Below are 288,358 nucleotides of genomic sequence, written 5' to 3' on the forward strand. Positions count from 1 at the left end.
CATCCGCAGGAACTGGAACCAGGGGCTCATCTGTTTGTTGGGCAAGGGAACATGGAGAGAAAACACTGTGTTGTTGACATCAATAGTCTTCCCCAAGGACTTGTCGAAGTCACAGATCTTGTGATACTGTTTGGGCCCCAAATGCATCAACCATTCGGGCCCCATGTGTTTGTGGTGAATGTGGGGTTGGTGGATGTCCACACATTTAGTAGCCAGATAGTGGATAGCCATGGTGGGACTGGGAGCTGATAGAGAGGGATATCAAATACATTATTCAAACGTGAACATTCACAATTTTACAGAAATGTGTTAATATTTATAGATATGTATGTGGGCTTATAGGCTAGCAACTGATAGGGAACAGAGGAAGAGTTTGAACCACCTTACAGGCTGGTTATGCACATGACAAGTTGCAGTTCAATTGAATCAGTGGAAAGTACAGTATTGCAATATTCTTCCTGTGTGTGTTAATGAACTAAAAACAGCTAACTAGTAGTGGAGAATGATCCTGTAGTAAAGAAACTGTTCGGACACCTCAAGCTGCCTCGTGCGAAAATAGGGAAAGATGCGTAAAATTATCCATATCACTGACATAACCTATGGACTTTTAATGTCTAAATAAATTTGCTGTAATGTTTATGATCCAATGGACTGGTAAATATTTCCTATAATCTGAGAGTATGAAGCCTTGTGCACGACCCGATCAAATGTATTGAAAGCAAGTCTGATAGCAGTGTAGCCGTTCTACACTACATGACCAAAAGTATGTGGAAACCTACTCATTGAACATCCATTTCCAAAATCATGGACATTAATATGGAGCTGCCCCCCCCCCCCCCCCCCCCCCTTTGTTGCAATAACAGCATCCACTCATCTGGGAAGACCTTCCATTAGATATTGGAACATTGTTGAGGAGACTTGCTTCCATTCAGCCACAAGAGCATAAGTGAGGTCAGGCACTGATGTTGGGTGATTAGGTCTGGCTCGCAGTCGGTGTTCCAATTCATCCCAAAGGTCTTGGATGGGGTTGGAAAGTTGGAAGTACAGAATCATTTCGAATGTAATTGCATGCTGTAGCGTTAAGATTTCCCTTAACTGGAACTAAGGGTCCCAGCCCAAACCAAGAAAAAACAGCCCCAGACCATTATTCCTCCTCCACCCAACTTTACAGTTGACACTACGCATTCGGGCAGATAGTGTTCTCCTGGCATCCGCCAAACCCAGATTCGTCCATCAGACTGCTAGGAGATGAAGCGTGATTCGTCACTCCAGAGAACACATTTCCACTGCTCCAGAGTCAATGGCGCCGAGCTTTACACCACTTCAGCCGACGCTTGGTATTGCGTATGGTGATCTTAGGCTCTGGGTTCTGACTCCTAAACTTGGAATATTGTTCATTATCAGGTATCCTATTGAAATATTGAGTGTTATATTCTAGGGTCTACATCAGAAGTTAATGGTTATCTGCATCAAATAAAATAAAATACAATTTTATTGGTCACAAACACATGGTCAGCAGATGTTATTGCGAGTATAGCGAAATGTTTGTGCTTCTAGTTCTGACAGCGCAGCAATATCTAACATGTAATCTAATTCCACAACAACTACCTAATACACACAAATCTAATTAAAGGAATGGAATAAGGATATATACATATAAATATATGGATGAGCAATGACAGAGCGGCATGGTCATGATGCAATAGATGGCATAAAATACAGTATATACAAATGAGATTAGTAATGCAAGATATGTAAACATAATTAAAGTGGCATTATTAAAGTGACTAGTGATCCATTTATTAAAGTGGCCAATGATTTCAAGTCTGTAGGTAGGCAGCAATCTCTTTGTGTTAGTGATGGCTGTTTAACAGTCTGATGGCCTTGAGATAAAAGCTGTTTATCAGTCTCTCGGTCCCAGCTTTGATGCACCTGTACTGACCTTGCCTTCTGGATGGTAGCAGGGTGAACAGGCAGTGGCTCGGGTGGTTGTTGTCCTTGATGATCTTTTTGGCCTTCCTGTGACATCGGGTGCTGTAGGTGTCCTGGAGGGCAGGTAGTTTGCCCCCGGTGATGCGTTGTGCAGACCGCACCACCCTCTGGAGAGCCTTGCAGTTGTGGGCGGTGCAGTTGCCGTACCAGGTGGTGATGCAGTCCGACAGGATGCTCTCAATTGTGCACCTGTAAGGGTTTGTGAGGGTTTAAGGTGACAAGCCAAATTTCTTCAGCCTCCTGAGGTTGAAGAGGCGCTGTTGTGCCTTCTTCACCACACTGTCTGTGTGGCTGAACCATTTCAGTTTGTCTGTGATGTGTACGCCGAGGAACTTAAAACTTTCCACATTCTCCACTGCTGTCCTGTTGATGTGGATATGGGGGTGCTCCCTCTGCTGTTTCCTGAAGTCCACGATCATCTCCTTTGTTTTGTTGACGTTGAGTGAGAGGTTGTTTTGCCGACACCACACTTCGAGTGCCCTCACCTCCTCCCTGTAAGCTGTCTCGTTGTTGTTGATAATCAAGCCTACCACTGTTGTGTTGTCTGCAATCTTGATGATTGAGTTGGAGACGTGCATGGCCGTGCAGTCATGGGTGAACAGGTAGTACAGGAGCGGGCTGAGCACGCACCCTTGTGGGGCCCCAGTGTTGAGGATCAGCGAAGTGGAGATGTTGTTTACTACCTTCACCACCTGGGGGCGGCCCGTCAGGAAGTCCAGTACCCAATTGCATAGGGCGGGGTTGAGACCCAGGGCCTCAAGCTTAATGAGCTTGTAGGGTACTATGGTGTTGAATGCTGAGCTACAGTCAATGAACAGCATTCTTACGTAGTTATTCCTCTTGTCTTGATGGGATAGGGCAGTGTGCAGTGTGGTTGCGATTGCATTGTCTGTGGACCTATTGGGGCGGTAAGCAAATTGAAGTGGGTATAGGGTGATAGGTAAGTAAGGTGGAGGTGATATGATCCTTGACTAGCCTTTCAAAGCACTTCATGATGACAGAAATGAGTGCTACAGGGTGATAGTCATTTAGTTCAGTTACCTTTGCCATCTTGGGAACAGGAACAATGGTGGCCATCTTGAAGCATGTGGGGACAGCAGACTGGGATAGGTAGAGATTGAATATGTCCGTAAACACACCAGCCAACTAGTCTGTGCATGCTCTAAGTACGCGGCTAGGGATGCCGTCTGGGCCGTTAGCCTTGCGAGGTTTAACACGTTTAAACGTCTTACTCACATCAACCACGGAGAAGGGAGCCCACAATCCTTGGTAGCAGGCCGCGTCGGTGGCACTGTATTATCCTCAAAGTGGGCAAAGAAAGGGTTAAGTTTATCTGGAAGCAAGACGACGTAGCTGGTTTTCTTTTGAAGCCCGTGATTGTCTGTAGAACCTGCCACATACGTCTCATGTTTGAGCCGTTGAATTGCGACTCCACTTTGTCTCTATACGGACATTTTATTTGTTTGATTGCCTTGCGGATGGAATAACTACACTGTTTTTATTCAGCCATAATCGCAGTCGCCTTGCCGTGGTTAAATGCGGTGGTTCGCGCTTTCAGTTTTGTGCGAATGCCACCATCTATCAACGATTTCTGGTTAGGGTAGGTTTTAATAGTCACAGTGGGTACAACATATCCTATGCACTTCCTTATAAACTCACTCATCGAATCGGCATATACATCGATATTATTCTCTGATGCTACCTGGAACATATCCCAGTCCGCGTGATCAAAACAGCGTGGATTCCGATTGGTCAGACCAGTTCTGAATAGTTCTTAAGACGGGTACATCCTGTTTGAGTTTCTGCCTATAGGAAGGGAGGAGCAAAATGGAGTCGTGGTCAGATTTGCCAAAAAGAGGGCGGGGGGGGGGGGGGCTTTTATTTGTATTTATTATGGATCCCCATTCAGCAGCTACTCTTCCTGGGGTCCAGCAAAATTAAGGCAGTTTATACAATTTTAAAAACATTACAATACATTCTGACTGTGTGCCCTCAGGCCCCTACTCCACCACTACCACATATATACAGTACAAAATCCATGTGTACGTCTGTGTATAGTGCGTATGCTATTGTGTGTGTGTGTGTGTGTGTGTGTGTGTGTGTGTGTGTGTGTGTGTGTGTGTGTGTGTGTGTGTGTGTGTGTGTGTGTGTGTGTGTGTGTGTGTGTGTGTGTGTGTGTGTGTGTGTGTGTGCGCACTTATGTTTGTGTTCCTTCACAGTCCCTGCTGTTCCATAAGGTTTTTTTTTTATCTGTTTTTTAAATCTAATTTTACTGCTTGCATGAGTTACTTGATGTGGAGTAGAGTTTCATGTAGTCATGACTCTATTTAGTACTGTGTGCCTTTCATAGTCTGTTCTGGACTTGTGGACTGTGAAGAGACCTCTTGTTGCATGTCTTGTGGGGTATGCATGGGTGTCCGAGCTGTGCACCAGTAGTTCAAACAGACAGCTGGGTGCATTCAACATGTCAATACCTCTCATAAATACAAGCAGTGATGAAGTCAATCTCTCCTCCACTTTGAGCCAGGAGAGATTGACATGCATGTTATTAATATTAGCTCTCTGTGTACATCCAAGGGCCAGCCGTACTGCCCTGTTCTGAACCAATTGCAATTGCAAAGTCCTTTTTTTGTGGCACCTGACCACACAACTGAACAGTATTCCAGGTGTGACAAAACTAAGGCCTGTAGGACCTGCCTTGTTGACAGTGCTGTCAAGAAGGTAGCGCAGCGCCTTATCATAGACATACTGTACTTCTCCCCATCTTAGCTACTGTTCTATCAATATGTTTTGATCAAGACAGTTTACAATCCAGGGTAACTCCAAGCAGTTTAGTCACCTCAACTTGCTCAATTTCCACATCATTTATTACAAGATTTAGTTGAGGTTTAGGGTTTAGTGAGGGTTTTGTTCCAAATACTATGCTTTTAGTTTTAGAAATATTTTAGTCTATCTTATTCCTTGCCATCCACTCTGAAACTAACTGCATCTCTTTGTTGCAGTCATTTCAGTCGCTGTGTATAGTGTTGAGTCATCCGCATACATAGAAACTCTGGCTTTACTCAAAGTCAGTGGCATGTTGTTAGTAAAAATTTAAAAAAGTAAGGGGCCTAAACAGCTACCCTGGGGAATTCCTGATTCTAACTGGATTATATTTGATAGCCTTCCATTAAAGAACACCCTCTGTGTTCTGTTAGACAAGTAACCCTTTATCCACATTATAGCAGGGGGTGTAAAGCCATAACACATACGTTTTTCCAGCAGTAGACTACCGGCATAAAAAAGCCAGACTACGGTTTGCAACTGCACATGGGGACAAAGATCGTACTTTTTGGAGAAATGTCCTCTGGTCTGATGAAACAAAAATAGAACTGTTTGGCCATAATGAACATTGTTATGTTTGGAGGAAAATGGGGGAGTCTTGCCAGCCAAAGAACACCATCGCAACCATGAAGCACAGGGTGGCAGCATCATGCTGTGGGGGTGCTTTGCTGCAGAAGGGACTGGTGCACTTCACAAAATAGATGGCATCATGAGGGAGGAGAATTATGTGGATATATTGAAGCAACATCTCAAGACATCAGTCAGGAAGTTAAAGCTTGGTCGCAAATGGGTCTTCCAAATGGACAATGACCCCAAGAATACTTCCAAAGTTGAGGCCAAATGGCGTAACGACAGCAAAGTCAATTTATTGGAGTGGCCATCACAAAGCCCTGACCTCAATCCTATAGAAAATTTGTGGGCAGAACTGAAAAAGCGTGTGCGAGCAAGGAGGCCTACAAACCTGACTCAGTTACACCAGCTCTGTCAGAAGGAATGGGCCAAAATTCACCCATCTTATTGTGGGAAGCCTGTGGAAGGCTACCCGAAACGTTTGAGCCAAGTTAAATAATTTAAAGGCAATGCTACGAAACACTAATTGAGTGTGTGTAAACTTCTGACCCACTGGGAATGTGATGAAAGAAATAAAAGCTGAAATAAATCATTCTCTCTAGTATTATTTTGACATTTCACATTCTTAAAGTAAAGTGGTGATCCTAACTGACCTAAGACAGGGAATCTTTACTACGATTAAATGTCAGGCATTGTGAAAAACTGAGTTTAAATGTATTTGGCTAAGGTGTATGTAAACGTCCGACTTCAACTGTACATGGCTGTGACAATAACCAAGGAGAATTCTCTTGGGAGATAATACGGTCAGCATTTGATTGTGAGGAATTCTAGGTCAGGTGTGTTGTTACAATTACACCATGAGTCGTTAATCATGAAACATACACCCCCACCCTTCTTCTTCCCGTAGAGATGTTTTCCCAAGAGAGCCATGTTTCCGTGAAACAGAGTATGTTACAATCCCTAATGTCTCTCTGGAAAGCAACCCTTGCCCTAATTTTGTCTACCTTGTTATCTAGAGACTGGACACTAGCGAGTAATATACTCAGAAGTGGTGGGCAGTGTGCACTCCTCCGAAGTCTGACCAGAAGACCAATCCGTCTACCTCTTCTCTGGCGGCGTTGTTTTGGGTCAGCCTCTGGAATCAGCTCAAATGCCCTGGCTAGTTCGGACAAAGGATCCGCTTCGGGAAAGTCGTATTCCTGGAAGTTGATATCTAATAGTTCTTCCTGGATGTATGTAATAACACTTAAGATTTTCTGGACTAACAACGTAATAAATAATACATAAAAAACTAAATACTGCAAAGTTTCCTAAGGACTAGAAGTGAGGACGCCCTCTCTGTCGGCACCATTTTAATGTCCGCCCCTATCACTTAACTGTAGGAGGAATGTATATGGTGGAGGCAATTAAGTTTGGAATGTATTGCGTAAAGTAAGGTCAATAACATGTGGCAGGCACGGACAAGGGTGGATTGATGTGGTGTAGTGAGGAAGGGAGTCGAGGTCAGGTCACATTAAGGGAGAAGGAACAGTTTATTGCCCGTATCACTTAACTTCCTGCCGAGCAATAAAGATGTAATGTTTAGAAAGAAGGAGACTCCACCCAGATTGGGGTATATATACTATCACTGGTGGAAATATGTTTTGCCTGTTCAGCTGTTCGATCCTTTGGGGGAATAAACTTGGTTGGAGCTTTTATAGTGTGCGTCAATTTATTACTCAGATATTTAGAACCTAACACAGTTAACTGGGGTAGCTGTAGCAGGGCAGAAATTTGATGAAATTACTTGTTGGAAAGGTGGCATCATATGACGGTGCCACTTTGAGTCACTGAGCTCTTCAGTAAGGCCATTCTACTGCCAATGTTTGTCTATGGAGATTGAATGGCTTTTTGCTCAATTTTATACACCTGTCAGCAATGGCTGTGGCTGAAATAGCCGATTCCACTAATTTGAAGTGGTGTCCATATACTTTTGGCCATACAGTGTACCTCAATGGTCTTTTTTTTTTAAATCTTGGCTCTCTCTAATTCTCTCCTTCTCTCTTTCTTTCTCTCTCTCGGAGGACCTGAGCCCTAGGACCATACGTCAGGACTACCGGGCATGATGACTCCTTGCTGCTATTCCAGTTTCAACTGTTCTGCCTGTGGTTATGGAACCGCCACCTGTCCCAGATCTGCTGTTTTCAACTCTTAATGATCGGCTATGAAAAGCCAACTGAAAATTATTCATGATTATTATTTGACCATGCTTGTCATTATGAACATTTTGAACATCTTGGCATAGTTCTGTTATAATCTCCACCCGGCACAGCCAGAAGAGGACTGGTCACCCCTCATAGCCTGGTTCCTCTCTAGGTTTCTTCCTAGATTTTGGCCTTTCTAGGGAGTTTTTCCTAGCCACCGTGCTTCTACACCTGCATTGCTTGCTGTTTGGGGTTTTAGGCTGGGTTTCTGTAGAGCACTTCGAGATATTAGCTGATGTACGAAGGGCTATATAAAATAAACTTGATTTGATTTTTACTTTTGGTTTTGTACACTGTCACCAGCGTCAAACAGCTGTAAATATGACATTTTGGGGTATTTAACAAATATTTCAAAGCGGTTTAGATGGTAGGCTAATGATTCTCTACAATAGCCTTCATTATAGCCTATATTGTTTGTTAGGTCACATAAACTAAATGAAATTAGGCGACCATTTTCAAATGCATATTTTTTTTTTTCATTTTTATGATCCTAAAGAAGTGGAAATCTTTCCGATAGCCTAATCTGACAGAAAATCAAAACTGGGTTTCACCTACCGATCAATCCCCCGACTAAAACTGACACTACTTGAAGACTGAGCAAAATTATTCCAGTACATACCGGCTTCTTTGTCGTCATGTTTTCAATGATTGCTCCAGCCATTTCAAAAGTTATCGAAATAAAGATGCAGAAGTTCCTCAGTGTCCTTCCAACACTGACTCAGGGGTATATGTAACATAGTAAATGTCAATCCGGGACACTCCAAATAGTATGATATGTTACGTTTCGTATGGTAGGCCTATGTATTAATTTGTGGATATCCTTCAAGATTTTCATATATGTTACGAATTACTATTCGGATGACATATTACAAATTGGAATTCGGATGACATATTACAAATTGGAATTCTGTACAAAATGTTCCGAATTACAATTCGTACAATATGTTCCGAATTTGCTAAATGTATGATATATCAATAATTCCAATTTGTTGTGGGCAGGTGGCTAACGCTAATGTTAGCAAAGTGGCAAATGCTAACATTAGCTAGGCTCAGGGTTAGGGTTTAAGGTTAGGAGTTAGGTTAAAGGATTACGGTTTGCTAACATGCTAAGTAGTTGCAAAGATGCTAATTAGCTCAAATTGTCAGTGATGAGATCGAACATGCAAGTATGTTTGCTCTAGCTTCTGTAGCATTGCAATAAATTCTGTACGGCCACCCTAGACATTGGATTGACCATGGAGAGCCTTTTAAAGTTCATATAAGGAAATCAGTCAATTTAAATACATTCATTAGGCCCTAATCTATGGATTTCACATGACTAGGAATACAGATATGCATCTGTTGGTCACAGATAGCTAAAAAAAACAGTAGGGGCATGGATCAGAAAAACTAGTCAGTTTCTGGTGTGACCACCATTTTCCCTCATGCAGCATGACACATCTCCTTCGCATAGAGTTGAGCAGGCTGTTTATTGTGGCCTGAATGTTGTTGGACTCCTCTTCAATGGCTGTACGAAGTTGCTGGATATTGGTGGAAACTGAAACATGCTGTCGTACACATCGATCCAGAGCATCCCAAACATGATCAATGGGTGACATGCCTGGTGAGTATGCAGGCCATGTCACTGTCGGTCATTGTAATTACTTTACATTAGTTGTCCTATTTAGAATAATTTACCATCAAAACATAATTGCATTTTATGACTTGTTGGTCATAGTAAAATAAAAAATAAAAAAATCAGCTTTTGTCCATGATGATGTATAAAACTGAGGCTGACATACACAGTACAAAAACACCTAAAAATGAGGAAAGAACTGTAAGTAACTCCAGAATACATGAGGAACAATAGGTCACTATAAAAGATGTTAACTTTATTGCTTAAAGAATACAACTTTATAAAAGGCATGTGAATGGGTAACACAATGAGAGGTTACCCATCTTTATAGAATTCACCACACATTCATAATGCAACTTTATCATACTGCACCACAGAAAAACAAATGTGCACCCCATTCCCAAAATAGTGCACTACTATTGACAAGAGCCAAAGTAGTGAGGCATAAAGGAAATAGGGTGCCATTTGGGATGCAGAATATAAAAAGCCAAGAAGAAATCGAAGCATTTTTTCAAGGTGAAAGTTACCATCAGTCATTGAGAACAGTAACTTGAGTGCACACTGCACCCACGTCTCTTTATACTACACATGGAACATACACTTTGGGCTCATATACTTGGGTTGTTAAGCTCTCCTGTGGTTGTGACCCAAATTGCACCCTATTCACTATGTAGTGCTCTACTTTTGACCAAGACCAATTGTTTTCTGGTCAAAGGTATTGCAGAATATACAGAATAGGGTGCCATTTAGGACACACCCTATATCTTTGGTTATATGAGTCAGTCAAAAAATATTCTGAAAGGAGTAGCTAATCAGTTAGCAATACTGTAGGTGAACATCCTAAAAAAAAAGAATCAACCTACTTACACCATGTACAATGCCTTCAGAATGTATTCAGACCCCTTGACTTTTCACATTTTGTTACCTTACAGCCATATTCTAAAACTGATTAGAAAACAGAAATACCTTATTTTCACAAGTATTCAGACCCTTTGCTATGAGACTCAAAATTGAGCTCAGGTGCATCCTGTTTCGATTGATCATCCTTGAGATGTTTCTAGAACTTTTGGAGTCCACCTGTGGTAAATTCAGTTGATTGGATATGATTTGAAAAGGCACGCACCTGTCTATATAAGGTTCCACAGTTGACAGTGCATATCAGAGCAAAAACCAAGCCATGAGGTCGAAGGAATTGTCCATTGAGCTCCGAGACAGGATTGTGTCAGGGCACAGATCTGGAAAACCATACCAAAAAATGTCTGCAGCATTTAAGGTCGCTAAGAACAAAGTGCAGTCCATCATTCTTAAATGGAAGATGTTTTGAACCACCAAGACTCTTCCTAAAGCTAGCCAACCTGCGAAACTGAGCAATCGGGGAAGAAGGGCCTTGGTCAGGGAGGTGACCAAGAACCTGATGGTCACTCTGACAGAGCTCTAGAGTTCCTCTGTGGAGATGGAAGAACCTTCCAGATGTACAACTATCTCCGTAGCACTCCACCAATCAAGCCTTTAGGTAGAGTGGCCACATGACAGCACAGCCCGTTTGGAATTTGCCAAAAGGCACCTAAAGACTCTCAGACCATGAGAAACAAAATTCTCTGGTCTGATGAAACCAAAATTGAACTCTTTGACCTGAATGCCAAACATCACATCTGGTGGAAACCTGGCACCATCCCTATGGTGAAGCATGGTGGTGGCAGCATCATGGTGTGGAGATGTTTTTCAGCAGCAGGGACTGAGAGCCAAAGTACAGAGATCCTTGATGAAAACCTGCTCCAGAGCATTCAGGACCTCAGACTGGGGCGAAGGTTCACCTTCCAACAGGATAACAACACTAAGCAAACAGCCAAGACAACGCAGAAGTGGCTTCGGGACAAGACTCTGAATGTCCTTGAGTGACCCAGCCAGAGCCTGGACTTGAACCCGATCTAACATCTCAGGAGAGACCTGAAAATAGCTCCACATCCAACCTGACAGAGCTTGAGAGGATCTGCAGAGAAGAATGGGAGAAACTCCCCAAATACAGGTGAGCCAAGCTTGTAGCGTCATACCCAAGAAGACTTGATTCTGTAATCGCTGCCAAATGTGCTTCAACAAAGTACTGATTAAAGGGTCTGAGTAAATGTAATTTAAAAAATATTTTATTAGCAAAAACTTCTAAAAAACAGTTTTTGCTTTGTCATTATGGGGCATTGTTTAGATTGAGGGGGAAAAAATGATTTAATCATTTTTAAAATAAGACTAATGTAACAAAATGTGGAAAAAGTCAAGGGGTCTGAATACTTTCCGAAAGCACTGTGACCGAGCTAAAATAAAACAAAAAGCATTTGAATCCTATTTTACAAATCAAAACATATTCACAACCATTCTAAGTGTTTCTGAAATATGTTGGGTACATCCCAAATTATTGATCAGACAGTTTATATGGGATGTGGTGCTATTTGGGACATATCCGTCATGTTAAACAAACATACAAAGAGGGGGTAAGGAACAAGTTCTGTAAAAATTATTTACCAAAAAAGACATGCCAGTAGGAGGAATAAGCAACGCCCACCTTTGGCAAGACAAGTGAGGAGCCGTTCTCCTGACCGCCCCCACAAAAAATACAAATTATTGTAGGAGAGATAATACGCCTAACCTGTCCTCCTGTTCTTTTCTCAACATAAACCATGATCCCCCCCCCTCCCAATATACCCTTTGCACCATTTTCCATGCCACCTTACATCCATTGATCTCTAACCTACAAATCACACAGAAAATTACAATTCCATGCCAGATGTAACATTTGATTTGTAATTGGCAAAAAAATTGTTCATTTAAGTGGAGGAAAGCTTGAAAATGTATCTTTATTCAAATGTGTTTTCAGGTACTTCTGTCAAAAAAGAAAAAATGTCTACCTAGTATATGACAATAAAAACATATATATAATAAAATTCCCCATATCTATGTACCTTGAAACTGTCCATAATGTGAACTCCTGATACTGGACTGGTGGGACTATGTCCAAACACAGCTCAGATCACTGCCAATGAGAGTGTTCGGAGTGAGAAAGAGAGGGCTGCTTGCCGACACTGTCCTAAGACAAGGGATATGGCCTGGGTCGTGTTCAGCAGGCACGAAACGGATGAAAACAGCCAGAAACAGGTGGTAGCCTACTATCTGTAGTTATCCAATAAGAAATTCTTGTTTTTATTATCTGTTCCAAATGTTGCAGCCCAGACCCAGGGATCATCTTCATAATCACATGTCATCACATGTCATCCTCATCATCCTCATCCTGGGAGGAGCCAGCCTGCTGTCCAGCGCTGGCGGATGCTGCAGCCAACTGGGCCTGCTGGGCAGCTTGCTGCATCTGGAGCCACTCCTGCTGGGCCAGCTCGGCCTGCTGCTGCCGTGCCTGGAACACAGTAAATACAGTCAGTCCACCAATAAATTAGACATGGATAGAGATGCAAAGCAGGGGAGCCACTCAACCTAGAATATCTACTAAATGTTACCAAAACAAATATACATTATTTGAGCTTTTGTCACACTGCAGAAATATCCGTTTGTACACTGCAGTTATCCATTCCTGGTGAAGGTGATCTATCAAAGTGCAGAGATGTGGCAAGAGATAGTCTGAATCAAACAGGTTATCCGTCTTGATCCTTAACACAGGTAACACACTTGTAACCTGGCAACGACCAGTCTGGTTAACCAGGTTATGACATTTGATCCTTACCTTAGCAAATAGTTCCTGCTGTTGTCTGAGGAGCTCTTCCTCTGGGATGCCCAAGTTTTCCAGGCGAGAGTTGGCCTTCCTCCTTTTAAGTGCTACTGTTTTACACTCCTGCAGGACATCCTTCACCTCTGTGATGTACGACGCAAAACCCAAGCTTTCAAGTGCTGTGGAGAAGAGGATATGGTTAGGGGGGGAAATTATGGAAACAATGTTGGGGAAAAGGAAATACATTTATTCAACAGTCTCATCACTTGATTATTGTTGGAATTCCTAGTGCATAACTAGCTAACTTGGTTCCAGATTGGTTTACTATAACTAACCTGGTTTACAGATAAGTGGCCAGGCAAGCGCATACCTGCATTAACTAACTACAAAATACATGGCAGGCAGGAAGGAAGAAAACATATTCTTTACAACTGAATATATTTTCAAACCTGTTGATACAGAATAAAAAAATACAAAAGACACTAACCATTAATGACATGTTCAGGTGATATGGTCTTCTTTTCAGACTTGTTACATATTTCATTCGCCTCTGATGAGATTAGATGTATGAACTCTGTGCAGCAGTTCACAACAAGCTCTCTTGCATCGTTGGCAACCCGTACGTTGGGCAGAGTTTCTTTGATCATTTTGTTGATGGCTGCCCTGGGAATGGTGAGGTCGTCATCGTTTCCCGACGAAGAAGCCATCGTATTCCAGAGAACTAGTTTCTCAAGTTAATAAAAAACGAAACTGGGGGAAAGCTTGATTTGATGGTAGGGTATCGCAGAGGGCTAACTAGCTAACGTTACGTGTTGAAAATGTCGTGGGCTAGACGCTAACGTTGGCTAGTTGGGTTTAAAAGTTAAACTAGCTATGCAAACTAGCTACACAAAAGCCTATTGACACAGCATATCCTAATGTTACTGTAGAGACGTGGAATGTAACGAATATGTCTAAGTTAAACACGATGGTGAGGACAAGAGAAAATGAAAACCAGCTAGCGAGTTAGCAAGCTATGGTCCATCTATCGCAACGCGTTAGTCTAGCTAACATTAGCTAGTTAGTTACCTGCAGCGGCTTTTGAGGACATGGCTATAGCAAGCGTGTCGTTGGGATCATTTCGTAACGCAGTGTTGATCCCCAAAACACTGTTTAAACCAACATCCTGTATACACTGGAACGAGAACTACTGTTCCTTTATCGGCCGAACGAAATACTTTAATTCATTTATCCTGTTAAGTTCGGTTCACCGGCAGTTCGGCACTGAAATTTCTGAGGAAACGATCCACGCAAACAAAACCCCTTTCCGGTATATTATTTTTCTACGGTGCCATGTGAAATCGACCAAATAAAAATGTCGCCACCTACTGTGTTGAAGGAACAATAATACCATAATAAAAATGTATAGCAGACCTACATATGGTTATAATACTTAAGTATGCAAGCTTATTTCCCCTTTCCCAATTAGACTAAAACAGGTATTACAATTTACCTTTACCATGTTTAAAAAAAATCACGTCACCCTATTCCTGTCTTGTGACGGTGATCTAATAATGTGTAGGTAATGGTTAATATTGGATTATCCTTTAATAAAATTGGGGCTTTGAATGTAGTGTAATATTCTATAACCTGTGAACTATGGATTAGTGGCCCAATAGATAATAATGTTACATAATTGGATGTCCACACATCTTATCAATGGTGATGGATCCTTTCATTGTAGGCTCTGTCAATACAAAAGTCCATTAAGAATCCCCAGTAAAACATTTTGCCCAAATTGAAAGGTAACTATTCCATCAACTTTTGAATCCGTACATTTTCAACACCAACACTCAGAAGATAAAACATTGGAATTGTATGTTGGTTTATAATTTATAATAAAAAAGTGAATTAATTAGAAAATTGCCTTTTGGGACACATCCTAAGAATTGCTCTTGTCCTTATCTATAGTGAAGCTCTTGCGGGTCCTCCAGCGTAGCAGCTTGAGGAAGTTGAGGCTGGCATTGAAGACCTTGTCGTGCTCAAACACCATCTTGTAGAAGGTGTCGATGGGAAGGTCTCCGTTTGGATCAGCATACTTCAGGGTGGTCATGGGGGTGTACAAGGTGTTGGTCTGGTGCCGGAACGGAGGGTTGTCCATGGTGATGATCTTGTGTGTGTGCTAAGGGAGGAAGACACGGAGAAGGAAGGGCCATTGAAAATGAGATGAAGAATTCAGAATAACCTGAAATAAATAAAAATAACTGCCCAGAACATGGTTTTCTGGAGATGCACTGTTGAGGCCCTTGGACAAGTCAAGTGAGTCAAGCTAGGGAGAGACATTTAAGCACAGCAATTTGAACACATGCACCAAACAAACTAACCCTGTGATTTAGAATGACACTTTACTTAGTCTCGAAGTATAATGCCTTATAAGATGTTATATGTATAAGCCTTTATAATGTGTCAATTTGAGCCCAATAAGCTAATATACCTCTGCTATGTCCTCAGGTGTCTGTCCAAGGCTTTCATAGATCTGCTTGAAGTTCTTCATATAGATGTTGGTAAACATATCTGCTGTCACTTTGTCAGCTTTGGAGAGGTCTGTCTTCATGCCCTCCTCATAGACCTTATGCTCAAACTCCGTCACCACAGGGCCTGGCTCAATCAAACTTATACTGCCACAGCAATGATAGCAACACACACACGCACACACACATATAATTACTATTTTAAGTGAATGTTCAGTTAGCCTAGTAAACTCAATTATATTCTGTCACCAAAACCCTTTGGTATTTTCTGTATCTAATACCACAGGAAAATCTATAATAAATCCTAAGATTGTGTCTGTACGCTGTTGCTTCTTATAAATCATCTCTATAATATTTGTTGGGTGTGGTTGTTATTGACATTTTACCCAACTGTAGCATGTTTTTTGTCACTCGTGGCATGAAACACTGGTAGGATATTGCAGTGTATAAGTGCAGATGTTGGTGACATGGACGAGTGGGCTACAGGTGTTGGTTAGCATGCATTATTTCCCCTGAGGGGAAGGCAGCTCCACGATGCATCCTCTCACTCCCTTCTCTAATCTCAGCCCCATGAGACTAATTTAACTCTCACAAACAGAGCAGTGTGAATGTACCCTCCACACACACCAGATGCAGTATGTGGTAGGGAAGCTCTGGTCCAAGGCGTTAGTACTTGCTAATGCTGAGCATTCCTTAGCAAACCACACTAACGCCCTGGACCAGAACTAGTGGTACGGTAGGACTACTTACTTCAGATTAAACCTCATGGCTTGTACGGCCAGGCTTTCACAGAAACCCTCCACAGCAAACTTGGATGCTGCGTAGATATCGTTGAACAATATACCTGTGAAATAGGTGAATGCCACCAAATAATTTATACAGACCGGATGTGTCAATTGTAAAATGTAAATTTATGAAGTTCAGATCGTGATGGAGTCTTTCCATTTCTAAGCCTAGGGTTATTCAACGGTTAATATTGAACCAGTAACAGTGTGGGAATTATGGTGTTCGGAGGGGCTCAGCCCCCAAAATGAGACATGAGCTCCCCTAAATGCAACAAAAGTTGCAAACTTTGCTGGGGATCTCTTTGAACTATTCTCCTATGTGTTTAAAATGCAATTTTGTACTGATACAGTGGTAAATAAATAAAAGCGCATTCCAAATTAAACGAACAACCCTACCTCTGTCATGGTTTAATCCAGTGACAGCTGGTTCAGGTTATTTCAATCTATTAATCTATTTTCTCTGGCTGTCTTTCTCTCTCTGTCTTGAGTATACCCTAGCAAATTTGCAACATTGTGTCGACTGGATTCAGCCTGCTAGCAAAATTGCAACATTGTTTTTAACTGGGCCTTCGCAGTTTCCCGTGTCGATGAGCTCGGGACAGACAAGACTGTATTTACGTCCATATTTCAGCCCTTTTTCAGGTGTCCTGACTTTTCTTTTTACAATTTTTTTAAATTTGTCAGCAAGATACATCAATTAATGCAGGCTACAAGAGTTTAGATCTTGAAAACATTGCACGTTTTGGTGTTTTTTAACAGATGTCTCTTTCCATCAATCCAATGGCTGGTGCACTGTTTGGATGCTGGAATTTATTTTGGAGCGGACCAATGTGCTAAGGTAGCCTACTTTTTGAAGTGATTTGACAATCAGATGAAAACATCATGCCTGGTTGCGTTCATGCCACATTACAACTGGTAATGCATGTTTACCTTTAAAATACATGTCTGTGCTATTAGGCACATACAAATGTGTAGCCTACTCACAAATACACTTGCTGGTCTGTAAGAAAACCTCATGAAAAGCCATTGTGTGAAAAGAAGCAACTTACCCTGTATGCCCATGACACTGCTGATCACAACAATATGGCCACTCTTCCTCTTCTTCATGTCTGGCAGGATCTCTTTGAGGAGTCTCACTAGACCAAAGAAGTTGGTATCCATGACAGCCTTCATCTCCTCCATAGACTGACACTCTATGGGGCCTACCAGACCCATCCCAGCATTGCTGACTGAGAGGGGAAAATATAGGTTTGTTCAGTTATGTGGAAACTTTCTGATCGTTGCGTTTGCAAATACAAATAGAATTAGCAGAACTGAAACGATGCCCTATTCTACATGACAGACAATTATATCTTTCTATGATACATTTCTGCCTGAATGTTCTGTAACGTTACATCCTACTGAACCGGCCACTGGAATTGGGGTGTGAGGGAAAAGTCAGTGCAGGCCATTTTAATTTGACTGTACAACCAACTAGCCTTACAATAGAATTACAGTCTAATTCTTTACTGGGTTTGTAATGCAAACGCGATCAGGGAAGACAGTGTCAATAAATATAAACGTGGGATTATTAGCCTACATGTAATACCAGATACGGGTGTATGCATGCATCCGTACTTACTGAGTATGTCTAGCTTGCCATCCGGTAGGCTGGCCACACAGGCCTTGATGGAGTCTTCATTGCAAACATCCAGTTGTTTAATCACCAGGGTCCTGCCCAGAGTCCTGCCTGCCGCCTCCACAAGTGCCTCTGCCTTACCCAGGTTCCTCATTGTGGCATACACTGGAGAACACAACACAGGTGTATCTTAGTCTCTTAGAAGCAGACAAGTTTGTCCATGAATATTGTGTAGCTGTATAGTCTGGGGATTAGGAGTTTCTGACAATGCTTTTGGGGATTTTGAAGGTAAAGGAACCATCCTCACAATATCACTGCTTTCCATAATAATTTTAAGAGATAGCTGAGATTTCTTCCATTGACAGAGGTGGAATAAACATCACATTTTGGTTACCATAACATTAAATATCCAAATTCTGTTCAACCCAAAAAGTACCCATTAACTTACCAATGAACCTCTTCTTTTCATCCTTGGCGATGCGTACAGCCAGGGCCAGGCCGATGCCTGAGGAGCAACCTGTGATGAGGACAATCTTCTGGTTCATCTCTGCTGTTAGTCTCACAGAAACTTCTTTGTCTTTAAGAACCTAAATTGAGAAAAATTCCTGGATAAGGCTAATAAAGTGTTTTGAACGGTACAAAAATAAATTGGTCTCACAACTCCAGTATCAGGTAATGAGGGACAGCAGGAGGGAATGAAAGCGAGGAGGGAATGAAAGCAATGGGGGAGCGAAAGTGAGGGAAGATTGAAAGCGAGGGGGGAATGAGAGAGAAGGACGGAATAAGAGTGAGCATGAGGAGATGAAAGAGAGGGAGTAAAGGTGATTTGCTTTCGGCTCAGTAATCCACTGTAGTCAGACTCAGCAGAAACAGCCTTATACAGGAGCATGATTAGCATCCATTAGCATGCCATACACATAAACTACACCTATACACATACACAATCAATCAAATGTATTGTATAAAGCCCTTTTTACATCAGCATTTGTCCCAAGAAACCCAGCCTAAAACCCCAAACAGCAAGCAATGCAGATGTAAAAGCATGGTGGCTAGGAAAAAAACACATTTGAAAAGCAGAAACCTAGAGAAGAAACAGGCTCTGAGAGGTGGCCAGTCCTTTTCTGGCTGTGCCAGGTGGGGATTATAAGACTACATGGCCATTAATCTCTCTAGGATAGGGGGCAGCATTTTCACTTTTGGATAAATAGCGTGCCCAATTTCAACTTCCTTCTACTCATCCCCAGAATATAAGATATGCATATTATTAGTGGATTTGGATAGAAAACACTCTGAAGTTTCTAAAAATGTTTGAATCATGTCTGTAAGTATAACAGAACTTATGTAGCAGGCAAAACCCTGAGGACTAACAATTAATTATTTTAATTTTTTTAGGTTACTGTCTGTTCAATGAGTTTTCATTGGAATACTGGATTTCTAATCACCCTGTTTTCAGTTCCTACCGCTTCCACTGGAAGTCACCAGTCTTTGGAAATAGGTTGAGGTTATTCCTTTGTGCAATGAAGAAGTAAGGGTCATGTGTACTGTTTGAGAGTTGCGCAAGACTTGAAAAGTAGCGTTAGTTTGTTGATCTTCTGTATTGAAAACAGATAGACCCGTCTTCAATTTGATCGATAATTAACGTTTACAAATACCTATGGAAATATGGACATATGGAAAAGTCTGCTCTACCCAAAATTACAACCAATTAATTGCAGCATTACCACAAAAATGGAAGAGGCAAGTAGAAGGGGAAAAAAGTAAGGAACTTGTATGTCGGCCCTGTATTAAAGAACAAAAATGGTTAAAGAAAAGTGTGATAAATAAAAACATATACCAATTTCATTTAAGGACCAAAAAACTAACAGCTGTGCCATACAAATTGCAAAATAGTTGGGAAGAGATTTTCGATGTACCCATTCCATGGCACATGGTTTATGAATTGATACGCAAAACAACGCCGGATTCAAAACTTCGAATTTTTCAATATAAATTACTGTACAAAATTCTTGCAACTAATAGAATGTTATATATATGGGGTATACAATCTTCCCAGCTCTGCAGATTCTGTTGTGAGGAGGCAGAGTCATTAGATCATTTATTTTGGTATTGTCCATATGTAGCTCGTTTTTGGTCACAGGTCCAGGAATGGCTGAAGAATTGCAACATTTGCCTAAAACTAACGCTACAGATAGCAATACTGGGGGATTTGAAAAGCCATAGTCAATCAATCAATAATATAATAATTATTTTGGCAAAGATGTTTATTTTTAATTTACAATCTGTAGAAGCTATGAGAATAGGAAGGTTCAGGTCTTTTGTGAAGCATCACAGCACAGTTGAGAAATGTATGGCAAATAGAAATCCGAAATGGATGATGTTGGAAGATAGATGGGAGGGGTTGGGTGGAGCTGAAGGGTGGGACTAATAACAAGATAAACAATATAGGGCATACGGGATCTGTGAAATGTGTATAGGTGCGGAGCTTTTGTGAAATAGCACAGTTACAAGTGGAAATAAAATTGGATGGACAACAGAAATAGAGGAAGGACTAAGAACAAATAAGAGAGAACTATTGTAAAGTGGACTGTGTCTGTAAGATAGGTATAATATGTAGAAATTGAAGGTAAAAGCAGAAGTGTTTATAAGTTTACTCCAATTGGGGGATTGGTGGTAGGGTCGCGGGGAATAATAATAAAGGCATATTCTTTAAAAAAGTATGTATGTCTATATAGGTATGTGTATGTATATATGTGTATATGTATGCATACGTGTATGGATATATATATTTACCCAAAAAAATATGGGGGAATGGAAATGATGCAGACAATTACATTGGAAGCAACATTCTTTCCGCAATAGTAAGCTGATCCTCCCCTAAAAAAAAAAAAAAAAAAAAAAAAAAAAAAAAAAAACGTTTACAAATACCTTAAGTTGTATTACTAAAGTAGTTTGAAATGTTTTGGCAAAGTTTAGAGGTCATTTTTGAGATATTTTGTAGTGACGTTGAGCAAATTGGAAGCTGTTTTTTTCTGGATCAAACGCGCCAAATAAATGGACAATTTCGATATATATGGAAGGAATTATTCGAACAAAAGGACCATTTGGGATGTTTATGGGACATATTGGAGTGCCAACAAAAGAATCTCGTCAAAGGTAAGGCATGATTTATATTTTATTTCTGCGTTTTGTGTCGTGCCTGCAGTGTTGAAATATGCTACACTCTCTTTGTTTACTGTTGTGCTATCATCAGATAATAGCATCTTATGCTTTCGCCGAAAAGCCTTTTTGAAATCTGACAAGGTGGCTGGATTCACAACGAGTGTAGCTTTAATTTGGTATCTTACATGTGTGATTTAATGAAAGTTTGATTTTATATAATTTTTTGAATTTGGCGCTCTACATTTTCCCTGGCTATTGGCCAAGTGGGACACTACCGTCCCACATATCCCAGAGAGGTTTTAAGGCCCAATCTTTCTTCAAGATGTTCAAACATTCATAGATGACCAGCAGGGTCAAATAATAATCACAGTGGTTATAGAGGGTGCAATTTCATAACCCAGAATTCAGAGGTCGAGACAGCAGGTGCGGTAGAGATAGACACAGAGAGAGAAATGATTCCAAAACAAATCAAATTTTGGTAAACTCAATTATCTATTGGGTGAACATATGTTTCCCATGCCAAGAAAGCCCTTTGAATGTAATTGAATTGAAATAGAGAGAGAGAGACAGCAAACCAGTGACTCAGCCCCTTTAATAAGGATCAGAGGCAGATAATCCCGGTGGAGAGAGGGGAGCTGGCCACGCAGAGACAGCAAGTGTGATTCGCCACTCCAGTGCCTTGTTGTTCACCACTGATGCAGACCTTTGGAAAATCTACATTTTAAAAAGTCTAATAAGCCCATGTGATATAGCTATACCATCACAATAAATCTATTATATATTTTATAGGAAGAAACCCAGAGAAGAAACAGGCTCTGAGAGGTGGCCAGTCCTCTTCTGGCTGTGCCAGGTGGGGATTATAAGACTACATGGCCATTAAGACCCGATCTTTCTTCAAGATGTTCATACATTCATAGATGACCAGCAGGGTCAAATAATAATCACAGTGGTTATAGAGGGTGCAACAGGTCAGCACCTCAGGAATAAATGTCAGTTGGCTTTTCATAACCCAGAATTCAGAGGTCGAGACAGCAGGTGCGGTAGAGATAGACACAGAGAGAGAAATGATTCCAAAACAAATCAAATTTTGGTAAACTCAATTATCTATTGGGTGAACATTTGTTTCCCATGCCAAGAAAGCCCTTTGAATTTAATTGAAATATATAGAGAGAGAGAGAGAGAGAGAGAGAGAGAGAGAGAGAGAGAGAGAAAACCAGTGACTCAGCCCCTTTAATAAGGTCAGAGGCAGATAATCCCGGTGGAGAGAGGGGAGCTGGCCAGGCAGAGACAGCAAGTGTGTTTCGCCACTCCAGTGCCTTGTCTTTCACCACTGATGCAGACCTTTGGAAAATGTACATTTTAAAAAGTCTAACTCCATGTGATATTGCTACACCAACACAATAAATCCATTGTATATTTTAGACAGGTCCAAAGAAACATGATATAATTTTTTTTTGTCTATTACAGAAGAACAGAGTAGTATACTCTGAGTTGCCCTTATGCTAGGCCCTGACCTGGCTATGCCATAGGGCTGTGGGCTACATTAGTTAATTTAGCAGACAAGATTTGCTTAGAATTCTATGGCGTTATTTTATAGTATGAAGAATATAATTGAACGTAGCTGAATAATATAGAGGGGATATTTTCTCTAAACAATTTGAGGTGCGTGCACAGCTATTCTGTGTTGAGTGGTTAACAAAGAAGCATGTCCTCGTATTATGTTTAATTTTGAGTTATTTATGACACTTTAGTTGTGATACAAACACTGGGTTACATGTTTTAATGTTTAATACATTCTAAGGCTGCATGATGAGACTCTAATGATGATTTGAAAAAGGCATGCGCTCTGCTTTGTTTTTTTACTCAGGTTGCACACACTTCATCAGTCTCTCATTCACTATTTGACAAGCAATTGATACTGCTTCGAATTTCACAGCGGCATCCCCTTTGTGTGGCCGTAATGGCCTCTAAAAAAATGTATGCATTTTGCGGCTAGTGTCCGTGGTGCCCTTGGGCTGAATATAGTAATTATAATTCATTTTTCCCGGCTGCCTGCTCCAAAGCACCTCTTACTCACATAGCTCCCTCAGATAGCTCAATTCTCATTATCCAATGCCGGTCACGGATCGAGTCTTAAATAGTTTACCACCCAGCACATACACATAGCCTACACCTATACACACACAGAATCATTCAAATGTATTGTATAAAGCCCTTTTTACATCAGCATTTGTCACAAGCAACCCAACCTAAAACCCCAAACAGTAAGCAATGCAGATGTAATAGCACGGTTGCTAGAAATAAAACACCCAAGAAAGACAGGAAGCTGGGAAGAAAACTAGAGAGTAACCAGGCTCTGAGATGTGTCCAGTTCTCTTCTGGCTGTGTACTGCCAAATTCTCTAAAATGACATTGGTTGCGGCTTATGGTAGAGAAATAAACATTACATTCTGTTAACAGCTCTGGTGGACATTCCTGCAGTCAGCATGCCAATTGCACACTCCCTCAAAAACTTGAGACATCTGTGGCATTGTGTTGTGTGACAAAATTGCACATTTTAGTGTCCTTTTATTGTCCCCAGCACAAGGTGCACCTGTGTAATGATCATGCTGTTTAATCAGATTCTTGATATGCCACAGCTGTCAGATGGATGGATTATCTTGGCAAAGAATAAATGCTCACTAACAGGGATATAAACACATTTTTGCACAACATTTGAGATAAATAAGCTCTTTGTGAGTATGGAACATTTCTGGGATCTTTTATTTCAGTTCATGAAACATGAGACTAACACTTTACATGTTGCATTTATATTTTTGTTCAGTGTACATAATGCAAGACACAATAAAAAATAAAAAACTCCTTTCAAAAAGCAGGATGTTTTAATACAACAATCATCAAATCCCATAAAACCTGGTTGTTGGTTGTTTCTCTTCAGAAGTACATTTTTATTGGATTCAGAGTAAAGTTACGACAGTATACAAGCATGAAATAGACTTTGTTATGCTTATTTTTTTGCATATAAGATAGCAAAGTGCATTTTCTTGTATTTAACTATCATTCCTGTGTTTGAGCATTGGCACTTGTTTCATTGAGAAGCCATACAGTTATACATGATAATAACAAAATAAAGACAACATTTTCTGAGAGAGTCATCCAAGCACAGCTTGAGTGCCAGTCTGTTTGTGCTATCATTCCAACTTCTTGTCACTCACTTTCATGTCAAACATTTGGCTTGACAATACCAGCAATGGAGTATGCAAGAACACAAACAGATCTGAGACCAGGCTAATCCAATATAATGGACCAGACCAGTTTCATTGGGTTTATGGGTCCAACTGCTTGCATATGTCTTGGCCTTGTGTTTTCAGGAGTAGAGGATAATGCAGGAGAAGAAGCCATGCAAGGGGAGGGAGCAGGAGGAAGTGGTTTAGCACAGTACATTTTAAAAGCGGGCGCGGATACGCTCCAGAGGGTCGGTTTCCCACAACTTGGGGTCCCAGGCCTGGAACCAGCCGGTGAAGGTTGGTGGTTCCATTCCCTGCTTGATCGTAGTGATGGCAATGCCCCGGCGACCAGAAGGGTCCGAATCCACATAGTCTTTGGCTGAAAGACAAGAAGAAAGCTCTACATTAAGCCTCATAGATCAGTTTCACAAACTCGGTCTTGGCCTAGCACTACAGAGCTGATTCAAATGATCAACTCATCATCAAGCTTTGATTCTTTGAATCTGCTGTGTAGTGCTAGGGGAAAAAACTAAATGGGGGGGCCCAGGACAGAGTTTGGGAAACCCTGCTATAGATTGACACTTTTTGTTAGTGACTACACTGAGGTAGTGATAGCGTGTATGCATCAACAATGGCCAATGGATTATTAATCAATCGTACCAATTTTTGCTGATCCGGTCCTCTCCACCTCATTGGCTTCGTTGCCGATCCAGAGGAAGATCTGTAAAAGTAATATAACAATTAGAATGACTAGAACGGCCATTCCCATTCAAATCAATGCTCCTTGATGGGTGGAGCGGCGGCCATATTGGGTGTACCCATGCCAGGAAGTATGTCATTCTATTTCTATGGCTTCAACCCTGCACCCTCAGGGGATCATGGGATAGGGAAACAATAAAAGCAGAATGTGGAGAGGGATTGGAGGATTGGACCACTTCCTTTAAAAACTATCATGGCAGGACTTCAGTTGTATCAGAGCCACTGGGATCATGTGGATTATACTGTATAATGGTCTTCAACCTCAGGCCAAGACCCTACCTGATCCCAAGTGTCCAGAAGCATGACGTCATCAGTTGCCAAGTCTGACTGGTTGAAATCTCCAGGCACCTCCTCAGCCTGAGAGAGAGAGAGATGAATACAGAGTGTCCTTCATAAGAAAATATTCCATCCCTACACTAAGAGAAATCCCCCCTCTACTCACTATGAGCCTGCCAGTCTTGTTAGAGCAGCCAAACAGGCGTGGTGGCTTAACCATCTTCTGCAGGCTCCTAGAGGTCTGGTACTCCTTCTTCCCTCCCAGAGCAGACCAGAACCCAGCTGGGGAAGGATGCAGAACAACACAATATGGTACATCAGAAACACTCATCATACCAGTAAGGAAAACAAGTTTAATTCAATGCAAATTAAGGGAAATCTGAAAAATTAACTATAAAGCGGCCAGCAATGATATTTGCCTCAAAAACAAAAAGTAGATATAGAAAAACACAAGAATAAATTGAAGTGAGTAATTTTGTAATGACTGTTCACATGTATTATTTGCTAATAGAAGTGCTACAATAAACGTATTTAAAAGAGAAAAACCTAATGTAAATGAATCCTATCATCACTAAAATCTGTTATGCCTGTGATTAGGTGTAAGACTAAAACACCCACCTTGCTCCTTGCCCTCTGACACCTCAGTGGCACTTCCTCCTCCCAGGAAAGAGGTGACGTATTGGGCTGCAGCCAGCTCCTCCTCAGTGGCCCCCACTCCCCTCCACAGGAACACAGTGTTAGGGGACTTCAGCACAAACACATCATTGGTGTTCAGGAATGCAGCAGAGGGCTCCACCTGGATAGGAGAGAATGGGAGTGAGGGAGTGATAGCGAGAGAAAGAGAAGTGGTGAGGTACTCATATCCTATAATCCTCCTCACTTACTTTATTAACTGGCAGAATATACATTTTTTCTTTCTCATATTCCTTATGTAACTTCATAACTTCTGCCCTAATTTAAAGTAATCAGGATCATTAAAAATATCAGTGTTAGTACTGTAGTTTGTGTATGTTGTGTGATCACCTAAACCTACATAGGCCTTCAGTGTGTGTGTGTGTGTATGTTGTGTATATGTATGCAACCAATACATTTTGATTTGATTTGTATATGTTGTATGACTGACTGACCTCTACAGCCCGTGTGGCCCTGGTGGAGCTTTGGCGGATGTGGAAGAGGCGTGTGGAGCCCACCCTGCTCTGGCCCCCCTTACGGGACGTCCCCCCCAGGTGGATCACCATGGGCTTCCCCTTGAATAGACTCATCAGGTGGGCCGGCTCCTGGCCCTGAGTCACACGCACCTGGAGGAGAGAGTAGGAGAGGAGACACTTCAGCACATCCTTCAAACCACAGAATAGGATCGACACACACACACACACACACACAAGAGGCTGGAACCTGCACAGGGTCAGCCACAGAGCAGTGCCTCTGGAGCCTTCACAAGTCCAACCATTTAAGTCAAGACAATGATATACAGAAAACCCCTTTTTATGACATATGTGATGTGATTAAATCAGATTAAATATATCTGTTATGAATAGTGTCTGAATTAGTATTTTACCTGGACAGGAGACCCTCCCATGGAGTCATCCAGCCTGACAGTCAGGAAGGCAGAGGCAGCCAGCTCATCCTGAGTACACTTCAGCCCCTGCCTGCAATCATCAATCAACCAATCTTACAGTGATATGAATAGGGACAAACACAGAGAACGGATGTGCTCCTGCCTCCTGCAGAGCTAGGCCTATAGCTTAAGCCTGATTATGTCTCCCTCTTGTGGCGACATGGTGAACAATACTCACCAGGTGTATATGATGTGCTGCTCCCTGCCTCCCAGGCGGTAGCTGTACAGTACCAGGTAGCAGTCACCTCCATAGAACTGGCCATAGCTGGAGGAGTCCACTGGCACCTGGTCACCATCCTCCACACGCCACACCTGAGGAGGAGATCCATCTCCTTTACATTACGACATACACTGAGTGTACAAAATATTAATAACACATTCCTAATATTGAGTTGCACCCCAACTTTTGCCCTCAGAACTGCCTCAATTCGTCAAGCATGGACTCTACAAGGTATCGAAAGCGTTCCACAGGGATGCTGGCCCATGTGGACTCCAATGCTTCCCACAGTTGTGTTAAGGATGTCCTTTGGGTGTTGTACCATTCTTGATAGGGGCGCAACTTTGGTTTTAGAAGTGGGGAGACAAGTTACAAGAGTGCTCCACATCCCACCAGCAGAAATAGCCTGGCAGCTGGCAGAAAGAGGTGGCATGACACCAGAAATGAAACCTAATGTGTTCATAATGTTTTGTACACTCACTGTACTTCTCCCAGTGTGTCATGTTCTACATTAAACACACCAGGAGTAGTAGAGTTAGATCAGTATTTCCCTAACCTCTCCTCCAGTACCTATGCAAAAGATACATTTCAATTGAATGCATTCAGTTGTACAACTGACTAGGTATCCCCTTTCCCTTTCCCTGCCAGTGCCACTTGTTTTAAATAGTCCTGAGTTAGATCATCGTATGTCATCACTACTATCTTCCAGCCGTACCTGAACCTTCCCGGATCCGTCATCCACCATGCCGTGTTGGGCTGCCATGGTCTTGTTGGTGTGCAGGCCGGAGGAGTCAAAGGGGACCTGCACCACCCTGGCGATACGCCCCAAGCTGTAGGCCTGGCCTGGGCCCGTGGTCTGGTCCTTATCCTTCCAATTACAGAAGAACTGCTTGAACAGGGTGGTCTCTCCTCCCCCTGGCAACACCTGGACCTGTAGAATAAAATAGAGTAGACTTCAAAGGACTTTATCAATCCACAGATCTGAGAGGATGTTGATGGGATGTGGAGTTGTGGCTGTCATCGAATGCCATTCCCGTTATGTATGGAAAATGCCGGACCAGGGGGATTAACATGTGTTCTTCCGGAGTTGGCGGTGTTACCACTTGAGACTAACTTCCCAAACATGGGTACAAGTTCAGAATATTCAAGGCAGCAGTAGTGACGGGGGAGAAGTTTGATGTAACGTTACCTGGGTGTGTCTGGGGTACTTCTTCTCCTTGATAAACTGCTCTGCGGCCTTCATGGCAGCATTGCGTTCAGCTGTGTTGGCACTGGGTCCTTTCCAGATGAAGATCTTGCTGTCCACTCCATTGTCCAGAATGTAACACTCACTGGGGGAAAGCATTTCTTGTTTGAAGGGGCTGGTCTGGGCCACCACTGATGCCTTCATGGAGCCTGCTGCATCAGAGATCTACAATAGATCTTTATTCATCAATATTATACAGCGACAACGGAAATGGATACTTTTGCTGTCACAGTGCGCAGCGCCATGCCATAACACAAACATGTCAGACTGGGAGCATCATAAGGCTGCAAATCTTTACCATGTAGAGAGCTCCCTTCTTCTGGTTGGATCTATCAACAGACTCGTCATCAGGGCTTCCTGCAGGGATGTTGGGTTTGGGCCCTAGAGCCTAAAAATAAACACAATCACAACAATGCTTCATGTCGTGAATAAGGGGAAATAAGTCATAGACAAGTTAATCAACTCTGCCTAAGAAGTCACAGTGCACTCCTCTAAAAAGGTTCCAGCATTACATAAAATACATTGTACATAGTTTGTGACCACCATGCAACTCCTTACCCTTTAAATGCATTGAATGAGATAAGATCGTACCACAATGTCTTAGCGTGCCCAGAGCGCATAATAATGCCAGATGCCAGTAACCATCCCCCTCATATTCTCTGACCCTTCCAATGTAACAGGGTCAGGAAGTGGTGGTGAAGGTGGCTATCTTCCCTCCGCGATTATCTGTGAGTGTGTCTGTGTCTGTGTGTGTGTCTGTGTCTGTGTGTGTGTGAGAGTGACTCACGTCGATTACAGCCTGTGGCTCTCCTCCCTCCTCAATCATCAGCAGCGTGGCACGGCCATTCCTCTCGTTGTCACGGACATCGATGGCCACCTGGGATGCCTTCAGACGCTCAAAGCTGTTGCACTCGCTGCCACACCACTGGAAGACGTCCTGAGAATAGAAACAAAAGCTGTCTGAATGACCATGACTCAGACTAAGGGAAGAGACTCTTGCCTTTATGCACAGGGGAGAGTGGGTTAAATTGAGCCAAATGGGTACGTTAAGCCACCCTTGTTTATAGGAAACCATACACAAAATGTATAATTTGATAAAATATTTAGGAATAGGTCATCATTTCATGGAGTCTGTGAAGGAAGAAACCACATGGAAAAAGTGGTAAGCAAGTCAGGCCCAAAAAACATTTTTTTTGTGTGTTAGAGGTTTCATGATGCTTGTATCTAAACCAAAGTAGATACTTTTAAGAGTGTTCTATACATCAGCTGAGGCCTCTATAAGCTTAAATAAACCTAGCATGGAAGTGCATCCTTGTAGCTGTGTGGGTTAATTTAGTCAAAATGTTTGCCTTGGGGTAAGTTGAGCCAATGGTTGAGCCAATGGCAAGTTACGCAAATTTAAGTGTTTTCTTTCCTGGGGTAATGCAAGGTATTATCGCTGGGATATGAGGTAACAACAGGACCTGGCCTATGTTAAAAGTGTTGAAAAAAATAGTTTGTCAGGTGTTAAGCCTGTGTTAAAATATGCTTAAAATTATTAAAAGACAAAAAAGCAATTGTGTTGAATTGTGTTTGGGGAAAAAAGCTAGACGTGGGTTTAAAAAGGTAGTGCTAATATTTAATTCAGCACAGAAATTTGTAGGCGGTTTAATTTACCCTGTCCCGGGGCTCAGCGTACCCCACACCCTGGGTAAGCCGTGCCAGGAGACCACTTTTTTTGGACATGCATTGTTTTCAAGACGGTAATGTTTACATGAATTCTGATTATTCCCAGGGATACAGACCATCCTAAAATAAATGTAGATATCTTTGTTAGACAGAATACTATATTTCCCTTGACGGCGTGATGCTGAATGTACAAAATGGCTCAACTTATCCTACCCTCCCCTACTTATGCATGCTCATGCATGATCCACAAAATAACAGCTGGAGTATTTTACAGCCCTTTCCTTCTTTGGAGAGAGAGGGCTGTAAAATCACCCTCATTACAAAAATGCAAACATTGTGCATGTGTGATCATTGTGTTTCTGCCTATGTGACAATCCCCTTATGTAGCATTGACCAAGTTCAACACGTGAGTCTGGTTGAGGAGACTTAGTAACATATCATAATTTAGCTTAGTCACCGATAGGCTATCCCAGCCTCACCTTTCCTAGGTCGATGATGAAACAGTCTCCTCTGTTGAAGCTGGACCAGGACAAGTCTACCTCCGTGGCCCTGATGGCCCTGCGGCCCTTGATGTGCAGCAGACGCTTGACGTTCATCTCGTTGGTCACCACGTGCTGGAAGCCAGAGGCCACCCCACCTTGCTGAAGGACAGAGAATGGAAATAGTGTATCAGGTTAACGAAGCTAACAATAATACATTGCTTATAAGAAGTTTATATATATTTATGTTACATACTGCATGTTAAACTCCAACGTCATTGTCAGCAACTTTGTTCAGAGTAGTAAGTAAACATTTACTTCCATAGCTTCCTCTACTTGCCAATCCAGAAGCCAATGTAAAATCTTGCCAGACATGCAGCCATTTGGCTTTCTGGAATTAGACCCATATGTGTCCTCCCTTAGCCTGTCCATCATTTGAAACTCTCCATCGCAACCCTCTATGGAAAACTTTATCCACTGCAGATGCTAAAACTTAAATACACACATTACTATAAATAGCACAGTTACCTTTTTAGCAAATCCCTCTTTGTGCACATACAGCTTCAAATATGTGCAACATGTGTCATAACTTATTAGTATTTCAATACTTTGATGGGTGTGTTGCTGTTGTTCTCACTAGAGTATTGATTAATACACATTTTACAATCCTTTAACTGGACGCTGGTAATCAATAGCTGTGAAATTGAGTTTCATTAGTCAAGAAGTTGAAATGGGACTCTACTCTACCTACCAATACTTAACCTAATAATGAGAAACCCACGCACATTATTTTTGATAATTACCCTTCTCTTCAAATTCATTGGGGTTCAATGTCACTGACATACTTAGAGAAGTATAGTAGTGGAATGTATAACAACAGAGTAAGCATCTAAGTGCTGGAAAGGGAAAACAAAGTTATACTGGGGTTGTCATGTGAGACACAGCGAGACCTTCAGTCATTTTTAAAAGGATGTGCAGTACTGTATTTATTAAGGATCCCCATTAGCTGCTGCCTTGGCAGCTACTCTTTCTGGGGTCCAAACACATTAAGGCACTTACATCACACATAAAACAAAATATAAAACAATACATAATTGAACGTAATTACACCACCACATATCTACAATACAAAATGTATAATAACACCATACAGCAATATTACAATATGTGTGTGTGTAGAGTGTGCGTGCTAGCGTGTTTGGGTATCTATATTTAACCAAGAAATACTCTTTTGAGGTTTTTCTATGGCGATCTGATCTAAGCTAATATGCCAAACTGTCTCTCTGAGATGTTATTCTGAAATATCTAACCTTGTACTTGATGCCAGACTTGAAGTAACCCAGGAAGGTGAGAGACTCGTTGTTCTGCACCTCTCTGAACTGGACCGGGCCTCCGCCCAGGAAATCATCCAGCTGGGTGGTAAAGATGGCCGCCGCACCTTTCTCATCCTGAGAACTCTCACTTCCTGTGGTATCAGCCAATAGAGACGTGGGGAGTTGAGGAAGAAGACCAATGGGAAAGTCCATATGAACATACAGAACGGTCTAGGGTGAAGTTTCACCTAGGTGCAGTTCTTGGGTCAGTTTAGCATTTGTCCTACTAATGGTTTAGGTTAGGATTGCTGATCCTAGATCTGTACATAGGGGTAAGTTCTCCCCGGAGCATACACAACAATACAAGGGAGGCACCTTTCAGTTAATTATCAAATAGATATGACAAGTGAACAGGCATGTATCATTTTATAACCCTTATCACTATGTGGGCATTTCCTGCACGCATAGGATAATGGTTTAAGGCTAAGCCTGAGTGGCCATGGTGATAAGCTATATCAGTCGGGTAACCAGCTCTCTCTCTCTCACCTAGCCACATGTGGATGTAGTATGAGGGGGCGGCAGTGGTGTAGAGAAGAACATAGCAGTCTCCGGTGAAGAAGTTCCCGTGGAGCTGTTTAAGAACCGGCTTCAGATCCATCTTCTCCACGCGCCACACCTGAAGACCAGGCTCCTTCCCTGCAGTCTGAAATTCCTTATGGAACACCATGGTTCTGGAGAGGAGGAGAAACAAAGTAACATTTCATACTTGAGCTTGCCGTAGTTAGGACTTCAACAATGTTATGTAATAGTAACCAACCCCTATCTTGATCCACTACTCTACAAGCCATCTAACTATTTCCGTCTTGATCTAATTCTCTCTTTGATGAGTGCTATACAAGGTGACTGTCATTACCACTGACAAACACAAAAAACCCTCAGTGATGTCAAAGATATGATGGAAACGTATGGCTCTTTATCACCTGTTATGGAGGCCTTTAAATCAAATCAAAGTTTATTGGTCACGTACACAGATTTTAAAATGTTATTGCAGGTACAGAAAAATGCTTATGCTTCTAGCTCCAACAGTGTAGTAATATTTAGCAATATAATAACAATACACACAATCAAAAATTGTACAAAATATCAGAATGAGCAATGTCAGAGTATGTCCATAGAGCGTCTGTAGTGTGAAAGGTTAATCTAAGGCGCTAATAATTGTCACCCATTCTCCCATTGCCGCTCTACTAACCACCGGTCCTGGCAACCCACATTATGCACACCTGGCAACCATCGTTACGCACACCTGCACCCCATCGTTATGCATACATGGACTTCATCATCACCTGTATTACTCTCCCTTTATTTAGCCCTCAGTATTCAGGCAGTATTAGTTTTGTTTTCATGTCCAGTACGCTTCTCTTGTTTTTTATATCTTCATGTTCTTTGTTATTAAACTCACCAACTGCACTTGCTTCCTGACTCTCTGCGTCTACGTTACAATAATGGAAGTTGATGTACTAAAGTAGGTTTCATAATACACTACTGCTATGGTGTGCTGTCATATGTGTATGAGGATAATTGCTGTATGTCACAAGTAATGTCATTTATGTCATATAGTTCTATTAAATCCTTATAGGATTCTTAATACACAACACAGGGCAAAGCTTCCCATTCTCAGTGAATGTTTTTCCTCAGGTAAACAGAGGTAATTGTTGGCCCACTGAAGAGAAAGCCATATGAACAGTATTATTTACATAAGACAGGTGTGTGTTCTGTGGAATGGCTCACCATAATGGCAGCAGACACCAGGGTGTCTGTTTTCAAAACAAATATTTGTTGGAGACCAATCATTCTTTTCTTGGACAGTCTATCTTTACTATGGATGTCTTCCAGTCCACATCATTAAAACAAAAATGTTATGTGTGCTTGAATTGATAAACCCATGTCTTTATTACTGGAAGTATTAATGAGAGTATATATCTCATATTGGACTTAACATAAAACCTGTTACTTTACTATTATTACTCCTTTATTGATAATTGTGTGTCTAACTAAGCTTTGTTCCAAATGGCACACTAATCCCTATATAGTGCACTACATTTGACCAGAGCCCTAAAATCTGTGTTGATCTAGGGTGGTGGTGCAAAGAGAGTGAATCAAGTGACTCTGATTGACTCATGGGAGAACTTGGAACAATAGCTCTCTCCCTTTCTCTCCAAATTGACGGTATGGAAGACTGATCCTTTTCTCAACAATCCAGCAACTGAAAATGTACAGTATTTAAGTCCATTTCACCACACAAGCAGGAATTACATAATATCAATATAATTTTTCCTGCAGCCATGTTTTGATTGAAGCTTATTGTGAGATTGGATAAGAAGAGACATTTCTCCCAAGGAAGGAATCTGTAAACATATGCCCATTTGTGACCCATTTGTTCCTCTACCAATTATCCTCTAGTATTCCCCTAGCAGCTTGTTTCCTATGTGGTGCTACTGGATGAGTTCTGGGTTAATTCTGGTCGAGGATGACTCAACAAAACCACCTCAGAACACAGATGACAAAAACTATATGATTCATGACCCTCAAAAACAGTAAAGTTCCTACTTTTACAAAAAATGTTTTGTAAGATTGAGAAAAACATGATAAGAATAGATTATATATTTAATTCATTAATTAAATTCATATGAATTATCAGTCTTTGGAATATTAAATTCACAATCTCATTGTGCAAAAAAGCATCAACATGCAGAGAGATACATGACAGAGATGGATTTATATTTTTCAATGTTCAAATCCTTGTCTATCATTTTTCTAACTCATATGCCAGTGTTTGTAACTTTCCATATTCTCTAGTCAACTTCTTGACACAGCAACTCAATTAAGCAATCAAATGGAGAACTGTAGCCTACAAGTCTTTTTATCTCTTTAATTCCGCTGCAAGATATGACATGACTCACAGTACAAGGAATGTTTTTGAGTAGGTTTTTTTCCTCTTGGATTCATGTGATTCTAGCCAGCCGACACCCACTACAATTTAAAGGCACAGTGGCAGTAAATTCACGAAATTATGAATGAAATAGAAGCGTATTGAAGTTCTATTTATTTTTTACTTACATTTTCAAACAAACAGTTATTTTCACTACGCTTGGCCACTCTACACATTTTGAGTGAATTAACATCTACTTAAAATAGCGAAAGACATCTAGCCTAGGCTACCTGATATGAGTTTACAGGGCAACTGCGATATGATAAAGAATAGATCTACTTCAATAATTAAGATTCTGATAATAAACAACTTTATAGTTTAGTTCTCGTCTCTAAAGAAGCTAAAGAAGTGAGTATGTTTCCTATTTTCCATGAACATAGGCTTTCTTTTCTTTCAGATCAATTTATGTACTTATTTTACAAATCTATGTGTATCCTTATTGTATGAGAACAAGTTGATGTATAGTTATAAAATGTTGTATTATATTTTTTTACCTGTTAGTAGAAAACTCTCGAAGATTAACTCAGCAGCAAAGTCAGATTTGGATGTTGTGTAGTATTCCAGATTCTGAAAAGATTGAATGTGAGAGAGGATATTATATAGCTGGAGGTCAGCGCTCGGGAAATAAGAGGCGTCTCCGGACGCGCCCCAACCCACTTGCAAGTAACAACACGTAAACATACCACTATAGTCCTACATTGAGTAAGGTACTGGCAGCAGTGGCGGTTCTAGCTTGTATGGCTCCCTGGGCGAACCCCAACTTTAGCGCCCCCCCCCCCAACAACAACAAAAAGCACCATTCTGCACTGTAATTTTTATTCAGACAACAACGCAAAGAAATAATCATAACATTTAAAACTATATAAATATAAAAATATATACAAAAACAAGACTCATAAATATCAAAAAGTAACAAAGGCAAATAGAAACAAATTGTAGTATATAAATACAAAAAAAAAGAGAATCAAATTATTACACTATTGCCCTATTGCTAACAAAAAACACACGTAAAACTAAATTGCACAAATCCTATATCACACAAATAGAATAACACACGTATAAAGAAGAGAACCTGATTATTACACTATTGCACTTCAAACAAGAAACACAAGCTAAATTGCACAACTAATTGCATTACTAATTGCATTAGTACTGTACAAAGTTAGAGGTGCGCTATTTGATAGATTCCCCCGCTCGCCCTACCTCCGGCTTCCAGTGGGGAGACCTGAGGTCAACCTACCTCGCCCCATCTCGTACTTCTGAGTGGGAGACCTTCCCAGGCAGTCGCCCGCCTAGCTCACAAACTAGCAACAGGGCGCCCACTCCGATAAGGTTAATTGACCTACAGTCCCACACGGTGACATGATATCATTGACGCAACATGTAAATGAGCGATAGAAAACTGATCGCGCAAATGTCACCATTCAGAATGTTTTTGTTTAGTTCTGTGCGGGCGCCCAATGCCGCCTATGCCTAAATCCGCCACTGATTGGCAGGAATGGAGTGCAAAAAAATATTTGTATACGTATTTATGGAACTTTACAACTACTGTCCCTGTATGATAAATTGCATACATGTCAGCATTTATTCACACACCAATGCAGCACAGATCATGACTATAACATTGCCATGTAATAAACTTGTATTCGTGTGTAATAAATCATGTTTTGAGTTTTATTTTTATTCTGATTATGTAGGAGTATGGAATCTTTTTGCTAAGTGCAAAGTGGCATTTCAAACATGACAACAACTACGCCCTACATAAATAACAAAGATGTTGAACAAAATGGTTCTTCAGAGAATAACTTCATCTCTGCTGCTATGAGATTGGTGCCATTTTCTTATTTGCCACAGTCTGATATGTGTTTGTGCTATCTGGTATCCTTGGGACACTCATTCCCTAAACCCTAACCCTTACCTAACCATAACCTTAACCCTTATAACATTTCGACTTCAATGGGGGTAGGGAGGTCCCACGGATCCAATATAGCAAAGACAGTCTGATATCATGCTGTGTTCAGCTCATCTAAATACATCCTGGTACAGGACGTGAGCAGTTTCAATATTATTTTGTCAGGATCCTTTGTTCCATTGTGCTGTCTCTTACTCAGCTTAAAAAAGATGTGATCCAGCTGCAGGCGCCAAGGAATAGGCCTAGCATTTAGGGGATAAAAACAAATGTGAAGATTTTATTGTGAATGAAACGGCATGTTGAGGCACATTCATATGTATCCCTCAGATGAGAGAAATGTGATGCTTAGTTTAAGTTGCTCAGTATCCTCAAAGGAACATATTGAGGTTGTTACCAGAATGTGGAACTCATTCCTTTCTTTAACAATCAAACAGCAGCTTCTCAGGCCAAACACAATCAAACAACCTCTAACAACCTAACACGTAAAATACATACAGGTAAGACAGCATTCCCAGTCTCTTGTGGGCCCAGTGACCTCAGTCTACACCCAACCAGGGTTGGGGTCAATTCCATATAAATTCCAGTCAATTCACAAAGTGAACCAAGTTACAATTCCAAATTTTCCACATTGAAAAGCATTGAAGATAATTGGAATGTCAGTGCACTTCCTGAATTGACTGGAATTGAAATGGAATTGACCCCAACCCTGCACCCAACAACTATTATTTGCTGAAATAGAGTATTTTGTTTCCCCTGACATCATGCATGACATGAGTAGTTAAAATAAAAGTACATTATTTTGCTTCTTGACTGGCTGCATCACCGCTTGGTAAGACAACTGCACCGCCCTCGACAACAAAGTGCTACAGAGGGTGCTGCAGACGGCAGTCTCAATATTATTTTGGCAGGACACCTTGTCCCATTGTGCTGTCTCTCACTCAGCTTAAAATATGTGCTCCAGCTGCAGACACCACAGAATAGTATTGAGGGTATAATAACAATAGGGAATGCACCGGATTAAACTACTCAAAGACTTTAAACCTATTCTGAATGAAACTGCATGTTGAGGCACATTCATGTGTACCACTCAGATGAGAGAAATGTGATGCTTGGTTTAAGTTGCTCAATGTCTGAGGTTGTTACCAGAATGTGAAAATCATTCCTTTCTTTTACAATTAAACAACTCATAAAACAGAGTTTCCCAAACCTCGGTCCTTGTGACCCCAAGGGGTGCACGTTTTGGTTGTTGCCTTAACACTACACAGCCAATTTCAAATTATCAAAGAGTGATGATTTGATTATTTTTTACATCCGCTGTGTAATGCTAGGGCAAAAACCAAAACGTGCAAGCCTTGGGGTCCCGAGGACCGAGTTTGGGAAACCCTTCCCTAAGAAAACATGTAAAATACATACATGTAAGACACCATTCCCAGTCTCTTGTGGGTCCAGCAACTCCACTCTACAACTACAGTGGGGAGAACAAGTATTTGATACACTGCTGATTTTGCAGGTTTTCCTACTTACAAAGCATGTAGAGGTCTGTAATTTTTATCATAGGTACACTTCAACTGTGAGAAACGGAACCTAAAACAAAAATCCAGAAAATCACATTGTATGATTTTTAAGTAATTAATTTGCATTTTATTGCATGACATAAGTATTTGATACATCAGAAAAGCAGAACTTAATATTTGGTACAGAAACCTTTGTTTGCAATTACAGAAAACATACGTTTCCTGTAGTTCTTGACCAGGTTTGCACACACTGCAGCAGGGATTTTGGCCCACTCCTCCATACAGACCTTCTCCAGATCCTTCAGGTTTCGGGGCTGTCGCTGGGCAATACGGACTTTCAGCTCCCTCCAAAGATGTTCTATTGGGTTCAGGTCTAGAGACTGGCTAGGACACTCCAGGACCTTGAGATGCTTCTTACGGAGCCACTCCTTAGTTGCCCTGGCTGTGTGTTTCGGGTCGTTGTCATGCTGGAAGACCCAGCCACGACCCATCTTCAATGCTCTTACTGAGGGAAGGAGGTTGTTGGCCAAGATCTCGAGATACATGGCCCCATCCATCCTCCCCTCAATACGGTGCAGTCGTCCTGTTCCCTTTGCAGAAAAGCATCCCCAAAGAATGATGTTTCCACCTCCATGCTTCACGGTTGGGATGGTGTTCTTGGGGTTGTACTCATCCTTCTTCTTCCTCCAAACACAGCGAGTGGAGTTTAGACCAAAAAGCTCTATTTTTGTCTCATCAGACCACATGACCTTCTCCCATTCCTCCTCTGGATCATCCAGATGGTCATTGGCAAACTTCAGACGGGCCTGGACATGCGCTGGCTTGAGCAGGGGGACCTTGCGTGCGCTGCAGGATTTTAATCCATGACGGCGTAGTGTGTTACTAATGGTTTTCTTTGAGACTGTGGTCCCAGCTCTCTTCAGGTCATTGACCAGGTCCTGCCGTGTAGTTCTGGGCTGATCCCTCACCTTCCTCATGATCATTGATGCCCCACGAGGTGAGATCTTGCATGGAGCCCCAGACCGAGGGTGATTGACCGTCATCTTGAACTTCTTCCATTTTCTAATAATTGCGCCAACAGTTGTTGCCTTCTCACCAAGCTGCTTGCCTATTGTCCTGTAGCCCATCCCAGCCTTGTGCAGGTCTACAATTTCATCCCTGATGTCCTTACACAGCTCTCTGGTCTTGGCCATTGTGGAGAGGTTGGAGTCTGTTTGATTGAGTGTGTGGACAAGTGTCTTTTATACAGGTAACGAGTTCAAACAGGTGCAGTTAATACAGGTAATGAGTGGAGAACAGGAGGGCTTCTTAAACAAAAACTAACAGGTCTGTGAGAGCCGGAATTCTTACTGGTTGGTAGGTGATCAAATACTTCTGTCATGCAATAAAATGCTAATTAATTACTTAAAAATCATACAATGTGATTTCTGGATTTAGATTTCGTCTCTCACAGTGGAAGTGTACCTATCGGCAGTGTATCAAATACTTGTTCTCCCCACTGTATAAATTGCTGAAACAGAGTACTCCCCCCCCCCCCCAGGCATCATGCATTCTTTCTCCTGTTTTTTTTTCTCCCACTCTCACAGTCATCAATCAGGATAGTACAGGTGTCTTCTCCTGCATGTGTTCATGTGCATCTATGGCTGACATATTCACAGATTATCAAACATTAGGAACACCTTCCTAATATTGAGTTGCACGCACCCCAAACTTTGCCCTTAGAACAGCCTCAGTTCATCGGGCCATGGACTCCACAAGGTGTCGAAAGCGTACCACAGGGATGCTGGCCCATGTTTACTCCAATGCTTCCTACAGTTGTGTCAAGTTGGCTGGATGTCCTTTGGGTGTGGAGCATTCTTGATACACAAAGGAAACTGTTGAGTGTGAAAAACCCAGCAGCGTTGCAGTTCTTGACACAAAGCGGTGCGCCTAGCACCTACAACCATACCCTGTTCAAAGGCACTTAAATATTTTGTCTTGCCCATTCACCCTCTGAATGGCACACAAAGTACATTCAGAAAGTATTCAGACCCCTTCCCATTTTCCACATTTTGTTATGTTACAGTCTTATTCTAAAATGAACGAAATAAAACATTTCCCCCAACAATCTACACACAATACCCCCTAATGACAAAGATTTTTTGCAAATTCATAATAAATTCTATATTGAAATACCTTATTTACATAAGTATTCAGACCCTTTGCTATGAGACTCAAAATTGAGCCCAGGTGCATCCTGTTTCCATTGATTGTCCTTGAGATGTTTTATACAACTTGATTGGAGTCCACTTGTGGTAAATTAAATTGATTGGACATGATTTGGAAAGGCACACACTAGTCTATATAAGGTCCCACAGTTGACAGTGCATGTCAGACCAAAAACCAAGCCATTAGGTTGAAGGCATTGTCCGAAGAGCTCCGAGACAGTATTGTGTCAAGGCACAAATCTGGGGAAGGGTGAAGAAAATGTCTGTAGAATTGAAGCTCCCCAAGAACACAGTGGTCTCCATCATTCTTAAATGGAAAAAGTTGGAACCACCAAGACTCTTCCTAGAGCTCAGCCAAACTGAGCAATCGGGGGAGAAGGGCCTTGGTCAGGGAGGTGACCAACAACCCAATGGTGACTCTGACAGAGCTCTAGAGTTCCTCTGTCGAGAGGGGGGAACATTACAGAAAGACAACCATCTCTGCAGCACTCCACCAATCAGGCCTTTATGGTAGAGTGGCCAGACGGAAGCCACTCCTCAGTAAAAGGCACATGACAGCCCGCTTGGAGTTTCCAAAAAGGCACCTAAAGACTCTCAGACCATGAGAAACAAGATTCTCTGGTCTGATGAGACCAAGATTTAACTCTTTGGCCTGAATGCCAAGCATCACGTCTGGAGGAAACCTGGCACCATCCCTACGGTGAAGCATGGTGGTGGCAGCATCATGCTGTGGAGATGTTTTTCAGCGACCCTAAACACACAGGCAAGACAACTCAGGAGTGGCTTCAGGACAAGTCTCTGAATGTCCTTTAGTGGCCCAGCCAGAGCCCGGACTTGAACCTGATCGAACATCGAAGACCTGAAAATAGCCGTGCACCGACGCTCACCGTCCAACCTGACAGAGCTTGAGAGGATCTGCAAAGAACGGGAGAAACTCCCCAAATATATGCATTCCAAGCTTGTAGCGTCATATCCAAGAAAACTCGAGGCTGTAATCACTGCCAAAGGTGCTTCAACAAAGTACTGAGTAAAGGGTTTGAATACTTAGGTAAATGTGATATCAGTTTTTTTTTATTAATACATTTGCAAAAATTTCTAAAAACCTCTTTTTGCTTTGTCATTATGGGGTATTGTGTGTGGATTGACGAGGGGGAAAAAACTATTTTATCTATTTTATAAATAAGGCTGTAACGTAACAAAATGTTGAAAAAGTCAAGAGGTCTGAATACTTTCAGAATGCACTGTACACAATCCATGTCTCAATTGTCTCAAGGCTTAAAAAGCCTTCTTTGTCCTATCTCCTCCCCTTCATCTACACTGACTGAATGGATTTAATAAGTGACATCAATAAGGGATAATAGATTTAACCTGGATTCACCTGGTCAGTCTACGTCATGGAACGAGCAGGTGTTCTTAATGTTTTGTATACTCAGTGTACATCTATGAACATTTATGTGAAAACAATCAACCACGTTACAGCAGTGCAATTCCACCTGCAGAAATAGCCTGGCAACTGGCAGAGAGAGATGGCAGGACACCAGAACTGAAACCCAACAAGCTTTTCATTTAATATTCCCCCTGAAATCCACACAGATCCCTCTAAATGCCCTTTGCACGCAGCTTACCATTGAATATGCAAGATATTCTTATGAAAAGGGATAAAATCTGAGGGGTAAAAAGATTATAGAACAATTTTGGAGAATGAAAACCCTAAGCAGTGCATTAAGAATAAGCCTGTTGGATTCTTCTTCTTCGAAAAAGTAATTTATTGAGCTGTCTTTGCACTGTGAATTGCAGTGAATTTGACAGTAACTTACAGGCAGCTCATTGGCAAGTAAGTTATTGTATTTCATATCGCAGCAAATATAGGCTCTTACAAGCTACCTCTCAAAATATGTTAATAAGTCAGAAACAACAATATCATGCACCCACTAGTGGTCAAAAGGTTTTTGGTACTACAAAAATACGGCATAGTACTGTACTCTGTGGGGTAGAATTACAGTACCATTAGAAATACAGCAATTATTTCCCCTCCCACATTTTCCCATAATGTACCATAATTTAAAGTATGCTGCAGTAAAATGTTTCACAGCATTTGACTGTTGACAATGCCCAAAATTACCGTATCAATTACACTTTTCCGTTACAGTGTGTGAAAAATTAAGTTTGTGTCAGGGACCCTTAGAAGGAAGAGGAAGAATATTGTCTAACAGAGAGATAAAAAAGGCAGCGTCCAGCGCAGGAACCAAATGTATGCATTTTGGTTCAGGCGCATACAAGAGACTAAATCAAGTGTGATGCCTAAAGAATGTGGCTGAACATTGGCAGTTGAGTTCAGTAGCTTGCCGTGAGCGTGGGCCTGCATAGCATCCTAACTGGCACCCTATTCCCTATATACTATTTTTTACCTATATGACTCTGGTCAAAAGTAGTGCACTGTATAGGAAATAGGGTACCATTTGCGCCGCATCCTGTGTCTCTGGCTGCTATTGTGTGGTGCTGAGCTGTCAGCAGCTGGGGTATTTGACCACTTTGTTCCCCACGTGGCAGTGTGACAGAGGGGGAAGGCATTTACCTCTGCCCTGGGATAACTGAGGGCTAGCAGTCGCCTCAGGTTAGGGCTGGGTCCATCACCATCACTCCTCCTACCACAGACTGCTGTCTCAGCACATTCTGCTGCTTTTGTCTGTTGTATACACACACACACACACACACACACACACACACACACACACACACACACACACACACACACACACACACACACACACACACTCGCAGGCACGCGCACACACACTTGCAGGCATGCTGTCACAAACACACACACGTAGATAAAAACCCACCGACAAACATATCCAGACACAATCTGTGAATATCTTAGTCTGCTCTTGTCCTAAAAGACAATCAAATTGAAGAGAGAGATTGAGGATACACAGTGCCTTCATTAAGTATTCACACCCCTTGACTTTTTCCACAATTTATTGTGTTACAGCCTGAATTTAAAATGTATTAAATTGAACATGTGTGTGACTGATCTACACACAATAACCCATAATGTCAAAGTGGAATTTGTTTTTTGGAAATGTTAACAAATTAATAAAAAATGAAAAGCTGAAATTTCTAGAGTCAATAAGAAGTATTCAAACCCTTTGTTATGGAAACCCTAAATAAGTTAACCAGTAAACATTTGCTTAACAAGTCACATAATAAGTTGCATGGACTCACTCTGTGCAACTACATGATTTTTGAATGGCTCACCTTTAACGTAAACCTAGCAGAGACAACTAATGCTTCTCAAATGGAACCCTATTCCCTATATAGTGCATTACTTTTGACCAGGTCCCATAGGGCTCTGGTCAAAAGTAGTGCACTATGTAGGCGATAGGGTGCCATTTGTGACACAGCCAGATTGCTTTGCTCCATATCTCCTAGGATCATAAGGAACCCTACATAGCCAGATGTTGCTCCGTTTAATTTCCTGCAGAGAGCAGCTCTTCTCCGTGCAGCAATACTAATGGCACAGATCACTTGGAACAGACAAATAAGGGCATAAGACTGCTGTAACACTGCCACGTTTCACAGTGGTTTAGCATATGTTGTCAATAATTATAATTGGTGTTTAGACCTGTGGAATGTTACTGTAATAGTAAACAACAAAATACAAATAGTCATATGCGCAATCAAAAGTGCATTCTGAATCAGCACATTACACTCCACCAAGTATTTGTGCATGCTACTAGACTAATCTACAATACAATAAAAACAAAAGCATTTAATTTGTCCGAAAGTAATTTATTTCATATTCAAAATAAAATGTATATTTGTCGACAAAGGTATTCTTTATCGGTCTTCTCTCTTACTTTGTGGTAGGAGTAGGGAGGGGGCTGTAGGGTTGTGACCTGATAGAGGTCAGACAAGAGCAAACAGCTATTTTATGGAGCTCCTTGCTCCTCTCAAAGCTGGAGATCTTGGTCCTTAGACGTGTCATTTCGGATTCCTGATCCCCCCCCCCCCCACCCAAAACAAAGATAATTATAATAATGACTGGACCACAATTAATGGGTATGGCATCTCCAAGATAATTAACTATCAATTAAACATTAGCTGATGTTTATTTGGAGTCATACAAGAGGATATTCCTTCACAGCTCTACCTTGATGAGCAGGGTCTCGCTGGTGCTCTGCAGCAGCTGTTCTCTGGTGTTGAGTTCTGCCAGCAGGGCGGTGGTGTTGTGCTGGGCCTCCTCCAGCTGCAGTCTGTAATGCTGTAGTTCAGAGGTCAGCTGATCCTGGGAGCAGCGTAGGGTGGAGGAGACACACTCTGATGCCTTCAGCACCTCCGCCTGGCTCTCCTGTAGAGCTGACAGCTGGAGGAGAAGAGACCAACTTGGTTTAACAAGAGGGACTCATGCTCATTGTCAGTTCTCAAGAGACTTAGAAGACTGTCCTTCTTATCTAATGCCATTCCTATGAAATTTGATGTGAATTTAACTAAACAGACAGTTATTATGACCTAATGTAGAAGGCTCTAGCTACCTCATTCTGTTGCAGCCATCTCAGTGTGTCTAGCTCCAGTCTGAGGGAGGCCACTGTGGCCTGGAGTCTGGCCTCAGTCTGGGCAGCCTGCTCCTCCATCCTCCCCTGCTCCTCCTCCATATGCCTGGCATGGTTCTCCTATCACCAATATCACCCAGATGACCAGGCATTAGTACCGTTGTGTGCCGCACTCCAGTCCCCACAGCATCTAGTAGATGTTTAACAGCACCTAGTACAAACACTGATACTCTTGCATGCTCAAAGGTGGAATTATATCACATAGCATTTACTGTAAGTACCACAGCACACAAGCGCTGATTAAATTATATCACGCCACGGACATGTGCGCTTATGTGGGAGACAATAAGAGGGTGTCGTGAGTGGGTCAAACCTTTTCACGGCATAACTGAACACTTTCTTCTAGCTGTATTGCCAGGCTCTCACAGCGACTATGCATCTCCTGGTTGTGAGATGTCCTCTGGAGCTTCTCCCTGCACAGAAACAGCTGCTGGCCCTGGACTAAGGCTTCCTGATGGCCAAACACAAACACACAAACAAACACACACACACACACACAACTACTGTAGCCACAGTTCACAGAAGACTTACAGAAAGACAGTCAAATGAGAGACCCATATTGAACACAGAAGACTTACAGAAAGACAGTCAAATGACAGACCCATATTGAACACAGAAGACTTACAGAAAGACAGTCAAATGACAGACCCATATTGAACACAGAAGACTTACAGAAAGACAGTCAAATGACAGACCCATATTGAACACAGAAGACTTACAGAAAGACAGTCAAATGAGAGACCCATATTGAACACAGAAGACTTACAGAAAGACAGTCAAATGACAGACCCATATTGAACACAGAAGACTTACAGAAAGACAGTCAAATGACAGACCCATATTGAACACAGAAGACTTACAGAAAGACAGTCAAATGACAGACCCATATTGAACACAGAAGACTTACAGAAAGACAGTCAAATGAGAGACCCATATTGAACAAAGAAGACTTACAGAAAGACAGTCAAATGAGAGACCCATATTGAACACAGAAGACTTACAGAAAGACAGTCAAATGAGAGACCCATATTGACAAAAGAAGAGTAGATGTTATGTCAGTACTCAGAAATAGACACTGATGTCGAACTGCTGAGGCAACATCTTGAGACAAAGCTGTCAAAACTGAAACCCTTGGTAAACATGTTTTTGTTGAGTGATAACAGTAGTGTAATGACAAGCTAGACATACTGTAGATACCGTATACCATTGTTTCATTAACTTTTTTGGGCTACTCAATTGCAAAACTGCCATAGCATTGCCATTTATTATACTTCTGAAAAGTGTTCCTTTCCCCACACATATCAGCATGAGTACTTCTTATGCCTCTAACAAAGGAACATTCCATGCCACAGTTGATATAAAATAGATAAAGGTCAGCTGAGGTGACTTCATCATGTAAAATACAAGGAAGATGTATGAGATGATAACTGGGCCCAATGTAGCAGCCCAGTGAATTAGTGGTGAAACTATTATAGTGTGTGGTGTATGAAAGTAGACAGTAGAGTGAGTGTGTGTGTTATTGTGGTCAGGTTGTGTGTGAGATGCTGTTATAATCTACAGTGTTAGATAATAAGCCTATCATTACGTTAAACTGAGGAACTCATTCTCACACTCCCCTCTCTCTGAGAGCCACACAAGGACAACAGCCTCCTCCTGTCCCACTGTGGACGTGTTGACAAAGATGTTACATGGGAAAGATGGGTTTGGATTGTGGGATAAATGTCAGTGTCCAGGTGTTGAAAACAATGACTCCCCCTGGGGAATCTGGTTAGAACACCATGAGACTACAGACAGTGTTGTGTTCGAGACCACCTAAAGCCAGACACATTCAAGAACAAGACCGGAGGAAATCCAGTCCGAGTCAAGACCGAGACCGGGAGTGTCACGACTCCCACCGAAGGTGGCTCCCCTGCCTGTTCGGGCGGTGCTCGGCGGTCGTCGTCGCCTGTCTACTAGCCGCCACCGATCCTTTTTCCCTTTTCTGTTTGTTTGGTCTTATTAGTTGCACCTGTTTCTTATTGTGTTTCCTGATTTTTGTCTATTTAAGCCTGTTAGGCCCGCCTTTGTGCGATTTGTGCGGGATTATTTTCTGTTAGTGTGTGGATGTTCATTTTGTATGTTGTTTTCCCGGACATTTTGGGTCCTGTGTATGGGCCGGTCAGTTGATGCGCCGTGTGTTTTGGCGTGACCGTTTTCCCAGGAAAATAAATAGACATTTATTCGAACCCTCTGCTCTCTGCGCCTGACTCCAACCCACCTTTCGTTAAGGACTCTGACAGGGAGGGGGACAAGGAGCGAGAGACCAAGTCAAGACCGAGATCAGAAAAATGCGAGTCCAATTCAAGACCATGATTGTTATTTTGTCAAATCACCACAATAATAAGGGTTCAAAATGTCCAGTATTTCTGTGTTCATATTTCAGAACATTTTTAGACATTCAGAACATTGAAAAAATGCATGCTGGGGTAAAATAGAGACACTCTACAAATTATTACTAACCCAAACACAGTGGGGAACAATGGGCCTTCTACGCCTTCAGAGAAGGGCTAAGGATTTATAAAATAACTATTAGAATAATAATATTATAATAATATTATTATTTTCAAAAATGTTCTGATTTAATCTCTTCAGTTTTTGTTGGAAAGGGTTAACACTGAAGCAAAAAAAATATCCAATCACGATTTTTCTTTGCTGGTCTTTGGGGAGATAAATCTAGCTAGCTAAGTCAGCCATTGGCTAAACCATTAGGAGCTAGATAAAAGGCATCTGCCATTCAACTGTATTAGGGCAACATTTTGGAGTGACAGCGGAATCAACCAATCACATTTTGACTTAATGGCTGCGATCGTTATTACAAAAATTTATGGAAACTTCTGCCTTCTTGAAGGCCAATAGGTCACTGCGCAAGAGCGAGCAGTCATTTTCCCAGTGTCTAGCTAGCTAGCTTTTGTTATCGGCTAGTTTGCAGCGGCTGCAGCAGGTGTCATCAAAGAGGATGTTGTTGCTAATTTGTTAGCGTCTCTCTTTTCAAGAATAACTTTCAACTAGTTAAGTTTCAAATTATCATCATCTGGTGAGTGGATTGTGTTTTTTATTGCAGCGCGAATGCTGTTAGCCATCTGTTTGAAAAAAAACTTGTGTGTGAAACATTGTTGCATTTAATGTCAAACTGATAGCATTTTAGCAACATGATATCTTATTAAAATCTGTTCATATACACCCCTGGGAAGAATATAACACTTAAACATTTTTGGGGGACAAGCGACCAATTAGATATGGTTATTTCCACATTTTCAAAAATTCTTAGAATGTTTGGGAATTACGTATACTAAGGCATTTGTGGAAATTCTATATCAATATAGAGTGGGAAAGGGGCCATGCGTTTGGACAATTAATAGACACTGCAGTAAATAAAACAGAATAAAAGCATCTGTCTTGTCCAGGACTGGCGTCTACACAGACCGGTGCACTATAGCCAATCAGAGCTAGAGTAGGCCTTTATACAAACAAGCCATTTGCCACAAGGGCCTGCCATCATTCCCTTTGAACTGGACTGTGTGTTTACAGGCAGTTGCAACAGCGAGACTTTAGATCAGTAGAATGCATTTGCCAAAAGCCACAAAATACACTTGAATGGATTTCTGCAAATATGTAAACACAACAGAAGTATGACCTCCCAAGTGGTGTAGTGGTCTAAGGCACTGCATCTCAGTGCTAGCTGTGCCACTAGAGATTCTGGGTTCAAGTCCAGGCTCTGTTGCAGCCGGCTGCGACCGGGAGACAAATGGGGCGGCCCACAATTGGCCCCGCGTCGTCCGGATTAGGGGAGGGTTTGGCCGGTCGCCAGGTGTACGGGGTTTCCTCCGACATATTGGTGCAGCTGGCTTCCGGATTAAGTGGGCATTGTGTCAAGAAGCAGTCCGTACGGGAGTTGCAGCGATGATAGACGACTGTATCTACCAATTGGATACCACAAAATTGGGGAGAAAACGGGATAAAAAATATATATAAATCAAAAACACACCACGGGAGTCCTCTTGCGTTTGGGAACTTTACTGTCCTATTGATTAAACAACCATGAAAAGGTAGGCTTCTCTCCCTCAGTTATGCACATCAACAAGATCAACAACTAATGCTAGCCAGAGCAAGATTCACTAAAAGATTCACTAAAATCTAACTAAGATTAGATTAGATAAACCCTCTCAAATTTTGGGCTGTCAAAATTGCACTGATAAATGATGGGGTATTGTAGCCTCCTCGCCCTTCTGCAGCATGCCTGCCAATGCATGCTTGTCCCAACCAAGCACTCAAGCTAACTGGCTAAAGTTGGCTAGCTTGCTAGCTAGCTACTTCCAGACACAAATGAGAGAACACCTCACTCTGACCATTTTACTCTCCATAGCAGAGCTGGTTAGGCTGTTTACATGTTAGTCAAGAACGCTCTTGATAACAATTACTTTTTTTGCGTACGTTTACTGACACCGGTCATATTCAGCGGGTGTTGCCCGTTTGTCAATTAATCGATTGTTCTGCCCACTGGCACACTCAGACGAGAGTGCCCTGAAATCGGAGTAGATATCCAGAGTGAATTTGCGAATGCAAGAGATATGTCCACTGGATAACAGTCGTTCAAGTTCTTCTAGCTAACCAAATGAAATCAGCATCTGTAGCTGTGTATAGCGACCAAAAAACAATGAGGGGATGGCATGACATCCTCTTAGCAGCTAGCTAGCTCTGTTAGGCTGTGTTTTTAGCTTGCTACATAAATAGATACGCTAGCCTATTAGCCACGTTGTGACTTGTGATCATTGCCCTTGCAAAGTTTGATTGTATTGACATCTCTAGCATTAGATACATTCGTCAATTTTTTCCAGAATATTGAGTCATTGAAACTGAAACGGTACATCCCGAATGGAGGCAGCAAACAATGTACCAGGCCAGCTGTGATTCACAACCTAATATCAATATTTTTGGTACTACCAAGAAATGTATTGGTGAATTATATTATTCATGTATTGAACTGCCTTAATGTACGTCATGGAACGTTGAGTCAAATATAACCTACTTTTAAAAACTCTTATGTTGGTTTTGTAGCATGAACTGGAAATGTAACATTTTTGACTGATATGTTGATTGTCTGTTTGCTTCATATCTGCAAAGTAGTTAAAATGCTGTCAGTCCCACTTTAAACTTTAGGTCACCAGTTACTTAGTGTGCTAAACATGAAAAGTTTACAATGGGAAGTACTAGTTTTGATTGGGAAAGGCTTAATGGTTGTGTTTTTGTATTCTTATAATTGGTACTTATCATCCTTTAACACGATGCTGTGTGTAACTGCTGTGTTTCCATCGGCCCTATGCAGTGATGCCTGGAGAAGTGATGCCTGGAGAAGTGATGCCTGGAGAAGTGGATATACTCTAATTTTGCCCAAAAGTTCCCAATCGGCCCGCCCAGTGAAGGAAAGGCACCCTGTGTGAAAAATCCTATGTTTTTTCTGATTTTCACTCTCAAAATGTTACAGAGAAAAATATAAAAATGTATTGTCTAAATCCACAACAATCTGATTGGGTGAGCCTGACAGGGCATGATGACTATTGAGCATCACAAATAGCCTACTCACCAACAATTCGGACTAAACATTTTCCATACCTGGTTTGCATACCCATTGTTGCCTTAGTTAGCATTTACTGGTAGATATCATAAGTTGAAACATCTTTCCTACACTATCGGCAACCGATGTCATTCTTCTGTGAGCTGCTCCATGCCAAAACCAGTTGAGAGCTGCACACTCTTGCTACTTGCAGATGACATTCCGCTGAAACTAGGCTGTGTGCGCTTAGCGCATCTAAATATATTTCAAGTGCTGTGTGAATGTGTAGGCGACTTTGTGCATTATTTCCCTATTCTACTACATAATTGATATGTTGTATATATCCACTACACTACATTGATATGCATCAGTAGGGATTAAGAAGTGAGTATATGCAATACCCACTGAAAAAAAGTGGGTGTACAGTTTATACCTGCGTATACACTCCACTACACCACTGGCCCTTTGTGTTTAACAGCTCAGCATTCAACACCATAGTACCCTCCAAGCTCATCCTCAAGCTGGAGGCCCTGGGTCTCAACCCCGCCCTGTGCAAATGGGTCCTGGACTTTCTGAAGGGCCACCCCCAGGTGGCGAAGGTAGGAAACAACATCTCCAATTCGCTGACCCTCAACACTGGGGCCCCACAAGGGTGCGTACTCAGCCCCCTCCTGTACTCCCTGTTCATCCACAACTGCATGGCCATGCACGCCTCCAACTCAATCATCAAGTTTGCAGATGACACAACAGTAGTAGGCTTGATTACCAACAACGACGAGACAGCCTACAGGGAGGAGGTGAGGGCACTCGGAGTGTGGTGTCAGGAAAACAACCTCACTCAACGTCAACAAAACAAAGGAGACGTTGTGGACTTCAGGAAACAGCAGAGGAAGCACCCCCAATCCACATCGAAGGTACAGCCCCGGAGAAGGTGGAAAGTTTCAAGTTCCTCGGCGTACACATCATAGACAAACTTAAACGGTCCACCCACACAGACAGTGTGGTGAGGCTAAAGAGGCTAAAGAAATTTGTCTTGTCACCCAAAACCCTGACAAACCTTTACAGATGCACAATCGAGAGCATCCTGTCGGGCAGTATCACCGCCTAGTATAGCAACTGCACCACCCTCAACCACAAGGCTCTCCAGAGGGTGGTGCGGTTTACACAACGCATCACCAGGGGCAAACTACCTGCCCTCCAGGACACCTATAGCACCAGATGTCACAGGAAGGCCAAAAAGATCATCAAGGAAATCAACCACTGCCTGTTTACACCGCTACCATCCAGAAGGTGACGTCAGTACAGGTGCATCAAAGCTGGGACCGAGACTGAAAAACAGCAAAACAGCTTCTATCTCAAGGCCATCAGACTGTTAAACAGCAATTACTAACTCAGAGAGGCTGCTGCCTACATTGAGACCCAATCACTGGCCACTTTAATAAATGGATCACTAGTCACTTTAAACAACGGCACTTTAAATAATGCCACTTTAATAATGTTCACATATCTTACATTACTCATATCACCTGTATATACTGTATTTTATACCATCTACTGCACCTTGCCTATGCCACTCGGCCATCGCTCATCCATATACTTACATGTACATATTCTCATTCACCCCTTTAGATTTGTGTGTATTAGGTAGTTGTTGGGGAATTGTTAGATTACTTGTTAGATATTACTGCACTGTCGGGAACAAGAAGCACAAGTATTTCGCTACACTCGCATTAACGTCTGCTAAGCATGTGTATGTGACAAATACATTTGATTTGATTTACAAAAAGTGCACTCTCCTACATGAGCGCGCTGTTATATCGGTTAATGTCCCTTCAGAATCACAAACCTGTCACACACTGAAGCAGTGGCGACCTGTCATTCAGGGCAGGTGGGGCTCTGCTTTGAGCCCCACATGTTTAGCAAAAAATATATATCACACACACATACATATACACACACACAAACAGTACCAGTCAAAAGTTGGACTAATTCAAGGGGTTTTTCTTTATTTTTACTATTTTATAAATAAAACCCTTGAATGAGTAGGTGTGTCCAAACTTTTGACTGGTACTGTGTGTGTGTGTGTATATACAGTTGAAGTGGGAAGTTTACATACACCTTAGCCAAATACATTTAAACTCAGTTTTTCACAATTCCTGACATTTAATCCAAGTAAAAATTCCCTATTTTAGGTCAGTTAGGAACACCACTTTATTTTAAGAATGTGACATGTCAGAATAATAGTAGAGAGTGATTTATTTCAGGTTTTATTTCTTTCATCACATTCCCTGTGGGTCAGAAGTTTACATACACTCAATTAGTATTTGGTAGCATTGCCTTTAAATTGTTTAACTTGGGTCAAACGTTTCAGGTAGCCGTCCACAAGCTTCCCACAATAAGTTAGGTGAATTTTGGCCCATTCCTCCTGACAGATACGGTGTAACTGAATCAGGTCTGTAGGCCTCCTTGCTCGCACATGCTTTTTCAGTTCCGCCCACAAATTGTCTATAGGATTGAGGTCAGGGCTTTGTGATGGCCACTACCTTGACTTTGTTGTACTTATGACATTTTGCCACAACTTTGGAAGTATGCTTGGGGTCATTTTCCATTTGGAAGACCCATTTGTGACCAAGCTTTAACTTCCTGATTGATGTCTTGAGATGTTGCTTTAATATATCCACATAATTTTCCTTTCTCATGAAGTCATCTATTTTCTGAAGTGCACCAGTCCCTCCTGCAGCAAAGCACCCCCTCAACATGATGCTGCCACCCCCGTGCTTCACGGTTGGGATGGTGTTCTTCGGCTTGCAAGCATCCCCCTTTTTCCTCCAAACATAACAATGGTCATTATGCCAAACAGTTCTATTTGGTTCATCAGACCAGAGGACATTTCTCCAAAAAGTATGATCTTTGTCCCCATGTGCAGTTGCAAACCGTAGTCTGGCTTTTTTATGCCGGTTTTGGAGCAGTGGCTTCTTCCTTGCTGAGCGGCCTTTCAGGTTATGTCGATATAGTACTCGTTTTCCTGTGGATATAGATACTTTTGTAAGTGTTTCCTCGTCACAAGTTCCTTTGCTGTTGTTCTAGGATTGATTTGCACTTTTAGCACCAAAGTACATTCATCTATAGGAGATAAAACGCATCTCCTTCCTGAGCGATATGATGGCTGCGTGGTCCCATGGTGTTTATACTTGCGTACTATTGTTTGTACAGATGAATGTGGTACCTTCAGGTGTTTGGAAATTGCTCCCAAGGATGAACCAGACTTGTGGAGGTCTACAATTTTTTTCTCTGAGGTCTTGGCTGATTTCTTTTGATTTTCTTATGATGTGAAGCAAAGAGGAACTGAGTTTGAAGGTCGACCTTGAAATACATCCACAGGTACACCTCCAATTGACTCAAATGATGTCAATTAGCCTATCAGAAGCTTCTAAAGCCATGACATCATTTTGTGGAATTTTCCAAGCTGTTTAAAGGCACAGTCAACTTAGTGTATGTAAACTTCTGACCTACTGGAATTGTGATACAGTGAGTTATAAGTGAAATAATCTGTCTGTAAACAATTGTTGGACAAATGACTTGTGTCATGCACAAAGTAGATATCCTAACCAACTTGCCAAAACTATAGTTTGTTAACAAGAAATGTGCGGAGTGGTTGAAAAACGTGTTTTAATGACTCCAACCTAAGTGTATGTAAACTTACGACTTCAACTGTATGTATGTATGTATATATATATATATAGTGTTGTTGCGTGTTTTGCATGTTATTTTGGCATTAATACATGTCACATATTAGTTTGCAAACAATGTACAAAAATAAAGCTGCATACAAACATGGTCTCTTTTCAACTGTTCCGCCTGGAACTCTGACCTGTTCACCGGACGTGCTACCTTGTCCCGGACCTACTGTTTGACTCCCTCTCTCTACTGCAACTGTTGTCTCTAACGCTGAATGCTCGGCTATGAAAAGACAACTGACATTTACTCCCGAGGTGCTGACCTGTTGCACCCTCGACAACCACTGTGAATATTATTATTTGACCCTGCTGGTCATTTATGAACATTTGAACATCTTGGCCATGTACTGTTATAATCTCTACCCGGCACAGCCAGAAGAGGACTGGACACCCTTCAGAGCCTGGTTCCTCTCTAGGTTTCTTCCTAGGTTCCTGCCTTTCTAGGGAGTTTTCCCTAGCCACCGTGCTTCTACATCTGCATTGCTTGCTGTTTGGGGTTTTAGGCTGTGTTTCTGTATATCACTTTGTGATATCGGCTGATGTGAAAAGGGCTTAATAAATCAATTTGATTTATTGATCAAGCTTTGATTGAGTCAGCTGTTTAGTGGTTGGGCAAAACACAAAATGTACACCTACGAGGGGCCCAAGGACAGTTATGGAAACCTTGATATACCTAACCCTAATCAAGTATTATTATTAGCCATACATCCACTGCCCTCCAGCATGGAGACACACACTCTACCTTCTCCAGGTCCTCCTTTCCCTGCAGTTGTTTCTGTATCAATTCCAGCCTCTCACTCAGAAACTCCACCTGACACACACAAACTCATCTGAACCACTAGACTACACAATTTGCACCTGTACAATGCCTTCAGAAAGTATTCACACCCTTTGACTTTTTCCACATTTGTTTGTGTTTCAGCCTGAATTTAAAATGGATTAAATTGAGATTGTGTGTAAGCCAGCAACAAACAATAATTCCACTTTGACATTATGGGGCTGTTTTTCAAAATGTGTACAAATTAATAAGAATGAAAAGCTGAAAAGTATTCAACCCCTTTGTTATGGCAAACCTAAAGTTCAAGAGTAAAAATGTGCTAAATAAGTTTCATGGACTGTGTGTAAGAAGTGTTTAACAATATTTTTTAATGACTTCCTCATCTTTGTCCCCCACACATACAGATAATTTTAAGGTCCCTCAGTCAAGCAGCGAATTTCAAAGACAGATTCAACCACAAAGACCAGGGAGGTTTTCCAATGCCTCGCAAAAAGCACCTATTCGTAGAAGGGTAAAAACAAAAGACATTGAGTATCCCTTTGAGCATAGTGAAGTTATTAATTACACTTTGGATGGTGTATCAATACACCCAATCACTAAAAAGATACAGGCGTTCTTCCTAAATCAGTTACAAGGAAGCCTGTACAGAATAAACATAGGTATGCTTTTAATCGTTAAGGATTGAGGAGTTTTTATGGATAAAAAATAAATGGAATGGCGCAAAGCACAGGAAAAATCGTAGAGGAAAACTTGGTTCTGTCTACTTTCCCCCAAAAAGTTTGTGGTCATATGCACATCCTTAAAACTTAGGTGCTGGGCTTTCCACCAGACACTGGGAGATGAGTTCACCTTTCAGCAGGACAATAACCTAAAACACAAGGCCAAATCTGGACTGGAGTTGCTAATCAAGAAGACAGTGAATGTTCCTGAGTGGCCAAGTTAAAGTTTTTACTTTTCTGCTAGAAAATCTATGGCAAGACCTGAAAATGGTTGTCTAGCAATGAGCAACAATCAATTTGACAGCTTGAAGAATTTTGAAAATAATAAAAATGGGCAAATGTTGCACAATCCAGGTGTGGAAAGTTCTTAGAGACTTACCCAGAAAGACTCACAGCTGTAATCACTGTATTGACTCAGGAAGTTGAATACTTCAAGACATATTCGTGTTTTATTATTATTTATACTTTTATTTTTACAAATGTTAAACATTTTCTTCCATTTTGACAGAGTATTTTGTGTAGATTGTTGACAAAACATAATAAAATCAATTTTAATCCCATTTTTGTAAGACAAAAAAAAAGTCAAGTGGTGTGAATACTTTCTGAAGGCACTGTATATCTGGTCATCAAAAATGAGTTTGTGGAACACATATGGCTCCGTTATAATAGTTCAGAACACATTTGCAATAACAGTTTAGCATAGGAGAACATACATCTATTTCAACTATCAGACCCATGTTGCATGAGTTGCTGATTGACAGAAAACCTGTTCTACTCAGATGGATTAGTGAGTGCTGTTAACTCAAGTGAGATGTGATGTAGTAAACCTGGTTGGTTCTCTCCTTTGCCTCTCTCTGGGAAATCTCCAGCGTCCCCTGTTGGAGGATGAGCTTCTGCTGCATCTTCTGTGTATGACTCTCTACTGCAGCCTCTAATTTTCTGAGCTTGACACACAGAGAATCACATACACGGATTAAAGAAATCGGTCAAATCATGGTGTTGACGTGAGCAACCATTGTGAGTGATAAAAAAAAAGTTAAATAAAAAAGTTAACCACATATTTGAAAACATGGTTGTCTGTGTTATGTAGTCTTGTGTACATATAGTGTGTGTGTTTGTGTGTGGAGGGGGGGGGGGGGTTGCTTTGGTGCACCTGGAGGGATTTTAGTTCAAGTTCCTCCTGCCTTTCCTTAATTTCTGTGTCTTTGTCTATAATCTCCTGTTTCTTTTGCTCCAACTCTCTACATGTCTCCTCCAACTGACTGTGTATCACCCTGGGGAAACAAACACACATACAGTGGTGGAAAAAGTAACCAATTGTCATACTTGAGTAAAAGATAACTTAATAGAAAATGACTCAAGTAAAAGTTTTTGGTCTCAAAAGTAAAAGTATAAATCAATTCTAATTCCTAATATGAAGCATACCAGACGGGACAATTTTCTTGTTTTTAAAATTTACGGATAGCCACTCTAACACTCAGACATAATTTACAAACGAAGCATTTTGTGTTTAGTGAATCCACCAGATCAGAGGCAGTAAGGATGACCAGGGGTGTCCTCTTGATAAGTTTGCGAATTGGACCATTTTCCTGTCCCGATAAGCACTTAAAATGTAACAAGCACTTTTGGGTGTCAGGGACAATGTACAAAGTAAAAAGTACATCGCGCACACACAAAGGGCCCAAAAGTGTATCAACAAAGCAAAGCTCGGCGCAAAACCCCAATATCCACAAAATCTAAATCCAGAAGGACTAGGGTATTTTTCTAATTTCACTGAAGTTAAACATTTGTGATATCACTGATGTTATTGTACAGTTAGGGTTTACTGTTTTGATCAAGAGCAGGAGATGATAAACATAGCCGATAGCCTTCTAGCATATGATGCTGCTGTCTGTGTGGGAGAAAAACACAATGCTAAATTTACTCTGATCACATCTTTTCCACGGGATTAAGAGTTAGAACAGGAGCACTGCTTCAGAGACACTCAGCTGACACTAATCTGAGGGACAAGACCAGGAAAATAGAGAGGCAGCATCCCAAAACGCAATCTATTCCCGAAAAATAGTGCACTAATTTTGACCAGAGCCCTATGGGCTTTAGTCAAACAGCTCTATATCGAGAATAGGGTGCCATTTTAGACGCAGTCAGACAAATGACCCCTGCGGCTGTTCAAGACACTGGAACCATCCAAGCAACGATGGTGCCCTGCAGTTTGGGAGGAATGTAAATAAACTCAGCAAAACAATTAACATCCTCTCACGGTCAACTGCGTGATTTTTTGTAAATATTTGTATGAACATAATATTCAACAACTGAGACAAACTGAACAAGTTCCACAGACATGTGACTAACATAAATGGAATAATGTGTCTCTGAACAAAGGGGGGGTCAAAATCAAAAGTAACAGTCAGTATTTGGTGTGGCCACCAGCTGCATTAAGTACTGCAGTGCGTCACCTTGTCATGGACTGTACCAGATTTGCAAGTTCTTGCTGTGAGATGTTACCCCACTCTTCCAACAAGGCACAAGCAGATTCCCAGACATTTCTGGGTGGAATGGCCCTAGCCCTCACCCTACGATTCAACAGGTCCCAGACGTGCTCAATGGGATTGAGATCCGGGCTCTTCGCTGGCCATGGCAGAACACTGACATTCCTGTCTTGCAGGAAATCACGAACAGAACGAGCAGTATGGCTGGTGGCATTGTCATGCTGGAGGGTCATGTCAGGATGAGCCTGCAGGAAGGGTACCACATGAGGGAGAAGGATGTCTTCCCTGTAATGCACAGCATTGAGATTGCCTGCAATGACAACAAGCTCAGTTTAATGATGCTGCAACACACCGCCACAGACCATGATGGACCCTCCACCTCCAAATCGATCCCGCTACAGAGGACAGGCCTAGGTGTAACGCTCATTCCTTCGACGATAAACGCAAATCCGACCATCACCCCTGGTGAGACAAAACCACGACTCGTCTGTGAAAAGCACATTTTGCCAGTCCTGTCTGGTTCAGTGACGGTGGGTTTGTGCCCATAGGCGACGTTGTTGCCGGTGATGTCTGGTGAGGACCTGCCTTACAACAGGTATACAAGCCCTCAGTCCAGCCTCTCTCAGCCTATTGCAGACAGTCTGAGCACTGATGGAGGAATTGTGCGTTCCTGGTGTAACTCGGGCAGTTGTTGTTGCCATCCTGTACCTGTCCCGCAGGTGTGATGTTCGGATGTACCGATCCTGTGCAAGTGTTGTTACACGTAGTCTGCCACTGCGAGGACGATCAGCTGTCCATCCTGTTTCCCTGTAGGACTGCCTTAGGCGTCTGACAGTACAGACATTGCAATTTATTGCCCTGGCCACATCTGCAGTCCTCATGCCTCCTTGCAGCATGCCTAAGGCACATTCACACAGATGAGCAGGGACCCTGGGAATCTTTCTTTTGGTGTTTTTCCAGAGTCAGTAGAAAGGCCTCTTTAGTGCCCTAAGTTTTCATAACTGTAAACTTAATTGCCTACCGTCTGTAAGCTGTTAGTGTCTTAACGACCGTTCCTCCGGTGCGTGTTCATTAATTGCTTTTGCATGGGAAACAGTGTTTAAACCCTTTACAAAGAAGATCTGTGAAGTTCAAATCAAATTTTATTGGTCACATACACATGGTTAGCAGATGTTAATGCGAGTGTAGCGAAATACTTGTGCTTTTAGTTCCGACCATGCAGTAATATCTAACAAGTAATCAAACAAATTCACAACAACTACCTTATACACACACAAGTGTAAATGAATGAATGTACATATAAATATATGGATGAGCGATGGCCGAACGGCATAAGCAAGATGCAGTAGATGTACACTGCTCAAAAAAATAAAGGGAACACTTAAACAACACAATGTAACTCCAAGTCAATCATACTTCTGTGAAATCAAACTGTCCACTTAGGAAGCAACACTGATTGACAATAAATTGCACATGCTGTTGTGCAAATGGAATAGACAAAAGGTGGAAATTATAGGCAATTAGCAAGACACCCCCAAAAAAGGAGTGATTCTGCAGGTGCTGATCACAGACCACTTCTCAGTTCCTATGCTTCCTGGCTGATGTTTTGGTCACTTTTGAATGCTGGCGGTGCTCTCACTCTAGTGGTAGCATGAGACGGAGTCTACAACCCACACAAGTGGCTCAGGTAGTGCAGTTCATCCAGGATGGCACATCAATGCGAGCTGTGGCTAAAAAGGTTTGCTGTGTCTGTCAGCGTAGTGTCCAGAGCATGGAGGCGCTACCAGGAGACAGGCCAGTACATCAGGAGACGTGGAGGAGGCCGTAGGAGGGCAACAACCCAGCAGCAGGACCGCTACCTCCGCCTTTGTGCAAGGAGGTGCACTGCTAGAGCCCTGCAAAATGACCTCCAGCAGGCCACAAATGTGCCTCCTGAGGTTGAAGAGGCGCTGCTGCGCCTTTTTCACCACACTGTCTGTGTGGGTGGACCATTTCAGTTTGTCCGTGATGTGTACGCCGAGGAACTTAAAAACTTTTCACCTTCTCCACTACTGTACCGGTGATGTGGATAGGGGGGTGCTCCCTCTGCTGTTTCCTGAAGTCCACGATCATCTCCTTTGTTTTATTGACATTGAGTGAGAGGTTATTTTCCTGACATCACACTCCGAGGGCCCTCATCTCCTCCCTGTAGGCCGTCTCGTCGCTGTTGGTGATCAAGCTTACCACTGTAGTGTCTTCTACAAACTTGATGATTGAGTTGGAGGCGTGCATGGCCACGCAGTCATGGGTGAACAAGAGAGAGGGCTGAGAACGCACCCTTGTGGGGCCCCAGTGTTGAGGATCAGCGGGGTGGAGATGTTTCCTACCCTCACCACCTGGGGTGTCCCGTCAGAAAGTCCAGGACCCAGTTGCACAGGGCGGGGTTGAGACCCAGGGTCTCAAGCTTAATGACGAGTTTGGAGGGTACTATGGTGTTAAATGCTGAGCTGTAGTCGATTAACAGCATTCTTACATAGGTATTCCTCTTGTCCAGATGGGTTAGGGCAGTGTGATTGCGATTGCGTCATCTGTGGACCTATTGAGGCGGTAAGCAAATTGGAGTGGGTCTAGGGTGTCAGGTAGGGTGGAGGTGATATGATCCTTGACTAGTCTCTCAAAGAACGTCATGATTACGGAAGTGAGTGCTACGGGGCGATAGTCGTTTAGCTCAGTTACCTTAGCTTTCTTGGGAACAGGAACAATGGTGGCCCTTTTGAAGCATGTGGGAACAGCAGACTGGGATAGGGATTGATTGAATATGTCCGTAAACACACCAGCCAGCTGGTCTGCGCATGCTCTGAGGACGCGGCTAGGGATGCCATCTGGGCTGGCAGCCTTGCGAGGGCTAACGGGTTTAAACGTCTTACATCAGCCATGGAAAAGGAGAGGGGGGGCCCGCAGTCCTTGGTAGGCGGCACTGTATTATCCTCAAAGCAGGCAATGGTGTTTAGTTTGTCTGGAAGCAAGATTTTGGTATCCGTGACGTGGCTGGTTTTCTTATTGTAGTCAATAATTTCATGTAGACCCTGCCACATACATCTCGTGTCGGAGCCGTTGAATTGCGACTCCACTTTGTCCCTATACCGACATTTCGCTTGTTTGATTGCCTTGCGAAGGGAATAACTACACTGTTAATATTCGGCCATATTCCTCGTCATCTTTCCATGGTTGAATGCGGTGTTTAGCGCGAATGCCGCCATCTATCCACGGTTTCTAGTTAGGGTAGGTTTTAATGGTCACAGTGGGTACAACATCTCCAACGCACTTCCTTATTAACTCACAGTCAGCGTATAAATCAACGTTATTTTCTGAGGCTTCTCTGGAACATTTCCCAGTTCGCGTGATCAAAACAATCTTGAAGTGTGGATTCTGATTGGTCAGACCAGCGTTGAAAAGTCCTTAGCATGTGTACTTCCTGTTTGAGTGTCTGCCTGTAGGACGGTAGGAGCAAAATGGAGTCGTGGTCGGATTTGCCGAAGGGAGGGCGGGGGAGGGCCTTGTATGCATCCCAGAAGTTAGAGTAGCAGTCGTCCAGTGTATTGACCGCACGTGTGCTACAGTCAAGGTGCTGATAGAATTTAGGTAGCCTTGTTCTCAAATTTTCTTTGTTAAAATCCCCAACTACAATAAATGCAGCCTCAAGATATATGGTTTCCAGTTTACATAGAGCCCAGTGAAGTTCCTTGAGGGCCGTCGTGGTGTTTGCTTGGGGGGGATATACACGGCTGTGACTATAATCAAAGAGAGTTTTCTTGGGAGATAATGTGGGCGGAATTTGATTGTAAGGAATTCTAGGCCAAGTGAAAAAAAGGACTTGAGTTCTTGTATTACACCATGAGTCTTAAATCATGAAGCACACCCCTCCACCCTTCTTCCCAGAGAGATGTTTATTTTGTTGGCGCAACGCATGAAGAAACCCGGTGGCTGTACCGACACCGACAACATATTCCGAGAGAGCCGTGTTTACATGAAACAGAGAATGTTACATTACAATCTCTGATGTCTCTCTGGATGGCAACACTTGCCCTAATTTCATCCACCTTGTAGTCTAGAGACTGGACATTGGCGAGTAATATACGCAGAAGTGGTGGGTGGTGTGTACGCCTTCGAATTCTGACCAGGAGGCCGCTCCATTTACCCCTTTCTGCGGCGACTTTGTTTTGGGTTGGCCTCTGGGATTAGATCCAATGTCTAGGTTGGTAGTCCGAACAGAGGATGTGCTTCAGGAAAGTCGTATTCTTGGTCGTAAGGTTTGTAAATTGACGTTACTTTTATATCCAATAGTTCCCGGCTGTATGTAATAACACTTAAGGACTCGAAGTGAGGTGACCGTCTCTGTCGGCGCCATCTAAGAGAAAAGAAAATCCATCCTTACTTTAAGACATGAAGGTCAGTCAATACGGAACATTTCAAGAACTTTGAAAGTTTCAAGTGCAGTCGCAAAAACCATCAAGCGCTATGATGAAACTGGCTCTCATGAGGACCACCACAGGAATGGAAGACCCAGGGTTACCTCTGCTGCAGAGGACAAGTTCATTAGAGTTACCAGTCTCAGGAATGGCAGCCCAAATAAATTCAAGTAATGGACATCTCAACATCAACTGTTCAGAGGAGACTATGTGAATCAGGCCTTCATGGTCAAATTTCTGCAAAGAAACCACTACTAAAAACGACACAAATAAGAAGAGACTTCCTTGGGCCAAGAAACACGAGCAATGGACATTAGACCGGTGGAAATTTGATCTTTGGTCTGGAGTCCAAATGGGAGATTTTTGGTTCCAACCGCCGTGTCTTCGTGAGACGAGGAGTGGGTGAACGGGTGATCACCGCATGTGTATTTCCCACCGTAAAGTATGGAGGAGGCTGAGTAAGGGCTATTTGACCAAGAAGGAGAATGATGGAGTGCTGCATCAGATGACCTGGCCTCCATAATTCCGACCTCAATCAAATTGAGATGGTTTGGGATGAGTCGGACAGCAGAGTGAAGGAAAAGCATCCAACAATTGCTCAGGATATGTGGGAACTCCTTCAAGACTATTGGAAAAGCATTCCAGGTGAAGCTGGTTGAGAGAATGCCAAGTGTGTTCAAAGCTGTCATCAAGGCAAAGGGTGGCTATTTTGAAGAATCTCAAATATAAAATATATTTTGATTTGTTTGACACTTTTTTGGTTACTACATGATTCCATGTGTGTTATTTCATAGTTCATGTCTTCACTATTATTCTACAATGTAGAAAATAGTAAAAATAAAGAAAAACCCTTGAATGAGTAGGTGTTTTAAAACTTGACAGGATATATATATATATATATATATATATATATATATATATATATATATATATATATATATATATATAGATACACACACATATACAGTTGAAGTCGGAAGTTTACATACACCTTAGCCAAATACATTTAAACTCAGTTTCACAATTCCTGACATTTAATCCTAGTAAAAAGTCCCTGTATTAGGTCCGTCAGGAACACCACTTTATGTTAAGAATGTGAAATGTCAGAATAATAGAAGAGAATGATTTATTTCAGCTTTCATTTCTTTCATCGCATTCCCAGTGGGTCAGAAGTTTACATACACTCAATTAGTATTTGGTAGCACTGCCTTTAAATTGTTTTACTTGGGTCAAACGTTTCAGGTAGCCTTCCACAAGCTTCCCACAATAAGTTGGGTGAATTCTGGCCCATTCCTCCTGACAGAGCTGGGGTAACAGTCAGGTTTGTAGGCCTCCTTGCTCGCACACACTTTTTCAGTTCTGCCCACAAATTGTTTACAGGATTGAGGTCATGGCTTTGTGATGGCTACTCCAATACCTTGACATCGTTGTCCTAAAGCCATTTTGCCACAACTTTGGAAGTATGCTTGGGCTCATTGTCCATTTGGAAGACCCATTTGTGACCAAGCTTTAACTTCCTGACTGATGTCTTGAGATGTTGCTTCAATATATCCATTATTTTCCTACCTCATGAAGCTACCTATTTTGTGAAGTGCACCAGTCCCTCCTGTAGCAAAGCACCCCCACAACATGATGCTGCCACCCCCATCCTTCACGGTTGGGATGGTCATTATGGACAAACAGTTCTATTTTTGATTCATCAGACCAGAGGACATTTCTCCAAAAAGTATGATCTAAGTCCCCATGTGCAGTTGCAAACCGTAATCTGGCTTTTTTATGCCGGTTTTGGAGCTGTGGCTTCTTCCTTGCTGAACGGCCTTTCAGGATATGTCGATATTGGACTCGTTTTACTGTGGATATAGATACTTTTGTACCCGTTTCCTCCAGCATCTTCACAAGGTCCTTTCGCTGTTGTTCTGGGATTGATTTGCACCAAAGTACGTTCATCTCTAGGAGACAGAACGCGTCTCCTTCCTGAGTGGTATGACGGCTGTGTGGTCCCATGGTGTTTATACTTGCATACTGTTGTTTGTACAGATGAACATGGTACCTTCAGGAGTTTGGAAATTGCTCCCAAGGATGAACCAGGCTTCTGGTGGTCTGCAATTATTTTCTGAGGTCTTGGCTGATTTCTTTTGATTTTCCCATGATGTCAAGGAAAGTGGCACTGAAGGTAGGCCTTGAAATACATCCACAGGTACACCACCAATTGACTGAAATTATGTCAATTAGCCTATCAGAAGCTTCTAAAGCTATGACATCATTTTCTGGAATTTTCCAAGCTGTTTAAAAGGCACAATCAACTTAGTGTATGTAAACTTCTGACCCACTGGAATTGTTATACAGTGAGTTAAGTGAAATAATCTGACTGTAAACAATTGTTGGAAACATTACTTATGTCATGCACAAAGTAGATGTCCTAACCGACTTGCCAAAACTATAGTTTGTTAACAAGAAATTTGTGGAGTGGTTGAAAAACGAGTTTTAATAACTCCAACCTAAGTGCATGTAAACTTCCGACTTCAATTGTATATTTTTGTTTTTAATTGTCCCTTACACTGGGGAGGTGCAATGAAAAGTATTGTTTTACAGGGTCAGCTATAGTAATAAGGTGCCCCTGCAGCAAATTAGGGTTAAGTGACTTGCTCAAGGGCACATCAGACTTTTCACTTTGTCGGATCTGGGTTACTGTCCCAACGCTCTAACCAATAGGCTACCTGCCGCCCATTAGCTCTTTAAAAAGTATTTCCGTGGTAATGGAAGGAGGTTTTAAACTGTTTATTTACTATTTAAAGCAAAGCAGTTACATATAGTAAAAGTTAAATAATTGGTGTGATTACTTTTATAGACTACTATATCAACCGTATTACTCTGGATTGTGGGGCAGTTAGATCATAAAAATGTCTTTACTACAGTTTCTGCACGTGAACTGAAAGCAGAACGACATAAAAAAAGTGATCTTCTGTCAGAAGATGTGAATAAAAGGAAGGATCACGTGGACAACACTCTTAGGAAAGCAAAGCAACTCAATCATTCATGCTGTGGGTTTCAGATAAATACAGTGAATTCGTAAAGTATTAGGACATTTATAAAGATAAAAACTGAAATATCACATTTACATAAGTATTCAGACCATTTACTCAGTACTTTGTAATTTCTGCCAAAGGTGCTTCAACAGCCTTGAGTGTTCTTGGGTATGAAGCTACAAGCTTGGCACACCTGTATTTGGGGAGTTTCTCCCATTCTTCTTTGCAGATTCTCTCAAGCCGTCAGGTTGGATGGAGAGCATCGCTGCACAGCTATTTTCAGGTCTCTCCAGAGATGTTCAATCGGGTTAAAGTCCAGGCTCTGGCTGGGCCACTCAAGGACATTCTGAGACTTGTCCCAAAGCCACTCCTGCGTTGTCTTGGCTCTGTGCTTAGGGTCGTTGTCCTGTTGGATGGTGAACCTTCACTCCAGTCAGATCCTGAGCAGGTTCATCAAGGATCTTTCTGTTCTTTGCTCCGTTCATATTTGCCCTCGATCCTGACTAGTCTCCCAGCCCCTGCTAGTGAAAAACATCCTCACAACACTATGCTGCCACTACCATGCTTCACCATAGGCCACCATGCTTCACCATAGGGATGCTTCCAGGTTTCCTCCAGATGTGACGCTTGGAATTAAGGCCAAAGAGTTCAATCTTGATTTCATAAGACCAGAGAATCTTTTTTTGTCATAGTCATTCAGAGTCCTTTAGGTGCCTTTTGGCAAACTCCAAGCGGGCTGTCATGTGCCTTTTACTGAGGAGTGGCTTCAGTCTGGCCAGTCTACCATTAAAGCATGACTGGTGGAGTGCTGCAGAGATGGTTGTCCTTCTGGAAGGTTCTCCCATCTCCACAGAGAAACTCTGGAGTTCTGTTAGAGTGGCCATTGGTCAGGAAAGTGACCAAGAACCCAAGGCACTTCTCCCTCGATTGCTCAGCTTGGCCAGGCGGCCAGCTCTAGGAAGAGTCTTGGTGGTTCCAAACTTCTTCCATTTTAGAATGCTGGAGTGTCCTTGGGGACCATCAATGCTGCAGATTTTTTTGCTACACTTCCACAGGTCTGTGCATCGACACAAACGTCGTCTCGGAGCTCTACGGACAATTCCTTCGACCTCATGGCTTGGTATTGCTCTGACATGCACTGTCAACTGTGTGGCCTTATCAATTGAATTTACCACAAGTGGACTCCAATCAAGTTGTAGAAACATCAAGGATAATCAATGGAAACATGATGTACCTGAGCTCAATTTCAAGTCTCATAGCAAAGGGTCTGAATACTTATGTAAATTTGGTTGATGATATATATATATTTTTAAATCCATTTTAGAATAAGGCTGTACAGTAACAAAATGTGGAAAAAGGGAAGGGGTCTGAATACTTTCCGAATGCACTTCAGATGCACAATAATTTAGTTTTGTAAAATGTTCAGTGTAAATTAAGTTTGAGTTTAGTTGATGTTGCATCAAAAACAGAACACTCAAAACATGAGCACAATGGCAGCTCTTCCTTTAAAGAACTCCAGGCCTCAAGAGGGCAGATAACCCAAAAACACGGGTGGAACTAAAAAAATTGACTACTTTTACATGCGCACCTGGCAGATAAGCATGGGTATAAAATGTTTGGGCTTAGCTTTGCTTGGGTCCTCAACATACAAACAGCTCATTGTTCAACCCTAAAGACGCAACTGGTATGTAATGTTTGGAATTATTTATTATGTTGCATCCAGTGCTTAGCACAATTTACATGTTTAACTCTGGTTGGAGTGGTGACTTCTTTTGTTGTGGATATTTTCTGACTGCAGAAGTAATTGCTTGAAGTGCTAGATTGAATTGTTTAAACGTTTACTTTATTCAAAGCCATGCTTTGTTGCTGTGTCATGCATTGTTTATTGTGTAAAATAATGCATGTTCATTCTCTGTTTAAGGTTATCAACCTATTCCTATTCCTTATTCCTCTGTCATTCAACTACTCTATTCAACAAATCAACTGTTTCAACATATTCAACAAATGGCATCAAAACCATAATAAAACACTGGAAAGGAATTGAGTTGTCCCTTTGCATCCTTCACGTGTTGAGCAAGCCGTTTTCAAGTTTGGGCAGAGCTGAAATAATTATAACACCTAGACAACTTGACAGTTGATGTAATGATTAAAGTTTTAGGCTATTTTGGAAAATAAATATGATGGTGCATCTAGTGATGACAGCTCTTTAAAAAAATGTGGTAATTGAAGAACTATGTACAGAAAAGGTTTGCATGTTAACCTGTTAACTAGCTGTAGTTCAATCGAATAAATAAACTCTAAGCTAACACTGAAAAGTACATGTCCTGTAAGAAAAATGCGGTGTGCTTGCTTACTTGTTTTAAAGTACACTATGTATGGTTTAGAAATAAGTTACAGTACTGGTATAGTCTGCCGTAATAATGGTGGTGACTGGATATTGTTGAAAAAGTGGGTAGATGAAAAGATTGGTTGGTTGATAGGATAGCCTGGACATGTGAAAGTTGATTTGGTATCTCTAGCTTGATTGGTTCAAGAGTTACAATTACTGTTCTGTTGGTGGGTAGTTTTGTGGTTGTCGTAAATAGTTGAGGGCAGTAGTTGTGGTTGTGGTTCATTGTGGTCAGTAGTTGTGGTCAGAAGATTTGGTAGTAGTTGCGTGGTTCAGTAGTTGTGGTCAGTGGTTTTGGTAAGTTGGTGTGTGGTTCAGTAGTTGTGGTCAGTCATTTTGCAGTTGTGGTCAGTAGTTGTGGTCAATAGTTTTATGGTTGGTCAGTAGTCATGCTTCAGTAGTTGTGGTTAGTGTCTAAACTACAGTTGTTGCGTGTGAAAACTGAAAGAGCAATGAGAAGTGATCGGGTGAAATATTAAGCTAGTGAACGCAGACAGCTTCGCTCTTTACAGACAGGCAAAATAGTCTGTTTAGTTATTTAGAGCACGGGGCAAGATCCTGAGAAGTAGGACGATGCACTGTTGCCTTGGCTGCCTTGCCCTTTTCACCCTCGTCACTTTTTGCCTGTGCTGCCACGTGCTCTTCTGCGTGTGTTAAGTATCCATAGCAACAGCTCCGTTTGGGCTGCTCAATTATGAAATGAGAGCTAGTTCCTCTAAACATCTGTACCTTTTGATTGGAGATAATTATGTTCCGAGTCCAGATTTGAACAGCAGATAAGTAGACCAAGATGTAGTGCTGAGCGATTAACCAACATCTCGATTTTTCTCCAGATTATTAAACTAATTGATCGACGTCCGTTCAATTACTTGAATTCCATTCATCCATAATCCACTGCGCCAGTTTTTTGGGGGCTCAGGCAAGGTCGTGACTAGTTACCATAGCCACACAGTCATAAACCCCACAGAGATGTATACACTTTTACACCTGCTACGTAGGTTAGATACACACAGACTGCATAGACCGCATGAGAGAGGAATGTACACAAGACACCGGCGAGAAAGAGGGATAGACAGTTCGTGAAAGTATACTTTATCCTCTTTGAAGAACTAGACAGCTCTGCAGCTAGCCTAGCTAAATAGGATGACTAGACAGAACAGTATGGGGAGTAGGCTACAGAGATAATGCTGTCAGGCTGCTACTGACTGAACAGAGATTAAATGACTAAGGCAATGAAAAATGATAAAGTAATCAAGTAAAAACTAAGTAATATACACAACTGAAATGTTGTATTATTTCACAGTAATTTCCTATTGACATCTACCCAATGTGGACCTGGCAGAGACAATGGAATATTTAAATGTTTTGGCAATTGAATGTTCACTATTTTGGGCTTTGGAATTTCCATTAACAAGCTTTTTTTTTATGTCATTATTTCATAATGCATTTAATGTTATGAAAACGTGATAAAATACAGTTCATGCGGTTATTACTAAGACAGCTGTATTGTTAGATTGGTAGCAGATATTTTTGTACCAACATCAGATTTGATTAGCAGAGAAGTAGCTTAATAGTTTAAAAAGTATAAAAGTATCAAGCACAATATTCCAGACCGATATGCATCTTTTAAAGTTTGAATGGCGTTCCTAGCTTTAAAAACGGTGTAGGAGTAGCTTTGTAAATAATAAAAGTCAGAAGAATGTCAGTGATTTAAAGCTGCAATATGTAACTTTTTGGGCGACCCGACCAAATGCACATAGAAATGTGCATTATAGATCTGTCATTCTGTTGAAAGCAAGTCTACAAAGCAGTAGATCTGTTCTACGCGCGCCATTTCTATGCTTCCCATTCTTAAGTTTGATTTTGCGTTTACTTTCAGTTTTGTACAATAGCTTCAAACTTCTGAAAATACAATCTTTTTTTTGTTATGAAAAATATATTTCAAAGCTATTTAGATGGTACAATGATTCTCTACACAATGACTACTTGTTTTGTCGCATAAACTGAAATTAGCCTGACATATTGCACCTTTAAAAAGTGGGGACTCTTGCTTCGCAAGCCCCACTAATAATAATAATTAGGATGATTATATTTCTCCCGTTTCATGTACAAGTGTGTATTAATACACATGTGTGAATTGGAAATGTGTTTTTTTGCATATCCCAACTCCCCCTGAAACACTCTCGGAGAGTGGGGTCACAGCCACATCTTGGCACTCAAATATTTTCAATTGAAACAAAGCATCTGAAAGATAGTTTCATGAAACAATATGAAAGACATGATCCTAGGGATACACATGGAAAATCCCCCAATAAAACTGGCATGATATTAATGTTTTCTTTTCATAATGTATGAACTGGAACTGGAGGGCAGGCAAGGACGTAATGTCGATAGCCTATAGTCTACCTTATAAAAAGACACGTAGCATCAGTTAAACTATGTTACGCAATCTGTATGGGCTGCTGCTGCGTCACAGAAAGTGTGTTTGAAAAACAGCAGCAACAGATTCCCCACAACCGGTGACAATTGCCTCCAAGTGATGTATGACAACCGGGGGTGTGGGGTGTGTTCAGTCTTTGTCCCCTGGAAAATTACTTTAAGCACATAACCTTGGACAACCCTTGACAATAGAACACCACAGAAGCAACACAGCGTTTATCTAATTTTACACAAGTTAAAAACAGAGAACCACGGTCATCATATTTTTGCTTCTTTCCCATTGGCTTGTATTGCAGTCCTTTGGTAATAATTTACACTCTGGTTTGGCTCCAAGTTCCCACACAACCCAGACAGGGTAAGAAGTGCTGGGAATAGGAGCTGAAATAAGTTCAGTGTTTATCAACCCCCAATGAAAATCAAGTCACAAAAGAACTGAGTAAAAGGGGGATACCTAGTCAGTTGTCCAATTGAATGTATTCAACTGAAATGTGTCTTCCGCAATGAACCCAACCACTCTGAATCAGAGGTGCGGGGGGCTGCCATAATCAACATCCACGTCTTCGGCGCCCGCAAAAGCAAAGTAGATAAGTACTTCAAATAATTTGGAAGCAGTACAAATTTTAACGACAGATACAGTAATTATTTTTATAAATAAAAAAGTATTTGGATTCAGCTTTGTCGTCAAGCTTCAAGCTTGAGGTGTTATGGCCCCATTGTTGAAAAGGAGTGAAGTGGGAGGCCAAAGTACCAGGTACCAAATGGAGCCTCGGTAACTAAATGACTTGGGAGAGGGATGAAGGGGCTTCTGCCCAACTCATCTGTAGGAACACAAGATGAGGCCAACGGACAGGACTGTTTGCATTTGGGGCTCTCTCACCTCATCCCTGCTTGCAGTTTCTCCATGTCAACTTTGCGCTGCTCTGCGTTGGCCTGTGAGCATCTCAGCCGGTCTCGTAGCTCCTGCAGGTGGTCCAGTGTGTCCACCAGCTCTCCCTTCACCGTCTTCATCTGGCTCTCCAGCAGCTGGGTGCGGTGGAGGGAGCTCCTCCTGTCCTTCCTGGTGAAACGCACCTTCTCCTCCAGATCCTGGACTGAACCGGACAAGGCCCAGAGAACAACAAGGTTAGAAACAGTCACTCAGAGGGAGAGATAACACCAGATAAAGCCTAGTCCTCGACGAGATTCTGAACGTGCATTTTAAATCAAGGACTCTGCTTAATCTGTGACCTGGAAAGACACAGACGCTCAGACAAAGAAGATGTAAAAGCTGCAATAATACACAGGGATAGCATCAGAACACAGACAGTTACTCACGCTGTAAAGTTAATTGCTATCAAAAGTAGATATTGTTATAAATCAAATTCTATCCTCCTAATTCCTGCTTACAAGCAAAAATTAAAGCAGGAAACACCAGTGACTAGATCAATAAAGAAGAGGTCAGGAGCGGGACTCTAACCCGGAAGCTTATAACAAATCCCGCTATGACCTCCGACAAACCATCAAACAGGCAAAGCGTCAATACAGGATTAAGATCGAGTCGTACTACACCGGCACTGACACTTGTTGGATGTGGCAGGGCCTGCAAACCATTACAGACTACAAAAGGTAAGCACAGCCGAGAGCTGCCCAGTGACACGAGCCTACCGGATGAGCTAAACTACTTCTATGCTCGCTTTGAGGCAAATAACACTGAAACATGCAAGAGAGCACCAGCTGTACCTGAAGAGTGTGATCACGCTCTCTGCAGCCGATGTGAGTAAGACTTAGACAGGTCAACATTCACAAGGCCAGACAGATTACCAGGACGTGTACTGCGAGCACGCTCTGACCAACTAGCAAGTGTCTTCACTTACATTTTCAACCTCTCCCTGTCCGAGTCTGTAATACCAACATGTTTTAAGCAGACCACCATAGTGCCTGTGCCCAAGAACACTAAGGTAACCTGCCTAAATGTCTACTGACCCGTAGCACTCACATCTGTAGCCATGAAATGCTTTGAAAGGCTGGTCATGGCTCACATCAACACCATCATCCCAAAAACCCTAGACCCACTCCAATTTGCATACCGCCCCAACAGATCCACAGATGATGCAGTCTCTATTGCACTCCACACTGCCCTTTCCCACCTGTACAAAAGGAACACCTATGTGAGAATGCTATTCATTGACTACAGCTTTAGTATTCAACACCATAGTGCCCTCCAAGCTCATCAATAAGTTAAGGACCCTGGGACGGATGTCATTAGGTGAATGCACCAATTTGTAAGTCGCTCCGGATAAGAGCGTCTGCTAAATGACTTAAATGTAAATGTAAATGACTAAACACCTCCCTCTGCAACTGGATCCTGAACTTCCTACGGGGCGCCCTCAGGTGGTAAGGGTAGGTAACAACACATCCGCCACACTGATCCTCAACAGGGGCCACCCAGGGGTGCGTGCTCAGCCCCCTCCTGTACTCCCTGATCACTCATGACTGCACGGCCAGGTACGACTCCAAAACCATCATTAAATTTGCCGATGACAACAGTGGTAGGCCTGATCACCGACAACAACGAGACAGCCTAAAAGGGAGGAGGTCAGAGACCTGGCCGTGTGGTGCCAGGACAACAACCTCTCCCTCAACGTGATCAAGACAAAGGAGATGATTGTGGACTACAGGAAAAAGAGGACCGAGCATGCCCCCCATTCTAATCGACGGGGCTGCAGTGGAGCAGGTTGAGAGCTTCAAGTTCCTTGGTGTCCACATCACCAACAAACTAACATGGTCCAAGCAAACCATTACAGTCATGAAGCGGGCACGACAAAACCTATTCCCCCTCAGGAGACTGAAAAGATTTGCCATGGGTCCTCAGATACTCAAAAGGTTGTACAGCTGCACCATCGAGAGCATTCTGACTGGTTGCATCACTGCCTGGTATGGCAACTGCTCTGCCTCCGACCGCAAGGCACTACAGAGGGTAGTGCGAACAGCCCAGTACATCACTGGGGCCAAGCTTCCTGCCATCCAGGACCTCTATACCAGGTGTCAGAGGAAGGCCCTAAAAATTGTCAAAGACTCCAGCCACCCTAGTCATAGACTGTTCTCTCTTCTACCACCCGGCAAGCGGTATCGGAGCGCCAAGTCTAGGTCCAAGATGCTTCTTAACAGCTTCTACCCCCAAGCCATAAGACTACTGAACATCTAGTCAAATGACTACCCAGACTATTCACATTGCCCCTGCCCCCCTCCCCACTCTGTTGTAATCTATGCATAGTCACTTTAATAACTCTACCTACATGTACATACTACCTCAACTAGTCAGTGCCCCTGCACATTGACTCTGTACCGGCACCCCCCTGTATATATAGTTAATTTTTACTGCTTCTCCTTAATTACTTGTTACTTTTATCTCTTATTCTTATCTGTATTTTTTGAAACTGCACTGTCGGTTAAGGGCTTGTTAGTAAGCATTTCACTGTAAGGTCTCCACCTGTTGTATTCGTCGCATGTGACTAATAAAATTTGATTTGAACACAGTTACTTACTCCGTAAAGTTAATTAATATATAAGTATCTACTTTTGATAGCGAGTTGACTATAGAATCATGAGGACCATAATGGAAATTAGCCTGCAGGCTTTATTTTTTTTTATTTTAGATGATTTTTTATGTTGTATGCATCTGGAGCAGCCTAATACTTACCCAATAATTATCCAATAAATTAAATCAATCAAGGGCACATGCACTGTCACATAACTACACTTAGAAAAAAGGGTTCTTCGTTTGTCCCCATAGGATAACATTTTTTGGTTCCCGGTAGAACCCTTTGATGGTGAAAAAGGTTCTACGTACATAGAACCTGTTAGTGGTGTAAGGGTTCCACGTAGAACAGGGATGGGCAATTATTTTGGCTCAAGGGCCACATTGGGATTTCAAAATTCAGGAGAGGGCCACACAGATTTTTTCTCTCAAAATGTTCGTCAAAAGCCATTTGCGGGCCAGAAAAAAAAGCATGTAGGTCCATTCTAATTCTACATACTTTCTATTTAATTTTAGACATCCAAGATTGGCCTGGAGTGCTAATACCAAAATAATTTTGGGTGGGGTTTTAATGGGCTCGCAGGCCGGATCCAAAGTTTGACCACCCCTGACGTAGAACCTTGTATTAGTGAAAAGGTTCTACTTGGAACAAAAAAAAAATCCCTTTCAGAGGGTTCTCCCAACCTATGGACACAATTGAAGAACCCTTTACGGTTCTAGGTACCACCTTCTTCTAAGAGTACATTTGAATCCTTCTTTGATAGTGTATCCATATAACCAAAACAATGCAGTTCTCATGCATTTCAGAGAAGAAGCTCAGTGAATTAAAGTAAGGATATTGATACAGACCCATATTGTCTCGGTTGTCCCGCCCTTTACTTTCCGTACCAGACTCTGTCTTCTTGTAGAGCTTTCCTCTAGTCTCGGCTAGCATCTTCTCCATCTTAGAGAGCTGTAAGGCCTTGGTGTCGCTGTCTCTCCGTATAAGCAGCATCTGCTGCTCTCGCTCACTCAGCTCTCCCTGAACCTTATTCATGTCCTCTGACAACTGCCTGCAGGACAGGACACAGACAAACCCTGGCCCTCAACAGGAGCACAAGGCTACTAGGCACGCTATGTCTGTAAACTGTCACCCTAAAGTTGCTTGCACTGATTACAATGATAATTGGCAACGCAGAAACCAAGTGAGTATAACAAAAGGTTTGGGATGTCTGGAGAAGTATAAAAGTGATATTCTGCATGTCCTGGTTCCCTGGCCTGTACTGAGCTGGTCAGGATGGAACAACTCTAAGCTTTCCCTTCTACTGGTCTATAGTGTGTTTGTTCTCTGGTTGATCTTTTGGGGATGGGCTATCTAGACTGCTTATATACCCCTAACAGAGAGCACAGTCGCCAAACAACAAATACTGAGTACCGAGCGTTATAATCAGACAAGTCATAAGACTGGCTTCACAAGCCCTGCAGCTAACTGACATTATACACTCAACCAGACATTAGGCTCAATGTTGAAGGAGAACATTTAACTGCAGGCATGCAGGAGACTTTGCTTCATTTGACTGGTACAATCAGTAACTAGCTTGATTAGTACAAGACAAGACTTATCACTTGGTGAGATGGAAGTCAGATGTTGATAGAACTTCCACCCACCGACTCTTGAATGAAGCTTTACTGTTGGGTCTGAGCATTAGTAAAAAGCTATACTTGGAATTGTAGCTATAATTGTTATTAGCCAGCAGCATACCACCCTGCATACATTTACATTTACATTTAAGTCATTTAGCAGACGCTCTTATCCAGAGCGACTTACAAATTGGTGCATTCACCTTATGACATACCACTGCTGGCTTGCTTCTGAAGCTAAGCAGGGTTGGTCCTGGTCAGTCCCTGGATGGGAGACCAGATGCTGCTGGAAGTGGTATTGGAGGGCCAGTAGGAGGCACTCTTTCCTCTGGTCTAATAAAATATCCCAATGCCCCAGGGCAGTGATTGGGGACACTGCCCTGTGTAGGGTGCCGTCTTTCGGATGGGACGTTAAACGGGTGTCCTGACTCTCTGAGGTCATTAAAGATCCCATGGCACTTATCGTAAGAGTAGGGGTGTTAACCCCGGTGTCCTGGCTTAAAGTCCCAATCTGGCCCTCAAACCATCATGGTCACCTAATAATCCCCAGTTTACAATTGGCTCAATCATCCCCCTCCTCTCCCCTGTAACTATTCCCCAGGTCGTTGCTGCAAATGAGAACGTGTTCTCAGTCAACTTACCTGGTAAAATAACGGTAAAATTACAAAAAATTACAGTATTATAACATTTTCAAGAACAACAAGCAGCCTTGTCTCAGTAGAGTAAATCAAAATGATACATTTAATAGCGGTGGTGTGTGTGCAGTGTTGTAAAGTGCAGTTCTTGGCAGTAGAGTAGTGTAGTATAGAGTAGAGCAGACCAACATGGTCCCCTGGTGCCACTAACTTTTCAGTTGGTGGCACCAGCCCATGACTGGTACAATCAGTAACTAGTTGAATCAAATATTTTTCCCAGTTCACACAATTTAAAACGTTGTAATCATCTTATAAAAGGTAATTCAAAGTGCTTTTAAGAGGTGTAGACTACTGAGATGGTAATAAATACATACATAAATAAATAAACTTGTTTAATCTAACATGTCCATGAAAGAATGCATGATTTAAGATATTCTGCATCCTAATCCAGTGAATGTCATGAATTTTGGTTTGACAAATAAGCTATTGTTGTTACATTTTACTGTTAGAATAGGTCTCCAGAATGTTCTGAATTGTATTTTGTTCAATAGAGACAATCATGCCTACATCTTTACATGTGCACTAATATTCTAGGCTCATTTATTTGGGGCTAATTCACCACCTGAGTACGCAAAATCTCAAAACACATTAGCTTGATCGGTAACACTAAACATAATACCCAATGCTGGCAGCCATGTATTAATCTAACAGTAAATGTCAAGTCCAAAAAACATTGCAGTTGTAGCCTACAGCTCAATTATGCCTATGCAATTGCAATAGCCAATGCGCAATATTTCACACACTCTGTATCAAAGCCATATCAAATATCTTGGTTGAAGAATAGTTGCTATTGAGGTCAAAATTGAGAGTTCAGAAATAAAAATTATACCTACAGAAAGCTGAGAACCTCTGAGCTGGCTTTTCCCCAGCAATCGGATTTTAAAAATCGGAACACTTTTTTTCTCCAGGAGCATTTTGTTCCCTGGGAAAGGAGTGGCTAGCTCATCATAGCCGTAGGCCCCAGCAAAACAGGCACAGCCACAGGGCAGGAATCATGTGGATAATGTACTTTACCGTTTGACCAAATCATGGTTAAATCTTGAGTGAGGTGAAAAACTAATGTGACCAGCAAAAAAAAAAAAAAAGTACCCTAGTGCCTAACTAAAAATTGGTGTCACACTGCCAAGTCAAACACTCAAACGCAAGAGTTTGTCAGTTTTGAACCCTGGTAGAGTACAGTAACATAGATTAGGGTAGAGTCAAGTAGCATAGATTAGAGCCGAGACCACTAAAGACTAGTAGAGGGAGTAAAAAAAAGTCTCACGTGACAGAGTTGGAGAGTTGCAGGGCTTCTCTCTCATGTCTCGCTGCCTGCTGACTAGCCTCCTGCAGTCCCTCTATGGCCTCCTGGGCTCTCTGGTCTCTCCTCTTCAGCTCTTTGAAGGCTAACACCTTCTCTTTCTCCAGGTCCTTCTCCAAGCGTCCCACCTGGAGGAACGCACACACCACAGTGTGGGAATTGAACCCTCAACTCACCTCCAAACCGTGATAATAAAATGGTCTGCTAAACTGTACTGTAAATTTTAACAAATAGTTACTTTTTACCCACTATACCAGGGTTCCCCAACTGGCGGTGGTTTTATTTTGCCCCCCCAAGTTTTCTGAGCATTTTTTAAAATCATTGTTGGACATAAAATACTGTAAAAACACCAGGAAATCAGCTCCAAGTGATTTTAAGTTTGGAAATCTGTTCAAGTATTCCCACGCATAATAGAGACACGTGATCATATACAAATGTAGCAACGTTTGAAATGATTATGTTTTAGTCAAATAATATATCTGTTCTTGTGGTCAAATTGCAGTCTACAAATTATTATGTTCCGGCCCCCCGACCATCCGCTCAAGAAACAAAATCGGCCTGCACTATAGTCACCCCCTGCAAGCCGAAAGTAATCAGTTTGAACACAGGAATCTGTCTAAACAATTAGGCTTTTCAAAACACTCATGAACAGTGAGCAGCAAGCATGCACAGTCAGTTATAAACAGATATGAGCTCAATTTATTAACCCTGCTGGGCCCTTAGAGGAAGTTCAGGCTCGCCCACAAAAGCTGGCTTTGTACATAAAGAACTGTACCAGTTAAAGCAATGTAGAATGTTTCAAAATAGGGACATTTGTATTGCATCTCAAACTCGTACATTAGATTTGACAACTGCAGCTCACGCGCTCTAGTAGTCGATTTGTTCATTCACCGAGTTCAATTAAAGCTGTAATGTTGTATGTACTGCTGTGTTGTATTTAATGTTCAATCTCTGATGCTGCTTTGCTCATTATGTTGTATGTAACTTACAGGCTGTGGAAATAATTTTCCTCTCTGAGGACAGTAAAGTATCTATCTATCTGTCTACCTGCTCAAGTAACAGCGCCTGTCTGTCCTCTAGCTCTGCCACACGGGAGGTGCTCTCCTGCAGCATGGTCTGCTGTCTCTGGACGGTGTGCTGCAGCTGCAAGTTCTGCTCACTGGAGCTCTGACACACCAGAGAGCTACCCCTCATCTCCGCCTGCAGAGCCTCCACCTGGGGACAGAGAACACTGGAACTGCCTGTTTGAACTTGACTAGTCTTCATCCATACACTTCACAAGTTAGAAATATATTTAATTTGTCCAATATCCTAGATTTTTTGGAGTCTCATATCCTTCACATTGTTCCCAAATTCCTCAGTGGCAGTCTGCTCTCCTGTCCACTCCTTATGGAATGGTCATTCCACACATTGTCATGCTCAGCTTGAGAAGAAGTGACAAGGAGTTGGCAAGAGAGCAAAAACAGATCTGGGACCTGACTACAACATCCCACCCACAGATATCACACAATGTGTCTGGAATGTTGTAAGTGTTTCACAGGAAATTAAAGCAAGGTCTTCATGTTCTACTTCTTTAGCGCTCGTCTCCAGCGCTCTCTCGTAGCGTCCCTTCACTCCCTTTATCTGTTGCATACAGTCGCTCAACTCATCCTGGCATGTTGTCAGGGCTGTCTCCAAAAACCTCACCTGCAACAGGACCGATACAGGAAAAAAAGTCTGATTTAGTTGATAACTAAATTGCCATAGCATGTGTTTTCATAAGGACTGACCTTGGTAGTATACTCTGTTGCCTGCACTCTGAGAGCTCTCAAGGCCTCCTGGTCTTGATTGGCTCTCATCTCTGTATCCTAGGAAGTGACAGGATTATAGCACTAGTCAGATTAATACTGAGATGCCCAGCTGTGTCGTTCTGTATCAAACTCAATGTTTGGGTGTGATTTATAAATCTGTGAATATCTACAGTGCATTTGGAAAGTATTCAGACCCCTTGACTTTTTGTTACGTTACATCCTTATTCTAAAATTGACAAAATCGTTTTTCCCCCTCATCAATCTACACACAATACCCCATAATGACAAAACAAAAACAGGATTTTAGAAATATTTGCAAATGTATTCAAAATAAACTGAAACATTACATTTACATAAGTATTCAGACCCTTTTTAGTACTTTGTTGAAGCACATTTGGCAGCGATTACAGCCTTGAGTCTTCTTGGGTATGATGCTACAAGCTTGGCACACCTGTATTTTCTCCCATTCTTCTCTGCAGATCCTCTCAAGCTCTGTCAGGTTGGATGGGGAGAGTCACCGCCCAGCTATTTTCAGGTCTCTCCAGAGATGTTCAATGGGGTTCAAGTTTGGCTCTGGCTGGGCCACTCAAGGACATTCTGAGACTTGACCCGAAGCCACTCCTGCGTTGTCTTGGCTGTGTGCTTAGGGTCGTTGTCCTGTTGGAAAGTGAACCTTCGCTCCAGTCTGAGGTCTGGAGCGCTCTGTAGCAGGTTTTCATCAAGGATCTCTCTGTACTTTGCTCAGTTTATCTTTCCCTCAATCCTGACTAGTCTCCCAGTCGCTGTAGCTGAAAAACATCTGCCACCACCATGCTTCACCATAGGGATGGTGCCAGGTTTCCTGCAGACGTGACACTTGGCATTGAGGCCAAAGAGTTCAATCTTGGTTTCATCAGACCAGACAATCTTGTTTCTCATGGTCTGAGAGTCCTTTAGGTGCCTTTGGGCAAACTCCATGCGGGCTGTAATGTGCCTTTTACTGACGAGTGGCTTCCATCTGGCCACACTACCATAAAGACCTGATTGGTGGAGTGCTGCAGAGATGGTTGCACTTCTGGAAGTTTCTTCCATCTCCACAGAAGAACTCTGGAACTCTGTCAGAGTGACCATTGAGTTCTTGGTCACCTCCCTGACCAAGGCCCTTTCCCCCCCAATTGCTCAGTTTGGCCGGGCAATCAGCTTTAGGAAGTCTTGGTGGTTCCAAACTTCTTCCATTTAAGAATGATGAGGCCACTGTGTTCTTGGGGACCTTCAATGCTGCAGAAATGTTTTGGTACCCTTCCCCAGATATGTGCCTCGACACAATACTGTCTCGGAGCTCTACGGACAATACCTTCGACCTCATGGCTTGGTTTTTGCTCTGACATCCACTGTCAACTGTGTAACCTTATATTAGACAGGTGTGTGCCTTTCCAAATCATGTGCAGTCAATTGAATTTACCACAGGTGGACTCTAATCAAGTTGTAGAAACATGTCAAGGATGATCAATGGAAACAGGACACACCTGAGCTCAATTTCAAGTCTCATAGCACTTGAAAGGGTCTGAATACTTATGTAAAAAACCTGCTTTCGCTTTATCATTACGTGGTATTGTTTAGATTGATGAGGGAAAAATTATATTTAATCTGTTTTAGAATAAGGCTGTAATGTAACAAAATGTGGAAAAAGTCAAGGGGTCTGAATACTTCCCGAATGCACTCTAGGTAAAGGTAATGTGAGGTGTGTTGTGTATGGGCAGACATGCATGCGTGAGCTGGTTGAGGGAGGTCTGAAGTCTCTCTGCTCTGTGCTGGGCCTCCTCTCTCTCATGCTGGGCTGAAGAGAAGCCTTTCTCCAGCTCTGCTTTCTGAGAGTGCAACTGTACAGGACAGGCAGACATAAAATCACATGAAACAGCCAGGAAACAGAAGTATCTTTGCAGGTGCCAAAACATCTACTGTACGTTAAAGCTGAAATTCAGAATAAGGTGAAACTTCACTCTTCACTCCCAGTGCATTTGTTATTGTTTTGTCAATGAAACGGAGTAGAGGAGCATCCAGCATCGTGGCAAAATATTTTCACAGTAGATACTCTGCAGTTATATCACAAGTACGATGGGCAATGATGTGCGAAGGAAAACAGTGGTCGTTGTTTGCAGTAACATTACAAACAGACGTGGCAGTTTCACCAAGTATACGGATTCCAGCTTTCATGTATAACTATTCTAAGACGGAAAGTATGTAAAGTTCATGGAATTGCTTATTGTAACCTTGGGTGACTTTTATGAACAGTCAAGTGTGAATAAAGGAATACAATACATGTCTCCTCTCACCATTTTGATTTGATCGTGTAGCTCCTTACGTTGCTCTGAGCCAACTCTCTGAGTCTCCTCCAACTCCTGCTGGAAATCCCTCTTCTTCAAGTCCAGAGTGGTTTTAAAGTGCTGGATACTGCTGCTCTTCTCCTACGTTTCAAACCAGAGACTTCATCAACTAACTAGCCCACTTAAATATAACATAGCCTGTGTGTGTGAAAGGACGTGTATGTGAGTTAAAAGAGAGAACTGGGTATGTCTCAATCAAAAGGCAGGGAGACATCCTTGTGGATTTAGACAGACCCAACATGTATAGTGACAACAAAATTTATTTTCAGTGTGTGTTGAGCACGTCATCATTACCAGCAGGTTCTGCTCCAACTCAGTGGCCTTCTCTACAGCCTGTGAAAGTCCTGCATCTTTCTTCTCCAACTGTTGCTCTGTAGTTGCCAGGCAGACGTTCTTCCTCCTTAACTGCAATACAACACTTCACCTCTAGGGACAGACATCTGTCACATACTGTATACAACAAGTGTTATCTTTCGTTTCAGGCACTGGTTTAAGGCCTTATTGCTCTGATTCTGTGAGGGAGACCCTCACTTATCCTGGTATGTGACATTATGTTCCTCAGATTCCTTTGAGATACAGCCTTCTTCCTTGATTTGAGACCACTCATAATAAAAATGGTGTTACAGTACACTATTCATGTTTCCATCCTTACCTCTCTCTCCAGCTGGTTAATTTGTACTGTCCTCTCCTGCAGCTCTGTATGTAGTTTCTGTAGCTGGAGGTCTCTCTGGTTCATGTTGTTCTGTAGGGCAGTCATCTCCTCCTGGGCCTGCCTTAGTCTCTCCTGCAGGTCCAGGGCTAGAGCTGCCTGCCTGACTCTCTCCTGCTCCACAGAACGCAACACAGGCAGCAGCTGCTGGTACTGCTCCCCTGACACACCGTAGACACAAAAAACAAACAGACCATTTTTGGGGAGGATACAAGCATACTTTGCATTTTTCATGTGTATCCACAATGTTACAGCATGCACGGAAGAGAGATATTGTTAGAGTTTACCTACTCTACTGTATACATGGCCTAGAGATGGGAGATTAGATATGTGCTATACATTGAGTGTACAAAACATTAGGAAGACCTTCCTAATATTGAGTTGCACCCCCTTTTCCCCTCAGAACAGCCTCAATTCGTCAGGGCATGGACTCCACACAATGTCGAAAGCTGACCCATGTTGACTCCAATGCATCCCACAGTTGTGTCAAGTTGGCTGGATGTCCTTTGGGTGGTGGACCATTCTTGATACACACAGGAAACTTGAGTATAAAAAACCCAGCAGCATTGCAGTTCTTGACACAAACCGGTGCGCCTGGCACCTACTACAATACCCTGTTCAAAAGGCACTTGCCCATTCACACTAAATGGAAAACATACGCAATTCATGTCTCAAGGCATAAAAATCCTTCTTTAACCTGTCTCCTCCCCTTCATCTACACTGATTGAAGTGGCTTTAACAAGTGACATCAATAAGGGATCATAGCTTTCACCTGGATTCACCCGTGTCATGGAAAGAGCATGATAGTGTTTAGTACACTCAGTGTATACAGACTACAATACGATGTATAGTATTGAAACGTGAGCTAAGGAAATCACCTGGCTTGAGTTTGGGGACATCACAGAATGGAGCTGGCAGACAAGGCTTAGCACAGAGTGATCCCCCTCCACTCTATAACAAATATTTAGGTGACTTTTACATAACAGTATAGTACATTTTGTCCACCATCATTGTCTGGAACAGAGTTGAGGGTATGCTGAGTTAGCAATAAGCAGGGTGCACTATGGTTTTATGGGGCACATACAGCATATATAGACAATACACAGAGGGTATAGTTTGAGAGTGTAGTAGGGAGTATGGCGCTAGGCTCACCTCTCTAAGATGCAGCAGGCTGAGGATGGCCTCTAGGCTGGCCTGTTCAGCCTGGCTCTGCTGTGCTTCTCTTTGACAGTGCTCCAGTCTCTGCTCCTGGCTGGTAGTGAGGTGGCGTAGGTCCCCACACTCCTTCCTCAACACCTCTATGTCCTTCTCAACTATCTCCCTGTCACTCAGTCTTCTCTTCAGCTCCACAGCCTGGACAGAGGCCTCTACCAGACGAGAACGCAACGTGGCGCTCTCTACACTCACCGCCTTGGCTCTGACCGACTCTTCCTTCAACTGGCTGGTCAGAGAGATTCCCAACTACTATTACGATAGGTATGTCCATCACAGTGGTATTAGTATTTTACTCACTACAACCAATCTCAACCATATCCACATATCATGGTTTTAAGCAAAACTGTCCTTTTTACACTGTCCTCCTCATCACAGATGATTCAAGTGAAGTGTAACCACAGAGATGAATCCATTTGAGTTGAAAACACATTTTCAGAGGTTGATTCAGAAACTAATAAGTAAGATATGACGAGCAGACACTTGAGTACCAACCCGATCAGCTGGTTCATGTCGGTCTTGTCCTGCTCTAGCTGAAGACACCTCCTCTCCCACACCACTCTCTCTTTATCACACTGGATAAGAGCCTCCTTCAGTCTGGCCTCGTTGTCCAACACCTATGGACCACAACACAGCATCCCGTTGCTATACAATCAAAGACTTCAATGTCTAAACATAAGCAGCGCATTTCACCATGTCCTGACAAGCACTTATTCTGAACAAACAGGCTTAAAATACATTTACATAGCTTCACTCGTCATTCATCTTATTCCATACCTTCTTCAGTTTCTCAGACATATTTCCCTTGTAACTCCGGAGAGCCAATGTCTGCCTCTCTGCAGTTATAAGAGCTTCCTTTCTCTGTTGCTCAACTCTTTGGGATGAATGGAAAATACAGTTGAATTCGGAAGTTTACATAAACGTGTTTTAATGACTCCAATCTAAGTGTATCAAACACTCCACAAATGTATTGTTAACAAACTACAGTTTTGGCAAGTCAGGACATCTACTTTGTGCATGACAAGTAATTTTTCCAACAATTGTTTACAGACAGATTATTTCACTTAACTCACTGTATCACAATTCCAGTGGGTCAGAAGTTTACATACACTAAGTTGACTGTGCCTTTAAACAGCTTGGAAAAATCCAGAAAATGACAGCATGGCTTTAGAAGTTTCTGATAGGCTAATTGACGTAATTTGAGTCAATTGGAGGTGTACCTGTGGATGCATTTCAAGGCCTACCTTCAAACTCAGCGCCTTTTTGCTTGACATCATGGGAAAATCAAAAGAAATCAGCTAAGACCTCAGAAAAAGAATTGCAGACCACCAGAAGTCTGGTTCATCCTTGGGAGCAATTTCCAAACGCCTGAAGTTGCCACGTTCATCTGTACAAACAATAGTACGCAAGTATAAACACCATGGGACCACGCAGCCGTCATACCGCTCAGGAAGGAGACGCGTTCGGTCTGCTAGAGATGAACGTACTTTGGTGAGAAAAGTTCAAATCAATCCCAGAACAACAGCAAAGGACCTTGTGAAGATGCTGGAGGAAACGGGTACAAAAGTATCTATATCCACAGTAAAAACGAGTCCTACATCGACATAACCTGAAAGGCCGCACAGCAAGGAAGAAGCCACTGCTCCAAATGCCGCCATAAAAAAGCCAGACTACGGTTTGCAACTGCACATGGGGACAAAGATCGTACTTTTTGGAGAAATGTCCTCTGGTCTGATGAAACAAAAATAGAACTGTTTGGCCATAATGACCATTGTTATGTTTGGAGGAAAAAGGGGGAGGCTTGCAAGCCGAAGAACACCATCCCAACAGTGAAGCACGGGGGTGCCAGCATCATGTTGTGGGGGTGCTTTGCTGCAAGAGGGACTGGTGCACTTCACAAAATAGATGGCATCATGAGGGAGGAAAATGATATGGATATATTGAAGCAACATCTCAAGACATCAGTCAGGAAGTTGAAGCTTGGTCGCAAATGGGTCTTCCAAATGGACAATGACCCCTAGCATACTTCCAAAGTTATAGCAAAAAGGCCTAAGGACAACAAAGTAAATGTATTGGAGTGGCCATTACAAAGCCATGACCTCAATCCTGTAGAAAATTTGTGGGCAGAACTGAAAAAGTGTGTGTGAGCAAGAAGGCCTACAAACCTGACTCTGTCAGGAGGAATGGGACAAAATTCACCCAACTTATTGTGGGAAGCTTGTGGAAGGTGAAACGTTTGACCCAAGTTAAACAATTTAAAGGCAATACTACCAAATACTAATTGAGTGTATGTAAACTTCTGACCCACTGGAAATGTGATGAAAGAAATCACTCTACTATTAGTCTGACATTTCACATTCTTAAAATAAAGTGATGATCCTAACTGACCTAAAACAGGGAATTTTTACTAGGATTAAATGTCAGGAATTGTGAAAAACTGACTTTAAATGTATTTGGCTAAGCTGCATGTAAACTTCCGACTTCAACTGTATATCTTAGTTAACAAACACGCACTAGTACAAGGAGGTGACATCAGGTGATGTGTATTCCATACAGTGTACAAAACATTAAGAACACCTGTCCTTTCCATGGCAGACTGGCCAGGTGAAAGCTATGATCGCTTACTTGTGTCACCTGTTAAATTCACTTCAATCAGTGTAGATGAAGGGGAGACAGGTTAAAGAAGGATTTTTAAGCCTTGAGACATGGATTGTGTATGTGTGCCATTTAGAGGGTGAATGGACAAGACATAAGATTTAAGTGCCTTTGAACTGGGTATGGTAGTAGGTGCCAGGCGCACCAGTGTGTGTCAAGAACTGCAACGCTGCTGGGTTTTTCATGCTCAACAGTTTCCTGTGTGTATCAAGAATGGTACACCACCCGAAGGACATCCAGCCAACTTGACAACTGTGGGAAGCATTGGAGTCAACATGGGCCAGCATCCCTGTGGAACGCTTTCGACACCTTGTAGAGTCCATGCCCTGACTAACTGAGGCTGTTCTGAAGGCAAAAGGGGGGGTGCAACTCAATATTCGGAATGTATTCTTAATGTTTTGAGAATTCCATGTTTATAGTAAGTGGGGATTGTTAAAGAAAATAGAATCACTGCTTACCTTATCCCCTGATTAGTCCTGTTTTCTAACTCAGCCCTAGCAGCTATCAGCTCCTCTTGTAGCTGGTCCACTAGTCTGCTCTTAATAACCAATGTCTCTTCAGTCTCTTCCAGCCTCTTTTCTGTATCTCTACAATGAACATGGCAACACATCTAGCACAACTGCATTCACAAAGGTGTATCTGTGTGTGTATGTGTATTCTCCTACCAACCTGAGTGCATTCCCTTGGGCCTCAACCTCAGCCTCCATACCCTCAATCTCCTCCTTCATATGACACACACTAGACGTTTTAGACCCTACGGTGGAACCCAGAACCCGGACCTGTCAACATTGTAGGTGAACAAATTTGTCTTAGTTCAAGCTAAGCATCTGCAGAACCAAACCCAACATTAGTAACAATTATTTGGGCCCTCTGTAAAGGCCTGCATGAATAGCGTTATAATCATTAATAATGGCAGAGGTTGTACGAAATTGCATAAGCTGGAATACTTTGGTTTTGGAGCTGGCAAGTTCGAGATTCACTGCTTCCAATTCAATGATCAGTTGTCTGTTTTCTTGCATCACGGAAGCACTTTCTTCCTCCACTGAGCTTAACTTCCTTCTGAGATGCAAGTTTTTAGATTCCAGTTCCCTCATTGAAGAGGATGAAGAGGGAGGCTGAAAATAAACATGACTTTTAATGCATTCCTCCATTGAATAGCAGTTTATTTGATAAATGAATCACATACATAAAAAAATATAATATCTCTTGTAAGCCTCTATTTACGGTTAGCTTGTCTCACCTTTGACTCAACTTGTGGGGCACTGCTACAGACCCTGCGTTCTTCAGCCATCCTGGTGAGAATGTGTACAGTGGCAATCTGGATGCAATAAAATCAATGGTGAAGTATGTGCACCAAACTTCAGAGGTAAGGCAACAATAACACCAAAGTCAGCGACATATTACAGTTGGTTAACATTTTAGCTAACGTTAGTTAGCAAGTTTGTTAGCTAGCTAGCTAATGTTAGTTAGCCACCAGTAAGTAGATGGCTTGTTCGGAGGCAGTTGCTCAGTTACTTCGTTATGTGCTGCTCTTACCCGTTTGGTCAATCAGTGGACATGGTGCGGTTCGAAATAAAGTCTGAATAACATCGGTGCGATGAGTGAATACAATCAAGCTCGCCTGCCACTCACTCCACACTTCTCTCTACATGCTGGAGGAAGTGGTGTTGTTTTACAACATGATAGGAATCCTGCGCTCTGCTTCATGATTAACTGACGTAAAATCATAGAACGTGCGTTTTTCTTGGTAACCGTTTTAGTAAGACCAGTATAGAAACAGTATAGAAAATATTTGACAACTTTATCTGTGTGCTGTTTAGACAGATACAGTAGTACATAGTAGTAAGTCTACCGAACAGCTTTTCTTTAAAGGTACAAAGCAGACGTTATCTCAATAGCAAATCATTTCTGGTTAACAATTAAGTACATTACTGTGATTGTTTTCAATTAAAATGGTCAAAAACAAACAACAATCGTTTCTTAGCAAAGAGCAATTTCTCAAGCAAGAATTTTGCAAGGAGGGGAAAACTGAAAAACAGTTGTTTTTGGCAGAGAGTTTTGGAACTCTCTTTCTTATTGGTCTATTAACTAATTTACCGCTTGTCTCCAGGCAGGCCAAAACTCCATCCCACCAAAGCAGGCTGACATTTCATGCAGTTTTTTCAACCAGCTCTTACATTAAAGGGGCATTATCATCATTTTCAAAATTGTAAGTATTATTCCAACCTCATTATGTGGAAATATTATAAAACGCAAAAAAAAACACGTTTTTGAATGCACTGGGCCTTTAACATTTGTGACAGTATTGTAATCTATACGCCTTTATCAAGGACCCCTTTTCCTATACAATCCCCTCCTACTCTGTCTAGTGGGCAGAGTACTGCAGCGTTCAAGTGGCTGCTATTTTGCAGCACCGAAAGCGCACTTCCAAGGAAGAGCTTATTTGACGGAGGATGAGAAAGGATTTGGTGAAATGGACTGTTATTATTTGTACACACTGTGGTTAATTATTGCTACACAAGAAGGCAGAATAATTGTGCAGAAGACGAGATTAGATTTCTATGTTTCGCTTCTTATTGTGATTTCTTCCTCTGGCAGGTTAGTGTTGTGAGATGTGCTCTATTTGCCATGGCAAGAGGTCTGTTTTCATGGGTCTGGCTGAGGAAGCCTATCTACATACAGGTAAACCCAGTGGGAAATCTTTCCTATACTTTCTCGTGATCGGACGATCACCTATTCACTATTGGACAGTTGGGATTATTCATGTTCCTGTATGGTAGGCTACTTTGAACATTATAAGGCTCTTTTGGACACGATTTCATATACATTCATTTGCAATATTCGGTAAACTAATTTTGGCCTTTATATGGTTGTCATTGCCATTATTGAGGCTGTTGTTTCTGATACAACTGTTTATTTTGGAGTATTGGATTGATCCTATTTCATTTCCAATAGGGTACTTGCTCTGTCGATGCCCAAGAGCTGTAGTCATTGGCCCAATTCAGTAGGTACTCACCGTTTCTGTAGCAACAGGGATCATCCAGCATTCACACAAGACAGGAGGACACACAAGGTTTTTTTCCATGGATGAGAGCACTGCATTCAATCCCAAGGTCTGCTAGATAATGTTTTTCTTTGCATTCTCATGTTGTATTTAAATCAGCAATCTTATTTGCATTGTCTGTGTATGAGCTTCTTATGCTATCTATTCTATTGACTTCCCATTCAAAACCTTTTCATTAAATCATACTCTGTTTTACCATATGGGCTCTGGTCAAAAGTAGTGCACTATAGGGAATATGGTGCCATTTGAAACACACACAATGTAACCTGTTGTATAAAAGGCATATAATAACTGGTCATTAAGGTGGAAATGTTTACAATCCTGGAAAAAGGATTGTATACGGTTTTAAAACTGTACAAGCAAGTTAAGAATCACGAACAATTATTATGATATTTGGGATTTCTTCCCCCCCCCCTTTGCCCTCAGAATAGGCTCAATTTGTTGGGGCATGGACTTCACAAGGTGTCGAAAGCATTCCACAGGGATGCTGGCCCATGTTGTATCAAATGCTTGCCACACTTGTGTCAAGTTGGCTGAATGTCCTTTGGGTGGTGGACCATTCTTGATACACACGGGAAACTGTTGAACGTGAAAAACCCAGAAGCATTGCAGTTCTTGACATAAACCAGTTCGCCTGGCACCTACTACCATACCCCGTTTAAAGGCACTTAAATCTTTTGTCTTGCCCATTCACCCTCTGAATTTCATACACAATCCATGTTTCAATTGCATCAAGGCTTAAAAATCCTTCTTTAACCCATCTCCTCCCCTTCATTAAGTGACATCAGTAAGGGATCATAGCTTTCACCTGGTCAGTCAATGTCATGGAAAGAGCAGGTGTTCATAATGTTTTGTACACTTAGTATACAGTGTATTTGGAAAGTATCTAGACCCCTTCCCTTTTTCCACATTTTGTTACATTACAGCCTTATTCTAAAATGGATAAAACATTTCAAAAATCCTCAATCTACACACAATACCCAATTATGCAAAGTGAAACAGGTTTAGAATTTTAGCAAATTCAGAAAAAATTAAAAAGAGAAATACCTTATTTGTATAAGCATTCATACCCTTTGCTATGATACTTGAAACTGAGCTCGGGTGCATCCTGTTTCCATTGATCATCCTTGAGATGTTTCTACAACTTGATCAAATCAAATCAAACTTTGTCACATGCGCCAAATACAACAGGTGTAGCTTACCATGAAATGCTTACTTAAAACCCCTTAACCAACAGTGCCATTCAAGAAAGTGTTAAGAAAATATAGACCAAATAAAATAAAGTAAAAAAGTAACACAGTACAATAACGAGGCTATATACAGGGGGTAGTGGTACCGTGTCAATGTGGAGGCTATGTACAGGGGGTACCGTGTCAATGTGGAGGCTATATACAGGGGATACCGTGTCAATGTGGAGGCTATATACAGGGGGTACCGTGTCAATGTGGAGGCTATATACAGGGGGTACCGTGTCAATGTGGAGGCTATATACAGGGGGTACCGTGTCAATGTGGAGGCTATATACAGGGGGTATTGTGTCAATGTGGAGGCTATATACAGGGGATACCGGTACCGTGTCAATGTGGAGGCTATATACAAGGGGTACCTGTACCGTATCAATGTGGAGGCTATATACAGGTGGTACCGGTACCGTGTCAATGTGGAGGCTATATACAGGGGATACCGGTACCGTGTCAATGGGAGGGGGGGACAATGGAAATAGTCTGTGTGGCCATTTGATTAATTGTTCAGCAATCTTATGGCTTGGGGTAGAAGCTGTTAAGGAGCCTTTTGGTCCTAGACTTGGTGCTCTGGTACCGCTTGCTGTGAGGTAGCAGAGAGTACGGTCTATGACTTGGGTGACTGGAGTCTTTGACAATTTTTGGGGCTTTCCTCTGACATCATTTAGTATATAGGTCCTGTATTTTTATTTTATTTAACCAGGAAAAGCCCATTGAAACCCAGAGTCTCTTTTTCAAGGGATACCTGGCCAAGAAGGCAGCAACAATCAATACATTACATAAATAAAACAACATGATCCAGCCTAAAAAAAGCATTTACACTCCTCTGTAACAGTCTCCCATCAATATTTTAAATTCATTCAGTGGCACTTACATATCTAGATGAAGCATGGATTGTAGATTATTCCATGCGTCTGGTGTACAAGAAGAGAAGGCAGTCTTGCCTCATACTGTGAATGTCCTGGGGACTTTAGTAGCAACCACCTAGCAGACCGGGCATGTTAACTGCTGGTGGTGAAGGAGACCAGACTACAGAGGTAAAGAGGGAGTTTACCCAAAAGGGCTTTGTAGATGAATACATACATTTGTATCTTTCTACACATATAAAGTGAGGTCCAACCTACCATTTGGTGCAATGGTGGGTGAGTGACTTGGCATTTGTAATAAAGCGCAAGGATGCATGATAAACAGAGTCAAATCTCTGTAAGACAGAGGAGGTTGCATGCATATACACAAGTCACCATAATCAATTACAGAGAGAAAAGTGGCATGAACAATCTTCTTTCTAGCCATAAGCGGGAAGCAAGCCTTATTACGTAAAAAACGAAACAATATCAGTTTAAGCTTTGTCACAAGATTATCCACATGAACTTTAAAGGACAACTTGTCATCTTTTTTTTTTTATACATTAGCAAAAATGTCTAAACCTGTTTTTGCTTTGTCAGAATTATGTATTTTGTGTAGATTGAGGGGGGGGGGGGGGGAACTAAACGTAACAAAATGTGGAAAAAGTCAAGGGGTCTAAATACTTTCCGAATCAACTTGGAAAGCTGAGATATACAGTGTTCTCGAAACCATGTAGGAGATCCAACCTTTACAATGCGAGTGGTGTTTTACTGCAACTTATAGAGCCCAACCTTTTAATATAGTTAGATATGGTTCATGTTTGTAGCTATGTTTTCCCCCAGTGATCAACATATCTGTTAAATATTTAATTTATTTTACAGCCTGAATCAAAAACCCTGATCTCATCTGTCTGTTTTGTTCAGCCAAGAGACACACTCTGAGCTGCGTTTTGTTTTGCTCCCGTTTTCTTCACACCCCTATATGTGTGTGTGTGTGTGTGTGTGTTTTTCCTTCACACTGCTGTGTGAGTAGCCATGTAAGTGAAAAGTGACAGCAGTCACAAGGGGGAGTGTGTGTGTGTCTGCCATCTTAGTCCCACGGAGGGTTTTCTAGGCCACTCTGCGTCTTCCTAATGAGGTCATAACATGACGGAACACTGTCACTCGCAGGTTGGTCGCTCCAATAAGACAAGCCGATTTCATTCTACATACAGTTGAAGTCGGAAGTTTACATACACTTAGGTTGGAGTCATTAAAACTCGTTTTTCAACCACTCCACAAATTTGTTGTTAACAAACTATAGTTTTGGCAAGGCGGTTAGGACATCTACTTTGTGCATGTGTAACAGTATAACTTTAAACCGTCCCCTCGCCCCGACACGGGCGCGAACCAGGGACCCTCTGCACACATCAACAACTGACACCCACGAAGCGTCGTTACCCATCGCTCCACAAAAGCCGCGGCCCTTGCAGAGCAAGGTGCAACCCTACTTCTAGGTTTCAGAGCAAGTGACGTAACTGATTGAAACGCTACTAGCGTGTACCCGCTAACTAGCTAGCCATTTCACATCCGTTACACTCACCCCCCTTTCAACCTCCTCCTTTTCCGCAGCAACCAGTGATCCGGGTCAACAGCATCAATGTAACAGTATAACTTTAGTACGTCCCCTAGCCCCGACCTCGGGCGCGAACCAGGGACCCTCTGCACACATCAACAACAGTCACCCACGAAGCATCGTTACCCATCGCTCCACAAAAGCCGCGGCCCTTGCAGAGCAAGGGGCAACACTACATCTAGGTTTCAGAGCAAGTGACGTAACTGATTGAAACGCTACTAGCGCGTACCCGCTAACTAGCTAGCCATTTCACATCCGTTACACTCACCCCCCTTTCAACCTCCTCCTTTTCCGCAGCAACCAGTGATCCGGGTCACGGCACCAATGTAACAGTATAACTTTAAACCGTCCCCTCGCCCCGACACGGGCGCGAACCAGGGACCCTCTGCACACATCAACAACTGACACCCACGAAGCGTCGTTACCCATCGCTCCACAAAAGCCGTGGCCCTTGCAGAGCAAGGTGCAACACTACTTCTAGGTTTCAGAGCAAGTGACGTAACTGATTGAAACGCTGCTAGCGCGTACCCGCTAACTAGCTAGCCATTTCACATCCGTTACACATGACACAAGTAATTTTTGCTTTGCTACAGGAGGGACTGGCGCACTTCACAAAATAGATGGCATCATGAGGGAGGAAAATTATGTGGATATATTGAAGCAACATCAAGACATCAGTCATAAAGTTGAAACTTGGTCGCAAATGGGTCTTCCAAATGGACAATGACACCAAACATACTTCCAAAGTTGTGGCAAAATGGCTTAAGGATAACAAAGTAAATCTATTGGAGTGGCCATCACAAAGCCCTGACTTCAATCCTATAGAAAATTTGTGGGCAGAAAAAGTGTGTGTGAGCAAGGAGGCCTACAAACCTGACTCAGTTACACCAGCTCTGTCAGGAGGAATGGGCCAAAATTCACCCAACTTCTTGTGGGAAGCTTGTGGAACGCTACCTGAAACGTTTGACCCAACCAATTTAAAGGCAATGCTACCAAATACTAATTGAGTGTACGTAAACTTCTGACCCACTGGGAATGTGATGAAAGAAATAAAAGCTGAAATAAATAATTCTCTCTATTATTCTGACATGTCACATTCTTAAAATAGTGGTGATCCTAACTGACCTAATACAGGGAATTTTTACTAGGATTAAATGTCAGATGTTGTGAAACTGAGTTTAAATGTATTTGGCTAAGGTGTATGTAAACTTCCGACTTCAACTGTATATAAACCCCAAGCAGATGTCCTGCAGTCTTACAATGAGATATGGATTCCTTGTGATTATGTTTCATCTATGCAGAGCACATTGTACTCCCCGTAGCCTACAGAATTTCCCAGAATGTCACAAATAATTTAATCTCGTCAAACCAGACCAAAAATCTTGCGTAAACAGCCATGAGAGATTACAAATCGTTCCACAAAACATTCAACAAATCCTTAGCATCAAAAGGCGTATTGTCTACAGTTGGGTCTGCTTTCCGACTTACTCCTCGTAATAGTGTCAGACATTGCACTGCGTGTGGCTGAAGTTATCACAGTCGTCCTAAATTTTATCTCCACATAGGCTACATACTGTGGAAGGTCATGGTTGTCAGGCTGTGCAAAGCTCAGTGGTCCAGCCGAGATAAAACTGCTCCATGGATCCTGTCTGTCTGTCAGGAGACAGGGTAATCCTGCCATGCTGGGTCCAGTTTACTCTACCCAGTCATCCAGATCTGACATCAAATGCTCCTTGAGTCCTTTACCACCAGAGTTAGACCCTGGGAATGACTCATCCCAAATGGCACCCTATTCCCTATATAGTGCACTACTTTTGACCAGAGCCCCAATGGGCCTGTGTGAAAGCCGCATTTGAGATCACCAAACACTTATCCCTGTCTGCACATTTTAATATGGGTAGCCTAGAAACTTGTCTGTTGTGATTTGTCACCTATTTACCACAGTGTGAACGTGTGATCAGGCACTGCTGTATTTTTGTATGGCAATTAAAAGTTTAAATGATCGATGTCCATTGCCCACCCACCAGTTTTGTCCCTGTGAAGTAAGAGAGAGAACCAGGTCTGATATACCCCTGTGGCCTGAGCCTGAATATGAGGAACTGTGTCAGTATGTGCAATAGAGGGATATGATGACAATACTGATCATCTTATTTGATGTTGGCACAGTTTGACAGTGCTAACTAGAACACACATGCACATAACAGAGCAAATTATTCAAAGTTATAAATTGTATGTTTCTGGAAGCTTTGGTTACCTACATTTTAGTCAGTTAAACTCAGAGGTGTGGGGAGGTTTAAGGAGGAGCTGTCAACTCATCTTTCCACAGCTCTCTCTCCTCGGGGGAACACATGCGTGCTCTCATCTCTCCATTCTCCCCCATATCACCTCCTCTCCATGCTCTGCAGTGCATGACTCTATCAGCATGTGTTCACAAACCACTGTCTGAGGTCTAAGCTTGTCCCAGAGGACATGGTGGGAGCCTAATTTAATCAATATTACTTAAGATGCAGCATTTAGCTGGTTAGTATTTTCTTCCCACCCCACTCTCCTTAGGTGTAAACTTCATTTGTATTTTGGACATGCTCGATAGGCTGAACTGATTAACTAATCTGGAGCAGAAGAGCAGGAAGTCAGAATTAAATGTTATTGACATGTCACTTTGTCCTGTGACACAAGAGAAGAGCTAAAAAGCAATGTGTTAAGTTGTTGTGGCAACTTCTGCTATTCTGTGCGTGTGTGTAGGCGTGCGTGATTGTTTGTGCGCGTGTGTGCTTGTTTACGTGTGTGTGCATATTTGAGTGAGAGAGGAAAAGAGAGCAAGGCTGTGTATTTTTGCATGCTTGTATGTGAGGAGACTGTAACTTACAACAGGCAATGAACATGGCATATGTATCTACACAGTATGTAAGTGAAAAGTGAACAACTGGCCCAAAATCTGCTGTTAACATGTAGTGTTACTGTCGCAGTGTTGAGTCAGTGTGGGGATTGGGGTGTGGCCTCGACCAGGAGGGTGTGTCCGCAACCAGGAGGGAGGGGTGGTGTCGTTCTTATTGCCTGCTGTATGCTGTACGACTTGGGACTGGGATGAGTCCGATCAACCAGGCAGTGCGTAGCTCCTGCACATAGCACAGACAGACAGCGACAGTGTTACATCTCCCAGAGCCTGCACCGTGCACACAAATAGAGAGTGTGTGATTCCCAAAAGGCACCATATTCCCTAGATAGTGTTTTTGTAGAGAATATGGTGCCATTTGGGATACACCGAGTGTGATATCTCTCTGAGCCTGCACAATGCACACAGCAAATAGTAATGACACCTCCTTCCTTTAGAGAGTTGGAGTCCTGGGAGTAAGAGAGATGGATGCTGGGACAGATGAGTTACTGGTGCGTAACTCCTATGAGAGAGAGAGAGATGCAAGCAGAAAGTTTACACAGGTGGTACAAAATTAGCTCTCACCAGGAAACATCTTCCACGCTTGACGATTCCCATGTGTGTGCACTGTGCATAAGCCTATTAGTGTTCCCCATCTAGAATATTAGGGAGGAAAATGGTTTGCTTTTGTCTGTGTGACACAATCTTTTAATTCTCCCTCTCCATCCATCCCTGCTTCATCTCCTCTCTCTCCTTCATCTCCTCTCTCATCTCTATCCCTCGCAAGGCAGTTATCCCACTGTTCCCCAGGCGCCGATACCGTGGATATCAATTAATGCAGCCCCCCGCACCTCTCTGATTCAGAGGGGTTGGCTTAAATGTGGAAGACACATTTCAGTTGAATGCATTCAGTTGTACAAATGACTAGGTATCCCCCTTTCCTCTCCCTATTCATATGTCCCTCCCTCATCTCTCTATCCGTCTTTCTCGCTCCTCCATCTCTCCATATATCTCTCTTTCCATTTCTCTCTCTTTTCACAGCTGGAGAGAGTGCCCATTAGAGAGGACTAGCTTTATGATCATGAATAATGGATGAGTGGTGAGCAGGGCTGCAAAACAAGTGTCAGCATAGAAATGGATCAAGAGCAGAGAACATTTCTATCTTCTCTCCCTGCGTATTTGGATGCCAAAGAGCAGTTTCAGGTCACAAATAACAAGTGCTTTGTCCATGTATTTGTTGTGCATCCTTAAGTTGCATGGACTCAATATCTGGACCTCTGCTCAGTGTCAATTAAAAAGACTGGACTGTGATTAGGGTTAGTTAGACTATAGTCCCAGCACACCAGTGGTCTCTGTGTGTCGATTGACCTGTTGGTATCTCCAGCATGTTTCAGACATATATAATATGTAGGATATAATCAATTACACTTTCTGCAGTTCTATCTAAGGAAATAAAACCCAAGGCCTGGTGGGATGCATGATTATTTAGTGGCTAAGCAATGGCTGAGGCTGTGTCCCTTTATAGTGCACCACTTTTGACCCGAGATCTTAGGGCAAAGGTAGTGCACTATAATGACTCTTGCCACCCTTCCCATCCACACACCCCATTACATCACCACAGCTCTGATTACAGCTGGTAAATAATAACAAGCAGTCACAACAGCCAGGATCAATGCTGCCTCATTAGCTGTGTTTTAGGGCTCCATCCCCTTTATAGTGCACTTCTTTCTACCAGGGCCCATAGGGCACTATTTGCATTATATAGGGAGCCATTTGGGACGTAACCTTGCTCTTTCCCCACCAGTAGCCTATGGGATCCTGTATAGGAGTGAGAAATGCATAATCACAGAGTTCAAATGAAAGCCCTCAAAACATTGATTTTTAAAGAACAGCCACATATTTATTTTCCTTCAGAGTGTTATCTATAATGACTTTGCAGTTGGATGCAATTTACAGCACCTACCTACGCAAGAATCAATATGGAACACAGTGCATTGTTTGTGTGGTCATGCTGCTTTGTAGCAGTTCTTTTAGTCTCTCATGGACAGACTACGTAAACATAAATGTTACCATAGATTTGTACAATGGCATGCGTGAGATAACATGCAGCATTAGTTCCGGTGCTTTGGACAAATCTTGGTTTCACAGGTGTTAGCATCTTTTTCGAATTTCGAAAGTGGAGGGAACATTTGGCCATAGACTTGCCCGCAACTTGCAAAGAGAGAGGGTGGAGCTCTTTGTTCCAGTTCTTATACTCTTTCTGTCTTCCCACATATGGACCCTGAACTTAATCGAGCCTCTGACCAATTACGCAAGACTTTAGTTCTGGGTTAACCGAGATGAGTTCTTTCAGTTTAGGTTTGTAAAAAACACTGGGAAAGTACTAGGACACACAGATTATGCTCACGCTAAACATACAGTACACTGAGTATACCAAACATTAAGAACACCTTCCTAATATTGAGTTTCACCCCCCCTTTTTGCCCTCAGAACATCCTCAATTCGTTGGGGCATGGATACTGGCCCATGTTGATTCCGATGCTTCCCAGAGTTGTGTCAAGTTGGCTGGATGTCCTTTGGATTGTAGGCCATTCTTGATACATACAGGAAACTGTTGAGCGTGAAAAACCCAGCAGCGTTGGAGTTTTTGACTCAAACCAATGCGCTACCGTACCCCACTACCGTACCCCACTACCGTACCCCGTTCAAAGGCACTTACATTCTTTATCTTGCCCATTCACCCTCTGAATGGCACACATTCACAATCCATGTCTCAATTGTTTCAAGGCTTAAAAATCCTTATTTAACCTGTCTCCTCCCCTTCATCTACACTGATTGAAGTGGATTTAACAAGTTACATCAATAAGGGACCATAGCTTTCACCTGGTCAGTCTATGTCATGGAAAGAGCAGGTGTTCATAATGTTTTGTTCATTTGTTGTATGAGGTCGTCAGATTACTTGACCAGGGAATGCCACAGAGAAATTACAAGGAAAACTACAGATGATATTATTAGCCTGGCACTAATCGTATTTTGTGGCACACCTCCCAAGTCAAGTGTATCTCGTTCTCTGAGAGACCCGAGGCAGAGATCAGCCTGCATGTAAAGAGGGACTACACTAGACACCATGCTGTTGTAAATGACATTCTGAGCAGTTGTCGGTCCTGTGGAATGCTGAATATTTTAGGTTTAATATCAAGGCACTACGGCTGGGAGAACACTTATCTGGAAAGCACCAACTCTTCCCACAAGTATGGAAAAATCTAAGCACAGAGGAAAAGGGTTAACCGAGATTACAGCTCTTTGACCTCTAGCTGCTTCAACCACCGTCCATGTCTAGGACCACAGAATGAGGTTGGGCTGTGGGGAGAGAGGAAACTCAAGCAAGTTTATGCTAAAAAGCAGTTGATCTGGACCTGCAGTCACAATAGAGAAGTGGCTTGTGACTAGTCAGGAGCAGCAGCGTAGCCTAGTGGTTAGAGCGTTGGACTAGTAACCGAAAGGTTGCAAGATCGAATCCCCGAGCTGACAAGGAACAAATCTGTCGTTCTGCCCCTGAACAAGGCAGTTAACCCACTGTTCCTAGGCCGTCATTGAAAATAAGAATTTGTTCTTATAAAGGTAAAATAAAAAATATAGATTCCACAGCTCTCAACACAGATGACAAATACAAAAGAGGAGAGTAATGGACTGACATTACAGTAAGAGGTCCATTGAATAGAGAGAGAGGAGGATTAGATTAGAGAGCGAGATGGATGCAGACTGAAGGGCTAACTTGATTTAAAAGTCATCTTTAGTGAAAGAGGGTGGGTGGAAGATGAAGGGAGAGTGAATGCACATCTGTCAAGTCCCAGTCATCACTAATAACAGAGTTCTTATAGAGAAAAACTCAAATCCAATTCAGAAAACAGGGACTCTCTTTTCCGCATAGTAAATGGGGTAGTAAAAGGGTTCAAAGTGGTATTGTCCAATGGACATCACATTATAAGTGCTGGGCAAAGACGATGCAAGAGTTCACCTTTACTCACAATCATGTAGGTTAATCACTCTGTCCATAGTCATTGGACGGTAATGAAATGTGGGAATTGAGTAAGAAGTGGTTACAGATCCACACACAGCATCACAACATGGAATAGAGGGAGAAATTGAGATTGGCACTCAAAATACTGTATTAAGTTGAGAATTGCACAGAAGAGATACAGAGAGAGACAGAGTCATGTCAATAAAGCAAATTGAAACTGAACGAGGGAGAGGGAGAGAGGCTGGGGGAGTCCATCACTGTCAAACATTGGACATATTCATTATTAATAGATGGAATAGAAAGGGTTTCTGAATGTCTGTTATTCCTCCACTCAGCCAGCACTCTGTGTTGAAGTAATGCCATTATTGATCTACTGAGAAAATTAAGATAGTCCATTTAGAATGATGAATCAGGAAGAAAATGTTATCAAAAGGCAATAACAATTTGGAGTGTGTCAAAAAGGAAAACGATTGTACAGTAGCTGTCTGCCTGTAACTAACCATGTGTTACCACAGAGAACCATTGGGTTGTTGATTACAGAGCTCATAATCAATAGTCATTGTAATGATGAAGTATTACTGTACTCCACAAGGCCCTCTATAGGCAACTACCCATGTATATCCCAATTTAAGGCCTGTTTCTTCATCAATTGCTCTCTAATTAGAATAAACTAGTTCATTACTAACAGTTTCATCTATAGTGTACATGTGCTGTTATAGCAGTGAGCAGAATTAGGTTTTAATTAATGAAGGACTGTAATATGTTGTAGATATAGTTATGCAGGGTAGAACACACTGTGGATGCGCAAAAAATGTAGGTGATTGTTCCACTTAGATGAGATACAGTGCCTTGCAAAAGTATTCATCCCCCTTGGCGTTTTTCCTATTTTGTTGCATTACAACCTGTAATTTCAATTGATTTTTATTTGGATTTCATGTAATCGACATACACAAAATAGTCCAAATTGGTGAAAGTGGTGCGTGTATATACAGTTGAAGTCGGAAGTTTGCATACACCTTAGCCAAATACATTTAAACTCAGTTTTTCACAACATCTGACATTTAATCCTAGTAAAAATTCCCTGTATTAGGTCAGTTAGGATCACCACTTTATTTTAAGAATGTGAAATGTCAGAATAATAGTAGAGAATTATTTATTTCAGCTTTTATGTCTTTCATCACATTCCCAGTGGGTCAGAAGTTTACGTACACTCAATTAGTATTTGGTAGCATTGCCTTTAAATTGTTTAACTTAGGTCAAACGTTTCGGGTAGTCTTCCACAAGCTTCCCACAGAAGTTGGGTGAATTTTGGCCCATTCCTCCTGACAGAGCTGGTGTAACTGTGTCAGGTTTGTAGGCCTCCTTGCCCGCACACACTTTTTCAGTTCTGCCCACAAATGTTCTATGGGATTGAGGTCAGGGCTTTGTGATGGCCACTCCAATACCTTGACTTTGCTGTCCTAAAGCCATTTTGCCACAACTTTGGAAGTATGCTTGTGGTCATTGTCCATTTGGAAGACCATTCGCGACCAAGCTTCAACTTCCTGACTGATGTCTTGAGATGTTGCTTCAATATATCCACATAATTTTCCTCCCTCATGATGCCATCTATTTTGAAGTGCACCAGTCCATCCTGCAGCAAAGCACCCCCACAACATGACGCTGCCACCCCCGTGCTTCACGGTTGGGATGGTGTTCTTCGGGCTTACAAACCTCCCCCTTTTTCCTCCAAACATAACAATGGTCATTATGGCCAAACAGTTATATTTTTGTTTCATCAGACCAGAGGACATTTCTCCAAAAAGTACGATCTTCGTCCCCATGTGCAGTTGCAAACTGTAGTCTGACTTTTTTTATGCCGGTTTTGGAGCAGTGGCTTCTTCCTCGCTGAGAGGCCTTTCAGGTTATGTCGATATAGGACTCGTTTTACTGTGGATATCGATACTTTTATACCTGTTTCCTCCAGCATCTTCACAAGGTCCTTTGCTGTTGTTCTGGGATTGATTTGCACTTTTCGCACCAAAGTACGTTCATCTCTAGGAGACAGAACACGTCTCCTTCCTGAGTGGTATGACGGCTGCGTGGTCCCATGGTGTTTATACTTGTGTACTATTGTTTGTACAGATGAACATGGTACCTTCAGGCGTTTGGAAATTGCTCCCAAGGATGAACCAGACTTGTGGAGGTCTACAATTGATTTTCTGAGGTCTTGGCTGATGTCTTTAGATTTTCCCATGATGTCAAGCAAAGAGCCACTGAGTTTGAAGGAAGGCCTTGAAGTACACCTCCAATTGACTCAAATTATGTCAATTAGCCTATCAGAAGCTTCTAAAGCCATGACATAATTTTCTGGAATTTTCCAAGCTGTTTAAAGGCACATTGAACTTAGTGTATGTTAGTGTGTCTTAGTGTGTCTGACCCACTGGAATTGTGATTAAGTGAAATAATCTGTCTGTAAACAATTGTTGGAAAAATTACTTGTCATCCACAAAGTAGATGTCCTAACCGATGTGCCAAAACTATAGTTTGTTAACAAGAAATTTGTGGAGTGATTTGAAAAATGAGTTTTAATGACTCCAACATAAGTGTATGTAAACTTTCGACTTCAACGGTATATGAAGCCCCTAAATAAGAACTAGTGCAACCAGTTACCTTCAGAAGTCACATTTATTAGTTAAATAAAGTCCACCTGTGTGCAATCTAAGATTCCCATTCCCATGATCTCAGTATATATACACCTGTTCTGAAAGGCCCCAGAGTTTGCAACACCACCAAGCAAGTGGCACTATGAAGAGTTGTGGAGAAGTACAGATCAGGGTTGGGTTATAACAAAATATCAGAAACTTTGAACATCCCACAGAGCACCATTAAGTCCATTATTAAAAAACTGAAAGAATATGGCACCACAACAAACCTACGGACCAGGCAAGAAGGGCATTAATCAGAGAGGCAACAAAGAGACCAAAGTTAACCCTGAAGGAGCTGCAAAGCTCCACAGTGGAGATTGGAGTATCTGTACATAGGACCACTTTAAACTGTAGACTCCACAGAGCTGGGCTTTACGGAAGAGTGGCCAGAAAAAAAGCCATTGCTTAAGAAAAAAATAAGCAAACACGTTTGGTGTTCGCCAAAAGGCATGTGGGAGACTCCCCAAACATATGGAAGAAGGTTCTCCGGTCAGATGAGACTGAAATGTATCTTTTTGGCCATCAAGGAAAACGCTATGTCTGGCTCAAACCCAACACCTCTCATCACCCCCACAGTGAAGTATGGTAGTGGCAGCATCATGCTGTGGGGATGTTTTTCATCAGCAGGGACTGGGAAACTGGTCAGAATTTGAAGGAATGATGGATGGCACTGAATACAAGGAAGTTCTTGAGGGAAACCTGTTTCAGTCTTCCAGAGATTTGAGACTGGGACAGATGTTCACCTTCCAGCAGGACAATGACCCTAAGCATACTGCTAAAGCAACACTCGAATGGTTTAAGGGGAAACATTTAAATGTCTTGGAATGGCCGAGTCAAAGCCCAGACCTCAATCCAATTGAGAATCTGTGGTATGGCGTAAAGATTGCTGTACACCAGCGGAACCCATCCAACTTGAAGGAGCTGGAGCAGTTTTGCCTTTAAGAATGGGCAAAATCCCAGTGGCTAGATGAGTCAAGCTTATAGAGACATACCCCAAGAGACTTGCAGCTGAAATTGCTGAAAAATGTGGCTCTACAAAGTATTGACTTTGGGAGGTGAATAGTTATGCACGCTCAAGTTTTCAGTTTTTTTCAAAGTGGTCTTCAAAGTGGTAGGCATGTTGTGTAAATCAAATGATACACACCCCACCAAAATCTATTTTAATTCCAGGTTTTAAGGCAACAAAATAGGAAAAATGCCAAGGGGGGTGAATACTTTCGCAAGCCACTATATGGGATCACATGAAATGACATGATTGACTCAATGCTGGCTCGTACAGAATATATAGATGATATGTCTCTTGCTCTCCCCCCTCATTATATGACCCTCCTCACCTCAGTTCAGTGATTTATTGTTCTCTGTTGCAGTGGCCAAGTCAGTCTAGGAAGAACGAGTCACATGGTCTGTTCTCACAGATGGTTGCTAGACTACAACAAGCATAGATGCAGGCGCAACAGACACTGGGAACAAGACAGAAGGCCTCACCCCTCCTCCCTCCTTGGTCTGTCACTGGCTATGTCCCAAATGACACTCTATTCCTTATAGAGTGCACTTCATTTTACCGGAGCCCTATGGCTGTATCGACTCCCTGTCCCCAAGCACACTGTTTCTCTCTCTCATCTCTCTCTCTCATGCTCTCCCTCTCAATAACAATAGTTATTACTCCTTTCACATGTTATACATTTTACAAGATCACCCAGCCCTTCTGGAGAAGATTAACACAGTAAGCAGGTTTAAGATGTCTGATTAGATAATGTCAAGCCATGAGGGGTCTGGGATTTACGGCAATCCGGCCAAATTTCATTGAGTGGCATTTAGATTTAAAATGGCTCTGTTTGCTGTTAGTTCCTAAGGAACATGGAGAAAGGTAGGATTTTCTGGCACAGCAAAATGCAATATTTTCCCCCCCAAATGCATTCTGTTGAAACTCACTCAAATCTAAATTGACATTAGTTTTTGAGGAAATGTCGTTTTGAATCTTGTTCTTTCTATGAATCTTCACATCTCACAACCTGACCCTGTTTTAGCGCAAATTATGTCAGTGTGTTATCTGTTCATCTCTCACCTCATCTATTCTGCATGATTGTTATAATACTGAATCTGTTAAACTTTCATATTTCATTATGCACCCCAGTGAGGGAGCTATTCATTCATCCATTCATTCATTGGATAACTACACTACTGGTACTAGACCAGCCTGCTTAGGGAAATGACTGGAAATCCCTGTTGTGCTCAGTGCGTCTCAACTTCACATTCGTGCTTCCTTGGTAATATGATTTATCATTATTGCAACATAAATGTGGGGCAATATTTAGCATACCTATCATACATTTTCTACATTCCATGATATTTACTCCTGTGGATAATCAAACTCACATTTAACTAAATGCTGTTTACACATCTTCAGTCTCACTGGGTCAAGTTCTGTTCAAGTATCATAAAGGAGGCTGTTCCACCTGAACTTTTCAAATAGGAATGCCCATTTATGTATTCTGATCATGATCATATTATTATGTAATGAAAGTCATCACAGCTCTCTCTCCCCCTCTATCTCATTATCTACGCTCTCTCTCCCTCACTCCCTTGCTCTCTCTATTTCAGGCCCGATTCTCCTACCTGCACATGAAGTATCTGTTCTTCTCGTGGCTGGCAGTATTTGTGGGTAGCTGGATGGTGTATGTGGAGTACTCATCCTACTCAGAGCTGTGTCGTGGACATGAGTGCAAGAATTCCATAGTGAGTTCTCTATTTCCTTATATGAAATTAGTAAATTGATGGAGCCTCCTACTGGTTAAAAAAATACTATTCCATCAAATACAGCATTCCAGTGTCAGCTTCCATATTGTATTGAAACCATCCTGTGAGTTACTATACAAACCAACACCATGTCTGTCTATTAGTTAGTTACAGTATACAAACCAACACCATGTCTATTTATCCAAGTGTGACAAGTACAGGAAAGGAGTGATCGACGGCTCGGCATGCAGAAGCCTGTGTGAAAAAGACACGCTGTACCTGGGGAAGTGTCTCTCTGCCAAGCCGAACAACCAGGTCAGAGCTGACTGATCCTAGTTCTACGGTAAATCTCAAAAGTCTTTCCTTTCCAAAATGTAAGAGGGAAGGAGAGCATTGGAGGAGAAGATTCAAGGATCTTCTCATCCAATCCACCTGCATCTCACTTCCTTCTGATATTGGGCAGGTGGTGTGGAGAGAAGACATGAGGAATCAAGGAAGGACTTTTGAGATTCACCCATAGTGTTTAGAGCGCCAGTGTTTCTGTGTCTGAGAATTAACACGAGCATGTTGTGGGTCTGTGAGTCTCAGGTGTACTCAGGTGGCTGGGGGGACCTAGAGGGGGTGATTAAGTGCCAAATGGAAGACATTCCTCATTATAACCTGGGAGCAGAGATGGAGCACAGGAAGGAGGCATCTCCCTTCAACAAGCCCACCAAGGGAACTTCCGTGGAGAAGTTCAAAGAGATGGTCCTCAGCCACCTCAAGGTCAGAATACTGTCATCTCATCCCAGTGTGATTCATTAGACTACCAGCTTTTATTAATAGGTTCATGGCTGCAACACTTATTTGAAGGTCTTCATAACACATTCATAATCCATACATTATGCATTTATAATCAGTGCACCAATATTTCATAAATGCTAATTGATATTTATTCACATTCACGTAACTTATTGCCATCTTTATTAGTGTGTTATGACTTTAGTGGCTAGCGTGTTCATTAATGCAGTTCTGTTACGAAGGTATCTCTTACCCCTTATTTCTCTTCAGACCAAGGTGGGTGAACAGGCCAACCTTCCAGACCTGGTGAGTCTGGTTTTCTCCGTGGCCGACTACAACAAAGATGGCCTCATCTCCTTGCCGGAGGCCCGCTCCACGTGGGCTCTTCTCCAGCTCAATGAGTTTCTGCTAGCAATAGTCCTGCAGGACAGAGAGCACACCCCTAGGCTCCTGGGCTTCTGTGGGGACTTGTATGTGATGGAGAAGGTAAACTAATAGGAATGCCCATTTATGAAGAAAAAAAACAGGGATTATTTTCTTCAGACAATACCAATTATCCAGTAATCATGATACATTGACTCAAATCATGAGCTTATTTATGTGATGAAAGTCATCACAGCTCTCTCTCCTCTGCCTCTTTCAATACCCCCCATCTCTCTTATTCCCTTTTTCTCTGAACTTGTACATGATGGAGAAGGTGCCCTATGCTCCCCTGTACGGCATCAGCCTGCCCTGGGTGGTGGAGCTGTGGATCCCCGCGGGGGTACGACGCAGCATGGACCAGTGGTTCACGCCCTCCTGGCCCCGCAAGGCCAAGATCTCCATCGGCCTCCTGGAGCTCGTTGAGGATGTCTTCCACGGGACCTTCGGCTCCTTCCTCATGTGTGACATGAGCGCGGACGGCTTCGGTTACAACGACCGCCACGACCTGAAGGTGATGGACACTCACCACATTGTCCCTGAGGCCACCTTCCAGAAAGCCATGAGGGAGCGGCGGTGCGACACGGAAGAGGACTGTCTGTACGGTGCTGATTGTCGCACTTCCTGTGACCTCACCAAGCACCGGTGTACGCCAGAGGTGACACAGCCCAACCTGGCCAAGGCGTGCGGCGCACTGAAGGATTACCTCCTGAACGGGGCGCCGTCTGACATTCAGGAGGAGCTGGAGAAACAACTGTATGCATGTATCGCATTGAAGGGCTCGGCAGAACAGATGGAGATGGAACACTCGCTTATACTGAACAACCTGAAGAGTTTGTTGTGGAAAAAGATATCGCACACCAAGGACTCCTAATCAGGTGGAAACATGGGTACATCCAGACCCTGGATTTGAAAGTATTGATTGGAACTGCATTTCTTCCATTGTAAATCCACACTTTGGGAAAGGGTGGAGAATCAGGACACAGATGAACACTACTGCTGCCCCCTAACACCCTCTCCTCTAAGCTTTTTAGGGAACTATAATGAACAAAAATATAAACGCAACATGTAAAGTGTTAGTTCTGTTTTTCATGAGCTGAAATAAAAGATCCCAGAAATGTTCCATACTCAAATCTTCTCAATTTCTGTGTACAAATGTTTACATCCGTTTGAGCGTTAATCCAGCCACCTGACAAAACAGCATGATCATTACACAGGTGCACCTTGTGCTGGGAACAAAAGGCCACTGATCACACAACGCCACAGATGTCTCAAGATGAGGAAGCGTGCAATTGGCATGCTGACTGCAGGAATGTTCAACAGAGCTGTTGCCAGAGGATTGTCTGTTAATCTCTACCATAAACTGCCTCGGTCTTAGAGAATTTGGTAGTACATGCCTCAGGACCTCCACATCTGGCTTATTCACCTGTGGGATCATCGGAGACCAGCCACCCAGATAGAATTGCTGTCTGTATTAAAGCCCTTTTGTGGGGAAAAACTGATTGGCTGGGCCTGGCTCCCTAGTCGGTGGACCTTTTGTTTTTAACCTATGACTGCACCCCTGCTCAGTCATGTGAAAGCCAAATTAGTGACTAATGAATTCATTTCAATTGACAGATTCTTATGTATACTTCAGTGAAATTGTTGAACGTTGTTTATATTTTTCAGTATATAGAGGGACAATCAAACCGTCGGGTAAAAATGCTCTACAAATTGAGGGGGAAGGGGTAATTTCCCCCTTCATTTGTGTAATGTTTAGACTCATTGTACATTTCTAGCAAACAAAGCCAATTTTATTCCATTGTCAACATTTAAAATCGGCATTGAACACTGTCTATAGCGGGTGTATTCAAATCGAGCTAGGTCGGCATACTGCTGCTTTTTGTTCTACCAGAGTAAATTGCCCCCACCTGGTGTCCCAGGTCTAAATAAGTTCCCGATTTAAAGAGAATGAATGAAAATCAGCAGTGGAACTGGATTGAAGGTCCATATTTGAATATCCCTGGTGGATGGTTTGAATCAAGAGACTAGCCAACACTTCAGATGAGAGTAAGTAAATCAGTTCCATGTCCAACTCTACACAATCTCAACCACTTACACAGTATGGGTAACACTTTAAACAGTAGCTTCTATAATAGAGGGGTAAACCAATAACAGACAGAGGCTATATTCTTTTTCTGTAGATTTATTAGAACAAAGAATTGTCCCTACATCATTAGGACCAGAGTTTAGCTGTCGGCAGCCTCCTGTTCCTGAGCCCTGAGGAAGCTGGCCTTCTTCTGAGCAACGCGGTCTTTCCTCTGGGCCAGAGAGAGCTTGGCACGGTTCCACCTGGGAGAGACAAACATGTCAGAATTATTACATTACGATGAATTTTAACAATGTCAGGGAACATGACTACAATGCCAAGGGCAGGGTTGGGAACAATTCATTAAGTAAACTGAAATGTGTTAAAATACAAAGAGGTAGACGGAAATGGAATTGACCCCAACTCGGACCATGATAATCTAGTCAAGTTTACCATCAGGTTTTAGTCATAACAGCATGAAAACCAACAATGCAGTAGTAAGTACTGCATTCCAATAGAAAATAGCCAAAATTGCTCATCAACTTGCCTCTTCTTCTTGACTTCTTTCTTGGGCTTCTTTTCGTGGACTGGGTTGTTACGAATGCCAGCATGGGCCTTTTTGTACATCTCCTCAACCTGCGAGTCAAGTGTGGCAAACATTAGTACCATGTAGTGGGTAAATAAAAGTCAATTCCACAGACCAAATGCATGTTAACACAACGGTACAGAGGCTCCTGCTGGATGCAGACTTGATTCAGTACGTATATAGTTTATACTCTACACACTTACACATCCAGTTGATAGGAATGAGTTGGATGTCACATTTGTCAGTTGTATTTTAAGACTAGTACATATGACACAAATGTATTAACTGTGCTGCTCTCAGCCCCGTCTTGAAACGTTGATTACATCAATTTAGGAAAATGAAGGACCAACTACAATTTGCTCAGCCTCACGTCTATCATCATCAAGCAGCAGTTACTACATAGACTTATCGGAAAATTCCAAATCAACCCCCATCCCCTCCTGTGGATCAGAGCGCATTGAATAGATTGAAGCAATGGACAGTAAGTTAAAGCAGAATCCCAAACCAGGCCCTCACCCCTACCAAAACGTTTTGAGGACACTCTGGTGTCACGTGTTGCTGACACCTCCAAGGGCGACTTCCTAAGTGACGAGGGAATTAAATGAAACCATTAACTTCAGGACACACGGGTGACTTGAATTACGCAATTCATGTTCCACATTTAAATAGGGCTCCGTGAACACAAATGCAGGGCCAAGGGGAAGGGACTGGTTTGGGATTCAACACAACCTTCCCTTCAGAATTTATTTGCATCATAAGCTGATATGATCCCCAGTATGCTTACAGGCATGAGGCCTAAGAATGTAACAGAGCAGTAGTAGCTACCCATGCTAGCTCAGGTTTAGTTTGGTTCAGTGAAAACTGGGTAGAACTGGGTGTGTGATACAATCCCAAGTGGCTAAAAGTGCAGATAAACAGGTAACCATCCAGCTGTGGTCTAATTTAACTAATAAGACATGTATTGGCAGGCACCTCCCGATACATCACAATGGGTTCAGGGTGAACTTTGAACTTTCCGTGTCAGGGGCAACGCCATTCTTGATGAAGCGAGAGAACTGCTTCTTGTATGCGTCCTCATCCTCCTCCATCAGATAGCTCATGTACTCGGACACATTGAGGCCCATGATGTGCTTGCGGTGGACCTCTGCATTGAACTCTTTGCTCTCCGCATCATATCCAGGGAAGCGCTTAGTGCTGGGGGGGAAAGGGAGGGGACAAGACAATGTCAACCTGAAAGGCACTACTGACCCAGTCATATTGACTTAGGATTATAGGCAGTGCACTAAGACCAATAGTTTCACTAAGGCCATTTGAAATGATTGATTGCAGAACACCAAGAACAGAACATTTGGCTGCTTAACTACTGATTCACATTGCTCTCAGCCCCGTCTTGAAACAGGACATGTTACATCAACCTGGGCAAATGAAGGACCAACTACAATTTGCTCAGCCTCAAGTGTATCATCATCAAGCAACACATAGATCCTGGCAACATCAGAAGTACTAGCTTAGTCCCAGATCTGTGGGACATATACAAACAAATCTTGACCTGGGGATGTATGCATCATGTGCCTCAAGAGTAGGAATGCTGATCTAGGATTAGTTTTTCCTTTTCGATGACAATGAATCAGATTGTGGACACGGGGAGCTGATCCTAAATCAGCACTATTACGCCAAGACACTTGATACATACAGCCCCTGGCTACAAAAACTTGTTCTTAAGCCAGGGAAAGTGTAATTACCTGTGGGGGATGGACAGGCCTCCATCCACAGCTCCCTTCAGAGCTCCGAAAACCTTGTTGCCAGTGCTGGTCCTGGCGAGCCCTGCATCCAGGTAGCAGGTGAACGCACCTGGCTGACTGTCGATGCTCTCCACGTTGAACTCATCTCCAGTGACCTCCACCTGTCCCTCGTACACCTTGTCCAGGCCGAACTTGTTCAGCAGCTGGAGGGGAAGACAAAAACAGGATTAGAGAAATCTGTTGTAATATTAAGCAAAGCTGACAACATTGGTAGGGTGTTCTCGCTCAGCAAGAAAGAAACACCATAGGTGGCTAAAGCAGAGGTCCTGTATGACTCAGTTAGTAGAGCATCGTGCTTGCAATGCCAAGATTGTGGGTTCCATTCCCAGGGTCACCCAAATGTAGAAAATGTATGCACGCATGACTAAGTTGCTTTGGATAAAAGTGTCTGCTAAATGGCATATTATATTACAGTCAGTTGCTAAACAAGTGGATCAAGTCAAACTGACAGGTTGGTAGAGCCTTTTGCATGTAACTGCCAATTCCTCACAATGAGCAAAAAGAAAAGCATGGTTCAATAGGATTGTTTGGCCATTCAAATACAGAACAGACATACTTCTCATGTAATACAGGGAATCATGGCATCTCTATAACAAACAATCCAGAGCGCGATCCAGAGTTGTCAATATCTTAGAAATTAGTTCAAGGTGTAAAAGATTAAACAAGGTTTGAGGAAAGGAAATGGCACGAGCAATGTTGATAAAAGACAGCTTTCATTAACAGGGTAGAAACATAGAATACGCATTAACTAATAGTGCTGCAAATTGAACAAAACTATGGAGGGAGCCATCAGGTCAGAGCAGGTTGTGTATGAGAGCTGATCTTACCCTGCGGGCCAGCAGCAGACCAGTGCAGTAGGCTGCTGCGTAGTTAGTCAGACCCACAGCGATCCCGTACTTGGGCAGCTCGTGGGAGTAGGCAGCGCACACGATCATGTCCCCCTCTATCTTGGCATAGGCAATCTGGTGCAAATCACATAACACGAGAAATAATGACAATATAGTCTACAACATTTAAAGCATAAGCGCGAGTGTCGTGGGACATCTCAGATTATCTCAAAGCGTCATGTGACATGTGAGAATGATGGGGTCAATCTAGTTGAATTGAGCTGAGAATGCAGTTCCACACTTCTCTCAGTAGATTAAACTGGACTAGACCATGGTGCTCAGGTGGCAACAGAGTTGTGGGTTTGACTATAACATGGGCCACATGTGTAACTGTCAATTGTGTGTTACTGATGAATGTGTTACTGTCAATCGTAAGCTGCTTTAGATAAGTTTCTGCTAAATAAATGGTCCATTCTGGTAATTCCAGCATTTTCCCCATTTTACCTGGCAGACGATATCCCGGTTGGAGAAGCGGACAATCATCCTGTATTTGGGTGTGTTGTACTTGTTCTTATCTTGGATGACCAGGCGCTTACGGGCAAAGTAGTCAGTCTTTCCCTCTATGCAGAACAAGGATACCAAAGTCAGTGAGATGGAGGTTGATCAATGAAATGAATAGGGTCTTTAGTGTGAAAGGAAATATCAGGACAGTCATGTCATTTGCATACTTGCAACTCCAAAAACAAATAATTTTTACAATTTAGAAATCCCTTACCTCGCCTCCTCCTGAATTTGACCTGGTACCTCTTGAAGTAGGACTTATTTTTCACCACTTTCACAAAACCCTATAAGACAGTAACGTAATTAGCATGTCGGTAAACCTACCTAGCTAATTGTCAACACACAAAGTAGACCTAATGTTACACATGCTGCACTGAAAGTGTATTTTATGTGGCCAAACTGTCAGACATTGTTACACCAAGTCCTGTGCCCATCTTCGCTGATGGGCTAGCTAGCAGTTAGTTAGCACTACTTTGCGGTGTACAGCACAGGGATGGATTTTGGGCACTGACCACATTTTCCTATCCCGGTCCAAAATCTGTGCCATGCGATATGTGAAAAGACAATTTCACCAACTGTCGAACTAGTTGACCACATTTTCTACTAGCCAGCCGGTGTGAAAAGTACTAGCCTCGGGCTAGTTTTAATTTCGATCCTGACTTTGGCAACACTATAAACATGTTTATTAGCGATTCACATCACCGGACTTGATTACAGACAAAGTAACAAATCGCTAGGAAGATCCCTAGAGCTACAGGAAGCATGAATTGATTCAGGCGGCCATTAGGCCACGTTTGATAGACCCCCGTGAGAGGTAGCTGGACGGAATCCATCTTCATCGTTGGCTTTTAAAAACATCTAAAACATGTGATTGCACACAACACATATCTGATGTCTTATATATGTATGCATGAACATATTTTGGCGTTTTACTAACCATTTTCAGTCTTTTCTGTCTCCTTAACCAGGAGCCTGGAGTCAAAGACAGGGGATTTGACTCCGCTGCATTAGAAAAAGGAAGTTTGCATTGCGCATGTTGCGTAAATAGCGTGTAGCAGGATGTAGCTTTAGAGTAAGACAAATGCTACACTGCCCTCTACTGTATAGGGTGGACAATGACAATACCGGGACATGTCTCCAACAACAGTACATGATAAAAAATGTGCATCACTGAGGGATTTTCCTTTGTGGGTTTGTAATAAACCCTCAAAGTACTTTTATTGAAGGCATTTGCAAAGTGTCCTACAACACAAATTACATCACACTGTGACTGTGGCATGCTGAACATCTACTGAATAAAAATAAACATTGCTATAGGAACATGTTAATAATTAAAACAACAGACCCAAATGATGTTGTACAGAAGACACATGGGACATCAAAGGGAGGGTTTCTCTGTAATTATGTCTGATTTTCATTCCATAGTAGACAGTATGGTGTAAGCAAGAGTCTTACTGATATGATAGAAATTCATATGATTTATATGTTTAAGGTAATGTTAAGATAATGACTATAAATATTCCACCCTGAGACCATATGAAATTTATTAGAATCATAAAACTCTTATCTGATGATGTGTGTAGTTTTAGTCCGAATTAGAACAAGGACCTTTTGTTCCTTTTTAGTATGTAAGCAGGGTGCAAGTGGGAAACAAATGATCAGAGGATCTATCGACAGACGAGTTGTACAACTGTGTTCCCTACAGGACATTCTGTCTCCACCCATGGAGGGGAGAAACTGTTAGGCTTGCAGAAAATTATGAAACATGTTGCAGATTAAACAATGTATCTGTGTAGTGGAAAAACACCGACTGTCTGAGCAAGGCGTAGCTTAAGATTTGAACTTGTATGTGTGTGCCTAAGAAAATACCGAAAAACAATTAAACTGTGTTTGACTCGACCTGGCTAGAACTCTGAGAAACTTATGATAGGACAGGGAGTACTTCTCAAGGTTTCTCTATACTCGGGGGAATGGAACTGTCGGCTGGGTAGTGATACACAGGGGTGAGAACTCTGGAGAAGGATACAACTCACCTACTGCTCGTGTGTATGTATGTGCGTAGGATATCTACTGTTTGTGTGAAAGTATGTGCGTAAGTAAGGAGCAAGGTATAAAATGGATGTTTTTGTATAATGGACTTCGGAGTGCTCTGGTGAATAAACGTTTTGACTATTTTAAGCTGGGAAATCTGTCTGTTTCATTTAAACCAGAACCTTACAAACTTTGGGTTACGGACTGAGTAGATTAATTGAAGTTTATGAACATTGATAACGAAATTCTCATAACACTTAAGTCAGTCTTTTTTTTAGGACAGACGAGGGTGTGGCTGATATAAGAAATATGATATGTTTGTAAGCACTGGAATTTCCATGTTAAACCAGAAAAGTTTTTTTGATGACCTTTTGTTCTTATGTGGATCACGATAGTCGGCTCTGCCATTAACCTCATTCTCACCTGTTTAAAAAAAGGCAAAAGTGCTTATTTTAGTCTGAGCTGGACAGCTGATAGTGAACCTTTATTTCAACATCTTCTGTCTGACATTGAATAGTCACTAATCTCCCGTGGGCAGATTCTGCATCGATTTTACTTCTGGGTTAACCGAGATTACTCTTTCACCCCCTCTGAGTGTGGCATGTTTGCTGTAATCCACTCTAGACAGTAACATTCCAGAACTTCCTGTGGAATTGATACTACTGTCAGAGGCAACAATGAGCCACAGGTGAGTTTGTGCTGTAGTGATTGGCTTCCAGTTCTTTGCAGTTACTCTTGACTTTAGTAGACTACAGCTAATAGGAACATATTCTTTTACAGAGCAAAAATAAACATCACAAGGTGTTATTATATTAACGCTGGTTTATATGTTGGATGAACAATGACATTTAAGAACATACAGCTGACGGGTTATACATTCCATTGGCAGGATAGAACAGCAACCTCTGGTAAGACATGGGGCTGGGGCCTATGCATATATGTGAACAACAGCTGGTGCACGATATCTAAGGAAGTCTCAAGGTTTTGCTCACCTGAGGTAGAGTATCTCATGATTAGCTGTAGACCACACTATCTACCTAGAGAGTTTTCATCTGTATTTTTCATAGCTGTCTACATACCACCACAGACTGATGCTGGCACTAAAACCTCGCTCAATGGGCTGTATACCAGCATAAGCAAACAGGAAAACGCTCATGCAGAGGCGGTGCTCCTAGTGGCCGGGGACTTTAATGCAGGGAAACTTAAATCAGTTTTACCTCATTTCTGTCAGCATGTTAAATGTGCAACCAGAGGGAAAAAAATTATAGACCACCTTTACTCCACACACAGAGATACAAAGCGTACAAAGCTCTCCCTCGCCCTCCATTTGGCAAATCTGACCATAATTCTATCCTCCTGATTCCTGCTTACAAGCAAAAATTAAAGCAGCAAGCACCAGTGACTCGGTCTATAAAAAAGTTGATAGATGAAGCAGATGCTAAACTACAGGACTACTTTGCTAGCACAGACTGGAATATGTTTGGGGTTCTTCCGATGGCATTGCGGAGTACACCACATCAGTCACTGGCTTTATTAATAAGTGCATCAAGGAAGTCGTCCCCACAGTGATTGTACGTACATACCCCAATCAGAAGCCATGGATTACAGGCAACATTCGCACTGAGCTAAAGGGTAGAGCTGCCGCTTTCAAGGAGCGGGACTCTAACCCGGAAGTTTATAAGAAATCACACTATGCCCTCCGACGAACCATCAAACAGGCAAAGTGTCAATACAGGACTAAGATCGAATCATACTACACTGGCTCCGATGATCGTTGGATGTGGCAGGGCTTGCAAACTATTACAGACTACAAAGGGAAGCACAGCCGAGAGCTGCCCAGTGACACGAGCCTACCAGATGAGCTAAATAACTTCTATGCTCGCTTTGAGGCAAGTAACACCGAAACATGCATGAGAGCACCAGCTGTTCACGGACGACTGTGTGATCACGCTCTCCGCAGCCGATGTGAGTAAGACCTTCAAACAGGTCAACATTCACAAGGCCGCAGGGCCAGACGGATTACCCGGACATGTACTCTGAGCATGCGCTGACCAACTGGCAGGTGTCTTCACTGACATTTTATTTATTATTTTATTATTTTGTATTATTTATTTTTTTTGCCCTTTTTCTCCTCAATTTTGTCGTATCCAATTGGTAGTTACAGTCTTGTCTCATCTCCGCAACTCCCATATGGACTCGGGAGAGGCGAAGGTTGAGAGCTGTGTGTCCTCTGAAACCGAACCAAGCCGCACTGCTTCATGACACAATGCACACTTAACCCAGAAGCCAGCTGCACCAATGTGTCAGAGGAAACACTGTACACCTGGCGATCGTATCAGTGTGCACCTAGCCCGGGCCCGCCACAGGATTCGCTAGTGCGCCACGGGACAAGGACATCCATGGGGGCGGCGCCAATTGTGCGCCGCCCCATGGGTCTCCCGGTCACAGCCGGCTGTGACAGAGCCTGGACTCGAACCCAGAATCTCTAGTGGCACAGCTAGCTCTGCGATGCTGTGCCTTAGACCACTGCAGCACTCGGGAGGCCCTTTCACTGACATTTTCATCCTCTCCCTGTCTGAGGCTGAAATACAACCAACATGCTTCAAGCAGACCACCATAGTCCCCCCTGTGCCCAGGAACACTAATGTAACCTGCCTAAATGATTACCGACCCGTAGCACTCATGTCTGTAGCCATGACATGCTTTGAAAGGCTGGTCATGGCTCACATTAACACCATTACGCCAGAAAGCCTAGACCCACTCCAATTTACATACCGAACCAACAGACCCATAGATGATGCGATCTCTATCGCACTCCACACTGCCCTTTTACACCTCAACAAAGGGAACACCTATGTGAGAATGCTATTCATTGACTACAGCTCAGCGTTCAACACCATAGTGCCCTCAAAGCTCATCACTAAACTAAGGACCATGGGACTAAACACCTCCCTCTGCAACTTGTTCCTGGACTTCATGACGGGCCGCCCCCCAGGTGGTAAGGGTAGGTAACAACACTTTCGCCACGCTGATCCTCAACACAGAGGCATCTCAGGAGTGCGTGCTCAGCCCCCTCCTGTACTCCCTGTTCACTCATGACTCCCTGTTATCATGACTGAAATTTGCTGATGACACAACAGTGGTAGGCCTGATCACCGACAACGATGAGACAGCCTATAGGGAGGAGGTCAGAGACCTGACCATGTGGTGCATGGACAACAACCTCTCCCTCAATGTGATCAAGACAAAGGAGATGAATGTGGACTACAGGAAAAGGAGGACCGAGCACGCCCCCAACCTCATAGACGGGGCTGTAGTGGAGCAGGTTGAGAGCTTCAAGTTCCTTGGTGTCCACATCACCAACAAACTAACATCACCAACCACACCAACACAGTCGTGAAGAGGGCACGACAAAACCTATTCCCCCTCAGGAGACTGAAAAGATTTGGCATGGGTCTTCAGATCCTCAAAAGGTTTTACAGCTGCACCATCGAGAGCATCCTGCCGGGTTGCATCACTGCCTGGTATGGCAACTGCTCGGTGTCCGACCGCAAGGCACTACAGAGGGTAGTGCGTACGGCCCAGTACATCACCGGGGCCAAGCTTCCTGCCATCCAGGACCTGTATCTATGCATAGTCACTTTAATAACTCTACCACCATGTACATATTACCTCAATTACCTAGACACCGGTGCCCCAGCACATGACTCTGTACCGGTACCCCGTGTATATCGCCCCGATATTGTCATTGTTATTTATTATTTACTGCTGCTCTTGAACTATTTGTTATTATTATCTCTTACTTTTGAAATATATTTTTTAGGTATTTTCTTAAAACTGCATTGTTGGTTAAGGGCTTGTAAGTAAGCATTTTACTTTAAGGTCTACACCTGTTGTATTCGGCGCAAATTTGATTTGATTTATATTGTATATATGATATTGTTTAGATTCTTTTTAATGATATGAAAAGTATCAAACAGAATTATCAAATGGGTCTATATTTAAGCAATCAGGCACGAGGAGGTGTAGTATGTGGCCAATACAGCCCTTAGCCCTTATATTGGCCATATATCACAACCCCCCGAGGTGCCTTATTGCTATTATAAACTGGTTACCAACGTAATTAGAGCAGAAAAAATTAATGTTTTGTCATACCCGTGGTATATGGTCTCATATACCACAGCTGTCAGCCAATCAGCATTCAGGGCTGAACCACCCAGTTTATGATCTCTGATAGTGTATTTTGTTGTGTGCTGACAAGAAATAATAGACATGAACTTGATACATTTTTCAAAAGTCTGTTGACAAAAACCTAGCTATAGGCGATGGAGTTTATAAAGAGGTCAACGAGTTGATCAAGGAACTTGAAGGTTTGTTATTTAAACTACTATAGCTAAGTGTATGGTAATAAAATAAACAGTAGATGGCAGTAGTAGTGTACTATTTTTCGGTAGTTGGGTTTTTGAGGTCGACTGACGTGACGCATGCTCTGTACCGTGGATGTAAACATTGGAGCTGCCCTTTTGTTGGCACGAGCTGGCTGTCGATTTGTGTACACGTAGTCTGCTCGATGGGTTGGTTGGACGTGGAGCTGTTGCCTGGTGGAATCAGCTAGCTAACTAGCAGACTCGGCCTAAAAATAAATCCGAAACTAGGCTATTGAACTTGTTTAAATTCAATTGCGCAAGTCTGTGCAGTTGTACTTTGGTCAATGGACAGTTGATGTTTATCTCTCAGGATTGAAAACGCGACTAGGCACGGTAAGCGCGGTTCAGACTTTTTTTATGAGCAAGGAGCTGTTGCTTTGGCTAACTAGCTAGCTAGCTAACGTTAAAGTGTTTGGAAATAGCCTGGAGCTAATCATGTGTTTGGTATGTTGATATATATAGGGGGCACTATTTCAGTTAGGCTTTTTATGTCGCTAAATAGGTAGTTGTTTGGGTATTACAACAAGCTAAGCTAGCAATCTAACTAACGTTAGCAACTTTCATAAGCTGTTCATCGAATATATGCACAACGTTTAGCTATGAATTCATAAATCATTGCTAGTTGAACTTCATGCAAAATGTTTACTGAATCCTGTAGCCTTCCAATGAACTTTAACAGAAAGTTAGTTATAATGTGGACAGCTAACAAACTCACGCCTCATTTATAATGACTAGAAACAACCCCCGTTAAACACATTTCAGTTGCTGTACGTTAGTTACGTTTTACTGTCATAGTAACGTTAACGTTAGTCACACAATGGTGGAACTGAAATGTTTTATTTGCTAATCGTTTTACACTTTCGAGACAGCATATCTAGTTGAAGATAATGTTTCTAGTCCACCAAAGTCAATTTCCATGTGAGGTCTTTTAAATTATTCAAATGAGGGTTTCCTGGATGACAAACTCCTGTAATTTAAGTAATTGGCTGAGAGATAGAACTGCAACTGTTACCTCTACTGTACAGCCATCCAATTATTTGTGTACAGTGATAAATAAGTCAGTGTCAGTTGGGCCAGCCAAGGACATTGATTTTCCATTCGCCTTTTTTTAGCTTGTTTACTTTTCATGTAATGTAAGCACACCAAGGAATTTTCATCATAGGTGCTAGATGAAATCCTTGCTGAAATGTTTCTATAACCCCCACTGTTTCCATCTGAGCCTTGGAAGTAAACATAGCTGCACTCTCACTATGCAGGAACCCTCCTCAACCCTAGCTCTCTGGTATGTCCCATATTTGCTAAATGTTGCACTACTTTGACCAGAAACCTATGGTCTAAAGTAGTGGAATATTTAGAGAATAGGGTGCAATTTGGGACGCAGTGGGTGCTGAAGATCCCCTTTCATCATGATCCACTTAACTGCTGATCCAGGCATGCAGTCATCTGTTGCTATGCTGGGTGTTAGCTAGTAATGCTGTAGCTAGCTGACACACGTTTCTTCCTCCTTTTTCATATCACTGATCGACTAAAGACAAAAAATACCTCCCTCCCTATTATACCACTTTGTAGCTTAGACCTAGCCTAGTTGATAACACTAGGAAACTACTCCTCACAGGCACACCTGTTTTTAGACATTAAGGTTAAGCGCTTCGTAATACAATCACATGCTGGTCTGTCCTGCTGTCTCACAGTCCAGGCCAGACATTCATGCCATGTAACCTCAGTGATTTCTTGGCTTGTTTGTTGGCTAGGAGGAGTAGTGGGGAGAAGAGATTAACACCGGGATCCCGGGAGAGGGACAACTCTAAATATTTCCCGAAAAAAATTAAATGACAAGACACAGGAAATTAGTTTACATTTTCCACCAAGGTAGCACTAATGTAATTCCACAAAATACACAACATGCTCCGCAGCAGATTGGCAAAAAAGAATACTGCACATCTAAACAGGTTGTTACATGGACGCCTTTAGACTAGAGTATTTGCTTCACACAATGCACACGCATAATTGACAATGTCGGACTGCACACAAGACCCGAATGCAGTTTAGCGTTCTAATCAGAACTGAAAATTCAATCCCAGTTCAACCCAAGCCCGGTGACCTGGAGCCTGAGCCCAGGCCTGGCCTGGCCTGAGATCACAGAAATTAAATGAGCCTGAACCTGGAAAAAAAGAAGAAAATAAAGATTTCTACATAACAGTAGGCTATATTTATTTAAACTGGTATTAAGAACAGCGCTGCGGAGTGAGACAACAGTCATTGGGCCTAGAAAAAGTGGAAAACTCACCTTAGTTATAGTTAACTGAAGGATGAAAATATTGGAATAAAGTAGGCTAATGCAATTGAAGGCGTGTCAAATTCTTGTTTGTACTGAAACTCCCAAAGTCATATCCAACCGTTATACTCATTTTAAAGCAATAGTCCTATGTGGTCACCTAGATGATCATTTCAGCACCGTTTTGATTGGGACTGCGCCATCACACTGCTTTGAGACAAGAGTGGGGGACTTGTCTAGATCAATCAATGTCAGATTTTTGTTTTCACTGAATCTCCGTTTGGATATTTTGTAACAATTAGGCTGGGGATATCAAATCAAACTTTTTGTCACGTATGCAGATTTTTTACATTTCACCTTTATTTAACCAGGTAGGCCAGTTGAGAACAAGTTCTCATTTACAACTCTGACCTGGCCAAGATAAAGCAAAGCAGTGCGACCAAAAACAACAACACAGAGTTACACATGGGATAAACAAACGTACAGTCAATAACACAATAGAAAGATCGGTATACAGTGTGTGCAAATTAAGTAAGGAGGTAAGGCAATAAATAGGCAAATAGTGGCAAAGTAATTACAATTTAGCAATTCACACTGGAGTGATTTATATGTGCAGGTAGAAATACTGGTGTGCAAATGAGCAGAAAAACAAATATGGGGATGAGGTAGGCAGTTGGTTGGATGGGCTATTTACAGATGGGCTGTGTACAGCTGCAGCGATCGGTAAGCTGCTCTGACAGCTGACGCTTAAAGTTAGTGAGGAAGCTATGAGTCTCCTGCTACAGTGATTTTGCAATTCGTTCCAGTCATTGGCAGCAGAGAACTGGAAGGAAAGGGGGCCAAAGGAAGTGTTGGCTTTGGGGATGATCAGTGAAATATACCTGCTGGAGCGTGTGCTACTGTTGGGTGTTGCTGTGGTGACCAGTGAGCTGAGATAAGGCGGAGCTTCACCAACCAAGGACTTAGATGACCTGGAGCCAGTGAATTTGGTGACAAATGTAGCGAGGACCAGCCAGCGAGAGCATAAAGGTCGCAGTGTTGGGTAGTATATGGGGCTTTGGTGACAAAACGGATGGCACTGTAATAGACTGCATCCAATTTGTTGAGTAGAGTGTTGGAGGCTATTTTGTAAATGACATCGCCGAAGTCGAGGATCGGTAGGATGGTCAGTTTTACGAGGGTATGTTTGGCAGCATGACTGAAGAAGGCTTTGTTGCGAAATAGGAAGCTGATTCTAGATTTAACTTTGGATTGGAGATGCTTAATGTGAGTCTGGAAGGAGAGTTTACAGTCTAGCCAGACACCTAGGTATTTATAGTTGTCCACATATTCTAAGTCAGAACCTTCCAGAGTAGTGATGCTGGTCGGACGGGTGGGTGCGGGCAGCAATTGGTTGAAGAGCATGCATTTCTGTTTACTAGCGTTTAAGAGCAGTTGGATGCCACGTATGGATTGTTGTATGGCATTGAAGCTCATTTGGAGGTGTCCAAAGAAGGGCCAGATGTATACAGAATGGTGTCGTCTGTGTAGAGGTGGATCAAAGAATCATCCCCAGCAAGAGCGACATCATTGATATATACAGAGAAATGAGTCGGCCCGAGAATTGAACCCTGTGGCATCCACATAGAGACTGCAGAGGTCCGGACAACAGGCCCACCGATTTTACACATTGAACTCTATCTGAGAAGTAGTTAGTGAACCAGGCGAGGCAGTCATTTGAGAAACCAAGGCTGTTGAGTCTGCCGATAAGAATACGGTGACTGACAGAGTCGAAAGCCTTGGGCAGGTCAATGAAGACGGCTGCACAGTACTGTCTTTTCTCGATGGCAGTTATGATATCGTTTAGGACCTTGAGCGTGCCGAGGTGCACCTGTGACCAGCTCTGAAACCAGATTCCATAGTGGAGAAGGTACGGTGTGATTTGAAATGGTCAGTGTTCTGTTAATTAACTTGGCTTTCACAGACTTTAGAAAGGCAGGGCAAGATGGATATAGGTCTGTAACAGTTTGGGTCTAGAGTGTCTCCCCCTTTGAGGAGGATGATGACTGCGGCAGCTTTCCAATCTTTAGGACTCTGCGGATATGAAAGGTTGAACAGACTAGTAATAGGGGTTGCAACAATAGTGGCAGATACTTTTAGGAAGGGAGGGTCCAGACTGTACCCCAGCTGATTTGTCGGGATCCAGATTTTGCAGCTCTTTCAGGACGTCAGCTGTCTGGATTTGGGTAAAGGAGAAGCGGGGGGGGGGGGGGGGGGGTTGGGCCAGTTGCTACGGGGGTGCAGAGCTGTTGGCCGGGGTTAGGGTAGCCAGGTGGAAAGCATGGCCAGCCGTAGAGAAATGCTTCTTGAAATTCTCAATTATCGTGGATTTATCAGTGGTGACAGTGTTTCATAGTCTCAGTGCAGTGGGCAGCTGGGAGGAGGTACTCATTCTCCGTGGATACAAAAAATTTAGACCTTACCGTGAAATGCTTACTTACAAGCCATTAACCAACAGTGCAGTTCAAGAAGAGTTAAGAAAATATTTACCAAATTAACTACAGTACTTAAAAAAGAAAAAGAGTTAAGTAACACAATAATATAACAATAATGAGGCTATATACAGGGGGTACCAGTACCGAGTCAGTGTGCGGGGGTACAGGTTAGTTGAGGGAATTTATACATGTAGGTAGGGGTGAAGTGATGGCATAGATAATAAACAGCGAGCAGTGTACAAAACAAATGGAATGGTGAGGGCAATGTAATAGTCCGGTGGCCATTTCATTAATTGTTCAGCAGTCTTATGGCTTGGGGTTAGAAGCTGTTAAGGAGCCTTTTGGTCCTAGTCTTGGCTCTCCGGTTAGCTAAATTGAGGTGAGTGCTAATGATCGTCTTTATTCTAGTTTTCTCATAAATGAGCTGATCAGAACATTTAGCATGCAATAATGTAGGCCAAATCATGTGCATTATGCGTCTATTGACTCCTGTACTAGCCTTTATATAGAGCCATGGCTATTTTCCTATCGTCTCAATCTTTTTTGAAACCCAAAATCCTGACTCATGTCTCACATGAAAATTCCTTACTTTATTCTGTAATCCATAGGTTGCATTATCAACGCACGTCTCGCCTTAAGCATGTCAAAATACGGCTAAAACATTTCCTTCCGCTTCTCTGTCTGTCCTGTTTTGCTGCCGGTATGAGAGCTTCAGTAGAGAATGTGTGATCAACAAACAGGATGATATTAAAACAATTTCCTCTCTCCATGTCTCCGTTATTCATGGGCTGATCTGTTATCTGGTTTATCATCAGCTCCATTTGGCCAAATAGTAGAGATTCTGTCATTCATTGGAGGTTATCTAGCAAGCTTTGCATGATTTCGACAACGCTATAGCCTTCTCGGGTGCGTCCTGAGCGCACTCTGTGTCGAGATGCTGAGTTAATTGAGGAACATAACACTCTGAATTTATGAACTGCCTGTTTCGCAATTCACAATGTCATTGGTTGATCAAAGTTACTCTCATTACTAAATATCAGTTTCACTTGCTGTGAAATCTTTACATAGATGCCAAGCCGAAGGTGGCGCAGCACCCCTCTTAACCTGTTGGGGATGGGGGCGCTGTTTAGACTATTTATGCTAATGTGGCTAATTTTTTAAACGGCTTCCCACAAAATCCTTGATCGTACAATATGCATATTATTATTATTATTGGATAGAAAACAGTCTATAGTTTCTATAGGAGTTGAAATTTTGTCTCTAAGTGGAACAGAGCCCATTCTACAGCAATTTCCCTGACATGGAGTCAGATTTGAGAAATGTTGGCCACTTTTCTGAAGTCATTTAAAAGGGCACTGTCGTTGCTATGACTATACGGACACTTCTTACGTCTTCCCCTGGATGCCTTTACGTGATGACGATTCCAACGGGCTCGATTGCTCGTTCACAGGCCCTACAAATGAAAAAAACCTTTAGCTAGCAAGTCTTTTCTTGCTGCGTAACGCGCGTGGAAGACACCGACCCTCTCCTGTTCCAAGCGTTAGTTTAGCCTGTTATATTTCTCCGGTCATCTTTTCACTCGTTATAGGAGTTAAAAACATCATAAGGTAGTTAATTTAAAGCGTTTTATAGCAATTTATATCCGTTTAGTGCGATTTTGGGACATTTATTTTTGCAACGATGTGAAAAGTTGGGCATGCTTTTCAGTTCATCCCGAACTCAGTTGACATTTCCACATGGCAAGAGGACAGCTTTCCACCAAAAGACGATTTCTCCCAAGAAAGGATCCTTTGCCCAAGATACTGATGGAAGAACAGCTCAAGGTAGGACATTTTTATTATGATAAATCGTGTTTCTGTCGAAACATTTTAGTGGCTTAGGACGCCATGTTTTTTGACGTAGCTTCGCTTGGCGCAAACTGTATTGAAAAGTAAGGATAAATTAAAAAATGTAATAACGCAATTGTATTAAGAATTAAATTGTCTATCAATCCCTGTCCACCCTATATTTTTTAGTCACGTTTATGAGTATTTATGTATAAGAGTAGATCACTGTCTAAGTGGCGCAAGGACGTTTTCTTTACCAGCTTGTCTACATTTCACATTGTCTAACCATGATTTTGGTGGCTAAATATAAACATTTTCGATCAAACTGTATATGCATGTTGTAATGTGATGTTACAGGAGTGTCATCGGAAGAATTCTGAGAAGGTTAGTGAAAAAATTAATATCTTTTGGCGATGTTGACTTTTATCGCTCACTTTGGCTAGAATCAATGCTGGGCTGCTAATTGCTATGTGCTAAGCTAATATAACGATTTATTGTGTTTTCGCTGTAAGACACTTAGAAAATCTGAAATATTGTCTGTATTCACAGGATCTGTGTCTTTCGATTCGTGTATGCTGTGTATTTTTACGAAATGTTTGATGATTAGTAGTTAGGTAAACACGTTGCTCATTGTAATTATTCTAGTCCATTTGTGATGGTGGGTGCAATTGTAAACTATGCCATATACCTGAAATATGCACTTTTTTCTAACAAAACCTATCCCATACCATAAATATGTTATCAGACTGTCATCTAATGAGTTTTTTTGTTGGTTAGGGGCTATAAATATCTTAGTTTAGCCGAATTGGTGATGGCTACTGGTGTTGGTGGACAAATAAAAGATGGTGGATTATGCTAATGTGTTTTTAGGTAATAGATGTACATCTTTACATATTGTGTCTTCCCTGTAAAACATTTTAAAAATCGGAAATGTTGACTGGATTCATAAGATCTGTGTCTTTCATTAGCTGTATTGGACTTTAATGTGTGAAAGTTAAATATTTTAAAAAAATATTTTTTTTGAATTTCGCGGCACTGGTTTTTCAGTGGGGGGGGGGGGGGTGTGCCGCTAGCGCCACGCTGATCCTAGACAGGTTAAGAAAACCCTGGCATAGTGACCATATCTTGCTTTTAAATGCTTAAAATGGGCACTTTGATTTTTGTGGTATTTCATGAGACTCTCGGGAGAAATATGAATTATTCCCTGTATTGAAACTTGTTAGATTTTATGGAAAATATTTATCCCTAGTGGGGAGTGTGACTTGAGATTTGAATCACACCACTGAGACTGAGCTTGTGGAGGACTGGCTTGTCTGTACTCACCACCATGACACTTTGTTCTTTGTTCTATGACAGAGAGCTCCCCTCTTCATTCTTGTCTAACCGTAAACCATATAGAGTAAACTACAGGGATGGCACAATCCACATGAGTCAAAGGTGTGATTTAGCAGAGAACTGAAAAAACAAGAGGCTTCACAAATCACATTTACAGCTAATTCAATTCCTTTGTAGTGTTAATTTTCTCAACATCATAGTGTGTGGATGTGTTGTCATAAAATCAGTTGTCAGCCTTTAGACATCAACATGGCAATACTGTTGTAGGCCACGTGTAAATTGTCTAGCCTAGGCTTTTCAATTGAATACCAGCTTACCGTGTAACGGTTATTGCATTGTACATTGTTATTGCATTGTACATTGAGAAAAGAACCTCAGAGGCCATCTGAAAATGCTGAATGTACACTGCACCAATCTGAGATGCCCTCTGTTTGAACTGAAAGGCCTTTATTCTCACACATGGGAGAGAGTGTGCTTTTTCTGGAAGCACCCCCTTTCCCATAGAACCCTCTCAGACAACAGCAAATGGAATGTACAGTGGCAAGAAAAAGTATGTGAACCCTTTGGCATTAACTGTATTTCTGCATAAATTGGTCATCAAATTTGATCTGATCTTCGTCTAAGTCACAACCATTGAAAAACAGTGTGCCTAAACTAACAACACACAAATTATTGTATTTTTCTTGTCTATATTGAATACATCATTTAAACTTTCATAGTATACTTTGGAAAAAGTATGTGAACCCCTAGGCTAATGACTTCTCCAAAAGCTAATTGGAGTCAGGAGTCAGCTAACCTCGAGTCCAATCAATGAGACGAGATTGGAGATGTTGATTAGAGCTGCCCTGCCCTATAAAAACAAAGTGTGAGTTTGCTATTCACAAGAAGCATTGCCTGATGTGAACCATGCCTTGAACAAAAGAGATCTCAAAAGACCTAAGATTAAGAATTGTTGACTTGCATAAAGCTTGGAAAGGGTTACAGAAGTATCTCTAAAAGCCTTGATGTTCATTAGTCCACGGTAAGACAAATTGTCTATAAATGGAGAAAGTTCAGAGCTGTTGCTACTCTCTCTTGGAGTGGTGGTCCTGTAAAGATGACTGCAAGAGCACAGTGCAGAATGGTCACTGAGGTTAAGAAGAATCCTAGAGTGTCAGCTAAAGACTTACAGAAATCTCTGGACCATGCTAACATTTCTGTTGATGAGTTTACAATATGTAAAAAACTAAACAAGAAGGGTGTTCATGGGAGGACACCACGGAAGAAGCCACTGCTGTCCAAAGAATAATTACTGCACATCTGAGGTTCGCAAAAGAGCACCTGGATGTTCCACAGCGCTACTGGCAAAATATTCTGTGGACAGATTAAACCGAAGTTGAGTTGTTTGGAAGGAACACACAACACTGTGTGGAGATAAAAGGCACAGCACACCAACATCAAAACCTCATCCCCACTGTAAATTACGGTGGCGGGAGCATCATGGTTTGGGGCCTGGACAGCTTGCTATCATCGACAGAAAAATTTATCAAGACATTTTGCAGGAGAATGTAGGGCTATCTGTCCGCCAATTGAAGCTTAACTGAAGTTAGGTGACAACAACAAACACAAAAATAAATCAACAACAGAATGGCTTCAACAGAAGAAAATACGTATTTATGAGTGGCCCCGTCAGAGTCCTGACCTCAACCCAATTGAGATGCGGTGGCATGACCTCGAGCGGTTCATACCGTACATCCCATATTGCCGAACTGATATAGAATGGTCAAAAATTCCTCCTGACTTGTGCAGGTCTGATCCTCAACTACAGAAAATGTTTGAGGTTATTGCTGCAAAAAGGAGGGTCAACCAGTTATTAAATCCAAGGGTTCACATACTTTTCCCACCCTGCTCTGTGAATGTTTACACGGTGGTCAGTAAAGACATGAAAACGTATGATTGTTTGTGTTATTAGTTTAAGCAGACTGTTTTTTTTGTCTTGTGGCTTAGATGAAGATCAGATCAAATTGTATGACAAATTTATGCAGAAATGGAGGTAAATCCAAAGGGTTTCTTGCCACTGTAGTACGTTCTCTGAAGGTGAACGTACTACAGTGGCAAGAAACCCGAATTCGCTAAACGCGAATCCGACCCTCACCCCTGGTGAGACAAAACCGTGACTCGTCAGTGAAGAGCACTTTTTGCCAGTCGTGGCTGGTCCAGCGGTTTGTGTGGTTTGTGCCCATAGACGACGTTGTTGCCGGTGATGTCTGGTGAGTACCTGCCTTACAACAGGCCTACAAGTCCTCAGTCCAGTCTCTCTCAGCCTATTGCGGACAGTCTGAGCACTGATGGAGGAATTGTGCGTTCCTGGTGTAACTCGGGCAGTTGTTGTTGCAATTCTGTACCTGTCCCGCAGGTGTGATGTTCGGATGTACTGATCCTGCGCAGGTGTTATACGTGGTCTGCCACTGCGAGGACGATTAACTGTCCGTCCTGTCTCCCTGTAGCGCTGTCTTAGGCGTCTCACAGTACGGACATTGCAATTTTTTGCCCTGGCCACATCTACAGTCCTCATGCCTCCTTGCAGCATGCCTAAGGCACGTTCGCGCAGATGAGCAAGGACCCTGGGCATCTTTCTTTTGGTGTTTTTCAGTTAGTAGAAAGGCCTCTTTATTGTCCTAAGTTTTCATAACTGTGACCTTAATTGCCTACCGTCTGTAAGCTATAAGTGTCTTAATGACTGTTCCACAGGTGCATGTTCATTAATTGTTTATGGTTCATTGAACAAGCATGGGGAACAGTGTTTAAACCCTTTACAATGAAGATCTGTGAAGTTATTTGGATTTTTACAAATTATCTTTGAATGACAGGATCCTGAAAAGGGACGTTTCTTTTTTCTTTGTTGCTGAGTTAAACGTGGTGTGTGTGTACAGTTGAAGTCGGAAGTTTACATACACTAAGGTTGGAATCGTTAAAACTCGTTTTTCAACCACTCCACAAATTTCTTGTTAACAAACTATACTTTTGGCAAGTCAGTTTGGACATCTACTATGTGCATGACACAAGTCATTTTTCCAACAATTGTTTACAGACAGATTATTTAACTTATAATTCACTGTATCTCAATTCCAGTGGGTCAGAAGTTTACATACATAAAGTTGACTGTGCCTTTAAACAGCTTGGAAAATTCCAGAAAATGATGTCATGGCTTTAGAAGCTTCTGATAAGCTAATTGATATATTTTGAGTCAATTGGAGGTGTACCTGTGGATGTATTTCAAGGCCGACCTTCAAATTCAGTGCCTCTTTGCTTGACATAATGAGGAAATCAGTAAAGACCTCAGATTTTTTTTTTGCAGACCTCCAAGTCTGGTTCATCCTTGGGAGCAATTTCCAACCGCCTGAAGGTACCACGTTCATCTGTACAAACAATAGTACGCAAGTATAAACCCCATGGGACAACGCGTTCTGTCTCCAAGAGATGAACATACTTTGGTGCAAGAAGTGCATATCAATCCCAGAACAAGGACCTTGTGAAGATGCTGGAGGGAACCGGTACAAAAGTATCTATATCCACAGTAAAACGAGTCCTATATCGACATAACCTGAAAGGCCGCTCAGCAAGGAAGAAGCCACTGCTCCAAAACCGGCATAAAAAAGCCAGACTACGGTTTGCAACTGCACATGGGGACAAAGATTGTACTTTTCGGAGAAATGTCCTCTGGTCCGATGAAACAAAAATATAACTGTTTGGCCATAATGACCATTGTTATGTTTGGAGGAAAAAAGGGGGAGGCTTGCAATCCGAAGAACACCATCCCTACCGTGAAGCACGGGGGTGGCAGCATCATGGTGTGGGGGTGCTTTGCTGCAGGAGGGACTGGTGCACTTCACAAAATAAATGGCATCATGAGGTAGGTAAATGATGTGGATGTATTGAAGCAACATCTCTAGACATCAGTCAGGAAGTTTAAAGCTTGGTCGCAAATGGGTCTTCCAAATGGACAATGACACCAAGCATACTTCCAAAGTTGTGGCAAAATGGCTTAAGGACAACAAAGTCAAGATATTGGAGTGGCCATCACAAAGCCCTGACCTCAATCCTATAGTACATTTGTGGGCAGAACTGAAAAGGTGTGTGTGAGCAAGGAGGCCTACAAACCTTACTCAGTTACACCAGCTCTGTCAGGAGGAATGGGCCAAAATTCACCCAACTTATATGTGTGTGTTTATCATCTGCAGGTTATAAATAGTTCATTATTATGGTCCTTAACATAGCCTAGATTAAAGGGCGACCGATTAATCGGAATGGGCGATTTAATTAGTCCCGATTTTCAAGTTTTCAAACAATCTGAAATCGGTATTTTTGGACACCGATTTGGACGATTGTTATTTAAAAACTTTTTTTGCACCTTTATTTAACTAGGCAAGTCAGTTAAGAACACATTCTTATTTTCAGTGACGGCCTAGGAACGGTGGGTTAACTTCTTGCCGCAGGGATCCTTTTACAGGGATCATTTTCCTAAACAACCGCTGAATTGCAGAGCGCCAAATTAAAAAAAATATATACTAAAAATATTTTTAATCATGAAATCAAAAGTGAAATATACCAAAACACAGCTTAGCTTGTTGTTAATCCACCTATCGTGTCAGATTTTGAAAATATGCTTTACAGCGAAAGCAATCCAAGCGTTTGTGAGTTTATCAATCACTAGACAAAACAGTAAGAACAGCTAGCTGCAAATTTAGCTTGGTCACGAAAGTCAGAAAAGCAATAAAATTAATTGCTTATCTTTGCTAATCTTCGGATGTTTGCACTCACGAGACTCCCAGTTACACAATAAATGTTATTTTTGTTCGATAAAGATTAGTTTTATAACCAAAAACCGACATTTGGTTTGCGCGTTATGTTCAGAAAACCACAGGCTCGTTCTGTTCCTGAAAGGCAGACGAAAATTCCAAAAAGTATCCGTAATGTTTGTAGAAACATGTCAAACGTTTTTTATAATCAATCCTCAGGTTGTTTTTAGCATACATAATCGATAATATTTCAACCGGACGGTAACCTATTCAATACTACAGAGAAAGAAAATGTTGAGCTACATCTCTCGCGCGCAGGAACTAATCAAAGGACACCTGACGCGTTGTGAAAAATTTCGCTCATTTTTTCAAAATAAAAGCTTGAAACTATGTCTAAAGCCTGGTCACAGCCTGAGGAAGCCATTGGAAAAGGAATCTGGTTGATACCCCTTTAAATGGAGGGGCAGGCAACGGAACAGGGATTTTTCCAAATAAAAGGCACTTCCGGGTTGGATTTCCTCAGGTTTTCGCCTGCAAAATCAGTTCTGTTATACTCACAGACAATATTTTAACAGTTTTGGAAACTTTAGAGTTTTCTATCCTAATCTGTCAGTTATATGCATATTCTAGCATCTGGACCTGAGAAATAGTCCATTTACCTTGGGAACGTTATTTTTCCAAACATAAACATTCTGCCCCCTAGCTGAAAGAGGTTAACTGCCTCGTTCAGGGGCAGAACGACAGATTTTTACCTTGTCAGCTCGGGTGATTCAATCTTGCAACCTTACAGATAACTAGTCCAACGCTCTAACCACCTGATTACATTGCATTCCACGAGGAGCCTGCCTGTTACGCGAATGCAGTAGAAGCCAAGATAAGTTGCTAGCTAGCATTAAACTTATCTTATAAAAAACAATCAATCTTAACATAATCACTAGTTAACTACACATGGTTGATGATATTACTAGTTTATCTAGCGTGTCCTGCGTTGCATATAATCGATGCGGTGCGTATCGTTGCTCCAATGTGTAGCTAACCATAAACATCAATGCCTTTTCTTAAAATCAATGCACAGAAGTATGTATTTTTAAACCTGCATATTTAGCTAAAAGAAATCCAGGTTAGCAGGCAATATTAACCAGGTGAAATTGTGTCACTTCTCTTGCGTTCATTGCACGCAGAGTCAGGGTATATGCAACAGTTTGGGCCGCCTGGCTCGTTGCGAACTATTTTGCCAGAATTTTACGTAATTATGACATAACGTTGAAGGTTGTGCAATGTAACAGGAATATTTAGACTGATGGATGCCACCCGTTAGATAAAATACAGAACGGTTCGGTATTTCACTGAAAGAATAAATGTTTTGTTTTCGAGATAATAGTTTCCAGATTCGACCATATTAATGACCTAAGGCTCGTATTTCTGTGTGTTATTATGTTATAATTAAGTCTATGATTTGATAGAGCAGTCTGACTGAGCGATGGTGGGCACCAGCAGGCTCGTAAGCATTCATTCAAACAGCACTTTCGTGTTTTGCCAGCAGCTTTGCTGTTTATGAATTCAAGCCTAACAACTCCCGAGAGTAGGCTGGTGTAACCGATGTGAAATGGCTAGCTAGTTAGCAGGTTGCGCGCTAATAGCGTTTCAAACGTCACTCGCTCTGAGACTTGGAGTAGTTGTCCCCCTTGCTCTGCATGGGTAACGCTGCTTCGAGGGTGGCCGTTGTCGATGTGTTCCTGGTTTGAGCCCAGGTAGCGGCGAGGAGAGGGATGGAAGCTATACTGTTACACTGGCAATACTAAAGTGCCTATAAGAACATCCAATAGTCAAAGGTATATGAAATACAAATGGTATAGAGAGAGAGAGTCCTATAATTCCTATAATAACCTCAACCTAAAACTTCTTACCTGGGAATATTGAAGACTCATGTTAAAAGGAACCACCAGCCTTCATATGTTCTCATGTTCTGAGCAAGGAACTTGAACGTTAGCTTTCTTACATGGCACATATTGCACTTTTATTTTCTTCTCCAACACTTTTGTTTTTGCAATATTTAAACCAAATTGAACATGTTTCATTATTTATTTGAGGCTAAATTGATTTTATTGATGTATTATATTAAGTTAAAATAAGTGTTCATTCAGTATTGGGTATGACGCTACAAGCTTGGCACACCTGTATTTGGGGAGTTTATCCCATTCTTCTCTGCAGTTCCTCTCAAGCTCTGCCAGGTTGGTTGGGGAACGTCGCTACAAAGCTATTTTTAGGTCTCTCCAGAGATGTTTGGGCTCTGGCTGGGCCACTCAAGGACATTCTGAGACTTGTCCCGAAGCCAGTCCTGCGTTGTCTTAGCTGTGTGCTTAGGGTGAGTGTCTTGTTGGAAGTGGAACCTTCGCCCCCAGTCTGAGGTACTGAGTACTTTGGAGCAGGTTTTCATCAAGGATCTCGCTGTACTTTGCTCCGTTCGTCTTTCCCTTTTGATCCTGACTAGTCTCCCAGTCTCTGCCACCGAAAAACATCCCCCAATGCTGCAGAATTTTTTTGGTACTCTTCCACAGATATGTGCCTCGACACAATCCTGTCTCGGAGCTCTACGGACAATTCCTTCGACCTTATGGCTTGGTTTTTGCTCTGACATGCACTGTCAACTGTGGGACCTTTATATAGACAGGTGTGTGTGCATTTCCAAATCATGTCCAATCAATTGAATTTACCTCAAGTGGACTCCAATCAAGTTGTAGAAAGTCTCATAGCAAAGGGTCTAAGTACTTATGTAATTTAGGTATTTCTGTTTTTACTCTTTATAAATTTGCCAACATTTCTAAACCTGTTTTCGCTTTGACATTATGGGGTGTGGTGTGAAAATTGCTGAGGATTTGTTTTTATTTAATCCATTTTAGAATAAGGCTATAACATAACAAAATGTTTAAAAAGGGATGTGTCTGAATACTTTCCGAATGCACTGTATCTGTGGGTAATATGGAAATGATATACTGTACATGTTCCGGGATTCATCCGATAGCATGGAGTTTACCATGTCAGTCACCGGCTTCATTAATGCATCGGCGACGTTGTTCCCACAGTGACCGTGCATACATATCACAACCAGAAGCCAGGTAGACAGGCAAACATCCGCACTGAGCTATAGGCTAGAGCTGCTGCTTTCAAGGAGCGGGACACTAATCCGGACACTGATAAGAAATCCCGCTATGCCCTCCGATGAACTATCAAACAGGCAAAGCGTCAATACAGGGCCAAGATCAAATCCTACTACACCTGCTCGGGCGCTTATCGGGATGTGGCAGTGCTCGCAAACTATCACGGGTTATAAAGGGAAACCCAGCTGCAAGCTGCCCAGTAACACAAGCCTACCAGATGAGCTAAATGCCTTCTATGCTTGCTTCGAGGCAAGCAACATTGAACCATGCATGAGAGCACCAGCTGTTCCGGACAACTGTGTGATCACGTTCTCTGTAGCCGATGTGAATAAGACCTTTAAACGGGTTAACGTTAGGACTCTGGAGCACTTAAAGACCATGCTGTTGTTTTAATTAATGAACTGGCCCAGCAGATGAGAAGGAAAAAAATCAAACACTCTCTGAGGCTCACTATGGGACAGAGCTCCAGCTCTATATTCTTCCTCATTAAGCTACAGTAACTCAAAATGCATGAGGTTTTGGTGGATGTCGACTCGGATTCAGCTCTGCTCTGGCATTCTCACAACGCAGCAAATTGCCTCTGTGTATAAATGATGTAGACGGTCCAGGAAGAAGAGCTGAGGAGTTGTTACTTTTCAGAACACGCCTCTGAGACTCTCTGGTAGCAATATCATCTGCTCCCGTGGGCTTGTGTGTAAATTGAGTAAGTGACTTGAGGTTAGCCTTTCAAGAAGGGGTTTCCTTTTGAGGATTTCTCTCTAAAGATGTCAGTCAGGCCTCATTAGTACTGCAGATCTAAATGACAGGATATGGTTAGTGTGAAGTCGTGACTCGTTTCCCAGAGATGAAATAGCATTATGTCAATCAGTGTTGCTCTCCAAGACTGAATATATACGCCACCTAGGTCTAATACAATGATCCTCTATTTCAGTCACTCAACAGTCAAATTTGCGTCACTCTAACATTTGTATCACCACAGCACTAGATAGAAATATGTAGCAGGTGGGGACGTAGGCGTCTTCTCTCCAGAGAAACAGCTGTCTGTGTTTTCATTCCAACAGCTGCTGCTTTCGAAACGTTTTGTGTCAAGGGACTGGGTAGAGCCATGGGCTTAAGTTTGTCAGCCAAAACAACATGCAGACTAGTTAGTTGTTCTCAACACTAAATGTATTTTTTTTTGCAACAGACATTATGATTAGGCCTATAGCTTGTGGAAACTGTACTGTGTAAATGTCATTCTGAGAGGGTGATAAGATTGTATTTTTCCTCAGCACTGATGCAGTATTTCCCGCTCACTTGGACATGGATTATTATTGTGCTGATTTATAAGGAAATTGACGATCAGGGAATATTTGCAATGATCTAGAAATCAAGTGACTCACCATTTTTGACAGAACAACAAAAACCTGCTTGATGACTGAGGTTCCTCAGACTTCCTCTTGAGGTCAAACTTACGTCTCTAGTAGTGCACTCTAAGTTTGATGTGACATGAGTTGGTGACTGACGTTGTTCTGAGCCACCCGCTGTCAGGTGAATTCCAGAGGCTCTTATCTTGCGGACTACAGTTGAAAGGAAAGATTTAACCAACTCCTGTTGGTGCCAGGCAGCACTGTGCTGTGTTGAATATCTCAGGAGGAGAAACAGAACTTTGACCCTGTCTGCCCTGACACTGTGATCAGCATATGACCCTGCAAAGTAACGGAAGACACACCGCAAACTTCTTTTGAGACTATTGTTCAAAAGACGGAGTTGAGGCTTGGTGTCATTCTGTTAGGTTAGGAGATGAACTGGAGTGTTGCTTACCCTGGCAGTCTTTTCTGGTGGGAGTTTTTTCTAACTTGTTTTCATTTTGTTGATACTGATATGTCTAGCCTGGTCCCATACTGTAGTGTCGTTGTCAAGCCATAGGCTACACAGAATTAGCTACAACTCAAGCACAAAGGCCTACAGTATGGGACCACTGTCTGTTGTGAAATGTCTGGTGACTTATTAACAGCTTGTTTAGTATTGTCTCGTGTCCCTTTTTTTACAAGGAACTCTTGGTTTAGTGTAGCATGTATTCATCCATTTTAGAGGTGCGTTTGTCACCTTTTAATTCAGCTGGACATTGCTACTTAAAGCATCAAAGGTATATTGCACATTGTCTGCTTAACCAATGTTCCTGTAGGCCTATTCCTCAGATGGAAAGACATAGCCTACTGTATCATGATGGTAGACTATAGTATAGACCTTTGGATCTCACAACATTCTCACTAGTGGTGTCAGTTTCATTGGAGTGAGTGGTGTGATGTAACTGAATACATTCAATATGTACAGTGTCTTAAGACTGTATTCACACCCCTTGACTTTTTCCACAGTTTGTTGTGTTATAGCCTGGCCTACACACAATACCCCATAATGTCAGTGGATTTATGTTTATAGACATTTTACAAATGTACAAAAATAATTGCGTTAAGTCAATAAGTATTCAACCCCTTTGTTATGGCAAGCCTAAATAAGTTCAGGTGTAAAAATGTGCTTAACATGTCACATAATAAGTGGCATGGATTTTTGTTTAACATTATTTTTTATGACTGCCTCATCTCTGTACCCCACACATACACTTATCTATAAGGCCCCTAAGTTGAGCAGTGAATTTCAAACACAGATTCAACCACAAAGGCCAGGGAGGTTTTCCAATACATTGCAAAGAAGGGCACCTATTGGTAGATGGGTGTAAAAAAAACAAAGAAACAGCTGTTGAATATTTCGTTGAGTATGGGGAAGTTATTAATTACACTTTGGATGGTGTATCAATACATCCAGTCACTACAACGATACAGGCGTCCTTCCTAACTCAGTTGCCGGAGAGGGAGGATACCACTCAGGGATTTCACCATGAGGCAATGGTAACTTTAAAACAGTTACAGAGACTTATAGCTGTGATAGGAGAAAACAGCATGGATCAACATTGTAGTTAATCCACAATACTAACCTAAATGACAGAGTGAGAAGGAAGCCTGTACAGAATAGAAAATATTCCCAAACATGCATCCTGTTTACAATAAGGCACTAAAGTAAAACTGCCAAAAATGTGGCAAAGAAATTAACCTTATGTCCTGAATACAAAGTGTTATGTTTTGGGCAAATCCAACACATCACTGAGTATCACTCTTCATTTTTTCCCAAGCATGGTTGTGGCTGCATCATGTTATGGGTATGCTTATCATTGGCAAGGACTGGGGAGTTCTTTTTTTAATAAAAATAAATGGAATTGAGTTAAGCACAGGCAAAGTCCTAGAGGAAAACCTGGTTGTCTGCTTTCCAACACACTGGGAGGCAAATTCAACTTTTCATTAGGACAATAACTTAAAACACAAGGCCAAATATACCCTGAAATAGCTTACCAAGGCGACTTCCTGAGTGGCTTAGTTGCAGTTTTTACTTACATCGTCTTGAAAATCTATGGCAAGACTTGAAAATGGCTGTCTAGCAATGATTAACAAACAACTTGGCAGAGCTTGAAGAATTTAAAAAAGAATAATGTGCAAATATTCTACAATCCAGGTCTGCAAAGCTCTTCCAGACTTAACCAGAAAGACTCATAGCTTAATTGCTGCCAAAGGTGTTTCTAATATGTATTAACTCAGGGGTCTAAATTCTTATATAAATTCGATATGTGTTTCATTTTCAATAAAATAAACATGTTTTCACTTTGTCATTATTTAGTATTGTGCGTAGATGGTTGGAAAAATCTATTTAATCAATTTTGAATTCAGGCTACAACACAATGTGAAATAAGTCCAGGGGTATTAATACTTTCTAAATGCACTGTATCAATGACCTACTGAGACCAGTTTGTCTTTCTTCCTTCAAGCTGCGGCTTTTGAATTTAATAGTCTGTGTATTGTAAATTCTTGATGCATCAGTGTGACGAAGAAAAAAAACGAGACAGTCATTAGATGAAGCATGGATCCACACCAAGAAAAGCCTTACTACACAGTAACAGTCACAAATCAGTGTTCTAATATGTCTAGAGATGGTTGGACAGCCAGAGAACAAAAAGGACTATTGACAGTGTTCATAAACTTAAACATTGCAGGAAAGAGAGCCCAAAATACATAAAACAGACAGAAGGAAGGAAGTGTACTTGTAAATCCCTCCTACAGCTCACATGCTTCTCTCCACAGGTGGCGACTGACAAGGTTGCAGGCAAGCTGAGTTCTACTCTCTCATGGGTGAAGAACTCTGTGTCACACACGGTTAGTCAGATGGCTAGCCAGGTTGCCACCTCGTCTAGCCAGATGGCAACGGTGCCCTCGTCCCTGCAGACCACCACAGCCGCCTCCTCAACATCCCTCTCCCCGTCTCCCACGTCGGCATCGCCCGCTAAACTCAGCCCAGATGAACTGGAGCTGCTCGCCAAGCTGGAGGAGCAGAACAGGTGAGTGCCAACTATGAATTAATAAATCAATTAAATCAAGTTCTGTCAACATATGAATACGTTTTTGTTCCCTTTCCTCTTTTCATGTACAACATTTGCATTGATTAGACCAGTGACAAAGGCAGTGGTTATATCAATCTTAATTGTCTAACAATAACAGTGACTGACAGTGGCTACAAAGACATTTTAACAATGATCTAAGTAAAAGTAGGCCTACAGCCACATTGTCTGTCCCTGAAGTGTTCATTAGCTGAAACAAGATAAGTGCATTAGGACTCAACACACAGCCACTGCTGTCCCCTCCACTCTACCCTTTTCTCTCCGTCCTGTGGCTCTCACCCTGCTTTTATGAGCAGTCTGAGTGTTGACATGGAAAGAACAAGGCCTGAGAAGTGCAGCAGGTGACTTGCTGAGATGGGACCTGATCAAAAGTAGTGCACTATAAAGGGAATAGGTTGCCATTTGGGACGACGACTCAGTATGGCAATCGCAAATGAAGAAGTCTGCAGTCAGAGCCCTGTGAGATGTGGCTGTACTGATCTGTCTGAAGTGTGAGAGCGATGCTCATGGGGCTGAGATGATGAGTTGTAGTAGTAGGACACAGTTAATGAAAGCTAATACTGGCTGAATCTTCTGAACAGTCTGCCGTGTGAGAGAAGGAGAAGTGAGAATGATATTTGAATAGGTCTGTTTTCCTTATGCTTTATAAAGCTTGGCTAACATCCGTTAAGACATCAACTGAGTAGAGGAGCAGTCAGAAGTAGTGATTCTTAACCTCTTAGTTCGCTGATTTTATTATTCAGAAGTCACTACAACATGATTGAAGACAACAGCGTGGCGATGTCTCCTCCTGTTCAAAGTAATTATAGGGGGGAAAGGTCAACTTTTCATTGTCCTGGACAGACCTCTAAGCACCTTCCTCAACAGAGGGTGGACAGCAGGTGTGGTGTTTAGTTCAAGCAGGGCTACAGCTGGCCTCTTTCATTTGGCACATGTCCCTGCTGCCCCTCCCTCCTGCATCAGTCTCCCTCCAGGGGGTCAATTTAGGTGTTGGCGGTTAAGAATGTCTATTTCACCAGCCACGTTGGCGGGTGGTCAATTTGCAAGGCTCTACAGTGCAAGCATAGAGTACCACCTTATGAGTCATAACAGGTGTCATAATACCCATAAAACATAGCAGTCAAACAAGGAAATGGTTCCAATCGTTTTCCCACAATTTATTTTTCCCTATGCAAGAGAGATATACATGGTTTTCAAAATGTCACGCCAGGGTAAGCCTACACAAAACACAGCCCTTATTTTAAGTGTTTTTAAAAAGCAATGGTGGAAAAACGAATGGAACCATTTCCCTGTTTGACCGCAAGGTTTTATGGGTATTATGACACCTCCACTGTGGGGCTCTATTACATTTGCAAATAAAAATAGTCAAAAGTCAATTTTGAGTACATGTTGGGGTTAGAAAAAGGCTGTAGTAGCTGTTTTCAAAGTATTTCTGCTGTTTTGTTTCATAGCTGCTAATTGCACAAAGATATACTAATCCTACTGTATATCCCACCTCGTGCAGCAATACTGCCTGGCAGGGGAGCTGTGTGCAATGAATTAAGTGCTGATAGATACATTTTTGGAGGTGCTGCGTACAGGCATAAAAGTCGGTCTAATTTACTCGAAAGTCTGCAGAGTGAGACTTTGTCCTCGTGTTTCTTGGCTATTTACATTTGTTTTGTTCACAAGCTCGGGTTGCGTTTCAACGTTTGTTTGTCTGCTGCTTCAACTGATAGTGAAGACTCCCTAATCAGATCCCAAATCTCACACATGCACACAGACACACGTGACAGGACTCGAGTGGCCCTGTTACCATGGTAACCTCCCGCTTTAAAGGGGCAGCTGAATATTTTGTCCCTTATATTTTGATTAAAACACTCGGGTCACACTTTTTGTAATTGAGCAATATACCACATTACCTGTTACTAATACATTTGTTTTAGAATCATTACAAAGCATGGCCATGGCTTTTTTGTGTTATGTAATTATGGCAAATTACTGGTAAAAAATATGCGTGGCTGGTGGACCAAAAAGCACGACATTTAGAGCTATTGTTGCAGTGTCAAGGGTAGGAGGTACAGTCTTGAGGATCATCGTGACTGGGGTTTGAAAATGACTCGTCTACAGAAATGTTACATTTTTATCGGAGATTACAAAGTTTTTCCAATCTGATAAATTTAATTGACTCCCATAGAAAATAAGTTGTATCTTCCGAACCAGCACTGTGTCTTTGAAGAAGTACACATTCATTGCAGGAATAATCTTTCTACAAAATAAATAATAAAAAAATGTTGTATGATGTCACACTGATGTTGAAATTCCTTGTTTCTCCCCTTTTTAAATACCAAAATGGATGAGAACAAGATATATAAAATAATGGACTGGCAGTTTTTCTATCTTAGTTTTATGTAAAGGCCTAGTTACCGTCACTTTCTGACTGAGCAGGAAGACACTGATCTGCAGGTGCATCAAAAGTAGGTTTTTATACATCTATGACCACCGAGGGAAGACTTGTGTACTTTGAGATCAATGCACTATCACAGATACTAATGTAATGCAACACACACACACACACACACACACACACACACACACACTGAGAAGGGGAAGGCCTTTGTACTGTGCAAAGTAGATAAGAGGTTTGCGTTTGAGAGAGACTAGTGCCAGACTCAGTTCAGCCAGTTCACTAGGCAAAGGCTGGTAGCTTCTCTGGATCTTCTAACTACACATCAAAGACATGAAGACAGCACCATGAGTTTATCCTGGTAAGCAGCACGAGGATCCTAACTTCTCTTTCTAGATGCCATGGCTCTCTTCTCGATACCGAGAGGCCATAACTGAGGACAAAGTCTAGCTGACATGGATTATTTTGGCGACAGAGCAACTTGTTTAAATAGTTCCTTTGTATCCTCTGTTGTTCCTCCTACGAATCTCTGTGCTGTACTGGATCTTTTCAGTAAATTACAATGGTTTGATGTATTTGTTTTGAGCCATTTGAGCCATCTGTGAGAACCCAACATGGAATGTTTTGTCGACTGGTGAATTATTAGCGGAGGAGCAGTTACTAGGCTACATGGGAAATTCAGGTTTTCTGACTGTCAGTGTGTGCCTAGAATAAACAGTGTATCAACATTTGGAAAATTTCTGAAAATGTCAGTGTGATAATCTACCAAGGAGAGAGGGAGAGGAGAATATGTGGACGGTTCTTCATCCATGGTTGAAATGGATTGTTTGTTCCATGTTCTAGGCTACATTTGTTGCTTTAGGCCAACAACTCATAGACTTTTTAGGTTAGCGGAAAGTGAATCGTTACAGGCCACTGAGGCCAGTGACTAACCTTATCAATGACCTCAACATTCCCTACCCTTCCTACTTCCACACGGCCTCTTAAGAACACACTCAGTGTTATCTTGCATGTTTGCTAGAAGCCATGGGCTGCTACTGCAACATTGCGTCCTGTTAGGATGGCTTAAACCTTTAGTCTATATCTTAGTAGTGTATTCCCTCACATCCCATTATAGTTGTGATGACATTGGGCTCTACATTTAGCAACAGCCTTGTCACTTTTTAGGCCTATCATGATACATAGTCTGGTATCTAGCCTACTGCTTTCTAGATCTGTTGCCTTTGAAAGCAAAGCTATGTTTTAATTAAGCAAGCAGCTATCACTGTTTTTAAATTATTCTCACGACACAGTATTATTCATCTGCAATATTTACTACCTTTCCCAACATGTTGAATGTATGTCCTAAATGTAAAACCCTTGCTGGGGATCTCCTAGCTGTCCCTGTAACACAGGCCTACCCTGGCCCCCTTCCTCCTGACCCAAATATGGCTGTAACCCTACCCAGTCTGGGAGCACTCCCAGTGACGTCACCCTGGAGCCGAGAGGCCCAGGCCCTTTTTCTGAGTTCAGGTTTCTGAGCCTCTGTGTCCCAGCATAGGCCATAGCCTCTTCTCAAATGGCACCCTATTCCCTATGAAGTGCACTACTTTTGACCAGAACTACATAGGGAATAGGTTGCCATTTGGGACACACATGGGCTCGTCAGCACTGCATAGGTTGGGAGGCATGGTTCCCTCTCACAGCCCTGGGTCCTGTTCATATGGCACTAAACGGAAAGACAACTGACTGAAACAGGGATGGACTGCCTGGACTTGTCTGATGAGAAATGCTAATTTGCGTTTTCTGTTACAATTTGTTTTAAAATGTGTTCTGTTCCGTTCCCTAATGAACATGATCCAGTGTCTGTTAACTTCAGTCTTACAGCTCCAGTGACAAACAAATTGGCACATTAATTGATACAGTGATACAAGGTCAGTCTGCTGTGAACTTAAACATACTCCTGCAGCTTTTTCTCACCAACCCACTTTCAGGAATGTTTTCAATCAAATAGATGAGACCAGATGGCAGGTAGTTATTTAGGCTACTTTGTATTGACCCACTTTACTGTTGACGTGTCATAGCTTTTTTTTTTTGGTCATGTTTTGGGTTAAAGTCAAATGTAGGATGTCATTGAAGTAATAGTTAATCAACTGTCTAAGTCCACTTTGCTTTCTGTCACTTGCGACACTTGGGACATTAATGCAAGTTAAATGTTCCATGAAATATCAGTCTGACTGATATAGTAATGACCCTGATATAGTGACCATGATGGTTGTTCAAGGCTTTACTATCCACCATGTTCATTGCATTTCTTTTAGGAAACAAACAGAAGTGCTGTGAAAGGATGTGTTGTCCTGCCAACCTTTTTTAAGAGATGCACTTTGTCCCTAGTACTGTCTGTAACCCCATTGACCCTACATCCAGGGCTCAGAGCTGGCAGCTGGCTATTCTCCCATCATCACTGGGGATGCTGTTGCAGTGGGCTCTCCTTGGCTATGGCTCTGTCATAAAGCTGTACTATATCTCACTGCAAATTCTTCCGCATTGAATGAGCGTTTCCATTTTTAGCACTGCGCTAGAATTTAGTGGCTTCACCGTCTACCAGTGCCAGCACGATTTGGATAAATGTTCAGCATCAATTATTGGGCTACTTGCCTCAAGCATTTACCCAGTGTAAAGTAAACACACACTGCCCATATCAATGCATGTCTGATCCTTTCTACTGTAACAGTGACTATCTATTTATTAAATTATTTTTATTTATACCCTTTTTCTCCCCAATTTCGTGGTATCCAATTGGTAGTTAGTCTCGTCTCGTTGCTGCAACTCCCGTACGGACTCGGGAGAGGCGAAGGTCGAGAGCCGTCCATTCTTCGAAACCCACCTAAACCGCACTGCTTCTTGACACAATGCCCACTTAACCCGGAAGCCAGCTGCACCAATGTGCCGGAGGAAACACTGTACACCTGGCGACGTGTCGGCGTGCACTGCTTCCGGCCCGCCACAGGAGTCGCTAGTGCGTGATGGGACAAGGACATCCCTGCCGGCCAAACCCTCCCCTAACCCGGATGATGCTGGGTCAATTGTGCGTCACCCCATGGGTCTCCCGGTCGCGGCCGGCTGCGACAGAGCCTGGACTTGAACCCAAAATCTCTAGTGGCACAGCTAACCATTACAGTGACTATCTATCTATTGACACTAATGAAACGTTTCAGATTGACCAGTTACGTGTGTTTATTCTTGATTTGGTACATTAGTAGTTAAAGCTACATTAAATAATCTATATCTGTCGTCCGTAATTTGAGCTGCCTTCACCTCCGAACATAGAATGAAATGCTCTCTCATTCAGTCCGAACTCCCATCGTAATGTCTCTCATTGGAGATCATGTATGCCTGAGTATAATGGTTATATGCTGGTCATATGTGGCAAGAGAAGCTCATGCATGTTGTGTTTTGTGTCTCTAGGTTGCTGGAGACGGACAGTAAGTCCCTCCGCTCTGTGAACGGCTCCAGGAGGAACAGCGTCTCCAGCCTGGTGTCCAGCTCCTCGGCCTCCTCCAATCTGTCTCACCTGGAGGAGGACTCCTGGATCCTCTGGGGACGCATAGTTAACGAGTGGGAGGACTTCCGCAAGAAGAACGAGAAGCAGCTCAAGGTGAGTACTCTCGTGCACTGGACACTTCCTGTACACAATAGCCTGGGGACAAGCTTAAAAAGGGAGAGACAATTATTGGCCTTTTGTAAGAGTCAACTCTCTGGAATAGCCCGTCTCAATTCACTCCCTACCCCTTGGACCTAACCCCTTCCCCTATGCCCTAAACTCCTCCCCCTTCCCCCTAACCATAACCCCTTCCCCTTGGCCCTAACCATAACCCCTTCCCCTTGGCCCTAACCATAACCCCTTCCCCTTGGCCCTAACCATAACCCCTTCCCCTTGGCCCTAACCATTACCCCTTCCCCTTGGCCCTAACCATTACCCCTTCCCCTTGGCCCTAACCATTACCCCTTACCCTTGGCCCTAACCATTACCCCTTACCCTTGGCCCTAACCATTACCCCTTCCCCTTGGCCCTAACCATTACCCCTTCCCCTTGGCCCTAACCATTACCCCTTACCCTTGGCCCTAACCATTACCCCTTACCCTTGGCCCTAACCATTACCCCTTGGCCCTAACCATTACCCCTTACCCTTGGCCCTAACCATTACCCCTTGGCCCTAACCATTACCCCTTACCCTTGGCCCTAACCATTACCCCTTACCCTTGGCCCTAACCATTACCCCTTACCCTTGGCCCTAACCATTGCCCCTTACCCTTGGCCCTAACCATTACCCCTTACCCCTAACCATTACCCCTTCCCCTATGCCCTAAACCTATAGGTGAGAGACTATTGGTGAGTCTCAATCTGTGCTCGATTCCTCTCATCCTCGCCTGAATATTTCAGAGAATAGTGAATAATACAAGGTTCCTATCTTCGCTTACTAGCTAGCTATAAGTTGCACAGATATTTGTAATCAATGAAGTTAGTGAATACATTTTGTACAGTACAGCGGTCTCTTTGTTTCCTGGTATTGATACTATACAGGCGCAGTTCAGGGGTATTTCCCCAAGGCCAGCTACGTCTCTCACTGACCCTTACTACTGTTGTCTTGATTTTACCGTGTGAACCCTGTTCTAAATGTAGCCTTCTTAGTGCTCACTGCCAACTCTCTAGTCGCCCATGTCAATGACATCTGAATCAGCCAATCGGGGCGTGTTTCCAGTGTCAACTGGAAATGACACAACGACAAGGTTCCAGTTTAACAAAGTTTACTATATGAACACACTACAAGGTAGCCATTTCACTCAAGGCTAGGTCCATCAACGACTAGACTTCCTGTGCATGCGCACTCTTGACTGAGTGATAGCCCCGTAATAACAGAAATATAGGGATACTTAAAACATGAACTTAACATCCAGGACCAAGAGTATCGCTTCCAACACACCGACAGCATCAATGCATTTTGGTACACCAGAATTTCAATTCATTTCCAATGAAACGCGGCGTTTGCCTTGCAGCATTGCGTTGCAGTGCATTCGGTGTGATGTATACGCTGGATTTATCGAATGAATGCGTCAAACTGTATGCGTAGACGGCTCAACAGAAATGGTAGCAGAAGTTGAATGTTTAACTTTTATTGCATACATATCCAGATGAGGCTGCGTACTATTTTGTGCAATGACGCTGTCGGTGTGCTCATCGTAAGCCTGGTCACAGACAAAAAAGCTAATGGTAAATCTGAGGTGCTGTTATGCATTAGTTTTGCATTGTATGTTAAAGTGGTGGAGAACCTTCCACTGGACCTCGGCTGCGTGACTAGGGCTGTTACGGTGACCGAATTACCACCACAACGGCGGTCACGAGTCATGAAGACGGTCAATTCCAAATAACCGTTTTGTCACAGTAATTAGGCTTCTCCAAGCTCTGATGCTGCTGATGGTCATTAGTAGCCTACCAAACTTGCTAAAACTGCCTGGTACCCAGCAATATATTGTCCCTCTAATCACTCTGACATCAATGCAATTGTAATAAAAAATCTAATCAAACACTTCATGAGAGATCATGAGCTTATGTTGCACAACATTTCTGAAGGCTTTGCAATTGCGTGAGAAAACAGAGTGATGGCCTCTACTAAATAGAGGAGCATCCCATCAGCTTTTAATAGGCTAGGCCTACTAAACTCAGCAAAAAAAGAAACGTCCTCTCACTGTCGACTGCGTTTATTTTCAGCAAACCTAACGTGTAAATATTTGTATGAACATAATATTCAACAACTGAGACAAACTGAACAAGTTCCACAGACATGTGACTAACAAATGGAATAATGTGTTTCTGAACAAAGGCGAGGTCAAAATCAAAAGTAACAGTATCTGGTGTGGCCACCAGCTGCATTAAGTACGGCAGTGCATCTCCTCCTCATGGACTGCACCAGATTTGCCAGTTCTTGCTGTGAGATGTTAACCCACTCTTCCAAGGCACCTGCAAGTTTCCGGACATTTCTGGGGGAATGGCCCTAGCCCTCACCCTCCAATCCAACAGGTCCCAGACGAGCTCAATGGGATTGAGGTTCGGGCTCTTCGCTGGCCATGGCAGAACACTGACATTCCTGTCTTGCAGGAAATCACGCACAGAACGAGCAGTATGGCTGGTGGCATTGTCATTCTGGAGGGTCATGTCAGGATGAGCCTGCAGGAAGGGTACCACATGAGGGAGGAGGATGTCTTTCCTGTAACGCACAGCGTTGAGATTGCCTGCAATGACAACAAGCTCAGTCCGATGATGCTAGGACACACCGCCCCAGACCATGACGGACCCTCCCCCTCCAAATCGATCCCGCTCCAGAGTACAGGCCTCAGGGTACCGCTCATTCCTTCGACGATAAACACGAATCCGACCATCACCCCTGGTGAGACACAACCGTGACTCGTCAGTGAAGAGCACTTTTTGCCAGTGCTGTCTGGTCCAGCGACGGTGGGTTTGTGCCCATAGGCGACGTTGTTGCCGGTGATCTCTGGTGAGGACCTACCTTACAACAGGGCTACATGCCCTCAGTCCAGCCTCTCTCAGCCTTATTGCAGACAGTCTGAGCACTGATGGAGGAATTGTGCGTTCCTGGTGTAACTCGGGCAGTTGTTGTTGCCATTCTGTACCTGTCCCGCAGGTGTGATGTTCGGATGTACTGATCCTGCGCAGGTGTTATACGTGGTCTGCCACTGCGAGGACGATTAACTGTCCGCCTTGTCTCCCTGTAGCGCTGTCTTAGGCGTCTCACAGTACGGACATTGCAATTTCTGCAGTCCTCATGCCTCCTTGCAGCATGCCTAAGGCACGTTCACGCAGATGAGCAAGGACCCTGGGCATCTTTCTTTTGGTGTTTTTCAGTTAGTAGAAAGGCCTCTTTATTGTCCTAAGTTTTCATAACTGTGACCTTAATTGCCTACCGTCTGTAAGCTGTTAGTGTCTTAATGACTGTTCCACAGGTGCATGTTCATTAATTGTTTATGGTTCATTGAACAAGCATGGGAAACAGTGTTTAAACCCTTTACAATGAAGATCTGTGAAGTTATTTGGATTTTTACAAATTATCTTTGAAAGACAGGGTCCTGAAAAAGGGACGTTTCTTTTTTTTGCTGAGGTCATATTTACTTCTCAACTTACCTAATATTAAATACATCGTTTATCTTTACAGCAGGAATATAGTCTACCTGGCTGGCATGAAAATGAACCACGGGAAAAACGTCCTCCATTCGCTATTTAAGTGCGTAGATGACATGTAATTTTCATCTGCCCCTGTTTCAAGATACATGGATGATAATGGTCCATTCAACAACAACAAAATTCACACATATATTATTTAGTATATGTAAAGAAGATTAAATCAAGAATAGTCTGATGGTGATAATATTAGCCTATTACTTGCAAATTATATATTATCACTTGTGAATGATGCCAGTGTAAGGCAAGAAACTATGACTTTTGTGTGCAACTTTTTCTAATTATAGTCGCACACCTCATGTAGCCTAGCGCATTACGCCTATATGTTTTGATACGGTTTGTATCACAACTAAAGTTGCCAAATAACTTCTTAAAATGAAGCTCATTAATCTGCTTTACAAGGGGTGTAGAGCCTAACTGGCATACATAAGCAGCGTGTGAGTTTCAAGTTTGGGGAAGATCATTTTCACCATAAAAATTCACCTTTATAATAAAAGCATTACATGCATAATCGCATTTGTGGTCACTTTTGATCAGGCTGTTTTCCCGCTAATGGAACATTTGCGCTTATAGCCTACTGCCGTGTGCACATTGCTGCGCTTATAATGTAAAAAAATAGCCTATTAGTTTATCAACATTTTTAAGCTAAATGTTCTGATCTGTTCCGTCAGCCTCATTGCATAAAAAGTGTTTTTTGATGCTAGTGGTTATATTAATTTGAGATCTATCGCATCCCACAACTGTTCCACACTATGTTTGGAATATTTCTTTCTCGCACAGAAAGACAAGTTGACCAATAGAATAGATCAAATTTTGTACTAAGGGGGATAGTAGATTGACATTTAAAACATATTTTTTATTTAACCTTTATTTAACTTAGCAAGTCAGTTAAGAACAAATTTTTATTTACAATGACATACAAATCCGGACAACACTGGGCCAATTGTGCGCCGCCCTATGGGACTCCCAATCTCGGCTGGATGTGATAACCTGGATTCGAACCAGGTCCTACATCTTGGGCTGAGATGCAGTGCCTTAGACCGCTGCGCCACCTGGGAGCCCGACATAGGCTAATGCTTTTGCTGTTCGTTAGGCCCACTCATCTTGTTGGCTGATGAAAAGTAAATGTGGACAGTTCTCCCAATACCTTCAATATGCACCTCGGAATTGGATAAGAACGTGCGCAGTTGCGCCCCCGACGTCTGTCTTCACTTGTAGCCTGTGAGAAAGACCCGATCAGGTGATGGAGAGCCATTTGAGTGAGAGGAGCTGCAGCGTACTGAGCACTCAGGGAGAAGGTCATTATAATTATTATATTTAGCCCAAGGGCGCAATGGCCACTGGCTGCAAAAGGCATGGATTGTTTTAGGGGGCATTACGGCCACACAAAGAGGATGCCGGCGTGAAATTTTAGGCATTATCAAGTGCTTGTCAAATTGTGAATAGGAGATTGAAGTGTGTACAGCCTGCGCAAAAAAACTAAGCAGAGCTCATGCCTTTTCATGTGACTTTTTTCAAATAATCATTAGTCACAGCATGCAAAACATATAGCCCAACGTTTGTAGAGCAACTAAAGTTACATTAATAACTCTAAATTAAGCATATAGGAGTACCTATTTCTTAGTTAGCCGCTCAACACAGAACACCCGCGTAACACAGAAAAGCCGCGTGTGCACACTCCCTCAATGGTTGGAGAAAAATATTCAGCTTTGTTCAATTGAATTCTTCAGACTATAAAAATAATGCCACGGAATTCTAAGCAAATCTTGTCTGCTAAATGCACTAGTGTAGCCACAGCCATATGGCATAGTTAGATCAGGACCTGACTTAAGAACAAGTCTTCTGAAATAGACTACATTTTCTTCATATCATGTTTCTTTAGACCGGTCTAAAATAAATAATGGATTTATTGTTAATGTGTAGGCTATATTACATGGATTTATAAGACTTTTTAAAATGTAGACGTTGCAAAGGTCTGCATCAGTGGATTGAAGGCTGTGTGTGGAAGCCAGGAGATTATAAATGTGTTTGTTAATTAACGGTCAATTACCGTGAGACCAGCAGTTATTTGCTTGACAATCACCGGCTGACGAAATTTTGTGACCGCCACAGCCCTATAAATGACAATAGTATTTCACAATTTTTCCAGAGAAGAGGCCTTAGTTACATCACCTCCATGTAACCTGACTGTTGCAAGACTGCATCCTAGTCATGTTATTAATCATCATGTTGAGCTCCTCAACAAATAGATTGCTCATTTGACATTGCTCTCTCCTGTTGACCTAGTCTAGTGTGTTTCAACTTGCAAGGCAGGATGATACTACTACGTGGACTACTTTTATGTTGTATCAGCAAAATTGACATTCTCAATTTAACGTGCTAGCGACGAATTCAATGCATCATATTCCCCCTTTTCCACTAGGGTGCTCCAGAAAAAAAGATAAGCCTCTTAACAATGAGCCTGTCCTTGGATGCGTTCCAACTGGTACCCTATGCCCTACATACTGCATTACTTTTGACCAGAGCCCTAGATGGGGAATATGGTGCCATTTGGGACTTAACACTGAGTGAACACCAACCATAGACTGAGTAATGTAGTGACAGACAGAGTAATGTGAGCAGGTCATTTTACAGGCGTAATTGCAGCTGTATGCGTTATTCATGTGTTTCCTCTTGCATGTGTGTGAGTATTATCCAGTGGAGGGATTGTGTGTGTGTGTGTTTCCATTACAAGGCTGGGACTTTCAAGACTGACCTCAGAGAGAGAGAGAGAAAGATCCCCTGACCCCACACTCTCGAAAGCTTGCACGCACACATACTCGCACACAAAAACAACACATAGCCTACACTAACACACACTCCATCCAGCACCACTGGTCAGTGTTCCCTCTCTGCAGAGGAAATGTCTTAATCAAGTCACATCGGCAGTAATTTACAAGAACATTTCACTCTGCACAATGCCTCGCTGACTAGATTATATTTAGTGGTGGAAAATGTTATTAGAATGACTGACTGGGGTACATGCTGTGCTGTGGAGAAAACACACTGGAGCATAGCAGCACACAGACACATGATTGTGTTTGCTCTGAACACCACATAGAATAAAACATTTTATGTGGATACCAGTATGTTCCTTGATATATAAACACACTCAGAAAACAAGGACTACATATTTTCCATCAGAGGCTGTTACGTTAATGATTAGGAATAGACCAGTTCAGCGAAACTATTTATATACCTTGAAAGCGATCTATAGACAAGGTTGGGTAAACTGCAAACCACACTTCGGTTTGTCCACTGACACCAATTTGTAATATTAGCATTTTCAAAACAAAGTAAACGCTGATTATATGTTTTGTCCGTGCTATCCGGGTACCTTGATGTCCCTACCCCATTGAAGTTGAAATGTAAAATGGTTAAGGCTAAGGTTAGGTAAGGGTTATGGTTTAGGGTAGGAAGGTCCCAAGCATTCGGGATGGTATTGACCAATATTTTTCTTCTCTCCAAACAGGATCTGGTCAGAAAAGGGATCCCCCATCACTTCCGAGCAATAGTGTGGCAGTTGCTATGCAACGCCCAGAACATGCCTATCAAAGACCAGTACTCTGAGCTGCTGAAGATGACATCACCATGTGAGAAGCTGATTCGCCGGGACATCGCCCGGACGTATCCTGAGCATGACTTCTTTAAGGAGGACAGCTTGGGACAGGAAGTACTCTTCAATGTTATGAAGGTGAATGCTTCATAGGTTTGCAGAATTCCGAAAAAGTTCCCACTAGAGAATCTTCAAGTCTGGAACTCTTCAACCGGTATTTTTGAAAAGCCAAATAATTTTGGGAAAGTAACTGGAATTTTGCAACCCTGGTGCTTTGTCTGAAACCTTTACCCGCAACAGATTGCTTTACAATCTGTGCAACCCTGTGTGCTCTGGAGTTGGTTTAGCTCTTTAGCGCTGGCGCTTTCAGCACATACAGGTAACTGTCAAAATAATAATAAGTAGTCAATGAGGGATACAAAGTATATTGAAAGCAGGTGCTTCCACACAGGTGTGATTCCTGAGTTAATTAAGCAATTAACATCACATGCTCAGAGTCATATATAAAAATGCTGGGCACGCCATTATTTTGGTTACCGTGGCTGTGTCCCTATAGGATGACAATGCCCCCATCCACAGGGCACAAGTAATCACTGAATGGTTTGATGTGCATGAAAACAATGTAAACCATATGCCTTGGCCATCTGTCACCAGATCTCAACTCAGTTGAACACTTATGGGAAATTCTGGTGTGGCGTTTGAGACAGTGTTTTCCACAACCATCATCAGCACACAAAATTATAGAATTTCTTGTGGAAGAGTGCTGTCGCATCCCTCCAATAGAGATCCAGACACTTGTAGAATCTTGAAGCTGTTCTGGCTCATGGGAAAGGTGGGATACATTCAGTTGCACAACTGAATGCATTCAACTGAAATGTGTCCTTCACATTTAACCCAACCCCTCTGAATCAGAGAGGTGCAGGGGGCTGCCTTAATCGACATCCACATCATCGGTGCCCAGGGGATCAGTTGTTGTGAGGGTTAACTGTCTTGCTCAAGGGCAGAACAGCAGATACTGGCCCAACGCCCTATTAAGACACTTTATGATGTTTTCTTTATTTGGGCAGTTACCGGTGGGTGGGTGGGTAGATATACACTTAACTGGAATGAATCCTGGTCCCATCTTTCGACACATCTTTCCTGTCTGTCTTCTACTATCTGTCCTATTAGCCTGGTCACAGATCTGTTTGTGCTCTTGGCGGGATAGCACAAACAGACTAGCACTCAGTTTACTGTCCTGTCAATAGAAGATGAAGAACAATACATTTTACATTACATTTAAGTCATTTAGCAGACGCTCTTTTCCAGAGCGACTTACAAATTGGAAAGATATATTTTTAAAAAAATCTTTAACTAGGCAAGTCAATTAAGAACACATTCTTATTTTCAATGACAGCCTAGGAACAGTGGGTTAACTGCCTTGTTCAGAGGCAGAACAACAGAGTTTTACCTTGTCGGGGATTTGAACTTGCAACCTTTCAGTTACTAGTCCAACGCTCTAACTACTAGGCTACCCTGCTGCCCCAATATTGCGTTAGAGCTGCTAATTTTATTTTTCTCATTAGCCAGAGGCAGAATTGTTCAAGAAAAGCTGTTTCAGCCTCCCGTGTGGCGCAGAGGTCTAAGGCACTGCAAGTCGTCACTACAGTCCCGGGTTCATTCCCAGGCAGTGTCACAACCGGCTGTGACCTGGAGTCCCATATGGCGGTGCACAATTGGCCCAGCGTCGTCCGGGTTAGGGGAGGGTTTGGCCGGGGGGCTTTACTTCGCTCATTGTGGTCTAGCGACTCCTTGTGGAGGGCCGGGTATCTGCAGGCTGACTTTGGTTGTCAGTTGAACAGTGTTACTTTCGACACATTGGTGCGGCTGGCTTCCGGGTTAAGTTGGCAGGTGTTAAGAAGTGTGGTTCGGCGGGTCATGTTTTGGAGAATGCATGACTCGACCTTCTCCCGAAACCGTTGGGAAGTTGCAGCGATGAGACAAGAACGTAATTGAATATCACAAAATTGGGGGGAGAACCTTGTTATTTTTCACACGCGCTGATTACAACAGGTGTAGAACAACAGGTGTAGAGAGTAAAATGCTTACATACAAGCACTTTCCCAATGATGCAGTTAAATAAGAAAGAAAATACGCTGTATATACATATGTGGACTCCCCTTCAAATTAGTGGATTCGGCTATTTCAGCCACACCCGTTGCATAAAATCGAGCACACATCCATCTCCATAGACAAAGATTGGCAGTAGAATGGCCTTACTGAGTGACTTTCAGTGACTTTCAAAGTTGCACCGGCGTAGGATTCCACGTTTCCAACAAGTCAGTTCGTTAAATGTGTGCCCCACTAGAGCTTCCACAGTCAACTGTAAGTGCTGCTATTGTGAAGTGGAAGCGTCTAGGAGCAACAACGGCTCAGTCATGAAGTGGTGGGCTACACAAGCTTACAGAACAATCGTCTGGTCTCGGTTGCAGCACTCACAAGTGTTAACTGTTCGTCGGGAGCTTCATGAAATGGTTTTCCATGGCTAAGCAGTCGCACACAAGCCTAAGATCACCATACGCAATGCCAAGCGCCGGCTGGAGTGGTGTAAAGTGCACTGCCATTGGACTCTGGAGCAGTGAGAACATATTCTCTGGAGTGATGAATCCCGCTTTACCATCTGGCAGTCCGACGGACAAATTTGGGTTTGGTGGATGCCCGGAGAACGCTACCTGCCCCAATGCATAGTGCTTTAAACTTTTATTTTTTATTTCACCTTTATTTAACAAGGTAGGCTAGTTGAGAACGAGTTCCCATTTGCAACTGCAACCTGGCCAAGATAAAGCAAAGCAGTTTGACACCTAGAACAACACAGAGTTACACATGGAATAAACAAACGTACAATCAATAATACAGTAGAAAAAGTCTATACAGCATGTGCAAATGAGGTAGGATAAGGGAGGTAAGGCAATAATTAGGCCATGGTGGCGAAGTAATTACAATATAGCAATTAAACACTGGAATGGTAAAATGTGCAGAAGATGAATGTGCAAGTAGAGATACTGGGGTGCAAAGGAGCAAGATAAATAAATAAAAACAGTATGGGGATGAGGTAGTTTGATGGGCTATTTACAGATGGGCTATGTACAGGTGCAGTGATCTGTGAGCTGCTCTGACAGCTGGTGCTTAAAGCTAGTGAGGGAGATAGGAGTCTCCAGCTTTAGTGATTTTTGCAGTTCGTTCCAGTCATTGGCAGCAGAGAACTGGAAGGACAGGCGGCCAAAAGAAGAATTGGCTTTGGGGGTGACCCAGTGAGATATACCTTCTGGACTGCGTGCTACAGGTGGGTGCTGCTATGGTGACCAGTGAGCTGAGATAAGGTGGGGCTTTACCTAGCAGAGACTTGTTGATGACCTGGAGCCAGTGGGTTTGGCGACAAGTATGAAGCGAGGGCCAGCCAACGAGAGCGTACAGGTCGCAGTGGTGTGTAGTATATGGGGCTTTGGTGACAAAACGGATGGCACTGTGATAGACTGCATCCAATTTTTTTGAGTAGAGTGTTGGAGGCTATTTTGTAAATGACATCGCCGAAGTCGAGGATCGGTAGGATGGTCAGTTTTACGAGGGTATGTTTGGCAGCATGATTGAAGGATGCGTTGTTGTGAAATAGGAAGCCGATTCTAGATTTAATTTTGGTTTGGAGATGTTTTAATGTGAGTCTGGAAGGAGAGTTTACAGTCTAGCCAAACACCTAGGTATTTGTAGTTGTCCACATTTTCTAAGTCAGAACCGGCCAGAGTAGTGATGCTGGACGGGCAGGCAGATGCAGGCAGATGCGGGCAGCGATCGGTTGAAGAGTATGCATTTAGTTATACTTGCATTTAAGAGCAGTTGGAGGCCACGGAAGGAGAGTTGTATGGCATTGAAGCTCGTCTGGAGGTTTGTTAACACAGTGTCCAAAGAAGGGCCAGAGATCTTAATCTTAACGCTACAGCAATCAATGACATTCTAGACGATTCTGTGCTTCCAAGTTTGTGGCAATAGTTTGGGGAAGGCCCTTTCCTGTTTCAGCATGGCAATGCCCCCATTCACAAAGTGAGGTCCATACAGAAATAGTTTGTCTAGATTGTTGTGTCTAGATTGTTGTGAAAGAACTTGACTGGCCTGCACAGAGCCTTGACCTCAACCCCATCGACACCTTTGGGATGAATTGTAAGCCAGGCCTAATCACCGAACATCAGTGCCTGACCTCACTAATGCTCTTGTGGCTGAATGAAAGCAAGTCCACGCACCAATGTTCCAACATCTAGTGGAAAGCCTTCCCAGAAGAGTGGAGTCTGTCGTAGCAGCAAAGCGGGGACCAACTCCATATTAATGCCCATGATTTTGGAATGAGATGTTCTACGAGCTTGTGTCCACATACTTTTGGTCATGTAGTGTATATACAAAATAGTTCTCAATACAATGGGAGTTGTTCAGGGTGCAGATTTAAAATGGAGTCAGTAGCCCTGCTTGGTGCTGAATACAGGGCATGAATACAGCGCAGAAAGTGTTGAGTCCACAGTTACACCTTGACCCTGGAAACCCTTAGCTGGACAGTTTGTCATGTAGACCCAGGCTGAGTCCCAAATGGCACTCTATTCCCTATATATTGCATAGCCTTTGGTCAAAAGTAGTGCACTATGTAGGGAATCGGGTGCCATTTGGGAATTGAGTTGCAGCCCCAAAGTTCTTGGCGCTCCTCTCTTGACCATGATCCGAGATCACTTCCTGTTGTTGCAGGCCTACTCTCTGGTGGACCGGGAGGTCGGCTACTGTCAGGGAAGTGCTTTCATCGTCGGACTGCTTCTCATGCAGGTAATGTTACCGTCTACCACACGCATACACACGCTGTCTACCCGATAGCCTCACTCACATAGAAAAACATGCTGTGTCATTGGTCACATGAAACTTGCCACTACACACATTGACAGACTCCTTATATAGATCAGAGAACATTTTCTGAGAGAACTGTGTACTGAGAGTTGTGTTTTTCATGTAATTATCTTGTACTATGTTAGATATTTTGTATTGTGATGTGTGAAATGTGTATTTTATGTATATGAGGAAGACCTGTTTTGTTGGTGGTTTCATAAAATTGTTAAGTCTCTAAGGGCTGGTTTCCCCAGATACAGATTAAGCCTAGGCATGGACAAAAAAACTCCATTGAAGGTAAATTTTAGTCCAGGACTGGGCTTAAAATGTGTCTGTCCTCTAGCCTAGATGGTGTGAGGAAGTATTTTGTTGAAGGTTAAATGAATCTGCTTGATGATCTCTAAGGGTTGTTTGGTGTGTGGGTGTCCCTGTCACTAGATGCCAGAAGAGGAGGCGTTCTGTGTGTTTGTGAAGCTGATGCAAGACTACAGACTGAGAGAACTGTTCAAGCCCAGTATGGCTGAGCTGGGTCTCTGCATGTATCAGTTTGAGTATATGATCCAGGTAAGACCTGGCATGGGTTTGGAACAAGATTGAATGACAAACCTTTACAGAGCATTATTGATGCACTGTTAGACTATCCTTATAGCTCTGATTCACTGAGACCATATCATGAATAACAACTTTATATTTAATAATTTAGCAGGCACTCTTATCATAAATCAGTCAGTGTCATGATGGGTCATATCTATTTATGATTATATATTTTAATCTATTATCTATCTCTCTGTCTCGCTTTCCCAACGTCCCCCCCTCTCCTTCAGGAACTTCTCCCAGACCTCCATATCCACTTCCAGGCCCAGAGTTTCCACACCTCTATGTATGCCTCTTCCTGGTTCCTCACCATTTTCCTCACCTCATTCCCTCTCCCCGTTGCCACCAGGATCTTTGATATCTTCATGTTAGAGGTGAGTCCAGTTAAAGGTGCATCCCAATCCCTCAACTGTATACCAAAACAAGTGGCAGGGCTGCCATTTTGCTGATAAACAAATCCCAGATTGTAGCTTTAAAGAATTATTTCTGATTTACTCATGTTTGACAATCTACTTCTAGTCTACCGAGTGAGTCCAGAATATAGTTTGTATTACAGCAAACACAATGGGCTGTGAGTAAATGCAAGCATTTGGCACCCTCTGGTGGCGTTGGCCAAAAGCACATAAATTAAAATCTTCTGGACTAAAATTCGATTTCACCTCAGTAACGTAGTGCTTTTTTTGTTGTAGGGTCTGAAAATAGTGTTCCGTGTAGTACTAGGTAACGTAATGCTATGATAATGCAACGATAATGCTTTGATAATGTAATGTTTGTCTTAGGGTCTGGAGATAGTGTTCCGCGTGGGGCTGGCCATCCTACAGATGAATCAGGCAGAACTCATACAGCTTGATATGGAGGGAATGTTACAGGTAAGACTGAGCAGCCATAAACATTGGGAAAACAACCCTGTCTGAGTTAATGCACACAATTATCAATTCAATACACTTTTTTAATCCCTAGCAGGCATAAAATACATAATCTGGTCCCAGATCTGTTTGTTCTGTTGTGTCAATGACCGTAAGAGTTGGCTAGACCGCATAAACTGATCTGGGACCAGGCTATGGCATACAGATTGAAAGACAAACACACTCTAAGTTGCTTTATGTGAGCATGTATGTCTGGTCCTCACCCATTGTCTCCCCTGCAATGCTGTAGTACTTTCAGAGGATCATTCCCCACCAGCTGGAAAGTGGACCAGACAAGGTCATCCTGGCTGCTTATAATGTCAAGTACAACGCCAAGAAGATGAAGAAGTGAGTAGTACATTTCTGCTTGCTCTCTGGGGTCTAGGCTGGGTTACTGGAGATGGATGCTTGAAGCAAGTACAGGTGTTGTCGGTGCTCTGTATTGATGCTGTATGACTCCTGTTTTCAGGTTGGAAAAGGAATACACTACAATCAAAACTAAGGAGATGGAGGAGCAGGTGGAGATTAAGGTGAGTGGTGGCGCAGTAGGCTGCGTTTTTAGTTTTGCGGTAGTACAGTGCGCTCTTATAGTCATCACATTAGTACAGCTCCATTTGATCACTATAAGCAGTTGATCACTATAACCGCACTCTCCCTAAGCCGAGTGCACTGTACTTAAAAACCCGGTTGTGTGGAATAATTATTGTGTGTGTGTGTTGCGTGTCTTTGTTTTGCAGAGGTTGCGCACAGAGAACCGACTGCTGAAACAGAGGATAGACACACTGGAGAAAGTGAGTGAAAAGGAGGAGTAGAATTTGAATCGTGGCTCTCCTTGCCATCCTATGTCATGACACCAGTCATAATAAGAAGCCATATTATACCAGTGAATGCTTGTCGTGGCTATTCACACAACAAATCCATAACCCCCTACATTAAACCATCAAGCGCTTGTTCATGCGTCTCTTGTTGGTCACTAAAGACACATGGCGGAGTCTTGTTGTTACTAACTGGGCTGTGAGTGTTGTCGGTGTGTATCTTATTGGATAAATGGATCCTAGTTGGCTTTGGAATGGAAGTCTTCCATTGATATGCATGTCTCAGTCTTGAGATCCACACTCAGGACCAGTTAAGCCAGACTCTAAAACTGTAGCTGGCTGTGGAGCTCCACAAGGCTACATTCTGGGGCTCTATGTAATTCCACCGGACACTAACTAACTAAAGCTGTAAAACGCTTGACTTACTCACTGTGAGAGTGATGGCTGTACACTCTAAGATGATGCAGAGGAGCACTGCATGCCAGAGTACACGGCTGCCTTTGTTGTGCATGTTGTTGGAATCCTCCTCTGTGTTTGCCAGAGCACAAAGATACAGGCATTGCCAGGCCTGGTCAGAGTACCAGGGCCCCATGCAGAGGCCTAAGTAGCTGTCCCAAATGACCAGGCTCTGTCTGAGACATAACCACTCACTCATATCACAGTATCGCTTTAAACAACAGTCGGCGGCTGCAACGTCATACCCAAAATATTAACTGGAATGACACAGCAGCTTCTAAAACTTAACCGTGTGGCACAAACCTAAAAAGCATGGCTTCATCGAAACAATTGTTATTTAGCTGTTTTATAGCTAACTTCTAATGATGCTTTTCCTCTTAGCCCCATTCAGCCTTAGTCTTCTGCTTTGCCTGTCTCACCACCACCACCTAATTCTCACTTTGTCACCGCTTTATCCCCCACAACCTTATCACAACGACTTATCACCACCACACCTGAAGACCATGTTCCTTGTCTACCTCAAACTGGCTTAATTACTAAGACACTATGGGACGTATCTTAACCTCTCTCATGGACATCAATGCATGGCTAACTGAAAATTCAACTGAGGTGGAATTCAAGATTTCTCGAATTGTTCATAAATAACGTATAGACTTAATTGGTTGCCAAAAGGACGGAGGAAGGACAATGAACATTGAATTTTCCTTTTCAAAAACAAAATCAAGTGTTTTGTTTATATTTAGGTTATAACTGTGTTATTTGGTCTCTCTCTGCTTTATCTCTCTTGTGGATATTTCTGTTTTGTAGGAAAGTGCTTCATTGGCAGATAGATTGATCCAGGTATAAACTTTTTTCTCCTCCTTTATCCCCCCCATCTCACATTGCAATTTTCACCACTTAGATTTCTCTGTATCTCAATGTAGCTTTGCATGCTCATAATGTTACCTTTAAATGATGGCACAATACTTGTCTTTGCGATTACAGTATTTTTTTAATCAATTAATATAAAATGAGGACATTGAAATCAGAAAAATAACTAATCACCCAGCATGCGCATGTATCTCGAACCATTCCAAAACAAAATGCTTAGAGCTATCAATCAGTCAACCAATAAGACTGTCAAAACATTTGCAGAGAAAAAAAACAGCATGAGTTTCTAAACTCCAAATCCCACTTTTATATAATCTTTGATTTGCCCACCCCTTCCGTCCATCCCACCCCCGTGGTGCACCCTGCTCATCCTACCCCTCGGTTGGTTATGTCCTAAAGGGACAAGTGACGCGTGCCCAGGAGGCAGAGGAGACCTACCTGGTCATGCGGGAGCTGGCCACTGTCAGGCAGCAGAGCGAAGAGGCCACAGCTCAGCTGGAGCTAGCACAGAGCACCATCAGGGATCTCCAGCAGAGACCCCTATTGGTAAGGAGAAGCAGTGCTCAAGTTGAAGGTCCTGTATGGCTCAGTTGGTACAGTGGTGATCAGGGGTGTCGTGCACCCCCAGAATCTGAGGGGGCACAATGTGAGGATAAGCTTAATTCTATGTAAAAAAAAATATATATAACTGCATATTTAAACATGCCTCTTGAGCTGTCTGTATCCTCCAAACTGGTGTGTGTTTTTTTTATTAAGAAAACAAACAATTTTGACAAAAAATGATTCTCTGCCTTAATCTGGGCAAAAGATTGTGAGTCTTATTCAGTACATTTACTAATTGCTTGCTTTTCTAAAGTCTAGCAACCTTGCCATCAGGCATGCCATCTAAGTTAGACAAGTTAGCTAATATAACTTGATTGATGGTCTGAAATGTCTTCTTGGTAGCTACTTATGAGGTTGGGAGATTGGGAACCTATCTGGGCTAGCTAAAGACAACTTCATACAGTTGATAGGTGGCTAGTAGTATTACAGAGAAACAACAAAAATATATATTTGTATTTAATTGTAAACAGGGCAGATCTGATGGGGCACGTGCACCTGTGCCGCCTCTGGTGATGGAATGCAGGAGACACGTTCACATACAAAAAATGTATGTACTCACTGTACTGTAAACTGCTTTGGATTAAAGTGCCTTCGTAAATGGCAGTTATTACAGTGCCCTCAATGGGAGGGGTGATCACCAGGTCTGGCCAATTGAAATGTGTACATTGCTTAGCACTAAATCTGCAGTGAGTGATGGTAACAGTGGATATGGATTCTCTCTACCTCTCCACTGCAGAACGCACTCGCTCTCCCTCTCTCGCTATACATAATGATCCTGTTTTCATGCATGATTTGAAATCGGGACATGCTGTTTGACACAGTTCAGCAACCTTTTTCATCCATTAACATACTCCCAGGAAAGGTTTCATGAATTTATAAGCATCTGATGTATGGGTGTGGAATGGATGGTACCCCGGCCAGCAGGACCCTCTCTTGGTGCTGTATATCCATTGGCCAAACAGACCCCTTTAATATTGATGAGGTGAAACATGTTGAGATGATAATGTCTGCACTGCAGTGAATGAAGCAGTGTTTTACATAATGTGCTGCTATATCCATTAACCATTTATAATGACTTGGAAGAGGGAGGCTCATTTGTTGTCCTAGAGAGGAAATCAATGGTGCAATTGAGAATATGTTTTTGAAAGTGAAGTGCCATACTTCTTAGTTTATTTTAGAGGAGTTAGCAGTGAGCAGTTGAACTAGGTAGCTAGCAAATAGTTTTTTTGTTATACAATACTACAGTGTATTTGAGATATATATATATATATATATATATATACACACACATACAGTTGAAGTTGGAAGTTTACATACACAGCCAAATAGATTTAAACTCAGTTTTTTTCACAATTCCTGACATTTTATCGTAGTAAAAATTCCCTGTCTTAGGTCAGTTAGGATCACCACTTTATTATAAGAATGTGAAATGTCAGAATAATAGTGGAGAGAAAGATTTATTTCAGCTTTAATTTTTTAAATCACATTCCCATTGGGTCAGCAGTTTACATACACTCAATTAGTATTTGGTAGCATTGCCTTTAAATTGTTTAATTGGGTCAAACGTTTCGGTTAGCCTTCCACAAGCTTCCCACAGTAAGTTGGGTGAATTTTGGCCCATTCCTCCTGACAGAGCTGGTGTAACTGAGTCAGGTTTGTAGGCCTCCTTGCTCGCACACGTTTTTTCAGTTCTGCCCACAAATGTTATACAGGCTTGAGGTCAGGGCTTTGTAATGGCCACTGCCAATACCTTGACTTTGTTGTCCTTAAGCCATTTTGCCACAACTGTGGAAGTATGCTTGGGGTCATTGTCCATTTGGAACACCCATTTGCGACCAAGCTTTAACTTACTGACTGAAGTCTTGAGATGTTGCTTCAATATATCCTCATAATTTCCCTTCCTCATGATACCATCTATTTTGTGAAGTGCACCAGTCCCTCCTGCAGCAAAGCACCCCCACAACATGATGATGCCACCCCCATCCTTCACGGTTGGGATGGTGTTCTTCGGCTTGCAAGCTTCCCCCTTTTTTCTCCAAACATAATGATGGTCATTATGGCCAAGCAGTGAGCGGCCTTTCAGGTTATTTCGATATAGGACTCGTTTTACTGTGGATATAGATACTTTTTTACCTGTTTCCTCCAGCGTCTTCACAAGGTCCTTTGCTGTTGTTCTGGGATTGATTTGCACTTTTCCCACAAGTACGTTAATCTCTAGGAGACAGAATGCGTCTCCTTCCTGAGTGGTATGACGGCTGTGTGGTCCCATGGTGTTTATACTTGCATACTATTGTTTGTACAGATGAATGTGGCACCTTCAGGCGTTTGGAAATTGCTCCCAAGGATGAACCGGACTTGTGGAGGTCTACACCTCCAATTGACTCAAATTAAGTCAATTAGCCTATCAGAGGCTTCTAAAGCCATGACACTATTTTCTGGAATTTTCCAAGCTGTTTAAAGGCACAGTGAACTTAGTGTATATAAACTTCGGACCCACTGGAATTGTGATTAAGTGAAATAATCTGTCTGTAAACAATTGTTGGAAAAATTACTTGTCATGCACAAAGTAGATGTCCTAACCGACTTGCCAAAACTATAGTTTATTAACAAGAAATTTGTGGAGTGGTTGAAAAACAAGTTTTAATAACTCCAACCTAAGTGTATGTAAACTTCCGACTTCAACTGTATATACCTGAGTGAAAATGTATAACATGTATATTGTTATACATTTGTATTGTTTCGAGACAGTGTGATTTGAAGTAGGTCATTTGGATTAGCAGTTATTTCAAGATTCAACATAATATTCCTACTCAGAGACCAACCTTAAGGACACTGGGCTGGTTTCCCGGAGTCATATAAAGCTTCCTTACTCTCTCTCCTTCCTCCTGCTTCCTCCCTATGTAGAAGAGCATCCCGTGCTTCACAGAGGAGTCCATCCTGCAGTTGGAGAGAGAGCTGGTTCAGGCCAGGCTAAAGGAGGCAGAGTCCCAGTGTGCCCTCAAGGAGATGCAAGACAAGATTCTGGACATAGAGAAGGTGTGTTACCTGGCTCAAACTGTCTATCATCAATTCACACACTGTCACGGTGCCACCTAGTCCCACACCTCTGTCAGGCATTCCGTCTGGAATAGGCAAACGTTGTGGGATATTGCAGATATAAATGTCATGACTAGAGTGGACGTGATTACTTTTCTACATGTAGAGACTATTTATTTTTATTTTTAATGTAAACATTTATATCTGAAAATTCCACAATGTTGTACCCTGCTGAACGCATCCATGGTATTTTACTGTCCCGTGACATAAGCATCCTGAAGTTGAGTCTTTTCAGTCATTGTTTTGGTTGCCTGTCCCCCAGAGGAACACATCTCTGCCAGATGACACCAACGTGGTGCGGTTGCAGGAGGAGCTGATAGCAGTGAAGCTGAGAGAGGCTGAGGCTGTGATGGGGCTGAAGCAGCTCAGACAACAGGTCAGAGACCTAGAGGAGCACTGGCAGGTGAGGATGAACATCTATTCTCCATACCATACACACGCATGGAAGAATCAAACACATTAACAAATAACATTTTATTGGTCACATACACGTGTGTAGCAGATGTTACTGCGAGTGTAGCGAAATGCTTGTTCTTCTAGTTCCGAGTGCAGCAATATCTAACAAGTAATATCTAACAACTTCACAACATATACCAAATACACACACATCTAAGTAAAGGAATGGAATTAAGAATATATAAATATATGGATGAGCAATAAAACTTTCCTTCTGTAGGTCTATAGTGTATTGAAACTGATGAACTTCAAATAAAAATTGATATGTGTTTTGACTTGACTAGCTCAGCTGTACCATGAGTACTCCTGCCCAAGACACAGCACTAAGAGACCCAGAGAGGATTTTTTTATTTTTTTATTTTTTAAATTTTTTATCCCATTTTCCCCCCAATTTTCGTGGTATCCAATCGCTAGTAATTACTACCTTGTCTCATCGCTACAACTCCCGTACGGGCTCGGGAGAGACAAAGGTCGAAAGCCATGCGTCCTCCGAAGCACAACCCAACCAGCCGTACTGCTTCTTAACACAGCGCGCCTCCAACCCGGAAGCCAGCCGCACCAATGTGTCGGAGGAAACACCGTGTACCTGGCCCCCTTGGTTGGCGCGCACTGCGCCCGGCCCGCCACAGGAGTCGCTGGAGCGCGATGAGACAAGGATATCCCTACCGGCCAAACCCTCCCTACCCCCGACGACGCTATGCCAATTGTGCGTCGCCCCACGGACCTCCCGGTCGCGGCCGGCTGCGACAGAGCCTGGGCGCGAACCCAGAGACTCTGGTGGCGCAGTTAGCACTGCGATGCAGTGCCCTAGACCACTGCGCCACCCGGGAGGCCCAGACCCAGAGAGGATTAACATGAATATACCCGATGTAAATGTTAAATGTATTTTTGTCATCTTGCTCAATCTCCATGTGTGTATGAGTTGAGGACTACTATTTTAGGTGTGTCGAGTCCAAACATCTTTGGTTGACTGTGTGCTTCCCCCCTCTCCCCCTGCTCCTACAGCGTCACCTGGCGCGTACGGCGGGCCGCTGGAAGGACAACCCTAGGAAGAATGCTGTGTCTGAGCTGCAGGATGAGCTGATGAGTGTCAGGCTACGGGAGGCTGAGGCCCAGGCAGAGCTCAGAGAGACACGTCAGAGGATGATGGAGCTGGAGACACAGGTCAGTCAGAGAGACACACACAGCTCAGCCTTTGGAGAAATGTTAGTAGTGTACCAATTATGGCTGTCAAATGATTAAAATAATTGAGTACATTATTGAATTTGCTCAAGTACTAATTAATCTTCAGGCATTCTAAATGAGTGTGACTATAGTAAAAAAAAGAACTGGCTCTATGGGTACAAAGAACAAAGACCTTTTTAAACATGTCCAACAATGTTATGAAAACACTGTAACCATCTGTCCTGTTCAGATAACCTTACACACGTAGGCCTCCATTCTCGCCCTCTCGCAGGGCGAGTTAGTTTTGTATGGCCTGGTGCTCCGGGTGGGCAGCGTTTGCACATTTTAGGCCATTCCATTGGTCCTTAAGTGAAATCTCCACCCACCCGGGGCACCAGGCAATACAAAACGAACTCGCCCACTTACTCCCGCTCTCACACACATCCTCTGTCACACACACACACACAATCATACACACCCCACCTTTAGAAATATCTCTGAGAAGCCTACTCCTTTTCAGTTCTTCCTGTATCATCCAAATTTGTGCATAGCCTAGTCAGTGGTCAAGTTTTCAGGTTTATAGCAAGCTAGTTAGGTAACATGACTAGCTAGCTAAACAATGTTTGTTATCAAAGTAGTTTGAAATGGCCCGCAACATGCTCATGAATCCGCGGCAGAAAGAAAAAACATAGCTCTGGTAATATTGGGCATAACTTAGACAAGATTTTGGCAAGAGGCACAAGGTCTTCAGCAATGTAAAGGCACTAGCATTGACCATAACTGTGTTCGTGTTATGTTCTGCGCTTGAAATGGTCTGTATGGCAATATATGCGCTTAAAAGGTTCTGTTCTGTCAAATGGAGATGCGATTAACAGCATCAAACATTTTTGCGGTGTTTAACATGTCATGCAGCCCGAGTACCAATGTATCTTCACATGCATGTGTGAGAGTAAACATATGGCCTTTTCTATTGCATTGTCCAACCACTAGGGGGGCAGCAGAGGTACATATTCTTAACTGTCAGTAGCTCCCATAAGGATGTGTTGTATTCAGAGTTCAGTTACTACTTTCTAATGTAGTAGGTGAACAATGCCATTTAGCAGATTCAAGCTATAGCGCTTGCTTTACATGGGTTGCCTCTTGTGATATTACAGTGGGGTTGTGAATAGAGACTATTCTAGAATTACAGAAATGTGTGATGAGTAAACTTCCCCCTCCCAATATTTACCTACCATATCCTTCCCCTCCGGCAGAACCAGATCCATAGCAACCAACTGCGTCGGGCGGAGCAGGAGGGGCGGGGCTTTCAGGAGCGCGTGACTGTGCTGACGGCCCAGAATAAGGGCCTACACGTTCAGCTGCAGGAGATCAAACGCAAACAGGCAGAGATTGAGTGCAAGGTAAGAAAAAGTATGTGCTGTTGAGATGACTAGAGCCAAGAAAATATCTGAGCCGGCACAGTTTGGTTTGGGTCGGCATGATAGTGTGAAATGGGTATGAGTGTATCGGCCCCACAATCAGTCAAACTGGAAATATTTCTCAATCTCTGATTTGATGAGTTGTCAAAAATCATCCTTAATCTTATCTGTCGCTTCTTGTTAAAATCAGATCTTCAGAGTCCAGGTTCTGAAGAGGGAAGCAGTTTTGCTTGACATCTTCAGATAACATCTCTGTGCTGCTGATGTTAAACGTGTGTGTGTGTGTGTGTGTGTGTGTGTGTGTGTGTGTGTGTGTGTGTGTGAAACCTCTGTGCAGCTCAGCAACACCCCTTGTCTCTCTGGGATTACTGCAGGAATCATACTAAACAACTGTTTCAGAAGGTTCAAAGTTTGTGTTAAGAGTAGCACTCAGATGCACGTTGTTGTGACCCTGGGGCTTACAGTGTGTAATAGAGGTCGACCGATTAATCGGAATGGCCGATTTTAATTAGGGCCGATTTCAAGTTTTCATAACAATCGGTAATCGGCATTTTTGGACACCGTTCATGGCCGATTACATTGCCCTCCACGAGGAAACTGCGTGGCAGGCTGACTACCTTTTATGCGAGTGCAGCACCCGCGAGTGCAGCTCCTTCGCCAAACGGGTGATTGAACAAGCGCATTCGCGAAAAAAGCCCTGTCGTTGCACCAATGTGTACCTAACCATAGACATCAACGCCTTTCTTAAAATCAATACACAGGTATATATTTTTAAACCTGCATATTTAGTTAATATTGCCTGCTACTATGAATTTCTTTTAACTAGGGAAATTGTGTCACTTCTCTTGCGTTCTGTGCAACAGTCAGGGTATATGCAGCAGTTTGGGCCACCTGGCTCGTTGCGAACTGTGAAGACTATTTCTTCCTAACAAAGACAGCCAACTTCGCCAAACGGAGGATGATTTAACAAAAGCGCATTTGCGAAAAAAGCATAATCGTTGCACGAATGTACCTAACCATAAACATCAATGCCTTTCTTAAAATCAATACACAGAAGTATGTATTTTTAAACCTGCATATTTAGTTAAAAGAAATTCATGTTAGAAGGCAATAGTAAACTAGGGAAATTGTGTCACTTCTCTTGCGTTCATTGCACGCAGAGTCAGGGTATATGCAACAGTTTGTGCCGCCTGGCTCGTTGCGAACTATTTTGCCAGAATTTTACGTAATTATGACATAACATTGAAGGTTGTGCAATGTAACAGGAATATTTAGACTGATGGATGCCACCCGTTAGATAAAATACGGAACGGGTCCGTATTTCACTGAAAGAATAAATGTTTTATTTTCTAAATGATAGTTTCCGGATTTGACCATATTAATGACCTAAGGCTCGTATTTCTGTGTGTTATTATGTTATAATTAAGTCTATGATTTGATATTTGATAGAGCAGTCTGACTGAGCGGTGGTAGGCAGCAGCAGGCTCGTAAGCATTCATTCAAACAGCACTTTCGTGCATTTGCCAGCAGCTCTTCGCAATGCTTCAAGCATTGAGCTGTTTATGACTTCAAGCCTATCAACTCCCGAGATTAGGCTGGTGTAACCGATGTGAGATTGCTAGCTAGTTAGCGGGGTGCGCGCTAATAGCGTTTCAAACATCACTCGCTCTGAGACTTGGAGTAGTTGTTCCCCTTGCTCTGCAAGGGCCGCGGATTTTGTGGAGCGATGGGTAACGATGCTTCGAGGGTGGCTGTTGTCTGTGTTCCTGGTTCGAGCCTAGGTAGGGGCGAGGAGAGGGGCGGAAGCTATACTGTTACATTGGCAATACTAAAGTGCCTATAAGAACATCCAATAGTCAAAGGTATATGAAATACAAATGGTATAGAGAGAGATAGTCCTATAATTCCTATAATAACCTCAACCTAAAACTTCTTACCTGGGAATATTGGAAACTCATGTTAAAACCTGTCTAGGATCAGCGTGGCGCTAGCGGCACACCCCCCCCCCCCCCACTGAAAAACCAGTGCCGCGAAATTCAAAAAAAATATTTTTTTTAAATATTTAACTTTCACACATTAAAGTCCAATACAGCTAATGAAAGACACAGATCTTGTGAATCCAGTCAACATTTCCGATTTTTAAAATGTTTTACAGGGAAGACACAATATGTAAAGATGTACATCTATTACCTAAAAACACATTAGCATCATCCACAATCTTTTATTTGTCCACCAACACCAGTAGCCATCACCAATTCGGCTAAACTAAGATATTTATAGCCCCTAACCAACAAAAAAACTCATTAGATGACAGTCTGATAACATATTTATGGTATGGGATAGGTTTTGTTAGAAAAAAGTGCATATTTCAGGTAGATGGCATAGTTTACAATTGCACCCACCATCACAAATGGACTAGAATAATTACAATGAGCAACGTGTTTACCTAACTACTAATCATCAAACATTTCGTAAAAATACACAGCATACACGAATCGAAAGACACAGATCCTGTGAATACAGACAATATTTCAGATTTTCTAAGTGTCTTACAGCGAAAACACAATAAATCGTTATATTAGCTTAGCACATAGCAATTAGCAGCCCAGCATTGATTCTAGCCAAAGTGAGCGATAAAAGTCAACATCGCCAAAAGATATTAATTTTTTCACTAACCTTCTCAGAATTCTTCCGATGACACTCCTGTAACATCACATTACAACATGCATATACAGTTTGATCGAAAATGTTTATATTTAGCCACCAAAATCATGGTTAGACAATGTGAAATGTAGACAGGCTGGTCAGAAAATGTCCTTGCGCCACTTAGACAGTGATCTACTCTTATACATAAATACTCATAAACGTGACTAAAAAATATAGGGTGGACAGGGATTGATAGACAATTTAATTCTTAATACAATTGCGTTATTACATTTTTTAATTTATCCTTACTTTTCAATACAGTTTGCGCCAAGCGAAGCTACGTCAAAAAACATGGCGTCCTAAGCCACTAAAATGTTTCGACAGAAACACGATTTATCATAATAAAAATGTCCTACCTTGAGCTGTTCTTCCATCAGTATCTTGGGCAAAGGATCCTTTCTTGGGAGAAATCGTCTTTTGGTGGAAAGCTGTCCTCTTGCCATGTGGAAATGTCAACTGCGTTCGGGATGAACTGAAAAGCGTGCCCAACTTTTCACATCGTTGCAAAAATAAATGTCCCAAAATCGCACTAAACGGATATAAATTGCTATAAAACGCTTTAAATTAACTACCTTATGATGTTTTTAACTCCTATAACGAGTGAAAAGATGACCGGAGAAATATAACAGGCTAAACTAACGCTTGGAACAGATGCGTGCCGGGGTCCTCTAGGCTCATGACGCAGCTCCCAAAGAATGACTAGCTTCAGGGTTTTTTGATTTGTAGGGCCTGTGAACGCGCAATCGACCCCGTTGGAATCGTCATCACGTAAAGGCATCCAGGGGAAGACGTAAGAAGTGTCCGTATAGTCATAGCAACGACAGTGCCCTTTTAAATGACTTCAGAAGAGTGGCCAACATTTCTCAAATCTGACTCCATGTCAGGGAAATTGCTGTAGAATGGGCTCTGTTCCACTTAGAGACAAAATTTCAACTCCTATAGAAACTATAGACTGTTTTCTATCCAATAATAATAATAATATGCATATTGTACGATCAAGGATTTTGTGGGAAGCCGTTTAAAAAATTAGCCACATTAGCATAAATAGTCTAAACAGCGCCCCCATCCCCAACAGGTTTTAAAAGGAACCACCAGCTTTCATATGTTCTCATGTTCTGAGCAAGGAACTTAAACGTTAGCTTTTTTACATGGCACATATTGCACTTTTACTTTCTTCTCCAACACTTTGTTTTTGCATTATTTAAACCAAATTAAACATGTTTCATTATTTATTTGAGTCTAAATTTATGTTATTGATGTATTATATTAAGTTAAAATAAGTGTTCATTCAGTATTGTTGTAATTGTCATTATTACAAATGAATAAAACAATTAAAAAATTGGCTTATTAATTGGTATCGGCTTTTTTTGGTCCTCCAATAATCGGTATCGGCGTTGAAAAATCATAATCGGTCGACCTCTAGTGTGTAATGGCTGTCAACATGTCTTTGGTAACACTCTAGAAACATGACTTCAGTTGAGTGACACTGGCCTGACAGTGTTCATTTGTTTGTTTCAGAACAAGGAGGAGGTGATGGCGGTGAGGCTGAGAGAGGCTGACAACATCGCTGCCATGGCCGAGCTGCAGCAACACATCTCTGAACTGGAGATACAGGTGCAGTACTTAATCCCGGCCTCCCTCACTCACTGTCACACTAGCTTGGTGCAGAACATTTAGCCTAGTCATGGATTAAAAAGTACTTTTAATCTATATTGACTGTACTTCATAGTCCATGACTCGGCTTAATTTGTGTCCAGCCCATAGACTTCTCTTCACCATAACCCACAGTTCAACACTCCATACCCACTCCAACATATGAGCACACAGGCTAACTCTGAGTGCATCAACTCTTGACAGACACGCCAAGAAGGTTTTACAGTTTAGAGCCTGTATCTATTTGTGTTCTTTGTTGATGTGAGGAAGAAGGTGGGGTATTTTTAAAGTGACAGTTTGCTGCAGAGGTGAAAGGTGAACCAAGAAACCATGATCATCTCCCGGAAGGACAGTGTGACATCTTATAGTCTAGCATATCATACCAACCCTGCTCATGTTTGATTTTGTACTCTCAGTTAAACCAGAACTAAAAGCTTGTGTTATTTGGTCAGATATTTTCAACTGTGTTTATCATCCGTCGAAGCCAAGCAGTTTAAGCACCGCCTTCGCCCAATGCTGATAGGTCCAAATAACCTGTGACGAAAACCTGAGACCCAGAACTATGTATTTGGAGATTGAGATCAACCTTTCTCTGAAATAACTGAACATCATGGAAAGGTAGTGTTTTGTACCGTCAGAAGAAAAGATAGGTTAGTGTTTAATGTATTAGCAGCAGCTAAACAGGTTGTCTGCCAGTAGAAAATAACCTATGCACTTCCTGTGCTAGTGATTTGTCAGATTATTGAAACCTCTGTGTGCGTCTCTGCATATCATGCTGCGGTTCCTTATCTAGTGTGGTGTTGGTTGTATGTGTGTGAAACTATACATGATACAACACTCTAACTCATTTTCTGTCATGAGAATAATCAGGGGACACTGACAGATTGCTTCAGTTCTTTCCATCAGCTCTGAATCTGAAGAAATGTTAATGCAGAAGCTTTGATGTCTCAACCCGTCGAGTCAACGTGTTGGTGTTTCAGAAACATTCCCATCACGAGTTAGCAGACAGTCTGACACTTAGTTTTCTTCACACCATTGGCCCACACACATACACCCTCTAATATACCCTTTATACCCATTTTAATACGTGTCAATAGACTTTCAAACCAACATCCCTTCCATGCACACACAGTGTAGTCAGGTTTTGTTACTAGGCGCTTCAACAACAACAACAGTGCATCAACACCAGCGTTCACCACTACCGAGTACCGCCCTCCTCACACTCTCACGTCATCCTATGAAACCATTATTTGCCTCCGATGATAATCTCAATCTTCACTAAACTGAGTTACTTTTTAATCTAGCCTTCTCTGAATATGCTGTGCATAGGATGCTAATAGTCTCTGCCAGACAGACAAAACAGGTATTTTCCCTATGTATAACCACTTTGTGTGGTGCCAGTGGCAAACTCTTGGTCTGTGGTTTGGGTACCTGGTTGCAGCTCTTAAGGTTGTGGGTAGATGACCTGTGTTACCTTAGCTCTGTCGCTCTGGTTGTAGAACCAGGGGTAAGAGTACAAGAAAGCAATGACTGATAAATTGCTGTCTACTGCATTTAACACCTCGAATAAAGACTCATAAAAGGTGTCTGAAGGCATGCTATAACATGACAGAAGTTTGTTCTTTGTGAGCCGCGCCACAGTACAAGTTACTTTTTTTCCGAATAGTGAAGAAAGTGGGTACTGTCTCACTCAACCTTAAACTTAGTAATTTGTTGGAGGATGGTTCACACACAAATAGACAAAAATTAACAACTTTAGAAATTCCTTATTTTTTTTCTTCTCCAAATAGGAATGTATTGTGTAGTTTTAGTTAACTCATCCAATGAGTGTCGCCCACTTCTGCCCACTGTACCTTGCAGTGTTTTTTATTTATTTATTTATTTTTTATTTTACCTTTATTTAACTAGGCAAGTCAGTTAAGAACAAATTCTTATTTTCAATGACGGCCTAGGAACAGTGGGTTAACTGCCTGTTCAGGGGCAGAACGACAGATTTTTACCTTGTCAGCTCGGGGATTTGAACTTGCAACCTTTCGGTTACTAGTCCAACGCTCTAACCACTAGGCTACCCTGCCGCCCCTTACCATTGTAGTTCTCTTAGCTTGAAAAAGCCCCTGTGACGGCCTGCCTACCTGATCTTCCTCTAACTAAAACATCAGTATGGCCCACCTGCACCACCGCCCGCTATTGGAAAGTATTCACAACACGCCAGTGATGTCTATATTTATATCTTGAGTTAAAGAATTTCACAAATTATAGGGTCGCAAAGAACCTCCAGTACTAAACTATCGAAAATATATCTGTATATAGAGCTCAGTCGATAAAACTGAACGTATAGTCAAATGGACATCAGGGTTTTTACATCCAACGTTTTTGCAGTATGAAAGTAGCTGAATGTATGTGTGACCCATGATAATACCACAGCTCGGCTATCTTCTTGTCAAGACAAGACAAGAAACCACTTCCTACTGTGAGGCGAAGACAAACTGACAACTGTTGGAGGCCTATCTATGATTTTGTCCGTCTGCATGCATGATATGCTCCCCAGATTTAGATGTATATTTAGCAGGGGGCTTTAGAAGGTGCTGTTGCAAATTCAGTGGTTATTAGAGGTTCCTCAGTGTTTTTGGACTCCTCTCTTGAGAATTGTGTCTGCAGTTTTACATGGTGGTTTGCTTTTACAAAGAAATGAAGTGTCATCTCTTTTTTCAAAAAGTAATGTTTCCTGTCTTGTGGTTTCTATAGGTGTTTGTTTTTAACACTAATTATATTAGTGTAACTATTGTTTTTTTGTGTTGGACATATGTCGCGAGATTGCACAGAATCAATCTAACGCTACTCTGCCATAGCCATATAAACCAAGATTGATTGTAGAGAGAGAACAAGCATGAAACTGAACACGAGATCTGGCCATCTAAACCATGCTGAAATGCCCATCTGTCAGAGGGAAACAAGCCACCATGTCACTAGCCAAAAGCTGTACAACAATAACCTCTGGGAGGTCTGGGAAGGCAGGTTGGCGTTTTTTGAGATGAGTCTTGTCCTGGAGGAAGAACTGAACGGTTTCCTCTAAATTGGCCAGCTGCAAAGTCGAAAAATTCATGAAAACAAAAATTGGCTTTTTGGTCTTCATTTAAGGCTATGATTAGGCATTAGGGTTAGCAGTGTGGTTAGGTTTAAAATCTGATTTTATGGCTTTGTGACACTGCCAGCTAGTGACCGCTCGGCAGAGCTGCCTTCAGAACAACATTCATTATGAAAAACACTAACCTGCTGTGGGTGTAGCGTAGAACTAGAGGGGCGCAGGCAGGCGAAGGAAGCCATATCTGCATCCCAAATGGCACCCTATTCCCTATATAGAGCACTACTTTTGACCAGAGCCCAATGGGTGCCCAAAGGCTCTAATCAGTAGTACAGTATATAGGGAATAGGGTGCCATTTGGGATGCATAACATGACTTAAAGACGTTTGACGTGTCTGGCCACAGCCCCTAACCCCCTGGCACCTGGGGATCCACACAACTGAGTACGAGGAAGTCTTGCTAACTGCCTCTCCCTTATCACTGGCTCTGTCAGGAGGGAGGGAGGGAGGGAACCTCGAGAAAAACAGATTCCAGGAAGAATAGCTGTTTTGTAGATCTCACATTGTCAGCTTGTCAGCAGCTTCTCAGGGGCCTAAGCCTACATCCTCAACCTATCAACCCTTACCTGACCACAGGAACTGAGAGCGTTGTATATATTCTGAGGTGTTGGGTCAGACCGAGATGGTTAACTCACCTCACTACCTCACCTACCCCACCCCTGCTTTTAACTTCTTCCACTTTTTACCCTCTCCTGTTCCTGCGTTGCTGGTTGTGGTTAGCCTGAACCCTTCAGCCTGTGCCGGTGCCCCTTACTCTCTCTCTGCTTGTATATTCTCCCAGGCTTTAGACAGGATTGATTTGAGGTGTGTATGGGTTATGTGTGTTTGTCTCCTGTGGCTGCAGCTGTCTGCACTGAGGAAGGTAAACAGCACACGTGTCATGTTTGACAGTTAAACATACAGTAGCTACTAGCCTCATCCCCAGGGCCCAGAGAGGATAACAACACAAACGACTATAGCTACCATGTGTTAGCTTAGCTAGGTTCCCCACTTCATCTATGGCTTAGTCAACAGCCACTCTCTACATACTGTATATTTTATGATGCTTCTGTGATGCAAGTTTTCCAGTGATGTGTAGCTATAGTGTCTCTTGTCTGGTGGTAGTAGTTATCTCCCTCATTCCCTCCTACATTTTTCTACTGAATGTTACAACAGTGCAACCCAACCTGGTCTTGTCAAGTTGCCCTTATAGCAATTCAAGGTTTCCAACTTTTAAAACATCTGCAGTGACACAAACTTCTTATCTCCTCTCCAGTGTTATGAGTAGCTGAACAATGAAAAGTTATGTTTTAAGACGTGTGATTTTCTGTTTGTTTCTACAGAAAGAAGAAGGGAAGGTCCAGGGCCAGCTGAACAACACAGACTCCAGTCAGTACATCAGAGACCTGAAGGACCAGATAGCTGAACTCAAAGACGAGGTGAGTAGTTACAACAGGGGAATACTGAACCGGGAGAATAACAAACACGCTTGTATCTGTTGTTTTCAGAGATGATTTTGTTAATTGTATTTTTCATGTGTTTTGCTCAGATTTGTCTATTTTGAAGCCAACTGTAGGTTAGAAGTGTAAACTACGCCCAAAAGCTTCCTGCTCTGAGGGTGTTGATTTACTAGCACACACCCCTCTCCTCACACTCTCATCTTCTAAAAGAAAACCCTAAAACCAACTACTCAACATACTGAGAGAGGGCCCAGATTGAATAGAAGAGTCTCATAATCTGCTTTTGCTCCTCTGTGTACACCACAGCTAGCTATTATTATCTGAATTGCTAGATTAAGGATTTAAAGGTTATGAATTTCATCACAGAAATCTACAGGATCAGCAACAGATCGTACAGATTTGACGGTTTGACTTTGGCACTATCACTTCAGCAGAGTGGGCCATCTTTGATCAGATTAGTGTCCTTCAAATAATACAAAGACCTGATCAGACCTGAATGAAGGGATCCCTAGTAGGATTATATTGGCAGGCCCTGATGCACCCTTTTATTCTGTGTGTGGTGCATGTGCGTGCAATGTATTGTAATATGACATATGGCACTTGACTCCAAGAGGTAAAAGAGGAGAGAGAGAAGCAAATATTTAATAAGGCCTGATGGGGTGTGTTGTATGGCCAATATACCACGGCTAAGGACTGTTCTTACGTATGCTGCAATACCACAAACCACAGAGGTGTCTTATTGCTATTATAGACTGGTTACCAACATAATTGGAGCAGTAAAAATATATGTTTTGTCATACCCATGGTATACGATCTGATATACCACAGCTGTCAGCCAATTAACATTGAGGTCTCGAACCACCCAGTTGATATATATTTATAAACCACTCTTGTTGTGAGAAGTGGTAGAAAACCCCCAGAAGAAAAAGTAGAAGAAAAAAGCCATTTGTTTTCTTCCAGCAAATCAATCCTTTATAAGGGAGGATGTAGTCAGATTTGTACCCCCTCCTAAAAAAGGACAACAAAAGGATGGTGTCTTGTGTATAATAAACTGAGCTGAGCATTAAATCATGCAGCGTGCCGCTCTGGATCTCCTATCCAGACAGTTCAGGCGGTCAGGCAGGCCGGCAAACAGTCAAGGCAATTAGTCAGGCAGGCAGAGCCAGTCGGTCAGAACAGAACCACTCCGCCTCCTCTCTTCTTGGCTGGACTCAGATATGCATCCCAAATTGCATCCTATTCCCTTAACCCTTTGACGCGTACGATCACATATTTGTGATCATTGTTGAGTGATCCCTGCAGCATACGATCTCAAATATGTGATTGGAACAGTAGAAACAGAACGTATGACACAACAAACGCGTCTAAACAGCATCTAAATATTTTTTTGTGCTGATGGAAATTAAAGCTATTAAACTTTATTCCTCAATTTAACCTTTTATTGTAAAAGATACATGCGAACTTCATCATCCAAGCATCACACGGAACACTCATTCCGTAAACCAGTCTAAATAACAGGTTGCGCTGTCAAAAAACAAAATGGAAGTTAGTGACCTAACAGCAAGACTAGTTAACAATGTACCAGGTCTCTGGTGAGCACAAGAGAATAATGTAATGTTGTTTAGAAAATAAATGTGTGTCAGCTAAGCTAACAGCATCTACATCCTTTGATGGCAGCCATGTTTGTTTGTTTGACTTGGTGAAAATTCCCTAATCCCAGAATGCCATTCACTACAAGACACAAATAAACAAAGTCAAAGATGGCTGCGCTCATTGCCTGAAAAATATTAACTTAGTTTAGCCACTTTTCAGCATATTACAAATCGTCGATGTACTTGTTAGTGTATACAAGAACCAGAGCATATGACTTGACAAGTCGTTTACTGTTTTTGACAAAGAAAATAAAATGGGACAAGCTCCGACTGGGAAAAATCGTTTTGAATGGTCATCCAACTCTGGAACTTTCTAGAGCTCCGACCTGAAGATAATTTTCCGTCATGATTTTATCTACTATTTTTCCCAAGTTCACAGTTGTCTTAAACTACAGAAGTCAGTCGAGTGAACTATCCTTTGTTTTAACATCTTTGGTCTGACAGACACTTACGTGACAACCAGAAGGCATGGAATGTTGTCAACAAACTTTTCGCCACACATAGCCGGTAAATATCTTAGCATTAGCTCATCATAATCAGTACAACATTCAAAAAAGTATTTTACACACATATTTGTCCATTACAATCTATGCAAGAATTGCGATGCATGATTTGTCACCAGTACTTGAAAACGTGAATAAAACAGCAAATACATTGATCCGTACATACATATGGTGTGCTACATCATAAACGACAACACGATATACAGAAAATAAGCCACTTACTTTGATAGGAACACACACATGTCTAATGTGTAAGGAAAACAACCATGAAGGCAATGCGGGTGCCAGCCAGAAAATGTGCTGGGGGAAAATGTTTGTGCAAGGCCTGTTCTAAGTAGAGATGCGCAATGCCTTCATACTTGATCTGGGGAAACACTAGGGAAGTGCTTGGGCTCTCGTTTAACAAGGAGGCGGAACACACCTCAATTCAAACTGTTAGAAAATAAAACTTGTTAGAAAATATTTTGAAATTGACAAGTTGAAACAGCCTATAGATAATTAGCAGTCAGCGTGCCTTGGTTTGAGGGCGGGGCGGGTAACTGTCCTGTTGCGTAACAATCACAATTTGGAAATGTGAGAGCATTCTGACATCACGTGTATGAAAAAACTCACACAGGGGCGACGGTTAGAAATATTTGGAACTCACACGTGAAAAGGTTAATAGTGCACTAAATTTGACCAGGGTCTGGTCAAACGTAGTGCACAATTAAGGGAATAGGGTGCCATTTGGTCAGAGGTGTTGGAAACGAATGGGCGGCAGTGAAACTATGAAACATGCTGATTGAAGCGTTGGTGGTTTAAGATTCTAAATGGCCTCATTGCCAGGATCTGGGTGTACAAACTCCCCTGCCTGACCCTCATGACCTAAGAGATCTAATCCTGGAGATACTGCAGTTAGCTGGAAATACTGACTAGACTACTGACTTTGAGGTGAATATGCTAGTTGATTCCATTTCTGTCAATGCATAATTATTAGGCCTAATTTAAGCATTTCTTGGGGATGGTAGAAGAGCAGTAGTGAGACCAATAGATCAGAGTAGATGGACTTGGACCAAGAAGAAAAAGTGACGCCTCAGTTCTTTTTAATCACACATTCTCATAAGAGAGTAAGGTTTCCAGTCGGCCACAGAGAGTTGAGCTAAACCAAAGTTGACTAATCTCTCTCAGGATCAAAAATAAGTCATGAACGGCTCTTGGTTTTTAGCCCGGAAGTGTCTTTGCACACTTGCATCAGTCAAGTTAACATAGTAGTTTCAAATCACTGATCTCCGTTGTACATTTGTCCTTTTTTACATTTAACAGATAAAGCACTGGTATTTGAGAAAAGTGACAAGTACCGGTACAATAACTAGATTTAGCAATTTTTCTAAGTGTGTCTCTCTCTCTCTACATGTCTGTCTTTGCGAGGCAGGCTGACCCAGGTGAGTTCTAGGCAGGGCAGGTGTGGTCCAGACCAAGCTTTTGACCTGACCTATACCCATCTTCCACTGGTTTTGCAGCCTATACCTAATATCTGATGTGTTGTGCGGAAGGGGGAGCGTGGTCAGAGGAGGCTGGTGGGAGGAGCTATAGGAGGACAGGCTCATTGTAATGGCTGGAATGGAATAAATGAAAGGGTACCAAACATATGGAAACAACATGTTTGACTCAGTTCCATTTATTCAATTCCAACCATTACAATGAGCCCGTCCTCCTATATTTCCTCCCAACAGCCGCTTCTGGAACATGTCTACCCAAATGAGTGTGAACGTGCCCGCTGCATGTGTTTAGAAATTCATCTCCAAGTGTCAAAATTTCAGAACTGATGTTTTCGTCATTGTCTTTGTTGTAGTTTGTGCATGTGATTTCTAGAAAGATGAACAACCCTGATGTTCTCATTTTTTATTTATTTATTTATTTTACCGTTATTTTACCAGGTAAGTTGACTGAGAACACGTTCTCATTTGCAGCAACGACCTGGGGAATAGTTACAGGGGAGAGGATTGGGATGAATGAGCCAATTGTAAACTGGGGATTATTAGGTGACCATGATGGTTTGAGGGCCAGATTGGGACTTTAGCCAGGACACCGGGGTTAACACCCCTACTCTTACGATAAGTGCCATGGGATCTTTAATGACCTCAGAGAGTCAGGATACCCGTTTAACGTCCCATCCGAAAGACGGCACCCTACACAGGGCAGTGTCCCCAATCACTGCCCTGGGGCATTGGGATATTTTTTAGACCAGAGGAAAGAGTGCCTCCTACTGGCCCTCCAACACCACTTCCAGCAGCATCTGGTCTCCCATCCAGGGACTGACCAGGGCCAACCCTGCTTAGCTTCAGAAGCAAGCCTGCAGTGGTATGCAGGGTGGTATGCCTTGGCAATGTATGGATCTTTGATTTTACAATTCCCACTCACCAGTGTGTTTATTTACACGTCCCCATTATACACTGCTCAAAAAAAATAAAGGGAACACTTAAACAACAGAATGTAACTCAAAGTCAATCACACTTCTGTAAAATCAAACTGTCCACTTAGAAAGCAACACTGATTGACAATAAATTTCACATGCTGTTGTGCAAATGGAATAGACAAAAGGTGGAAATTATAGGCAATTAGCAAGACACCCCCCAAAACAGAAGTGATTCTGCAGGTGGTGACCACACACCACTTCTCAGTTCCTATGCTTCCTGGCTGATGTTTTGGTCACTTTTGGATGCTGGCGGTGCTCTCACTCTAGTGGTAGCATGAGACGGAGTCTACAACCCACACAAGTGGCTCAGGTAGTGCAGTTCATCCAGGATGGCACATCAATGCGAACTGTGGCAAAAAGGTTTGCTGTGTCTGTCAGCGTAGTGTCCAGAGCATGCAGGCGCTACCAGGAGACAGGCCAGTACATCAGGAGACGTGGAGGAGGCCGTAGGAGGGCAACAACCCAGCATCAGGACCGCTACCTCCGCCTTTGTGCAAGAAGGTGCACTGCCAGCGCCCTGCAAAATGACCTCCAGCAGGCCACAAATGTGCATGTGTCAGCATATGGTCTCACAAGGGGTCTGAGGATCTCATCTCGGTACCTAATGGCAGTCAGGCTACCTCTGGCTAGCACATGGAGGGCTGTGCGGCCCCACAAAGAAATGCCACCCCACACCATGACTGACCCATCGCCAAACCGGTCATGCTGGAGGATGTTGCAGGCAGCAGAACGTTCTCCACGGCGTCTCCAGACTCTGTCACATCTGTCGCATGTGCTCATGTGCTCAGTGTGAACCTGCTTTCATCTGTGAAGAGCACAGGGCGCCAGTGGCGAATTTGCCAATCTTGGTGTTCTCTGCACGGTGTTGGGCTGTAAGCACAACCCCCACCTGTGGACGTCGGGCCCTCATACCACCCTCATGGAGTCTGTTTCTGACCGTTTGAGCAGACACATGCACATGTGTGGCCTGCTGGAGGTCATTTTGCAGGGCGCTGGCAGTGCACCTCCTTGCACTAAGGCGGAGGTAGCGGTCCTGCTGCTGGGTTGTTGCCCTCCTACGGCCTCCTCCACGTCTCCTAATGTACTGGCCTGTCTCCTGGTAGCGCCTGCATGCTCTGGACACTACGCTGACAGACACAGCAAACCTTTTTGCCACAGTTCGCATTGATGTGCCATCCTGGATGAACTGCACTACCTGAGCCACTTGTGTGGGTTGTAGACTCCGTCTCATGCTACCACTAGAGTGAGAGCACCGCCAGCATTCAAAAGTGACCAAAACATCAGCCAGGAAGCATAGGAACTGAGAAGTGGTCTGTGGTCACCACCTGCAGAATCACTCCTTTTTTGGGGGTGTCTTGCTAATTGCCTATAATTTCCACCTTTTGTCTATTCCATTTGCACAACAGCATGTGAAATTTATTGTCAATCAGTGTTGCTTCCTAAGTGGACAGTTTGATTTCACAGAAGTGTGATTGACTTGGAGTTACATTGTGTTGTTTAAGTGTTCCCTTTATTTTTTTGAGCAGTGTACATTACTCTACATACTCCTCCATTAAACGCTTCTCGTCTTTTTCCACAGATCCGCTGCCTAAAAGGCCAGAGGGGGAGCAGCATGTCCAATCAGCCCGCTTTTGATGGGATCCACATTGTCAATCACTACATACCAGATGACGAGTCGTACCACTCCTCGGACGAAGACACAGGTGTAGGCAAGACCCCCTCCCACCTGGACCATCAGCACAGCAGCATCAGCCGCATCAGGCTGCACCCCTCCCTGGGTCTTAGGGACACTGACAGTGAGGGGGATGATGATGGGCAGGGTCTGGTTCTCTCTGTGCCTCCCATTGGCACCCACAAACACACCACCGTGTGACTGGGTGATGGGCACCATCGCTAGACGCCTGGAGGCTGATCAGGGCAGTTCTGATCTGGTACAGTGGGACAGAGGGGTTGTCCATGGTAGCAAGCCACTCTTCAGGAGAATCGTGTTTGACTGTCTGTGGGACTCCAATGTAGGGAGCTCCTTTCAATGGAATCTTTGAAAGCTTGGAATGGAATGTGTGGGCTTTGTCAACAAGGGAAGTCATAGCAGAATCACACCTGTGGTGGAGTTGGTTGTTTTCTTTGTCTGTTGCGTCAGTCTGCTTTACTCTTGTTTTGCCAAAACCCACCTGAAGAGGATCATATCAGTGTGTTGCTCTGGTCTGGACCCCAGGCAGGCAGATCAGAGAAGGACAACATGGAGGTTCAAGTAGCCCCCTGAGCTCCACGGAGCTAGGCTGACCACCAGGGAAGTGGACTGGGGTTACCCTGTCCAGGGTGACCCCACCCAGACAACCAAACTACAGGCACTCCCTCAGCCCCACAACCAACCATGGTACAACAGACACAACACACAGAGACTGTGCAATAAAATGTTTTATGCTTTATGATGACTATGACACTTCTTTCAATCAGTTTTTATTTTTTTTATCGCTTTTATAAGTGAACAATCAAAAATGTATAGAGCCCTTTTGTGTGGGTGTCTGTATTATATCAGGAGAGAATAATGTACTGAAGAGTGATGAATGTTTCTATTGAACATGGTCAATGAGCCCCAGTATCAAACAAAGTGTCAACAAGCATTAGGGTCGTATTCACTAGACACAAAACAAAGAAGAAGAAAAAAGGGACCAAAACAGGGAGGGACTAGTGTAGTACCTGTTAACAGTTTAACAGCTGATATGTCCCCCATCAGGGGACTACATACTAAATAGGTTTTTAGACCAAGGAGTTGGAAATGGAGCTTGCAGTTCCTCCAGGAACAGTGTACCACTTCTCTCTCTTAAAAAAAAAAAGAACCATGTTTTTGTTTCAAAACTTGCCGTTTGCAACAATGTGCACTAATGAATACGACCTAGGTTGATATAATGTTGGCTTTTTGGCCTTGAGACATACAACCTGTCTATCATCAGGCCTGGTATAGGCCTATCCAAAGGTCAATTTGAGTCCTGTATACATGTAATTGTTTGTTTTTCATGTCCATTTTGACTTGAAAATATGTATCTAATGAATTAATGCATATCTGTTTAATGTAGGATGCGGCTGAAAGGGACATATCACTCTAGTTTTGTCAAGATGCACAGATAACTGATTAGCAGACATTACTTTCAGATGTGGGCTGCGTTCCAATTCTCCACCCTTCTCCAGAAGTGAGCACTTGTTCACTTCCCCTCATGCATTTAAAAGCATTGGATTGGTGCAAGCATGGCTGAAGGGAGTTTCTGCCATATTCCCTACACCAGTGCATTTCTTTTATATCTATGAGGGGGAGTGTACAAGTGCACTCTTCGGGAAAGGGTTAGAGTGTGGGAACGTAGCCACAGTCTCAATGTACTGTAGATGTTTTCATATATCCTACTTTTCTCTGTTGGGACGATCTTACTTTTGGAGGAAGGACTGATTTAGGATCACTTCATAATTTCATAGATTAGAATACGTTTCAGCATGTTGGTTAATGGAAGCATGTAACTAGTTTATTAAGTAAACCAGCCCAGATTTAGAAGTACTGCTATTTCTAAAGTGGGCATATTGATCTTTAAATAAATAATCATTAAGGGACATAATGAGAAGTATGAGAACTGTAATCTGAATCTTGTATGAACATAAATAATGTTAAACAGAAGTATTGCTATGTTGTACTTTTGCACGAAATTAATGATGGTCCAAGCCAATGAAACAATCTAATGCTTTGGGAAACAACACTTTTATCTGAAAATACTAAGAAGATAATTCTAAATGTTTGTCAAATGGCAAACTATTCCCTATGTGTAGTGCACTGCTTTTGGTCAAAAGTAATGCACTATGTAGGGAATAGCTTGCCATTTGGGATGCATAATAAGAAATGGGCTGTTTGTTTCCTCTGTGAATGAAGCAAAGTGTATTGTCAAGTGTTACCAAACTGTAGGAGGGGTTGTATAAGCCTGGTCTCAGATCAGTTTGTGCTGTATAGCCTATAACTCGTATGGTCATTGTGATGCCTTGGCATGACAGATCTGGGACAATGATCTGGGACAATGAGAAATACGCACCACTCGGTTTCATAAAGGTTGATGTTGATCCATTATCAGGATTAGCAGAACACTAAAATAGACAACTTCTCTAGGTTGAGATGACCTGCGCCTTGTTTCCCAGAGCCTTCGTAGCATTAAGATAATCCTTACAACCTTCTTACTATGTATATTTAGTAGCCAAGGTGTTTCCCTGCGCCTTCGTTAGTAACGTGGCTCATGAAAACTTTTGCACATCTACGAGTGATCCAGACTACTCGTAGAGCAGTCAAAGTGCGTCGTTAGATGCATTTTTGCCCTTCCGCGTCACTTTATTCACAGATCTCCGCTAAAAATATCCTAAACATCATGGTTCTATTGGTCTGACTAACTGACGATAACTTGAGAAGGACGTTAGTTGACTACAAATACAAAGTTGCCAAAGTATTTCTAATTGTGGGAAACAAATGAAAACCGAGATTATTACAGAGATTATTACATGGACTACACAGCCTAATTAGGCTATTTTAATCTTATTGAAATACATTTAATGTTCAAACAATTGAGTTCTAGTTTGCGACTAGGCTACAGTTTAATGTTTGCCTCTGTGTGACAACGTGTGTAATGATAAACCCAATCTGTGATTTTGTGCATTATTATAAGATTTCGTGCATTATTATAAGATTTCGTGCATTATTATAAGCATAATAAACCGTGTCGCCTTCAATAGCCATAGGAGGTGATCTCTCTATGAGCTGATCTGTCATCAGTATTGTGGGATAATTATGTTTAAATAAGATTTGAATGGAGAAAGCTGATCCGAGCGCTGTTTTTCTTTTTATCCTATCAGTATCGACACATGGTCTTAAGACGCATTTAGCACACGTTCTCTTTGCGTGCTTGTTTGGGAAACACTTAAAGTTGGCTCGTAAATAACGATGCACTCGGTACGGTCATCGTAATGCTTAAATTACATCGCAACTTGGAAATGAGGCACACAACAATGGACATCTTATATTTGCTAGATTTTTAAACGTTTTTACCGCAGTGGCCCTTTTAAGACATTAGAACCAAAACCTATCAGCCAAGTCTCTTACTCAGGCTCGGTAACGTATTTATATCCAGAACGCACGGACTCATTGTTCAGAAGAAGTTTTGTGATACTGATGTGATATTCCTTGGTTGGTTGAGGACAACGAAAGATGGAATATTTGGAAAGGCATCATGACACAGTTTTGGCACTTTCAGAGAAAGACAATATAATGCAGTAAAGAGAGAAGTCTACATGGAATAATAACGCTATGGAATAATCATTACCACACTCTGAAAACATGTATGTGAAATGAATGTGTTTGAGTTCACAAATAAACTTCACTATTTGATAAACATTTTCAGTGTTTTCAGTTCTGTTGATGTTATATATAGTGTTTACTGATGTGCTGTAATAGTAACCATGGTGGAGCAAATACAATTCCATTCTCACATCTTTTACTGCAGTATCATGTCATTGGTGTCCGATTTTTTTTAAATAAGATTAAAATCGTTTTGGGTTGCATGAATTGATGGGCTATTACCCTCCCTATATATAATTGTTATTGTTATTCTTAGATCATTTATTTTCCTCGACATGGTTAAATAACTCAAGCGTAGATCAAATTTTTTTTTATTCAAATTTGGCACACAAACTAGAACCCATGCGTAATTTGGTCACAAACAATGGCACCAATTGGCCTATAGGTGGCGCTATTATAAATAGCCTCAATCCCTCATATGTGCGGCCCCTTTAACATAGAAACTTTATGTATTTGGTTTTCCTTATGCTGAACAAATTTCCCTCAATCTTGGACATTTTGGAAAACCTTTTGAAAAACATATTCTCATTAACCATAAGTCCAAATAACACCATGCAGGCCTATGGTACATTGCTTAACTTAGTTTGAGAAAAGCTAAGGGATTGGTTAAGAGATAGCTGAGTTGTTGATAAATCAGGAAATACGATTTTACGTGTCCATTGAAATAAAAAACAATATCCACTTCACAATGGCCTATCAACTTGAAACTTTTTAGGATCATCAATGACATTACCACGATGAACCATATTACGTTTGGCATTAATATCTTAAATGAGGAACCTATTAACAATTCACTTTTTTGACTAGGTTAAGCTAACGCTTAAAATGATAATCTTCTCATGGACTAAAAGTCAGATTCATTGCAAATTTGATCATTGGACATTATCGCTGGGATGTGAGGTAACAACAGGGCCTGGCCTACGTTAAGTATTTAAAAAGTACAGTGTTTGTTAGGTGTTAAGTCTGTGTTAAAAGATGCTTAAAATTCTTAGAAGACAAAGTGATTGTGATCGTGTTCAATTGTCTTTGGGAAATAAAGATAGATATGGTTTTAGAAAGGTTGTGGTAATATTTCATTCACAGAAATGTGTATGCAGCTAAACTTAACCTGTCCCGCAGCTCAATTTACCTCATACCCGGGGTAAGTTGTGCCAGGAGACCACTTTCTTTGGACAAGCTATGTTTTCAAACCTGTAATATTTGCATGACTTCTGATGATTTCTAGGGATATACAAAATCCTGAAATATATGTAGATATCTTTGTTAGGAAGAATACTATGTTTGCTTTGATGGAGTGATGCTGAATCTAGAAAATGGCTCAATTTACCCCACTCTCCCCTACTTGATTTGATTTGGGTGGGTAAAAATGTTTTGCAGTTCAAATGTACAACGCCCACTGGATAACAGATTAAATAATTATACGACACTTTGGTCCTTATTACACTATTTCATTGGTAGCCTATGCCAATTTGACAAGGTTCAATGTTGAGCTTAGTTTGAATTAGCGCTCAGTCAGTGATGCTCTAACCCCCCCCCCCCCTTTCTTCTTTCTTCCTCCACATCTGCATGAATCAAATGTCTGAAATAACGTTCAGGAAGTCAATCATTCTGCTGCTTTAAAGAGGCCAACTTTCAGAGCTGCATGTCTTGCAATGCGCCTTTCAATGGGACAACAACGCATAAGATCCTTCAGCGGCACTGGACCCGGGTTGTTGTGACAAGTCTGAGGAGCTTTCATTACGCTTGAACTCCGGTAGGCTATGTCTTGAACCTGCTCCACGACTCTCGACCTCTTCATTTTTCTAAGTCAATTGCATGGCTATAGTATACCGCGTTAAGAGGACGCACACGGGCATAATATTAAATTGATAGGCTACAACATAAAACATGTACAGCTCTTTATTGATAAGAACATGTGTGAGACTTTTTATCTAAACACGTGGATGAATTGCGCAATGCAGCATAGATGCTCAACATTTTTCATTTTCGTGGACAAAAAAGTGGTTTAATTTAATTTAATAGAATACCTTAAACATAGCTGTACATTTCTGACTCAGTGGAGAGGCGACCTTTAGAATTATGTTGTGTGTCAGAAACCTTTATGAGCTAAAAGGCTGTAGGTTTATATAAAGGCATATACAACCACGAGTTATATGCATAGGCTCAGGCTGCTTTTTCATATTTGTTGAACTGTGCGTTGGGATCCAGCGCGCATTTTCAAATGAAAGGAGAGGATAACGAAGTTTGACACAGGCTTTCAACAGAGGCTGAGGCTATTATGTTCATTACATGTAGCCAATGCCATTTATTCAATCCTTCAAAACCGTGATACATTTCAATAAGCAAAAACTTGTTTGGAAAACCATTCTTATTTTTTTTTAAACAAAGTTAGTCTATAAATTATAAATATTTCAGCAATGGCTGTTGATTGTACTTTAAAAAAATGTACATACCTAATGCACATAAAACAGCTAATAGCCATCTGGAAAAAGACACGAAGGACCTGTTGTTTAATAAGCTATGCATAAAGGGAGAACAAATCAATCAGATGACTGGTTATTTAGTTGGAATCTATAGGCCTGCTGAATTTTGATAAACGGCCTCATAATGTATGATTATTATTATGAGATAGGCTAATTTATAGGCTATGCATTGATGGTGCCAAAGGCATTCTTATCAGATTTATTGTATAGCCTATCAAAATTTAATAACCTAAATTATTTGATTCTTTGAGTGCTATTTTGTTAAATGATAGTCCTATAATTAATTGCATTAAAAGTGTTTCCATTCAAATAGGCTAGAAATGAACTTCTACCTAAATGATTTGCTTGGATTATGCTATTAAAGCATTTCAAATTACGATTCAGTGGTTTGATTAGTCGAATATATTTTCTAAGCTTCTATATGAAATAAAGTCACATCAGTCATATCATTGCACCAGAAATTGGGCAATGGTTAGGACTACCTCGCGTCAGTGTGTCTTGTATCGGTAGCCATGGTAGCCATGGCGTTTTCTTTGGAGATTGTGTTGCGGTAGCGTGTCATATCTCCTCCAACCCAATGCGAGTTCCGGATGCAGCGGCGATGTTTCTAATCGATAGAGGGCATATGGCGCTTTGATTTCCTGCAAGTCACTTGTGGTTTTTGGCCTGCCAAAATACTTCTGCGTTTAAAAAATAATAGAAATAAGATGACAGAAAATAACTAAAAAAGAATGCTACGTCATGAGTCTAAAACAAAATGATTTATTATAAAATGTTTTAAATCTCTTCCTGTCACCAACGTATTGTCTCCGCAAAGGTCATAAACGAATAGGCCTACATTTATATTTAAATATGAATTCGTGCCAACATTGCTATTATTTAGTTTGATTGGCCAAGCTTGAACTTCCATAACTAACTCATTTAGTTACATTGTGGTATACTCCAAATAATTTCAAAGAATAGGCTTATAGGTGTTTTGAGTTAATCATTTCACCTGTCGAATATGAATATTGTAGCAAGATAATGCAGTAGACCTATAATGTAAGGCAATATAACTTATGTCTATCACAGATTCTGAATGTCTGGCACGCGCCATCAGCTGGTTGAAACGTTCTAAATGTGACTGATACTGATATTCTCCGCCCCACTGGCAGTCTGGAGTGCTAGGCGAGCTGAATGCGCTCGTTGCATGGCCTGCTGTTCTGTGCGTAATTGGTCCAGAACAGGTAATCAGCGGCCTTACTATGCGCACAGCGAACAGAGGTAGCACTGTTTACTCACTGAGCATATTATAGTACTGCTGGAAATACGAAACTCCCGTGGCCCCTCAGGCAGGCGTGTGGACAGCGACTGTCTGCCGTTATCAAATATAGCCTTATGTATATATGAAGAGACACCGACCAAATTGATGGATAAAAATACATTTGTGAAGGACACAAGACAATTCCAGACTGATGCAGTATTATCATGCATTAGACTTTTTACAACATTTGTTCATCTTGAGAAATGCTATGTAAGCCAGTGAGGGGCTATTCAACGTGTGACTATTTGGGCACAACCACGTCCATACTTCGCCTACTATTCTCTAATTCGCATTTTCATTCGTGCTCAATCGATGACGGAAATATGTGGATACTGTACCATTATCAAGCATGTAGATAACACGTCTCATGAGTCATGTTGATTAGAGACACACGTAGCACACTCCGGCCCACAGCAACCCTGACTGACTGGCACCCAGGTGCTGTTGGTCTCCGTGTTTCCTCTCTCCTCTGTCTGTCCTGTCCTGCAGCTAGGTATAGGGAGGGATTAAGTAACACATAAAGCAGTGTATCACTTATCCTGATTGCCATGGGTTTTAATTCCCCGTGGAGAGATACAGGCTGATCCGTGAGAGGGAGCTGTCTGGAGAGCTGTTTGTTCTGGAGACGGACCAATCATAGGCTCCAGGGGCGGCAATGAACTGGGGAGGAGTTTCCTCTAGCCTAGGCACCTGTCCCCGCCCACAACACCTGGCAGACGTGAGAGGGCGTGTGCGCGTGCTCCATCCTCAGCCAGAAATCTCTTATAGTTGACCACACATTGTCAACCAATAGTCTTCAAATCTTTTCAGGGATAAGACAGCAACACCGCATCCCAGGAACAGAGGTGCAGATTGCTATTGGATCTGGATGGCCAGTGATTTTGGTTATTAGCAAAGACCGAACAAGGAGAGTGAAAATGCCTCGGTCCTTCTTGGTGAAGAGTAAGAAGGCGCACAGCTACCACAAACCTCGCTCCTTAGAAGATGACTACAGTAGACTGGATACTGTCTTAGCTCATATATGTGCAGGTATGTGGATGTTATTTCCATATTAATGTCTGGATGTTGTGTGAGGTGCACCATTTATACATGCAAACTATTTCAATCGAAATGGAACAAACTCATTTGTTTTTCTGTAGCCTAATTATATTGTTATAAATATCCACTTTTATTTGTCTAGTTTTACAGATTGCTATATTGTGAGGCACGGCTTTATTCAAAAGAAGCAGTAATATATTAGAAATACAAGCCTATGATTTATAATGAAAACCTAGCTGTTAATTCAAAAGAATATATAGCCCATAAGGGCTTATCCTGTATCCAAATCTTACATGTTTACATTATTTCGATAGCTACACTGAGCTCAGTGGAATGATTTTGCTCGTATAGTTATTATTCATAACGTTTAATTGTACTGACACATATAGGCTATTACTAAAGTTATTTATATTGTTTCTCCTTCTTACAATAATTATTACATTATTAGGATATCATTAGCAAAGTTGTATTTTTGTCGTTGTTATAGGCTAAGGCTATTGTAATAGGCTACTCACGTTGTCCTCGTTGGAATTAGAGGGTCCCGTGTGGCTCAGTTGGTAGAGCATGGCGCTTGCAACGCCAGGGTTGTGGGTTCGATTCCCACGGGGGACCAGTACAAAAAAGTATGAATGTATGTACTTGTAAGTCGCTCTGGATAAGAGCGTCTGCTAAATGACTTAAATGTAATGTAAATGTAATTAAAACAGAGAATAGTAAGATTCTGGAGGACTCGGATGCGTTGACAGGAGGCGATGCCATCCGCGGGTTCTCCCCAGACTCTCACCTAGTGGACACGGCTGACTTCTCCTCCAAGTCCACACTCAGCTGTGGGGACAGTGTGTGCAGTCCAGCTTCAGTTTATGAAGACTTCTGGCGGCCTCCATCGCCTTCAGCATCACCAGGTAGAGATCTAGTCTGTGGTGCATTAAAATGTAGCTATCCCAAAGTGGGAGATTGTAGCAGAGGCAATGATAAATTATGCACTGCAATTACAATTTCACAATTTGATGATGGGACATCCTGATTGATTGTAGGCCTATATCCATCTTAAGCTATTAATTAAATCACAATAGGCCTACACTAATGAATTACATTTATTTTTGCAACTCAATAGTAGATTCTGAGAAATCCCTGTCCCCGGTGGACGAGACACAACCCTTCCCCGTTGTTCCCTTCCGGCCCTATGCGTGGAAAAGTTACTCTGGTTCGGACATCCGTCACCTGGTCCAGCAGAGTCTCCATCCCCAGCACCACCACCCCATGGACTTGAAGAGAAGCCCGGCGATAGGGTACTACAGCGACCGGGCCATCGAACCAACCCTCTTTAACAGAAGTCCGGTAGCAGAAAAGGACAGTGATTACCGGTCCGCTGCCGGTCTGTTCGAGAGAGCCGTCGCACCCGGGGTTGGGTTGTACTCTGAAGGGAACCTGCACGGGAAAAGACCAGAAATCAAGGCTGAGTCTGACTTACCCTGCTCACGGTTCATTCTGAATGGTACCTACAAGTGCATCAAATGCAGTAAGGTAAGATAATGTATACAAATGTAAATATTTAAGCATTTTATGTTAGCGATGATTTGCTTGAAGATGTATGGTTATGGACACAATTGTCCCTCCCTTTATTGACCTTGTACCACCATCATTCCCCTCACGAATTTCAAACAACTTCCCTCTGCAGGCGTTTTCGACTCCCCATGGGTTGGAGGTTCACGTTCGCAGATCACACAGTGGCACGAGGCCCTACGCTTGTGATATCTGTGGCAAAACATTCGGACATGCTGTCAGCCTCGAGCAACATAAAGCTGTGCACTCTCAGGTGACTATTCTAGAATCTAGACCATTCTAGTTTTTGACATTGATTATTCAAAGGCAACAAGCAAAATAGGCTACTTTACTGTTTTGACGAGCTAATCAATATCATATTTAGACTTATATTTGCCTGTATACTTCCACAGGAAAGAAGCTTTGATTGCAAAATATGCGGTAAAAGCTTCAAAAGGTCGTCGACTCTCTCCACGCATCTCCTCATCCACTCTGATACACGGCCTTACCCATGCCAGCATTGCGGGAAGAGGTTCCACCAGAAATCAGACATGAAGAAACATACATTCATCCACACAGGCAAGTAGCCGTCAGAAATGGTAGTGTATTAGTCGACCTCGCTACAACACTAAATATGTTAATTGCATACACGGCCACCCAATGTATAATGGTGAGGTCATGCGTAATTGACATGCATTTTTCTGAAGACCTGTACAATAAAATAAAACAGCATGCTTGCTTATATGGTTTGGCTACTGAAGGTAACACGATGGTTAATGTATATATGTTTGTTCTGCAGGTGAGAAGCCGCACAAATGCCAAGTGTGTGGGAAAGCGTTCAGCCAGAGCTCCAACCTCATAACGCACAGCCGGAAACACACGGGCTTCAAACCATTTGGATGCGACCTCTGCAGCAAGGGATTCCAGAGAAAAGTCGACTTAAGAAGACACAAAGAGTCACAACATGGACTAAAACCCTCAAGCTAAAATAAAATAAAAGAATGGACACCAAACACTATAAAACAAAACACTTGTTTTTGGAAACCAGACATAAGCTACTGTAGCTATCCATTCCTCAAACATTTCAGACTGTGATTTACTGGTGGAGAGTTATAGAGGCTTTTGTGCAGTGTAGGTTAAGACAAAACCGGGTTGAACTAGGGAGGGACACTATCTGAACACAAAATATTTCTACAAAATAACCAGATAGGTAATAACCCCAAAGAAAGCGCGTTAACAAAAACAACAGACGACCAATTTCCAACGGACAATTGGGAAAATAGACCTTGTCTAAAGAATGACAGACACTTTGTTTTTAGTTGGACGCCATGGATACTGGCACAACAGTCACTACAATAAGGCTATGTGATTTAATAAACAATGGTTGTGTATTTATTTTAAAAAACAATGTTATTTTCATTTTTTTCTTCTTAGAATTCAAATAGCACATTTGTATTTTATATTAAGAATATCAACTCTACGGTATATCCAGGTGTCATTTACTATAATGTCAAACCTTATTTATTAATCAGATTATCGTTTAAATAAAATATGAAAACTGTAATACAACAGATTTCGAGAGGTTTTTGTTCATTTTTCTTTCGTTTCTATGTAGCCTACTGCATTATGTTTCAAGCTGCAAAATCCTGCATAGGCCTATCTGAATTCTTTGAAGGACTACCAACGCAAATATTCAGAATTTATTTTTTATTCTAACTCAGATTTTCTGGATTCGTTGTAGCAGGCTAGTCTAGACTATTGGTCCAACTAACATTGTTAAATTTTATAGACATAATTATCCCCCTTGAAATGCGTCTTGGAGGGGGACCTGTGATAATGTTAATTTGAGGCAATTCATTTTCGTTGAATTTAATAGTTTACATTTATTGAAATTAACTTTCTAACTTTACATTTCTATCGCTGAATCTGTAACCCTTCGGCGTTACGAATTGAATATATCCCCAATAATAATAATAGTAATAAAGGATTAACGTTCATTTAAATCATGCTGTAAAGATGACCCTCCGCGCTGCGGATGGAATAGAGCCCGTATACTATATTTTCACTGTGTGGATAGTGATTGTCCTCGTGGTTAACCTTCAGTGATTTTCCATAGAAAACATGTCTCTCCTGTATTCATTGAGGGGTATAATATTAACCGAAAAACTTGGCTGAGCACAAATTGATATGAAGTCTCTCAAAACATACAGGAAAAAGCCCCTACAGCGGCTTGGTGTATTCTCCACTCCATGTAATAGGTCTGTCTATAAAGTGCTTTCTTGCCGTTGGCTATTTTACTGGAAATCTGAGAGGTGACCACAAATTAAGTCGAGTATCACAAGGAAGGTCTTCAAGTGCCTTCCAACTGGTAGGTTTATGTTCCCCCATTATTCATTAATCAAACCAGGTTGTGTTTTCTTCTCGTTTTTATCTGAACCACCCAGAAGGGCACTTTTCTAAAGCCATAGAGTTGATTGCTTAATCATCTATCTATCAAATAATTTCGCATAGAATGAAGAATTAGATGCTTAAAATATTCGGCTAACTTATATCGAATTTTAAAATGACATCCACGAGTAAATTTAGCTTTTTGTCATGGTGAAATAAATAAAATATAATTTTATGTGGAAAAATACATAGGGAATAGAAACTCAATTCCACCAAGACTACAGGATGCTGCTGCGCTTCATCAGACTAAAGCTCCTATAAACATTTGGTTTGTTTTTACCAAGGCAGTAAGGAGTTATTTGTTTAGACCTCAAACGTTGCCTGAGCATATTACACGTTAACCAAATGGTATGTAACTTTGGCCACTCTGTATAAAGCTCAAGTTGGAAACAGGACCGGACAGGATTGATTTACGCAGGTGGAACTAAAGACCTATCAAAAAGCGTCACATAGCATGGCTGGAGGGCATCTACTGTACACCACCTCTGCCCGAAACACAGCTTGTAAGCGCAAGAGCAGGAAGGGGGAACACAGGTGTATGTGTGGGCTACTGTTATCCCTTCCATTGAGAACAATACTCATTAATTTATTCAACATTTGTAATTAGCAATTTGCTAACATAGAAATAGGCCAGCTATAAAATGAGAGAATGAACAGCAACAAGAAACTAAACAACTATACAAGTTACCCAGTTATATAAAATAGAAGTTAATCATAATCATGAACTTTATAAAGAAACCGTCAATGCATATTTACATTCCTTTATAGCTAATATTCCTATAGGCCTGACATACTGTATATATACTCTACATTTCAAAAGTTTGGGGGCACTTGGAAATGTCCTTGTTTTTTTTAAATTACATTTTTTGACCATTAAAATAACATAAAATTGATCAGAAATACAGTGTAGACATTGTTAATGCTGTAAATGACTATTGTAGCTGGAAACTGCAGATCTTTAATGGAATATGTACATAGGCGTACAAAGGCCCATTATCAGCAACCATCACTCCTGTTTTCCAATGGCACGTTGTGTTAGCTAATCCAAGTCTATCCCGGAGTCGACTCTTCACTGTTGACGTTGAGACTGGTGTTTAATGAAGCTGCCAGTTGAGGACTTGTGAGGTGTCTGTTTCTCAAACTAGACAGTCTGATGTACTTGTCCTCTTGCTCAGTTGCCCACCTGGGCCTTCCACTCCTCTTTCTATTCTGGTTAGAGCCAGTTTGTGCTGTTCTGTGAATGGAGTAGTACACAGCATTGTACGAGATCTTCAGTTTCTTGGCAATTTCCTGCATGGAATAGCCTTCATTTCTCAGAACAAGAATAGATTGACGAGTTTCAAAAGAAAGTTCTTTATTTCTGGCCATTTTAAGCCTGTAAACGAACCCACAAATGCTGATGCTCCAGATACTCAACTAGTCTAAAGAAGGACAGTTTTATTGCTTCTTTAATCAGGATGACAGTTTTCAGCTGTGCTAACATAATTGCAAAAGGGTTTTCTAATGATCAATCAGCCTTTTAAAATGATAAACTTGGATTAGCTAACACAACGTGCCATTGGAAAACAGGAGTGATGGTTGCTGAAAATCTGCCATTTCCAGCTACAATTGTCATTTACAACATTAGCAATGTCTACACTGTATTTCCGATCAATTTGATGTTATTTTAATGGACAAAAAACGTGCTTATCTTTCAAAAACAAGGACATTTCTAAGTGACCCCAAACTTTTGAACGGTAGTGTATATTATTCAATTAGACAAAATGTCATATATTGGGAAGGCCTATAGCCTACATCAACGTCATCATTTCATCTCGATACAGAACTTAATCAGGAAGTGCTTATTCCTTTACATTGATTGAAATCACTGACTCACAAGGATTTCACACGCCTCACTTCACTCAAGTCTTACGACGTTCAGGCCTGCAAAAATACTGAATATTTTAAACCCCCTGAAGAACAGACTGAGGAGAACAGGAAAATGTCTGCTTATTTAACAAACGAGGGAGAAAGCCAAAGGGAAGCAGTGGCGACCTGTCATTCAGGGCAGAGCCCTACCTGTTTTGAGCCCTACATTTTTAGCAAAATGAATAAATAAAAAATAATAATGCATATTTTTTGTGGGGGGGGGGGGGGGCTTACCTGTTTTGCATGTTATTTTGGCATTAATACGTGTCACATATCAGTTTGCAAACAATGTAAAAAATAATCTATATCATTGAGTTAATAAAGCCGCATACAAACAGGATCTCTTTTTTTGAGTAAGGCAACTCCAAAATGCAGGTGTTTCAGCCTAGCTCAATGCTTTCTGTGGTGGGGCAAGCCAGCAAAAATTACGGAGCGTTGCGACGTGATTGGCTCAGTGTTCTGTCACCCATGGGGACTTTGAAAATTGTCACGTAAGAGGAGACCTTGAATTTTTTTGCCCTTCGGCTGCTGCCATAGAAGTGCCCATCCAAGAAGGCTCAAAGTCATTGGCCAGAGATAAAATGAAGTCAAATCACGGTAGTTTTGATTGGACTGATGACAATATCATACTTTCACAATTTTAGCTAGCAGTTATCATCATGAATCAAGTCAACAATCTACTGGCAAATCCTTTTTAATCCTTGTCATATGAAGAGAAATTATAGATAAAACGTATCGGTGCTCATCGGCCATTAGACATAAACATTAGACAACAAGTAGGAAATCGCAAATTCAACGAGTGGTTTGGAAGGAATCAGTGTGGTCCCAAATCTGGGATTAAAAGGCTCTTTTCCAAGTTTAAAATGATAAACATTCAACATTGGCCATTCTGTCAATGAAGCATGATTTGTGACGTGCTCAAAACAACTGTTAACTCGGAGGACCGCCGCCCCACCTTCCTGTTCAAGTGAGCACAGCATGAACAATGTGAGTCCAAAAATCTATTGTACGCTGCTTCATAAATGATGTAATATGCCAGGAAGATATGTATACTGTAGCTAAGAAGGTAATACTAAGTGTATGTTGTGTAGTAAGATGTTAGTAGCCCATGTGCCTCACCCTAATAATTTGGTCTATTTACCCCTCTTAATTTTGTCTACTGTTTTGACTGTTCTACTGTAGCCTATAACCTATTTTAGAGAAATGTAATCCTCAAATATGGTAAGATCTTTCATTGTCTACTTATATGCCCCCTTTATTTATCCTACGGTTCTGATTTGGTGTACACTGTAAGACCGGCCAATGTTCTGAATTATGTCGCTGTACATTTCAAAAGTGCTAAACAAATAGTTATATTGTCTAACGTTATGCCTATCCTAGCTCGCTCATTAATGTCTTAATTGAAATTATGGATTGCCTCTTATCTGCTTGTTGTCCCCTTATGCCATAGTTTGTACATCTCAATTGTCATTAGACAATTTGTTTAAGCAAGTCAGCCATATCAGCTCAGTTTTTTTAAAAGGCAGTAAATGAGGCTGAATTAACTGTTTTGCTGCCAAACAAGGCTCAGCTGATAGCCAGGTGTAGCAGTGATAAGATGTTGGGACTGCTGTTGGGACAGCTTTATGTAGGCCCTAACAGTTTGTGGGCACCGTTTGTTACCGTTATAGTACAATGAATGTATTGTTTAGTGTTGTGTTGTGTAGTGGCTTTGCTGGCATGTATTTTACTTGTATTTTTTTGCCCCACCAAGATTTCCATGCTAAAACTGCCACTGAAGGGAAGCATAACCATTGCTTTTGGCCAGCCGTTCTTCCAGGTAGAGTTTACTTGTGAAAGAATGATGATTAACCTGTGAGTATTTGTTCATGACTTTCCTCTTTTAAATCTATGGAAAAAGACCAGCACTAATCACGACAGCTACTGCATGTAATAGGTATTCCCTAGTTACCTATATCAATAATAATAATTCCGATTTGTCTATGTTTTATAAATGGCCAATAGAGAAGTGACCAACTGTGGACCTGCATTGAGGGAAATATCATTCAAGTGTGAACTTATTACATATGAAAGTCATAGTAAAACAAAGCAAAGAAATACAAAGTAAACTGTCAAGACAGGATCCCTCTCCACCAGGGTGACCTTCTGATGTCTCACTCTGACTGCTCTGATTGAGACACTATATCTGGTCTGAGCTGTGTCTGGCTCTGGGGACTTCTGGCAGAATGAACAGTAGTAAGCAGCTAACTAGCACTCTATAAATACGTGCCTTTAACACTCAGAGGCAGCCTGAAGCTACCAGGCTATTAAATGCTCCCATCCCACTATCATGCAGCTAGCTATACAGTATAACCCAGTCCATGCCCTATAGCCCCTAAAGCCAAATGGATTCCTAAGGCATTAGTTAGTGACTCAGTTTACCCAAGTCAAAGGACCTTACTGTCAGCCAGGTCAAGAGGAAAGTTTCATGGGTTGACTTTAGGTGAAAGTCAAAATGTCCAAGAACTTGATTGAATTTGCTAAGCACTCAATCCTGTGATGAATATGCAAGTCACACAATATCCTAAATACAACGTTACATTTCTTTGGGAGACAGAAATGAATTGCAGTTTCGCTCCTCATAGCGCTGGTAGAGTTCAAAATGCTGTGAGATATGTTTGCATCAGCAGAAAGCATTGATAATAACTGAGTACAGTAAAGGATGTATTACTATGAGAAGGGAGAGCAGTCCTTCATCTTTTAGGCTGACTGACTAACTGATTGGCTGACTGGGTCTAAAAACTACTCAGTTGCTTCAGTCCTGTGTGGTTCATTCTGAAAGTAGACCGATGAGGCCTTTCAAGCAAAGCCTTCAAGTGAGCCATTAGTCTACCCAGATTTTCCTTCCAGGCCTCTGGCTGATGCCTGGGCTAGAGTTTTAAAGCATTACCCCACTGCATATCAAATATGAATAGAATAAGTCCTGAAATTGTCTGATTGATTCGAGTGGGAAAAAAAATCAGAGCACATTCTGTGGATCAAATCGAGACCTGCTCTGAAGTTCTCTCTCTCTCTCTCTCTCTCTCTCTCTCTCTCTCTCTCTCTCTCTCTCTCTCTCTCTCTCTCTCTCTCCTCTCTCTCTCTCTCTCTCTCTCTCTCTCTCTCTCTCTCTCTCTCTCTCTCTCTCTCTCTCTCTCTCTCTCTCTCTCTCTCTCTCTCTCTCTCTCTCTCTCTCTCTCTCTCTCTCTCTCTCTCTCTCTCTCTCTCTCTCTCTCTCTCTCTCTCTCTCGACAAATAAAACATAGTTGTTCAATTAGAGAGTAGAGTGTGGTGGTTTGGGGCAGTTTTATTATTGATGTCAGATAACAGATAAGAGACATTTTAAGTCATGCTTTGGTTTTTGATGAGAATCTTTGCATCTCTTATAGTTGGAGGATGAAACAGCCTCCATAGCAGCTCAGTTTTGGGTTAAAACACTGTTCCTTCCAGGATCTGTTTCTCCCTTATCCATGTACAGTGAGGTCCGAAATGATTGACAACCTTGATAAAGACGAGCAAAAATAATTCAAATACTGAGCTACATTGTACGCACACACAAAACATACAGTAAAAACATAATTTCCCATTTTTTTTGGAGCATACAAAAAAAGGCCACTTTAAAATGTGCAGTTTTGTCACACAACACAATGTTACAGACGTCTCAACGTCGTTTTAGAGAATTTGGCAGTAAGTCCGGGCCTATCTCCCTTGCTGACAAGTGGGTGGGCTTATGCTCTCCCAGCCCCACCCATGGCTGCACCCCTGCCCAGTCATGTGAAGTCCATAGATTAGGGCCTAATTAATTTATTTCAATTGACCGATTTCCTTATAAGAACTGTAACTCAGTACAATCTTTGAAATTGTTGCATGTTGAGTTTATTTTTTTGTTTAGTATATAAATCACCAACAGTCATCAGAGCCTGTTTACAGTAGAGACATAGGCGGAAATCCCAGGGGGGACGGGGGGACACGACCCCCCCATCTTGGGAAAAATATGATTTGTCCCCCCCAATATATCACTGTAAACATAACTATGTAATTTCAATAATATTAATAATACGCAATGAAAGCACTTGTGCTGATTATAGACACTTAATAGCGTATTTAAATTTCAAAAGATTGCGACCCCCCCCACCCTTTGCCTCACAATGGTTTGATCCACTGCCAGTTCTTTAGCTGGCAAGGTAATAAAGGGTTCGTATCTACTGTCCGAAAGGGACATGTACGTAACTGACGTGAGGTTAATCCAGTCAATCCATAGCAGGTCCATAGCAATGTTATTTATTTATTTTTATGTTGGCAGGGTTCACACACTAGCTGAATTTGCAGAGCTAGCGCGCAAACTAAAGCAAACATTAACTATCAAGCTAGCTAGTACCTATTCCATTTATGTGGCGTCGTCAAAGATAGAATCTTTGCTATCGTCAGTTTATTCCAAGATCAGCATGCAGCTGTAGTGCTTCGACGTCCCTGTGATAAGGTTAGCAATAAACTGAAGTCCAAACTGAACAGAACAGAACTACACTCTCTTCTACCATTGTCTTAAATACATATAATGGTCTCGTTGCAAAAGATAAATTGTCGCTAGTGAACTTTTTTTATTCTATTTTATTTCACCTTTATTTAACCAGGTAGCAAAGATTATAGCAAACACACAGAAACGGAATTGGTGCTCGCTAGCTTTACAAATTCAGCTATTGTTGGAAGCCAGCCAATATGAAACAAACTATTTAAATTACAAAAGGTTGCAGCATGTGTTGTGTAAATGTGTGTGTGTGCAGCTAGGCCAGCCAGCCAGCCAGGTAGAAAAATGGCAGAAAAAAGTAAGACGACGGACATCAGAGTATTTGTCAGTACACCAAAACGCATAGTAAGAACTCTAGTATCCTAATATCTCAAAGACTAGTTGATAAAATGTTCATAAGAAAGAAGTGAAATGCTAATGGAAATGTTTCACAATGATGTCATTAGGCAGAGCAGGCAACAGATGGCACACAGACAGCAGAGCTGGGGACAGATATGCAGGGACAGACTGGCAGAGACAGGGAGTCTCAGGTAAGTTTGTTGAGTCTTTGTTTGGCAACATTATGAAAGGTTCTCAATTTTTTTGACTTGTAAAATAAGGACATAATTGGAAAATGCCATGGATACCCCCACTCTCAACTTAAACTGGTGACTAAACTAAGATTTGTTTACGGCAATGGTATTGCTGTTGTGATTAATTGTGTAGTTTTGGGTACCGGTAGTTAGGAGTACGGCAAACACCTTATTTATTTTCTAGGAGACCGGCTGAGTCAGTTAGGGGGGTGAAAGGGAAAGAGCCAGGAAGAGAGACTTCAGAGGACAGTGTCACAGCCACGGCAGGACCAAGTGTCACCCTTGTTGCCAGCAGCACCAGTATAGGGGACAGTGGCACAGCATTGTCCAGTTACCACAGTGATGGCACAAAACCATATCAGCCACACCCACAATTTATAGAACCGCAAACTCTTGCCAACAGAGTGTTGACGTTTCAAGAGAGATGGTTTCGCGATTTCCCCTGGCTACATTATGATCCATCAATAAAAGGTGTGTTGTGTTTTCACTGTAGCCAAGGGTTTTCAAGCCAGCCATCTTTTGGCCAAAGAGCTGATGCTGCCTTCATTAGTGCAGGATTTAGGAACTGGAGAAAAGGCATTGAAAAATTCACAGCACATCAAAATTGCCAAACCCACCGCCACTTTGTAATTGTAACAGCACACCAGCTAAATCCAATCAGTGTCTAGTTATGTCCAGCGCGTGGGTTAAACAGCCGGATGACGCAAGGCATTGCTTGATGAAAATTGTTAGTTCGGTGCGGCATGTAGTAAGACAGGGACAAGCCTTTAGAGGCCACACGGATGACAGTGGGAATTTATACCAGATTTTGAAACTTAGGGCAGAAGAGGATGATCCCATTTTACTGAAGTGGTTAACAGAGCGTACCACAATGTACACAGGCCCCAAAGCACAGAATGAAATTCTGAACATCATGGCCAATAGTCATTCGAGGCATTGCAGCTGAGATTAGGTCTCTTCCGATTGTACAATTTTCATTAATTGTTGATGGTACTCAAGATGTCTCTGGTGCTGAACAGGAGAGTGTCTGTCTGCGTTATGTTGACCATGACCATGTCCCTCACAAGGAGTTTATTGGGCTATACAGGGTGTCGGAGACAACAGGCGAGGGCATTGCGAAAGTGCCAACTGATGTGTTGTTGAGGAAACCCGCAAACATATGCTCGGTTCTTTTGTTCAGTAGTGTGTATAGCAGTGGTTCTCAACCTTTTTGGGGTACTGGAACCCCTGCATATTTTGAGGCAAGGCAGGCAAGGTTTTGAGCAGTCCTCAGGGACCTCCACCCCCTCTATATTATATGTAAACTTACTGGAAACCTTGTGGTACTGACTACATTCATTACACTTTTTTATTTCACGGACCCCTTGCAATTAGTCCATGGATCCCTGTTTGAGAACCCCTGGTGTAATTGATATTTGTTCTTTTGTTTAGTAGTTTTCAGGACACTTACAAATGATTTATTTCATGTTATTTTATTTAAAATGGCCTACTTTGTGCGACATACTTGTCCATAGCTGCTGTTTGAAGAGTTGAGACACTGACTGAGTTGAGACACTGACTGAGTTGAGACACTGACTGAGTTGAGACACTGACTGAGTTGAGACACTGACTGAGTTGAGACACTGGCTGAGTTGAGACACTGACTGAGTTGAGACACTGGCTGAGTTGAGACACTGGCTGAGTTGAGACACTGGCTGAGTTGAGACACTGGCTAAGTTGAGACACTGGCTGAGTTGAGACACTGGCTGAGTTGAGACACTGGCTGAGTTGAGACACTGGCTGAGTTGAGACACTGAAGGATATTTTGTTTGATTTATTTGGGTTTTTCATTGAAGTAGTTATTTTGCTTTTAGAACTACTTATTTTAAACTTTTTGTTCTTGCAAAGATATTGTAGACTCAGGCCAGGTGGACATATTTAATGACTATATAAATGTATCAGAAAAAGTCCAATTAAAAGGTCAATTCAATACGGAGACCAACTTTGTGATGGTTCTCAATGGAGATTCTTTTAGATGTGATCACACCATGTTCATTGTATTTATGAAAACTACACCCATACAGTGTACAGTACCATTGTCACCTACTGACCTTTCTTGATATTGCTGGTTGTAAGTACGAATACCTGCATACATACTGGACTGGTAAGGAGCACTGCTATAACTATTATTAGTAGTAGAATTATAATGATTTAAACATTTGAACAAGTTGGGAAAACCCTTCAGTTAACTACTGTACCTATCAATTATCCAGTTGTAGGAATTATGGTTCCTCAATATACATTTAACAACGTATGCTATGTGTTACAGCACTACTTTTGGTGTCCCCCTCAGGAATTGCTCTTGAGAACATTTCATGTAATTGTCCCCTCCAAGGTTGATCTCAGATTTTCGCCCCTGCGTAGAGATGATCACACCCAACCCTCTGGCCACATCTGGAATCAACAGCCTCTGCTGAATGGAAAATAGCTCCAATAATCAAATAGTAAATGTGTCATGTAGAAGGGGGGAAGACAAAGGGAGAGAAAAATTGTGATAATTCTAGGGCTATTTCAATGTTAATGTGTATAATCATGATGTTGCGTTGGTTCTCATGCACTGATTAGTAGACTTTGACAGAAACAAACTGAGGAAGTTGTTTAAAAGCAGGATTCAACTAAAAAATTAACAAGGTCACACACTATGTTACTCCCAGTGAACAGAGGTAAGACTTACTCAGACTGAAGGCCAGAATGATAGACAACAATCCTATCAAACTGTACTCTGCCTCAGACACAGAAGCCACACTGGAAAGAACATCTTCGCAAGCCTAAATCACTAGAAGGCGATGATGGACAGAAGAGTGGTACCTGGGACAGTACTATATCAACAGAGAGCTGAACAATACAGACAGATAGTCATATTGTGTGTGGGCAAACATATTGTTGACAACCACACAATACCATTTTTACCAGCATGTCACATATGCAACCAGGGGGAAAAAAATCCTAGACCACCCTTACTCCACACACAGAGATGCATACAAAGCTCTCCCCCGTCCTCCATTTGGCAAATCTGACCATAATTCTATCCTCCTGATTCCTGCTTACATGCAAAAACTAAAGCAGGAAGTACCAGGGACTCGTTCAATACAGAAGTGGTCAGATGACGCGGATGCTACACTACAGGACTGTTTTGCTAGCGCAGACTGGAATATGTTCCGCGATTCATCCAATGGCATTGAGGAATACACCACTTCAGTCATTGGCTTCATCAATAAGTGCCTCGATGTTGTCGTCCCCACAGTGAATGTACGTACTGTACATATCCCAACCAGAAGCCATGGATTACAGGCAACATCTACATCGAGCTAAAGGCTAGAGCGGCTGCTTTCAAGGAGCGGGAGACTAATCCAGACGCTTATAAGAAATTCCGCTATGCCCTCAGACGAACCATCAAACAGGCAAAGCGTCAATACAGGATTAAGATTGAATCCTACTACACCGGCTCTGACCCTTGTCGGATGTGGCAGGGCTTGAAAACTATTACGGACTACAAAGGGAAACCCAGACGTGAGCTGCCCAGTGACGCAAGCCTACCAGATGAGCTAAATACCTTTTATGCTCGCTTCGAGGCAAGCAACACTGAAGCATGCACAAGAGCACCAGCTGTTCTGGATGACTGTGTGATAACGCTCTCAGTTGCCGATGTGAACAAAACCTTTAAACAGGTCAACATTCACAAAGCCGCTGGGCCAGATGGATTACCAGAACGGGAACTCAAAGCATGCATGGACCAACTGTCAAGTCTCTTCACTGACATTTTCAGCCTCTGCCTGACTGAGTCTGTAATACCTTCATGCTTCAAGCAGACCACCATAGTCCTTGTGCCCAAGGAAGCGAAGGTAACCTGCCTAAATGATTACCGCCTCGTGGTACTCACGTCGGTAGCCATGAAGTGCTTTGAAAGGCTGTTCATGGCTCACATCAACAGCATCCTCCTGGATACCCTAGACCCACTCCGATTCGCATACCACCCCAACAGATCCACAGATGACGCAATCTCAATCGCACTCTACACTGCCCTTCCTCACCTGGACAAAATGAACACCTATGTGAGAATGCTGTTCATTGACTACAGCTCAGTGTTCAACACCATAGTGCCCACAAAGCTCATCACTAAGCTAAGGACTCTGGGACTAAACACCTCCCTCTGCAACTGGATCCTGGGCTTCCTGATGGGCCACCCCCAGGTGGTAAGAGTAGGCAACAACACGTCTGCCACGCTGATCCTTAACACTGGGGCCCCTCAGGGGTGTGTACTTAGTCCCCACCTGTATTCCCTATTCACCCACGACTGCGTGGCCAAACACGACTCCAACACCATCATTACGTTTGCTGACGACACAACAGTGGTAGGCCTGATCACCGACAATGATGAGACGGCCTATAGGGAGGAGGTCAGAGAACTGGCAGAGTGGTGCCAGGACAACAATCTTTCCCTCAATGTGAGCAAGACTAAGGAGCTGATTGTGGACTACAGGAAAAAGCGGGCCGAACAGGCCCCCATTAACATCGACGGGGCTGTAGTGGAGCGGGTCAAGAGTTAAGTTCCTTGGTGTTGCATCACCGCCTGGTATGGCAACTGCTCGGCATCTGACCGTAAGGCGCTACAGAGGATAGTACATCACTGGGGCCAAGCTCCCTGCCATCCAAGACCTATATAATAGATGGTGTCAGAGAAAAGTCTGTAAAATTGTCAGAGACTCCAGTCACCCAAGTTATAGACTGTTCTCTCTGCTACCGCACGCCAATCGGTACCGGAGCGCCAAGTCTAGTACCACAAGGCTCCTCAACAGCTTCTACCCCCAAGCCATAAGACTGCTGAACAATTCATAAAATTGCCACCGAACAATTTACATTGACCCCCCCTCCCCTGTACACTGCTGCTACTCGCTGTTTGTTACCTATGCATAGTCACTTCGCCCCCACCTTCTGTACATGTACAGATTACCTCAACTAGCCTGTATCCCCGCACTCTGACTTGGTATATAGCCTCGTTATTGTTATTCTTATTGTGTTACTATTTATTATTACTTTTTATTTTAGTCTACTTGGTAAATATTTTCTTCTTCTTGAACTGCACTGTTGGTTAATAAGGGCTTGTAAGTCAGCATTTCACGGTAAAGTCTACACTTGTTGTATTCAGCGCATGTGACAAATAAAGTTTGATTTGATTTGAATACCATAATATGACTGTTTCAGTGTTATTATACGAAACAACAAAAGGGACATACATTTTACCCACAGTTGTAATTGTTAGACCTTTGCAAATCATCCAACATGTCAGAGAGTAAGAGAAGGTGACTTTTCTCTTCACCTGCCTCCTCCCCCCTGACACAAGAGGTTGGATGGGGGAGAACGGGGAGGTAGGATGGAGGAGGGAGGGCTCGTATAGAAGAACGACTTTGACTTCTTTTGTTGCAAGAGGTTATTCATTATTCACCTGATCTGAAAAATAGACTGAAGCCAACTACACAGCTGTCATCAAACAGCAAGTCTAAGGCACAAATTATTAATGATTCTGGAAAGATAAAAGGAGGAGAATGAGAGAGAAAATGATAACAAGACAGGGTAGGGTGTGTGGGGAAAGCTGGCATCTACAGGGTAAAAAGGTTTCTCTGCTCTGACACGGCTTGGGTCAAACTCCATCTTTACTGGCTTAGACTGGAGTGGGCTTTATGTACTCTGAAACTCAAAATAAAAATGTAAATCTCCACGCAATTCAGCAGTCAATTAACATTATACAGCAGTGTTTTTAAGTCTACAGCTGTGTTTTAATGTCATATATTGTGGAAAGATTTACATCTAAATCCATTACGTGATTTGCGATACAATATCTTCAGAAAGGTCAGAGATGCTCAAGATTGTCTATAAAATAAAGATGGCTATGGACCAGTGTCTCTCTATGGGTCTCCCTTGATGTGACGCCTACCTGCCTTCTCAAGAGGAATGGGGGACTTTCCAGTCAGCCTGCTCTGGTTCTGGGATGTCCAATGTGCACATGATGTGATCTAGAATTTAGTTCTGAAGCTCTTGTTCTTTTCGGGCCTGTTTAACATGGCAAGTCCCCTGTGTGTGTGTGTGTGTGTGTGTGTGTGTTTGTTTGTGTGCATGCATTCGTGTGTGCATGCATGTGTGTGTGTGTGCACACACGCGTGTACACGTAGAAGGGATAGCCTGGGGGCTTTCAAGCCAGAAGAATGGGCTGAGCCAGTGGCCAATGCCCGTCCGCAAGCAGCCAGTGACATCACATCAGAGCCAGGCAAGCAGAGGCCAAATGAGAGTGGACGTTTTTGTGGAGCATCATGCCTTGAAAGCTTTCCATTAGCCCTGCTGGGAGGGCTGAGATGGGGCTGAGAGTGGCCCTGAACAACACGGCTCCTTAAGGAAAGATCCAACCCTCCCCCACTAGGCTGACTTATAAAAGGTGGTGGTCAGACTCTGTCTGAATCCCAAATAACACTCTATTTCCTTTATAGTGCAATACTTTTGACCAGATCCCTATGAGTCCTGGTCAAAAGTAGTGCACCATAAAGGGAATAGGGTGTTATTTGTGACACTCATCTGCCTGACTATAAGGTCGTCTGCTCATTTAAAGACATGTTCATCTGCTTGATTAACCATTACATATCACTATACTATTTGGAAGTGAGCTGTCACTCACTCAGCCTGAAGAAAAGAGGGGGTTGGTCCTTCTGCTCAGCTTGCAGTCTACTGTATATCTTAGTCAGATTCCTTAGGTCTCACTGCTGCAGACACTGACAGACAGGCCCTTTTACACATTCATTCTCATATTATATTCTGTGTCATCATATTTCACAAAGCATAGATACAAACTTCATAACATGGGCGAGTTAAAGTGTAATGCGAAAAAGCTTTTAATTTGTCCAAATCCTTTTACCTTGTCTACAGTCGCACAATTTCTATCTCAGTGTCATGTAGGCTTTGTTTCATCTTTATTTTAAGTCCTGTTTAATGTGAGATGAATTCTGACTGTGGTGCTAAAAGGATTAACTTTGGCTTAATAACAAAGTGTTTCTCTTCAGGGGATAAATAGCACACAACAAGGAAATCCAGAACACATCAACGTGTCAGTCAGGGAAAAGACCTTGAAACGCCTTCTGTTAGAGTCGGGGCAGTAGCTTGCTCACCATTCATAGCATAGGTAAAACTGGTGCTCACACACCACTTACAATGGTGTGACTGCTCCCGAGTGGAGCAGCGGTCTAAGGCACTGCATCTCAGTGCTAGAGGTGTCACTAAAGACCCTGGTTCGATTCCAGGCTGTATCACAACCGGCTGTGATTGGGAGTCCCATAGGGCAGTGCACAATTGGCCCAGTGTCGTCCGGGTTAGGGTTTGGCCGGGGTAGGCCGTCATTGTAAATAAGAATTTGTTCTTACCTGACTTGCCTAGTTAAATAAAGATAACATTTTTAAAAAGAAACAATGTAATCTACCAGAGATCTCCCTGGGGTTCATCCCAACCTTATTTAATTACACAGCACATTACATTTCTGATCTTCACACACAGAGCACATCATGGTATTTCAACCCCCCCCCCCCCCCCCCCCCCCCCACACACACATACATACACCTCTTTCTCTTCATATCTGTACAAATCCTGTCTATGCAAACAGCATGTGACTTGCAGAGCGAGGGAGAGAGAGAGGGAGAGGGAGAGAGAGAAAGAAGATGTTGCTTTGTGATACAATTAACCAGGCCTGATTGCAGCAATGAATCCTTTTGAAAAATTCATAGGATCCATTTCACAAACGTCCAAGCCAAGTGTGTGCACGTAGGGGAGCTATAAGACAAGGGAGATAAACAACTTTAGGAAGGAAGGAGAACAAAATCAGCTCTTGATAAAATATTAATGCAGAGGCGTTCAAGTAAAGTAACTTTTTGTGTTCTGATTTAATGAATGATTTGAGCGGTGGCGGTGCATGTGGGGTGGGGAGACAGATGCTGGGTAGCTGAAGCCTGCTCTAATGGCCGTTCAGGGGGCTGGGTAGCTGAAGCCTGCTCTAATGGCCGTTCAGGGGGCTGGGTAGCTGAAGCCTGCTCTAATGGCCGTTCAGGGGGCTGGGTAGCTGAAGCTTGCTCTAATGGCCGTTCAGGGGGCTGTGTGACTGAAGCCTGCTCTAATGGCCGTTCAGGGGGCTGTGTGACTGAAGCCTGCTCTAATGGCTGTTCAGGGGGCTGTGTGACTGAAGCCTGCTCTAATGGCCGTTCAGGGGGCTGGGTAGCTGAAGCTTGCTCTAATGGCCGTTCAGGGGGCTGTGTGACTGAAGCCTGCTCTAATGGCCGTTCAGGGGGCTGTGTGACTGAAGCCTGCTCTAATGGCCGTTCAGGGGGCTGTGTGACTGAAGCCTGCTCTAATGGCCGTTCAGGGGGCTGGGTAGCTGAAGCTTGCTCTAATGGCCGTTCAGGGGGCTGGGTAGCTGAAGCCTGCTCTAATGGCCGTTCAGGGGGCTGGGTAGCTGAAGCCTGCTCTAATGGCCGTTCAGGGGGTTGGGTAGCTGAAGCCTGCTCTAAGGGTCGTCCAGAGGGCTGGGTAGCTGAAGCCTGCTCTAATGGCCGTTCAGGGGGCTGGGTAGCTGAAGCCTGCTCTAATGGCTGTTCAGGGGCTGGGTAGCTGAAGCCTGCTCTAATGGCCGTTCAGGGGGCTGGGTAGCTGAAGCCTGCTCTAATGGCCGTTCAGGGGGCTGGGTAGCTGAAGCCTGCTCTAATGGCCGTTCAGGTGCTGTGGTAGCTGAAGCCTGCTCTAATGGCCGTTCAGAGGGCTGTGTGACTGAAGCCTGCTCTAATGGCCGTTCAGGGGGCTGGGTAGCTGAAGCCTGCTCTAATGGCCGTTCAGAGGGCTGTGTGACTGAAGCCTGCTCTAATGGCCGTTCAGGGGGCTGGGTAGCTGAAGCCTGCTCTAATGGCCGTTCAGGGGGCTGGGTAGCTGAAGCCTGCTCTAATGGCCGTTCAAGGGGCTGGGTAGCTGAAGCCTGCTCTAATGGCCATTCAGGGGGCTGTGTGACTGAAGCCTGCTCTAATGGCCGTTCAGGGGGCTGGGTAGCTGAAGCCTGCTCTAATGGCCGTTCAGGTGCTGGGGTAGCTGAAGCCTGCTCTAATGGCCGTTCAGGGGGCTGTGTGACTGAAGCCTGCTCTAATGGCCGTTCAGGGGGCTGGGTAGCTGAAGCCTGCTCTAATGGCCGTTCAGAGGGCTGTGTGGTCATGTGTCTGACTTAGGCAGGATCAAAGCAGTGTAATGCCAGGGACCAGGCCGCGTGGGGAGCAGAGCGGAGACGCACAGCCGGTAAGTACTTCCACAGCCCCAAAGGCCCTTTCCTTTCAGCCTTGGCTCATACAAAGCAGTAGAGAGGAGAGAGCCCCCCTGAAAAACTGCCATGTTGGCTATAAGTCACCCACGTGAATGGAGACAAGCGCGCGCACACACACACACACACACACACACACACACACACACACACACACACACACACACACACACACACACACACACACACACACACACACACACACACACACACACACACACACACACACACACACACACACACACACACACACACACACACTGAATTGAATCACTGTTGTGCAGTCATAGCAAAGAACCCTTCCCAAATATTGTCATTGTGACTAGGCCAAGCCAGCTTTGACATTTAAAAAATATATATATAACATTTATTTAACGAGGCAAGTCAGTTAAGAACAAATTCTTTACAATGACGGCCTACCCCGGGCCAATTGTGCACCGCCCTATAGGAGTCCCAATCACGGCCGGATGTGATACAGCTGAAGGAAGTTGAACTGAAGGCAGCTGAACTGAAGGCAGCTGAAGGCAGCTGAACTGAAGGCAGCTGAACTGAAGGCAGCTGAAGGCAGCTGAACTGAAGGCAGCTGAACTGAAGGCAGCTGAAACCTGAAGGCAGCTGAACTGAAGGCAGCTGGACTGAAGGCAGCTGAAGGCAGCTGAACTGAAGGCAGCTGAACTGAAGGCAGCTGAAACCTGAAGGCAGCTGGACTGAAGGCAGCTGAAAGCTGAAGGCATGTGGGGAGCAAAAGCAGTGTTGCAGGACAGGAGGCATATCTCAGGTCACTGCTATCGTATAGCCATGTATATTTAATAGGCGAAACAACAACAATAAACAGTTGTGTAACCTGGCCATGCAGTTAACAGATTCAGCATGGCTCTGCAAGGTTACACTCAAAGATGTGTGACTAGGATTTATTTTTTATCTCTCCTGAAAATAACAATTAAAAAATTTGAAAGAACAATTTCTTTATTAGGATGTGCAATTTATTAAGGAATTACAGTGATATAGATGAGTAATACATTGTTGAAGTTATAAGGTGTTTATAACAGAATTTAATTTGTATATACAGTATAATCTCTCCATGGAGAGATTCCCCCTTTTTCTTACTTTCTCCTTACTTACCTCTTAGAGAACGTACACACAGTGGACCATTTACCAGCCAGCCAGCCACCCCAGCCCAACTCAGTGTGAAGGAGCAGGCTCATAGGGGCCCCTAACAGACTGCCTCTGCTACCACTCCTGCCTGTCCCAAACCACCCCCCCCCCCCCCCCCCCCCGAATGAGGTGTCTGATTTCAAACCGATATTCTTCTGATATGCTGGTCTTGATTTGCTTCTTTGATTGGTTGGTGTTTCCCATTTAATCTCAGAGTACTGTAACCTAAAGGAGAGGTGTAGTAATTGACCACAGAGTCAATTAGCAGGAACCTCACAGTTTCCTCTTCAATTCGTAGTTCCTTTTTAGCACTGATTACCTAAATAATGTGTAGAAATTGCCCACAGAGTAAATTGGAAATTTGTTGACTACCACAGGCTCTTCCTATTGCACAACTAAAAGGAGAGAAGTTCTCTATAGTCAAGTATGAACCCATAGATCACATTTTCTCAAGAATCTCCCTGCTTCAGTAGGTTTATAGCTATTTAGAATTGTGTAGGCGGAAGTGTCTTCTTGTACTTCCCAAATTGTGCTGATATACAGTGTCTTTGGAAAGTATTCAGACCCCTTGACTTTTTCAACATTTTGTTATGTTACAGCCTCATCAAGTATCTCTGGTCTCCCAGTCCCTGCCGCTGAAAAACAACCCCACACCATGATGCTGCCACCACCATGCTTCACCGTAGGGATGGTACCAGGTTTCCTCCAGACATGACGCTTGGCATTCAGGCCAAAGAGTTCAATCTTGGTTTTATCAGACCAGAGAATCTTGTTTCTCATGGTGTGAGAGTCTTTAGGTGCCTTTTGGCAAACTCCAAGCGGGCTGTCATGTGCCTTTTACTGATGAGTGGCTTCCACTCTGGCCACTCTACCATAAAGACCTGATTGGTGGAGTGCTGCAGAGATGGTTGCCCTTCTGGATGGTTCTTCCATCTCCACAGAGGAACTCTAGAGCTCTGTCAGTGACCATCGGTTCTTGGTCACCTCCCTGACCTAGGGCCTTCTCCCCCGGTTGCTCAGTTTGGCCGGGCGGCCACCTCTAGGAAGGGTCTTGGTGGTTCAGACCTTCTTCCGTTTAAGAATGATGGAGGCCACTGTGTTCTTGGGGACCTTCAATGCTGCAGAAATGTTTTGGTATCCTTCCCCAGATCTGTGTCTCGAAACAATCCTGTCTCGGAGCTCTACGGACAATTCTACAGACAATTCCTTTGACCTCATATCTTGGTTTTTGCTCTGACATGCACTGTCAACTGTGGGACCTTATATAGACAGGTGTGTGCCTTTCGAAATCATATCCAATCAATTGAATTTAAAACAGTTGTAATAACATCTCAAGGATAATAAATGCAAACAGGATACACCTTAGCTTATATAAAAAGCTATTTGTTTTTTATTTTAAATACATTTTCAAATTTTTTTTTTTTTTTCATTTGTCATTATGGGGTATTGTGTGTAGATTGCTGAGGATTTTATTTTATTTTATCCATTTTAGAATAAGGCTGTAAAGTTACAAAATGTGGAAAAAGTCAAGGGGTCTGAAGGCACAGTGAGCTCAAAAAGTCCTGGGACAGTGTCACATTTTGTTGTTTTCGCTCTGTACTCCAGCACTTTGGATTTTAAATAATACGTGGAATATGTAGACACCCCTTCAAAGTAGTGGATTTGGCTTTTCAGCCACACGCGTTGCTGACAGGGGTATAAAGTCAAGCACACAGCCATGCAATCTCCATAAACAAACATTGGCAGTAGAATGGCCTTACTAAAGAGCTCAGTGACTTTCAAAGTGGCACCGTCATAGGATGCCACCTCTCCAACAAGTCAGTTCGTCAAATTTCTGCCCTGCTAGAGCTGCCCCGGTCAACTGTAAGTACTGTTATTGTGAAGTCGAAATGTCTAGGAGCAACAACGGCTTAGCCACAAATTGGTAGGCCACACAAGCTCACAGAACAGGACTGCCGAGTGCTGAAGAGCGTAGCGCGTAAAAATTGTCTGTCCTTGGCTGCAACACTCCAAAATGCCTCTGGAAGCAACGTCAACACAAGAACTGTTCGTTGGGAGCTTCATGAAATGGGTTTCCATGGCCGAGCAGCCGCATAAAAGCCTAAGATCACCATGCGTAATGCCAAGCGTTGGCTGGAATAGTGTAAAGCTCATCGCCATTGGGCTCTGGAGCAGTGGAAACGCGTTCTCTGTAGTGATGAATCCCGCTTCAACATCTGGCAGTCCGATGGACGAATCTGGGTTTAGCGGATGCCAGGAGAACGCTACCTGCCCCAATGCATAGAGCCAACTGTAAAGTTTGGTGGAGAAGGAATAATGGTCTGGGCTGTTTTTCATGGTTCGGGCTAGGCCCCTTAGTTCCAGCGAAGGGAAATCTTAACGCTACAGCATACAATGACATTCTAGACGATTCAGTGCTTCCAACTTTGTGGCAACAGTTTGGGGAAGGCCTTTCCTGTTTCAGCATGACAATGCCCCCGTGTACAAAGAGAGGTCCATACAGACATGGTTTGTTGAGAGCAGTGTGGAAGAACTTGACAGAGCCCTGACCTCAACCCCATCGAACACCTTTGGGATGAATTGGAACGCTGACTGCAAGCCAGGCCTATTCGTCCAACATCATTGCCCGACCTGACTAATGCTCTTGTGGCTGAATGGAAGCAAGTCACCACAGCGATGTTACAATATCTAGTGGAAAGCTTTCAAAGAAAAGTGGAGGCTGTTATAACAGCAAAGGGGGGACCAACTCCATATTATTGCCAATGATTTTGAAATGAGATGTTCGACAAGAATATGTCCCCATACTTTTGGTCATGTAGTGTATCATACTCCCAAGACATGCTAACCTCTCACCATCACAATAACAGCAGAGGTAAGCATTTTTGGGCGGGTATGATATTAATGCCTCTGTAACTTTCTCACTCATCATTATTCACGATTCATTCAGGATTATCCGTAATCATGGTAGCATCCACATGAATGTAGAAGTGTTCAGAAACATATTCTATTCTTATTTACAATAAAATTAACTCCAAATGACACAATACATTATCTCCCATTAATTTCTATTGGGCACAAAATACGTACAAAAAGTGCCGTAATTTCTAAACAGTTCATCCAATATGTATCATTTCAAATCCAAAGTGCAGAGCCAAAACAACAAATGTGTCACTGTCCCAATACTTTTGTAGCTCACTGTAGGAAGAATTGTGATTTTCACTGTCAAGGTAGGTTTTAGGAATAGGGTTTTGAAGGGCAGGACTAGTTTTGACAGGGATAAAGAGAGAATCCCAAGTGGACTGAATTAATGGAGCTCCAGGTCTCTCAAGGGAACACCCTGACCTTCCCTGGGCCCATTTTGTAAAAGCTTTGCCCCCCATACGGCCCATAACAAATAATTAAAGGGAGGGGCTGTGCTGCTGTGAGGGAGCAGAAAACAGCTCTAAGTGTGTCAGTGTGTTTGTGCGCATTTCTGTGTACTTTGGTGAAGGCTACCGTGCCATGGTGCGCATGTTGTCTGGACCCTTTTTTCCCCACATCTTTCAACAGGCCTTAATGCTGCTTTATCCCGCAGAGTAGAGAGTAGACAGCACCGAAGGCACAGGGAAGCCCAGATGATGAAGCAGGCCTCACTGTTACCTGGACACTAGCATCTGCCTGTTGGCTTGTTGTCTGGGGCCGCTGGAGGCAACACACAACAACAGATCCATACTGACTGTCACTGTCACTGTACTGCGCTTCCTCTACCAGCCTCTGCTCTGCTCACCTGTTTGTAAATCGGCATATTGATGACAACTAACAGTTTTTAGTTGTTCCCCAATCAATACAGACAGAGAGGGGACTTTAATTGACAGGGATAGACACACGGCTGTCTGTCGGCTGTGTCTCTGAGACTGACACACTGTCTGGCTGTGATCAATAATCTACTGTGTGTCTCGATTCATAGACAGGGGCTACAGTCAAGACCGGCCTCTCTCTCTGCTATGGTGTGCACGGCAACTTTGGTGTGCACAGTGCACACCAGCCCCGTCTCCCCGGCATGTCCCCAAGGTGGAAGCATTGGAGATGTTACATGTGATCCGGCTGTCAAAGCAATTTTGACAGCCGGATCACAATTCCAGTGTTTTGAGATGCTGACACTCTATGTTCGGGGTTCCACTGTCTTGTTGGAAGTGATGGAGGCTTTTAGCCTTTCAGAAAAAAAACTCTTTATCCGTTTAAGTGCTCGCTCAAGTGTTAAAACATCTATTAGACCTGTCACAGACGTTTTCCAGCCCCTTCCTGTCTCCTCTATGTGACAGACAGGACAGGACAGGACAGGACAGGACAGACAGACAGACAGACAGACAGACAGACAGACAGACAGACAGACAGACAGACAGACAGACAGACAGACAGAGAGCGAGCGAGAGAGAGAGAGAGTGGCAGAGTTACATACTCTGAAATATCTTTCATTTAGGTATTAGTGAGTAATATCACAATCTGCATTTTGAGCATGTATGCCTATATCTATAATATATAACTTAAAAATACAGAATAACATTTTATTTTTCAAAACACTTAAATGACTATGCTTATTAACTTTCCTGCTATTTTGCAAATATATCAGATGTCATTCATAGTTTTCTAAATAAAAGTATCATCAACACGAAGTGCTGTATTTTCAGTACAGCTCATCCTGGCCCACAGGCTTCCTATCCACTGGCCTCCTTTCCAAGCAGTGATGTGAGAAGAGAAGGCTGTAGCTGGGTGGGGCGGTGGTTGGGAGGAGAGCTGTGAGTTGCGGTGGCCAGGCAGATCACATTCTCCTGGTGATCATTAATGTTTCAGGCCATGCCAGAGGGGGAATGGTAGAGTCACTGCACTGCCAGAGACACAGGGAGACCCTGCCTGGATCACTTTCCTCTACTGGTCCATTGTCATCTGGGAAGAATCCTAACAGTAGGCCTACACAGTGGCAATCATGGCAATAGCCATGGCAACCAAACCTTGTCCATCCTTTGACTGTTTCAGGGCACTTTTCAAGACAGATAATCTGTTTGTCGCATTTCACTAGGCCATATGATATGATTTGACAGTCACAACAATAAAGTTTCCAATAACACAGTTGGTTGATATAATGATAACGTGAATAATATTTACAGTTTATCACATAAGTGGATAACCAACACTTTACCAGAACTACAAATACAATTGAACTTTCAGCAGCTCATCTTGCTTATGTCTGTCTCAGTGTATTCCATGTGTCACCTTTATATGATTGCTTGAGACGAACAATCATTGGTCACGAACACATTGTCTATGTGTTTTAACATATCTCATCAAGCTCTTCAAATCACTGTACAAACTGATTTATATTCTTAAATCGCGAGCTGAATTTATCTTACACATACAGCACGAGTCAAAAGTTTGGACACACCTACTCATTCAAGAGTTTTCTTTATTTTTACTATTTTCTACATTGTAGAATAATTGTGAAGACATCAAAACTATGAAATAACACATATGGAATCATGTAGTAACCAAAAAAATGTTAGACAAATCAAAATATATTTGATATTCTTCAAAGTAGCCACCCTTTGCCTTGATGACAGCTTTGCACACTCTTGGCATTTTCTCAACCATCTTCATGAGGTAGTCACCTGGAATGCATTTCAATTAACTTGTCAAAAGTTCATTTGTGGAATTTCTTTCCTTCTTAATGCGTTTGAGCCAATCAGTTGTGTTGTGACAACGTAGGGGTGGTACACAGAAGATAGCTCTATTTGGTAAAATACCAAGTCGATATTACGGCAAGAACAGCTCAAATAAGCATAGAGAAACGACAAGCCATCATTACTTTAAGACATGAAGGTCAGTCAATCCGGGAAAATCTCAAGAACTTTGAAAGTTTCTTCAAGTGCAGTCGCAAAAACAATCAAGCGCTATGATGAAACTGGCTCTCATGAGGACCGCCACAGAAAAGGAAGACCCAGAGTTACCTCTGCTGCAGAGGAAACGTTCATTAGAGTTAACTGCACCTCAGAAATTGCAGCCCAAATAAATGTTTCACAGAGTTCTAGAAACAGACACATCTCAACATCAACTGTTCAGAAGAGACTGCATGAATCAGGCCTTCATGGTCGAATTGCTGCAAAGAAACCACTACTAAAGTACACCAATAAGAATAAGAGACTTGGGCCAAGAAACACGAGCAATGGACGTTAGACCGGTGGAAATCTGTCCTTTGATCTGTCCAAATTTGAGATTTTTGGTTCCAGCCGCCGTGTCTTTGTGAGACGCAGAGTAGGTGAACGGATGATCTCCGCATGTGTGGTTCCCACCGTGAAGCATGGAAGCAGATGATGGGGGGTGCTTTGCTGGTGACACTGTCAGTGATTTATTTAGAATTCAAGGCACACTTAACCAGCATTGCAACCACAGCATTCTGCAGCGATACGCCATCCCATCTGGTTTGCGCTTAGTGGGACTATCATTTGTTTTTCAACAGGACAATGACCCAAAACACACCTCCAGGCTGTGTGAGGGCTATTAGACCAAGAAGGAGAGTGATGGAGTGCTGCATCAGATGACCTGGCCTCCACAATCACCCGACCTCAACCCAATTGAGATGGTTTGGGATGAGTTGGACCGCGGAGTGCTCAGCATATGTGGGAATTCCTTCAAGACTGTTGGAAAAGCATTCCTCATGAAGCTGGTTGAGAGAATGCCAAGAGTGTGCAAAGCTGTCATCAAGGCAAAGGCTGGCTACTTTGAAGAATCTCAAATATAAAATATATTTTGATTTGTTTGACACTTTTTTGGTTACTACATGATTCCATGTGTTATTTCATAGTTTTGATGTCTTCACTATTATTCTACAATGTAAAAAATAGTAAAAATAAAGAAAAACCCTTGAATGAGTAGGTGTGTCCAAACTTTGATTGGTACTGTATATTTCTCCCTCGTGGCTTTACCCTCAGCTCCACTTGAAACCCCAGTTTACATTTTTTGAAAACAGTGCCCTCTACAGGTGGAGTTTACTCATAGGTTTCTATTGAGCTGAAAAGAGTCTGGCTTTTTACTTTGGTACAATAAAATATTGATGTGAAGTTGAGATGATTTCCCCTTTGGAAAAGAGAACAATTCTTCAGTGTCAATCTTTATTGTGTCCAGGAGTGTGAAGACACCAATATACTGGGCATTGCATTTCAATGCAAATAATTCATAATTTGGCTCCACTTCTCAATGCAACATGTAAAATTTTGCTTCCATGTTTCATGAGCTGAAATAAAAGATCCCAGAAAATGTCCATATGCACAAAAAGCTTATTTCTCTCAAATTTGGTGCACACATTTGTTTACATCCCTGTAAGTGAGCATTTCTTTACAAAGATAATCCATCCACCTGACAGGTGTGGAATATCAACAAGCTGATTAAACAGCATGATCATTACACAAGTGTACCTTGTGCTTGGGACAATAAAAGGCCACTCTAAAATGTCCAGTTTTGTCACACAACACAATGCCACAGATGTCTCAAGTTTTGAGTGAGCGTTCAATTGGCATGCGGACTGCAGTAATGTCCACCAAAGCGGTTGCCAGAGAATTGAATGGTAAGATTTGAATGTTAATTTCTCTCATCTAAGCCGCCTCCAACGTCGTTTTAGAGAATTTGGCAGCACGTCCAACCTGCCTCATAACTGCAGACTACGTGCAACCACGCCAGCCCAGGACCACCATATCCAGCTTCTTCAGCTGTGGTCTGAGACGAGCCAACCCAGACAGATTATGAAACTGTGGGTTTGCACAACCAAAGAATTTCTGTCAGAAACCGTCTCATGGAAGCTCATCTGCGTACTGGTCGTCCTCACCGGGGTCTTGACCTGACTGCAATTCGGCGTCGTAAACAAATTCATTGGGAAAATGCTCACCTTCGATGGCCACTGGCATGCTGGAGAAGTGTGCTCTTCATAGATGAATCCCGGTTTCAACTTTACCGAGTAGATAGCAGACAGCATGTATGGCATCATGTGGGTGAGTGGTTTGCTGATGTCAACATTGTGAACAGAGTGCCACATTGTGGCGGTGGGGTTATGGTATGGGCAGCCATAAGCTACGGACAACGAACACAATTGCATTTTATCGATGGAAAGTTGAATACACAGAGACACCCTGGGCCCATTGTCGAGCCGTTCATCCGCTTCCATCACCTCAAGTTTCAGCATGATAATGCACGGCCCCATGTCCCAAGGATCTGTACACAATTCCTGGAAGCTGAAATCTCCCAGTTCTTCCATGGCCTGCATACTAACCAGACATGTCACCCATTGAGCATGTTTGGGATGCTCTGGATCGACGTGTACGACAGCCTGTTCCAGTTCCCGCCAATATCCAGCAACTTCGCACAGTCATTGAAGAGGAGTGGGACAATATTCCAGAAGCAACAATGAACCATCTAATCAACTCTATGCGAAGGAGATGTGTTGCGCTGCATGAGGCGGTCACACCAGATACTGACTGGTTTTCTGATCATCACCCCTACTTCTTTTTTTAAAGGTATCTCTGATCAACAGATGAATATCTGTATTCCCAGTCATGTGAAATCCATAGATTAGGGCCTAATTCATTTATTTCAATTGACTGATTTCCTGTAACTCAGTACAATCTTTGAAATTGTTGCATGTTGCATTTATAAGTATTTGGCTGTCTCAGTCTGCATCATCTCAATGTATAGTGAAAACGAATGACCCAATGTATCATTGTGGTTGTCTTTGATATCGAGTGAGTACAGTGCTTGAAAAATAAGTGCTACTTTCTTTTATAAAGTTATCCTCTACAACTGATTATTTTCAAATTCCCTCTTTCCCCTCTCCTTTCCAGATATTTTTCATACAGTTGCAAGAAAAAGTATGTGAACCTGTAACGGTTTTCTTCTGTGGAAGAAGGAGAGGACCAAAGCGCAGCGTGATTAGTGTTCATCATGTTTAATAAAAGACAATAAACTGAACACTTCCAAAATACAAAACGTGAAAACCGAAACAGTTCTATCTGGTGCAGACACACAAAGACTGAAGACAACCACCCACAAAACAGGCTACCTAAATATAGTTCCCAATCAGGGACAACGATTGACAGCTGCCTCTGATTGAGAACCATATCAGGCCAAACACAGAAATAGCAAAACATAGAAATACAAACATAGACTGCTCACCCCAACTCACGCCCTGACCATACAAAATAAAGACAAAACAAAGGAAATAAAGGTCAGAACGTGACAGAACCCTTTGGAATTACCTGGATTTCTGCATAAATTGGTCGTAATATTTGATCTGATCTTCATCTAAGTCACAACGATAGACAAACACAGTTTGCTTAAACAAATAACACACAATTATTGTATTTTTCTTGTCTATATTAAATACATATTTTAAACATTCACAGTATAGGTTGGAAAAAGTATGTGAACCCCTAGGCTAATGACTTCTCCAAAAGCTAATCTGGAGAACAATCAATGAGACGAGATTGGAGATGTTGGTTAGAGCTGCCCTGCCCTATAAAAAACACTCACAAAATGTGAGTTTGCTATTCACAAGAAGCATTGCCTGATGTGAATCATGCCTCAAACAAAAGAGATCTCAGAAGACCTAAGATTAAGAATTGTTGACTTGCATAAAACTGGAAAGGGTTACAGAAGTATCTATAAAAGCCATGATGTTCATCAGTCCACAGTAAGACAAATTGTCTATAAATGGAGAAAGTTAAGCACTGTTGCTACTCTCTCTAGGAGTGGCCGTCCTGCAAAGATGACTGCAAGAGCACAGTGCAAAATGCTCAATGAGGTTAAGAAGAATCCTACACTGTCAGCTAAAGACTTACAGAAATCTCTGGAACATGCTAACATCTCTGTTGACGAGTCTACGATATGTAAAACACTAAACAACAACAAGACAACGAACCAATGAATCAAATGAAGAAAATACGCCTTCTGGAGTGGCCCAGGCAGAGTACTGACCTCAACCCGATTGAGATGCTGGGGCATGACCTCAAGAGAGCGGTTCACACCTGACATCCCAAGAATATTGCTGAACTGAAACAGTTTTGTAAAGAGGAATGGTCCAAAATTCCTCCTGACTGTTGTGCAGGTCTGATCCGCAACTACAGAACATGTTTGGTTGAGGTTATTGCTGCCAAAGCAGGGTCTACCAGTCATTAAATCCAAGGGTTCACATTTTCCCACCCTGCACTGTGTTTACAAGGTGTGTTCAATAAAGACATGAACACGTATAATAGTTTGTGTGTTTTTAGTAGACTGTGTTGGTCTATTGTTGTAACTTAGATGAAGATCAGATCAAATTTCATGACAAATTTATGTAGAAATCTAGGTAATTTCAAAGGGTTCACATAATTTTTCTTGCAACGGTATATTGTTGTAAGCAGCTTTGACATACAGTAGGCTACATGAAACCGTCACAACAATCATCAGTCTCCAATTAAAGATGACTAAATCAGAGTCAACACAGCACACTGTCTCTGCGTGTATTTGCTTTGTGGCTTTTGTTCAGGGCTTTGCTTTCATCACGGCCCAATACAGAGAGCAAACCTATCCTAACCAGCAGCCGCTGGCTAAATCCTACCGTTCAAACGCCCTATCTATTTATCTCAACTAGCTACAGCCGTGTGTGTGTGTTCCTTTCTGTCTGTCTGTCTGGGGCAGCAAACTGATACAGCTTAGGCCAGTGCTCAGTACTGGTTCTTAGAGTAACAGAGTCTGTTATGCATTTGATGTACAAGATATGAACTTTACTTCCCTACTGGAGCCTACATTTGTGGTTTATTAAAACAAAACAAAACAAACCCAGGTCACCAGCATGCAGTTAGTTCTAGCGGTTTAAGATTGAGTGAGTCTCCCTCGACTCAGCTAGAGCCTTCCAGACTGTTCTGTTGTCTGCCGTGACTATGTAGCACTGCTTTAATCCGATTATAGCTCAGGCACATAGGGCTTGATAAGAGGTTTACTGACTGAGGTCTCTGGACAGTCCACCTTTACCACAAGTAATTTCAAACCGCAACAGTAACTATCTGGTGTCCTATTTTTGGCAGAAATTTTGATATTATCATTATTTCATCTATATTCTGAATATTCACACTCTTATTTTTTGGACCCCTCCACGATTGTTATTCAAGACAAACGCTGAGGATGGCTGATCAGCTGCAGGATGTCATCCAGAGATGGGTAAGCTAACATGCTAACAGTGGCTCATATAAGAATGATAAGAACTAGCTACGCTTAATATAATATCATTGATAAGACATTTTCAACAATAATATGACTAATCGGATGCATAATATTGTCAGAATTATTACTTTGAACTAGCTGTCTCTGTGAGTGGTGTCAGTTGGCATCTTGTATCTGTACAGCGAAAAGCCGTGGTGGAAGATGGTTTAAGGCCAGAGGACCATGAGCTGTTCCAGAATGCTGGATTGGCGTGTATTAATCAGGGTGACACGACACAACTGCTAGACTTCATTCAGGATGAGAAGAACCAGGTAAATGCATCGATCGCCATCACATTTGCAAGCCCTCCAATGAAAACCCCTCTCATGCGCCGCTAAGTGAGTAATTAAATTCAAAGATATCCTAAGAAGAATCACACCTTACTGTTACAGAGTGAACCGGGAGGACATTGGGTGGTTTTACACTGCTCTATTTGTGAAAATTGTTGTAAAATATACCTTGTGGTTGACACATTTTTACACATTGACAGTGTAGTGTAGTAGATTCCAGTCCCAGAGGCCGATAATGGTGATGACAGACACATGCACACTCCAGTCTCCTCTGTGACAACATCAGCAAGTCTACTACTACAGCTAACAGTACAGGCCACTTTGCTACATTGCCACCATAGACATATAGTGTGCATCCCAAATGGCACCCTATTCCCTACATAACGCAAAACTTTTGACCAGGGCCCATAGGGCTATAGTGTGCATCCAAAGTAGTGCACTATGTAGACAATAGGGTGCCATTTGCGATGTATACATAAAATAACGATCGCTTCTCTCCCACTACCCAGAGCTTGTTGTTGGGCTGTTGACCTGAAGGTGTCAGGACTGAACCAGCCGATATTCAGTCAGATTTCTCGCTCCAGTGATGGTGACCCTGTTTGGAAAGGCTCTTCTCTAAGTGCCCTTGGTTGTCCCTGCTCCCCACGCCTTCTTTTGCTCTAAACCCTACACTTACAGGAGCATGTGTCAGGGTGGTTTTTCAAAGTCTTTAAGGAGCTAAAGGAGCCTCAGGAGGTATATGGGTTGAAGATATTGAATTGACTCACAAATGAAAAATCTGTGAGAAAACCCTCAACTTGGACAAAAAGTATTATCTAACTGTAGCGAAGGGATATTCACTAAAGAAAACATGGAATGGAAATGTAGTTAATTTTGATGGAGTCATAACAGGGTCTATAGATACCTCGCTAGGATGACATGGAGTCATAACAGGGTCTATAGATACCTCGCTAGGACGTCATGGAGTCAGACAAGGGTCTATAGCTACCTCGCTAGGACATCATGGAGCCATAACAGGGTCCATAGCTACCTCGCTAGGACATCATGGAGTCATACAAGGGTCTATAGCTGCCTCGATAGGATGTCATGGAGTCATAACAGGGTCTATAGCTACCTCGCTAGGATATCATGGAGTAATAACAGGGTCCGTAGCTACATTGCTAGGACATCATGGAGTCAGACAAAGGTCTATAACTACCTCGCTAGGACGTCATGGAGTGATACTAGGATCTATAGCTACCTCGCTAGGTCATATGGAGTCATAACAGGGTCCAGTGCTACCTCGGTAAGACATCATGGAATCATAACAGGGTCTATAGCTACCTCACTAGGATATCATGGAGTCATACAAGGGTCTATAGCTACCTCACTAGGACATCATGGAGTCAAACAAGGGTCTATAGCTACCTCGCTAGGATGTCATAACAGGGTCCATAGCTACCTCACTAGGACATCATGGAGTGATTCAAGGGTCTATAGCTACCTCGCTAGGACATATGGAGTCAAAACAGGGTATATAGCTACCTCACTAGGACATCATGGAGTCATACAAGGGTCTATAGCTACCTCGCTAGGAGTCATAACAGGGTCTATTGCTACCATGCTAGGATGTCATAACAGGGTTTATAGCTACCTCGCTAGGACATCATGGAGTCATAACAGGGTCTATAGCTACCTCGCTAGGATATCCTGGAGTCATAACAGGGTATATAGCTACCTCGCTAGGACATCATGGAGTCATAACGGGGTCTATGGCTACCTCGCTAGGACATCATGGAGTAATAACAGGGTCTATAGCTACCTCGCTAGGATGTCATGGAGTCATACAAGGGTATATAGCTACCTCGCTAGGACATCATGGAGTCATAACAGGGTCTATAGCTACCTCGCTAAAACATCATGGAGTCATACAAGGGTCTATAGCTACATCACTAGGATACCTGGAGTCATACAAGGGTCTATAGCTAACTCACTAGGACATCATGGAGTCATAACAGGGTCTATAGCTACCTCACTACGAGGTCATGGAGTCATAACAAGGTCTATAGCTACCTTGCTAGGATGTCATGGAGTCATATAAGTGTTTATAGCTACCTCACTAGAATATCATGGAGTCATACTAGGGTCTATAGCTACCTCGCAAGAATGTCATGGAGTCATATAAGTGTTTATAGCTACCTCACTAGAATATCATGGAGTCATACTAGGGTCTATAGCTACCTCACTAGGACATCACGGAGTCATATAAGTGTTTATAGCTACCTCGCTAGGATATCATGGAGTCATAAAAGGGTCCATAGCTACCTCGCTAGGATATCATGGAGTCATACAAGGGTCTATAGCTACCTCGCTAGGACGTCATGGAGTGATACTAGGATCTATAGCTACCTCGCTAGGTCATATGGAGTCATAACAGGGTCCAGTGCTACCTCGGTAAGACATCATGGAATCATAACAGGGTCTATAGCTACCTCAGTAGGATATCATGGAGTCATACAAGTGTCTATAGCTACCTCACTAGGACATCATGGAGTCAAACAAGGGTCTATAGCTACCTCGCTATGATGTCATAACAGGGTCCATAGCTACCTCGCTAGGACGTCATGGAGTGATTCAAGGGTCTATAGCTACCTTGCTAGGACATATGGAGTTAAAACAGGGTATATAGCTACCTCACTAGGACATCATGGAGTCATACAAGGGTCTATAGCTACCTCGCTAGGATGTCATGGAGTCATAACAGGGTCTATGGCTACCTCGCTAGGACATCATGGAGTAATAACAGGGTCTATAGCTACCTCGCTAGGATGTCATGGAGTCATACAAGGGTATATAGCTACCTCGCTAGGACATCATGGAGTCATAACAGGGTCTATGGCTACCTCGCTAGGACATCATGGAGTAATAACAGGGTCTATAGCTACCTCGCTAGGATGTCATGGAGTCATAAAAGGATCCATAGCTAGATCTTTAGAAAATCATGGAGTAATAACAGGGTCCATAGCTACCTATCTAGCACATCATGGAGACATACAACAGTCTATAGCTACCTCGCTAGGACGTCATGGAGTGAATCAAGGGTCTATAGCTACCTTGCTAGGACATATGGAGTCAAAACAGGGTATATAGCTACCTCACTAGGACATCATGGAGTCATACAAGGGTCTATAGCTACCTCGCTAGGATGTCATGGAGTCATAACAGGGTCTATAGCTACCTCGCTGTCATGGAGTCATAACAGGGTCTATAGCTACCTCGCTAGGACATCATGGAGTAATAACAGGGTCTATAGCTACCTCGCTGTCATGGAGTCATAACAGGGTCTATAGCTACCTCGCTAGGACATCATGGAGTAATAACAGGGTCTATAGCTACCTCGCTAGGATGTCATGGAGTCATAACAGGGTCTATAGCTATCTCGCTAGGATGTCATGGAGTCATACAAGGGTCTATAGCTACCTCGCTAGGATGTCATGGAGTCATAACAGGGTCTATAGCTACCTCACTAGGACATCATGGAGTCAGACAAGGCTCTATAGCTACCTTGCTAGGACATCATGGAGTCATAATAGGGTCTACAGCTACCTCACTAGGATGTCATGGAGTCATAACAGGGTCTATAGCTACCTCGCTAGGATGTCATGGAGTCATAACAGGGTCTATAGCTACCTCACTAGGACATCATGGAGTCAGACAAGGGTCTATAGCTACCTCGCTAGGACATCATGGAGTAATAACAGGGTCTACAGCTACCTCGCTAGGATGTCATGGAGTCATAACAGGGTCTATAGCTACCTCGCTAGGATGTCATGGAGTCATAACAGGGTCTACAGCTACCTCGCTAGGATGTCATGGAGTCATAACAGGGTCTATAGCTACCTCGCTAGGATGTCATGGAGTCATAACAGGGTCTACAGCTACCTCGCTAGGATGTCATGGAGTCATAACAGGGTCTATAGCTACCTCGCTAGGATGTCATGGAGTCATAACAGGGTCTACAGCTACCTCGCTAGGATGTCATGGAGTCATAACAGGGTTTATAGCTACCTCGCTAGGATGTCATGGAGTCATAACAGGGTCTACAGCTACCTCGCTAGGATGTCATGGAGTCATATAAGTGTTTATAGCTACCTCACTAGAATATCATGGAGTCATACTAGGGTCTATAGCTACCTCACTAGGACATCACGGAGTCATATAAGTGTTTATAGCTACCTCGCTAGGATATCATGGAGTCATAACAGGGTTTATAGCTACCTCGCTAGGACATCATGGAGTCATAACAGGGTCTATACTTACCTCACTAGGACATCATGGAGTCATACAAGGGTCTATAGGTACCTCGCTAGGACTTCATGGAGTCAGACAAGGGTCTGTAGCTACATCGCTAGGATGTCATGGAGTCATAACAGGGTCTGTAGCTACATCGCTAGGACATCATGGAGTCATAACACGGTCTACAGCTACCTCGCTAGGATGTCATAACAGGGTCTATATCTACCTCGGTAGGACGTCATGGAATCATAACAGGGTCTATACCTACCTCGCTAGGACATCATGGAGTCATAACACGGTCTATAGCTACCTCGCTAGGATGTCATGGAGTCATACAAGGGTCTATAGCTACCTCGCTAGGATGTCATGGAGTCATAACAGGGTCTATAGCTACCTCGCTAGGACATCATGGAGACATAAAACGGTCTATAGCTACCTCGCTAGGATGTCATGGAGTCATAACAGGGTCTATAGCTACCTCACTAGAACATCATGGAGACATAAAACGGTCTATAGCTACCTCGCTAGGATGTCATGGAGTCATACAAGGGTATATAGCTACCTCGGTAGGACATCATGGAGTCATAACAGGGTCTATAGCTACCTCGCTAGGACATCATGGAGTCATAACAGGGTCTATAGCAACCTCGCTAGGACATCATGGAGTCATAACAGGGTCTATAGCTACCTCGCTAGGACATCATGGAGTCATAACAGGGTCTATAGCTACCTCGCTAGGACATCATGGAGTCATAACAGGGTCTATAGCAACCTCGCTAGGACATCATGGAGTCATAACAGGGTCTATAGCAACCTCGCTAGGATATCATGGAGTCATAACAGGGTCTATAGCTACCTCGCTAGGATGTCATGGAGTCATACAAGGGTCCATAGCTACCTCGCTAGGACATTATGGAGTAATAACAGGGTCCATAGCTACCTCGCTAGGATATCATGGAGTCATACAAGGGTCTATAGCTACCTCGCTAGGACGTCATGGAGTGATACTAGGATCTATAGCTACCTCGCTAGGTCATATGGAGTCATAACAGGGTCCAGTGCTACCTCGGTAAGACATCATGGAATCATAACAGGGTCTATAGCTACCTCACTAGGATATCATGGAGTCATACAAGTGTCTATAGCTACCTCACTAGGACATCATGGAGTCAAACAAGGGTCTATAGCTACCTCGCTATGATGTCATAACAGGGTCCATAGCTACCTCGCTAGGACGTCATGGAGTGATTCAAGGGTCTATAGCTACCTCGCTAGGACATATGGAGTTAAAACAGGGTATATAGCTACCTCACTAGGACATCATGGAGTCATACAAGGGTCTATAGCTACCTCGCTAGGATGTCATGGAGTCATAACAGGGTCTATAACTACCTCGCTAGGATATCCTGGAGTCATAACAGGGTATATAGCTACCTCGCTAGGACATCATGGAGTCATAACAGGGTCTATGGCTACCTCGCTAGGACATCATGGAGTAATAACAGGGTCTATAGCTACCTCGCTAGGATGTCATGGAGTCATACAAGGGTATATAGCTACCTCGCTAGGACATCATGGAGTCATAACAGGGTCTATGGCTACCTCGCTAGGACATCATGGAGTAATAACAGGGTCTATAGCTACCTCGCTAGGATGTCATGGAGTCATAAAAGGATCCATAGCTAGATCTTTAGAAAATCATGGAGTAATAACAGGGTCCATAGCTACCTTTCTAGCACATCATGGAGACATACAACAGTCTATAGCTACCTTGCTAGGACGTCATGGAGTGAATCAAGGGTCTATAGCTACCTTGCTAGGACATATGGAGTCAAAACAGGGTATATAGCTATCTCACTAGGACATCATGGAGTCATACAAGGGTCTATAGCTACCTCGCTAGGATGTCATGGAGTCATAACAGGGTCTATAGCTACCTCGCTGTCATGGAGTCATAACAGGGTCTATAGCTACCTCGCTAGGACATCATGGAGTAATAACAGGGTCTATAGCTACCTCGCTGTCATGGAGTCATAACAGGGTCTATAGCTACCTCGCTAGGACATCATGGAGTAATAACAGGGTCTATAGCTACCTCGCTAGGATGTCATGGAGTCATAACAGGGTCTATAGCTACCTCGCTAGGACATCATGGAGTCATAACAGGGTCTATAGCTACCTCGCTAGGATGTCATGGAGTCATAACAGGGTCTATAGCTACCTCACTAGGACATCATGGAGTCAGACAAGGCTCTATAGCTACCTTGCTAGGACATCATGGAGTCATAAAAGGGTCTACAGCTACCTCACTAGGATGTCATGGAGTCATAACAGGGTCTATAGCTACCTCGCTAGGATGTCATGGAGTCATAACAGGGTCTATAGCTACCTCACTAGGACATCATGGAGTCAGACAAGGGTCTATAGCTACCTCGCTAGGACATCATGGAGTAATAACAGGGTATACAGCTACCTCGCTAGGATGTCATGGAGTCATAACAGGGTCTATAGCTACCTCGCTAGGATGTCATGGAGTCATAACAGGGTCTACAGCTACCTCGCTAGGATGTCATGGAGTCATAACAGGGTCTATAGCTACCTCGCTAGGATGTCATGGAGTCATAACAGGGTCTACATCTACCTCGCTAGGATGTCATGGAGTCATAACAGGGTCTATAGCTACCTCGCTAGGATGTCATGGAGTCATAACAGGGTCTACAGCTACCTCGCTAGGATGTCATGGAGTCATAACAGGGTATACAGCTACCTCGCTAGGATGTCATGGAGTCATAACAGGGTCTATAGCTACCTCGCTAGGATGTCATGGAGTCATAACAGGGTCTACAGCTACCTCGCTAGGATGTCATGGAGTCATAACAGGGTCTATAGCTACCTCGCTAGGATGTCATGGAGTCATAACAGGGTCTACAGCTACCTCGCTAGGATGTCATGGAGTCATAACAGGGTCTATAGCTACCTCGCTAGGATGTCATGGAGTCATAACAGGGTCTACAGCTACCTCGCTAGGATGTCATGGAGTCATAACAGGGTCTACAGCTACCTCGCTAGGATGTCATGGAGTCATAACAGGGTCTATAGCTACCTCGCTAGGATGTCATGGAGTCATAACAGGGTCTACAGCTACCTCGCTAGGATGTCATGGAGTCATAACAGGGTCTATAGCTACCTCGCTAGGATGTCATGGAGTCATAACAGGGTCTACAGCTACCTCGCTAGGATGTCATGGAGTCATATAAGTGTTTATAGCTACCTCACTAGAATATCATGGAGTCATACTAGGGTCTATAGCTACCTCACTAGGACATCACGGAGTCATATAAGTGTTTATAGCTACCTCGCTAGGATATCATGGAGTCATAACAGGGTCTATAGCTACCTCGCTAGGATATCATGGAGTCATAACAGGGTTTATAGCTACCTCGCTAGGACATCATGGAGTCATAACAGGGTCTATAGCTACCTCGCTAGGATGTCATGGAGTCATACAAGGGTATATAGCTACCTCGCTAGGACATCATGGAGTCATAACAGGGTCTATAGCTACCTCGCTAAAACATCATGGAGTCATACAAGGGTCTATAGCTACATCACTAGGATACCTGGAGTCATACAAGGGTCTATAGCTAACTCACTAGGACATCATGGAGTCATAACAGGGTCTATAGCTACCTCACTACGAGGTCATGGAGTCATAACAAGGTCTATAGCTACCTTGCTAGGATGTCATGGAGTCATATAAGTGTTTATAGCTACCTCACTAGAATATCATGGAGTCATACTAGGGTCTATAGCTACCTCGCAAGAATGTCATGGAGTCATATAAGTGTTTATAGCTACCTCACTAGAATATCATGGAGTCATACTAGGGTCTATAGCTACCTCACTAGGACATCACGGAGTCATATAAGTGTTTATAGCTACCTCGCTAGGATATCATGGAGTCATAAAAGGGTCTATTGCTACCTCGCTAGGATGTCATGGAGTCATACAAGGGTCCATAGCTACCTCGCTAGGACATTATGGAGTAATAACAGGGTCCATAGCTACCTCGCTAGGATATCATGGAGTCATACAAGGGTCTATAGCTACCTCGCTAGGACGTCATGGAGTGATACTAGGATCTATAGCTACCTCGCTAGGTCATATGGAGTCATAACAGGGTCCAGTGCTACCTCGGTAAGACATCATGGAATCATAACAGGGTCTATAGCTACCTCAGTAGGATATCATGGAGTCATACAAGTGTCTATAGCTACCTCACTAGGACATCATGGAGTCAAACAAGGGTCTATAGCTACCTCGCTATGATGTCATAACAGGGTCCATAGCTACCTCGCTAGGACGTCATGGAGTGATTCAAGGGTCTATAGCTACCTCGCTAGGACATATGGAGTTAAAACAGGGTATATAGCTACCTCACTAGGACATCATGGAGTCATACAAGGGTCTATAGCTACCTCGCTAGGATGTCATGGAGTCATAACAGGGTATATAGCTACCTCGCTAGGACATCATGGAGTCATAACAGGGTCTATGGCTACCTCGCTAGGACATCATGGAGTAATAACAGGGTCTATAGCTACCTCGCTAGGATGTCATGGAGTCATACAAGGGTATATAGCTACCTCGCTAGGACATCATGGAGTCATAACAGGGTCTATGGCTACCTCGCTAGGACATCATGGAGTAATAACAGGGTCTATAGCTACCTCGCTAGGATGTCATGGAGTCATAAAAGGATCCATAGCTAGATCTTTAGAAAATCATGGAGTAATAACAGGGTCCATAGCTACCTATCTAGCACATCATGGAGACATACAACAGTCTATAGCTACCTCGCTAGGACGTCATGGAGTGAATCAAGGGTCTATAGCTACCTTGCTAGGACATATGGAGTCAAAACAGGGTATATAGCTACCTCACTAGGACATCATGGAGTCATACAAGGGTCTATAGCTACCTCGCTAGGATGTCATGGAGTCATAACAGGGTCTATAGCTACCTCGCTGTCATGGAGTCATAACAGGGTCTATAGCTACCTCGCTAGGACATCATGGAGTAATAACAGGGTCTATAGCTACCTCGCTAGGATGTCATGGAGTCATAACAGGGTCTATAGCTACCTCGCTAGGACATCATGGAGTAATAACAGGGTCTATAGCTACCTCGCTAGGATGTCATGGAGTCATAACAGGGTCTATAGCTATCTCGCTAGGATGTCATGGAGTCATACAAGGGTCTATAGCTACCTCGCTAGGATGTCATGGAGTCATAACAGGGTCTATAGCTACCTCACTAGGACATCATGGAGTCAGACAAGGCTCTATAGCTACCTTGCTAGGACATCATGGAGTCATAATAGGGTCTACAGCTACCTCACTAGGATGTCATGGAGTCATAACAGGGTCTATAGCTACCTCGCTAGGATGTCATGGAGTCATAACAGGGTCTATAGCTACCTCACTAGGACATCATGGAGTCAGACAAGGGTCTATAGCTACCTCGCTAGGACATCATGGAGTAATAACAGGGTCTACAGCTACCTCGCTAGGATGTCATGGAGTCATAACAGGGTCTATAGCTACCTCGCTAGGATGTCATGGAGTCATAACAGGGTCTACAGCTACCTCGCTAGGATGTCATGGAGTCATAACAGGGTCTATAGCTACCTCGCTAGGATGTCATGGAGTCATAACAGGGTCTACAGCTACCTCGCTAGGATGTCATGGAGTCATAACAGGGTCTATAGCTACCTCGCTAGGATGTCATGGAGTCATAACAGGGTCTACAGCTACCTCGCTAGGATGTCATGGAGTCATAACAGGGTCTATAGCTACCTCGCTAGGATGTCATGGAGTCATAACAGGGTCTACAGCTACCTCGCTAGGATGTCATGGAGTCATATAAGTGTTTATAGCTACCTCACTAGAATATCATGGAGTCATACTAGGGTCTATAGCTACCTCACTAGGACATCACGGAGTCATATAAGTGTTTATAGCTACCTCGCTAGGATATCATGGAGTCATAACAGGGTCTATAGCTACCTCGCTAGGATATCATGGAGTCATAACAGGGTTTATAGCTACCTCGCTAGGACATCATGGAGTCATAACAGGGTCTATACTTACCTCACTAGGACATCATGGAGTCATACAAGGGTCTATAGGTACCTCGCTAGGACTTCATGGAGTCAGACAAGGGTCTGTAGCTACATCGCTAGGATGTCATGGAGTCATAACAGGGTCTGTAGCTACATCGCTAGGACATCATGGAGACATACAAGGGTCTACAGCTACCTCGCTAGGATGTCATAACAGGGTCTATATCTACCTCGGTAGGACGTCATGGAATCATAACAGGGTCTATACCTACCTCGCTAGGACATCATGGAGTCATAACACGGTCTATAGCTACCTCGCTAGGATGTCATGGAGTCATACAAGGGTCTATAGCTACCTCGCTAGGATGTCATGGAGTCATAACAGGGTCTATAGCTACCTCGCTAGGACATCATGGAGACATAAAACGGTCTATAGCTACCTCGCTAGGATGTCATGGAGTCATAACAGGGTCTATAGCTACCTCGCTAGGACATCATGGAGTCATAACACGGTCTATAGCTACCTCGCTAGGATGTCATGGAGTCATACAAGGGTCTATAGCTACCTCGCTAGGATGTCATGGAGTCATAACAGGGTCTATAACTACCTCGCTAGGACATCATGGAGTCATAACAGGGTCTATAGCAACCTCGCTAGGACATCATGGAGTCATAACAGGGTCTATAGCAACCTCGCTAGGATATCATGGAGTCATAACAGGGTCTATAGCTACCTCGCTAGGATGTCATGGAGTCATACAAGGGTCCATAGCTACCTTGCTAGGACATTATGGAGTAATAACAGGGTCCATAGCTACCTCGCTAGGATATCATGGAGTCATACAAGGGTCTATAGCTACCTCGCTAGGACGTCATGGAGTGATACTAGGATCTATAGCTACCTCGCTAGGTCATATGGAGTCATAACAGGGTCCAGTGCTACCTCGGTAAGACATCATGGAATCATAACAGGGTCTATAGCTACCTCACTAGGATATCATGGAGTCATACAAGTGTCTATAGCTACCTCACTAGGACATCATGGAGTCAAACAAGGGTCTATAGCTACCTCGCTATGATGTCATAACAGGGTCCATAGCTACCTCGCTAGGACGTCATGGAGTGATTCAAGGGTCTATAGCTACCTCGCTAGGACATATGGAGTTAAAACAGGGTATATAGCTACCTCACTAGGACATCATGGAGTCATACAAGGGTCTATAGCTACCTCGCTAGGATGTCATGGAGTCATAACAGGGTCTATAACTACCTCGCTAGGATATCCTGGAGTCATAACAGGGTATATAGCTACCTCGCTAGGACATCATGGAGTCATAACAGGGTCTATGGCTACCTCGCTAGGACATCATGGAGTAATAACAGGGTCTATAGCTACCTCGCTAGGATGTCATGGAGTCATACAAGGGTATATAGCTACCTCGCTAGGACATCATGGAGTCATAACAGGGTCTATGGCTACCTCGCTAGGACATCATGGAGTAATAACAGGGTCTATAGCTACCTCGCTAGGATGTCATGGAGTCATAAAAGGATCCATAGCTAGATCTTTAGAAAATCATGGAGTAATAACAGGGTCCATAGCTACCTTTCTAGCACATCATGGAGACATACAACAGTCTATAGCTACCTTGCTAGGACGTCATGGAGTGAATCAAGGGTCTATAGCTACCTTGCTAGGACATATGGAGTCAAAACAGGGTATATAGCTATCTCACTAGGACATCATGGAGTCATACAAGGGTCTATAGCTACCTCGCTAGGATGTCATGGAGTCATAACAGGGTCTATAGCTACCTCGCTGTCATGGAGTCATAACAGGGTCTATAGCTACCTCGCTAGGACATCATGGAGTAATAACAGGGTCTATAGCTACCTCGCTGTCATGGAGTCATAACAGGGTCTATAGCTACCTCGCTAGGACATCATGGAGTAATAACAGGGTCTATAGCTACCTCGCTAGGATGTCATGGAGTCATAACAGGGTCTATAGCTACCTCGCTAGGACATCATGGAGTCATAACAGGGTCTATAGCTACCTCGCTAGGATGTCATGGAGTCATAACAGGGTCTATAGCTACCTCACTAGGACATCATGGAGTCAGACAAGGCTCTATAGCTACCTTGCTAGGACATCATGGAGTCATAATAGGGTCTACAGCTACCTCACTAGGATGTCATGGAGTCATAACAGGGTCTATAGCTACCTCGCTAGGATGTCATGGAGTCATAACAGGGTCTATAGCTACCTCACTAGGACATCATGGAGTCAGACAAGGGTCTATAGCTACCTCGCTAGGACATCATGGAGTAATAACAGGGTATACAGCTACCTCGCTAGGATGTCATGGAGTCATAACAGGGTCTATAGCTACCTCGCTAGGATGTCATGGAGTCATAACAGGGTCTACAGCTACCTCGCTAGGATGTCATGGAGTCATAACAGGGTCTATAGCTACCTCGCTAGGATGTCATGGAGTCATAACAGGGTCTACATCTACCTCGCTAGGATGTCATGGAGTCATAACAGGGTCTATAGCTACCTCGCTAGGATGTCATGGAGTCATAACAGGGTCTACAGCTACCTCGCTAGGATGTCATGGAGTCATAACAGGGTATACAGCTACCTCGCTAGGATGTCATGGAGTCATAACAGGGTCTATAGCTACCTCGCTAGGATGTCATGGAGTCATAACAGGGTCTACAGCTACCTCGCTAGGATGTCATGGAGTCATAACAGGGTCTATAGCTACCTCGCTAGGATGTCATGGAGTCATAACAGGGTCTACAGCTACCTCGCTAGGATGTCATGGAGTCATAACAGGGTCTATAGCTACCTCGCTAGGATGTCATGGAGTCATAACAGGGTCTACAGCTACCTCGCTAGGATGTCATGGAGTCATAACAGGGTCTACAGCTACCTCGCTAGGATGTCATGGAGTCATAACAGGGTCTATAGCTACCTCGCTAGGATGTCATGGAGTCATAACAGGGTCTACAGCTACCTCGCTAGGATGTCATGGAGTCATAACAGGGTCTATAGCTACCTCGCTAGGATGTCATGGAGTCATAACAGGGTCTACAGCTACCTCGCTAGGATGTCATGGAGTCATATAAGTGTTTATAGCTACCTCACTAGAATATCATGGAGTCATACTAGGGTCTATAGCTACCTCACTAGGACATCACGGAGTCATATAAGTGTTTATAGCTACCTCGCTAGGATATCATGGAGTCATAACAGGGTCTATAGCTACCTCGCTAGGATATCATGGAGTCATAACAGGGTTTATAGCTACCTCGCTAGGACATCATGGAGTCATAACAGGGTCTATACTTACCTCACTAGGACATCATGGAGTCATACAAGGGTCTATAGGTACCTCGCTAGGACTTCATGGAGTCAGACAAGGGTCTGTAGCTACATCGCTAGGATGTCATGGAGTCATAACAGGGTCTGTAGCTACATCGCTAGGACATCATGGAGACATACAAGGGTCTACAGCTACCTCGCTAGGATGTCATAACAGGGTCTATATCTACCTCGGTAGGACGTCATGGAATCATAACAGGGTCTATAGCTACCTCGCTAGGACATCATGGAGTCATAACACGGTCTATAGCTACCTCGCTAGGATGTCATGGAGTCATACAAGGGTCTATAGCTACCTCGCTAGGATGTCATGGAGTCATAACAGGGTCTATAGCTACCTCACTAGAACATCATGGAGTCATAACAGGGTCTATAGCAACCTCGCTAGGACATCATGGAGTCATAACAGGGTCTATAGCTACCTCGCTAGGATGTCATGGAGTCATAACAGGGTCTATAGCAACCTCGCTAGGATATCATGGAGTCATAACAGGGTCTATAGCTACCACGCTGGGATGTCATGGAGTCATAACAGGGTCTATAGCAACCTCGCTAGGATATCATGGAGTCATAACAGGGTCTATAGCTACCACGCTGGGATGTCATGGAGTCATAACAGGGTCTATAGCTACCTCGCTAGGATGTCATGGAGTCATAACAGGGTCTATAGCTACCTCGCTAGGATATCATGGAGTCATAACAGGGTCTATAGCAACCTCGCTAGGACATCATGGAGTCATAACAGGGTCTATAGCAACCTCGCTAGGACATCATGGAGTCATAACAGGGTCTATAGCTACCTCACTAGGATGTCATGGAGTCATAACAGGGTCTATAGCAACCTCGCTAGGATATCATGGAGTCATAACCAGGTCTATAGCTACCACGCTAGGATATCAACTTAGCTTTTTTGACCGACGTGAGGTGGTAGTCAAGGTGGTCATTTGCAAGATAGCCCACATGCAACCAACAATTTGTATACCTCCCATAAACTTGCACAACTGTTTTTTATCATCAGTTGCTGCTTTCTTTCTAAATGTAAAAAGTAGACATGACACAGAAGTTTTTGGTTATTTTATCTGACCCAGGGAATAGTGGAGTCTATGGGCTGTGGCCTCCTTGCGTCCCTGGTGGCCGAGGTACTGAAGAAGAAGAAGAGTACCTCTACCTGTCAGGCCGTTATCACACACCTGGCCGAGGTAAACTATAAGCATTATGAATTACCCTTGACAGAATTGGATGGCAGGAGGCTAAACAGCAGGTAGATTCACATGACATGGCATCATAGTTAACAGTAATGTATAAATCTTGTCTCTCAGACATGCAGCCCGATGGAACTCATGCTGATTTTTCTCGGCCAAGTGGATGACCTTCATCCGGACCTCATCGCTGACACCATCGAACTTATGGTCCCGCATCTTCAAACAGGTAATACTTAGCAGTGGTATTGCGAAGGCTATCTCCTGCAGATGTTGTTTGCTTCCCTCTACTGGACACTTACTGTAACTTAATCTTGATGACGTTCCCCTTCATTTTTTTCTCCCAATATTTTATTTATTTATAAATGCAAACAGAGCACAAAAACAACACAACCACCACAACATTCCCAGACCTGTCCATAAACGTACAAAAACACAGTAGCCTTCCATTTCAATACACATATACATCAAATTCAAACACAGTTATGTATGTTGGGAAATCTTACACTCCTCAAGATTGCCAATGTGAGGTTTCCAGATTATATCAAACATGTCTTTTTTTTGCTTAATTTCATAAAACACAATCTAATGGAATGTAACTACCTTCAGTTCGTTATTGACGATGCGTGTGTATGATGCTTTCCAATTGATAGCTACACATATTTTTGCAGCAATTAGATCTAAATTACAAAACCTTCTGTGATATCGGTCAAGAATATTTACATTCCGCAACAGACATAATCATGGAGATGGATGGATGTAAAATCCTTGACACAATGATATGATGGCACAGACATTATCCCAAAATGGTGTCCATTTCTCACAGGACAACAGCATATGTAATAGGGTTCATTTTAGTTTTTTGCATCTCCAACAGTGATATGACATTTCTGGGTACATTACATGCATTCTAGCAGGAGTGTAGTAAATCCTATGGATTATCTTCAATTGCAATAATTTATGGCTAAGATTGTAGGAGCAAATATGAACATTTTCACATACCGTTGAAGTCGGAAGTTTACATCAAATCAAATCACATACACTTAGGTTGGAGTCATTAAAACTTGTTTTTCAACCACTCCACAAATTTCTTGTTAACAAACTATAGTTTTGGCAAGTCGGTTATGACATATACTTTGTGCATGACACAAGTAATTTTTCCAACAATTGTTTACAGAGAGATTATTTCACTTATAACTCACTGTATCACAATTCCAGTGGGTCAGAAGTTTACATACGCTAAGTTGACTGTGCCTTTAAACAGCTTGGAATATTCCAGAAAATTATGTCATGGCTTTAGAAGCTTCTGATAGGCTAATTGACATAATCTAAGTCAATTGGAGGTGTACCTGTGGATGTATTTCAAGGCCTACCTTCAAACTCAGTGCCTCTTTGCTTGACATCATGGGAAAATCAAAAGAAATCAGCCAAGACTTCAGAAAAATTATTGTAGACCTCCACAAGTCTGGTTCATCCTTGGGAGCAATTTCCAAACACCTGAAGGTACCACGTTCATCTGTACAAACAATAGTACGCAAGTATAAACACCATGGGACCACGCAGCCGCCATACCGCTCTGGAAGAAGAAGTGTTCTGTCTCCTAGAGATGAACATACTTTGGTGCGAAAATTGCAAATCAATCCCAGAACAACAGCAAAGGACCTTGTGTAGATGCTGGAGGAAACAGGTACAAAAGTATCTATATCCACAGTAAAATGAGTCCTATATCGACATAACCTGAAAGGCCGCTCAGCAAGGAAGAAGCCACTGCTCCAAAACCGCCATAAAAAAGCCAGACTACGGTTTGCAACTGCACATGGGGACAAAGATCGTACTTTTCGGAGAAATGTCCTCTGGTCTGATGAAACAAAAATAGAACTGTTTGGCCATAATAACCATCGTTATGTTTGGAGGAAAAAGGGGGACGCTTGCAAGACGAAGAACACCATCCCAACCGTGAAGCACGGGGGTGGCAGCATTATGTTGTGGGGGTGCTTTGCTGCAGGAGGGACTGGTGCACGTCACAAAATAGATGGCATCATGATGTAGGAAAATTATTTGGATATATTGAAGCAACATCTCAAGACATCAGTCAGGAAGTTAAAGCTTGGTCACAAATGGGTCTTCCAAATGGACAATGACCCCAAGCATACTTCCAAAGTTGTGGCAAAATGGCTTAAGGACAACAAAGTCAAGGTATTGGAGTGGCCATCACAAAGCCCTGACCTCATTCCTATAGAAAATGTGTGGGCAGAACTGAAAAAGCGTGTGCGAGCAAGGAGGCCTACAAACCTGACTCAGTTACACCAGCTCTGTCAGGAGGAATGGGCCTAAAATTCACCCAACTTATTGTGGGAAGCTTGTGGAAGGCTACCCGAAACGTTTGACCCAAGTTTAAATTGTTTAAGGCAATGCTACCAAATACTAATTGAGTGTATGTAAACTTCTGACCCACTGGGAATGTGATGAAAGAAAAAAAGCTGAAATAAATCATTCTCTCTACTATTATTCTGACATTTCACATTCTTAAAATAAAGTGGTCATCCTAACTGACCTAAGACAGGGAACTTTTACTAGGATTAAATGTCAAGAATTAAAAAACTGAGTTTAAATGTATTTGGCTAAGGTGTATGTAAACTTCCAACTTCAACTGTATCTGTGACCAATAGTTCTCATCAATTTCTTCTTTGAGATCTGTTTCCCATTTTTACCTTAGTTTCTGAACCATCAGGTAAAAATTCAGTCAACCCTCGATATAACTTGGCAATCAACTTCTTTGGCGTTGCAGCTTCTTTCAGTATTTGTTCTATGCTACTGTTAGATGCTTTAGGTTAATCCAGATTCTGTTGAAGCGATTGAATAAGATTTCCTAAGTAGTCTTAGATAACCCACATTTTTCTTGTAATTGATTGAATGACAGTAGAGTGCCATTATAATACAATCCTTTCCAAATATTTATTAATACATTACCTCAAAGCAAATCACAATGCAGTAAAACAACCTATACATAATGCATTCCTTCAATTACTTTTTAATAATGTATCCTTGCCTCTCCTAGTGCTATTCATGTTGGTGACTTTTGAATGTCTCCGTCTATCTCCTAGTGCTGCTGCGTCTGGGTGAGGAGAAGGCTCCCTGGGTAGGCCTGGCTCTGGCTGCCCTACAGAAGCAGTTGTCCAGGCTGCCAGTGCCTTACACCAAGGAGCAAGAAGTGGAGGATGCGTATGGTCTGTGTCGTTGCTGCTCAGCCCTGGCCAGGTTCATGGAGCCATTCGTGGAGGAAGTGAAGAGGAGGGACAACAGCGAGGATGGTGGCACTGCTTCAGACAATCAGCTAAAGACTGAGCTTCTCAAGTTGTAGGTGTCTGTCTGCCTGACTGTGTGCTTTGTTGGATATTAATGTTGCTAAAAGGAGCACCAACATGTATCAATGAGATGTAGTTATTGGCCAGGTTATAATCAGGAGAGTAGAAGATACTGACACCGGCTTGTTGATCTCTAATGCATATTATTCTTCTCTCTACAGTTGCATGGGGAGCTTGAGGGAGCCACTCCTTCAGGCACAGCTTGACCAGGCTATAGACATCCATAAACAGTCTCCCCTATGGCACTTTGCTACAGACATACTGGTAAGTAATCCGGGCCTACTTGGTTGAGGGATGGCCTTTTGAAATGGCTCTGCACACTACACTAAGGGTTAGCTCTTTTTCTACTGCATCTTCCAGTAAGTCCAGCGAGACTACCAAACAAGACAATCAACCTCATAGAGACAAGTTTAATAAGAACCTAGCTAAAACATGACTACATTGTGTTTTTGATCCTAGGCCACCCTACCAGCAATCCAGGAGCCTCTCCCAGGCCTCCTGTTCTACAAGGCTCTGAAGAAGAGGGAGGAGTCTGGCCTCCTGACAGACAGTACTGAAGCCCAGGAGTCACGGGCCTGTCTGGCATACCTGCTCTTTGTCCAGCTCATCACCATCGAGAGCTTTCCAGCAGTTTTCAGGTGAAACACAGTAGAAAGGTTCTGAATAACCGTATCATTGAAGATATGGGGTGATAACTATGTTTGAAACATATAATAGTATTAATATTATTTTGTTGATCTCTCAGTCCTGTGTTTGTCCTGCAGTGTAATATGGAATATATTGACCTCCTCCTGAGTAGGTATGTTTTCAGAGCTATACTGTTCTTACATGATAATAAAACATTGGTTTAAGATATAGTGTGTTCCTCTAAACAAGATGTTTTCTTTCCTAAAATAGAAAGGAAGAATCGTTCCTACTCAAAGGCCTGGTAAGCATAAATTGATTTCAAATCTTCCCAATACTATATTGAGTGAAATCTCTGAGTTGTAAGTATTGCTAAGTATTCTTCTCCATGCTCTATCACTCAGGAATTATATACAAAAAGCTTGGAGAGAGTGGAGGATAACAGCCTCCCAGTTGAACTGCAGGACCTAAAGTCATTTTACAGTGTTCCACAGGTGAGTCTAACTACATACCAGAAACAGCTAAACAGATGCATATGTAACAAACGTAATAATAATAATTTGTGATTTGTGTTTTTGTTGTTGTGTGGAAATGCAGCATTTGGTGCAGATCCTGACTGTGTGTCCAATTCAGCGTTTGGTAATTGAATAAAACTCCTGAATAAATAAAACCAATTGAAATAATTTTGGGTCTATGTACCTGCTAGCCTAATAACTCCTTTCTCCCATTACCAGAGAGAACGAGGGTTTAAAGTGTTACAGCTCTTCATAGATAAATTGGGACCTGAGGCTAAGCACAAATTCTTCAGGTGAGAATACTGTATAGCCTATATGTGGTCCGCAATGGATTAATCTGTAGTACTCTATAGCAGTACCCCCCGTGCATGTTTGGTTTTTGCCCTAGCACTACACAGCTGATTTAATTAACCAACTCATCATCAAGCTTTGTTTATTTGAATCAGCTGTGTAGTGCTAGGGCAAAAACCAAAACGTGCACCCAGGGAGGGCCTCAGGACCACATGGTATTACAAACAACTTGAATATCCTGATTTCTTATCATAGGTGTATGATAAAAACCAGTTGCCATGCCGGAGTAGAGGGTTACATTATAAAGAACATCAAAAATCAGATTGAGCTCTCCTTAAAGGTAAGATATACAGTGCATTCGGAAAGTATTCAGACCCCTTCCATTTTTCCACATTTTGTTACGTTGCAGCCTTATTCTAAAATGGATTAATTAAGAACTATTCCTCAATCTACACACAATACCCAATAATGACAAAGTGAAAACAGGTTTAGAGTTTTTTGCTAATTTATTAAAAAATAAAAAACTGAAATACCTTATTTACATACGTATTCAGACCCTTTGCAATGAGACTCTAAATTGAGTTCAGGTGCATCCTGTTTCCATTGATCATCCTTGAGATGTTTCTACAACTTGATTGGAGTCCACATGTGGTAAATTCAATTGATTGGATGTGATTTGGAAAGGCACACACATCTCTATATAAGGTCCCACAGTTGAAGAGGTCCCACTCCCTCAACATGATCAAGACAAAGGAGATGATTGTGGACTACAGGAAAAGGAGGACCGAGCACGCCCCCATTCTCATCGACGGGGCTGTAGTGGAACAGGTTGAGAGCTTCAAGTTCCTTGGTGTCCACATCACCAACAAACTATCATGGTCCAAACACACTAAGACAGTCGTGAAGAGGGCACGACAAAGCCTATTCCCCCTCAGGAGACTGAAATGATTTGTCATGGGTCCTCAGATCCTCAAAAGGTTCTACAGCTGCACCATCGAGAGCATCCTGACTGGTTGCATCACTGCCTGGTATGACAACTGCTCGGCCTCCGACCGCAAGGCACGACAGAGGGTAGTGCGTACGGCTCAGTACATCACTGGGGCCAAGCTTACTGCCATCCAGGACCTCTATATCAGGCAGTGTCAGAGGAAGGCCCTAAAAATTGTCAAAGACTCCAGCCAAATCAAATCAAATGTATTTACAGTGGGGCAAAAAAGTATTTAGTCAGCCACCAATTGTGCAAGTTCTCCCACTTAAAAAGATGAGAGAGGCCTGTAATTTTCATCACAGGTACACTTCAACTATGACAGACAAAATTAGAAAAGAAAATCCAGAAAATCACATTGTAGGATTTTCAATGAATTTATTTGCAAATTATGGTGGAAAATAAGTATTTGGTCAATAACAAAAGTTTATCTCAATACTTTGTTATATACCCTTTGTTGGCAATGACAGAGGTCAAACGTTTTCTCTAAGTCTTCACAAGGTTTTCACACACTGTTGCTGGTATTTTGGCCCATTCCTCCATGCAGATCTCCTCTAGAGCAGTGATGTTTTGGGGCTGTTGCTGGGCAACACGGACTTTCAACTCCCTACAAAGATTTTCTATGGGGTTGAGATCTGGAGACTGGCTAGGCCACTCCAGGACCTTGAAATGCTTCTTACGAAGCCACTCCTTTGTTGCCCGGGCGGTGTGTTTGGGATCATTGTCATGCTGAAAGACCCAGCCACGTTTCATCTTCAATGCCTTTGCTGATGGAAGGAGGTTTTCACTCAAAATCTCACGATACATGGCCCCATTCATTCTTTCCTTCACACGGATCAGTCGTCCTGGTCCCTTTGCAGAAAAACAGCCCCAAAGCATGATGTTTCCACCCCCATGCTTCACAGTAGGTATGGTGTTCTTTGGATGCAACTCAGCATTCTTTGTCCTCCAAACACGACGAGTTGAGTTTTTACCAAAAAGTTATATTTTGGTTTCATCTGACCATATGACATTCTCCCAATCTTCTTCTGGATCATCCAAATGCTCTCTAGCAAACTTCAGACGGGCCTGGACATGTACTGGCTTAAGCAGGGGGACACGTCTGGCACTGCAGGATTTGAGTCCCTGGCGGCGTACTGTGTTACTGATGGTAGGCTTTGTTACTTTGGTCCCAGCTCTCTGCAGGTCATTCACTAGGTCCCCCCGTGTGGTTCTGGGATTTTTGTGACGTTCTTGTGATCATTTTGACCCCACGGGGTGAGATCTAGCGTGGTGCCCCAGATCGAGGGAGATTATCAGTGGTCTTGTATGTCTTCCATTTCCTAATAATTGCTCCCACAGTTGATTTCTTCAAACCAAGCTGCTTACCTATTGCAGATTCAGTCTTCCCAGCCTGTTGCAGGTCTACAATTTTGTTTCTGGTGTCCTTTGACAGCTCTTTGGTCTTGGCCATAGTGGAGTTTGGAGTGTGACTGTTTGAGGTTGTGGACAGGTGTCTTTTATACTGATAACAAGTTCAAACAGGTGCCATTAATACAGGTAACGAGTGGAGGACAGAGGAGCCTCTTAAAGAAGAAGTTACAGGTCTGTGAGAGCCAGAAATCTTGCTTGTTTGTAGGTGACCAAATACTTATTTTCCACCATAATTTGCAAATAAATTCATAAAAAATCCTACAATGTGATTTTCTGGATTTTTCCCCCTCATTTTGTCTGTCATAGTTTAAGTGTACCTATGATGAAAATTACAGGCCTCGCTCATCTTTTTAAGTGGGAGAACTTGCACAATTGGTGGCTGACTAAATACTTTTTTGCCCCACTGTATATAGCCCTTCTTACATCAGCTGATATCTCAAAGTGCTGTACAGACACCCAGCCTAAAACCCCAAACAGCAAGCAATGCAGGTGTAGAAGCACGGTGGCTAGGAAAAACTCCCTAGAAAGGCCAAAACCTAGGAAGAGGACCTAGTCATAGTGTTCTTTCTGCTACCGCACGGCAAGCGGTCCCGGAGGGCCAAGTCGAGGTCCAAAAGGTTTCTTAACAGCTTCTACCCCCAAGCCATAATACTCCTGAACAGCTAATCAAAGGTCTATCCAGACCCCTCTTTTACACTGCTGCTACTCTCTGTTATAATCTATGCATAGTCACATTAACTCTACCTACATGTACATATTACCTATATTACCTCAACTAACCGGTGTCCCGGCATATTGACTCTGTACCGGTACCCCCTGTATATAGCCTCGCTTGTTATTTTACTACTGCTGTTGAATTATTTGTTACTTATTTTCAAATTTTTTACGAAATACCTTTTTTTCTTAACTTCTCAAAGCATTGTTGGTAAGGGCTTGTAAGTAAGCATTTCACTGTAAGGTCTACACCTGTTGTATTCGGCGCACGTGACAATTACAATTGGATTTGATTTGACAGTGCATGTCAGAGCAAAAACCAAGCCATGAGGTTGAAGGAATTATCCGTAGAACTCCGAGACAGGATTGTGTCGAGGCACAGATCTGGGGAAGGGTACCAAAACATTTCTGCAGCATTGAAGGTCCCCAGGAACACAGTGGCTTCCAACATTCTTAAATGGAAGAAGTTTGAAACCACAAAGACTCTTCCTAAAGCTGGCCGCAAGGCAAAAACTGAGCAATCGGGGGAGAAGGGCCTTGGTCAGGGAGGTGACCAAGAACCCGATGGTCATGCTGACAGAGATCCAAAGTTCCTCTGTGGAGACGGAAGAACCTTCCAGAAGGACAACCATCTCTGCAGCACTCCACCAATCAGGCCTTTATGGTAGAGTGGCCAGACGGAAGCCACTCCTCAGTAAAAGGCACATGACATCCCGCTTGGAGTTCGCCAAAAGGCACCTAAAGACTCTCAGACCATGAGAAACAAGATTCTCTGGTCTGATGAAACCAAGATTGAATGCAGAGCATCACGTCTGGAGGAAACCTGGCACCATCCCTACGGTGAAGCATGGTGGTGGCAGCATCATGCTGTGGGGATGTTTTTCAGCGGCAGGTACTGGAAGACTAGTCAGGATCGAGGGAAAGATGAATGGATCAAAGTACAGAGAGATCCTTGATGGAAAATGCTCTGGAGCATTTAGGACAAGTTTCTGAATGTCCTTGAGTGGCCCAGCCAGAACCCGGACTTAAACCCGATCGAACATCTCTGGAGACCTGAAAATATCTGTGCAGCAACGCTCCCCATCTATCCTGACAAAGTTTGAGAGGATCTGCAGAGAAGAATGGGAGAAACTCCCCAAATACAGGTGTGCCAAGCTTGTAGCGTCATACCCAAGAAGTCTCAAGGCTGTAATCACTGCAAAAGGTGCTTCAACAAAGTACTGAGTAAAGGCTCTGAATACTTAGGTAAATATAATATTTCAGTTTTTTTTATTTCTAAAAACCTGTTTTTGCTTTGTCATTATGAGGTATTGTGTGTAGATTGATGAGGGGGGAAAAAACAATTGAATCCATTTTAGAATAAGTCTGTAATGTAATAAAATGTGGAAAAAGTCAAGGGGTCTGAATACTTTTTGAATGCACCGTAGTAGGAGACATTTTGATAAACAGGACAGTAGCTCCATTTCATTGCATTAGAAAAGGTGTATACAGTGCAACCTATAATTGTGTTATTCTCCTTGTTATCTCTAGCCAGGTCATGAGAATGAATGGTTTATGGGAACCCAGGTTCTGCCCCTACTGAGACTGGTTCTCTGTTTCCCACGGGGCCCAGAAACAGACCTGCTGAACAGTATGGACAGGTTAGTACCGTTTGTCCTCTCCCTAAATTTATGGCCGGTTACCTGGATACAGATTAAACCTAGTCCTAGAATAAAAAACACTGTCAATGGAGAGCAGTGTGCATACTTTTTCTAGGACTAGGCTTAATCTGTGTCTGGGAAACTGGCCCATAGGATCTGTCTAAGCAATCCTGATACCTCTCTGTAGTCTAAAATACAAACCCTGGACTGGTGAGCCTGCCTTGCCCCTCTACAAGCTGTGACTGTTCCCTTATCTAGTCATTAATACTGCAGTAGAGAGCACCTATATCTGGTGCCCAGCATAAGGCAGATGGAACATGGACTACGGCACAGATCTATTCTCTAATGAAGTTCAGGTTTCATTCCTAGAATCCCTTTCTTTCTAACAATGGAGATAGCATTCTTAGCTAACAAGATATAATTGATTAATCAACTCTCCATCCAGTTTAAAACATAGACAGTAGTAAACAGGTCAACATCAGCTGACTGTTGTCAACTTGTAATGCCTGATTGAAACACAGACAATATAATATACACTGAACAAAAATATAAACGCAACATGTAACATTTTTATTTATTTAATGTTGGTCCCATGTTTCATGAGCTGAAATAAAAAGACCCCAGAAATGTACCATACGCACAAAAAGCTTATTTATAAAAAATGTTGTGCACAAATTTGTTTAATCCCTGTTAGTGAGCATTTATCCTTTGCCAAGATAATCCATCCACCTGAAAGTTGTGGCATATCAAGAAGCTGATTAAACAGCACGATCATTCCACAGGTGCACCTTGTGCCAGGGACAATAAAAGGCCACTCTAAAATGCTCAGTTTTGTCACACAACACAATGCCACAGATGTGTCAAGTTTTGAGGCAGTGTGCAATTGGCATGCTGCCGGCAGGAATGTCCACCAGAGCTGTTGCCAGAGAATTTTATGTAAATTTATCTACCATAAGCTGCCTCCAACGTCGTTTTAGAGAATTTGGCAGTACGTTCAAACAACTCACAACCTCAGACCACGGCCTCACAACCTCATACCATGTGTATGGCGTTGTGTGGGCGAGCGGTTTGCTGATGTCATCGTTGTGAACAGAGCGCCCCATGGTGGCGGAAGGGTTATGGTATGGGCAGGCATAAACTAAGGACAACGAACACAACTGCATGTTATCGATGGTAATTTGAATACACAGAGATACCGTGACGAGATCTGTGACGAGAAGGTATCTGTGACCAACAGATGCATTTCTGTTTTCCCAGTCATGTGAAATCCATATATTAGAGCCTAATGAATTTATTTAAATTCACTGATTTCCTTATATGAACTGTAATGCAGTAAAATCTTTGAAATTGTTGTATGTTGCGTTTATATTTTTGTTCAATATAGTATTCTTTGTCCATCTCTACCTTAGAGTAATGGAGTCTCTCAATCTGTTACGATACCTGCATATGCGGGACATGGACTGGCAGCAGACAGTGAGTGTTTTTGACACATTCATATAACTCAGAAGATTAAACCTCGCTACTAGTCAGTTGACGTGGTTAAGACAAGACAGCATGGTGATGGTCTAACGCTGATGTTTTCAGTCAAGTATATGGCCGGAGCTGTTCAAGATCAAAGAGGACTACCTGAAGATGCTGAGGGTGTGTCTGGCCCTCTCTAGAGCCTACTACACAGGGCAGGTTAAGAACATGAGAGAGGACAAGAAGATTCAAGCACAGGGTAAGAAAGCAGATCTCTCTACACTACAGTACTCCATCTATTAAAATGTATTATATGTAAATACTGTGTATTATTCTGGGAACAATGTACAACATGTGATATACTGTGTACACAAATCAATGTATTATTGTGACTCTCATCCACTAACAGAAGCCAGAGAGGCTAGAGGTGCATTAGTTCAGACTATGACTGTGAAGAACAAGATGGTATCAGATATGACCCCAGAGATGCAGTATCAGGTAACTACAGCCACGTTACCCCTGCTGTTTTTGCTTGCTTGTCACATTGAATTTAATAATTTGAATTGGCACTGAGTTATTTGGACTTCACAGGTACTGCAGTGTGCTCTGGTGACCTTTGACCTGATGGAGAGTCTAGTGATCCATATTGAGGAGATATCAGAGGAGAAAGTGAGAACTGGGACTGCTGTCTAACAACAGAGATGGCTCAGTCTTATGCTTTTAAAAATGATTGTTTCAGGCTAATAATAAATAATAAATACACAATCTACATTTTTCTTTTTCTTTCTTTAAGCCTCATTTCACTTATTTGCAATGCTGGATTTTCTATTGACTTTCTACTGAATCTATAGAGTAATAGTATTCTGCTGGATACAGGATTGGATGCATTCAGTATATCAAGCACACTAAACACATGCCAGTTGGGTTAAAGCCATTCTGTGCTTGTGACCGTAAACAAAGCGGATGCCAGACCTAGCATAAATCAATCATTAGAGTCACTAACCTATCATGAACAGGTAGGTTTGAGGGGACCTGGCATCCCCACTCTGCACCAGCTGCTCACCCCAGCTTAATGTCCCTGAGCATCTCCCAGACAGAGCTGCTCTCTATAATGTGGGCCCTGGCCAGAGACATCCGATCCCGCACGCTGTCAACATGGGGCTTACTGGTGGCCTGGAAGATGAGATCACTTTCATTATCACAGGGGGAAAACTTGATGAACTCTCAACTTTAGCCGGCTGGCAAAAACCTGGCACATTGACAGAAATGTTTATTAATGTGCATTGTCCCTGATGAACCTAGCAAAGTAAAGTAGCCTAACTTTGTATCAACTTTATCGTTTTAAACAATATTTGTATTGACTATCTTATCTATGCATAGTCACTTTACCCCTACCTACATGTACAAATGACCTTGACTGACCTTTACCCCCGCACATTGACTTGGTACCAGTTTCCCCTGTATATAGCCTTGGTATTGTTATTTTATTGTGTTACTTTTTATTTTATTTTTTACTTTATTTTATTTAGTAAATATTTTTAATTTCTTGAACTGCATTGTTGGTTAAGGGCCTGTAAGTAAGCATTTCACGGTAAGGTACACCTGTTGTATTCGGCGCATGTTACAAAATAACATTTGATTTTGATTTGATTTTTTATCAACTAATGCCAAGTATCTTAATTTTTGTTTTTCAGTATTATTATTACTTAATATCCATGTCAATATAATGTGTGAGGACTTAGGGATGTCTGTCTTCTTTCATCCTTACTTTGGCTATAGTCAGCATCCCCTTGACTATCTCTGTGTTGTTACGTACAGGTAGAACTCTGAGATTGCTGCCAAGGAATCTGCAATAGACCACAGGATCCCTCAGTTACAATGAAAGCACAGCACTAACATATCCATGTGACCGGAAATATTGTTGCATCATTCAAAACTACTGGTCATTTGAATGTATTTGGGTCAGTACAGTAGGATAATCGTTTAGAGGAGTGATCATTACTGTGAAACTACACTAGTCCACATTGGCCTATAATGTATAACATTTGCACATGTTAGAATTGTTCCAGACAGGAATAAAATGGTCTGCTATAAAGTATAATAAAAGAACTATACCTGTGCTGTATCACTGACATGATGTTCAGTTCCTTCTTCCCATAAAAAGGGGCTTGCAGGAGAAGGAAACTATTGCGGTGAACCGTCACAAACTTCTTGATCTTGTCAAACAGTCCTGCTTCCTCAAGGTTCTCTGGTAGTTCTTGTGGGTTTATTATGAGGAATGCAATACCTGGACAACCCACATATACATAAATTTATAACACAACTTTGGTTTTGCAGACTGGCCTTGGGCTTATGTGCTTTATTTGCTAGATTCTGAGGGAGTCAATGGGCTATCACAAAATATCTAGGTAATACCCTACAGAAGTCTTCTGCAGCCTTTTAATTGGAGCAAAATCCTGCAGTTTTTGAAGTTACGACCACATTAGCTGAAAGGTATCTGATGTCATGACAGGCCCAGGGGACAGTGTGTATGGCGGGAACCCCCTTACAACAAGTGGTAGATGGCAATGTGACATGGTCTTCTTGGCATCAGCAATGTGATAGCCTAAAGAAACCAACTGCGGATCTCTAGTATAGGCATACATACTGTACCTTTGAAGCGTGAATCAAATAACGTAATGTCAAATTGATGATTACCTGACTGCGGGAAAACAATGGATCCCGACTTGACAGCGTCTGAGAATCGGATCCGATGGTGCTGTGCAAGAAGCATCCTGGATGTGTCATGATTCTGTGTGTTTTAGTATGGTATTGTTTTAGATGGGTAACGTTAATTTCTTGATGAAATCTAATAAGTTCCTCATAATCAAATTGTCAATATTGTGACTTCATATCAATATCGGGAAGAACTCAATTATACAACAGAAAGTGTCAATTTCTGCCCAAGCTAGCTCGCTAGCAACTTCTTTGGCTAGCCATTTGTGGTGTTACCTGAAGTGATGTGCTGACTATAATTGTTGTTTTCCATTGAGTTGTCCTGTCATTACCGTTGGTAGTCATTATAGGTGATGGTATGTAGCTAACTGTATTCACCCAAAATAAGATAGGGTGCGAAGTTGGATAACAAAACAAGTCTGTTTGCCCGAATGAGCGGTGCTGAGTTGAATGGAATCTAACGAGATCAAGGTGGCACGCGAAGGAGGTGTGAGCAATGACGTCACGAGACCCTTAAAAGGTGACGCCATTTAGGTCATTTCACGTACAGCAACAAACGCCCAAGTGTATCCCTCATTTTAACCTGACATGTACAATAAAAATCTATATCATTTCACAAATTCTGTTTATTTAAAAAAAATTATCTACTATTGTATTCACTATCACCAAACCCCCCAAAATATTAAACCATTGTATTTAGAACCAAACATTTTAATTTTCATATACACAATGAATATAAAGCCAACATACCAACATGTTCTCTAGTTTCTGTGAAACTCCACTGTTTAACCATCATCATGAGTAGAGAACCATGAGAAAGACATTTTATTTTTATTTTCTTCTTTCTAAAAGGTTGCAAACACCAAGTAAACAGTTAAACATACACAAATATCCGCATGCACAACAGCTTATTTGTGTTTAAACTCTCAGTCCATTAAGTATTAAGGATATAACTGAAGATGATGAAGTGGCAGTGCTTGACTGGGCAGGTGCTCACTGGAGCTGAGTTCTGGCACCTAAAATGTTCTACGGCTTGAGCTCCTGTTCCTCTTATCGAAAGGTATTGTGGAGCTCCTTTACCTAAAAATAAACAGTACCGGCACCCAAAATTAGTACTGGAACCTATTTCAGTCCAAGTCAAGCACTGTGAAGGGGACTGAATGCAAACAAACAAGCTCAGTTTGAGAGCCCGAAAAAAACTCATAAAAAGCAGCATAAAAAGCATGAGACAGTCAACCAATAAATAGAGGATGACTCAAACATCAAGACAGAATAATTGATAAAATAAAATAAAAATTTTTTTTTTTTAAAAGACAGAATAATTGTGGTACTGTAGATGTCAGTAAACTGAAGACATGTTGCAGAAGTCCAGAGAGAAAGTGTAACAGGTCCTGCTGATAGATAGTACTGTTGTAGTGTCTGTCTCAGAAGAAGTGTTGTTTAGTTAATGAATCCAGATAGAAGGTTGATTAATCTAGAAAGAAGTTAACATAGGTTTAAGGACTAACGAGACACTGTCAATCAAGTGATGTGTTTCTAACTCCAAGATGATTCATTAAGTCCTTAATTCTGTATAGGCTTTGTCAGTGATACGTTTCTAGCTCCACAATGGTCCACTACACCTGCGGAGAGGCAGCATCCTCGGACGAGAAGCTGGTCACAGTGATGCTGGTTGTGGAGTCCTCCAGGGGTGATATGAGCTCTGCCCAGCGTTTAAATGTCTCCTTCTAGTGGAGCAGGAAGGTTTGCTGGGTGTCCAGGCAGTCCCGGGAGACGGACAGGGTCTACTTGATGAGATACTGGGCTAGGTTTAGGTCCTCAGGGACTGGGTTTATGACGCCAAGACTGGACTCCTGGTCCGAGAGGAGTTTCTTCAGCATGCTCCGCAAACTTACCACTCTCTTCATTGTAATCTTCGTCTTTGTCGTTCTCCTCCTCCTGCCCCACTGTGCTCCTCCTGCTCCTGTTGTCAGAGGAGCTGAGGTGCTCAAAAGCTTGTCTCACGTTCAGTTCGTAGTTGGTAGAGAGGGCTTTGGAAGGGCGTCAAGTCATGTGTACAGGTTGGGGTTGTTGTTTGATCCAGTCTGTCTCATTGTCCTTCAATGTCCCCTAAAAACAGTTGACAATGACATAACGATTCATCTTTCCATAAGTCCATAGTCATTACAAAGGTATCCTGCAGGTCACTTCTTTCCGTTATTATCCCAACATTTAGATTACTACATTTTCACCCTTAATGCAACTGTGTCCTCTTATCCTGTCATTTGATTATTAATGGAATATGAGTCAAAAACCTGTCCTCTATTCCACTAGGAGAGAGGCGGGAGGCCCTCATTTCACCATTGTTGGTACATAGTTACAGACCAATGGATTACAATATGAAATTGTTGATATAATGTAGAATTCTATCATATGCATAAGTCATGAGTAGTCACTGACCTGGACTGTGGGTGACAGATAGGATGGACAGCTGCCTTAAAGGTCAAGCACAGAGGGATGTAGTTGTCTGGATGTGTCTCTTTTATCCAGCAGTAAAAAACACAGGAAGCCATTCATTCCATTGCATTGCCAGCGCTGGTTAGTTAACTCTGCATAACTCAGTTTGCTCAGGCACCAGTGATATGTTTGAGGAAATAAAACCGTGCAGGTATCTTTAACTAATGAATATAACTATTGTATTGTACAGATATGATTATAATACTGTCACAAAAACCTAAATTCAGGCAGAAATGATTTACTTTGCAGCACAAAGGGAAGTACATAGGTTAATCTAACATTTCCCATCTGGTTTTATGTACAGTTTCTTTGTTATTAACACTGCTTCCATATCACTGTAAATAACAGATCCATGCTGGCAATGGATAATACAATTGACCACTTATTGCTGTTGACAGCAAAAACAAGATTGACATGTTTTGCACTGGGATAGACCCTAACTAGGATGCATCCCAAATGCCACCATATCCCCTGTATAGTGCACTATATGAGGAATAGGGTGCCATTTCAGACATGACCCCTAACTAAGTAATAGCTTTGCTGTATCACATGAGTGAAAAAAGAGAGACATGGAATATAAAGATTGTTCTAGACACACCACACACAGAAAACTACCAGGTGTCTATTGAACCAAACCAAAACAAGGTAAAAAAATAATGAAGTAAAAACAAACATATTGGGTGGAATAAATAAAAATACACAACAAATGGCATGTACTACTATCATGCAGTCTTTATAGATAAGCAGACTGATGAGAAGATACAGGTTAGAAGGGTCTGACAATAAATAACAAAAACAAGCCGATCCTGGGTAGGCAAGAGTCCCTGTAGGTAAGTAAAACAAAGATTGACATCTTTCTCAAAAGCAATCTGGTCGTAATGACAGCTTAGTATTTGTGGATTTACCCTCCAAATCAACTGGCCACTTTGCATATTATTGTGTCATTTGATTTTAAAAAATCATATCTTTCTCATATCTTCTGCATGAAATACAAATTATGGAAACATCAATCTAATAAATAATATCATCAGCTGTGGCTTAAAAATGGCCAGGAGCTGTTGGATTTCGTGTTGGATTTTGTTGCATTCACTAAAAGAAACAATGAAAAATCATTGAATATTTGCATTTTTATGTACATCAAAGTGCATTCATACAACTAGGCCTACATCAGTCCGCCACACCTTGTCAGAAGGCAGGGGGTTTCTAACCAACACATGACACACTACTTTACACTAAGTTTGCATTCCAAATGGAACCCTATTCCTTACAGTGCACTACTTTTGACCCGATTGGCCGTGGTCAAAAGTAGTGCCTTATAAAAGGGAATAGGGTGCCATTTAGGACTCACACTTAATATTTTAGAATCAGTTCTCATTGAAATCAACATTGCTTTTTTTTTTCTCCATAAGTAATCTAAGTAGTCAAGGTCAGAATGCCTCTGAAAAAAGGTAGTTGAGTTGTTATAAGAGGATTATAGCTAAGCTATTTCTGCACGTTTCTTGATTGACCAATCTCCATTTTTTAAACGGATATTGGTGTTACCAATTAAAATCAAGGGACTGGTACACAGATGTTTTGTGTATTTATAACAAGCTTTCGGCTACAGCATATGGGCATATCAAAAAACGACCCCCTTAACCAATTTGAATTTGAACTAGTTAAGTAATCTGTATTATATTCATTTTGAGAGGAAGGGGATAAGTGTACGTGTCATAATGCAAATGAATAGTCTGAGCATCATGTTATATCAGACAGAGGAGATTGCAAGATACAAAGGGAGAACTAATTAACTATCTATGCCTTGACTAATGGAGTTTGGCTGGGTGGGGAGGGAGAATTGGTGAGGGGTTTGCCTACAGTGTTTAAATTAAGTGGGTTCCTAGATGTAGATCATTATACATTACCTGCTGGGGATTGTGGGATAGCTGCATGTACAGGAGAGCCCCCTTTCTGCTGAGGGTCATTTAAGTATGTATGTAAGTCTGATCTCTTGTTGTCTACATGCACAGGTACAGATGCTTGGCTAGGCTTGGTTGAGGGGTTCTTGCGTGGTGATCCTCCATTGCTGTACTGTTCAGCAGGCCGAAGGTCTAGGTGGCAGGGTCTCTCTCGCTCCTGGGGAGGCAGGACAGTGGGGTCATGGTCCAGAGAAGGGCAACCAGGGCTGGGCTCTACTTCCTCCACTTTGGTGGGGTTATGGTCATCTACCAGAGGATCCTGGATCTCAGTGAGGAAAACAATGGGTTTGTTGGGTTTGTTGTTTTTGGACTCGTGCTCTTTGCCTTGTTCCTGCTGCTGCTGAGGTGTGCTTTTGGGAAAGTCCGATGCCAGGTGCCCCCCAGAGTGAGAGACAAAGTTGGGGACTGACTGAGGGGCCGGAGAAGGGTCGCTCCCGAAGACGTCGCAGGGCATGAGGGGGTCATCAGGCTGTTGCTGGGGCGGAGTCTGCACCCCGCACTCCTCTGATCCCAGCTCCTCACACTCGTCAACAGAGATCAGAACAGAGCGGCGGAAGTTAGAGGCTGATTGGTAGTCCAGTTGCTGCTGCTGTTTGTTGTCTTGACCAGGGTCACCTCCATCCTCGAAGGCCATGTTCACAATGCCCTGGAACTGAGAAGAGGGGTCGGCAGGAGGCAGAGGGGCCTGGTGAACAGGAAGAACCTCCACCTCTGACCTCTCATTCTCTTCCTCAGACTCCTCGGACTCTTCAGAGGAGAAGAGCTGGCTGTCGGGGACCTGCTTCACCGTAATATTGGCCTGCACCTCCTCCTCAACAGGGACCTCGTCTCTGTCCCTACTCAGCCAGGAGCGCGGCCGTTGCTTCACCCCTTCCTCCTCGCTGGTGGTCTCTACCTCGCACCCCTTCAGCCTCACCTCGACCCGCAGCCCACCATCCAGCATCTTCAGCTCCTCAGGCGTACTCGTGTCACTACTACTGCGTCCCAGGAAGTCATGGCAACGCATGGTGCCGCCCCCCTTGGATTCGCCGCGGTCGTTGGAACAGCAGTCATCCACATCGTCCTGGGAGCCCCCGGCGTCGTAGTCCTCAGAGCGAGGCTTGATGTCGTCTGATGAGGTGGTGGCACTGCCGGATTCTGACTCGGGGCTGACCTGGTGGTGCAGGCTGCTCCACGAGTCCTCCAGAGGGCTGCCTGGGGTTGGGGTGTCCAGCGGAAGGTCTGTGGCTGAGCCAGGAGTGTGTTTACATGTGTGTGTCCCCTCTGTGTGCTTAGCAGGCTCTCCATTTACGAGGTCATTCCCATTAAATATGTGGTTGATTGCTGGTGGCTGACTGGACGGAGCCCTGACTCCTCTTGTGCAGTTAGGTTTACCTGGTTGTTTGGCAGACTTCTGAGGACTTAGCGTAGGGCTGGCGTTCAGGGGTAAGGAGAGGGAGTCCCCTCCTCCACTGTGGCCCTGGGGGCCTGGTGGTAGTGGGATGTTATGAGCTGGACTCTGCTCTGTGGATGTTGCTACTGGCTCTGAGGCCTCTCTGGGATCTGAATGTGAGGAGACCCTCTCTGCTCCAGAACCAGTGTCATTAGCCTGCTGGGTCTCTGCAGAGGTTTTACCATTAGATCCCTCTTTCTCTTTAGCTGCAGGCTTTTTGGATGAAACGACAGAGGATACGTTTTTAACTGGCCCCGCTGACTTGGGTGAGTCTTTCTCTGTAGGATATTCAGAGGTAGCATTCTGCTTTGGTCCAGGTTTGGCCGTTGCTAGTGGAGGCTGTTTGGAAGGAGAGGAGCTGGAGATGGCTTTGACTGGTTTAGAAGTAGATTTGGCCGTGGCTGCGGTAGCTGGGGTGGTTTTTGTGGTCTTCCTGGCTGCTTTGTCTGCTGAGACTTTGGAGCCATCCTTATCCTCCTCTTTCCTGGGAGACGCAGGCTTTCTGGCACTCAGGGATGACCCAGATCTAGAGACTGCATGAGAGGAGAAACATATTTCAATACTTTGGCCCATAGTGAGATGTTAGGATTTGTATTGGAAGAAACACACATGTCCACACACACGCACCTGCACACACACGGTTCTGCCTCTCACCATGGTTCTCAGCTGAGCCTGTTGGTGTGCTCATCCCCTTTGTGTCTGCTCTGGCTCCTGTTCCTACAGTTGTTGTTCTTCCTGTAGTGGGGAGCTTGGCTTTATTGGCCTCTCTGGTGCTGGGCTTATTGGTAGGGCTGATCAGGGAGATGAAAAAAACATCAAATCAAAAGAACAGCACCGGAGAACAGAAAATGAATCCTGACACTCACAAAATGAAAGCCATTTTAATTTTTTTTAATTTCACCTTTATTTAACCAGGTAGGCTAGTTGAGAACAAGTTCTCATTTGCAACTGCGACCTGGCCAAGATAAAGCATAGCAGTGTGAACAGACAACAACACAGAGTTACACATGGAGTAAACAATAGACAAGTCAATAACATGGTAGAAAAAAGAGAATCTATATACAATGTGTGCAAAAGGCATGAGGTAGGCAATAAATCGAATAATTACAATTTAGCAGATTAACACTGGAGTGATAAATCATCAGATGATCATGTGCAAGAAGAGATACTGGTGTGCAAAAGTGCAGAAAAGTAAAATAAATAAAAGCAGTATGGGGGTGAGGTAGGTAAATTGGGTGGGTAGTTTACAGATGGACTATGTACAGCTGCAGCGATCGGTTAGCTGCTCGGATAGCGGATTTTTAAAGTTGTTGAGGGAGATAAAAGTCTCCAACTTCAGAGATTTTTGCAATTTGTTCCAGTCGCAGGCAGCAGAGAACTGGAAGGAAAGGCGTCCAAATGAGGTTTTGGCTTTAGGGATGATCAGTGAGATACACCTGCTGGAGCGCGTGCTACGGGTGGGTGTAGCCATCGTGACCAGTGAACTGAGATAATGCGGCCCTTTGCCTAGCATAGCCTTGTAGATGACCTGGAGCCAGTGGGTCTGACGACGAACATGTAGCGAGGGCCAGCCGACTAGGGCATACAGGTCGCAGTGGTGGGTCGTATAAGGTGCTTTAGTAACAAAACGGATGGCACTGTGATAAACTGCATCCACTTTGCTGAGTAGAGTATTGGAGGCTATTTTGTAGATGACATCGCCGAAGTCGAGGATCGGTAGGATAGTCAGTTTTACTAGGGTAAGTTTGGCGGCGTGAGTGAAGGAGGCTTTGTTCCGGAATAGAAAGCCGACTCTAGATTTGATTTTGGATTGGAGATGTTTGATATGAGTCTGGAAGGAGAGTTTGCAGTCTAGCCAGACACCTAGGTACTTATAGATGTCCACATATTCTAGGTCGGAACCGTCCAGGGTGGTGATGCTAGTCGGGCGTGCGGGTGCAGGCATCGAACGGTTGAAAAGCATGCATTTGGTTTTACTAGCGTTTAAGAGCAGTTGGAGGCCACGGAAGGAGTGTTGTATGGCATTGAAGCTCGTTTGGAGGTTAGATAGCACAGTGTCCAGGGAAGGGCCGGAAGTATACAGAATGGTGTCGTCTGCGTAGAGGTGGATCAGGGAATCGCCCGCAGCAAGAGCAACATCATTGATGTATACAGAGAAAAGAGTCGGCCCGAGAATTGAACCCTGTGGTACCCCCATAGAGACTGCCAGAGGACCGGACAACATGCCCTCCGATTTGACACACTGAACTCTGTCTGCAAAGTAGTTGGTGAACCAGGCAAGGCAGTCATTAGAAAAACCGAGGCTATTGAGTCTGCCGATAAGAATATGGTGATTGACAGAGTCGAAAGCCTTGGCCAGGTCGATGAAGACGGCTGCACAGTAATGTCTTTTATCGATGGCGGTTATGATATCGTTTAGTACCTTGAGCGTGGCTGAGGTGCACCCGTGACCGGCTCGGAAACCGGATTGCACAGCGGAGAAGGTACGGTGGGATTCGAGATGGTCAGTGATCTGTTTGTTGACTTGGCTTTCGAAGACCTTAGCTAGGCAGGGCAGGATGGATATAGGTCTGTAACAGTTTGGGTCCAGGGTGTCTCCCCCTTTGAAGAGGGGGATGACAGCGGCAGCTTTCCAATCCTTGGGGATCTCAGATGATACGAAGGAGAGGTTGAACAGGCTGGTAATAGGGGGTGCGACAATGGCAGCGGACAGTTTCAGAAATAGGGGGCCCAGATTGTCAAGCCCAGCTGATTTGTATGGGTCCAGGTTTTCCAGCTCTTTCAGAACATCTGCTATCTGGATATGGGTAAAGGAGAAGCTGGGGAGGCTTGGGCGAGTAGCAGCGGGGGGGGCGGGGCTGTTGGCCAAGGTTGGAGTCGCCAGGTGGAAGGCATGGCCAGCCATTGAGAAATGTTTGTTGAAGTTTTCGATTATCACAGACTTATCAGTGGTGACCGTGTTATCTAGCCTCAGTGCAGTGGGCAGCTGGGAGGAGGTGCTCTTGTTTTCCATGGACTTTACAGTATCCCAGAACTTTTTGGAGTTAGAGCTACAGGATGCAAATTTCTGCTTGAAAAAGCTGGCCTTTGCTTTCCTGACTGACTGCGTGTATTGGTTCCTGACTTCCCTGAACAGTTGCATATCACGGGGGCTCTTCGATGCTATTGCAGTTCGCCACAGGATGTTTTTGTGCTGGTCGAGGGCAGTCAGGTCTGGAGTGAACCAAGGGCTATATCTGTTCTTGGTTCTGCATTTTTTGAACGGAGCATCCTTGTCTAATATTGTGAGGAAGTAACTTTTAAAGAATGACCAGGCATCCTCAACTGACGGGATGAGGTCAATATCCTTCCAGGGTACCCGGGCCAGGTCGATTAGAAAGGCCTGCTCGCAGAAGTGTTTCAGGGAGCGTTTGACAGTGATGAGGGGTGGTCGTTTGACCGTGGACCCGTGGCGGATACAGGCAATGAGGCAGTGATCGCTGAGATCTTGATTGAAGACAGCAGAGGTGTATTTGGAGGGCGAGTTGGTCAGGATAATGTCTATTAGGGTGCCCATGTTTACGGATTTAGGGTTGTACCTGGTGGGTTCCTTGATGATTTGTGTGAGATTGAGGGCATCTAGCTTAGATTGTAGGACTGCCGGGGTGTTAAGCATATCCCAGTTTAGGTCACCTAACAGAACAAACTCTGAAGCTAGATGGGGAGCGATCAATTCACAGATGGTGTCCAGGGCACAGCTGGGAGCTGAGGGGGGTCGGTAGCAGGCGGCAACAGTGAGAGACTTATTTCTGGAGAGATTAATTTTTAAAATTAGAAGTTCGAACTGTTTGGGCATAGACTTGGAAAGTATGACAGAACTTTGCAGGCTATCTCTGCAGTAGATTGCAACTCCTCCCCCTTTGGCAGTTCTATCTTGACGGAAAGTGTTATAGTTGGGTATGGAAATCTCTGAGTTTTTGGTGGCCTTCCTAAGCCAGGATTCAGACACGGCAAGGACATCAGGGTTGGCAGAGTGTGCTAAAGCGGTGAGTAAGGCAAACTTGGGGAGGAGGCTTCTGATGTTGACATGCATGAGGCCAAGGCTTTTTCGATCACAGAAGTCAACAAATGAGGGTGACAGGGGACATGCAGGGCCTGGGTTTACCTCCACATCACCCGAGGAACAGAGGAGTAGTAGAATGAGGGTGCGGCTAAAGGCTATCAAAACTGGTCGCCTAGAGCGTTGGGGACAAGGAATAAAAGGAGCAGATTTATGGGCGTGGTAGAATAGATTCTGGGCATAATGTGCAGACCAGGGTATGGTGGGGCACGGGTACAGCGGAGGCAAGCCCAGGCACTGGGTGATGATAAGAGAGGTTGTATCTCTGGACATGCTGGTCTCAATGGGTGAGGTCACCGCATGTGTGGGGGGTGGGACAAAGGAGGTATCAGAGGTACGGAGAGTGGAACTACGGGGTCCATTGCAAACCAAAACAATGATAACTAGCCTGAACAACAGTATGTAAGGCATATTGATATTAGAGAGAGACATACAATAAGGCATAAAGTGATTGCAGGTCATGATTGGGAGAGCTAGCTAAAACAGCAGGTGAAATAACAGCAGCTAGTCAGCTAACACAGCAACAGAAGGTAAAAATGGAGACGACTGGGCAGAGAGGGTCGGATTAACTACACACAGATCCTGAGTTAAGGCACAGAGCCGACAGATAAAACACAAATAAACAGAATGGAGTACCGTGAATTAATGGACAGTCAAGCAGGCATCAGCTATGTAGCCAAGTGATCATAGTGTCCAGGGGGCAGCCGTAGATGGAGTAGTGAGGCCTCCACTAAGCTAGCACGCGTTTAAAGTTAGTAGCCCGGGGGGGTGGTCTGCTCAGACGGAGGGGGTCTGCTCAGACGGAGGCCGGTTGAGGGCACCGGTTGAGGGCACGTCTGCAAACCAGACGTGGTCGTGTCGACAGAGAATCCAAGCCGGATAGCGATGGCGAAAGAGAGGTTGTGAATTGTAGAATTGTGTTTGCTAACTGGTGCTAGCTTCCTAGCTGCGCTAGCTGCAAGATAAGCTAGCAGTTAGCAGACCGGGGCAGGCAAGTTAGCCTTTGGGGGACGTCGCGATGGGGGGGAAGTCTGTTTTTGCCTCTTCGTGCGGTGACGTCGATAGACCAGTCGTGGAATTAGTAGGGTTCCAGGTAGCTCTAGGTAGCTAACAGGCCTAGTAGGTTAGCAGAATGGGCCTTCAGCGGGCGTCACGCCTGAGGGGCCTGTTGGAGTCCCCGGGCAGATTATGTCGGTATTCCAGTCGTAGAGGATAGGCGGGGTTCCGTGCTCCGTACCGGCAGTAAATGGGTCCGGGTCTTGTAGCCCAGGAGTGGGCTTCAGTGGTAGCACAGGAGCCCTAGCCAATTAGCTTCAGGCTAATTGGTGCCTGCTCCGGTGCCTGCTCCGGGATGGAAACGCTAGCCAGGAGTGGTCACCCGGGATTGTGGTTAGCTAGTTGCGAAGATCCAGATGAAAATGTTCAGAGTTTGCGGTAGGAATCCGGGGATATGGAGAGAAATAGGTCCGTTATGCTCTGGTTTTAGTCACGTTGTTCGAACTAGCGAGAGCTTTCCGAGCTAAAGGTTAGCTGATGACCGCTAGCAATGGTTTGCTAACTGATAGCTGGTAGGCAGTTAGCTGGCTATCTTCAGTAGATGGATTCCAGATCAGAAGTAAATAGAAATACTTTAGAAAAAAGCAGATCCACGCCACATTGGGTGAGGCGGGTTGCAGGAGAGTATTTAGAAGTTGAGGTTTAAGAAAGTATTTTTAAAAGATATGCGAAGAAAAAGATGTAAAAAGATATATACAAGGGACACGGGACACGACAGGACAAAAACGTCTACACTGCTACGCCGTCTTGGAAAAGAATTGCTTAAAAATATGTTTAATTTAGGACAATAACAACAATCATTCAATAATGGATACAAAATCACAGGGTCTGATAACACTAAGGGATGAAAGCGCACAAACCTCAAAAGACCATGGCATTAACAAGTACTGCAATGTAGCGTTTCACCCATCTCTGCATGGACTAGCAATTACCACTGTATAACAGTGGGGGGCAGCAGAGTTATTTCTCCCATTTCTCAGGGATGGTCTACCTAAATTGGATGTTCTGATTTCGGGTGCAGTGCTGCTTACCTGTTGGTCTTTGTGGTGTCTGTTTCCTGGGGGGGTTTCGTCAGTGGAGATTTGGTCAGAACTTTAGCCTGGGTTTTTGTCTTAAGATCTAAAACACAGAGGATCGTTATAGTGTGTTTAACCAAACACTGATATTTATTGTTGGAAACTGCTCACTTAGAATGAGGGATTAAGGGTCAGAATGAATTTATATAGCTTACTGGGGACAAATAGAGCAACAATAAACAGACAGTTTTGAGGGGAGAAATACTAATTGAATTCATGAAATCCTCAAAGTACAGAGATGATTCCATTATAAGGAGAGCTATCAAGGATGTGAGAGCTAGAGGCTAGGAACTGATAATAGTACTGCACACCAAAGCCAAAATATTGCACAATCAGAGCCAATAACATAGAGCTGGAGTAGATAGATGGGATGACTGGGCTGGTTAGAGAGAGGGAGAGAGGGAGAGAATATGGCACTCTGAGTCTTTCCCTTTCTCTGTTGCATGAAAAGGAGGGACAGACCGGCTGAGGCCCTGTACTCTGATCTGCACCTTGAGTCCTTTTCGCACACATACAGTGCATTCGGAAAGTTTTTATACATTTTGTTACGTTACAGCCTTATTCTAAAATGGGTTAAATAGTTTTCTTCCCTCATCAATCTACACACAATAAATACCCCATAATGACAAAGCAAAAACGTGTTTTTAGAAATGTTTGCAAATGTATTAAAAATAAATATTCTGACCCTTTACTCAGTACTCAGTACTGTTGAAGCACCTTTGGAAGCGATTGCAGCCTCAAGTCTTCTTGGGTATAACACTACAAGCTTGGCACACCTGTATTTGGGGAGTTTCTCCTATTTTACTCTGCAGATTCTGTAAAGCTCTGTCAGGTTGGATGGGGAGCATCGCTGCACAGCTATTTTCAGGTCTCTCCCGAAATGTTAGAACGGGTTCAAGTCCGGTGATGCTGCCACCACCATGTTTCATCGTAGGGATGGTGCCAGGTTTCCTCCAATTGTGACACTTGGCATTCAGGCCAAAGAGATCAATTTTGGTTTCATCAGACCAGAGAATCTGGTTTCTCATGGTGTGAGAGTCTTCAGGTGCCTTTTGGCAAACTCCAAGCGGGATGTCATGTGCCTTTTACTGAGGAGTGGCTCCCATCTGGCCACTCTACCATAAAGGCCTGATTGGTGGAGTGCTGCAGAGATGGTTGTCCTTCTGGAAAGTTGTCCCATCTCCATGTAGGGACTCTGGAGGTATTTCAGAGTGACCATCGGGTTCTTGGTCACCTCCCTGACCAAGGCCCTTGTCCCCCGATTGCTCAGTTTGGCCGGGTGGTTAGCTCTAGGAAGAGTCTTGGGGGTTCCAAACTTCTTCCAATAAAGAATGATGGAGGACTCTGTGTACCTGGGGAGCTTCAATGCTGCAGAAATGTTTTGGTACCCTTCCCCAGATCTGTTCCTTGACACAATCCTGTCTCGGAGCTCTACGGACAATTCCTTCGACCTCATGGCTTGGTTTTTGCTCTGACATGCACTGTCAACTGTGGGACCTTATACAGACAGGTGTGTGCCTTTCCAAATCATGTCCAATCAATTGAATTTACCACAGGTGGACTCCAATCAAGTTGTAGAACCATCTAAAGGATGGTACATTTAAACAGGATGTACCTGAGCTCAATTTTGATGCTAATAGCAAAGGGTCTGAATATTCATGTAAATAAGGTATTTCTGTTTTTTATTTTTAATACGTTACAAAAAAATCTTTAAAAATCTGTTTTCGCTTTGTAATTGACGGGTAATTGTGTATAGATTGAGGGAAAAGTTTTATTTAATACATATTAAAATAAGCCTGTAACGTAACAGAATATGGAAAAAGTCAAGTTGTCTGATTACTTTCCCAAGGCACTGTACACCCACACACACACACACTACGCTGCTGTCCCATGCATGTACACATTGAACAATCCATGCTTCCCATTTCTCTACTGTTTAGACCCACTGTGTATGTATATATTGTATACTTGACATAGCGCACTAATATATATATTGTTGTACATATCAATCATAGTATATCTTTGTGTACATTAATCCCATGCACATACGCACAGATAGTTTTTGGGATTATTGTTATAGTGTTATTTGGATTGTAATTTGGATTTGTTTCTGATTTTTCTAGATTAAAAAAAAATATTTTGACTTTCTCTGCACCTGATATAACATCTGTGTAACTGTGTATGCAACCAATAAACTTAGATTTGTCTACAAACTAGCATACACCGTCACTGCAGGAGCTAGGACCAGACTTGCGGTGGAGAAAAAATTGGTCACACCCCTGTGTGTGAGGCTTTTTTGGGTGTCTGTTGCCACACAGGCTGTGCTACCTATATGGATGTTCATTTCCGTGGTGCTACCATTGAACTGATTAATACGTATGAAAGAAAGGAGTGCTTTCTGATTCATCTTTATACACACCACTACTGCAATGCGTTTCTACTTCAATGTATTCTCTCCCGTCTCCCTATTTTATTTATTTTACCTTTATTTAACTAGGCAAGTCAGTTAAGAACAAATTCTTATTTTCAATGACGGCCTAGGAACAGTGGGTTGACTGCCTTGTTCAGGGGCAGATCAACAGATTTTTACCTTGTCAGCTCAGGGATTTGATCTTGCAACCTTTCGGTTACTAGTCCAATGCTCTAACCACTAGGCTACCTGCCGCCCCTCTGGGATAAAGCATAACTCATGTAAATCACTCTGCTACTTATTCTTCATAAAACCTGCTACCATTCTTTTCTGAATCAAGCATTTTTTTCAGACACTAACTTTCTGCCATAAAATCAAATTAATGTCATCATAACAATGAGTGAATTAACCCAGCGTCAAAACTGTTGAGAATGACGTCATTACAGCGTCATTATCACAACGTCATTACAATGTAATTACAACATCATTATGTCTTTTCAACAGTTTTTTCCCTACTGGGAGGCACCTTAATAACATTGGATGTTAGACAAGGGAAATTCAGTTTCCCAGCTGGCAAAATGAGTTGAAAATCATTACAAAGTCATTATAATGTATTTTCAACCAGTTTTGCCCACTGGGGAGCAAGTTAATTATGTTGGATGTTAGACCAGACCTGGCATGGTGGGGCAGTTGCGTGGGCTTCCGGAACTGTTGTCAGGAGAGGCACTGCCTGATGTGGAGGGGGTGGTAGTGGCTGGGTGGGCCGTACTGCTGTCTGCCCCCTGAAGAGAGTCACCCTTCCCTGCTGTATTCTTCTGCAGTTTCCCTGGCCTGGCCTGAGCTGTGGAGGTGGTGCCTGGGGGAGAGGTCTTGGGCCTGGCTCCAGGGTTTGGGTTAGGCCTCCTGTCCTGGTCCTTAGTCCCCTTCCCCCCTGTTGGGGACCCCCTGGGTCCGTTAGGGGTGGCTACCTCCTTCCTAGCCCCCCCTGGGCCAGCCGTACTGTTGAGCACTGGTTTGGCTGATGCGGAGGTTGTAGTCTTGGCTTTAGCCGTGGTGCTCTGGTGGTCGCCTGGCTGCTTGGTCTTGACGTTCTTTGCCCTGAATGGGCCAGTGTCTCCAGGCTTGGTAGCACCAGTCCCTCTCCCTGCGGTGGATGGGAGGCCTGGCGTCCCCAGACCGTCTGACTTCATAATGGCTGATGATGTAACTGCAGTGCAACTTCCTTTCCCTGTGTTCCTGATGACCCAAATGGTCCTGTGGACAAGAGGTCTCTCACAAGGAGCTGCAGGAACTCAAGGGCATCTTACACCCCTCGGCTGCTAGAGAGAGAGAGAGGGGAGAGGTTTGAATGGAAAGATCAGATCACACAACATCATTTAGTAGTAGCCTACATACTTGATTCAACAACGAAAGACTGGGATGAAGCAAGTTCGATCTAACCTGTAATTACCTATAATTAACCTGTGAGAGAAAGTGATGCACTGATTTTGCAGATAGCGGCTAAAAAGGTTTTTCATGATGTTGGTTTACATACATTAGTTGAATCAATGCACTAATTGTAAGTTAATTGCAATAAGAGCATCTTCTAAATTCCCAAAAGCAAATGTTAATTCAATAGGATTGAATAATACTGGTGATGATGCCTGCATGTGACTGAGCTGTACTGTACACCCAGGCTTGTAAAACAAAAGCAACCCTCATCACATCTTTCTAGGTTCTGTCTGCCTTGTGTTACTGTTCGTAAGTCTGATACAGCACAAGGTCTGTGTGTTTATCACTCTGAGGGGCTGAAAGGTAATTGCTTTCTGTGTCAAGGATGAAACTACAGTCATCAGCAGCAGAATCAGTGTGTGTGTGTCTGTGTGCGTGTGCATGTGCGTGTGCGTGAGGCCCACTCCAGTGTTTCGACCATTCACATTTCTGTGTCAGTGTGCAGTAATTACAAGCTTTTAAAAGTCACCATCCTAGATCATAATCACACCGTTACATTTACATTTGAGTCATTGAGCACTTAGATGCTCTCATCCAGAGTAAAGTATAATCAGTGCATGCAACTAAATAGGCATCATAACCACATATCATAATCATTACATAGGTGTATCTGTTATAGATGGGAACATGTCACACAAGTTTTAACAATACAAGAGAGTAATAAAACAATAGCTAGTAAATTAAATAATAAATAAGCTTTTATCATACATTACCTGTGAGCTGGTGAATACAGGCTTTTCCCCCAAGTCTTCTACTGTCTCTTTTATCAAGAGCAGCTATGGGAGAGGCATAATTAAATTAACACAATTTGGTTAAATTATAATCACATTCAAAAACCTTCAAAGCACAGTCCTCATCCAAAAAACAGGTCTCCACAAACATCTTTCAAGACACATTGACCTGGTTCTGTCTTGCATTCTCAACACAAGGAGCATTCAATTTGATGGGTATTTTCCATGTGAATTGTACCAACATGTCCCTGAGATATCAAATCCATGACATGTCCATTGAAGAGACGATACTGCAACGAGGCTATTCCACCTAAGGCTTCCTGATTTTGATTTAAATGAGATACAGAAGGTGAAACAACGTGGAGAGGCTTTCATTTAAATCAATGAAACATCAGTCAACTGACTTCTGACCAAGAAAAGACTTCACAGCACATCCTTCCATTTCCCCAGAGATACTCCAAATAAAGACCAAACCGATGCACCGGAATGTAGTTGAGTGTGTGTGTGACTGTGTTGGATGTGTATGTGTGACTACATTACCTTATGCAACTATGCATATTCATTCTATGTGCCTTGTCGTGAGTATGTGCATGCGTACGTGTGAGCTATGTTAGTGACAGGGAGAGATTTCAGTTTGGAATGTCAGTGGAATTTTAAAACCAAGTTCAATAAATAATTCATGCTGTGCATTTCAATGGATCAAAGCTATAGAGTCAAAACAAAGCAGTGCATTATTTGTTTCTCAGCAAATGTATATAATTATGTGTAAAATCCACAAATTCAACCCTCCACCCCAGCCCTTTATTACAATACAGAAGAGAACATGGTGCAGTTTTAGCCTAGTTGCTAGCTACAAATTGGCTGAAAATGGGGTGAGTGACTGACTGAACCTCTTCCTCGCCCAAACAGATGGACCTCAGGTCGTGTCTGTTTGTGCTCTGTTTTGTTCTGCAGCTGTGCTGAAAGCAGCCATTTAATGTCTGATGTTACCCAGAGGCAGCAGCAGTAACATATGCTTCATGGGCTTTGGTTCCTTCCTCTCGAATCATGCAGAGACAGAGCCTGTGCTTCATCACTGTAGCCCGGTCCCAGATCTGTTTGTGCTGTCTCTTGCCATTTCCTATGGTCATTGTCATGCCAAGCAAGATCAAACACATTGAACATATCTGTAATATCCCATCTGAGCTTAGAGAAACAGAGCTCTGGCTGTCTTCTGCAGTGAGAGACAGATCAGATCACCTCCCAACTACAGCTAAAGCCCCGTAGAATAAAGATGTCCTCCCTTCTCTTACCTGCCAGTATCCTCTCTCTGTGCTTGGAGGGCAGGGTCTCCCATCCCCGCATGTGGCAGACAGAGTAGAATGACTGGAGCAGGAAGGTCCACAGCCTAGCGCGCAGAGTACCAATCTCTCGCCTAAATGGCTGGTTGAGAGAGGAGAGGAGAGAGAGGAGGAGGAGAGGGAGGGAGGGAGGGGGAAGAGAGGGAGAGAGCTCGAGCAAATCAGCAGCTGCTTAAAAGGACCCATCACCATGGTAACCACCCATCCTTCCCCTATCACTCTCCCTCTCTCTTGCAGAATCCACTTGAGCTCCCTTGAGCTAAATGGATGATGTCATCAGCTGAGGCTACTCCTACCTCCACATCGCCTCAATGTTTATAAAAAAACAGAGCTGGAGGGTAGGGAGAAGCTCTTTTTCATACACAAATCCTCCCTCCCGTCCTCACTCAATTCAATTCAAGGCGCTTTATTGGCATGGGAAACATAAGTTAACATTGCCAACGCAAGTGAAGTAGATAATATACAAAAGTGAAATAAACAAAAGTAACAGTAAACATTACGCTCACTCACTCTCTCCCTTCCTCTCCCACTCTCTGGCTCTCATCCCCTCTGACTACTGGCCACAAGTAACACAGAGACAGATTAGAGAAGGCCACTCCCATGCCTCATCATGCTTTCTCTCTCTGTCTGTCTCTCTCTCTAATCCATCCTGCCATATTCCCTGTAGGGATGTATGATTTAACCCAGACTGCCTAACCCTGCCTGCAGCCTATACAGCTCTAACCAAGCCATGCTGTCTACAGTCTGCAGCCTTTAGCGGTGTCACACTCCCCTGGGAGTAATTACATAGGCATAACGGGGCTCTGGAACTACACTACATGACCAAAAGTATTTGGACACCTGCTCGCCGAACATCTCATTCCAAAATCATGGCCATTAATATGGAGTTGGTCCTCCCTTTGCTGCTATAACAGCCTCCACTCTTCTGGGAAGGCTTTCCACTAGATGTTGGAACATTGCTGCAGGGACTTGTTTCCATTTAGCCACAAGAGCATTAGTGAGGTCGGGCACCGATGTTGGGCGATTAGACCTGGCTCGCAGTTGGCGTTCTAATTCATTCCAAAGGTGTTCGATGTGGTTGAGGTCAGGGCTCTGTGAAGGCCAGTCAAGTTATTCCACACCAATCTCAACAAACCATTTTTGTATGGCCCTCTCTTTGTGCACAGGGGCATTGTCATGCTGAAACTGGAAAGGGCCTTCCCCAAACTGTTGCCACAAAGTTGGAAGCACAGAATCATCTAGAATGTTATTGTATGCTGTACCGTTATGATTTCCCTTTGCTGGAAGGGGCCTAGCCCGAACCATGAAAAACAGCCCCAGACTGTTATTCGTCCTCCACCAAACTTTACAGTTGGCACAATGCATTCGGGCAGGAAGCGTTCTCCTGGCATCCGCCAAACCCAGATTTGTCCGTCAGACTGCCAGACAGTGAAGCATGAGTCATCACTCTAGAGAACGAGTTTCCACTGCTCCAGAATTCAATGGCGGCAAGCTTTACACCACTCCAGCCGACGCTTGGCATTGCGCATGGGGATCTTAGGCATGTGTGCAGCTGCTCGGCCATCGAAACCCATTTCATGAAGCTCCCGACGAACAGTTCTTGTGCTGACGTTGCTTCCAGATGCAGTTTGGAACTCGGAAGTGAGGGTTGCAACTGAGGACAGACGATTTTTTACATGCTACCGGCTTCAGCACTCGGGGGTCTCGTTCTGTGAGCTTGTGTGGCCTACCGCTTAACAGCTGAGCCGTTGTTGCTCCTAGATGTTTCCACTTCACAATAACAGCACTTACTGACTGGGGGCAGCTCTGGTAGGGCAGAAATTTTACAAACTGACTTGGAAAGGTGGCATCCTATGACGGTGCCACGTTGAAAATCACTGAGCTCTTCAGTAAGGTCATTCTACTGCCAATGTTTGTCTATGTAGATTGCATGGCTTTGTGCCCGATTTTATACACCTGTCAGTAACGGGTGGCTGAAATAGCCGAATCCACTAATTTGAAGGGGTGTTCACATACGTTTGTATATATAGCGTAAGAATCACCTCCCTTTTACCCAATGTATGTGTGAGATTTGGAAGAGAGCATAGCAGTCAATGGGGGTCGGTGCCGTTTAAGATGAAAGAGGACAATGTTTTTTTTAGTGATCATGGCCTTACACCTGTATTCAAAAGATAACTGATCTAGGATAAGGTTCCCTTTCCATATATAATTTTTCATTATGATCTCTAAGGCAAAACTTATCCTATATCAGTATTCATACTCCGAGACTCTTTGTGAATACTGGCCAGAGGCAGAGAAACTCCCAGCTACAAACAACAATTATTACACATTATAAACTGTCACATTCATCGTATGAATCGGACCAAGGCGCAGCGTGGTATGCGTACATTCATTATTATAATAAAAATGAACAAACTAACTGTCACGCCCTGGCCTTAGTATTCTTTGTTTTCTTAATTATTTTAGTTAGGTCAGGGTGTGGCATGGGGAATGTATGTGTTTTTTGTAGTGTCTAGGGTGGTTGTAAAGTTTAGGGGGTTTATTAGAGTAGTTGGGTTTATGTTTAGTATAGAAGTCTAGCTGTGTCTATGGTTGAGTGTAGGTATCTAGGAAAGTCTATGGTTGCCTGAATTGGGTCTCAATTAGAGACAGCTGGTTCTTGTTGTCTCTGATTGGGAGCCATATTTAAGGCAACCATAGGCTTTAGCTGTTTGTGGGGAATTGTCTATGTTGAACGTAAGTAGTTTGTGTGTGCACTTGCGTTTGTAGCTTCACGGTCGTTTGTTGTTTTGGTTAGTTTGTGTATAGTGTTTGTTTCGTGTTTTTCCCTCTCTTACAAAATAAAGAGATGTATTTTGCATACGCTGCGCCTTGGTCCACTTTCTCACAAGAAGACGATCGTGACACTAACCAAAATAACAAAACAACACGTGAAGCTATACAAATAAATGCTGACAGGCAACTACACATAGACAAGAACCCACAAACACCAAAGGGAAATGGCTACCTAAATATGATCCCCAATCAGAGACAACGATAAACAGCTGCCTCTGATTGGGAACCATATCAGGCCACCATAAACATACAAAACCACTAGACAATACAAAACCCCTAGACCATACAAAACCCCTAGACAATACAAAAACTAGCGTATCCACCCTAGTCACACCCTGACCTAACCAAAATATAAAGAAAACAGAGATATCTCAGGTCAGGGCGTGACAAACTGGGTGGTTCGAGCCCTGAATGCTGATTGGCTGACAGCCGTGGTATATCAGAGCGTATACTACGGGTATGACAAAACATGTATTATTACTGCTCTAATTACGTTGGTAGCCAGTTTATAATTAAGCAATAAGGCCCGAGGAGGTGTGGTATATGGCCAATATACCACTGCTAAGGACTGTACATAGGCACAGCCCTGAGCCGTGGTATATAGGCGATATACCACAAACCCCTGAGGTGCCTTATTTCTATTAAATTGATTAAGTAGAACACTTTTTACACCATGCAGATCATAACAAATCTTGAAAAATAACTATAACCAACAATTATTATCAATCAGTCAATGCTAGTAGTAACGCACTAGCGTTACTAGCGTTATCCCCACTACCCTTGCCACCACTGCGGAAAAAACTCCTAGGGTTAACACTGCATTCAGCTAGATTATAATCACATCTCAGACTCCCACATTAACTAAATCAGACCAATTTCAGAGGCTGATTAGGACAATCCTTTAGGAAACTCATTGTCACCACAGCTGTATACATGAAGTGTGACTGTGATAACAGTGTGGAATGATTCTAGAGGTTGGCGACTAGGCAAAGGGATTGTAATGTGTATTCCTATCAGGGCAGTCAGACACAGTAAGTTGGCATATTATGAGGACAGACACCCACTGAATTAAATAGAACACTTAAATCATATATGCAGATACCAATGATACAAATATCTGTGACTGGGACTGCACCTAGAACATATAGTGTTGTCTCAGCATGCAGCAGGATGTTTACTGGGAAGTTTTCATGCATAGCATTAGCCTCAATGGACCGTCTACAACTGATAGAACGAGAGTCATTTCTCTCTTTCTGTCTCTGTGTGTGTTTGCGTATATGTCTGTCGTATGTTGTGTGTGCGCCTGTCGTATGCTGTGTGTGCGCCTGTTGTATGTTGTGTGTGTGCGCCTGTCGTATGCTGTGTGTGCGCCTGTCGTATGCTGTGTGTGCGCCTGTCGTATGCTGTGTGTGCGCCTGTCGTATGCTGTGTGTGCGCCTGTTGTATGCTGTGTGTGCGCCTGTCGTATGCTGTGTGTGCACCTGTCGTATGCTGTGTGTGCGCCTGTCGTATGCTGTGTGTTCGCCTGTCGTATGCTGTGTGTGCGCCTGTCGTATGCTGTGTGTGCGTCTGTCGCATGTTGTGTGTGCGTCTGTCGCATGTTGTGTGTGCGTCTGTCGTATGGTGTGTGTGTGTCTGTCGCATGTTGTGTCTGTCGCATGCTGTGTCTGTCGCATGCTGTGTATGTCGTATGTTGTGACTGTCGTATGTTGTGTCTGTCGTATGTTGTGTCTGTCGTATGTTGTGTCTGCCTCCAGCTCTTCACGAGGGCGGCGATATTCTCCCGGTTGTGCCCAAGGTCCCTTACCTTCCAGTATTTCTTCCCAAGTCCATGAATCCTGTGTTCGCTGCTCCTGCTGCTGCTTATCACGCTGCTTGGTCCTGGTATGGTGGGTAATTCTGTCATCATCATCGTTACGTGAAAGAGTGGACCAAGGCGCAGCGTGATATAAATACATCTTCTTTAATAAAATGAAGACGAAACAAATACTTATACAAACTAACAAAACAACAAACCGACGAACGTGAAGCTAACATGCAACATAGACATAGACAATTACCCACAAAATACCCAATGAATATGGCTGCCTAAATATGGCTCTCAATCAGAGACAATGAACAACAGCTGCCTCTAATTGAGAACCAATCTAGGCAGCCATAGACATACAAACACCTATACTAGACACTGCCCCCATAAACATACAAAAAACCCTAGACAATACAAAAACACATACATCCCCCATGTCACACCCTGACCTAACTAAAATAATAAAGAAAACAAAGATAACTAAGGCCAGGGCGTGACAATTATATTACAAAATAATGTAATACATTTTTTACGTTTACATTTTAGTCATTTAGCAGACGCTCTTATCCAGAGCGAACAGTAGAGTGCATACATTTTATTACATTTTTACATACTGAGACAAGGATAGTCCGGGTGGCGCATATCAATAGAATGAATGCTTAGATCAATAGAATGAATGCTTCAATCTAGTTGACATCTGTAAAGTTCTCTGTCATCTTCTTTCGCGGAGCAAAGACGTTAAGGGACTGTGGAGAAAATGCAATAACGGCAACAAAAGAAAACGGGAAAGATTCTTTGAAAATTGTCTAAATGAAATCAGTTTGACTAGTTGTAAGGAAATAGAAACCTGTGAAAATGACCCAAAATGTTTCTGATTCCAGTTCAGCTTCGATGCATATTTTATGTAGTTAAAATACTATTCGCTGGGCCTCCCGGGTGGCGCAGTGGTCTAGGGCACTGCATCGCAGTGCTAACTGCGCCACCAGAGTCTCTGGGTTCGCGCCCAGGCTCTGTCGTCCGTGGGGCGACGCACAATTGGCATAGCATTGTCCGGGGTAGGGAGGGTTTGGCCGGGAGGGATATCCTTGTCTCATCGCGCTCCAGCGACTCCTGTGGCTGGCCGGGAGCAGTGCACGCCAACCAAGGGGGCCAGGTACACAGTGTTTCCTCCGACACATTGGTGCGGCTGGCTTCCGGGTTGGAGGCGCGCTGTGTTAAGAAGCAGTACGGCTGGTTGGGTTGTGCTTCGGAGGACGCATGGCTTTCGACCTTCGTTGTAGCGATGAGACAAGGTAGTAATTACTAGCGATTGGATACCACTAAAATTGGGGAGAAAATGGGATAAAAGATTTAAAAAATAAAAATAAAATAAAAATACTATTCGCTTTTATGATGCTGACAGCATCTCAAGATGCATAAATAAATAAATCATATTTCTCCGCTCCTGTTCCGAAGTGCAAATTTGGTGATCATTTGTACTATCATTTTACTGCAAGAAATGCTTTATTCTGCAGGAGTTAATTAATATTAAGTCTATGTGAGAGGTTATAGACCTACAGTCAGTGTCCAGATTTCAGTTTCTATTTAACCCATCTAAACAGTAGGCTACAGTTCCCTTGACGTGCCATAGGCCTATTTGAAGTCCATCTTGTGACTGTGGAATTTGTATAGCGCCTCACAATCATCCCACACAACATTGCCAGCACTGCTATCATCCTTTTTTACCACTTCAGCAAATTTTTCCCAAACATTACTTTTCTGTCCCTCCCTTCTCTTTTTCAACTCTCCTTTTGCAGCTTTTGTCTTATTGAATTAAACTTTGACAATATCCTTTTTGCCTACGCGGATTGACATTAACTATTTCTGCCTGTTCCCAAAAGCATTATTTGTCAATTGGCCTGTAGGCTATTTGGCACAAGTACAGTGAAGTTTAGGCTTATGCACTAATACCAGATAGCCTAAAAGAATGAAAGCAAAACCTCAATGCAGCCTATAACTATAAATTGCACAAAAATGATAGGCTACATTTATGGATTTTCTAAAGGTTTTGTTTTCTCTTTATTCAAATCACCTGCCCTTCATCCACACAATATTTAATGACCCTAAACCTGCCCTTCATCCACACAATATTTAATGACCCTAAACCTGCCCTTCATCCACACAATATTTAATGACCCTAAACCTGCCCTTCATCAACACAATATTTAATGACCCTAAACCTGCCCTTCATCCACACAATATTTAATGACCCTAAACCTGCCCTTCATCCACACAATATTTAATGACCCTAAACCTGCCCTTCATCCACACAATATTTAATGACCCTAAACCTGCCCTTCATCCACACAATATTTAATGACCCTAAACCTGCCCTTCATCCACACAATATTTAATGACCATAAACCCATCCATCCCACGGTATCTGCGGGGACTGCGGGCTATTAATCAATCTGTGCATCAACACACACTCACACACACACACACACTTAGGAACAATATTTATTATAGATCTTATGATCTCTTATTTTAGTCCTTTCTCTTTCTGTCTACTTCTCTTTCTCAACACATACAGTGTTTCACCAACTATCTCATCATTCAAAATCACAGTCTGTGGAACAACAGTTATTGCAGCTCTTATGAGACCTGTTATTTGTGAGCCATTCGTCTTTCTCTCACAACGCATACAGCCACATAGTTCCTAAAACACTGTACATCTTGTCATTCAGAATTTACGATTCAGTTTCATAATGACATTATGGAAAATGGAACACTGTTTATTATCTTCAAAATGTGTTAAGACATTTACACCTTTGATCAAATCTAGTGTGTGTAGACTACTACTGTTCCTTACACCACTACTTGGCTATCGATGGAGGGGGAACACCAAATTAAGCAACAGATTTTGGCAGCAGCCAGGTGCTCCAGAACAGCAGCACCAGCAGTAATGTTAGTATGTGATGAGATTCCGTGTGCACCGTTACTGTCTCTTTAAGGTCTGAGGAGATGAATGGTCAGGTCTGTGTCCATAACCACTTATCCAGCCTGACATCCATCTGAGAGAGCTGCCACACTCTGTACAAGACACAGTGTGTGTGTTTGTGTGTGTGTGTGTGTGTGTGTGTGTGTGTGTGTGTGTGTGTGTGTGTGTGTGTGTGTGTGTGTGTGTGTGTGTGTGTGTGTGTATCTGTGTGAGTTCCAAATGGCACTATTCCCTATAGTGGACTACTTTTGACCAGGGCTCTTAGTAGTGCACTACAGGAAACAGGGTGCCATTTGAGACGCATTCTAGGACTGTTTAACAACTTTTAGTTAAGGCAGTGGCACTGAGAGAAGTGATGAAATCCAGTATGGTCGCTGAAATGGAGTGAAACTGAACTCAGATTCTTAGTCCCATTTTCAGGGTAGTGGCCAGAGATGGTTGGTTAGCTCCAGAGGCCTGAGAGGTGAGAATGTCAGCCCCTCCACACAGACACACGTGACTCAAACGCTTCGCTCACAGCGGAGTGGAGGCAGGCAGCACATCCCAGCCCACGCACCCACAACTTTCATAGTAAAAATACTATCCTTCTGATCTACATTCCCACATTTCTCTGTGTTTACCGCAATGCCAATCCGATCCTCACCAGACAGTTACTTTGTGGGCAGAAAGTTGGTCTAGGTAGGGGTGGTCTGAGGTAAAGGGAAATGTGATTTAAGGCAGAGAGGAAGACGAAGTGAGAGGCTTCACTCTCGCCAAAATCGGTCCAAAGTAAGCCCAATGCATTTCTATGGACTTAATATGCAACCTAAGCTTGTCGCCTGTCTTCCCGCCTTTAGGACAACGACTCCAATTGTTTGGGTGGAGACATGAGCATCTCATCATTATATACAGATCTCTGCTTAAGGCAATTTGTGGTAAGGAGGAAGGAAAGGAAAGCATAACCGCAGGTGGCCTAGTCCTCAACAACAACGCTTGTAACCACCATGCTGAAGTGTCAGGAGTAGTGAATGAATGGAGAGGCTGTGGAAGTCCCACAAGGAAAAAGCCTCTGCTGAGCTGTAAATTATTGATCTGTTCAGATAATTCTCACAATTAGTACTCCAACTGACTCCTGCTTCAAACAATGGACAAAATGAACCTGGGCCTGTCTGTCTGACATCTGACACAGCAGCCCATCTGAAAGCATACTGTACCAAAACTAAAGGATTATTAAAAAGTTATACTGTAATGTAAACTTCCCATTGGGGTTTTAGTTGTTTTGTTGTGTGTATGTTTCTGCCAGATTAAATCCACACACAGATGGTGAAGTTAGAGTTACACAGTGCCCATGGCGGTGGTGACTTATTTTTGGGGGCATTAATACCATTTTTGTTAGATTCTCAGGGACGTATATAGAATGTTGAAGGTGATAAATCGGGTTGGGGTCAATTACACTAAATTGGGATTTCAGTTTACCGAATGACTGAATTGCAATGGAATCAAATCAAATTGTATTTGTCACATGCGCCGAATACAAATGGTATTACCTTACCGTGAAATGCTTACTTTACAAGCCCTTAACCAACAACGCAGTTCAAGAAATAGAGTTAAGAAAATATTTACTAAATAAACAAAAGTAAAAAATTAAATAAAAAGTAACAATAAAATAACAATCACGAGGCTATATACAGGGGGTACCGGTACCGGGTCAATGTGCAGGGGTAAAGGTCAGTCAAGGTCATTTGTACATGTAGGTAGGGGTAAAGTGACTATACATAGATAATAAACAGCGAGTAGCAGCAGTGTAAAAACAAAGGGGTGGGGTGTCAATGTAAATAATCCGGGTGGGCATTTGATTAATTGTTCAGCAGTCGTATGGCTTGGGGGTAGAAGCTGTTAACCTGTTTGGGGTGCAGCCCGACACCGGTACACTTATGACAACATCCAGCTCAAGTGCAGGGCGCGAAATTCAAAAGATATATTTTTTTAAATATTTAACTTTCACACATTAACAAGTCCAATACAGCATATGAAAGGTACACATCTTGTGAATCAAGCCAACATGTCCGATTTTTAAAATGTTTTACAGGGAAGACACAATATGTAAATCTATTAGCTAACCACGTTAGCAAAAGACACCACTTTTCTTACTCCATCAGTTTTTTACTCCATCAGTAGCTATCACAAATTCGACCAAATAAAGATATAAATAGCCACTAACCAAGAAACAACTTCATCAGATGACAGTCTGATAACATATTTATTGTATAGCATATGTTTTGTTTGAAAAATTTGCATATTTCAGGTATAAATCATAGTTTACATTTCAGCTACAATCAGAAATTGCACCGAAAGCAGCCATAATATTTACAGACACCAACGTCAAATACCTAATTACTCATCATAAAACAGTTCTGAAAAATACATAGTGTACAGCAATTGAAAGACAGGCATCTTGTGATTCCAGACAATATTTCCGATTTATCAAGTGTTTTACAGCGAAAACACAATATAGCGTTATATTAGCGTAGCCACAATAGCCAGAAACACTTGGGCGCCCACGACCAGTTCACATGCACGACAGATATTAGAAATAGCATCATAAATTGTTTCTTACTTTTGGTGATCTTCCGTCAGAATGTTGGACAAGGCGTCCTTTGTCCAGAACAGTCGTTGTTTGGATCTGGAATGGCAAATTTCCCTCTTGATTTAGCATGGGCACTTGCCAAGTGGCACGGATCTCTCCAACGTCAACAAAGTCAGAGAACGGAACACGGCAAAACTCCCGAAAAAATTTCAATAATCTGATTAAACTATATTGAGAAAACATACTTTACGATGATATGGTCACATGTATCAAATAAAATCTAAACCGGAGATGTTAGTCGTCCATAACGACAGCTAAACAGAAGGCAAATCCATGTCCCCTTTCGCGCGCTCCAGAAACAGGAAATGGACGGTCACGTCCAATACCTTTTTTTCCACCTCAGACCAAGATAAACATGAAATTTCTTCTCTCACCGCCTCTTGACAACCAGGTGTATGAAGTGTACGTAGACTCTTACGTATCATGCCCATGTATAGGCAGGAAGTTGAACAGAGCATTGATTTCTGACATTCCACTTCCTGGTCAGGAAATGTGCTGCAGAATGAGTTCTGTTTCACTCAGAGAAATAATTCAAACGGTTTTAGAAACTAGAAAGTGTTTTCTATCCAATAGTAATAATAATATGCATATTGTACGAGCAAGAATTGAGTACGAGGCCGTTTGAAATGGGCACGATTTAACTGGCTACTCAATACTGCCCCTTGCAGCCATAACAGGTTAAGGAACCTTTTGGACCTAGACTTGGCACTCCGGTACTGCTTGCCATGCGGTAGTAGAGAGTTGACCCCAACCTTGATGATGAAGATCTGTCAAACTAAGAATAAACCCCAAACAGTCCTAGCTGAAATATAATGTACAATATAAATACATTCTAAACTGCCTTATACACACTCACCTCATATACAAGCTGTGGAGGCTCTGGAGACCTAGGTTATGGGTGAGGGTGAGCGAGAGGTACTAGAGGATGATCTTCTGAACCCCATCTACAGGCTGCAGGTAGAAAAAAAGAGGAGAAAATGTACTCATACTCATGTATGAGTGACAGGACATTTAATGATAGGCTGTCTTTTCAAATTGGAAATTGATTCTTCTTTATTTGCAAGTAAAGGATCTGGAATAAAAGCCTTAATAAACTAGTTACAAAAACAGTTATTTGGAATAAAAGCCTTAAACTTCTTTGGGGTAGGGGGCAGTATTTTCACGTCCGGATGAAAAGCATGCCCAGAGTAAACGGCCTGCTACAAAGCCATAAAAGCTAGAATATGCATAATATTAGTAGATGTGGATGGAAAACACTCTGAAGTTTCTAAAAGTGTGTGAATGATGTCTGTGAGTATAACTGAACTCATATGGCCGGCAAAAACCTGAAAGAATCCAACCAGGAAGTGGGAAATTGAGGTTGGTCGATTTTCAACTCAGCTCCTATTGAAGATACAGTGGGATATTGATAATGTTGCTTTGTAATGTTCCTTGTCTGATGCGTCTACTGTGAAGTGGGGCCGAAGGAGAGAGGAATGAGTCAGGTCTATCATGACCTGAACATGCCCTGACCATGCGCGTTCACGTGAGAGCGAGCTCTGTTCCATCGCACTTCTGAAGACAATGGAATACTCCGGTTGGAACATTATTGAAGAATTATGTTAAAAACATCCTAAAGATTGATTCAATACTTCGTTTGTCATGTTTTTACGGACTGTAATATAACTTTAAACTTTTCGTACGTACTTTCCGCTGGACCTACCCGCGCGTTGTGAGTTTGGAAAGTGTACTGAACGCTAGAACAACAAGGAGGAATTTGGACAAAAATTGACATTATCGAACAAAACAACATTTATTGTGGAACTGGGATTCCTGGGAGTGCATTCTGATGAAGATCATCAAAGGTAAGGGAATGTTTATAATGTTACTTCTGACTTCTGTTGACTGCATAATATGGCAGATATATTTGTGTCTTGATTGGGCTCTGAGCGCCGACTCAGATTATTGCATGGTTTGCTTTTTTCGTAAAGATTTTTTGAAATCTGACACAGCGGTTGCATTAAGGAGAAGTGCATCTAAAATTCCATGCACAACAGTTGTATCTTTTAGCAATGTTTATTATGAGTATTCCTGTAAATTGATGTGGCTCTCTGCAAAATCAAAGAATGTTTTGGAACTTCTGAACGTAAGGCACCAATGTAAACTCAGATTTTTGGATATTAATAAGAACTTTACCGAACAAAACATACATGTATTGTGTAACATGAAGTCCTATGAGTGTCATCTGCTGAAGATCATCAAAGGTTAGTGATTCATTTTATCTATATTTATGCTTTTTGTGAATCCTCTCTTTGGCTGGAAAAATGGCTGTGTTATTCTGTGAATAGGCACTCACCTAACATAACCGTTTGGTTTGCTTTCGTCGTAAAGCCTATTTGAAATCGGACACTGTGGCTGGATTTACAACAAGTGTATCTTTAAAATGGTGTAAAATACATGTATGTTTGAGGAATTTTAAGTATGGGATTTCTGTTTTGAATTTGGCGCCCTGCAGTTTCACTGGCTGTTGAAGAGGTGGGATGCTACCGTCTCACGTATCCTAGAGAGGTTAATAAACAATTATCTGCAATAAAAAAGCATCAATAAACTAGTTACAAAAACAGTGATCTGGAATAAAAGCCTCAATAAACTACTTGTAAAAACAGTTATCTGGAATAAAAGCCTTAATAAACTAGTTACAAAAACAATTATCTGCAATAAAAGCCTTAATAAACTAGTTACAAAAACAGTGTTCGACTGTTTGCAGTTGACACACAGATGGGTATTATGTCCGACACTGGTCACAGGAATATTGTTTTGTAATAGGAGTGAAAAGAGATAAGAGATATCAGCTGTATCAGAGGCAAATGATGAGGTAGGAGTGATGAAACAGAGGCTGTTCAGAGAACTGAAAACACAGCGGGACAGGAATGGGTGCAGGGATGCCTGCGAGGTAAAAAACTGTACAGGCAGGTAAGGTACCAAAACAGAAGGCTGTTCTATCTTTTGTTTTGAGCAGCTAAATCTGTTCTTGGAGATGGCTTTCCTCCTGACACAGACGGAGCTGAGACTACAGGGATCTCTTTCTGCAGATGTAGGATTGATAGAGCCTGGTCCCAGATCTGTTTGTGCTGTATAGGTAATTCCTACGAAGTTGGCAAGAGAGCACGAACAGATCTGGGACCAAGCTAGGACAGATCAAAAAAGCATTGAAATGTTAAGAAACCTAAAACACTCCACAAGAGAGCCATATAAAATACAAAAAAACAAACATGTATTGTGTGTTTGTGTATGTGTGTGGTGTGTGTGTTTGTGTATGTGCGTGTGTGTGTGTGTGTGGGGGGGGGGGGCTACCAAACATACATGTTCAGTAACCTAGCTAACCTTCCTTCAGGGAAGCAGCGGCAATAGTCTCTAGTCAAACCCATCTCAATCACGTCCTTCAGTCCCTCCAGACTCAACATGTCTGCTGGATAGGGCTGGGTGAGGTTGGGTTGGGTTGTGGTTCTGTGTGGGAGAGAGGCCTGGGTGAGGTTGAGTTGTGGTTCTGACTGGGAGAAAGGCTTGGGTGAGGTTGGGTTGTGGCTCTGACTGGGAGAGAGGTCTGGGTGAGGTTGGGTTATGGTTCCAACTGGGAGAGAGGGCTGGGTGAGGTTGAGTTGTGGTTCTGACTGGGAGAAAGGCTTGGGTGAGGTTGGGTTGTGGCTCTGACTGGGAGAGAGGTCTGGGAGATAGGGACAGGTCTAGTGTTGTGGTTCTAACTGGGAGAGAGGAACAGGTGTGGTGTTGTGGTTCTGACTGGGAGAGAGGAACAGGTCTAGTATTTTGGTTCTAACTGGGAGAGAGGAACAGGTGTGGTGTTGTGGTTCTGACTGGGAGAGAGGAACAGGTGTGGTGTTGTGGTTCTAACTGGGAGAGAGGAACAGGTGTGGTGTTGTGGTTCTGACTGGGAGAGAGGAACAGGTCTAGTATTTTGGTTCTAACTGGGAGAGAGGGACAGGTCTAGTATTTTGGTTCTAACTGGGAGAGAGGGACTGGTGTAGTGTTGTGGTTCTAACTGGGAGAGAGGGACAGGTCTAGTATTTTGGTTCTAACTGGGAGAGAGGGACAGGTCTAGTATTTTGGTTCTAACTGGGAGAGAGGGACTGGTGTAGTGTTGTGGTTCTAACTGGGAGAGAGGGACAGGTCTAGTGTTTTGGTTCTAACTGGGAGAGGGGGACTGGTGTAGTGCTGTGGTTCTAACTGGGAGAGAGGGTAATAATGGAATTTATGTTTAAATTAATGATTAGAATATTCCACCCTGAAACCATATAATTGTATGAAATTGATTATAGTCCGTAAAATTATAATTAATGATGTGTGTAGTTTTAGTCAGAATTAGTGTAAAACAATATATCTGTACAATATATCTTTATAGTATCTTACACAGACTGTCTGAGCAAAATTTGGTGCCGACCTTGCTATGAGAGATTTGGGAGAGGGCAGGGAGTACTTCTCACGGCCCCTAATCTTGGGGGAGGACAGGGAGTACTTCTCACGGTCCCTAATCTTGGGGGAGGACAGGGAGTACTTCTCACGGTCTCCCTAATCTTTGTCGGCTGGGTAGTGATACAGTATGTGCGTAGGATACCTGCTGTTTGTTTGTGAAGGTATGTGCGTAAGGAGCCAGTATAAAATGGATGGTTTTGTACAACGGAGGGGGACGTCCTCGTGAATAAACTTTTTGGCTATTGTAGCTGGGACTCTGTCTGTTTCCTTCAACTATAATCTTACAAATTCTGGGTTGCAGTCTGAGCAGTTTAATTGAAATTCAGTTTATGAACATTGATAACATAATTCACGTAACAGAGGGACATGTCTAGTGTTGTGGTTCTAATTGGGAGAGGAGGACTGGTCTAGTGTTGTGGTTCTAACTGGGAGAGAGAGACAGGTGTGGTGTTGTGGTTCTAACTGGGAGAGAGGGACAGGTCTAGTGTTGTGGTTCTAACTGGGAGAGAGGGACTGGTGTAGTGTTGTGGTTCTAACTGGGAGAGAGGGACAGGTGTGGTGTTGTGGTTCTAACTGGGAGAGAGGGACAGGTCTAGTGTTGTGGTTCTAACTGGGAGAGAGGGACATGTGGGGTGTTGTGGTTCTAACTGGGAGAGAGGGACAGGTCTAGTGTTGTGGTTCCAAGTAGGTTTCAAGATGGCATAGCAGTCAGACGTCTTTGTCTTGTCCCATGTACATATTAAATACTTAAATACTTAAATACTCTCCTGCAATCCGCCTCACCTAATGTGGTGTGGATCTGTTTTTTTCTAAAGTATTTCTACTTAAAATCCTTAAAATGGAATTCCTCAACTGAAGCTAGCTAGCTAACTAGCTACAAGCTACCAGCTATCAGTCATCTAACCACTGCTAGCGATCATCAGCTAACCTTTAGCTCGGAAAGCTCTCGCCAGTTCGTACAAGGCGTTTAAAACCAGAGCATACCGGACCTATTTTTCTCTCCATATCCCCGGATTCCTACCGCAAACTCTGAACCTTTTCATCTGGACCATCGCAGCTAGCTAACCGCAACCCGGGTTGACTACTCCTGGATAACGTTTCCGTCCCGGAGCAAGCACCAATTAGCTTGGAGCTAGCCCATGCTATGCCCATCTCCCGGCGAGGGCTCCTGGGCTACTCACGAAGCCCACTCCTTGGCCACAATATCCGGACCCCTTCTACTGCCGGTACGGGGCACGGAACCCTGCCGATCCTTCACGACTGGAGTACCGACATAATCTGCCCGAGGATTTCAACAGGCCCCTCAGGCGTGACGTCCCCTGAAGGCCCATTCTGCTAACCGCGGCCTGCTAGCTATCTAGAGCATATTGGACTGTTAGCTGATCCATCGGCCAATTTCTTGAACCACTATACCCATTTTGCCAATTGGACTTGGACCCCTCTGCTACTTGGAACCCTACTAATTCCACGACTGGTCTATCGACGTCACCGCACGAGGAGGCAAGAACAGACTTTCCCCCATCGCGACGTCCCTCTAAGGCCCTTCTGCTAACTTGCTACTCCCAGCCTGCTAACTGCTAGCTTGCTAGCCCTGCTAACTGTCTGAATCGCCGTGTCCCCAGCCGGCCCAACCACTCACTGGACCCATACTATTCACTTGGCTGCGCATGCCTCTCCCTAATATCAATATGCCTTGTCTATTACTGTCCTGGTTAGTGATTACTGTCTTATTTCACTGTAGAGCCTCTAGCCCTGCTCAATATGCATTAAACAACCATGTTGTTCCACCTCCCACATATGCGATGACATCACCTGCTTTAAACGTCTCAAGAGACAATATCTCTCTCATCATTACTCAATGCCTAGGTTTACCTCCAATGTACTATTTTCCTACCATACCTTTGTACATTATGCCTTGAATCTATGCTATCGTGCCCAGAAACCTGCTCCTTTTACTCTCTGTTCCGAATGTGCTAGACGGCCAGTTCTTATAGCCTTTAGCCGTACCCTTATCCTACTTCTCCTCTGTTCCTCTGGTGATGTAGAGGTTAATCCAGGACCTGCAGTGCCTAGCTC

At 42.8% G+C, this 288,358-nt stretch overlaps 9 protein-coding genes, 2 non-coding genes and 2 pseudogenes across 17 annotated transcripts; 5 read left to right on the forward strand and 8 right to left on the reverse strand.

Moving 5' to 3' along the window:
* Positions 1-9,478: 9,478 nt before the first annotated feature.
* On the reverse strand, positions 9,479-14,536 carry LOC129869579 (protein Dr1-like). The gene is made up of 3 exons (XM_055944096.1): positions 13,437-14,536; positions 12,965-13,128; positions 9,479-12,640 (listed from the first exon to the last, which is right to left on the reverse strand). The coding sequence occupies exons 1-3, from the start codon at positions 13,654-13,656 to the stop codon at positions 12,494-12,496; spliced, it is 531 nt and encodes a 176-aa protein (XP_055800071.1). The 5' UTR covers positions 13,657-14,536; the 3' UTR covers positions 9,479-12,493.
* A 105-nt stretch (positions 14,537-14,641) lies between these two features.
* On the reverse strand, positions 14,642-18,632 carry zgc:109982 (uncharacterized protein LOC553564 homolog). The gene is made up of 6 exons (XM_055944095.1): positions 18,311-18,632; positions 17,866-18,027; positions 17,294-17,473; positions 16,210-16,303; positions 15,423-15,606; positions 14,642-15,110 (listed from the first exon to the last, which is right to left on the reverse strand). The coding sequence occupies exons 1-6, from the start codon at positions 18,405-18,407 to the stop codon at positions 14,871-14,873; spliced, it is 957 nt and encodes a 318-aa protein (XP_055800070.1). The 5' UTR covers positions 18,408-18,632; the 3' UTR covers positions 14,642-14,870.
* A 5,133-nt stretch (positions 18,633-23,765) lies between these two features.
* scinla (scinderin like a) lies at positions 23,766-35,482 on the reverse strand. Its single transcript, XM_055944094.1, has 16 exons — positions 35,308-35,482; positions 32,371-32,555; positions 31,822-31,976; positions 30,512-30,673; positions 29,152-29,301; positions 28,663-28,752; positions 28,308-28,529; positions 27,834-28,049; positions 27,080-27,213; positions 26,842-26,932; positions 26,411-26,581; positions 25,902-26,079; positions 25,450-25,565; positions 25,287-25,364; positions 24,909-24,969; positions 23,766-24,627 (listed from the first exon to the last, which is right to left on the reverse strand). The coding sequence occupies exons 2-16, from the start codon at positions 32,549-32,551 to the stop codon at positions 24,467-24,469; spliced, it is 2,166 nt and encodes a 721-aa protein (XP_055800069.1). The 5' UTR covers positions 32,552-32,555; positions 35,308-35,482; the 3' UTR covers positions 23,766-24,466.
* An 8,746-nt stretch (positions 35,483-44,228) lies between these two features.
* Positions 44,229-88,455, reverse strand: LOC129869581 (coiled-coil domain-containing protein 18-like; annotated as a pseudogene).
* Positions 87,819-107,943, forward strand: LOC129869580 (divergent protein kinase domain 1A-like). Of its 3 annotated transcripts, XM_055944098.1 has the most exons (8): positions 87,819-87,901; positions 88,646-88,744; positions 89,134-89,217; positions 105,482-105,616; positions 105,824-105,931; positions 106,205-106,381; positions 106,667-106,882; positions 107,094-107,943. In XM_055944098.1, exons 3-8 carry the CDS (start codon positions 89,164-89,166, stop codon positions 107,688-107,690), a joined length of 1,287 nt encoding a protein of 428 aa, XP_055800073.1. In that variant the 5' UTR covers positions 87,819-87,901; positions 88,646-88,744; positions 89,134-89,163; the 3' UTR covers positions 107,691-107,943. The 3 variants fall into 3 exon arrangements, with proteins under 3 accessions (XP_055800073.1, XP_055800072.1, XP_055800074.1); XM_055944097.1 differs by lacking the exons at positions 87,819-87,901; positions 88,646-88,744 and adding an exon at positions 88,874-89,003; XM_055944099.1 differs by lacking the exons at positions 87,819-87,901; positions 88,646-88,744 and adding an exon at positions 89,491-89,648 and having other exon boundaries at positions 89,128-89,217.
* A 1,042-nt stretch (positions 107,944-108,985) lies between these two features.
* Positions 108,986-113,939, reverse strand: LOC129811145 (60S ribosomal protein L5-like). The gene is made up of 9 exons (XM_055862352.1): positions 113,924-113,939; positions 113,598-113,725; positions 112,875-112,944; positions 112,604-112,719; positions 112,100-112,234; positions 111,213-111,415; positions 110,486-110,664; positions 109,432-109,519; positions 108,986-109,147 (listed from the first exon to the last, which is right to left on the reverse strand). The coding sequence occupies exons 1-9, from the start codon at positions 113,937-113,939 to the stop codon at positions 109,045-109,047; spliced, it is 1,038 nt and encodes a 345-aa protein (XP_055718327.1). The 3' UTR covers positions 108,986-109,044.
* LOC129811173 (small nucleolar RNA SNORD21) lies at positions 109,760-109,857 on the reverse strand. Its single transcript, XR_008752850.1, has one exon. It is a non-coding gene; the product is annotated as a small nucleolar RNA SNORD21 (small nucleolar RNA).
* Positions 113,940-119,367: 5,428 nt separating the features above from the next.
* LOC129869582 (ecotropic viral integration site 5 protein homolog) lies at positions 119,368-186,897 on the forward strand. Of its 3 annotated transcripts, XM_055944102.1 has the most exons (20): positions 119,368-119,451; positions 139,134-139,387; positions 145,281-145,470; positions 152,579-152,800; positions 157,424-157,498; positions 157,994-158,119; positions 158,380-158,523; positions 158,929-159,018; positions 159,305-159,402; positions 159,524-159,584; positions 159,792-159,845; positions 161,133-161,165; positions 161,595-161,741; positions 164,703-164,834; positions 165,157-165,297; positions 166,356-166,514; positions 167,768-167,914; positions 172,157-172,252; positions 176,755-176,850; positions 183,061-186,897. In XM_055944102.1, the coding sequence occupies exons 2-20, from the start codon at positions 139,215-139,217 to the stop codon at positions 183,352-183,354; spliced, it is 2,478 nt and encodes an 825-aa protein (XP_055800077.1). In that variant the 5' UTR covers positions 119,368-119,451; positions 139,134-139,214; the 3' UTR covers positions 183,355-186,897. The 3 variants fall into 3 exon arrangements, with proteins under 3 accessions (XP_055800077.1, XP_055800076.1, XP_055800075.1); XM_055944100.1 differs by lacking the exons at positions 119,368-119,451; positions 139,134-139,387 and adding an exon at positions 142,087-142,194; XM_055944101.1 differs by lacking the exons at positions 119,368-119,451; positions 161,133-161,165; positions 161,595-161,741 and having other exon boundaries at positions 139,138-139,387.
* Positions 186,898-188,509: 1,612 nt separating this feature from the next.
* On the forward strand, positions 188,510-194,734 carry LOC129869583 (zinc finger protein Gfi-1-like). The gene is made up of 7 exons (XM_055944103.1): positions 188,510-188,614; positions 191,458-191,676; positions 192,393-192,587; positions 192,800-193,209; positions 193,364-193,501; positions 193,641-193,806; positions 194,027-194,734. The coding sequence occupies exons 2-7, from the start codon at positions 191,565-191,567 to the stop codon at positions 194,212-194,214; spliced, it is 1,209 nt and encodes a 402-aa protein (XP_055800078.1). The 5' UTR covers positions 188,510-188,614; positions 191,458-191,564; the 3' UTR covers positions 194,215-194,734.
* On the forward strand, positions 192,223-192,298 carry trnaa-ugc (transfer RNA alanine (anticodon UGC)). Its single transcript has one exon. It is a non-coding gene; the product is annotated as a tRNA-Ala (tRNA).
* A 29,664-nt stretch (positions 194,735-224,398) lies between the features above and the next one.
* LOC129811147 (glomulin-like) lies at positions 224,399-251,456 on the forward strand (annotated as a pseudogene).
* Positions 251,104-253,997, reverse strand: LOC129869584 (protein SPO16 homolog). Its single transcript, XM_055944104.1, has 5 exons — positions 253,755-253,997; positions 253,461-253,554; positions 252,879-253,050; positions 252,532-252,610; positions 251,104-251,936 (listed from the first exon to the last, which is right to left on the reverse strand). The coding sequence occupies exons 1-5, from the start codon at positions 253,821-253,823 to the stop codon at positions 251,823-251,825; spliced, it is 528 nt and encodes a 175-aa protein (XP_055800079.1). The 5' UTR covers positions 253,824-253,997; the 3' UTR covers positions 251,104-251,822.
* An 89-nt stretch (positions 253,998-254,086) lies between these two features.
* LOC129869585 (BTB/POZ domain-containing protein 8-like) lies at positions 254,087-271,698 on the reverse strand. Of its 3 annotated transcripts, none has more exons than XM_055944105.1 (6): positions 271,520-271,698; positions 270,210-270,272; positions 268,679-269,321; positions 265,551-265,638; positions 259,992-260,155; positions 254,087-259,897 (listed from the first exon to the last, which is right to left on the reverse strand). In XM_055944105.1, exons 3-6 carry the CDS (start codon positions 269,193-269,195, stop codon positions 257,868-257,870), a joined length of 2,799 nt encoding a protein of 932 aa, XP_055800080.1. In that variant the 5' UTR covers positions 269,196-269,321; positions 270,210-270,272; positions 271,520-271,698; the 3' UTR covers positions 254,087-257,867. The 3 variants fall into 3 exon arrangements, with proteins under 3 accessions (XP_055800080.1, XP_055800081.1, XP_055800082.1); XM_055944106.1 differs by having other exon boundaries at positions 268,679-269,324; XM_055944107.1 differs by having other exon boundaries at positions 260,019-260,155; positions 271,520-271,697.
* Positions 271,699-288,358: the final 16,660 nt, after the last annotated feature.

Source organism: Salvelinus fontinalis, chromosome 14 (assembly GCF_029448725.1).
Source record: "Salvelinus fontinalis isolate EN_2023a chromosome 14, ASM2944872v1, whole genome shotgun sequence".
NCBI classification, from domain to species: Eukaryota; Metazoa; Chordata; class Actinopteri; order Salmoniformes; family Salmonidae; genus Salvelinus; species Salvelinus fontinalis.

What these genes read in the sequence shown, in the direction of transcription:
- LOC129869579 (XM_055944096.1), bottom strand. Translation starts at nt 13,656, where the DNA reads ATGGCTTCTTCGTCGGGAAACGATGACGACCTCACCATTCCCAGGGCA. An exon ending in ACCTGAACATGTCATTAATG is followed by an intron (nt 13,129 to 13,436) that starts GTTAGTGTCTTT and finishes TCTTCTCCACAG; the next exon opens with CACTTGAAAGCTTGGGTTTT. An exon ending in AGCAGGAACTATTTGCTAAG is followed by an intron (nt 12,641 to 12,964) that starts GTAAGGATCAAA and finishes ACTGTGTTCCAG; the next exon opens with GCACGGCAGCAGCAGGCCGA.
- zgc:109982 (XM_055944095.1), bottom strand. Translation starts at nt 18,407, where the DNA reads ATGAACCAGAAGATTGTCCTCATCACAGGTTGCTCCTCAGGCATCGGC. An exon ending in TGAAAAGAAGAGGTTCATTG is followed by an intron (nt 18,028 to 18,310) that starts GTAAGTTAATGG and finishes TGTGTTCTCCAG; the next exon opens with TGTATGCCACAATGAGGAAC. An exon ending in CACCTGAGGACATAGCAGAG is followed by an intron (nt 15,111 to 15,422) that starts GTATATTAGCTT and finishes TTCCTCCCTTAG; the next exon opens with CACACACACAAGATCATCAC.
- scinla (XM_055944094.1), bottom strand. Translation starts at nt 32,551, where the DNA reads ATGGTGTTCCATAAGGAATTTCAGACTGCAGGGAAGGAGCCTGGTCTT. An exon ending in AGCCACAGGCTGTAATCGAC is followed by an intron (nt 28,753 to 29,151) that starts GTGAGTCACTCT and finishes GTTTATTTTTAG; the next exon opens with GCTCTAGGGCCCAAACCCAA. An exon ending in TTCTGGACACTTGGGATCAG is followed by an intron (nt 24,970 to 25,286) that starts GTAGGGTCTTGG and finishes TTACTTTTACAG; the next exon opens with ATCTTCCTCTGGATCGGCAA.
- LOC129869580 (XM_055944097.1), top strand. An exon ending in ATGAGTGCAAGAATTCCATA is followed by an intron (nt 105,617 to 105,823) that starts GTGAGTTCTCTA and finishes TATTTATCCAAG; the next exon opens with TGTGACAAGTACAGGAAAGG. An exon ending in TGGTCCTCAGCCACCTCAAG is followed by an intron (nt 106,382 to 106,666) that starts GTCAGAATACTG and finishes ATTTCTCTTCAG; the next exon opens with ACCAAGGTGGGTGAACAGGC.
- LOC129811145 (XM_055862352.1), bottom strand. An exon ending in ACCGGGATATCGTCTGCCAG is followed by an intron (nt 112,235 to 112,603) that starts GTAAAATGGGGA and finishes GATTTGCACCAG; the next exon opens with ATTGCCTATGCCAAGATAGA. An exon ending in AAAGAAGTCAAGAAGAAGAG is followed by an intron (nt 109,148 to 109,431) that starts GCAAGTTGATGA and finishes TGTCTCTCCCAG; the next exon opens with GTGGAACCGTGCCAAGCTCT.
- LOC129869582 (XM_055944102.1), top strand. Translation starts at nt 139,215, where the DNA reads ATGGCTAGCCAGGTTGCCACCTCGTCTAGCCAGATGGCAACGGTGCCC. An exon ending in AGATTCTGGACATAGAGAAG is followed by an intron (nt 164,835 to 165,156) that starts GTGTGTTACCTG and finishes CCTGTCCCCCAG; the next exon opens with AGGAACACATCTCTGCCAGA. An exon ending in TCTCTGAACTGGAGATACAG is followed by an intron (nt 172,253 to 176,754) that starts GTGCAGTACTTA and finishes TTGTTTCTACAG; the next exon opens with AAAGAAGAAGGGAAGGTCCA.
- LOC129869583 (XM_055944103.1), top strand. Translation starts at nt 191,565, where the DNA reads ATGCCTCGGTCCTTCTTGGTGAAGAGTAAGAAGGCGCACAGCTACCAC. An exon ending in ATAAAGCTGTGCACTCTCAG is followed by an intron (nt 193,502 to 193,640) that starts GTGACTATTCTA and finishes ATACTTCCACAG; the next exon opens with GAAAGAAGCTTTGATTGCAA. An exon ending in ACATACATTCATCCACACAG is followed by an intron (nt 193,807 to 194,026) that starts GCAAGTAGCCGT and finishes TTTGTTCTGCAG; the next exon opens with GTGAGAAGCCGCACAAATGC.
- LOC129869584 (XM_055944104.1), bottom strand. Translation starts at nt 253,823, where the DNA reads ATGACTACCAACGGTAATGACAGGACAACTCAATGGAAAACAACAATT. An exon ending in TAGTCAGCACATCACTTCAG is followed by an intron (nt 253,555 to 253,754) that starts GTAACACCACAA and finishes TAAAACACACAG; the next exon opens with AATCATGACACATCCAGGAT. An exon ending in GGATGCTGACTATAGCCAAA is followed by an intron (nt 251,937 to 252,531) that starts GTAAGGATGAAA and finishes CTCATCTTCCAG; the next exon opens with GCCACCAGTAAGCCCCATGT.
- LOC129869585 (XM_055944105.1), bottom strand. Translation starts at nt 269,195, where the DNA reads ATGAAGTCAGACGGTCTGGGGACGCCAGGCCTCCCATCCACCGCAGGG. An exon ending in CAACTGCCCCACCATGCCAG is followed by an intron (nt 265,639 to 268,678) that starts GTCTGGTCTAAC and finishes TCTGTGTTTTAG; the next exon opens with ATCTTAAGACAAAAACCCAG. An exon ending in GCAGAACCGTGTGTGTGCAG is followed by an intron (nt 259,898 to 259,991) that starts GTGCGTGTGTGT and finishes CCTCTCATGCAG; the next exon opens with TCTCTAGATCTGGGTCATCC.